General features: G+C 37.1%; 4 protein-coding genes and 3 pseudogenes across 17 annotated transcripts; 6 read left to right on the forward strand and 1 right to left on the reverse strand.

Annotated features, from left to right (window-relative positions):
* The first annotated feature begins 19,765 nt into the window (after positions 1-19,765).
* LOC136152689 (UDP-glucuronosyltransferase 2B4-like) lies at positions 19,766-37,455 on the forward strand. Of its 4 annotated transcripts, XM_065914051.1 has the most exons (7): positions 19,775-20,092; positions 20,444-20,495; positions 21,311-21,459; positions 28,032-28,163; positions 33,138-33,225; positions 34,082-34,301; positions 37,176-37,455. In XM_065914051.1, the coding sequence occupies exons 1-7, from the start codon at positions 19,775-19,777 to the stop codon at positions 37,453-37,455; spliced, it is 1,239 nt and encodes a 412-aa protein (XP_065770123.1). The 4 variants fall into 4 exon arrangements, with proteins under 4 accessions (XP_065770120.1, XP_065770123.1, XP_065770122.1 ...); XM_065914048.1 differs by having other exon boundaries at positions 19,766-20,495; XM_065914050.1 differs by lacking the exon at positions 20,444-20,495 and having other exon boundaries at positions 19,775-20,243.
* A 25,010-nt stretch (positions 37,456-62,465) lies between these two features.
* Positions 62,466-82,186, forward strand: LOC136152784 (UDP-glucuronosyltransferase 2B4-like). 4 transcript variants are annotated; one of them, XM_065914172.1, is made up of 7 exons: positions 62,475-62,785; positions 63,137-63,195; positions 64,057-64,205; positions 76,991-77,122; positions 77,602-77,689; positions 78,727-78,946; positions 81,910-82,186. In XM_065914172.1, the coding sequence occupies exons 1-7, from the start codon at positions 62,475-62,477 to the stop codon at positions 82,184-82,186; spliced, it is 1,236 nt and encodes a 411-aa protein (XP_065770244.1). The 4 variants fall into 4 exon arrangements, with proteins under 4 accessions (XP_065770241.1, XP_065770244.1, XP_065770243.1 ...); XM_065914169.1 differs by having other exon boundaries at positions 62,466-63,195; XM_065914171.1 differs by lacking the exon at positions 63,137-63,195 and having other exon boundaries at positions 62,475-62,943.
* Positions 82,187-96,133: 13,947 nt separating this feature from the next.
* LOC136152775 (UDP-glucuronosyltransferase 2B4-like) lies at positions 96,134-123,404 on the forward strand. Of its 4 annotated transcripts, XM_065914149.1 has the most exons (7): positions 96,143-96,457; positions 96,809-96,860; positions 97,473-97,621; positions 117,100-117,231; positions 119,701-119,788; positions 120,656-120,875; positions 123,125-123,404. In XM_065914149.1, exons 1-7 carry the CDS (start codon positions 96,143-96,145, stop codon positions 123,402-123,404), a joined length of 1,236 nt encoding a protein of 411 aa, XP_065770221.1. The 4 variants fall into 4 exon arrangements, with proteins under 4 accessions (XP_065770218.1, XP_065770221.1, XP_065770220.1 ...); XM_065914146.1 differs by having other exon boundaries at positions 96,134-96,860; XM_065914148.1 differs by lacking the exon at positions 96,809-96,860 and having other exon boundaries at positions 96,143-96,612; positions 97,477-97,621.
* Positions 123,405-133,112: 9,708 nt separating this feature from the next.
* LOC136152748 (UDP-glucuronosyltransferase 2B31-like) lies at positions 133,113-139,280 on the forward strand (annotated as a pseudogene).
* A 2,068-nt stretch (positions 139,281-141,348) lies between these two features.
* On the forward strand, positions 141,349-146,917 carry LOC136152749 (UDP-glucuronosyltransferase 2B18-like; annotated as a pseudogene).
* Positions 146,918-158,094: 11,177 nt separating this feature from the next.
* On the reverse strand, positions 158,095-196,426 carry YTHDC1 (YTH N6-methyladenosine RNA binding protein C1). Of its 5 annotated transcripts, none has more exons than XM_065914739.1 (17): positions 196,113-196,426; positions 185,140-185,241; positions 184,654-184,775; positions 183,904-184,318; positions 180,110-180,199; positions 179,594-179,647; positions 178,903-178,997; positions 176,673-176,781; positions 176,445-176,562; positions 169,322-169,406; positions 167,975-168,141; positions 165,355-165,437; positions 164,161-164,197; positions 164,025-164,088; positions 163,857-163,919; positions 162,223-162,357; positions 158,095-160,398 (listed from the first exon to the last, which is right to left on the reverse strand). In XM_065914739.1, exons 1-17 carry the CDS (start codon positions 196,138-196,140, stop codon positions 160,174-160,176), a joined length of 1,992 nt encoding a protein of 663 aa, XP_065770811.1. In that variant the 5' UTR covers positions 196,141-196,426; the 3' UTR covers positions 158,095-160,173. The 5 variants fall into 5 exon arrangements, with proteins under 5 accessions (XP_065770811.1, XP_065770808.1, XP_065770807.1 ...); XM_065914736.1 differs by having other exon boundaries at positions 164,025-164,064; positions 184,447-184,775; XM_065914735.1 differs by having other exon boundaries at positions 184,447-184,775.
* Positions 158,506-158,819, forward strand: LOC136153082 (large ribosomal subunit protein eL33 pseudogene; annotated as a pseudogene).
* Positions 196,427-209,021: the final 12,595 nt, after the last annotated feature.

Consider the following 209,021-nt stretch of genomic DNA (forward strand, 5'->3'; position numbering starts at 1 on the left):
AAAATTTATGCACACTGTTTTATATTATCTGTCATGAAGAAAGACTTGCACATGTTCACAATTATGTACTGAGTATTCCCACTAGCACTTAAGTGGCTATCAATATGTGAAGACACTTATCTCCAATATAGGTGTGAGTTATACAGCCGTGAAAGAAAACAGGTAATTATGGGCAATATTGTTATTAAAAACACTCCATGTCACATTACTAAACAGATAAAAAGATCCAGAAATTCTAAAAAAAAAAAAAAAAAAGCATTACACTCATCTTTGGAAATAAAATTAAGATATTTTATATAAATATATGTAAATCTGTAGACCACAGAGGAAATGATCTTTAGAATGCATTGAATTTCCAACAACTTCCAGATGTTCAAGGTGGTTTTAGAAAAGGCAAAGGAACCAGAGATCAAATTGCCAACATCCTCTGGATCATTTCTGAACAAGCAGTTCCAGAAAAATATCTATTTCTGCTTTATTGATTATGCCAACACCTTTGACTGTGTGGATCATAATAAACTATGGGAAATTATTCAAGAGATGGGAATACCAGACTACCGACCTGCTGCTTAAGTAACCTGTATGCAGGTCATGAAGCAACAGTTAGAACTGCACATGGAACAACAGTCTGGTTCCAAATAGGAAAAGGAGTATGTCAAGGCTGTATATTGTCACCCTGCTTATATAACTTATATGTGGAGTACATCATGAGAAACGTTGGGCTGGATTAAGGACAAGCTGGAATCAAGATTGCCAGGAGAAATATCAATAATCTCAAATATGCATTCACACCACCCTTATCGCAGAAGTGAAGAGGAACTAAAAAATCTCTTGTTGAAAGTGAAAGAGGAGAGTGAAAAAGTTGATTAAAGCTCAACATCCAGAAACTAAGATCATGGCATCCAGTTCCATCACTTTATGGGAAATAGATGGGGATGGGGAAACAGTGGAAATAATGGCTGACTTTATTTTTTCGAGCTCAAAAATCACTGCAGATGGTGATTGCAGCCATGAAATTAAAAGAAGCTTACTCCTTGAAAGGAAAGTTATGACCAAATTAGATAAGATAATAAAAACCAGAGACACTATTTTGCCAACAAAGGTCCATCTAGTCAAGGCTATGGTTTGTCCAGTGGTCATGTATGGATGTGAGAATTGGAATGTGAAGAAAACTGAGCACTACTGAATTCATGCTTTTGAACTGTGGTGTTGGAGAAGACTCTTGAGAGTCCCTTGGACTGCAAGGAGATACAACCAGTCTATCCTGAAGGAGATCACTATTGGGTGTTCATTGGAAGGACTGATACTGAGGCTGAAACTCCAATACTTTGGCCACCTCATGCGAAGAGTTGACTCATTGGGAAACGACCCTGATGCTGGGTGGCATTGAGTGCAGGAGGACAAGGGGACGACAGAGGATGAGATGGCTGGATGGCATCACTGACTCGATGGACACGAGTTTCTATAAACTCTGGAAGTTGGTGATGGACAGGGAGGCCTGGCTTGCTGCAATTCATGGGGTCACAAAGAGTCAGGCATGACTGAGTGACTGAACTGAACTGAACTGGACTGGACCACAACACTGACTGACTGACAGTAGTTTAGAGTATCTTTTATTAACAAAACTTTGGATTAACATTATCAAAATGGAAAGTATTTAAGAGATCCAGAATAAATTTTCATATTATAATGAGATTGTGGGCAGGAAGATAAACCATCACATTCTGCTTTGTCATTTGTCCTTTTCATTGAAGGACTCTTGAAGACACAGTAAACATACAAATATTCTCAGGAGTTAAATTTTAACAATAAGTGCAGTAGCACAAAGACATTATGCAATACTGACAATAGTCTGGAATGCATCATGCAGGTTTTACCTGCCAGATATTCCTGGCCCCTTTCACTTCTCCTAAATTTTAAAGCACCCTGTCAGTGTGCTTTGCAGGATGCTATTCAGAGAGAGGATGGTCAGGGCTCCCCAAGAGACCTCCAGATCCCATCCAGACACAGTGACTTAGAGAAAGAGAAACATCAGCCTCCCTGGTGACTTGGTCCTCCCAAAGTCTGAATCAGGAAGATCAAAGAGAAGAATGGGTCCTGCCCTTAAGTAAATCCTGTGCATTGTAAGGTCTGGCACTTAATGTACTCTGCTTCTAACCTGTCACATTGCTCCGCCTGATTGAGGAGGGAGAGGGACTGTAAGAAGGAATCTGGCTTATGGAAACTGGCATGGAAAAGATTCAGCAGCCTCCTTCTCTGTCAAATAGAGTGGTACCTTATTTTCTAATACATAAAATTCCCCTGGGGTCTTTGGATATTTTGAACTACTTTTATAATTTGTTATCTGATATGGTAATCTTATCCTAATGGCCTATGATGTTTCTTTGCTGATAGAGTTACTTTACATTCCCAGAGCAAATAGAGGTTAAACACTATAAATTATAGTCCAGTTTATGAGAATTGATTGGAAATTCCAAAATCCATACCTTACTTTGGTATTGGGCATAGGAACTACAAGATTGCCACTTTCACTCCTATGTGATTCAGTGTTAATGTATTCATGGTCAGCTCAATAAATTTTATTATCTCTTAAAGTAATGAAAGAGAATAACCTACAACCCAGATAACTGTACCCAGAAAGGATCTCATTCAGATATGAAGGAGAATTCAAAAGCTTCACAGACAAGCAAAAGTTGAGAGAATTCAACACCACCAAACCAGCTCTTCAACAAATGTTAAAGGATCTTCTCTAGACTGGAAACACAGAAAGGTTGTATGAACGTGAACCCAAAACAACAAACCAAATGGCAACGAAACCATACCTATCAATAATTACCTTAAATGTAAATGGGTTGAATGTGCCAACCAAAAGACAAAGACTGGCTGAATGGATACAAAAGCAAGACCCCTATATATGTTGTCTACAAAAGACCCACCTCAAAGCAAGGGGCACATACAGACTGAAAGTGAAGGGCTGGAAAAAAATATTTCACACAAATAGAGACCAAAGGAAAGCAGGAGTCCCAATACTCATATCATATAAAAGAGACTTCAAAATAAAAGCTGTGAAAAGAGACAAAGAAGGACACTACATAACTATCAAAGTATCAATCCAAGAAAAAGATATAAAAACTATAAATATGTATGCACCTAACATAGGAGCACTGTGATATGTAAGGTAAACGCTAACGACTATGAAAGAGAAAATTAATAGTAACACAATAATAGTGGGAGACATTAATACCCCACTCACACCTATGGATGTATCAACTAAACAGAAAATTAACAAGGGAACCCAAACTTTAAATGACACAATGGACCAGCTAGAAGATCTTAACAGACCCATCACAAGCAATGAAATTGAAACTGCAATGAGAAATCTTACAGGAAACAAAAGCCCAGGACCAGATGGCTTCACAGCTGAATTCTACCAAAAATTTAGAGAAGAGCTAACACCTGTCTTACTCAAACTCTTCCAGAAAATTGCAGAAGAAGGTAAACTTCCAAACTCATTCTATAAGGCCACCATCACCCTAATTCCAAAATCAGAAAAAGATATGACAAAAAAAGAAGAAAACCACAGGCCAAGATCACTGATGAACATAGATGCAAAGATCCTTAACAAAATTCTAGCAAACAGAATCCAACAACATATTAAAAATATCATACATCATGACCAAGTGGGCTTTATCCCAGGAATGCAAGGCTTCTTTAACATCCGCAAATCAATCAATGTAATACACCATATTAACAAATTGAAAGATAAAAACCATATGATTATCTCAATAGATGCAGAAAAAGCCTTTGACAAAATTCAACATCCATTTATGATGAAAACTCTTCAGAAAGCAGGAATGGAAGGAACATACCTCCACATAATAAAAACTGTATATAAAAAACCCACAGCAAACATTATCCTCAATGGTGAAAATCTGAAAGCATTTCCCCTGAAATCAGAACAAGACAAGGGTGTCCACTCTCATCACTACTATTCAACACAGTTTTGGAAGTGTTGGCCACAGCAATCAGAGCAGAAAAAGAAATAAAAGGAATCCAGTTAGGAAAAGAAGAAGTGAAACTCTCACTGTTTGCAGATGACATGATCCTCTACGTAGAAAACCCTAAAGACTCTACCAGAAAATTACTAGAGCTAATCAACAACTATAGTAAAGTTGCAGGATATAAAATTAACACACAGAAATCCCTCACATTCCTATACACTAACAATGAGAAAACAGAAAGAGAAATTAAGGAAACAATACCATTCACCACTGCAACAAAAAGAATAAAATACTTAGGAGTATATCTACCTAAAGAAACAAAAGTCCTATACGTAAAAAACTATAAAGCACTGATGAAAGAAATCAAAGAAGACACAAACAGATGGAGAAATATACCGTGTTCATGGATTGGAAGAATCAATATTTTCAAAATGTCTATACTACCCAAAGCAATCTATAGGTTCAATGCAAACCCTATCAAGCTAACAACAGTATTTTTCACAAAACTAGAACAAATAATTTCACAATTTATATGGAAACACAAAAAAACCTCGAATAGCCAAAGTAATCTTGAGAAAGAAGAATGGAACTGGAGGAATCAACCTGCCTGACTTCAAACTATACTACAAAGCCACAGTCATCAAGACAGTATGGTACTGGCACAAAGACAGAAATATAGATCAATGGAACAGAATAGAAAGCCCAGAGATAAATCCACGTACCTATGGACAACTTATCTTTGACAAAGGAGGCAAGGATATGCAATGGAAAAAAGACAACCTCTTTAACAAGTGGTGCTGGGAAAACTGGTCAACCACTTGTAAAAGAATGAAACTAGAACACTTTCTAACACCACACAAAAAATTAACTCAAAATGGATTAAAGATCTAAATTCAAGACCAGAAACTATAAAATTCTTAGAGGAGAACATAGGCAAAACACTCTCCGACATAAATAACAGCAGGATCCTCTATGACCCACCTCCCAGAATATTGGAAACAAAAGCAAAAATAAACAAATGGGGTTTAATTAAACTTAAAAGATTTTGCACAACAAAGGAAACTATAAGCAAGATGAAAAGACAGCCCTCCGATTGGGAGAAAATAATAACAAACGAAGCAGCAGAAAAAGGATTAATCTCAAAAATAAACAAGCAACTCCTGCAGCTCAGTTCCAGAAAAATAAATGACCCAATCAAAAGATGGGCCAAAGAACTAAACAGACATTTCTCCAAAGAAGACATTCAGATTGCTAACAAACACATGAAAAAATGCTCAACTTAACTCATTATCAGAGAAATGCAAATCAAAACCACAATGAGGTACCATCCCACTCCAGTCAGGATGGCTGCTATCCAAAAGTCTACAAGCAATAAATGCTGGAGAGGGTGTGGAGAAAAGGGAACCCTCTTACACTGTTGGTGGGAATGCAAACTGGTACAGCCACTATGAAGAACAGTGTGGAGATTCCTTAAAAAACTGGAAATAGAACTGCCATATGACTCAGCCATCCCACTCCTGGGCATATACACTGAGGAAACCAGATGTGAATGAGACACGTGCACCCCAATGTTCATTGCAGCACTGTTTATAATAGCCAGGACATGAAAGCAACCTAGATGCCCATCAGCAGACGAATGGATAAGGAAGCTGTGGTACATATACACAATGGAATATTACTCAGCCATTAAAAAGAATTCATTTGAATCAGTTCTAATGAGATGGATGAAACTGGAGCCCATTCATTATACAGAGTGAAGTAAGCCAGAAAGATAAAGACCAATACAGTATACTAATGCACATATATGAAATTTAGAAAGATGGTAACAATAACCCTATACGTAAAACAGAAAAAGAGACACAGATGTACAGAACAGACTTTGCAACTCTTTGGGAGAAGGCAAGGTTGCAATATTTCAAGAGAACAGCATCAAAACAAGTATATTATCTAGGGTGAAACAGATCACCAGCCCAGGTTGGATGCATGAGACAAGTGCTTAGGCCTGGTGCACTGGGAAGACCCAGAGGAATCGGGTGGAGAGGGAGATGGGAGGGGAGATCGGGAATGGAAATACATGTAAACCCATGGCTGATTCATGTCAGTGTGTGGCAAAAACCACTAAAATATTGTAAAGTAATTAGCCTCCAACTAATAAAAATAAATGAAAAGAAAAAAGAAAATTAACAAGGAAACACAAACTTTAAATGACACCATGGTCCAGCTAGATCCAATTGATATCTATAGGATATTTCACCCCAAAACAGTCAATTTCACCTTTTTCTCAAGTGCACACGGAATCTTCTCCAAAATAGATCACATCCTGGGCCATAAATCTAGCTTTGGTAAATTCAAAAATATTGAAATTATTCGTCATCTTTTCTGACCACAATGCAGTAAGATTAGATCTCAATTACAGGGGAAAAAAGTATTAAAAATTCAAACATATGGAGACTAAAATCATGCTTCTGAATAACCAACAAATCACAGAAGAAATCAAAATATGCATAGAAACGAATGAAAATGAAAACACAACAACCCCAAACCTATGGGACACTGTAAAAGCAGTGCTAAGGGGAAGGTTCATAGCAATATAGGCTGACCTCAAGAAACAAGAAAAAAGTCAAATAAATAACCTACCTCTACACCTAAAGCAACTAGAGAAGGAAGAAATGAAGAACCCCAGGGTTAGTAGAAGGAAAGAAATCTTAAAAATTAGGGCAGAAATAAATGCAAAAGAAACTAAAGAGACCATAGCAAAAATCAACAAAGCTAAAAGCTGGTTTTTTGAAAAGGTAAATAAAATTGACAAACCGTTAGCCAGACTCATCAAGAAACAAAGGGAGAAGAACCAAACCAACAAAATTAGAAATGAAAATGGAGAGAACACAATAGACAACACTGAAATACAAAGGATCATAAGAGACTACTACCAGCAGCTCTATGCCAATAAAATGGACAACTTGGTAGAAATGGACAAATTCTTAGAAGAGCATAAATTTCCAAAACTGAACCAGGAAGAAATAGAAGATCTTAACAGACACATCACAAGCAAGGAAATCAAAACTGTAATCAGAAATCTTCCAGCAAACAAAAGCCCAGGACCAGATGGCTTCACAGCTGAATTCTACCAAAAATTTAGAGAAGAGCTAACACCTATCTTACTCAAACTCTTCCAGAAAATTGCAGAAGCAGGTAAACTTCCAAACTCATTCTATGAGGCCAACATCACTCTAATTCCAAAATCAGACAAAGATGTCACAGAAAAAGAAAATTACAGGTCAATATCACTGATGAACATAGATGCAAAGATCCTTAACAAAATTCTAACAGAATCCAACAACATATTAAAAAGATCATACATCATGACCAAGTGGGCTTTATCCCAGGAATGCAAGGATTCTTTAATATCTGCAAATCAATCAATGTAATACACCACATTAACAAATTGAAAGATAAAAACCATATGATTATCTCAGTAGATGCAGAAAAAGCCTTTGACAAAATTCAACATCCATTTATGATAAAAACTCTCCAGAAAGCAGGCATAGAAGGAACATACCTCAATGTAATAAAAGCTATATATGACAAACCCACAGCAACCATTATCCTCTATGGTGAAAATTTGAAAGCACTTCCCTTAAAGTCAGGAACAAGAAACGGGTGCCCACTCTCACCATTACTATTGAACAGAGTTTTGGAAGTGTTGGCCACAGCAATCAGAGCAGAAAATGAAATAAAAGGAATCCAGATAGGAAAAGAAGAAGTGAAACTCACTGTTCACAGATGACATGATCCTCTACATAGAAAAACCCTAAAGACTCTACCAGAAAATTACTAGAGCTAGTCAATGAATACATTAATGTTGCAAGATATAAAATTAACACACAGAAATCCCTCGCATCCCTATATGCTAACAATGAGAAAACAGAAAGAAAAATTAAGGAAACAATATCATTCACCATTGCAACAAAAAGAATAAAATATTTAGGAGTATATCTACCTAAAGGAAAGAAAGGCCTATACATAGAAAACTATAAAACATTGATGAAAGAAATCAAAAAGGACACAAACAGATGGAGAAATATACCATGTTCATGGATTGGAAGAATCAATATTTTCAAAATGTCTATACTACCCAAAGCAATCTATAGGTTCAATGCAATCCCTATCAAGCTACCAACAGTATTTTGCGTAGAACTAGAACAAATAACTGCAATTTGTATGGAAATACAGAATAGCCAAAGCAATCTTAAGAAAGAAGAACTGAACTGGAGTAATCAACTTGCCTGATTTCAGACTATACTACAAAGCCACAGTCATCAAGACAGTATGATACTGGCACAAAGACAGAAATATAGGTCAATGGAACAAAATAGAAAGCCCAGAGATAAATCCACATACATATGGACAACTTATCTTCTACAAAGGAGGCAATAATATACAAAGAAGAAAAAACAAACTTTTTAACAAGTGGTGCTGGGAAAACTGGTCAACCACTTGTAAAAGAATGAAACTAGAACACTTTCTAATGCTATACACAAAAATAAACTCAAAATGGATTAAAGATCTAAATTCAAGACAAGAAACTATAAAACTCCTAGAGGAGAACATAGGCAAAACACTCTCCGACATAAATCACAGCAGGATCCTCTATGACCCACCTCCCAGAATATTGAAAATAAAGCAAAAATAAACAAATGGGGTCTAAGCAAACTTAAAAGTTTTGCACAGCAAAGGAAACTATGAGCAAGGTGAAAAGACAGCCCTCAGATTGGGAGAAAATAATAGCAAACAAAGCAACAGACAAAGGATTAATCTCAAAATTATGCAAGTATCTCTTGCAGCTCAATTCTAGAAAAATAAATGACCCAATCAAAAAATGGGCCAAAGAGCTAAACAAACCTTTCTGCAAAGAAGACATACAGATGGCTCACAAACATGTGAAAAGATGCTCAACATCACTCATTATCAGAGAAATGCAAATCAAAACCACAATGAGGTACCATCCCACTCCAGTCAGGATGGCTGCTATCCAAAAGTCTACAAGCAATAAATGCTGGAGAGGGTGTGGAGAAAAGGAAATCCTCTTACTCTGATGGTGGGAATGCAAACTAGTACAGCCACTATGGAGAACAGTGTGGAGATTCCTTAAAAATCTGGAAATAGAACTACCATATGACCCAGCAATCTCACTCCTGGGCATACACACTGAAAGAAACCCAAACTGAAAGAGACACGTCTACCCCAATGTTCATTGCAGCACTGTTTATAATAGCCAGGACATGGAAGCAACCTAGATGCCCATCAGCAGACGAATGGATAAGGAAGCTGTGGTATATATACACAATGGAATATTACTCAGCCATTAAAAAGAATTCATTTGAATCAGTTCTAATGAGATGGATGAAACTGGAGCCCATTCATTATACAGTGAAGTAAGCCAGAAAGATAAAGACCAATACAGTATACTAATGCATATATATGTAATTTAGAAAGATGGTAACAATAACCCTATATGCAAAACAGAAAAAGAGACACAGATGTATAGAACAGGTTTTGGACTCCGTGGAAGGCGAGGGTGGGATGGTCTGAGAGAATAGCATTGAAACAAGTATACTATCAAGGGTGAAACAGATCACCAGCCCAGGTTGGATGCTTGAGACAAGAGCTCAGGGCTGGTGCACTGGGAAGACCCAGAGGGATGGGATGGGGAGGGAGGCAGGAGGGAGGATTGGAATGGGTAACACATGTAAATCCATGACTGATTCATGTTAATATATGGCAAAAACCACTATAATATTATAAAGTAGTTAGCCCCCAACTAATAAAAATAAATGAAAAAAAAATAAATTTTATTATCACAAAGCTGGAACTTTTTCAACAGGCTTATTGATACTTATAAATTACAAAAAAAAAAAAAAAAAGTCTTCCTTTATAAATGTAAACTATCTCCAAACCAGGAGAGTTGGAAACACTTTTGATTCACGTCAACAATTACTAGTTGTCTTTTTCTTCTAAGTAATGCTTTTACAATTTGTAACCTAAGAAGCTATACTTTTCATGTTGCCTTAATTAATTTATTACTAATAAATTATAAATTAGATTTATTTCTCTTAAGTGGCTGATTCAGTTCAGTTCAGTTCAATCATTCAGTCAAGTCTGACTCTTTGTGGCCCCATGGACTGCAGCATGGCTGGCTTCCATCTCCATCACCAACTCCCGGAGCTTGCTCAAACTCATGTCCATCAAGTTGGTGATGCCATCTAACCATGTCATCCTCAGCTGTCCCCTTCTCCTCCTGCCTTCAATCATTTCTAGCATCAGGGTTTTTCCAATGAATCAGTTCTTCACATCAGGTGGTCAAAGTATTGGAGTTTCAGCTTCAACATCAGTCCTTCCAATGAATATTCAGGACTGATATCCTTTAGGAATGACTGGTTTGATCTCCTTGCAGTCCAAGGGACTCTCAAGAGTCTTCAACACCACAGTTCAAAAGTATCAACTCTTTGGTGTTCAGCTTTCTTATTGTCCAACTCTCACATCCATACATGACTAAAAACAATAGCTTTGACTAAATAGACCTTTGTCTGCAAAGTAATGTCTCTTCTTTTTAATATGCTCTCTGGGTAGGTCATAGCTTTTCTTCTAAGGAGCAAGTGTCTTTTAATTTCATGGCTGCAGTCAACATCTGTAGTGATTTTGGAGACCAAAAAAGTTAAGTTTCTCCCTGTTTCCATTGTTTCCCGATCCTTTTGCCATGAAGTGATGGAACCGGATGACATGATCTTAGTTGTCTGAAAGCTGAGTTTTAAATTTTTACTCACCTCTTTCACTCATCAAGGGGCTCTTTAGTTCTTCTTCACTTTCTGTCATAAGGGAGGTGTCATCTGCATATGTGAGGTTGTTGATATTTCTCCTGGCAATCTTGATTCCAGCTTGTGCTTCATCCAGCCTGGCATTTTGCCCATGATGTACTCTGCATATAAGTTAAATAAGCAGAGTGACAATATACAGCCTTGACGTACTCCTTTCCTGATTTGGAAACAGTGGCTGATTACACATGTAGTTTCCTTGTATATCAAAAGATGTAAAAGATATATATCAATATATATATTAATGAGTGGATATATAGCTCTCTTCTATAACATAAGCCAGTAAATATCAATTTGAAAATGAGGACTGGTATAAAATTGTAAAATATATAATAAACTTATGCTTTGTAAAACTTGTCAATTCTGAATTTTTGTCAATGATGTGTACAAAACTCTGAGGGTTGAAGATTGAAGGGGTATAAAAGTTAAGAAAATTAGAAAAAAAAATAAAGTATGTCAGCTTTAGAAATTTCCCACTGTCTTTTTGCTTTAGAATAAAGACCATCTAGCAACTTATTAAAAATATCTGAATTTGGCAATGAAAACATCATTTGTCTATGCCATTATGTGTGAATGTCCATGTTTATACTCCATAGCTGATTGAATATAGTAATAAGTATGTAAAATGTAGGTATTCCTACTAATGGCAGCGCATTAGTAGTTATATTCCTTAAGATGATTAATCCTTTCTTCCTTACATGCCATATGGAAGACATTTAACTAGTTATTTTTTAATCTCTTTTGAATTCTAATGCTATAACTTTAAACTCATTGAATAAAGTATTTTTGTTACACTATGGATGTGAGAGTTGGACTGTGAAGAAAGTTGAGTGCCAAAAAATTGATTCTTTTGAACTGTGGTGTTGGAGAAAACTCTTGAGAGTCCCTTGGACTGCAAGGAGATACAACCAGTCCATCCTAAAGGAGATCAGTCCTGGGTGTTCATTGGAAGGACAGATGCTGAGGCTGAAACTCCAATATTTGGCCACCTCATGTAAACACTTGACTCATTGGAAAAGACCCTAATGCTGGGAGGGATTGGGGGCAGGAGGAGGAGGGGACGACAGAGGATGAGATGGCTGGATGGCATCACCAACTCGATGGGCATGATTTTGAGTAAACTCTGGGAGTTGGTGATGGACAGGGAGGCCTGGCGTGCTCCAATTCATGGGGTCGCAAGAGTCGGACACGAATGAGCGACTGAACTGAACTGAGCTGAACTGAAAGGTTCTATGGAGATACGATGGCAAAAAACTAGACACCTTAGGACCCAATACTTGTCTGTATAACTGAATCCCCCAGAATGAACTTCTTGGTAAATATTGGCAAAACAAATGCTAGAAACATGATTAACATCTGAGCAGAGTGATAGTACTTCAACAGGAAGCAAACTTGCCCAGATTTCACAAAAGGTAGGTAAAGTAATTTAATAGTGGAAAAATATTTAATGAATCACTTAAATAATATAAAATGTGTGATTATAATTTCTGCAAGAAAGGTAAACTTCCATGGTAGCTTCAACTTAGTTCAGTTCAGTTTAGTTTAGTCGCTCAGTCGTGTCCGACTTTTTGCGACCCCATGAACCACAGCACACCAGGCCTCTCTGTCCATCACCAACTCCCAAAGTTTACTCAAAATCATGCCCATCGAGTCGGTGATGCCATCCAGCCATCTCATCCTCTGTCGTCCCCTTCTCCTCCTGCCCCTAAACCCTCCTATCATCAGGGTGTTTTCCAATGAGTCAACTCTTTGCATGAGGTGGCCAAAGTATTGGAGTTTCAGCCTCAGCATAAGTCCTTCCAATGAACACCCGGGACTGATCTCCTTTAGGATGAACTGGTTGTATCTCCTTGCAGTCCAAGGGAGTTTCAGGAGTCTTCTGCAACACCATAGTTCAAAAGAATCAATTCTTCAGTGCTCAGCTTTCTTCACATTCCAACTCTCACATCCATACATGACCACTGGAAAAACAATAACCTTGACTAGACGAACCTTTGTTGGCAACATAAGGTCTCTGCTTTCTAATATGCTGTCTAGGCTGGTCATAACTTTCCTTGTAAGGAGTAAGCTACTTTTAATTTCATGGCTGCAATCACCATTTGCAGTGATTTTGGAGCACCAGAAAATAAAGTCTGACATTGTTTCCACTGTTTCCCATTTATTTCCCATGAAGTGATGGGACCAGATGCCATGATCTTACTCATCTGAGTGTTGAGCTTTAAGCCAACTTTTTCACTCTCCTCTTTCACTTTGATCAAGAGGTTTTTTAGTTTCTCTTCACTTTCTGCCATAAGGGTGGTGTCATCTGCATATCTAAGGCTACAGATATTTCCCCCAGGAATCTTGATTCCAACTTGTGCTTCTTCCAGTCCAGAGTTTTTCATGAGGTGCTCTGCATATAAGTTAAATAAGCAGGGTGACAATATACAGCTTACATCAGATATTTATAAAAACCAAAATGTATATGGCAAGTGCTACAGTAGTTTAGAGTATCTTTTATTAATAATACTTTGGATTAACATTACCAAAATGGAAAATATTTAAGAGATACAGTATGAATTTTGATACAATAATGGGATTGTGGGCAGGAAGATAAACCAACAAATTCTGCTTTGTCATTTGTCCTTTTCATTGAAGGACTCTTGAGGACACAGTAAACATACAAATATTCTCAAGAGTTAAATTTTAACAGTAAGTGCAGTAGCACAAAGACATTATGCAATACTGACAAAAGTCTGGAATGCATCATGCAGGTTTTACCTGCCAGATATTCCTGGCCCCTTTCACTTCTCCTAAATTTTAAAGTAGCCCTATCAGTGTGCTCTGCAGGGTGCTATTCAGAGAAAGAATGGTCAGGGCTCCCCAAGAGACCTCCAGATCCCATCCAGACACAGTGACTTAGAGAAAGAGAAACAGCCTCCCTGGTGACTTGGTCCTCCCAAAGTCTGAATCAGGAAGATCAAAGAGATTAATGGGTCCTGCCCTTAAGTAAACCCTGTGCATTGTAAGGTCTGGCCCTTAATGTATTCTGCTTCTAACCTGTCACATTGCTCCACCTGATTGAGGAGGGAGAGGGACTGTAAGAAGGAATCAAGCATATGGAAACTGGCATGGAAAAGATTCAGCAGCCTCTTTCTCCATCAGATAGAGTGGTACCTTATTTTCTAATACATAAAATTCCCCTGGGGTCTTTAGATATTTTGAACTACTTTTATAATTTGCTATCTGATATGGTAATCTTCTCCTATTGACCTATGCTCTTTCTTTGCTGATAGAGTTACTTTACATTCCCAGAGCAAATAGAGGTTAAACACTATAAATTATAATCCAGTTTATGAGAATTGATTAGGAATTCCAAAATCAGTACCTTAGTTTTGTACTGGGCATAGGAACTACATGATTGCCACTGTCACTCCTTTGTGGTTCATTGTTAATGTGTTCATGGTCAGCTCAATAAATTTTATTATCACACAGGTGGAACTTTTTCAGCAGCCTTATTGATACTTATAAATTACAAAAAAAAAGAAAAAAGAAAAGAAAAGAAAAGAAAAAAGCCTTCCTTTATAAATGTAAACTATTTCCAAACCAGGAAAGTTGAAACACTCTTGATTCACATCAAAAATTACTAATTGCTTTTTTCTTGTAAGTAATACTTTTACAAATTGTAATCTAAGAAGCTATGCTTTTCAGGTAGCCTTAATTAGTTTATTACTAATAAATTATTAATAAGATTGATTTCTCTTAAGTGGCTGATTGAGTTCAGTCACTCAGTCATGTCCGACTCTTTGTGACCCCATGGACTGCAGCATGCCAGGCTTCCCTCTCCATCACCAGCTCCCGGAGCTTATTCAAACTCATGCCCAAGTCAGTGACGCCATCTAACCATGTCATCCTCAGCTGTCCCCTTCTCCTCCTGCCTTCAATCGTTTCTGACATCAGGTTCTTTTCCAATGAGTCAGTTCTTCACATCAGGTGGCCAAAGTATTGGAGTTTCAGCTTCAACATCAGTCCTTCCAATGAATATTCAGGACTGATTTCCTTTAGGATTGACTGGTTTGATCTCCTTCCAGTCCAAGGGACTCTCAAGAGTCTTCTCCAACACCACAGTTCAGAAGCATCAATTCTTTGGTGTTCAGCTTTTTTTATAGTTCAACTCTCACATCTACACATGACCACTGGAAAAACCATAGCCTTGACTAGATGGACCTTTAACAGCAAAGTAATGTCTATGTTTTTTTTTTTTTTTTTTTTTTAATTTATATTAGTTGGAAGCTAATTACTTTACAATATTCTAGAGGTTTTTGCTATACATTGATATGAATCAGCCATGCGTTTACATGTGTTCCCCATGCTGAGCCCCCCTCCCACCTCCTTCCCCATCCCATCCCTCTGAGTCATCCTAGTGTACCAGACCTGAGCACTTGTCTCATGCATCAAACCTGGGCTGGTGACCTGTTTCACAGTTGCTATTAAAGTGTTTCAATGCTGTTCTCTCAGATCATCCCACCTTTTCCTTCTCCCACATAGTCCAAAAGTTTGTTCTATACATCTGTGTCTCTTTTTCTGTTTTGCATATAGGGTTATTGTTACCATCTTTCTAAATTACATATATAAACGTTAGTATACTGTATTGGTGTTTATCTTTCTGACTTACTTCACTCTGTAGAATGGGCTCCAGTTTCATCCATCTCATTAGAACTGATTCAAATGTATCCTTTTTATTGACTGAATAATATTCCATTGTGTATATGTACTACAGCTTCCTTATCCATTCGTCTGCTGATGGGCATCTAGGTTGCTTCCATGTCCTGGCTATTATAAACAGTGCTGCAATGAACATTGGGGTAGACGTGTCTCTTTCAGTTTGGGTTTCTTCAGTGTGTATGCCCAGGGGTGAGATTGCTGGGTCATATGGTAGTTCTATTTCCAGATTTTTAAGGAATCTCCACACTGTTCTCCATAGTGGCTGTACTAGTTTGCATTCCCACCATCAGAGTAAGAGGATTTCCTTTTCTCCACACCCTCTCCAACATTTATTGCTTGTAGACTTTTGGATAGCAGACATCCTGACTGGAGTGGGATGGTACCTCATTGTGGTTTTGATTTGCATTTCTCTGATAATGAGTGATGTTGAGCATCTTTTCACATGTTTGTGAGCCATCTGTATGTCTTCTTTGCAGAAATGTTTGTTTAGCTCTTTAGCCCATTTTTTGATTGGGTCATTTATTTTCCTAGAATTGAGCTGCAAGAGATACTTGCATAATTTTGAGATTAATCCTTTGTCTGTTGCTTTGTTTGCTATTATTTTCTCCCAATCTGAGGGCTGTCTTTTCACCTTGCTCATAGTTTCCTTTGCTGTGCAAAACTTTTAAGTTTGCTTAGACCCCATTTGTTTATTTTTGCTTTATTTTCAATATTCTGGGAGGTGGGTCATAGAGGATCCTGCTGTGATTTATGTCAGAGAGTGTTTTGCCTATGTTCTCCTCTAAGAATTTTATAGTTTCTTGTCTTGAATTTAGATCTTTAATCCATTTTGAGTTTATTTTTGTGTATAGCATTAGAAAGTGTTCTAGTTTCATTCTTTTACAAGTGGTTGACCAGTTTTCCCAGCACCACTTGTTAAAAAGTTTGTCTTTTCTTCTTTGTATATTATTGCCTCCTTTGTAGAAGATAAGTTGTCCATATGTATGTGGATTTATCTCTGGGCTTTCTATTTTGTTCCATTGACCTATATTTCTGTCTTTGTGCCAGTATCATACTGTCTTGATGACTGTGGCTTTTGGGTAGAGCCTGAAGAAAAGCAGGTTAATTCCTCCAGTTCCATTCTTCTTTCTTAAGATTGCTTTGACTATTTGATGCTTTTTGTATTTCCATACTAATTGTGAAATTATTTGTTCTAGTTCTGTGGAAAATATCATTGGTAGCTTGATAGGGATTGCATTGAACCTATAGATTGCTTTGGGTAGTATACTCATTTTCACAATATTGATTCTCCCAATCCATTAACATGGTATATACGGTGTCTCTGCTTTTTAATGTGCTGTCTAGTTTGGTCATAGTTTTTCTTTCAAGGAGCAAATGTCTTTTAATTTCATGGCTGTAGTCACCATCTGCAGTGATTTCAGAGCCCCCTAACGTAATGTCTCTCCCTGTTTCCACTGTTTCCCCATCTATTTGTCATGACGTGATGGGACCGGATGCCATGATCTTAGTTTTCTGAATGTTGAGTTTTAAGCCAAGTTTTTCACTCGGCTCTTTCACTTTCATCAGGAGGCTCTTTAATTCTTCTTCACTTTCTGTCATAAAGTAAGTGTCATCTGCATATCCGAGGTAATTGATATTTCTCCTGGCAATCACTCTGCATATATATCAAATAAGCAGGGTGACAATACACCGCCTTGATGTAATCCTTTCCCAATTTGGAAACAGTGGCTGATAACACATGTATTTACCTTGTGTATCAAAAGATGTAAAAGATTTATATCAAAATATATATTAATGAGTGGATATATAACTGTCTTCTATAACATAAGCCAGTAAATATCAATTTCGAAAATTAGGACTAGCATAAAAAATGAAATTGTAAAATATATAATAAACTAAAGCTTTGTGAAGCTTGTAAATTATGAATTTTTGTCAATGGTATGTTTAGACCTCTGAGGGATGAGGATTGAAGGGGTATAAAAGTTAAGAAAATTACAAAAAATAAAATAGAGAGATAAAGTATGTCAGTTATTAGAAATTTCCCACTCTCTTTTTTCTTTAGGATAAACACCATCTAGCAACTTTTTAAAATATCTGAATTTGGCAAGTAAAACATCATTTGTCTATGCCATTATGTGTGAATGGTCTTGATTATATTCTATAGCTGATTGAATGCAGTAATAAGTATGTAAAATGTAAGTATTCCTACTGATTTCAGTGTGTTAGTAGTTATCCTTGCTTAAGATCACACATACTTTCTTCCTTACATGCCATACAGAAGATATTTAACTAGTTATCTATTAATCTCTTGAATTCTAATGCTATAACTTTAAACTCAAGAATAAGGTATTTTTCTTACCCTAACAGGTTCTATGGAGATATGATGGCAAAGAACCAGATACCTTAGGAGCCAACACTCGTCTATATAACCCAGAGTAACCTTCTTTGTAAATATTGGCAGAACAAATGCTAAACACATGATTAACAGCTGAGCAGAGTGATAGTACTTCAATAGGAAACAAACTTATCAAGTGCTTATTATTAAAACATTCAGAAAGAAAACTTTACTTCTGTGTTTTTACTCCCAGCACTGGAGGGGAGAAGAACAATGTCATAGTTGGCACTGTATTCTACATGGTCATGTCCTTTATGCTCAGAATTAAAATATCTTCATTTTGCCTGTAATTGCTTCTAACAGTGAATAGCTTAATGGGTTATTGTTCTACCTCTGAATTCTTTCCTTACTCCTATTGCTTCTCCTGTGTAGTAGTATTTTAAATACTACTGATAAATAACAGCTCCTTCTTTATTACCAGTGACTCTCCATTTTCTACAGAAAAAAATCCACAATCATTTTCATGAAGTGGAAGCATATTTCTTAATAAAATGAAGATTCTCCTTTCTTTGGTTCCACTGCCACTACCATTACCCTTTCTGTGACCTTGACTCCATTCTCATAAGATTAAATGATTTCCTTAATCTTTAAGAGAATATATTTCTGAATGCCCCCTTTTTATGCATATGTGGTTTCTTTTACCCAGAGTGTTCTTTAAGTTGTTCATCTGCCAATCTTGATTTCACTTGTGACGTTCAAGTGTGAAAGCACTTCTTTCATGAAGTCTTCACTTATCTCTCCTCAGACAGGAGTTTCTGGCTGTGAGTTCTGAAAGCAATTTAATTGCAGTTTCCTGTGTGTAACCATCTGTTATCTTAAAAGCACACTGCTTTTTACAGTGCCTTATAATGCCATTTCACATTTTATTCTGAATTATAGTTAACAATTTTACTGAGAGTCACTTAATACTAGGTCATCCAAAAACCAAAGGCTTTATAACTCGTGGTGGAATCAATGGCACTTACGAGGCCATCTACCATGAGATCCCTATGGTGGATATCCCTGTGTTTGCTGGTCAACCTGATAACATCGCCTGATAGACCACAGCACACCAGGCTTCCCTGTCCTTCACCATCTCCCAGAGTTTGCTCAAGCTCATGTCCATTGAGTCAGTGATGCTACCCAACCATCTCATCCTCTGTCTTTGCCTTCTGCTTTAACTCCTCACTGTCATCAGTAGGCAGATCATTCACACAAAGAAATCAATATGGCAATAGTGATCATAAATTATACAATTGACCAGTCAAATTTCATTGATATCTTTAGTATTGATGCATTACACTAAAAAATCAGAACACACATCCTCAGTCTTTGCAGACTGCAGGATTTCTGCTGCTTTTTCATTTTAGTTCAGAACTTTCCCAAAATAATTTACATTGGTTTGCAGTTGGTCATTTACTGTTTTTGCTGTTTCTCTGAGGGATACAATTGTTGTGACCTCATAACCCTCCATCTTGTTGATGTCACCTTATCTCTAATTCTGTGTCACAGTGACTGCAGATGCAAGAGGCTCTCACTTGCTATTGTTTTACGCTAGTCTTCTTTCTCACATAATATAATTGATGTGTGTGTACAAAATGGGTGACAGCACTGACAAATCAATACTAAACACACTGTATCATCTCGAAGTGTTCTGCACTTTGTCTTTTCATTGGATTTCCACATCTGCTGACTATTCATGTAGTCTACTTTTTTAAGGAATAGGAGTTATAATTTAACTTCTGGTTGATTTCTTCTGGATATAAGCCTGAGCAATAGCAAAAGTTTACAGTAATTATTTAAAAGCACTACATATGAGCAAGATGTCTATGAAAAGGCTCTCGCTTCTGCTGCTGCTACAGCTGACTTGCTACTTTAGTGCTGCGAGTTGTGGAAAGGTGCTGGTGTGGCCAGTGGAATTTAGTCACTGGCTGAATATAAAGACAATCCTGGATGAACTTGTCACAAGGGGTCATGAAGTGACTGTTCTGATATCTTCAGCTTCCACTATTACTAATTCCAGCAAACCATCGACCATGAAATTTGAGACTTTCCCTGTATCTTTAACAAAAAGTGATTATGAGAATTTTATGGAGTTTCTTCTTGAGAAATTGATGTATGCGGCGAAAGGTTCCTTTTGGACCAATCTTTCAGCGGTGAAAACGTCATTTTCGGAATTTTTTGATACTGCTATAACTATGTGTAAAGACGCTGTTTCCAACAAGAAATTAATGACAAAACTAGAGGAATCAAGGTTTGATATCCTTATTGCGGATGCCGTTGGACCCTGTGGTGAACTGCTGGCTGAATTACTTAAAATACCATTCGTGTACAGTCATTACACCTCACCTGGCCATATAATTGAGAAGAATAGTGGAAGACTTCCATTCCCACCATCTTATGTACCTGTTATGTTTTCAGAATTAAGTGATCACATGACATTCATGGAGAGGATCAAAAATATGTTATATACACTTTATTTTGACTTTTTCTTCCAGACATACAATGAGAAGAAGTGGAATCAGTTTTACAGTGAAGCACTAGGTAAGTTGGACTCCCTGATAGCTCAGTGGTAAAGAATCTACCTGCCAATGCAGGAGACACAAGTTCAATCCTTTGGTCAGGAAGATCCCTTGGAAAAGGAAATGGCATTCCATTCCAGTGTTTTTGCCTGGGAAATCCCACGGACAGAGAAGCCTGTTGGGCTATATCCCATGGTGATGAAAAGAGTCAGTGGTAACTTAGCAACCAAACAACTAGGTAAGTCATGTTTTTAGTTGGTATCACTAAGTCCTATTTTTCCTAGTGCCTTGGAAGTTGAGTTTGTATAAATGTAAATTCACAAAAATTTATCTCAAAGAAGTGAAACAGTGAAATAAAAACATTAAATGACCCTCAATCTAAAAAATATTATGAAAATACTTCAATTATAGGGTAGGGTAAAGCCCATTACTAGTATCAGATACCAGGAAGTCATTTACCACAAATTGAAATACCTAGGATTTCTGCAAGTGACTATCCAACTTACAAAATTCTTCTTTTTTTAACTTAAAATCACTAGGAATCTCATAAACTGTCTTGATAAATGAAGACATGTACATTGAGTGTTATACATGTATTTGTGGTACAAATATCCTGTTAGCTTTTAGAAACTGTGTCTACTTGTGTAGAAGCAGATGTTTTCCAGATATATTTTATTATCCTATACTATGCTATGTTATATATTTATCAAACAACAAGACACATTCAGACACCTTTGGCCACAACATCCCAAGTTGTTTTACAAAAGTAATCTGATATACACACATGACAATAGTCTCATTTGATCAAACATTTGTTGGTTTTCTTTTTACTTTCAGGAAGACCTACTACCTTATCAGAGACAATGGGGAAAGCTGAAATGTGGCTCATTCGAACCTATTGGGACTTTTCATTTCCTCGTCCACAACTCCCAAATGTTGAATTTGTTGGAGGCCTCCACTGCAAGCCTGCCAAGCCCCTGCCTAAGGTCACCTACTCCTCCTTGGTATTCTTTGTGAACGTTGTGTTTTCAGTAGGAATCATTCTGTATTCTTTCTTTGGAATGTTTGATTACAGGTAGTCAGATGTGGGAACCTGGATAATGTGACCTTCCACCTAGAAAGTGATGCATTTCTATATCAACACAGCTATCTGAATTTCATTATCATTACAGAATAAACTCCCTAGGGTACATTGGACACTTTAATAATACATCAATTAATTACAACTTCATTATTCCACACATAGAGAAGCATCATTCATTAAAGAACACATATTATACTTTTACATAAAAATATATATTTTATATAAATAAAATAATAGTTATATTATCATCTGGTGATGCCATCCAACCATCTCATCTCACTATAATATGTTGCATTACTATTGTATTATAATTATTATAGGATAATTTTGTATATAGCATATTCCAGAAGTGAGTATGAACTTAGACAAATGGTGTAAGCACAGTTTCTACCACCTAACAGTCCACCTGTACTGACAGAACACAATCAAATTTTAAAAAATGTTATAATATGGAAAGACCAGAGTGTTAAAGAAATATTCAGCATGAATCATAGAAATTATCTCTGATTCATGGAAAATTATGAGATCTGAAGGATGCTCAGGAATAAACATAAGGAATAGGGCAGGGGTGGAAGAAGATAATGGGCTTCCCTCATAGCTCAGTTGGAAGAAGATATAAAAGAAAGGTAGGTGGAGTAGTTATGACAGTTGCCAAGAAGTCCAAGTTTAGTCTAGATAGGAAAAGGCTGAATAAAGAAGATGATGCTGATGAGGTAAGTTGGAAACAGATAATTATAAAGATTTGAAACATCTAGTAGGGGCATTGGGAAAAAAACTGAAAGGATTAAGAAAGAAGGAGACGGTGGTGGTGGTTTAGTCCCTAAATCGTATGAGACCCTTGCAATCCCATGGACTGTCGACTGCCAGGCTCCTCTCTCCATGGGATTCTCCAAGTGTGAATTCTGGAGCAGGTTGCCATTTCCTTCTCCAGGGGATCTTCCCAACCCAAGAATCGAGCCCGGGTCTCCTGCTTTGCAGGCAGATTCTTTACGGACTGAGCTATGACAAAAGTCCTGAGAAAGAGATAGTCATATATAATGTAAAAATAAAAAGCAAGATGTAGTCACGGGGTTGGATTGTAAATGGTCAACAGTAGGAAGAGACCATTTACAGGTTGTTCCTAGATACATACAATAAGTGAAAACTAGAGTATGGTGTTCACAGAGATATCACTTTAACTCATTTTTTTCTTTATTTTAAATTAATTAATTTATGTTAATTGGAGGATAATTACTTTACATTACTGTGGTGGGTTTTGCCATATATTGACATGAATTAGGATGAATTACTTTAAACAAATTTAAATAAATCTTTGCGTTGGGAATAAAAACATATATTTTTATATATACTCATTTATATTGCTGGAAAAAGGCATTTATTTTAGCTAGTGCACTGGTGAAAAGCCTTAAAACATACAAAAATACTTTAGTATTTCATCTTCTTCATCTGATCACCAAAACCTTAAAACTTCCGAACATTAAAAAGCTTACATTAAATGCTGCTGCTGCTAAGTCACTTCAGTCATGTCTGAATTTTTGTGACACTATAGACTGTAGTCCTCCAGGCTCCTCTGTCCACAGGATTCTCCAGGCAAGAATACTGGAGTGGGTAGCTATTCCCTTTTCCAGGAGATCTTCCTGACCCAGGGATCAAATCCTGGTTTCCTGCATGCCAGGCAGATTCTTTACCATCTGAGCCACTAGGAAAGCCCAAACAATGTTAAATTATACTAAATCAGATATAATAAAGTATTTACTTGGAAAATACCAAACATAATAAGATCACAGTTTTCTTGAAGGTTAAAAAAGCATAAGCTAGAATTACAATTTTCAGGATGTATATTATAGTGTATATTTGATTATAGGAATAGAGTAAAGTTTAAAATGAAAGCACAAATTTTAGCATAATGTCTTCAAGGTCCACCCATGTTGTCAAAAATGGAAGGATTTCCTTCTTTCTCGTGGGTGAATAACATTCCATTCTGAGCATGTGTGTCTGTCTGTGTGTGTGTATGTCTGTGTGTATCTATGAAACATCTTTAAAGAATTCATCCATAGGTGGGCACTTAAGTTTTTTCCCTTAGTAATTGTGAATAATGCTGCAGTCAATATGGGAGCACATATACCTCTTCACTATCCTGTTCTTATTTCCTTTGACTATATACCCGGAAGTACAATTGCCAGATCATACAATAGATGTATCTTTAATTGTTTTAAGATCCTTCAATTTATGTTCCATAAGGGCTAAACCAATTTACATTCCCACTGAGAGTATACAAGCTTTCACTTTTCTCCACATTCTCACAACACTTTTTTCTTCTTAGTTATAGACTTTCTAATAGGGGTGAGGTAATATCTGATAATATCTGATTGTGATTTTGAAATACATTTCCCTGATGATTACTGATGTTGAGTATCTTCTCCTATACCTGGTGATCATTTGGAAATCTTCCTTCTAAAGTGTCTATTTTGTTCATCTGCCAATTCTTTCATTGAATTTTATTGTATGAGTTGCGTGTATATTCAGGATCTTAACCCCTCAATCAATATGTGGTTACAAAACTTTTCTTCCATTCTGTAGATCGCATTTTCATCTTGTAGATTATTTCTTTGGCTGTGCAGAAGCTTTTAAGCTTGATGTAGTCCTACTTGTGATTTTTTGTTGTTGTGGTGGTGGTCTTGATGTCATATAGAAAACATCATTTTCAAGATCAGTGTCATGGAGTTTCATCCTTATATTTTCTTTTAGGGATGTTATGGTATCTGGTCTTATGTTTAAGTCATTGATTCATTTTGCGTTGTTTTGGTGATGGTATAAGATAGAGGTCTCATTTTGGTTTTGTTTTTGTTTTCGTGTTTATCCAGTTTTCTCAGAAAAGAAAGAAGTAACTAATATTTCCACAATAGTTATTCTTGTCTCCCTTGCTCCCTTGTTGAATTTGGTTGAACCCTGTATGCTGTTCCATGGTCTATGTGCCTATTTTGGGGCAAGTACACTGTTATTTGCAAAATGGCAACATTGTGGTAAATATGAAATTTCAAGGTGTGATTCTTTTGACTTTTGGTAATGTCAACATTTTAACAGCATTAGTCTTCTGGTCCATGTCACAAGATGACTTTCCATTTATTTGGGTTTTCTTCTATTTCTTACAATTTCTTATAGTTATCACTCTACTGATCTTTCACTTCACTGATTAAATTTATTTCTAGTTATTTTCTTGCTTTTGATGCTATTGTAAATTGGATAGTATTTTTTTTCAGATGTTTCATTATTAGTACACAATAATGAAGTTGAATTCTATATAGTGATTTTATATCTTGCAACTTTACTGAATTTGTTGATTAGTTCAGGTTTTGCTGATGTTGTTGTTGAATCTGTGAGATTTTCTGTACAAAAAAAAAAAATTCATGTCCTCTGTAAAAATTAAAAATTTTACTTCTTCCTTTCTATTGAGGATGTCTTTTATTTCTTTGTCTCACCTAGTTGTTTTAGCAAGAACTTCTACTACTGTATTGAATCAGTGCGGGAGTAGGCATCCTTATTTTGCTTCGGATTAGAGAAAAAGATTTCAAGGGTTCGCTGTTGAGTATAATGTTACCTTTGGGTTTCTCATATATGTTCTTTATTACACTGAGGTATTTTCCTTCTATACCCTATATGTTGAGGATTTCATCATGAAAGAATGTCATACCCTGTCAAAGGTTTTCTGGACATCTATTGAGATAATCAAGCTATTTTATAGTTCATTCTATTTATCCTTGCAACACAGAGATAAATCTCACTTGGTCTCAGTATATAATTCTTTGAATGTGTTCTTCAATTTGGCTTGTTGATATTTTGTTGAGAATTTGTGCATCAATACTCAATCTGGATATTGATTTTAGTTTTATCTTCTTGTAATGTCCTTATCTATTTGGTATCATGATCATGATGATGACCTTGTAGGATGAGTTTGGAAATGTTCCTACTATCCTCTTTAATTTTTAAAGATTGTTTTTGAAGAACTGGTATTAATTTTTCTATAATATTTCATAGAATATGTCAGTGAAGCCATCAGGCCCTGAGTTTTTGTGTGTTGATAAGTTATTGATTACCAATTCAATTTTTTTACTTATTAGAACTGCTCAGATTTTCTACTTCTTCCTGATTCAGTCTTGGTAGGTTTTGTTTTTAAGAAGTTCTCCAATCTTCTCATGTATGTATTAATAATTTCTTAGCTTATAATTATTCATGGTAGTCTCAGAATCTTATGTAATTTTTCAGTATCAGTTGTAATGTCTCCATTTCATTTCTAATATTATTTATTTGAGTCACTGTTTTTCTTGATTAGTCCAACTAAAGGTTTTCAATTTTGTTTATCTTTTTGACAACACACAGAAGGACAAATACTGTAAGATGTCACTTGTATATGAAATCTAAAAATGCCGAACTTGTAATAACAGAGAGTCATATGGTGTTTGCCAGAACTGAGAGGTGGAAGAACAGGAGAAATGTTGTTTAAGGATACAAATTTGCATTTCTTAGTAAACAAGTACTAGAGATCTAAGGTACAGAGTAGTGAATATGCATACATGCTCAGTCATGTCTGACTCTTTGCGACCCTGTGAACTATAGCCAGCCAGTCTCCTCTGTCGATGGGATTTCCCAGGCAGGAATATTGGGGTGGGTTGCCATTTGAAATTTGGAATTATTCTAGTATAGAAAGTAACTTCTTTTTAATCAGAAAGGATCAAGACCACAAAGCAAAATAATTCAGAAACAATTCCAGGCAAATACGGATACACCAGGAGCTTTATTTAGGTAGAAGTGAATTACTCAAAAGCTGACCAGACCTCTGCTGCAGAAAGCCCTGGACACCTCTTCCTCTGTGGAGCAGGTGCCCCCAGGGGAACTCATTGAAGTCATGCTGAAGGTCCCTCACTGCAGTTAGACATAGCACATCCATCTGTGACATTCATTATACAAGTTCGGGACAAAGGTATCATATGTAAAGAAACACAGCAATATGGTCGCTCAAATAAGTAACTATACAAGAGTAACTTTGGATTATAAACAGAACTTGTAGAACTATTTCATAGAACATCCAAGCTGTAATAACTGACTCCTCAAGTCAGTAGTTAGTAATTTAGACAGAGAGTTTGGAAATCATGACAAAGTTTCAGGTGAAGGATAGGATTACAGAGAAGAATGAATGACATAAAGTGATTAACATCATATTTTTTTCATAGTGCTCATAGTCAGGAAATGAAATATTAATGAATAACCTAAAATAATTCTCAAAAAGTCTGTCTGGAATAAATAAATGATTTAGTAGAATTATAATAACAAAGAACCAAAGGGAGTTGAATCCTGCAAGTAACTTCCTTCCAAGAATCTATGTTAGTAATTAACATCATGATTAATGAAGAGTCTGAGGATAATATAATTTAATAGCATCTCCTTGTCACTACTGAGTACTGGCTCTATCTTATTTCCTGCTTGTACAGAAAAACATTTGCACAAATATATATAATGGAAGAATTTGACCTCATATCACTCGTTCCTTTCCCACGATCTCAAGGGTGAAAAGTGCTTTTTATAAAAAAAAAAAAAAGGAACATTATAAAGAATAATATGAAGTTCATCAAAAAGTTTTAATGATTTCTTAGTGCTGAATATTTATTAGCACAACTGACCAAAGTCCAAGAGGTGAAGTTAACATGTTCAAGAGAATTGGGGGAGTGGGGTGGGTGAGGGAGGGAAATCACTCTATTAGCTAACTGCATAGTATGTCATAAGAATAATGTGCACTTTCTAATATAAAACCTGTCTATACATATAGCTCAGCAATTCCTTTCCTGGGTTTATATCCAAGATAATTGAAATTAGGATCCCAATGAGATATCTATACAACACATGCATAAAACTCTATTCAAAGGAGCCAAGAGGTTGAAGCAACCCAAATGTTCATCAACAGAGGAAGCAATAAACAAAATGTCATATATACAAACAGTAGAATATTACTCACCTTTAAAAGGAAGTTCTGACACATATCACAGCATGAATGAGCCTTACATTAAGGGAAAATAATTAGTCAGAAAAAAGACAAATACTTTACAATTTAACTTATAAGAAGTGTCCAGACTAATCTCACTTGTAGAAGCAGGGTAGAATGAAACTTGCCAAAGGCTGGAGAAAGAGGAAAGTAGAGTTTCTTAATGATCATAGACTGTCAGTTTTGTCTGATGAAAAAGTTCTGGAGATTGGTTGCACAATGTGAGTATACTTAACACTACTCTACTATACACTTAGGAACAATTAAGAAAGCAAATTTTATGCCATGTGTATCTTACCACAATATATTTGCAAGAAATCACTACTCTAATATCTTGAGACAATTTCTGATTTTCTCTCTTTAGTTGCTTGTAGCAATTCCTTCAATAATGTATGCTATGCTGCTGCTCTTTTGTGATGGAGCAAATTCTTTTTTCACAGGAAATGGAAGAGTTTGTGCAGAGCTCTGGAGAAAACGGTATTGTGGTGTTTTCTTTGGGGTCAATGATCAGTAACATGTCAGAAGACAGAGCCAAGGTGGTTGCATCAGCTCTCGCTCAAATTCCACAAAAGGTAGATACAATAATTTAATCATGGACAACTATTTAATGAGTATGTTAAACTCTGTAAAGATCTGATTTTAGACATTTTCTATCAGAAAGGTAAATAATATGATAGCAGCAAGCTATCTCATATCTATACATATATATGTGTGTGTGTGTATAAACCAAAATATACGAGGCAAGGTGCTACTGCAGTAAAGGGAGTGCCTTTGATCCATAATAATTTTAATTATTCAACATAGTAATCAAAAAGAATGATGTTTAAGAGACACAGTGTGAATTTGGGTGCTATTAATACAATGGTAGCATGGCAGGAAGATTAACCAGTAAATTCTGCTTTGTCACTTGTTCCTTTTCCTTGAAAGACTCCTGAGGACACAGTAAACATACAGATGCTCTCGGGGGTTAACTTTTAACAATAAATATAGTCATGTGATATTGATTCAAGTCAAACAATTCCACTGTGCATTGTAATTATTTTTTAAAAATTGTGCTGTTGTTGTTCCATCATTAAGTTATCTGAATCATTGCAATCCCATGGACTACAGCATGCTAGGCTCCCCTCTCCTTCATTATTGCCCAGGGTTTGCTCAGATTCATGTCCACTGATTTATTGATGCTATCTAACCATGTCATCCTCTGCCAGCCCTTCTCCTTTTGCCTTCAACCTTTCCCAGATCAGGGTCTTTTCCAATGAGTTATCAGGTGGCCAAAGTATTGGAGCTTCAGCATCAGTACTTCCAATGAATATTCAAGATTGGTTTCTTAAAGATTGACTGGTTTGATGTCCTTGCAGTCCAAGGGATTCTCAAGAATCTTCTCCAGCACTGTAATTCAAAGGCATCAATTCTTCAGTGCTTACAGCTGTAAAGTGTATGCCTAAAATGTGGGAGACCTGGGTTCTATCCCTGGATCAGCAAGATCCTCTGGAGAAGGAAATGGCAACCCACTCCAGTACTCTTGCCTGGAAAATCCCATGGATACAGGAGCCTAGTGAGCTACAGTCCGTGGAGTCCCAAAGAGTGGGACACGACTGAGTGACTTCACCCTATCTTACCTTACCTACCCTTCTTTACTGTCCAACTCTCATATCCATACATGACTACTGGAAAAAAAAATATAGCTTTGATTATATGGACCTTTTTTGGCAGATTGATGTCTCTGCTTTTGATACTCTGTCGAGATTTGTCTTAGCTTTTCTTCCAAGAAGCAAGTGTCTTTTCATGGCTGCAGTCACTATCCACAATGATTTTGGAGACCAAGAAGATAAAATATGTCACAGCTTCCACATTTTCCTCATATATTTGCCATGAAGTGATGAGACCAGATGCCATGAAATTATTATTTTGAATGTTGAGTTTTAAGACAGCTTTTTCACTCTCCTCTTTCACCCACATCAAAGTCTCTTATTTCCTCTTCACTTTCTGCCATTAGAGTGGTATCATCTGCATATCTGAGGTAGTTAATATTTCTTCCAGCAATCCTGATTCCAGCTTGTGAGTCACCTAGCCCAGTATTTTACATGATGTACTGTGCGTATATAAATTAAATAAAGAGAGTGACAATAAACAGCTTTTTTGTACTTATTTCCCTATTTTGAACCAGTCTGTTTTTTCATGTCTGGTTCTAACTGTTGCTTCTCGACCTGCATACAGGTTTCTCAGGAGGCAGATCAGGTGGTCTGGTATTCCCAACTCTTTAAGAATTTTCCACAGTTTATTGTGATCCACACAGTCAAAGGTTTACCATAGTCAATGAGGCAAAAATAGATGTTTTTCTGGAATTCTTGCTTTTTCTATGATCTAATGAACGATGGCTATTTGATTTCTGGTTCCTCTGCCTTTTCTAAACCCAGATTGCACATCTGGAAGTTCTTGGTTAATGTACTACTCCAGCCTACTTAAATGATTTTTGGGTCTTCCCTTGCTAGCATGTGAAAGGAACATAATTTTACATTAGTCTGAACATTCTTTGGCATTACCCTTCTTTGGGTTTGGAATGAAAACTTGCCTTATCCAGTCCTGTGGCCACTGCTGTGTTTTCCAACTTTGCTGGCATATTGAGTGCAGCACATTCACAGCATCATCTTTTAGGATTTCAAATACCTCATCTGACATTCCACTAACTTTCTTTATAGTAATACTTCCAACGGCCCCATTTTCTTCACACTCCAAGATGTCTGGCTCTAGCTGAGTGACCGCACCATCACAGTTATCCATGTTATTAAGGCCTCTTTTGTATAGTTCTTCTGTGTATTCTTGCCACCTCTTCTTAATATCTTCTGCTTCTGCTAAGTCCATACAATTTCTGTCCTTTATTATGCCCATCTTTGCATGAAATGATCCCTTGGTACCTCTAACTTACTTGAAGATATCTCTAGCTTTCATATCCCATTGATTTCTCTATTTCTTTGCATTGTTCATTTAAGAAGGCCTTCTTTTCTCTCCTATCTATCCTCTGGAATTCTGCATTCAGTTGAGTATATCTTTCTTTCTCTTTCTCCCTTGGCTTTCACTTCCCTTCTTTTCTCAACTATTTATAAAGCCTCCTCAGATAACCACTTTGCCTTCTGGCATTTCCTTTTCTTTGGGATTGTTTGGATCACTGCCTCCTGTACAATGTTACACACCTCTAGCCACAGTTCTTCTGTATATTCCACAGGCACTCTGTATATCAGATATAATCCCTTGAATCTATTCATCCCCTCCACTGTGTAATTATACGGGATTTGATTTATGCCAGACTTGAATGGCCTAGCGGTTTCCCCCACGTTCAATTTAAGTCTTTCTTCAATTCAAATCTGAATTATGCACTGAGGTGCTCATGATCTAAACCACAGTCAACTCCAGGTCTTCTTTTGCTGACTGCATAGAGCATCTCCATTTTCAGCTGTAAAGAAAATAATCAATCTGATTTTGACATTGACCATCTGGTGATGTCCATGTATAGAGTCATCAGTTCCTGGAAAAGGATGTTTACTATGACCAATGAGTTCTCTTGACTAAAATCTGTTAGCCTTTGCCTGCTCCTTTTAGTACTACAAGGCCAAACTTGCCTGTTATCCTAGATATCTCTTGACTTCTAACTTTTACATTCCAATCCCTATGATGAAAAGACTTTTTCTTCTTCTTCTCCTTTTATTTTTTTTTTTTCTTTTTTTTAGTGTTAATTCTAGAAGGTCTTGTAGGTCTTGCTGAATCAATCAACTTCAGCTTCCTCAGCCTTAGTGGCTGTGGCATAGACCTGGATTGTTGTGATGTTGAATGATTTGCCTTGGAAATGAAACAAGATCATTCTGTTGTTTTTGAGATTGCACCCAAGCACTGCATTTGTGATCTTTTTGTTGACTGTGAGGGCTACTCCATTTCTTCTAAGGGATTCTTAACCACAGTAGTAGATATAATTAAATTTAATTCAGATATCCGAATTAAATTCACTGAACTTGCCCATTTTAGTTCATGGATTCCTGAGATATTGATGTTCATTCTTGCCATCTCCTGCTTGACCATGTCCAGTTACCTTGATTTCATTGTACTAACATTCCAGGATCCTATGTTCTTTACAGCATCAGACTTTCACCACCAGTCACATCCACAACTGAGCATCATTTCTTCATTGGCCCAGTCACTTCATTCTTTCTGGAATTCTTAGTAATTGCCCTCCATTCTTCCCAGCAGCATATTGGACACCTTCTGATCTGGAAAACTCATCTTCCAGTGTCATATATTTTTGCCTTTTCATATTATTCATGCAGTTCTCATGGCACAAATACTGGAGTGGTTGGCCATTCTCTCCTCCAGTGGACCACACTTGTCAGCACACTCCACTATGACCCATCTGCCCTTGGGTAGCTCTGCATCGCATAGCTCACAGCTTCATTGAGTTACACAAGCCCCTTTACCATAAAAAGGATGTGATCTATGAAGGGGATTAATAAATTATAAATAAGGCAAAATATTTATCTTAAGAGATTGATCGCATACATTTTCCTCTTTGTAATCAAAACATGTAAAATTCTAATAAAATAACTTTCCACTTCAACAGCTTGATATAATTAAACTCTTTTATAACAGTCAAAAATAAATAAATCACTGACTATTGAATCTGAAAATGAGCGCTCCATATAAAGAAAGCAAATAAATATGTAGGTTATGTGTAATCTGTCACCGACTTATTGTGTTAGAAACAAAACCAGCTATCCATGGAAGAAAAGTTATGACAAAATTAGACAGCATGTTAAAAAGAAAAGACATCACTTTGCCCAGAAAAGTCCATATAGTCAAAGCTATGGTTTTTCAGTAGTCATGTATGGATCTAAGATTTGGACCATAAAGAAAACTGAATGCCAAAGAATTGATGCTTTTGAATTGTGGTGCTGGAGAAGACTCTTAAGAGTCCCATGGACTGTAGGATCAAACCAGTCAAACCAATGGAAATTAACCTCTAATATTCATTGGAAGGACTGATGCTGATGCTGAAGCTCCAATACCTTGTCCAACTGATGCAAAGAGATAACTCATTGAAAAAGATCCTGATGCTGAGAAAGATTAAGGGCAGGAGGAGAAGGGAGTGACAGAGGATGAGTTGGTTAGATAGCAACACCGAACCAATGGATATGAATATTTGAAAATTCTGGGAGATAGTGAAGGACAGGGAAGCTTAGCATGCTGCAGTCCATGTGGTGCAAAGAGTTGGATACAATTTAGTGACTGAAAAGCAACAACAAAACAGTTTTTTAAATATTTGAGTTGTTCACTGAAAATCTCACTTGTCTGTGCCATCATGTGCACATAATTAACTCATCAAACATAGGTATTCCTATTTATGTCTTTGTATTAATAGTTACCATTACTTAATATGTCTTCATATCCTTTCATGTCATGTGGAGGGCATGTAATTCTATGTATTTGAGTCAATTTAGAAATTATTAGTACAACTTTGAAGTTCAACTCATAGAATAAGGTATTTTCTTTACCTTTAACAGGTTCTATGGAGATATGATGGCAAAAAACCAGATACCTTAGGACCCAACACCCGGTTGTATAAATGGCTTCCCCAGAATGACCTTCTTGGTGAGACTTGTCAGAACAAATAATGAAAACATGAGTAACTGCAAGGCAGAGTGAGAATACTTCAACAGGAAATACACTTACAAAGCAATTATTCAAACACTGATAAAGAAAACTTTACTACTTTATTATAATTTTCTTTTATATGGGAATAAAGGAAAATATGTAAAATTGTCATTTTCTTCTACATAGTCACATCCCTTACAGCCAGAATCTTTACTTTAACTGTAATTGCTTCTCACAATGAACTTTTCAGTAACTTCCTGGATTGTTGTTCTCTCTCTGAATTCTTTCCTTATACTTATCTTTTCCATCTGTAGAGGCATGTTAAAAGCTACTAAAAATAAGAACTCTCCTGCCATTACCAGTGACTCTCAATTTTCTGTAAGAAATAATTCACAATCATTTTTGTGAAGCAATAACACTTCATGATAAAATTTAGCTTTTCCTTCCTCTGGTTCCAGCGCCACTAACATTATCCTCCTTTTCCCCTGACACCACTCCTATCAAACTAAATGACTTCACTATATCTTTAGGAGAATAAATTCCGGCATGCCCTCCTCTTTTTTTGCACATGGATTTCTTTTACCCAGAATGCTCTTTCAAGTTGTTCACCTGCCAATCCTGGATTCATTTGTGATGTTCAAGTGACTCAGTGCTTCTTTCACAAAGTCTTCATTTACCCCGTCAGCAGACATAGCCGTTTCTTCTCTGAGTTCTGAAAGCAAGTTATAAGCACTTTCATATGCATAATAATCTGTTATCTAAAAGATATTGCTTCTTCCAGTGCCTTATAATACCCATTTCTCATTTTATTCTGTTATAATTAATATTTTTACTGAAACTCACTCAATCCTAGGCCATCCAAAAACCAAAGCCTTCATAACTCATGGTGGAAGCAATGGCGTTTATGAGGCCATCTATCACGGGATCCCTATGGTGGGCCTTCCTTTGTTTGCTGATCAAGCTGATAACATCGCTCGAATGAAAGCCAAGGGAACCGCTGTCAGGTTGGACTTGGAATCAATGTCATCAAGAGATTTGCTCAACGCATTGAAGGAAGTCATTAATAATCCTTCGTGAGTACATATATGTGTGTGTGTGTGTGTGTGTGTGTGTGTGTGTGTGTGTGTGTGTGTGGTGTGTGTGTGTGTGTGTGTGTGTGTGTGTGTGTGTGTATATATATATATATATTTTTTTTTTTTTTTTTACTAGCTAATCCTAGAGAAGTTCTCATCTGAAGACCAGGGACTCAGCCATGTGTCTTCACATAAACACAATGAGGTGTAAGATTTGCTCAATACTTTTGAAAACAGACAATAATAACGAGTTGTGAGTGTCACATTCAGATTTTTTCATGGTTTTATGGAAAAGGTTTGTCAGTGGTTTAAAGATAGTGGAGAAATTTTGAAAAACATAATCATTAGAATGAGAAGAACCACTGAATCGGTAATAGAAGGATTAAGAAGAACTGAGAACAGTTACTGTAGGGAACCATGAATGCTGTGGATCTTCATCTGCCCACTTTACTATCAGCTTGTGAACTTCTCAAAAGTTTTAAACTCTTAAAAGATGGTTTATTTTCAGTAAACCACCATGACATAATCCATTTCAAATTCCAAATACATTTAATATTTTCCAAGTTTTCTATGCTAATATTTTGACTCCATCTCTGATAAATGATAAACAGCTATAACTTTCTAATTACCCAGTTTCAACTTTGTATATACTATTTATAAAGGTGGGTATATTATTGGGGCTTTTTTTTTTTTACTGTGGTCATTTTGTCTTGTTTGGAAGAATTATAAAATCTAAACATAATTGACTTGGGAGGAGTATGCTGAAGTGAAAAAGTGAAAGTGTTGGTTTCTCAGCTGTGTTGGACTCCTTAGGACCCCATGGACTGTATCCCACTCCTCAGTCCGTGGAATTTTCCAGGCAAGAACATGGGAGTAGGTAGCAATTCCCTTCTCCAGAGGATCTTGCTGACCGGGTATCAAACCAGGTCTCTGCATTGCAGGCAGAATTTTTACATCTGAGCCACCAGGGAAGCCCATATGTTGGGATATTCCTTTTTTAAAAAATGCTACACAATTTTTAAAGGTTATTTTCCATTTAAAGTAATTACCAAATAGCAGTTAAATTTCCAGTGTTTTACAACACCTCCTTGAGTTTATATTATTCCCAATAATTTTGCCTCCTACTCCCCCACCTGTGTGTTTCTACACCACCCCCCCCAAATCTGATAACCAATGGATTGTTCTCTATATCTGCTATCTGTGATAATGTTTTGATCCCATCATTGATAAATGGTAAACAACTAGAATTTTCTAATTCACTCAATTACAACTATGTAGATACAGCTTATAAACGTAAGTATATTCAGAGTTCTTTTACTTGTGCTCATTTTTGTCTTATTTGGAATAGATAGTTATGTTGGGTTATCCCTATTTAAAAACCACATTTTCTGAAAACAGAAATATTTGATTTCCAAATCACCTCAGGATATACATGAATTTCAATGGCACAGTTATATTAATATCACAAATAAGATGTATATATTTCCCCTTTTTTATCATAATGACTTTGTAAATAAAACATTTTGAGAATGTGTCAGTAATGGCAGCAAAATACATTTTGTGTTTTATAAGCACTGTTATTTAAATTTAATTTTAGCACAGCTATTGTCCTAAGTGAGTAGCATAAAAAGCACTTTTTTCTTTTTTTAAAAGAAACAAATCTATCATTTGCTGTTTTTATGTAAATATACACATCTCTAGTATATTTATATGTCTTTTGAATTTTTAATAGTGTAATGTTGGTGTCAAAAATGAATATATTGAATGTTCATGATATGCTGCATGTTGTATTCAGTAAAACAGTGTTACTTTATACATATTAAGTAACTTCCTTATTGTGGTCTATCCCTATTATATTAAAAATATATTTCCAGGATTACTGTAGTCTTCTCAAAAACCCAGTTCTCTTCCTGTGTTTTTGACTGAAAAGGGAGAAAAGGTACTTCCATTGTTATTACTACATTGTCATGTAATAACACTTTGTAATTTAAAGTTCATGAGCTATAGCTCTTTATTCTTCTTACTTGTCTATTAGTCTGCCATCATTTCAACAGTAGAAACAAGTGTGTCTGCAATGCCTGAGAGTGAAATGTTGAGCTTTCTCCAGAATTTCTAGAACAAGAACCAGAACAACAATACTAGTAAACATCTACTGAGTGTCTACTGCATGCTAGGAATGCCTCTAAGAATCAATAAAATATTCTCAAAATACTTAGATAAGGTACTATCCCTAGCCATTTTATATAACAATGAAAAACTGAGAAACAGATTCTATCATGATTGAACCCTCCAAAGTAAAATTAAAGGTATAAAAAATTAAAAAGTTTTAAAATGTTAATAAAATTATTATTATTTTTTTAAATCTGAGGAATAGAAAGAATAAAAAAGCAGCCAACAAAGAGTCAGGAATCAAACTGTCAATCTACTTCCACACTTTCAACCACCACTTCACTAATGTCAGATCAGCCCTGTCTAGACATGTCTCCAGACCTCATCACTGATTTACCTGCTATATCTGGATTATAACATTTTGAAATACATCTACCAGGTCTATTAACAATTCTTTAAGGGATAATTCAAACTTTGGACAAACATACTATGAATTTCTTTTATTTCCCTTTGGGACAGCTCATTCCATTCTTCAGAATGCACAATCTTGTTCTCTCCCATTTTCTTTCTTTTCTTTGTAGCTTGAAATGCTATGCATTTAAGAAATCCTAGTCCTTAAGATAATATCTCAATAATCACCTCGGAAAAAATTATCTATTTTCTTCCATTCTGTGTTGCACTCTTTGTTACCATCTGCAAGAAAATTTCACATATTTATCTATTATAGTTCATTCCATAAATGATCACTGTTTGATTTTCCTTCAGCTACAAAGAGAATGTGATGAGATTATCAACCATTCAACATGATCAGCCTATTAAGCCCTTGGACAGGGCGGTCTTCTGGATTGAGTTTGTCATGCGCCACAAAGGAGCCAAGCACTTGCGGCCAGCTATCCATGACCTCACCTGGTTCCAGTACCACTCTCTGGATGTTGTCGGGTTCCTGCTGGCCTGTGCGGCAACTGCCATGTTTGTCATCACAAAATGTTGTCTGTTTTGTTGCTGGAAATTTGCTAAAACAGGAAAGAAGGGGAAAAGAGACTAACACTATCTGAGACCTCAGCACAGGGGTCCCCAACCTCTGAGATCTAATGCCTAGGGATCTGAAGTCGAGCTGATGCAATAATAGAAATAAAGTGAGCAATAAATGTAATGTGCTTGAATCGTCCCAAAACCATTGCTTCCTACCCCAGTCCATGGAAAAATTGTCTTACACAAAATTGGTTCCTGGGGCCTAAAATGTTGGGTACTGCTGCTCTAGCAGCTCTGCCTCATAAGTAGAATTCCTCCATAAAATTATGTGGGTAGGTATTGAAATTTATTATTTTAATGCAAAAGTTATACTAAGACGATATGATTGAATTTAACTGTTTTTCACATATTGGGTGTAGAAACAAGAATAATAGTCTATTCATAGTATCCATATTACTTTGTAGATATTCAGAATTTTATCTTCATTTTTGTATAGAATTTTATAGCTTTTCCTTGCTATAGATATTGTTCAATAATTGGAGTTCTTTTGAAATATTCACCCTTTAATTTTATTTGTGAGACCACTAATAGTTCTTCATTTTTATTGCACATCCAACCTCAACATCACTTCTTACCTAAAGCCATGGCAAGACACTTGCCCTCATGCAGTTAAACTTATTTGCCTTTGGAGTGTTTGTGGAATTAGAAGTATAGCAACGGCTACATGCTTCCTTTTATAAAATTGAGATATTTGCAAAAATCTTTAATTTCATGACCTAATTCTCTTTTTGTCATCCACCTTTTATTTACCTATTATTTTCACCCCCATAATCAGCCTTTGCTAATGGATATAACTTCTCAACTGTATGTTAAGAAAATTATAGCCTGAACTCTAAAGGGACTTTTGAATTTTCATTCTCTCCAAAGCTACCTGAGTATATCTATGATCTTATCTATATCTATATACATAGCTAAATCTATGTATATTTTTACAATTCAGGACACAGCACCACTTAGCTACTTGCAGATATGATGAAAAATTCAATGGGTTTGTTGAATACAGACTGAATTATTTACTATTATATTATAATACAAGCTTCCCTGATAGCTCAGCTGGTAAAGAAACCGCCTGCAATGCAGGAGATCCCAGTTTGATTCCTGGATTGAGAAGATTCCCCTGGAGAAGGAATAGGTTACCCACTCCAGTATTCTTGGGTTTCCCTGGTGGCTCAGATGGTAAAGAATCTGCCTGCAATGAGGGAGACCTGGGTTCGATACCACATTGGGAAGATCCCCTGAAGAAGGGAACAGCTACCAGCAGGCCATGACTCTGGCCTGGAGAATTCCATGGACAGAGGAGCCTGGTCGGCTACATTCCATGGGGTCCCAAAGAGTTGGACATGACTGAGCAACTTTCACTTTCATATTATGTTATACCATAATCATTCTTTAGATCAGCATTTATCATTCTTTTGTCTCTTTCGTCAGGAAGCTATTGTGTCATCCCTCCCATAACACTTACATGTGAACATTCAATCCTTTATCATGACAAAATATTACAGACATTATTTTCTTTAAACCTAGGTCCACTATGACTGAAATAATCAGAAACAATGAGCACAATACAAAAATCACATAAATTTTGTAAAAAATTGGTGAATCAAATGAAGACAATCTGAAGGTACTGATGAAACCTGTACACCAGAAAATCAGTTTATAATCAAAATATCCAGGTGAAGGAATGAGTTTTTTCTTGTTGGTCAAGGGGACCACCATCCACAACATATAAAAAACATTCTTCATCCCTCGCCATAGTTTATTTTAAAAAGGAAACATTGATGTTCAAGGAATTATAGGAAAATTTACCATAGAATTTTCCATAGAACCCACTTAGGTAATTGAAATATATTTAAAGAAAAGTAGAAATAGTAGAACTAACAGAAAAGTAGGAAGGTTTCCATAGTAGAAAATGTTTTTAAATCGAGCATATAGGCTTACACAATTTTCCTCAAATCTACATGGTGGCACTTTTAATAGACAAAGGGTTGGTAGTCACTGTGCAATAAGAAAGACTACAAATTGCCAATGAAAAATCTAGCAATCCAATATGAAAATAAATGAAAAGTATGAACAGCAAATTCACAGAAGTGAAATGGCCAATGACATATAAAAGGTGACAGGGAAAATCTGGGAAATTGAAATTGTCAACAAGTAATTATTGAATAGAATAACAAATTACTCTACAAATAATTTGTAGAACAAATAATCTGATAGGACTAATTTTGAGGGAGTATAATATGGAAATACCATTTAAATAAAATTTATGCACACTGTTTTATATTGCAACTCATCATCTAGTTATCTGTCATGCAGAAGGATTTGCACATGTTCATAATTACATACTGAATATTCCCACTAGCACTTAAATGGCTATCAATTTGTGAACACACTTATCTACAACATAGGTATCAGTTACATAGCCATGAGAGAAAACAGTTACATTATGGGCAATATTGCTAAATACTCTACATGTCACATTACAAAAAATAAAGTGTTCCAGAAATTCTTTAAAAAATAAACATGACACTCGTCTTTGGAAATAAAATTAAACATATTTTATGCAAACATATGTAAATTTGTAGACCACAGAGGAAACGATCCTTAGAATGCATTGAAGTTCCAATAACTTCCAGATGTTCAAGGTGGTTTTAGAAAAGGCCAAGAAACCAGAAATCAAATTGCTAACATCTGCTGGATCATTGAAAAAAGCAAGAGAGTTCCAGAAATACATCTATTTCTGCTTTATTGACTACGCCAAAGCCTTTTACTGTGTAGATCACAATAAAGTATGGGGAATGCTTCAAGAGATGGGAATACCAGGCCACCTGACCTGCCTCTTAAGAAACCTGTATGCAGGTCATGAAGCAACAGTTAGAACTGGACATGGAGTAACAGACTGGTTCCAAATAGGAAAAGCAGTACTTCAAGGCTGTTTATTGTCACCCTACCTATTTAAATTATATGCAGAGTACATCATGAGGAACGCTGGGCTGGAAAAAGCACAAGCTGGAATCAAGATTACTGGGAGAAATATCAATAAACTCAGATATGCAGAGGACACCATCCTTATGGCAGAAAGTGAAGACTAAAGATTCTCTTGATGAAAGTGAAAGAGGGGAGAGAAAAAGTTGGCTTAAAACTCAACATTCAGAAAACTAAAATCATGGCATCTGGTCCCATCATTTCATGGCAAATAGATAGGGAAACAATGGCAGACTTTACTTTTGGGGGCTCCAAAATCACTGGAGATGGTGACTGCAGCCATGAAATTAAAAGACCCTTACTCCTTGGAAGAAAAGTTATGACCAACCTGGACAGCATATTAAAAAGAAGAGACATTACTTTGCCAACAAAGGTCTGTCTAGTCAAGGCTATGGTTTTTCCAGTGGTCATGTATGGATGTGATGTTTTGACTATAAAGCAAGCTGAGTGCCAAAGAATTAATGCTTTTGAACTGTGGTGTTGGAGAAGACTCTTGAGAGTCCCTTGGACTGCAAGGAGATTCAACCAGTCCATCCTAGAGGAGATCAGTCCTGAGTGTTCATTGGAAGGACCAATGCTGAAGCTGAAAATCCAGTATTTTGGCCACTTGATGTGAAGAGCTGACTCACTGGAAAAGACCCTGATGCTGGGAAAAATTGAGGGCAGGCGGAGAAGTGAATGACAGAGGATGAGCTGGGTGGATGACATCACAGACTCAATGGTCATCCGTTTGGGTAAACTCCAGGAGTTGATGATGGACAGGAAGGCCTGGCATTTTGCAGTCCATGGTCTCCCAAAGAGTCGGACATGACTGAGCGACTGAACTGACTTGAACTGAAGGTTAAGTATAGAGATGAGAAAATGATAGTCATTAAAATTATAATTTTTTCTTAGTGTTAATAGGGAAATGAAATACTAATATCTTATTTTTAAAAAAAACTGTTCAGAACATCCCCCTGGAATAAACAACAAAAAAAAATGATTTAGCAGAACTATAATAATAATCAATTGAATATGAGTTACTATGTTGCTATGTGGTCGTCTTCCAATAATCTGTGTTAGTAACAAATGACATTATTGATGAAGAGTCTAAGTGTAACACTGTTTTATAGTTTCTCCTCTTCTCCACTCTGTGTTGCTTCTTTCCTGACTCACACACACAAGTGCACAAATACACATAACACTAGAAGAAATTTACCTGATACCAAGGACCTCTAGAATCTCAGGGATGAGGTCTGTTAAAAAACAGTCATTATTGAAAACACTATGGAGTTTCCTAAAAAAACTTAAAAATAGAATTGCCATATAGTCCAGCAATTTCCCTTCTGGGAATGTATTCACAAGAATTCAAATTAGGATACCAACAAGATATTTGCACATCATGTTCATGAAAGCACACTTCAGAAGAGCCGAGAGGTTGAAGCAACCCAAATGTGCATCAATCGATAAAGCAATGCACGATTACTCAACCTTTAAAAGGAAACTCTGAAACACCATACAACTTGGATGCACCTTCCTATAAGTGCCATAAGCCAGTTCAGAAAGACAAGTACTATAAAATTCAAAAGGATATAGCTTAGTCAAATTTGTAGAAACACAAAGCAGAGTCATGGTTGCCAGAGGCTGAGGAAAGAGGAAAATGTAGTTCCTGAATGACATAGATTTTCAGTTTTGCCAGATGATAAAGTTCTGGTGATTGGTTGCACAATATGAATACACTTAACATTACTGAACCACACATTTAGGAATGATAAAGATGGTAATATCTTTTAAAAATCTACTACTCTAATAATTCCAGACCATATCTGATTTTTCTCTTTAGTTGTTTGCAGCCAACATTTCAATATTGGTCACTATGCTGTTGTTCCTTTGTGATGAAGCAGATTCTTTTCTCACAGAATATGGAAGCGTTTGCCCAGAGCTCTGGAGAAAAAGATATTATGGTGTTTTCTTTAGGGTCAGTGGTCACTAACATAAAAGAAGAAAGAGCCAATAGGATTACATCAGCTCTTCCCAGATTCCACATAAGGTAGGCAAAGTAGCTTAATAGTGAAAAACTATTTAGTGACTTGCTTAAATAATGTAAAAAGCCAGATTACAGACAATTTCTGCAAGAAAGGTAAACTACTATGATAGCTCCAACTTATCTCAGATATTTATAAAAGCCAAAATATACATGGCAAGTGCTACAGTAGTACAGTGTCTTTTATTAACAATGCTGTGGATTAACATTATTATAAAGAAAAATATTTAAGAGATACAGTGTGAACTTTGGTATTATAATGGGATTGTGGACTGAAAGGTAAATCACCAAATTCTGCTTTGTCATTTGTTCCTCTTGAGTGAAGGACTCCTAACGACAGTACACACACAGATGTTCTCAAGAGTTAACTTTTAACAGTTCATGTAGTAACACAATGATATTATGCAATAGTGATAAAAGTTTGGAATGCATCATGCAGATTGTATTTGCCAGATAATCCTGTCCCCTTTCATTTCCCCTAAATTTTAGAATAGCCCTATCAGTGTGCTTCTCAGGGTGCAGTTCAGAGAAAGGATGGCCAGGGCTCCCCAAGTTGCCTCCAGATACCCAACCAATGGCAAAGACTTAGAAAAAGAGGAATATCGACCTCCCTGGTTGACTGAGCCCTGCCAAAGTCTGAAGCAGGAAGATCAAAGAGAAAGTGGGAAGATGGGGCCTTGCCCTTTATTAAATCCTGTGCATTGTAAAGCCTGGCCCTAAATGAGATTTGTTTCTAACCTGTCACGTTGCCCCTCCTGATTGAGGAGGAAGAAGGGATTAGAAGAAGGAGTGAGGCACAAGGAAGACTGGCATGGAAAAGAGTTAGCAGCCTCTTTCTCCATAAAATAGAGTGTTGCCTTATTTTCCAATATATAAAATACCCCTGGGGTCTTTGGATATTTGTGAACTATTCTTTTCATTTGACATCTGATATTGTAGTCTTCTCCTAATGACCTATGCTATTTTTATTTTGCTAAGAAACTAAACTTACTTTATATTCACATAGCAAATAGAGGTTAAAGGCTATAAATTATAATCCAGTGTATGAGAATTGATTGGGAATTCCAAAATTGGTACCCTATTTTGGTCCTGGGCATAGAAACTACATGATTGTTACTGTCAATGCTTTGTGCCTTGTTGTTGAAGTATTCAAGGTCAGTTGAATAAGTTTTATGATCACAAGGTTGGATATTTTCAATAACCTTATTGATATGTATAAATTACCAACAAGCACTTCTTTTCAAAATTTAAACTATTTCCAAACCTAGTAAGTGTGGAAATACTCTGGGTTCATGACAAAACTTACTAATTTTTATTTTTCTTGGAAGTAATGCTTACAATTTGTAATCTAAGAAGGTTTGCTTTCTAGGTAGCATTAACTTATTATTGATAAATTATAAATGAACAGAAAGATTTATTTCTCTTAAATGGCTATTTATTTCTCTTAAATGGCTAACTACACTTAAATGGCATTTTCCTTGTATATCAAGAGTAAAAGATATCTATCAAAAGATATATTAACAAGTGAATATAAGTTAACTCTTTTCTGTAGCATGTCAGTGAATATCATAATTGAAAATGACAGCTAGTATATGAAAGTGAAGACGCTCAGTCGTGTCCGACTCTTTGAGACTTCATGGACTGTAGCCTATCAGATTCCTCCATCCATGGGATTTTCCAAGCAAGAGTACTGGAGTGGGTTGCAATTTCCTTCTCCAGAGGATCTTCCCAACCCAGAGATGGAACCCAGGTCTCCCGCATTATAAGCAGATGCTTTACTGTCTGAGACACCAGGGAAATCAAAAAAATATATATTTAACGATCTTCCCAACCCAGAGATGGAACCCAGGTCTCCCGCATTATAAGCAGATGCTTTACTGTCTGAGACACCAGGGAAATAAAAATATATATATATTTAACGAACATCTAAGCTTTATAAAACAGATGAATTCTGAAACTTTGTCAATAATGTGTGTAAAAATATGAGGGTTAAGGTAGAAAATATAAAATTTAAGAAATTAAGAAAACTAAGAAAATTAGAAATAAAAATTAAGAAATTTAGAAGAAAATATAATAAAGCAATAAAGCATATAGATTATTAGAAATTTCCCAATCTTTTTACATTAGAATAAAGACCATCTAGCAATTTTTTAAAATATCTAAATTTGGCATTGAAACTTTCATTTGTCTATGCCATCATGTGTAGAAGTTCATGATTATATTCCATACCTGACCGAACATAGTAATAAGTATGTAAAATATGAGTATTCCTACTGTCAGTGCATTAGTAGTTGTCTTGACTTAAGATCTGTTGTCCTTGTTTCCTGACACATCATATGGAAGACAATTTAACTAGTTGTCTTTTAATCTCTTCAGAATTCTAATGCTATAGCTTTAAACTCACTGAACAAGGCATTTCCTTTACCCTAACAGGTTCTATGGAGATACAATGGCAAGAAACCAGACACCTTAGGACCCAATACTTGGCTGTATAGCTGAATTTCCCAGAATGACCATCTCAGTAAAAATTGGCAGAACAAAAGCTAAAAACATGAATAACAGCTGAGCAGAGTGATAGTAATGCAATAGGAAACAAACTTATCAAGTGTTTTTTATTGAAACACTCAAAAAGAAAACTTTAGTTCTGTATTTTTACTCCCAACTCTAGAAGGGGAAAGGAGAAAATGTAATTGTTGGCACTGTATTATACCTGCTCATGTCTCTTATGTTCAAAATAAAAAATATCTTTACTCTGCCTGTAATTACTTCTCACAGTGAAATATTCAGTAGCTTCATGAGCTATTGTTCTATATCTGAATTCTTTCCTTACATCTCTCTTTTCTCCTATGTTCAGTTCTGTCGCTCAGTCATGTCCGACTCTTTGGGAGACCATAGACTGCAGTACACCAGTCCTCCCTGTCCATCACCAACTCTGGGAGTTTACCCAAACAGATGACCATTGAGTCCGTGATGTCATCCACCCAGCTCATCCTCTATCATTCACTTCTCCGCCTGCCCTCAATTTTTCCCAGCATCAGGGTCTTTTCCAGTGAGTCAGCTCTTCACATCAAGTGGCCAAAATACTGGATTTTCAGCTTCAGCATTGGTCCTTCCAATGAACACTCAGGACTGATCTCCTCTAGGATGGACTGGTTGAATCTCCTTGCAGTCCAAGGGACTCTCAAGAGTCTTCTCCAACACCACAGTTCAAAAGCATTAATTCTTTGGCACTCAGCTTGCTTTATAGTCAAAACCTCACATCCATACATGACCACTGGAAAAACCATAGCCTTGACTAGATAGACCTTTGTTGGCAAAGTAATGTCTCTTCTTTTTAATATGCTGTCCAGGTTGGTCATAACTTTTCTTCCAAGGAGTAAGGGTCTTTTAATTTCATGGCTGCAGTCACCATCTCCAGTGATTTTGGAGCCCCCAAAAGTAAAGTCTGCCACTGTTCCCCTATCTATTTGCCATGAAATGATGGGACCAGATGCCATGATCTTAGTTTTCTGAATGTTGAGTTTTAAGCCAACTTTTTCACTCTCCTCTTTGACTTTCATCAAGAGGCTCTTTAGTTCTTCACTTTCTGCCATAAGGATGGTGTCCTCTGCATATCTGAGTTTATTGATATTTCTCCCAGTAATCTTGATTCCAGCTTGTGCTTCTTCCAGCCCAGCATTTCTCATGATGTACTCTGCATATAATTTAAATAGGTAGGGTGACAATAAACAGCCTTGAAGTACTGCTTTTCCTATTTGGAACCAGTCTGTTACTCCATGTCCAGTTCTAACTGTTGCTTCCTTATCTGCATACGGATTTCTCAAGAGGCAGGTCAGGTGGTCTGGTATTCCCATCTCTTTCCGAATTTTCCACAGTTTGTTGTGATCCACACAATCAAAGGATTTGGCATAGTCAATAAAGCAGAAATAGATGTTTTTCTGGAACTCTCTTGTTTTTTTGATGATCCAGCAGATGTTGGCAATTTGATCTCTGGTTCCTCTGTCTTTTCTAAAACCAGCTTGAACATCTGGAAGTTCACGGTTCACGTATTGTTGAAGTCTGGCTTGGAGAATTTTGTGCATTACTGTGTACGGGTATTTTAAAAGCTACTGAAAAATAACAGCTTCTTTTTTATTACTAGTGACTTTCATTTTTTGCAGGAAAAAGAAATCCACAATCATTTTTTCAAGGCAATTACACATTTCATGAGAAAATTCCTTCCTCACGTTCGACTGCCACTACCATTACCTTTCCCGTGGCCTTGACACCATTCCTATCAGACTAAATGATTTCACTATTTCTTTAAGGGAATATATTTCTGAATGTCCTCTTTTTATGTATATGTGGTTTATTTTACCCAGAATTTTACCCAGGTTCTTTCAAGGTGTTCACCTGCCAATCATGAGTTCATCTGTGAAGTTCAAGTGACAAAGCACTTCTTCCATGAAGTCTTCACTTACCTCTTCAGCAGACTTAGGGGTTTCTTGCTTTGTGTTCTGAAGCAATTTAAATGGACTTTCGTATGTCTAATCATCTGTTATCTAAAAGACACTCCTTATTTCAGTTACTTTATAATGCTTTTATCTCATTTTATTTCTCAATATTTTAATTAATAATTTTACTGAAATTCATTCAATCATAGGACATTGAAAAACCAAAGCCTTTATATGGTAGAACAAATGGCAATATTTGCCAATGTACCATGGAATCGCTAAGGTGAGACTGCTTATGTTTGTTGATCAACCTGATAACATCCCTCAAATGAAGGTCAAGGGAGCAGCTGTTAGATTAGACTTGGAAACAAGGTCAAGATCAGATTTTTTTAATGAATTGAAGCAAGCCATTAATAATCATTTATGAGTATAATTTTTTCTTTACTAGATACTATTTCTAGAGAAGTTTTCATAGGAGGACCAGGAAGGCAGCAGTGAGTCTTCACATAAACACAATGAAGAGTAAGATTTGCTCAACACTTTGAAAGCAGTAATCAGTAACTTATTGTTAGGGTCACAAAAGTTTTTCTGGTGCTTTTAGGGGAAAGGTTTGTCAGAGTTTTAAGGATAGTGGAAAAATTTTGAAAGAGCTAATCATTAGAATGAGAAGAATCACTGCAATGGTAACAGGAGGATTAACAAAGGTAACAGTGAATATTGAGAACAAGATTAGAGCAAGAACAATTAATATTAAAAGAGTACTCAGCTGCACAGTCATAGATTTCTTTTAGCAAGTGAGCTCCTCAAATGTTTTTAACTCTTCTAAAATTGTTTATTCTCAGTAAGCCACCATAATTTGGTCAATCTCAAATTTCCTTTACATCTAACACATCCCAAGTATTATGTACTATGGTTTTGACCCCATCACTAATAAGTGGCAAAAGCTAGAACTTTTTGATTTACCTAATTACAACTATATAAATACTACTTATAAATGAAAATACATTCTGATTCTTTTTGTTGTGCTTGTTTTGTCTTATTTGGAAGAATGCAAAATCAAAAAGCAACTGACTTGAAGAGATATATTGGTATATTTCTGTAGAAAAATCAGATTTTTTGAAACAAAGAAATATTGGGTTACCAAATCATTTAAAGATATACATTAATTTCAACAATACTCTTATTATTAATATCATAACTGTGATGTATACATTTTCCTCCATTTGTTTCATAATGACTTTGGGGGAATAAAAAACACTTTGAGAATATATTGGTAATAATAGCACAGTCAACATTTCTCTCTTAAAAGCAGTGCTATTTAATTTTAGTTTCAGCATAAATATTAGACTAAATGAATACCATAAGAAGCACATTTTATTCTTTTTTTTTAAGAGATACAGCTTTCATATGGTGGTTTTTATGTAGAAGTACATCCCTCTAGTATCTTTATACATTTCTTAATCTTTAATACTCTAAAGGTGGTGTGCAAAAATGAAGATAAATTATTACCTGATATATACTGAATGTTTATGACACTTTACACTCTGTACTAAGTCTTTTGCATATACTAAGTAACTTCTCATTATAGTCATCCCCTGCGTGCATGCAACGAGTGTCAACTCTTTGCAACCCCATGAACTGTAACCCACCAGGCTCCTCCATCCATAGGATTCTCCAGGTCAGAATACTGGAGTGAGTTGCATGCCCTCCTCCAGGAGACATTCTCAATCCAGAGAATGAACCAGTGACCCCAGCATCTCCTGCATTGCAGGCAAATTCTTTACCACTGAGCCACCGGGTAGCCCCAAGTCTTTCCCTAGGGCAAAACGAAAATGTTTCTGGTTTACTGCCCTCTTCCCCAAAACCCAGTGCTCTCCCTGTGTTTTCTACAGAATATGGAGAGAAGTGAACTCAATAGTTTTCCCTACAGTGCCATGTGGTAGCATTTTGTGATCCAGAGTTCCTGAGCCATATTTCTTTTTTACCCCTTCTTCCTTGTCTGTTAGTCCATCATCATTTCAACAGTAGAAACAAATGTAACTGCAAAGCCTGAAAGTGAAATGTTGAGCCTTCTCCAGATTCTAAAGTAACTGACACTAAAAACAATAAAACTAACAAACATTTTCTAAAAATCTACTATATGCTAGGAATACCTCTAAGAATCAATTTATTATTCCTCCAAAGACTCAAATAAGAAACTATTCCTATGCACTCCATTTAAAAAGGAAAAAGTAAGGAACAGAAAGAGTTAAAATGTAGGCAACAAGATAAGTATCTTCAAGCCAAGACAATCCACTTCCACACTTTCAACCTCTACTTCACTGAAAGAGGCTAAACCCAAACTTAGCTCAAATGGTAAAGAATCTGCCTACAATGTAGGAGACTGGGGTTCAATACCAGGTCAGGAAATTCCCCTGGAGAAGGGAATGGCAACCCACTCCAGTATTCTTGCCTGGAGAATTCCATGGACAAAGGAGCCTGAGGGCTCTAGTCCATGGGGTCACATTGAGTCAGTCACGACTGAGCGACTAACACTACTACTACTACTAACTAAAATAAGGTCAGTATCAATTCCTGGCCAGTACCAACTCCTGATCAGCTCTGAGTGGATGCATCTCTGAACACCATCAATGGATTTGCCTCCTATTTCTTGATTATGATTGTATTTTAAAACTTGTCTCTTAGGTCTGTTAACAAAACCGTACTGGATAACTCAAGCTTTGAACACTCAGAACATGTATTTATTTTCCTTTCTCATTTCTTTTCTATATTCTTCTTTCCATCTGTGGCCCTTAACTCATCTCATTCTTTGGGTTATAAATACTTCTCCTCTCTCATGTTCTCTCTTTTCTTCATAGCTTGAAATTCTTTTCATTTAACAAACCTCATCCTATAAGATAAAGTGTCTGAAGAAAATAATCTCTATCATTCTTCCTCTCTATGAGGCACATATTTCTTCTATCTGCATGGAAATTTCACATATTTATCTTTTCTAATTCAATCTATAAATTGATAGTGCATTGTTTTTCATTTGGATATAAAGAGAATGCTATATGGTTATTAACCACTCAGCCTATGAAGTCCCTGGATTGAGCAGTCTTCTGGTTCGAGTCTGTCATGCACCACAAAGGAGCTAAGTGCCTGCGGCCAGCCACCCATGACCTTACCTTGTACCAGTAGCATTCTCTGGATGTGATTGGGTTCCAGCTGGCCTGTGTGGCAACTGCTATTTTCTTTGTCAAAAAATGTTGTTTGCTTTGCTATCAAAAGTTTCTTAAGACAGAAAAGAAGAAAAAGAAGAAGTAGATTTTGAGACCTCAGGCTAGTAGACATGATAGGGAAGATTATTCCATTTAATTCAACTACCATGGATCAAGTTGTGCCAAGATTCTTCTCCGCTTTTAACAAGAAGTGTGTTTTTCTGATTTACCCCAAGATTTTATCCTTGCTTAAACATATTGTGTTTGCTAATCCGTTCAACTCCAAAGACGGAAATAATTCTGTGCAATTTTTGATAAATACTTAAATATTACTCTTGAAATGGTCAGTTCTGTTCATGAAAACAAAGAAAAGTGGCAATGGAAAATATGAGTGGATTATATTCCATTTACAATTCTAACTTTATAAACCTTTCAGTGGTCAATTCTGCTTTTCATACTAATTTACATATAATTTCATAGCTATGAAAAAATGAGACTGGCTAGAATCTTAGTCTGTTGACTTAAAAAGATTGAGCCGACTGTTTTCACTATGTATTTTCAGAAACATCTTCTGCATAAAAAATTCAAAAATATAACATAGATGTCATTGTCAAAAAAAACCAGAGTGAGACACATTAAAGAAAAAGACAAATTTTATTCAAACTGCTGAAGTAGGGGAGAGAGAGAGATTCTAGTATAAACTGAGGTTCTGCTTCAAATTAGACACAGGTGACTGGGGTCTTTAAAGGGTGAACAGATACAGAACAAAGAGACTATGGGGAAGTGAAAGAAGGGGAAAAAAAAAAGAATGAGGTGCTATGTAGAAATGGAAAATTACAAAAAGGGCAAATGATGCCTTATATGTTAAATCGCTTCAGTTATTTCCAACTTTTTGCGACCCCATGGGCTATAACCTGCCAGGCCTCTCTGTCTGTGGGATTTTCTAAGCAAGAATGCTGGACGGGTTGCATTTCCTTCTCCAGGGGATCTTCTTGACCCAGAGATGGAACCTGCATCTCTTTATGTCTCCTGAATTGGCAGATGGGTTCTTTACCACTAACACTACAAGGGTAAGTGGAAAAAATACTAAAAATGGTTTGCCAAGGTGCATTAGACAATGTACATTTTGTGGTTCTCAGGATCACATTTTCTTGAACAAAACTCATCATAATGGTTGGGGTTATCTTTACAGACACCAGCTACAATCCAGTACAGGCTGAAGTGAGGCTGAAGTTGGTCAAGTCTCTTAATACAGTGTTTAAGCAGCTTCTTTGTTCTGTATAGGAGTTTAGAGTTCAAAAACCTCAAGAAACACAAAACATTCTTTCATGTAAATTTTGTTTCTTTCAGAAATTCTGAATGGTGTTAACTGGCTTGCTACCTAAAAATAAATAGTAAAATCTTTGGTTAAAAGGAGTAAAGACATTTTCCATACAAAGCCTTGATTATATTGAATTACTGTTTTCCCTTAATAATACCCATGATAATTTGTTGTTATTCAGTCATGAAGTCATGTCTGTCTCTTTACAATCCCATGAGCTGCAGCACGCTAGGATTCCCTGTCCTTCACTGTCTTCCAGGGTTTGCTCAAACTTAAATCCGTTGAGTCAGTGATGCTATCTTGTCCTCTGTTGCCCCCTTCTCTGCCTAGCCTCAATCTTTCCCAACATCAGGGTCTTTTCCAATAAGTTGACTCTTTCAAATCAGATTGCCAAAGTATTAGAGCTTCAGCTTCATTGACAATCCTTCCAATGAATATTCAGGACTGATTTCCTTTAGGATTGACTGGTTTGATGTTCTTGGTCTCCAAGGAACTCTCAAGAGTCTTCTCCAACACCACAGTTTGAAAACATCAATTCTTTGTCCCTCAGCTTCTTTATAGTCCAAATCTTGTATCTGTACAGAACTACTGGGAAAGCAATAGCTTTGACTAGATGGACCTTTATCAGCAAAGTGATGACTCTGCTTTTTAATACTCTGTCTACTTTTGTCACAGCTTTCCTTGCAAAGAGCAAGCATCTTTTAATTTCAAGGCTGTAGTCACCATCTGCAGTGATCTTGGAGTCCAAGAAAATAAAAACTGGAAGCAATCCTAAGATGGCAGAGGAATAGGACAGGGAGACCACTTTCTCCCCCACAAATTCATTGAAAGATCATTTGAATGCTGAGCAAATTCCACAAAACAATGTCTGGAATCTGGCGGAGGACACCAGGCACCCAGACAGGCAGCCCATTCCCTTCAAAAAGAGGGATGGAGAAGTCTTGAGACCACTGTGACAGTAAGACTGAAAACTAGAGGCAGGAGGCTTAAATCTAAAACTTGAGAACTCCAGAAAACTCCTGACTCCAGGGAACATTAATTGACAAGAGCTCATCCAAAATGCCTCTATACCTACACTGAAAACAAGCCCCACCCAAGAGCCAACAAGTTTCAGAGCAAGACATACCAAGATAATTCTCCAACAACGCAGGAACATAACCTGAGCATTAAAATACAGGTGGTCAAAAGTCACACCAAACCCACAGACACCTCAAAACTCACTACTGGACACTTCATTGCACTCCAGAGAGAGGAGATCCAGCTCCACCCACCAGACCATCGATGCAAGCTTCCCTAACCAGGAAACCTTGAGAAGCCACTCGTCCAATCCCACCCACAGAGAGGAACCTTCACAATAAAGAGGAACCACAAACTACCAGAATACAGAAAGGCCACCCAAGACACAACAATCTAAACAAGATGAAAAGGCAGAGAAATATTCAGCAAGTAAAGGAATATGATCAATGGCCGCCAAATCAAACAAAAGAAGAGGAGATAGGGAGTCTACCTGAAAAAAAATTCAGAATAATGAGAGTAAAAATAATCCAAAATCTTGAAAACAAAATGGAGTTACAGATAAACAGTCTAGAGACAAGGATTGAGAAGATACAAGAAATGTTTAACAAAGACCTAGAAGAAATAAAAAAGAGTCAATCAATAATGAATAATGCAATAACTGAGATCAAAACACTCTAGAGGGAAACAACAATAGAATAACTGAGGCAGAAGATAGGGTAAGTGAGGTGGAAGATAGAATGGTGGAAATAAATGAAGTAGAAAGGAAAAAAGAAAAAATAATTAAAAGAAATGAGGACAATCTCAGAGACCTCTGGGACAATGTCAAATGCCCCAACATTCATATCATAGGAGTTCCAGAAGAAGAAGACAAAAAGAAAGGCCATGAGAAAACACTTGAGGAGAAAATAGTTGAAAACATCCCTAAAATGGGGAAGGAAATAGCCACCAAAGTCCAAGAAATCCAGAGAGTCCCAACCAGGATAAACCCAAGGCAAAACATCCCAAGACACATATTAATCAAATTAACAAAGATCAAACACAACAAATATTAAAAGCAGCAAGAGGAAAAACACAAATAAGGGGATTCCCATAAGGATAACAGCTGATCTTTCAATAGAAATTCTTCAGGCCAGAAGGGAATGGCAGGACATATTTAAAGTGATGAAAGAGGAAAACCTACAACCCAGATTACTGTACCCAGCAAGGATCTCATTCAAATATGAAGGAGAAATAAAAAGATTTACAGAAAGAAAAATCTGAGACAATTCAGTACCACGAAACCAGCTCTTCAACAAATGTTAAAGGATCTTCTCTAGACAGGAAACACAGAAAAGGTTTACAAACTCTACAACAAAACAGCAAAGTAAATGGCAACAGGACCATACTTATCAATAATTACCTTAAATGTAAATGGGTTGAATGCCCCAATCAAAAGGCAAAGACTAGCTGAATGGATACAAAAAAAAGTCCCTATAAATGCTGTCTACAAGAGACCCACCTCAAAACAAATTACACATACAAACTGAAAGTGAAGGACTGGAAAAAGATATTTTATGCAAATGGAGACCAAAAGAAAGCAGGAGTAGCAGTGCTCATATCAGATAAAATATAATTTAAAATAAAGGCTGTGAAAAGAGACAAAGAAGGACATTACATAATGATCAAAGGAGCAATCCAAGAAGAAGATATAGCAACTATAAATATATATGCACCCAATGTAGGAGCACCACAATATGTAAGGCAAATGCTAACAAGTATGAAAGGGGGAATTAACAGGAACACAATAATAGTGGGAAACTTTATTACCCCACTAACATCTATGGATAGATCAACTAAACAGAAAATTAACAAGAAAACACAAACTTTAAATGATACAGTGGACCAGTTAGATCTAATTGATATATATAGGACATTTCACCCCCAAACAAAGAAATTTACCTTTTTCTCAAGTGCACACGGAACCTTCTCCAGGATAGATCACATCCTGGGTCATAAATCCAGCCTTGGTAAATTCAAAAAAATTGAAATCATTCAACTGAAACCATTCAAGCATTTTTCTGATCACAACGCAGTAAGATTAGATGTCAACTAAAGGGGAAAAAAACTATTAAAAATAAAAATAAATGGAGGGTAAGCAACACGCTTCTGAATAACCAACAAATTACCAGAAGAAATCAAAATATGCATAGAAACGAATGAAAACACAACAACCCAAAACCTATGGAATTCAGTAAAAGCAGCACTAAGGGGAAGGTTCATAGCAATACAGGCTTACCTCAAGAAACAAGAAAAAAGTCAAATGAATAACCTAACACTACACCTAGAGCAACTTGAAAAGGAAGAAATGAAGAACCCTAGGGTTAGTAGAAGGAAAGAAATCATAAAAACTAGGGCAGAAATAAATGAGAAAGAAACAAAGAGGACCATAACAAAATCAACAAAGCTAAAAACTGGTTCTTTGAGAAGATAAATAAAAGAGAAAAACCATTAGCCAGATTCCTCAAGAAATAAAGGGAGAAGAATCAAATCAACAAAATTAGAAATGAAAATGGAGAAATCACAACAGATAACATAGAAATACAAAAGATCATAACAGTTCAATTCAGTCACTCAGCCGTGTCTGACTCTTTGCGACCCCGTGAATCGCAGCACGTCAGGCTTCCCTGTCCATCACCAAATCCTGGAGTTTACTCAAACTCATGCCCATCGAGTCAGTGATGTCATCCAGCCATCTCATCCTCTGTCGTCCTCCTCCTGCCCCCAATCCCTTCCAGCGTCAGGGTCTTTTCAAATGAGTCAATTCTTCGCATGAGGTGGCCAAAGTATTGGAGTTTCAGCTTCAACATCAGTCCTTCCAATGAATTTTCAGGACTGATTTCCTTTAGGATGGACTGGTTGAATCTCCTTGCAGTCCAAGGGACTCTCAAGAGTCTTCTCCAACACCACAGTTCAAAAGCATCAATTCTTAGGTGCTCGACTTTCTTCACAGTTCAACTCTCACATCCATACATGACCACTGGAAAAACTATAGCCTTGACCAGATGAACTTTTGTTGGCAATGTAATGTCTTTGCTTCTTAATATGTTATCTAGGTTGGTCATAACTTTCCTTCCAAGGAGTAAGCATCTTTTAATTTCATGGCTGCAATCACCATCTGCAGTAATATTGGAGCCCCCAAAAAAGTCAGCCACTGTTTCCACTGTTTCCTCATCTATGTCCCATGAAGCAATGGGACTAGATGCCATAATCTTAGTCTTCTGAATGTTGAGATTTAAGCCAAATTTTCACTCTCCTCTTTCACTTTTATCAAGAGGCTCTTTAGTTCTTCTTCACTTTCTGCCATAAGGGTGGTATCATCTGCATATCTGAGGTTCTTGATATTTCTCCCAGCAATCTTGATTCCAGCTTATTTTTTTTTTCAGCCCAGCATTCCTCATAATGTACTCTGCATCTAAGTTATATAATCAGAGTGACAATATACAGCCTTGATGTACTCCTCTTCCTATTTGGAACCAGTCTGTTGTTCCATGTCCAATTTTAAGTGTTGCTTCCTGACCTGCATACAGGTTTGTCAAGAGGCAGGTCAAGTAGTCTGGTATTCCTATCTCTTTCAGAATTTTCCACAGTTTATCGTGACCCACACAGTCAAAGGCTTTGGTATAGTCAATAAAGCAGAAATAGATATTTTTCTGGAACTCTCTTGCTTTTTTGATGATCCAGCAGATGTTGGCAATTTGATCTCTGGTTCCTCTGCATTTCTAAAACCAGCTTGAACAGCTGGAAGTTCACAGTTCACATATTGCTGAAGCCTGGCTTGGAGAATTTTGAGCATTACTAGCGCATGAGATGAGTGCAATTGTGTGGTAGTTTGAGCATTCTTTGGCATTGCCTTTCTTTTGGATTGGAATGAAAACTGACGTTTTCCAGTCCTGTGGCCACTGTTGAGTTTTCCAAATTTGCTGGCATATTGAGTGCAGCACTTTCACAGCATCATCTTTTAGAATTTGAAATAGCTCAACTGGAATTCCATCACCTCCACTAGCTTTGATCGTAGTGAAGCTTTCTAAGGCCCGCTTGACTTCACATTCCAGGATGTCTGGCTCTCAGTGAGTGATCACACCATCGTGATAATCTGGGTCGTGAAGATCTTTTTTGTACAGTTCTTCTGTGTTCTTGCCACTTCTTCTTAATATCTTATGCTTCTGTTAGGTCCATAACATTTCTGTCCTTTATCAAGCCCATCTTTGCATGAAATGTTCCGTTGGTATCTCTAATTTTCTTGAAGAGATCTCTAGTCTTTCCCATTCTGTTGTTTTCTTCTATTAATCTGCATTGTTCACGTAAGAAGGCTGTCTTATCTCTCATTGCTATTCTTTGGAACTCTTCATTCAGATGGGTACATCCTTTCCTTTCTCCTTTGCCTTTTGCTTTGCTTTTTACTCAGCTATTTTTAAGGCCTACTGAGACAACCATTTTTCCTCCTTACATTCCTTTTTCTTTGGGATGCTTTTGGTCACCACATTCTGTACAATGTATGAAACTCCATCCATAGTTCTTCTGGCACTCTATCAGATGTAGTCCCTTGAGTCTATTTATCACTTCCATTGTATAATCATAAACAATTTGACTTAGGTCATACCCAATGGCCTAGTGGTTTTCCCTGTTTCTTCCATTTAAGTCTGAATTTTGTGATAAGGAGCTCATGATATGAGCCACAGTCAGCTCCCAATCTTGTTTTTGCTGACTGTATACAGCTTCTCCATCACTGACTGCAAAGAATATAATCAATCTGATTTCAGTGTTGACCATCAGGTGATGTCCATGTGTAGAGTCATCTCTTTTGTTGTTGAAAGAGAGTGTTTGCTATACCAGTGCATTCTCTAGACAAAACTCTACTAGCCTTTGCCCCACTCCATATCTGCTTCATGGTAGATACAAGCTAAACCATTGGAAAACAAGTTTATTAGACAAAAACACAGCTAAGCAGAGCACTTCCGAGTTCAGAACATACCTCAGATACTGACTTCCAAAAGTGTCCCTGCCAAACACCCTGAACCCTTGGGGTCAGATGCTATTTATACTACCAAGATACTATTAAAAAAAAAAAAAAAAAAAAAAAAAAAAAAAAAAAAAAAACTATAGCATAATCCCCCAACAAATGAAGGCTCAGTCAGTTCAGTCACTCAAATGTGCCCAACTCTGCAACCCCATGAACCGCAGCATGCCAGGCTTCCCTATCCATCACCAACTCCCAGATCTTGCTCAAACTCATGTCCATCAAGTAAGTGATGCCAACCACCCATCTCATCCTCTGTCATCCCCTTCTCCTCCCACCTTCAAACTTTCTTGGCATCACCATCTTTTCCAGTGAGTCAATTCTTCACGTCAGGTGGTGAAGGCTCACAGTAAGAAAAGAGGCAATCAGAAGGAGTTCTCTAGTAAAACCACTATAACCCCAGGGAATATGATTATGCCAAAGCTGCACCCTCCATGTAGCCATATCAGAGCCTTTACACTGTTGGGGAAACAAACTTCACTAAAATAGTCTATTTAGTCACTAAAAAAAACAAGAGTAGCAGTATCTGGAACTGGAGAGGACTAGTATTCAGAGTTCTCTATTATCAAAAGCTACAGTTTTTAACAAACACTTCACAAGACATGTAAAGAAATAGAAAAATATGACCTTAATATGGAAAAGGACTGGCAACAGTATCCGCCTGTGAGGGAAACTGATAATTGGTTCTAACAGGGAAAATATTCAAAATAACTACTGTCAATGGATTCAGTAACTTAAAGGAAACTACCAAGAAGACAAGACCTTGAACAAATTACATAGAAACTAAAATAAAAATATAAATGACTATAAGAGACTATTGTTATGTCTCAACGAAATGGACAACTTAGAAGAAATGGATTAATTATTGGAAGTACTCATCTACTTTAAGGAAACCATGTTTAAAAAGTAAAAAAGTTATAATAGCCATGTTCCATCTGATAGTCTTTAAGCAAGAGATAGAATTCATATTTTGAAAAAGTAAAAAATGGAAATTTTGAAGTTGAAAATTAAAATATACAAAATAAAAAATTCACTAGAGGATGTCAACAATAGCTTTGAAAAAGTTGATTTTTAAAAAACCTGCAAACTTGAATATCAATCAATAAGATAATAAAATCCAAGGAACAATGGGAAAAATGAATGAAGAACAAGGAGCAGAAGTACTGAAATCTGTGGGACATAATCAACCACAGTAACATACACAAAATAGGAGTGCCATTCAAAATTTCTTCAATACTACTTTGAAGTTTTTCTGTGTTAGAGCCAATCATTAGTTCTTCTCACAGGCAGATCATGTTGCTTGGTTTTTCCCCAATACAGGTCACATTTTCCCATTTTTAAAATATGTCTTATGAAGTATGTGTTAACATACACAAAATGGGAGTGCATAGAACAGTATTTTTAAAAATAATGCCTGAAAATATCCCAAATATGATGAAAAGCATTTATCTGGCATATCCCAATTGTTCAGCCAATTCCAAGTAGGATAAACAGAGGAGAGCCAAACACAGACACCAGTGAAATGTTGAAAACTGAAAACAGAAAATGTTGAAGCACTAAAAGAAATTTACCCATACTTGTGAACACCAAAAAGACACTATTTATATCTCAGCAGAAACAATGATGCTCACGCTGTTTACAATAGCCAAGACATGGAAGCAACCTAAATGTCCATGACAGAGGAAAGTTTAGGAAACTATGGTACATATATATAATGGACTATTACTCAGACATTAAAAACAATGAAGAAATGTCATTTGCAGCTATATGGATGGGTGGAACTAGAGACTGTCATTCTGAGTGAAGTATGACAAAGTGAAATCAGACAAAGAAGGAGAAATATCATATGACATCCCTTATATGTGGAATCTAAAAAGAAATTATACAAATGAACTTATTTAGAAAACAGACTCACAGAACTAGAGAATAAACACATAGTTGCCGGAGGGAAAGAACAGGGGGAAGATATAGGGCATTTGGGATCAACATGTATACACTCCTATACCTAAAATAGATAACCAACAAGGTCCTACTGTATCACACAGGGAACTCTGTTCAATGTTATGTGGCAGCCTGAATGGGAGAGGAGTCTGGGGGAGAATGGATACATGCATATATTTATATAGCTCTGTCCCTTCGCCTTCCACCTGCAATTATCACAACATGGTTAATCAGTCACACTCCAATATAAAATAAAATGTTTTAAAAAAAAATGATGGAGGACTTCCCTGGTGGCACACTAGAGCCCACACGCCACAACTACTAAGCCTAAGTACTGCAACTGCTGAAGCCCATACCCCTAGAGCCTGTGTCTGCAATAAGAGAAGTCGCCACACGATGAGAAGCATACATACTAAAATGAAGAGTAACCTCCACTAGCCTCAACCAGAAAAAGCCTGAAGCAAAAACAAAAACAAAAACAATGAAGACCCAGTGAAGGCAAAACTGAATAAATAAAATTAATTTTTAAAAAATTTTAAAAGGAGAAAATGAAAGTAAAATAGACCACAATGATGTCATTATAAAAAAAAAAAAAAAGAAACATTAGATGTTCTCTGGCGGTGGGATGACACATTCAAAGTGCTGAAAGACAAAACTGTCAACCAAAAGTTCTGTATCAAGCAAACTACCTCTCAAAAAGGAGAGCAAAAGATAGATATACCTCTCCCCCCGCTTGTCCTACCAAAAAAATTAATTGCTGGGAAATCTGCCCTACAGGAAAAACTGAAGGGAATTCTTCAAACTGAAGGAAGTAAACTTAGATCGCAATTCCAATCTCCACATTAAAGCAAATGCGCTGATGAAGATACAAGACCGTGTAAGTGCATATATATCGTCTTCTTCTTTCTCTTAATAAACATAAAAAGCAACCATGTAAAAAAATGTATAGAACTCTAGTCCTAGGCATTTGACATATAGATAATATATTTGCGGGAGTCAGTGGTATTATAGACCTTGAGATGACAGGGTCCAACAATGGCTTAGGTCCTTGGGGTATAGGGTTCTATAGCAGCAAAACCTGGGGATGATGGGCCAAGATTCCAATTCTGGCCCTAGTGAAAGTCTCAGAGCAGCAGCAACGTGTTCCCAGTGATGGCCTGTTAAAGCCACAGGCCAAATCCACGGTGTGGGGTGCAGAGCCCCAGCAGTGTGGCTATAGTAATGGCGGATCAGAACCCTGACTAGGACCCAGGGTGAGGAGCAGAGTAACAGCACTTTGATTTCGCTGTTCACTCACTCAGTCATGTCCAACCAACTATGCAATCCAGTGAATAGCAAGCAACACGCAGGGCTTCTCTATCCTTCACCATTTCCCAGAGTTTGGTCAAACTCTTGTCTATTGAATTGAGGATGACATCCAACCATCTCATCCTCTGTCACCCTCTTCTCATCCTGCCCTCAATCTCTCCCAGCATCAGGATCTTTTCTAGTGAGTCGGCTCCTCATCTCAGGTGGCCAAAATATTGGAGCTTCAATTCAGCATCAGTCCTTCCAATGAATATTCAGGGTCGATTGCCTTTAGGATTGACTGGTTTGATCTCCTTGCTATTCAAGGGATCTCAAGAGTCTTCTCCAGCACCATCATTTGAAAGCACCAGTTTGAAGGCACTCAGCCTTCTTTATGGCCCAATTCTCACATCTGCACATGACGACTGGAAAAACCATAGCTTTGACTATATGGACCTTTGTCAGCAAAGTGATATCTTTGTTTTGGAATATGCTGTCTAGGTCTGTCATAACTTTTCTTCCAAGGAGCAAGTGTCTTTTAATTTCATGGCTGCAGTCACCACCCACAGTGATTTTTGAGCCCAAGAAATTAAATATCTGCCCCTGTTTCTATTTTTCCCCATTTGCCATGAAGTGATGGGACCAGATGTCATGATCTTAGTTTTTTTAATGTTGAGTTTTAAGTGGCATTTTGCCCCAGCAATGATAGGCTAAAACCATTCTGACTTAGAACCCAGAAATGGTGTATAAAATAGCAGCAGCTCAACTTACGTAATAGCCACTCAAAGCCACAACTAGGAATACAGAGTTAGTTCCAAATAAATAGCAGCATTGGCCTAGTTATGGCCAGACAAAGCACTAACTTAGTACCAGGGGCCAAGGGACAGAGCAACAGTTCCAATCTCGTAGAAGTCAAAGCACTGTGACATCTCATCCTTGGCAAGCAGGGTGCAGGAGTGATGGGGCCCCAAGGTCAGGTCTCACCACAGTGACATTTCCAGCCTCAAGAAAGATGCAAAAGCAAGGAGTCTGGGCAGCTCTGTCAAATGGAATCAGTGCTGGTGAAAACTGTAAGTCCTCAGTGTCTAAAATCTGCACACGTCTATGATGGTGAGACTCACTGGAATTCTCTTGCTGTCCTTTTCCCCACAGGGTGAAATCCCTTTGAAGGAATCTCTGCTGGTGCCAAGTTCCTTTGAACTAGAGGATGGGGTAATGTAGGTAAAATCTTTCCAAGCTTTTCTGCACAGTCATCCTCAGGTTTTGCAATCTGCAGAGCTTCTGAAACGTCTTCATTTTAGTCCAGAACTTTCCCAAAGTAATTTATATTAGCTTGTAGTTGCTCATTTATTGCTTTTGTTGTTTTTGTAAGGGACACAAGTGTCAGAAATTCCTAAGTTTCCATCTTGTTGCCGTCTCCTTATCTTTAATTCCATGTCAAGGAGACTGCAGATAGGAGAAACTCTTACTTTCTTTTGTTTTTACACTAGTCTTCTCTCTTACACAATATAATTGATCTGCATGTGCAAGGTCTTTGCTTTTTGGATGGGTGACAGCATTGAGAAAACAAAATTAAACACATTGTATAAACATGAACTATGCTACACTTTACCATTTCACTTGCTTTCCACAACTGTTGATTGCTCATATAAAGTCACTACTAGAGGCGTAGAAGTTATAATTTAACATCATGATCAATTTCTCCTTGGATATAAACATGAATGATGGCAAAAGGATACAGCAATTTTTGAAAAGTTCTGCATATGAATATGATGTCTATGAAATGGCTTTCATTTCTGCTGCTGCTCCAGCTGACTTGCTACTTCAACTCTGGAAATTGTGGAAAGGTGCTTGTGTGGCCTGTGGAATATAGTCATTGGATAAATATAAAGACAATTCTGGAAGAACTGGTCTCAAGGGGTCATGAGGTGACTGTTATGACATCTTCAGCTTCCATTTTCATTAATACCAAAAAAGAATTTGGTATTAAATTTGAGAATTTCCCTGTATCTTTAACTAAAGATGATTTTGAGTCTATTTTCCAGTATTTGCTTGAGAAATGGACATATATGGAAAAAGATTCGTTTTTGTCATATTTTTCAGCAGTGCAAACTTTATTTTTGAATTATTCTGATGTTATCATGAAGATGTGTAAAGAACTTGTTTCAAACAAGAAACTTGTAACAAAACTACAGGAATCAAGTTTTGATGTCATTCTTGCAGATGCCATTGGACCCTGTGGTGAACTGTTAGCTGAGATACTTAAAGTACCTTTAGTGTACAGTCTCCGCTTCTCTCCTGGTTTTTCAATTGAAAAGTACAGTGGGGGCCTTTCATTTCCACCATCCTATGTACCTGTTGTTATGTCAGAATTAAGTGATCAAATGACATTCATGGAGAGGGTAAAAAATATGATATATGTACTTTATTTTGACTTTTGGTTCCAGACATTTAATGAGAAGAAATGGAATCAATTTTACAGTGAAGTACTAGGTAAGTCATGTTTTTAATTGGTAGCGTGAAGTCCTAACTTTCCTAGTGCCTTGGAAAATGAATTTGTATAAAGTCACAAAATTTTGTCTCATAAGTGAAACAAAAAAATGAAAATATAAAATTATCTAATAAATATATAAAAATACTAAATTATAGAATAAGGTATAACCCTGTTGCCCATTACTTTTCCAGACACTTCAGGAAGTCATAAACCACAAATTTGAAGCACTTAGGAATTTTCCGAGCAGTTATATATCCATATGACTGAACTTCCTTTTTTAATGTAAAAAAGGTCACTAAAAACCTCATAAAGTGTCTCAATAAAAGAAGACAGATAGATTGAAATATATAAATATCTGTGGCACAAGTATCTAGGTAGCATTTAGAATTTTTTTTTCTATTTGTGTACCTCGGCTTCTGTATTATGTTATATTCTATTATATAATGTGACAGGATATGATATGATATAATATGATATTATATGCCACTGTTGTTGCTTAGTCATTAAGTTGGGTCCAACTCTTTGCAACCCCATGGACTGCAGCATGCCAGGCTCCTCCATCCATGAGATTCCCCAGGCAAGAATACTTGAGTGGGTTGCCATTTCATTCTCCAGGGGATCTTCCCAACCCAGGGGTTGAACCCATGTCTCCTGCATTGACAGATGGATTCTTTTCCAATGAGCCACCAGGGAAGATATGTACGATACACATACATGTTTGTTTGCTTTACCAGAATACATACACTTTCAAATATCTTTGACTATATCATTCCAAGCTTCTTTCAAAAAATTAGCGAATATACTCACATGACAATTTTATCATTTCATCTAACTCTTGTTGTTTTTGCTTTTCATTGTAGGAAGACAGACTACATTATCAGAGACAATGGGAAAAGCTGAAATATGGCTCATTCGAACCTACTGGGATTTTCAATTTCCTCACCCACTACTACCAAATTTTGAATTTGTTGGAGGCCTTCACTGCAAACCTGCCAAACCCCTACCTAAGGTTACCTATTCCTGTCTATCGTGTTTTGTTTACATTGCATTTTTGATAAGAGTAATCCTACATTCTTTATTTAGAATGCTTAGTTATAAACAGAGAGATGTGGGATGCTAGATAATGGCCTGCCAATTAGAAACTCATATATTTATTTCTATAGCAACAAAAGTATCTAAATTTCAGTATCAATACAGAATAAAGTGGGATCAGTGGGAGAATTTGAGAATATGACAGTAAAAATATGACCTTCATTATTCAGCACATAGTAAAGAATGATATTTAGGAGAATTATAAAATAAAAAGAATATTTTTTTAAATGACTAGCATATTCTAGAAGTAAGTGCTAATATGCAGAGAAATGATGTAGATACAGTTTCTGCCACCAGCCATTCTACTGGAAACATAGAATACCAATGAGTAATAAAAATTGTGTGAAAATTGTTATAATAAGGGAAGACCACAATAATAAGGAAACATCCAACATGAATTACAGAAAGTGTCTCTGAAGCACTGATATTAAGATTGAGATCTGAAGGATGTTCAGGAATAAGTAGAAGGGATAGGGAAGGTGTGGAGGAAGACTCAAAAGGAAAGCTGGTAGTATAGTAATGACAGTACCAAAGAAATCCACGTTTAGTTTAAATGTGAAGAGACTGAGTAAAGAGACAGATGATAATACCAGAGAGGTGAGTTAAAAGACAAGTAATCATGGAACAGATTTGTTCCAAATAGGAAAAGGAGCACGTCAAGGCTGTATATTGTCACCCTGCTTATATAACTTATATGCAGAGTACATAATGTGAAACGCTGGGCTGGATGAAGCACAAACTGGAATCAAGATTGCTGGGAGAAATATCAATAACCTCAGATATGCAGATGACACCACCCTTATGGCAGAAAGTGAAAAAGAACTAAAGAGCCTCTTGGTGAAATTGAAAGAGGAGAGTAAAAATTTGGCTTAAAGCTCAACATTCAGGAAATTAAGATCATCATCTGGTCCCATCACTTCATGGCATATAGATGGGGAAACAGTGGCAGACTTTATTTTTTTTTCCATTTATTTTTATTAGTTGGAGGCTAATTACTTTATAATATTGTAGCTGTTTTTGCCATACATTGACAGACTTTATTTTTGGGAGCTCCAAAATCACTGCAGATGGTGACTGCAGCCATGAAATTAAAAGACCCTTACTCCTTGGCAGGAAAGTTATGACCTGCCTAGACAGCATATTAAAAAGCAGACATTACTTTGCCAACAAAGGTCCGTCTAGTCAAGGCTATGATTTTCCCAGTAGTCATGTATGGATGTGAGAGTTGGACTGTAAAGAAAGCTGAGCGCCAAAGAATTGATGCTTTTGAACTGTGGTGTTGGAGAAAACTCTTGAGAGTCCCTTGGACTGCAAGGAGATCCAACCAGTCCATCCTAAAAGAAATCAGTCCTGAATATTAATTGGAAGGACTGATGTTGAAGCTGAAACTCTAATACTTTGGCCACCTGATGTGAAGAACTCCAATACTTTCCACCTGATGTGGAAAACACTGATGCTGGGAAAGATTGAAGGTGGGAAAAGAAGGGGACGACAGAGGATGAGGTGGTTGGATAGCATCACCAAATCAGTTGATATGAGTTTGAATAAACTCCAGGAGTTGGTGATGGACAGGGAGGCCTGGCATGCTGCAGTCTGTGGGGTTCACAAAGAGTCAGACATGACTGAGGAACTGAACTGAATTGAACTGAAGCATCTAGTAGGAGCATTAGGGAGAAAACTAAAAGGGTAAAGAGAGGAAGAGAGATGATCACCTTACCAAAAAATCACACACAGGATTTAGTCACTGGGTTGCCTTGTAAAGGGGCAAGAGTGGAAAGGGACACCATTGAGCAGTTTGCTGTGAATTACAGGCAACAATGATGCAAAACTTGACTACAATATTCATAGAGATATGACCACAATAACTCTTATAATAATAGAATCAACTTCATATTGTCGTGGGGAAAAATATTTGTTAGTATGAAACAAATGCCTCTGGCACTTATTCAGTGAGTCAAAAGAAATATTAACTATTGTAATCACTTTCATTTTGTTGCTATTCCATATTATCAATAACCCAATGTGTACCAGCCACTTGGATCTAATTTCTAAGCTAGTGGAAACTGGTTTTCCAATACATCAAGATTATATCAATATAATCTAGCAAAGTCCTAGAAAGTATATATCCCAAGGAGTTGTTTAAAAGTAAAGTTTTTTTCATTAAAAACTAGAAGTAATTAAATAATAACACATTTAATAAAATTTAAGTTAAAATATAATTTAAGACATTCAATTTAAAAGTTTTTAATGCTAAGAAATTTTTTTTAAGGTTTGGCTATCAGATAACCAAGATGAAATGCTAAAATTCTTTACAAAGGATTGTAGCTCTTCACCAGTGCTCTAGCTAAAATAGACCATTCTTAAACAATATAAATGTATGACTTAACAGTTTTTACAGTCAAATTCAGCACTTCCTAGCTTTCACATCAACATTTAAACCAGTCTTCATTTGCAGTCCCAGGGTTTTACAATTTACAGATTTAAAAAGATCACTAAGTCTATTAGGACAACTGTTTTGTGTCTACATCTACTTTAAAGAAAAGCTCAGTAAAGCTCCCTTTAGGAATGTGCATTTCAACATCATAGCTGTCTAAGAGAATGCGCACAGGAAAAATATAAACTGCATGTAGAAGAACCATAAATTCTGCACAGACACTAAAGAGCAAATAATTTGCATCTCTTGAATCTGAAAACTTCCCATACTTTAAAATTACGAAGAATTCCTTATGAAGGTAAGCAAGAATCTGGAGAGGAATAAGAAAAAAGAAAAGATGAATAATAAGATAATGGTAACTAGTTAATAGTAGCTGTTGTTATTTAAGTTGAAAACAAGATTTAAATCCAAGTCAATGATTGTGAAGTTTTCATTATATAAAGAAACTATTCCATCAAACTCCTAACTTTTCCATTCATTATTAGATTCTCAGAAAATTTCTGTAATATTTTTTTATAAAGCCCACTTGACCATGATGTATGATCTTTTTTATTTTAAATTTATTTAATTTTTAATTGCAGGATAATTGCTTTACAGAATTGTGTTGGTTTCTGCCAAACATCAATATGAATCAACCGTAGGTTATGCATATGTCCCTTCTCTCTTGTTTAAAGAATTAAGACATTTGGAAAAATGCATCAGGAATCTTAAAAATGCTTACAGCTTTTGATTTCATAGTATATACCCACGAGACCATACAGAGAAAAATAAAGATGTACAGAGCAATATTTGGGGCAGTAATTCATAAAATACAACACTAGAAGTAATTTAAATATCCAAAATTAAGCAATAATTAAATAAATTATAGTAGACATATCATATCATGCCAATCATTTTATCAAACAATACTTAATTACACTCAATTGGCTATAGTATGAAGCTTAGTTGGAAAATATAGATATAATAAGATCACAGTTTTCTTGTAGTATAAAAATATAAGCTAAAATGCAACTTTCAAAATATATGTCACATGTGTATTTCATTATAAGAGTGGAATAAAATTAGAATGAAAACACAAGTTTTAGCATAAAGCCCTCAAAGCCCATCCATATTGTCAAAAATGACAGGATTTCCTTCTTTCTCATGGATGAATAATATCTCAATCTCTGTGTGTATGTGTATTTAGAATACACATCTTTTATGTATTCATTTGCTAATGGCTACTTGATTCTTTCCCTTGGCTCCTGTGAATAATGGTACAATAAACTTGGGCTTCCCTGGTAGCTCATCTGTTAAAGAATCAGCCTACAATACAGGAGACCCCGGTTCAATTCCTAGGTTGGGAAGATCTCCTGGAGAAGGGAACTGCTACCCATTCTAGTATTCTGACCTGGAGAATTCCATGAACTGTATAGTCCAGGGGGTTGCAAAGAATCAGACATGACTGAGTGGACTTTCACAAACATGGGAGCATATATATCTCTTTGCTATCCTGTTTTTATCTCTTCAGAATATGCACCAAAAATTGGAATTACCAGATCATATAGCAGAACTATTTTTAATTTTTTTAAACAAACCTTCGTTTTGTTTTCCATGGTGTCTTAATAAATTTACATTCCCACTGACAATGTACAAACATTCACTTTTCTCCACGTTCTCACCAACAGTTTTCTCCTCCTGGTGGTAAACTTCTAACAGGTGTGAGGTGATAGTTCATTGTGGCTTTGATTTGAATTTCCTTGATAATTAGTGAGGCTGAGCATCTTTTCATATACCTAATGGCCGTTTAGATGTCTTCTTTGGAAAATTGTCTATTTTATTTGTTTCCCATTCTTTAACTAAAATTTTATTGCTGTGTTGTATGAGTTACATATAAATGTAATTCATATGTATATATATATGGTTTTCCTGGTGGCTCAGATTGTAAAGAATTCACCTGCAATGCAGGAGACCCTGGTTCAATCCCTGGGTCAGGAAGCTCTCTCTATATATATCTATATGTATGTGTATATAAGTATGTATATATATGTATATATGTGTGTGTGTGTGTGTGTGTGTGTGTATGCAAATCATACAACACAAAAGAAAAATTTAAAGAATGGAGAAAAAAGAAAATAGGCAGTTTTCCAAAGAAGACATCTAAATGGCCAGTAAGTATGTGAAAAGATGCTCAACATCACTAATTATCAAGGAAATTCAAATCAAAACTACAGTGAGCTATCACCTCACACCTGTTAGAAGTTTATATAATATAGGCTTCCCTGGTGGCTCAGATGGTAAAGAATCCACCTATAATGTGGGAGACCAGGGTTCAATCCCTGGGTGGATAAGATCCCATGGAGAAGGACATGGCAACCCACTCCAGTATTACTGCCTGGAGAATCTCCATGGACAGAGGAGCATGGTCAGTTACAGTCCATGGGGTCACAAAGAATCAAACACAACTAAGCGACTAAGCACAGCACATGTATATAATCTATGTTTATGTATATTATGTATAAATATGTATATATGTATGATATTAGCCCTTCAATATGTGGTTTGCAAAATTTTTCTTCCATTTTTATGCATATTTTTATCTGGTTGATTCTTTTATGGTGGAAAAGCTTATAAGTTTCATGTAGTTCTTCTTATTGATTTTTTCTTTTGTCATGGTTTTGGTGTCATTTCCAAAGAAACTATTTCCAAAACCAATGTCAAGGAGTTTTCTCCCTATGTTTTCTTTTAGGAGTGTTATAGTGTTTGGCCTTATTTTAAGTCTCTGATCCCTTTTGAGTTGATTTTTGTGACAGGTGTAACAAAGGGGTCTCATTTCACTTTTTCACATGTGTTTATCCAGTTTCCTCATTGAATGTTCTTGCCTCCTTTGTTGAATATTAATTGACTATAAATGCAGTGTTTTATTTAATTATTTATTGTAATTGGAGGCTAATTACTTTACAGTATTGTAGTGAGTTTTGCCATACATTGACATGAATCACCCATGGGTGTACATGTGTCCCCCATTCTGAACCCCCTCCAACCTCCCTCCCTATCCCATCCCTCAGAGTTGTCCCAGTGCACGAACTTTGAGTGCTGTTTCATGCATTGAACTTGGACTAGTGATCTATTTCATGTATGGTAATATACGTGTTTTAATGCTATTCTCTCAGAACATCTCACCCTCGCCTTCTCCCACAGGGTCTAAAAATCTGCTCTTTATATCTGTGTCTCTTTTGCTGTCTTGCATATAGTCACCATCTTTCTAAATTCCATGTACATATACTGTTACTGGTGTTTTTCTTTCTGACTTACTTCCCTCTGTATAATAGGCTCCAGTTTCATCCACTTCATTAGAACTGATTCAAATGTGTTCTTTTCAATAGCTGAGTAATGTTACATTGTGTATATGTACCACAGCTTTCTTATCCATTTGTCTGCTGATGGATATATAGGTTGCTTCCATGTCCTGCCTATTGTAAACAGTGCTGCGATGAACACTGAGGTACAGGTGTCTCTTTCAATTCTGGTTTCTTCAGTGTGTATGCCCAGCAGTGGGATTGCTGGGTCATATGGCAGTTCTATTTCCAGTTTTTAAAGAATCTACACACTGTTCTCCATAGTGGCTGTACTAATATGCATTCCCACCAACAGTGTAAGAGGGTTCCTTTTTCTCCACACCCTTTCCAGCATTTAATGTTTGTGGACTTTTGGATAGCAGCCATCCTGACTGGCGTGTAATGGTACCTCACTGTGGTTTTGATTTGCATTTCTCTGATAATGAGTGATGTGGAGCATCTTTTCATGTGTTTGTTAGCCATATTATGTCTTCTTTGGAGAAATGTCTGTTTAGTTCTTTGGCCCATTTCTTGATTGGGTCATTTATTTTTCTGTAATTGAGCTGCAGGAGCTGCTTGTATATTTTTGAGATTAATTCTTTGTCAGTTGCTTCATTTGCTATTATTTTCTCCCATTCTGAAGGCTGTCTTCTCACCTTGCTTATAGTTTCCATCGTCGTTCAAAAGTTTTTGGGCTTAATTCGGTCCCATTTGTTTATTTTTGCTTTTATTTCTATTACTCTGTGAGGTGGATCATAGAGGAGCTTGCTGTGATTTATGTCAGAGAGTGTTTTGCCTATGTTTTCTTCTAGGAGTTTTATAGTTTCTGGCCTTACATTTAGATCTTTAATCCATTTTGAGTTTATTTTTGCATATGGTCTTAGAAAGTGTTCTAGTTTCATTCTTTTACATGTGATTAACCAGTTTTCCCAGCACCACTTGCTGAAGAGATTGTCTTTTCTCCATTGTATATTCTTGCCTCCTTTATCAAAGATAAGGTGTCCATAGGTGTGTGGATTTATCTCTGGGCTTTCTATTTTGTTTCATTGATCTATATTTCTGTCTTTGTTCCAGTATCATACTGTCTTGATGACTGTAACTTTGTAGTATAGTCTGAAATCATGCATCTTGATTCCTCCAGTTCCATTCTTCTTTCTCAAGATTGCTTTTACTATTCGAGGCATACAAATTGTGAAATTATTTGTTCTAGTTCTGTGAAAAATACTGTTGGTAGCTTGAAAGGAACTGCATTAAATCTATAGATTGCTTTGGGAGAGTATACTCATTTTCACTATATTGATTCTTCTGATCCATGAACATAGTATATTTCTCCATCTATTTGTGTCATCTTTGATTTCTTTCATCAGTGTTTTTTAGTCTTCTATATATAGGTCTTTTGTTTCTTTAGATAGATTTATTCCTGAGTATTTTATTCTTTTCATTGTAATGGTGAATGGAATTGTTTCCTTAATTTCTCTTTCTGTTCTCTTATTGTTAGTGTATAGGAATGCAAGGGATTTCTGCATGCTAATTTTATATCCTGCAACTTTACTATATTCATTGATTACCTCTAGTAATTTTCTGGTGGAGTCTTTAGGGTTTTCTATGTAGAGGATCATGATGTCATCTGCAAACAGTGAGAGTTTTACTTCTTTTTCAATCTGGATTCCTTTTATTTCTTTTTCTTCTCTGATTGCTATGGCTAGGACTTCCAAAACTATATTGAATAATAGTGGTAAGAGTGGGCACCCTTGTCTTGTTCCTGACTTTAAGGGAAATGCTTTCAATTTTTCACCATTGAGGATAATGTTTGCTGTGGGTTTATCATATATGGTTTTCATTATGTTGAGGTATGTTCCTTCTATGCCTGCTTTTTGGAGTGTTTTTATCATAAATGGATGTTGAATTTTGTCAAAGGCTTTCTCTGTAAATGCAGGGTTTCAATTCTGGATCCTGTATTCTGTTCCACTGATCTAGTTGTCATTTTTAGGCCTGTGCCATATTGTTTTAAACATCATAGTTTTGTACTATTTGAAATTGTGAGATATGATGCCTTTGGCTTTGGGTAGTGTCAATATTTTTTAAATATTACCTCTTGAGATCATGAACACAAGATGACTTTACATTTATTTGTGCTTTATTCTATTTCTTTCTACAAAGTCTTGTTGTTATCACTATACAGATCTTTCACCTTATTGGTTAAACTTATTTCTAGTTATTTTATAATTTTTGATCCAACTGTGAATGGGATAGGTTTTTTTCCAGATGTTTCATTATTATTATTTAGAAATCCAACTAACATTTTTACAAACTCACTGTTAATCATGGAAATGCAAATTAAAAGATGTTTCAAGCATCAGATTTAACAAATTTGTTAAAAGCATATAATATTCAGTGGGATTTAAGTACATTGTGCTTGAAGGCTCGGTCATTTTCATGCATGGACTTAGATGCCAGTGGCATGTGGGGCCTTAGTTCCCAGATGAAGGATCGAATCCATGTATACTGCAATGGCAGATGGATTCTTAATCACTGGACCACCAGAAAAGTCCTTATAATGTGAATTTTAATACAACTAATTTCCTTATGCTAATTTCCTATCCCACAACTTTACTAAAGTTGCCAATTAGTTCAGGTTTTTGGCTGAGTCTCTGGGATTTTCTGTATTAAAAAATATATATATCACTTGCAAAAGAAATGATTTTACCTCTTCCTTCCTGACTTGGATGTTTTATTTCTTTGTCTTGCCTAGTTACTCTAGCTAGGACTTCTAATACTAAAATATATGTAACGAGTGTGAGAATGGGCATCCTTGTCTTGTTCCTGATATTAGAGAAAAAGCTTTCAAATTTTCACTGTTGAACATGATGCTAACTTTGGGTTTGTTATATATGACTTATGTTGAAATATCTTCCCTCTACAATCACAGCATTGAGGGTTTTTATCAGGAAAGAATGTTGCATCTTGTCAAATGTTATTCCACATCTATCAGCATGAACAAGTGTTTTAAATTCCATTTTATTAATGGAATATATTACATTAATTGATTTAGGTACATTGAGCCATCCTTTACATCCCAGGAATAAATCTCATCTGGTCACAGTATGTAATCCTTTCAATGTGTTCTTGAATTTGACTTGCAGATATTTGGATGAGAATTTTTACATCTATATTCATATCCTTATTGATTTGGTATAAAGATAATACTGGTCTTGTAGAATGAGTTTCAAAAGTGTTCCTTCTTTTTAATTTTTTGGAAGAGTTTTTGAAGAACTATCATTAATTATTTTTTAAATATTTCATCTATTTTGTCAGTGAAGCCATTGAGGTCCTGGGGTTTTCTTCATTGGGAGGTTTTTGAAACTAAGTGAATATCTTTAGCTATTATGACTTGTCAAGATTTTCCAACTCTTCCTGATTCAGTCTTGATAAACTGTGTGTTTCTAGAAATTTATTCATTCTTCTTGGTAATGTAATTTGTTGGTATATAATTCTACACAATAATTTCTTAAGAGCCTATGTAGTCATAGTAACAGCTGTAATGTCTCCACTTTCATTTCTAATTTTACTTATATGAGTCTTTTTCTTTCTTTTGTTAGTCTAACTAAAATTTGGTATTTTTGTTTATTTTTTGAAAGGACAGAGAGAGCCAAATACTATATGATATCCCTTAAATGTAGAATCTTAAAAAGTCAGACTTTTAAAAGCAGACAATAATATTAATACAATGGTTACCAGGATCTGTGGGGTAGGAGAATAGAAGAGATTTCTTTCAAGAGTGCAAACTTGCCTCTCAGAGAAAAATAAATCTTGGAGCTCTAAGATAGAGAACAGTGAATATAGACAACGATATTTATTATAATCATCAAATTTTCTAAGAGACTACATCTTAATTAATTATTCCAACCACAAAAAGAAATAATTATGCAGCATGAAAAAGGCATGAAATATCATGAAAATGACAATTCTATTACAATATATAAATGCATCAAATCAATATATTATACACATTAAATAATATGTTTTATGTAAAATGTAAAAAATCTTTTTCATCTTTAAAATGAGCATATGAATTTTAAACTATTTCTTGACAGTGAAAATGAGTACATTTTACTTTATTTTTATAATTTTTTTGTATTTTGCATTCTTTTTCACCATTGGCTCATATTATTTTCATAAAGATATCTAAAAGTGAGAATAAACAGTCCATATCATTGATTAATTATTAAATAAAGGAACTTCTCCAGTAATATGATAGGGATCCATTTTCCATGGAAAAGACAAGCAGCTTTAGGTAGTAAGAGAATGAGACAAAACAGTGAAGACAGGTAACTTTAAAAGCTCCTACAGGTTCCTGGAAATACAATACCTGGATGGACCATGTTAAATCATAGGAAAGTTCAGTGAATTTAATATTGAAACTGATATCAGGATGACCTTATACTTTCAAACAATGTACTACATTATATAGTCAGCAAGGTTAAAATTTGAAAAGAATCTTATTATTTCTGTAAAATAATTCTTTTTAAAAGAAGTTTAATGACAATGGTTATGATCAGAAAATAAATGCTTTATGGTGAAAAAGTTGGGTCATTGTTTTCCAGAAAGAAAAGAATAATGAGTTTGAAACAGAAAAGAGAAATTTAAAAGATAAATATATGATTTTGACCAAATATCCAGGAAAATTTTTGCCTCTACATTTTTTTTTTTTTTTTTTTTGTAATGAAGTGCACCGAATGATGTGGAATTATTTTAGTGTGGAGAGTAATGATTTTTTACTTGGAAAAGTATGAAGGACAAAGTGACAAAATAATTATGAAACAATGCCAAGTGAATACAGCTTCTCCAGGAGCTGTTTAGTTTGATGTGGACTACTCAGAACATGACCAGATCTCTGCTGCAGGAAGCCCTGAGGCGCTTCTCGCACTGTGGGAAAGGTGCTCCCTGGGAAACTCAGTGAGGTAATGATGATGATGGTCCCTCAAAGCCGTTGCACATAGCACATCCTACTGTAACATCAATTACACAAAATGAGTTCATGGCAAAGGGTGTCGTATGTAAACAAAACCAGTGATAAGATTATTCAAATATGTGAGTACACAAGTACACATCTGGGTTATAAAAGACCTCATAGTATGAGATTGTTGGATTATAAACAGTCCTCATCAGACTGTTTCACAGAAACTTCAAACTACAATACCAGACTTCTCACTGTCACTGATAAGTAATATAGAGAGAGAGTTAGGAAAATTGTGACAAAATTTAAGATAAGGAACAAGGATTATAGAGCTATAGAATGACAGACATAAAGTGATTCTAATCATAATTTTTTTCAGTGCTAATAACCATGAAAATGAAATACAAATGACTATGCTAAAATAATTCTGCATGGAAAAAAAATTTAGTAGAACTATAATAAAAAAAGGGGGGGTGAGATAAATCCTGGAGTGTAGCTTTCTTCCAAGAATCTATGTTAATAATTAATAACATTATAGATTAAGAGCCTGAATCTAACAGCAGTCTTAGTCTAAACAGTAATTGTTTAACAGTATCTCCTCATCACTGGTGGCTAAGATGGTAAAGAATCCACCTGCAATGCTGGAGACCTGGGTTCAATCCCTGGGTTGGGAAGATCCCTTGAAGGAGGACATGGCAAACCATTCCAGTATTCTGGCCTGGAGAATCCCCATGGACAGAGGAGCCTGGTGGGCTGCAGTCCATAGGACTACAAAGTGTTGGACACAACACCTCATCACTACTGTGTACTGGCTCTATTTTATTTCTTACTTGTACATACACACAAGTGCACAAACACACGCAATAGAAAAAATTGACCTCATATGACACATCTTCTTCCAAAGGACCTCAGAAATTAGGTCTGGTGAAAAAAAAAAAAAAAAAAAAAACAGCACCCATTACTTAAAACATTACGGAGTTTCCTCAAAAACTAAATGACCATGTGATCCAGCAATTCCTCTTCTGGATATTCCCAAAAAGAATTGAAATGAGGATCCCAATGAGATATTTGCACACCATACTCATGAAAGCACTATCCACTAAAGCCAAAGGAGTGAAGCAACTGAAGTGTCCATCAATAGATAAATCCATAAACAAAATGTGGTATCTACAAACAATAAAGTATTATTCAGCCATTGAAAGGAAATATGACACATGGAACACCATGGGTGAGCTTTAAGTGAAATAAGACAGTCCAAAAAGTCAAATACTAAATAATTCAACTTATACAAGGTATAGAGACTAATCAAATTTGTAGAAACATGGAGAAGACTGAAGTTTGCCAGAGGCTGGAGAAAGAAGAAAATGGAGTTTCTTAGTGGGATCAGACTTCCAGTCTTTCAAGATGAAGACTTCTGGAGACTGGTTGCACAACATGAATATACTTAACACTACTGAACCATAATGGATTCGCTGGTAGCTCATCTGATAAAGAATCTGCCTGCATTGCAGGAGACCTGGGTTCAATCCCTGGGTCAGGAAGAACCCCCTGGAGAATGGAATGGCAACCCACTTCAGTATTCTTGCCTGGAGAATTCCATGGACAGAGGAACCTGGTAGGATACAGCCCATAGGGTCACAGTCAGACATGACTGAGTGACTAACACTTGACTTGACTAACACTTGACTGAATCATTTAGGAGTGATTAAGATGGCAAATTTATCTTATGTGTATTTTACTATACTATTTTAAAAGCCACTACTCTAATAATTTTGTAAATCCATGGCTGATTCATGTCAATGTATGGCAAAAACCACTACAATATTGTAAAGTAATTAGTCTCCAACTAATAAAAATAAATGGAAAAGAAAAAAAGATTAGATTTTCTCTCCTTAGCTGTTTGAAGGCATCCTTTAAGTAATGTTTGCTATGTTGTTGCTCTTTTGTGATGGAGCAAATTCTTTTTTTTTTTTTTCCCAAACTCTTATTTATAGGAAATTGAAGAGTTTGTCCAGAGCTCTGGAGAAAATGGTATTGTGGTGTTTACTTTGGGGTCAATGATCACTAACATGACAGAAGAAAGAGCTAATACAATTGCATCAGCCCTTGCCCAGATTCCACAAAAGGTACATATAGTAATTTAAAAGTGTCAACTGTTTAATGAGTCTCTTAAATAATGTAAAAGATCTGATTACAAATATATCCTGCAAAAAAAATAAACTATTATGATAGCTCCAACTTATCTCAAAATAAACATGTAGATTATTAGTAATTTGCCACTAATATTTTGGCAATAGAATCAAGACCTAATTTTAACTAATTTAAATAGTTAAATTTGTCAAAGAAATCTCATTTGTCTATGGCATCATGTGTGAAATCTGACTGCATGCCATACCAGATTTAACATGACAATTAAGTATGCAAAATGTTTGTGTTCCTGTTCAGGCCAATGCATTAGTAGTTTTTACTTAAAATATCTGATCCTTATTTCCTTATCTATCATACACAAGACATTTATCTAGATGTCTTTAAACCTGCACAAAATTCTAATGCTAGAACTGTGAAGTTTAACTTATGAAATAAGGTATTTCTTCTACTCTAACAGGTGCTTTGGAGATACAGTGGCAAAAAGCCAGACACCTTAGGACCCAATACTCGGCTGTATGACTGGATCCCTCAGAACGACCTTCTTGGTGAGACTTGGTAGAACAAACATTGAAAACAAGAATAACAGCTGAGCAGATTGATAGTATTTCAACACGAAACAAATTTATTGAGCATTTATTATTGAAAAACTCGAACAGAAAAAGTTACTTCCTCCTTGCTATTTCTAGCCTTAGGCAAAAAAAAAGAAAAAAGAAGCTATAAAAATTCTCATGTCATTATACAGAATACATTTCTTATGGCCCAAATCTAAAATCTTTATTTTAACTGTAATTACTTCTCACAGTGAAATTGTAAATAACTTTGTGGGTTGTTGTTCTGTCTCTGAAATCTCTCTTTACACTTATCCACTCTATAGGGATATTTTAAATGCTAATAAAACATAACAGCTCATCTTTTATTACCAGTAGTTCTCTATTTTACATAATAAAAATATATATATAACCTTATTTTATAGTAAAGTCTTGTTGGTTACCTATTTTAAATATAGCTGTGTGCACCTGTCAATCCAAAGCCCCGTCTGTCCCTCCCCACCCCACACTTCCCGCCTGATAAGAATTAATTCATTCTCTAAATCTGTGAGTCTGTTCCTGTTAAATATACAACTTCATTTGTATCACAATATTTTTCTTGAAAAATTACACATTTTATGATAAAATACAGATTTTCCATCCTTGGGTTCCGTTACCACTAGTATTACCCTTCCTTTGGACTTGAAACCCTTCCTATCAAACTAAATTCTTCAGGATTTCTTTGATAGACTATATTTCTGACATCCCCTCCCTGTTTGTCTGTTTTGATGTGATTGTTGTTCATGTGGTTTCTTTTACCCAGAATGTTCTTTCAATTTGTTTACCTGCCAATCTTGAATTTATGAAGTTCAAGTGACCAAGCTCTTCTTTTAGGAAGCCTTCACTTAACCTCTCCAGCAGAATTAGTGGATTCTTGCTAATCTTGTGAATAGCCATCTGTTATCTAAAATACACTGTTTCTTTCAGTGCCTTCTAGTACTCATTTTATTTCTAAGACTCAATTAATAATTTTACTGAAATTCATTCAATCCTAGGTCATCCAAAAACCAAAGCTTTTATAACTCATGGTGGAACCAATGGCATTTACGAGGCCATCTACCATGGGATCCCTATGGTGGGCATTCCTTTGTTTGCTGATCAACCTGATAACATCGCTCATATGAAGGCCAAAGGAGCAGCTGTCAAATTGGACTTGGAAACAATGTCAACAAGAGATTTGTTTAATGCATTGAACGAAGTCATTAATAATCCCTCGTGAGTATATGTATATATGTTTATGTACACACACACACACACATATATATATGTATATTACTATAAATTATTTCTAGAGACGTTCTCTTGGGAAGACATTGGAGGCAGCAAGGGGTTGTCACATAAAAACAGAGGAGTAAGATTTTGCTCAATGCTTTGAAAACAGTCAACAATAGCCTACTGTGTCACCTTAAGTTTTTTCCATGGTTGTAGGGAAAAGGTTTATCAAAGGCTCAAGGATAGTGGATACACTTTGAAAGAATTTATTAGATTGAGAAGAATTCCTCAAAGGTAGCAAGGATTAAGAGGAAGAACTGAGAACAAAGCTAAAGTAGGGAACCATGAACACTATGAGTACTCATCTGCATACTTTCTTTCGGCATGTAAAATCCACAAATGTTTTAAATTCTTCTAAGATGGTTTAATTTTAGTAAATCACTGTGACATAATTCATCTCAAATTCCCATTACATTAGGACTTTCCAGGTATCTCAGAAAGTAAAGAATCTGCTTGCAATGCAGGAGACCTGGGTTCAATCCCTGGATCAGGAAGACCCCCGGAAGAAGTGAATAGCAACTCACTCCAGTATTCTTGCCTGGAGAATTCCATGGACAGAGGAGCCTGGTGGGCTACAGTTGGTGGGGTCGCAAAGAGTCAGACATGACTGAACAACTAACACTTTCACTTTGTACTTCTTTATAGTCTTTCCCTATTGTATTACAAAAATATTTCTGAATCCCTGCCCTCTTCTCAAAAACGCAGTGCTTCCACTGTGTTTTTTATAAAACAGGTCTTCAATCTTTCCCAGCATCAAGGTCTTTTCTAATGAGTCTGCCCTTCGCATCAGGTGGCAAAAGTATTGAAGCTTCAGTTTCAGCATCAGTCCTTCCAGTGAATATTCAGGGTTGATGTCCTTTAAGATTGGCTGGCTTGATCTCCTTGCAGTCCAAGGGACTCTCAAGAGTCTCCTCCAGCACCGTAATTCAAAAACATGTTTTTTGACCTTTAGTTTTCTTTATGGTCTAATTCTCACATTTGTACATGACTACTTGAAAAACTATAGCTTTGACTATACATACCTTTGCTGGCAAAGTGATGACTCTGCTTTTTAAAATGCTGTCTAGGTTTGTCATAGCTTTTCTTCCAAGGAGTAAACATCTTTTAATTTTGTGGTTGCAGTCACCATTTGCAGTGAATTTGGAGCCCAAGAAAATAAAATCTGCTTTTTTAAAGTCACTACTTTCACTTTCTCCCCTTCTATTTGCCTTGAAGTGATGGGACCTGATGCCATGATCTTAGTTTCTTGAATATTGAGTTTTAAGTCAGCTTTTTCACTCTCCTCTTTTACCCTCTTGAAGAGGCTCTTTAGTTCCTCTTCTCTTTCTGCCCTTAGAGTGGTAACCTCATCTGCATATATGAGATTTTTGATGTTTCTCCTGACAATCATGATTCCAGCTTGTGATTCACCTAGTCTGTCAATTCACATGATGTTCTCTGAATAGGAGTTAAAAAAGCAGGGTGACAATATAGAGCCTTGAGATACTCCTTTCCCAATTTTGAAGTAGTCCGTTTTTCCATGTCTGGTTCTAACTACTGCTTCTTGACCTACATACAGGTTTCTTAGGAGATAGGTAAGGTAATCTGGTATTCCCATCTCTTTAAGAATTTTGCATATTTTGTTGTGATCCACAGTCAAAGCCTTTAGCATAGTCAATTAAGTAGAACTAGATGCTTTTCTGGAATTCACTTGTTTTCTCCATGATCAAGCAAATGTTGGCAATTTGATCTCTGGTTCCTCTGCCTTTCCTAAACCCAGATTGTACATCTGGAAGTTCTTGGCTCACATTGCTGAAGTCCAGCTTGAAGGATTTTGGTTATAACCTTGCTAATATATGAAATAAGCACAGCTGTATGGTAGCTTGAACATTCTTTGGCATTGCCCTTCTTTGGAGTTGGAATGAAAACTGAACTTTTTCTGTTCTGTGGCCACTGCTGAGTTTTCCAAATCTGTTGACATATTGAGTGCAGCACTTTAACAGCATCATCTTTTAGGATTTGAAATAGTTCAGCTGGAATTCTATTACCTCCACTAGTTTTGTTCATGGTAATGCTTCCTAAAGCCCACTTGATTTCACACTCCAGGCTCCCTGTAGTCTTTCCCTTCTCCAGGGGATCTTCCCAACCCAGGGACCGAACCCAGGTCTCCCACTTTGCAGGGAGATTCTTTACCAGCTGAACCACATAGGAAGCCCAAGAATACTGGAGTGGGTAGCCTATCCCTTCTCCAGAGGATCTTACCAACTCAGGAATCAAACCAGGGCCTCCTGCGTTGTAGGCAGACTTTTTACCAACTGAGCTAGGAGGGAAGCCCAAGAATATCCCTAAGAATCAATATATTATTCCTCCAGATAATCAGAAAAGATACTATTCCTAACATTCCGTTTAGCAATGAAAAAAAAGCAAGCAATCAGAGTTAAGATTCAAACCAAGGCACTTCATTCCACACTTCTAAATATTACTTCACTCACTAATATGATGTCAACATCAACTCCTGACCAGCACTTCCTGGACATGCCCCTGAATCTCATCATGGATATGTCTCCTATTTCTGGATTATGATAGTATTTTAAAATCTATTACCAACTCCTTACTGCATAGGTCAAACTTCGAACACTCAAATGTGTATTTCCTTTCTCTTTTCTGGCCTTTGGGACTGCATTCATTCATTCATTCTTTAAATTGCAAATGCTTCTTTTTCTAATTTTCTCTTTTTTCATGGCTTGAAATCCTATTCATTTAATAAATTGTATTGCATAAGCTAAGGTCGCTAATCAACTCTGAGGGAAATAATCTGTATTTCTTCCACTCTATGAAACATTCAATTTTACCATCTGTATGAAATGTTACATACTTATCTTTTCTAGTTCATTGTATAAACTGATGTCTATCTGATTTTTCTTCAGATATAAACAAAATGTGATGTGGTTATCAACCATTCAACGTGATCAGCCTATGAAGCCCCTTGACCGAGCAGTCTTCTGGATCGAGTTTGTCATGCGCCACAGAGGAGCCCAGCACCTGCGGCCCGCCGCCCACGACCTCACCTGGTACCAGTACCACTCTCTGGACGTGATCGGGTTCCTGCTGGCCTGTGTAGCAACTGCTGCATTTGTCATCACAAAATGCTTTCTGTTTTGTTACCGAAAGTTTCTTAAAACAGGAAAGAAGAAGAGAGAGTAGCTGTATGTGAGGCCTGAAGCAGATGTGCCCCATAGATGGAACTCTTCTAGCTAATTCCAACAGGAAGGAGTTAAGGCTCCCATCCTCCTGTGACAAAATGGCTAGTCACGGTTTAGCACCTCACATCAAAAAATTAGTTTTTAAGGGATTTTCTATGCTTAAGAGTAGAAATATGTCATACCAGAGAAAGTTAAATAAAAATAAAACTATATGAGTATATATTGAAATTCATATATTTATTTTATTCATTTTGATTTTAATTCAAAAGTTATACAAAAAAGTATTGAATATAACATTTCATAGATTGTGCACAGAAATAAGTTTATTCATAGTATTCATGTTATTTTGTAGATATTCAGAATATTTTGATTTCATTTTGATGCAGAATTTTATAGTTTTATCTTGCTACAGAAACTGTACAATAATCAGAATTGTGTTGATTCACCTTTTTGTTTCATTTATGAGACCAGTAACACTTGTTGCTTTACACTGTGCATCCAGCCTCACCATTATTTCTTACCTAAAGCCATGACATAACATTTGCCTTCATACAGTTTAACTCATTTCCCAGTGGAATGCTTGTGAAATTAGAAACATAGCCTCTGCTACCTGCTTCCTATTAACAAAATAAAAACTGAGATATTGGGGAAAATCTTTGATATTGTGACCTAATTATTTTTTCCTCATCACTTTTAAAAATAATCAACTTATCTCTTTAGCTTCCATATTCAGCCTTCAATAATGGATGTAGGTCTCAACTGTATATTAAGATAGTATAAATGGTCTTACTGCATTGTCATTTTCTCCAAATGCACATGAATATATATGTATATAAACCTAGGCACATTATGACTGACAATAACAATGAGCAGAATACAAAAATTATGTAAATTTCATGGGAATTGATAAATGAAATGAAAGCAATCTTAAGACACTCCTGAAAATTGAACATCAGGAAAGCAGTGTACAATCAAAGTGGTCCAGCTGAGGAAAGCGTACTTGTCTTATTGGTCAAGAGGATCACCATCCATGTCATATGGCAAACACTTATCAACCTGAGGCATAATTTGCTTTAAAAATAAAATAAAACATTGACACTTGGAGAATTATAGGAAAAATTTACCACTGAATTTTCCATGAGAACTATCTAAATAATTGACACACTTTTAAAGGAAAACAGAACTAATATGGTGCCATAGTAGATAGTATTGTTCAATCACATGTATAAGTTTAAATAATTATTCTCAAATCTATCCTGCAACACAGGTAACAGAAAAAGGGCTGGCAGGTGGGAGGCATGAGTCAAGTGCTCGGGCCTGTTGGGCTGGGAAATCCAGAGGAATCGGGTGGAGAGGGAGGTGGGATGGGAGACTGGGATGGGGAATTAGTGTAACTCTATGGCTGATTCATATCAATGTATGACAAAACCCACTGTAAAATAAAAAAAAAGAAAAAAGAAAAGGGGCTGGTAGTCACTGTATGTTGAGAACTACTACACATCTCCAAAGAAAAGTCAACCAGCCCAATATGAATATGAATATATGAGGAAATGAACAGGAAATTCACAGAAGTTAACTGGCCAGTGACATATAAAAGGTGTCAATGATCACTGATTCTTTATGAAATGAAAATTACATCAATAAACTACTTTCCTATAGATGATTTGTAAACTATATGGGAGGACTATTTTTCCGGAATTATAAAGTGGAAGTAACTTTTTAAAGAAAATTTAAACATAATGCTGATATTGCCACTCTACATCTAGAAATCTGCCATGTAGAAAGACTTGAACATGTTCATAACCAAATTCTGAACATTCCCAGTACCTCTTAAAGGGCTATCAGCTAATGAACACACTCACCTACAACATAAGTATGGGGCATATAGGTAAGAGAGAAAATAGATTATGGGCAATGTCACACTGCTAAATAAAAACCAAGTTCTAGAAATTATTAAAAAATAAGCATGGCTCTCTTCTTTCAAAATAAAATGAAACATATGTAAATTTGTATGCCACAGAAGAAATGATCTTAAAGAATACCCCAAATTTCCAATTATGAGAATTTAAATTTTTATTCTACATATTTCTGTATTAGTTGACCTTTAATAATAATGTTTTCATTTATTAATTTTGTGGTTTAAAAAATAATTAGTGGAAAAAATTAATTGATTCCATATATTAAGTTCTAAGATGTTTATACGATGTAACCAATGTGTTAGTTTCATTCAGAACACTTGACTGAAAAAATCTGGCATATTATCCAATATATCAAATGATAGACTTTTTTAGGATACTTACTTTATGCTTCAAATATTATAAGTAAATATATTAGAACATATATGTACAATTTCAGTAGCTTCAAAAAGTGACTCACAAAATGTTAATGACTTTACTGTGGTTTTAACAACAATATTTAATGAATTTTACAAGAGCTTGGGGACTTCTACTGGCTTATTTCAAATATTTATATTTGTAGACCTTTTGAGACATGACTACAACAAGTATTTTGACAGCTCTCCCACCAAGTCGGAGGAAGCAATGGCAACCCACTCCAGTACTCCTGCCTGGAAAGTCCCATGGACAGAGGAGCCTGGTAGGTTGCAGTCCATGGGGTCGCAAAGAGTCGGGCCCGACTGAGCGACTTCACTTTCACTTTTCACTTTCATGCATTGGAGAAGGAAATGGCAACCCACTCCAGTGTTCTTGCCTGGAGAATCCCAGAGATGGCAGAGACTGGTAGGCTGCCATCCTTGGGGTCGCAGAGCCGGACACGACTGAAGCAACTTAGCAGCAGCAGCAGCCCACAAAGTAATTTTCTCTCTTGAACTTTAGTAAGTCTTGCTGCCATCTCAAGATGTTTCAGCTTCACCTTCAAGGCTCAGTTAGAAAATGCAACACATTATGTATGTGTATTTCTTCTGTGTGTATATCTCTCCATCATCTCTCTGTCTTTCTACTCACTATGGAGCCCTGTAGCGTATGGAAAGTCTCTATGATAAAAGACCATTTGTGGACAGATATTGCTTTCCCAGTGGTCACATACAGTTGTGAGAGCTGGACCATCAAGAAGGCAGTGCGCCAAAGAGTTGATGCCTTTGAACTGTGGTGCTGGAGAAGACTCCTGAGAGCCCCTTGGACTGCAAGGAGATCAAATCAGCCACTCTTAAGGGAAATCAACACTGAATACTCATTTGAAGGACTGATGCTGAAGTTGAAGCTCCAGCATTTTGGTCATCTGATGTGACTCATTGGAAAAGTCCCTGATGCTAGGAAAGATTGAGGGCGGAAAGAGAAGACAGCATCAGAGGATGAGATGGCTGGATGGTATCACCAAAGCAATGGACATGAACTTGGGCAAACTTTGGGAGATGGTGAGGGATAGGGAGGCCTGGCATGCTGAAGTCCATGGAGTCACAAAGAGACAGACACGACTGCGTGACTAAACAACAAAATAGATATGCCTAACAATTCCTCCTAGTTCCAGCCACTCAGCAATTTGAGTCTTCATAAACCAATCACCAGGTAGGTTCAGATGATTACAACCCCAGCCACCACAAGATAGTAACCACATGAGAAACTTTCTATAAGAACCACTTAGCTGATCCCAGCAATGCCCAAGTCCCTTCATTTAAGGGCAGTTTTTGTGCACTAATATATAACTGAACAATAACTATACTTCTGTAATAATATTACAATTATGACATATCTTAATGGGAAACTTAATGTTTCATTTTGAAGGTAACTATAACACAGAAAGGGGAGCCACCTTACCATACTGTTTAAGACGCTGCAGTTTGAACACAGTATATCCATAAGTCACCATGAAACAACCACAGAGTTACATGAGTTTGGACCAGATGCTTAACCTCCTTATGCCTCTGCTGCCTCATCAGTGGAATGCAGATGAAGTAACAGTATCATCTATTTCATAGGTTGTTAAAAGTCTAAATATATTAATATTGTAAAGCACTGCATAGTTGCTGTATATAGCAAAATGTAGTTTGCATTGACTATTCACTGGTGGCTCAGATGGTAAAGAATCCCCCTGCAGTGCAGGAGACCTGGATTCTCTCCCTGGGTTGAGAACATCCCCTGGAGGAGCGCATGGCAAACCACTCCAGTACTCTTGCCTGGAGAATCCGCTATGGACAGAGGAGCCTAGCAGGTTACAGTCCATGAGGTTGCAAAGAGCCAGACATGACTGAACAATTAAGCACATTCTCGTTTAAATACATAGAAAATTTCCACAATGATTTTAGTCTTCACATTGACTTAATATATTTTAATATAACATGCAAATGACAATAAGAAGATCAAATCAGTCAATCCTAAAGGAAATCAACCCTGAATATTCATTGGAATGATTGATGCTGAGCTAAAGCCTCAATACTTTGACCACCTGATGCAAAGAGCTGGCTCATGGAAAAATGCTGGGAAAGATTGAAGGTAAAAGGAAAAGCGAGGGAGGGGCAGAAGATGAGATGGTTGGATAGCATCACCAACTCAGTGGACATGAATCTGAGTAAACTCTGGGAGATAGTAAAGGACAGAGAAGCCTGGCGAGCTGCAGTCCATGAGGTTACAAAGAGTCAGACATAACTTAGTGACTGAACAACAATAACAACAAGATGATAATTTCCTGAGAAATATTTAGAAATTAAATGTGTAGGAATAAAACTTATGGTTTAGAATCTGACAAGATGATGGTGTATGAGGATGTCACACCCCTTCCCCCTGAAAACACATCAAAAATACATCTTCATGTGTAACAATTCACAGGGAAAACTAACTGGAAACTGGCAAAACTCCTGTAAAAATATAGCTGCAGGAAACATTTCCTTGTAATCGAGTGCTTAGTCACTCGGTCGTGTCTGACTCTTTGTGGCCCCATGGACTGTAGGCCCTCCAGGCTCCTCTGTCCATGCAAATTCTCCAAGCAACAATGCTGGAATGGGTTGCCATTCCCTCCTCCAGGGGATGTTCCCAACCCCGGGATCGAATCCAGGTCTCCTGCACTGCAGATGGATTCCTTACCATCTCAGTCACCAGGGAAGTCCCAAAACACTGGAGTGGGTAGCCGACCCCTTCTCCAGGGGAACTTCCTGACCCAGGAATCGAACAGGAGTCTCCTGCATTCCAGGCAGATTCTTTACCAGCTGAGTTACCTGGGAAGCCTTATAATCGTGTAGGACAGAAAAAAAGCCATAGAACTGGAACCTGAGCCCCTGAGAGAGATCTGAAAAAAAGAGAACTCCCTCACAGGTGGACTGTCATCCTAGAGAGCTAGCAAGCAGAACTACTGATCAGACAGCCCATCCTGGAGTCCTATATGGCTGCTGGGAAACTGCTGAGACAAACATCAAGGTTGCAAATGCCTAGGTGCTGCTCTCAAAAACTGCAGAAGTGGCTGGCTTACTAACAAACAGTATGGAGAAGCTCCACACCAGCAGCTGTCACTTCGCCATGCTCCTGAGTCCAAGCAGCACAAACACCCCGGGCCTCTTCATTTCACATATCAGCTGGGAAAAGACTTAGACTGACTATACATATACTGCTATACTATATCTGGGGGTTTGGGGTATGGTCCAGGTGGGAAGTCACGTCAATACTGGCACTTATTAGGCAATATTTCAAGAGTCACCACTACCAGCATACCATGGTCCATCTACCAAAGACTCTGACCTCACCCACTTCATACCATAGCCTTGCATTGCACCTGGGACAACCACAGAAAAGGAAGTGACATGAATTGAACTCAAGTTGCACGTGAGCAGAACCACAGATGCCTACACAGGTTGTATATAGGACATCTTTGAGAACACAGACCTCATTGCTTCAGCACTCCCCACCCTTAAGGCAAGGAACACAATGATAGCTTATGGTGAATGATGTAGGATTCATGATATCCAAAGAAGATTTAGCTTTGGTATCAGGGACCAACCTTGATCACTCAAGAGCTTTTGTGTAGCAGAGTTTTATTAAAGTGAAAAAGGACAGAGAAAGCTTCTGACTTAAACATCAGAAGGGGGACAGAGAATTCCCCCCTGGCTAGTCTGAGCAAGGAAGATATATACTTTTCAGTTGGTTATTACAGTAAATCAAAAGAATGTCTCAGGTTGCAAAGTTCTTACCAGACCCTCTCCCACAATTTATTGATGCTGGGAAAGATTGAAGGCAAGAGGAGAAGGGGATGACAGAGGATGAGATGGTTGAACGGCATTACCCACTTGATGGACATGAGTTTGAACAAGCTCCAGGAGTTGGTAATGGACAGGGAGGCCTGGGGTGCTGCAGTCCATGTGATCGCAAAGAGTTGGACACGACTGAGCGACTGAACTGAACTGAACTGAGTCTGACCCCAAAGCTTCTACTCCAAAAAGCAAAGATTAGATTCTACCTCTGACAGGGCAGTGAAAGCCCTGTTCAGTTCAGTTCAGAAAGCCATGAGAGGAGCCTGCACAGGCTTTAGACATTCTGACCACAACAACATCCCCTATCAAGGCGATAATGCCCAGGGCACTGATAAAAGCTGTGACTGACGTTCATTTTTAAACCACTGCTCACAGCAGAAACACACTGGAAACAGGCAGCCTATGCAGGGACACTCCCACATAAAAATGCCATTTCATGACCATGATAAAGAACTATTTCTCCTAAATTCATGGAGACAAAGAAAGTTAAGTCACATGGAAAGCTAGAGAAAATACTCCCCAATAGAAGAGCAAGAGACATCCCCTGAAAGAATAAAGAATGAAACACAGACACCAGTCTACCAGACACTGAGTTCAAAAAGTAGGTAATAAATATACTAACTGAATTAAGAAAATTATAGACATAAATACAGATCACTGTAACAAGGAATTAGAGATTTTAAAGTTCAATTGATCAAAAAGAAACAATTTCTGAGATAAAGCTCAATCTAGAAGCAATGAATAGTTGACTAAATGACACAGAAAAATGAGTAAGTGATCTGGAAGACAGAATAATGGGAATGACTCAATCAGAACAGCAAACAGAAAAAGAAATTTTAAAAAATGAAGGCAAATAGGAGATCCAGGGGATGATATAAAATGTGCTGATTTATGCATTATAGAGGTTGTAGAAAGAGAAGAGATAGAGAAATGGATCAAAAATGTATTTGAAAAATTATGGATGGAAGTTTCCCAGTCTTAGAAAAGGAAACAGGTTTCCAGGCACAGAAAACACTAAAGGTATAAAACAAAATAAACCCAAAAAGAGACACAACAAAACATACAATTAATATGCAAGACTTAACAATAAAGACAGAATTTAAGGAAGCAAGAAAAAAAATATTTTTAAAAGAACCCTCTTAAGTCTATCAGCTGATTTCTTGAGACAAATTTTGCAAGCCATACAGTGAGTGCTGCCATATACAAAGTCCTGAATGGGAAAACCCTGAAACCTAGGATACTCTGACCAGCAAGATTATCACTCAGAATAGAAGGAAAGAAAAATAATTTCTCAGACATGCAAAAACTAGAAATTATATGAAGCATCATTTAAATCACACTAGAAACCCCCTACAAAAAAGAAAAAGATGGAAAGAATTAACACATTAACACTATTCAGCATGCTTCTAAAAAAAACAATGAATCAACAGTGAAATCAAAGAAGAAATGAGAAAACACCACAAGCAATTGAAAATGAAAACACAGTTATACAAAATCTATGGGATGTAACAAAAACAATTTTAAGAGGAAGGTCATCGTGATGCAAGCCTTCCTCAAGAAACAAGAAAAATTTCAAATGTAACCTACCTTCCAAAACAATTAGAGAAAAAAAAAAAAAGAACAAAGATCAAATTTATCAGAAAAAAAGAAAATGCAAGGGATTAACATCCCAGATATACAAACAGCTCATACAATTCAATATCAAAAAGCAAACAACTTAATCAAAAAATGGGCGAACACCCAAAGAAAAGATCTTTTTATCCAAAGAGGATATACAGACGTCTAACCGACACATGAAAAGATGCTCAACATTGAATTATTAGAGAAATGGAAATCAAAACCACAAAGAGGTATCACTTCACACGGTTTAGAATGATTAACATCAAAAAGTCTATAAATAATAAATGCTGAAGATGTGGAGAAAGGGAACTTTCATATACTATTCCTGGAAATATAAATTGAAGCAACTGTTATGGTAAAGAGTATAGAGGTTCCTTAAAAAGTAATAATAGAACTACCACAATATCTAGAAATTCCATGCCTAAGTATATATCCAAAAAAATAGAAAACTGTAATTCAAAATGATACATCCACCCCGATATTCCTAGCAGTACAATAGCCAAAACGCAGAAGCCACTTAAGCACCCAGCCACAGATGACTGTCTTAGGAAGATGTGGGATATGTGTACAGTGAAATATTAGCCATAAGCAAGAATGAAATGATGTCATTTGTGGCAATGTAGATGGGCCTAGAGAATATTGTGCTAAGTGATATAAATCAGTCAGGGAAAGACACATACTGTAAGATATAAATTATATGCTGAATCTAAAAATTAACACAAATTGAATCTATATACGAAACAGAAACAGACTCACAGACATAGATAATAAATTTACGGTTACCTGGGAAAGGGGGAAGAACAAATTAAGAATACAGTATAACCAATACAAACTACTATACTTAAAAGAAACAAGTATTTACCAAATAGCAAGGGGAATTATGGGCTTCCCTGATAGCTCAGCTGGTAACGAATCCGCCTGCAATGCAGGAGACCCCAGTTTGATCCCTCGGTTGGGAAGATCCCCTGAAGAAGGGAACAGCTCCCCACTCCTGTATTCTAGCCTGAAGAATTCCATGGACTGTGTAGTCCATGGGGTCACAAAGAGTCAGACATGACTGAGCAACTTTCACTCATTCACTCACTCACAAGGGGAATTATACCAAATATCTAATAATAAACTATAATGAAATACAGTCTATAAAAATACTGAATCATTTTGCTGAGCATGTGAAACTAACAAAAAATTATAAATCAACTAACATAAATAAGCAATCAAATATATATATGTACAAATTAAGGGCTGCAAAACCATGGCCTCTGACCTGACTCTTGGTAACCATTTGTGTTTTTCCATTGAGGTAAAATTCATGTTACAGGAAATTCATATCTTTAACTGTAATACATTGCATAATTCTGTGTTAAGTTAATGAAATTACATAGATGTGCAACTGTCACCTGTATCTGGATCCAGAGTATTTAAACTCTATAGGCTTTAGATAGTTATTTCCTGTTCACCCACTCCCAGGCCCTAGCAAGTAAGCCTTGTGTTTTCATCACTGTGCAGCATTTAAGTAATACCAGAGAACAAACAAAAAAAATGGAAGACTAAAACTTTAACCAGGCTTCTTTCTGTACTTTTCATGTATTTTCTTGGTTCTTAAATTAAAATTAGCTGATGAATTGAAATTTACTATTAATTCCTTGGTTGTTCTTTTATTGAATGTATACAAGAACATATCAACGCATCAGAATATAGAGAAACTTTTCAAGAACACTTTGAACCTCCTAATTTCTGAATGGCAGTATGGCATGTTCCACAAACTAGCTCCCACGTGAAACAAGCATCACAAGTGAAAAATATTTTTAAGACAACTATTTAAAGTGTCTTTTAAAGAAATTGTCTTAAAGACATACAGCAAATAAAGATACATTTATTCCTGAAATACACTAATAGTAAAATGAGTGATGCCTGTAGCATTTGAACCTCAACTTGCTCCCTCTCTCACCCTCTACTCAGAGTGAGAAACTCTTTTCCAGGTAGGTTCAGAAAGAGCATGGGGTTCTCAGTCCCCACAGCTCCCTTTTGAATGCTGTGGTATCTTCATGAAAGGGTCAAGCTACTTGACTTTCTATACCTCTCTCACACACACAGTTATGTGCTACAGAGGCAAAGTTCAGACAAGTGTTGCTGAGAGGGATCTCCCTTATTCCCTAGCCCCACTGATAGGAAGATGCTCCATTAATGCACAACATATTGAGAATACTAAATTTCAAATACTCATTGCCCCAGGCCATTCATAGGATGGAGTTTCCATGAGGAAACAGGCAAACTAAAAATAGAGGCCATGGTCTTACTGCTAAAGTGGGGATGTCACTCAGAAAGAAGACTGCCACTGTTATTCCCCAGCTCTGGAAGACAAGGTTAGGAGAATTTGTCCAGAGGGAGACTCAGGACATAAACACAGAGCTCTAAGCTATGTCATAAGAAACTCACTTTATTTGAAAATTCCTGTGGGAAGTTCAAACCTAAGAATGCCCACAAACTATGAAAGATAATTTGGTAAGCAATTAAGAGAAATCTGGTTGCCTCATAACAGATACAGGTCAAACCATTGGCAAGCAAGTTTATCAAGGACACAGCTATGAAGAGCCTTCCTGAGGTAAAAATCCACCTCAGATACTGACTTCAAAGAGTATGCCCGCAAAAGAGCCTAAACTTTCTGGGATCAGATTCTGAGGCAATTTATGCTCCCAAGATATTATCAGAAAATATTACTAATCACCCAACAATCAGCAAAAGCTAAAAGTAAGAAAAGAGGCAGTTAAAAGGAGCACCTTACTAAAATCACTGCTGCCCAGTAATGTGAATATACCCGAGGCTACACCCTCCAAGAAACCATATCAGAGCCTTAACACAGTAGGGAAAAAAGACTTCACTAAAATAGTCCATGTAGTCACTAAATAAATACCAGTAACAATACATGGAGCTGGAGAGGGCCAGTATCCAGAGTCGCTACACTCTATTGTCTAAATGCAAAGTTTAACAATAACTTCACAACATATAAAAAAATATGAATATGTGACCTACATGGAGAAAAAACAGACAAAACAAACTGCCTGTTAGAGGCACTAATGGTTGGCTTTAACAGGAAAAACTTCAAATTAGCTAATGTCAATGGGCTCAATGACCCAAAAGAAACTACCAAAAAAAGACAAAACACTGAAATATGTAAAATGAGAAACTATAATAAAAAATATAAATGATCATAAGAAACTATTGGAAATAGTATTATTCCTACAAATTGGAGGATTTAGAAGAAATGGACAAATTCTTGGACGTATACAACCTACCCTCGAGAAACTATGCTTAAAGAAGAGAGGTATAATAAATATGTCCCACCTAACAGAGTTTATAAGTAATAGATAGAAATCATATTTTATGAAGTAACAAATGAATATTTTGAAGTAGAAAATTAAAATATCTGAAATGAAAATTTCACTAAGGTGGGAGGTATTTAACAGTAGATTTGAAGAACTGATGAAAAAGCCAGATAACTTAAGATAGATCAACAATCTAATCCAAAGAACAGAGAGGAAAAAAGAGTAAAGAAAAATAAACAGAGGGGTAGATAATTGTGGAACATAACTAAGCACATTATATACACGAGGGGCTGAACCTGTGATTCAGTGGGGAAAAAAATCTGCCTATAATGCAGGACATGTGAAAGGAACCATAGCTTCGATCTTTGGGAGGTCCCCTGGAGAAGGAAATGGCAACCAATTCCAATATTCTTGCCTGGAAAATCCCAGGGACAGAGGAGCCTGACACGACTCAGTGACTAAAACAACAACAATAACACACACAAAAGGGGAGTGTCAAAAGAAAAATGTAAAAGCAAAATCTTCAAAAAATAATGCCTGAAAACATCCCAATTGTGATGAAAAATATCAATCTACACACTGCATTTGCTCAACCAATTTCAAGTAGGATAAATACAGGAAAGTCATACAAAGACATTAGCAAAATGTTGAAAGCCAAGGACAGAAAATCTTAACGCATTAAGAGAAAAATTATTCATCCATAAAACCAAACTCCAGTAAGATACTACTTATTTTTCATCAGAAACAATGGACGTTCTATGGCAGTGGAATGTCATGTTCAAAGCGCTCAAAGTCAAAACCGTCAGCCAAAAATTCTGTCAAACAAAGCTATCTTTCAAAACTGACGGCAAAATACATACATTTCTCTATACCCCACCCCCAGAAAGAATTCTTTTCTATGAATTCTGACATACAGGAAAAGTCAAAGAGAGGTTTTCAGGCTAAAGAAAATAAATCCAGACTACAATTCTAATCACCATAATCAACCAAAGAGCACTGGTGAAGATAACTAAGGAATTATACAAGACAGTACAAACACACAGTGGTTCTGGAGAAGACTCTTGAGAGTGCCTTGGACTGCATCAAGATGAAACCAGTCAATCCTAAAGGAAATCAATCCTGAACATTCATTGGAAGGACTGATGCTGAAGCTGATGGTCCAGTACTTTGGCCACCTGATTGAAGAGCTGACTCATTGGGAAAGACCCTGATGCTGGGAAAGATTGAAGGCAGGAGAAGGGGACGACAGAGAAAGAGATGGTTGGATGGCATCACTGGCTCAATGGACATGAATATGAGCAAACTCTCAGATAGTGAAGGACAGGGAAGCCTGGCGTGCCAAAGTCCACCGGGTCACAAAGAGTCGGATATGACTGAATGACTGAACAACAGGAAACACATATTTCTTCTCCTTTCTTCCCTTAACAAATATAAAACGCAAGCATGTAAATCAAGTTTATTGTTAAGCACATGGCAATATAGTTAATATATTAATATTAGATGGGGAGCTGTTGCTGCAGTAGCATGACACATTAAAGCTGTGATTTAGGATGCAGAGAGGCTGTGTGGAACAGCAGCAGCTCAGCCTAGGTATGGCCAAACTCACAGTTAAGAATACAAAGTGCTGTGCTAAGTTGCTCTGTCATGTACAACTATGTGCGACCTCGTGGACTGCAGCCCACCTGGCTCTTCTGTCCATGGGGTTCTCCAGGCAAGAATACTGGAGTGGGTTGCCGTGGACTTCTCCAGGGGATCTTCCAGACTCAGGGATCCAAGCCCATCCAACTCTTATGTCTAATCTGCATGGACAGGTGGGTTCTTTACCAGGAGCATTACCCAGGAACCTCCAGGAATACAGAGTGATGTTCAAGGAAACAGCAGAATGGCCCTAGTTATGGCAAGAAAAGCTCTGACTTAGAACCTGGGGCCAGGACACAGAACAGCAGCTCCAGTCTCATAGATGGCAAGGCCCTGTAACATCTCAACCAAGGAAAGCAAGGTCCAGGAGTGATGAGGCCCCAAGCTCAGGTCCCACCACAGTGACATTTCCAGCCTCAGGAAAGACACAGCAGCAGGGACTCTTGGCAGTTCCATCAAATAGAATCAGTGCTTGTGAAGACTGTGGAAGTCCTCAGTAACAAAGGCTGCAGATGCTTACAGCGGTGATGCTCTTTGGAATTCTCCTGCTCTCTTTCTCTCCATGGGGAAGATCCTGTTGGAGGGATCCTTAATGCTGCCAAGCTGGTCTGAACTGAAGGATATATGTATGTAAAATCTTTCCCATGGTTTCTTACATGGACATTTTCAGTTTTTGCTTTGCCCTCTTCAGGGTTTCTACTCCTCCTTCATTATAATAGAACTTTCCCAAAATAATTTACATTGGCTTGTACTTGTTCATTTATTATTTTTGTTGTTTTTGTAAGGGATACACGTGTTGGGACCTCCTAGTCCTTCATCTTGAAGATGTCACCTTATTTCAAATTCTGTGTCAGGGAGACTGCAGACAAAAGTGCCTCTCATTCCTACTGTTTTTATGCTAGTCTTATCTCTTACATAACGTAGTGAATTTGTTGTACAAGATCCTTGACTTTTAGATGAGTGATAGCACTGACAAAGCAGTGTATGAAACACACTGTGTTATCTGGAAGCGTTCTACACTTTGCCCTTTCACTGCTTTCCACACCTGCTGACTGTTTATATCATGCTATTTACTTGAAATGCAGGGGTTATAATTTAACTTCCAGATTGATTTCTCTTTGGCTATAAGCTTGAGCAATGGCAAAAGGATAGTTACTTTAAAGAAGTGCTGCATATGAACACGATGTCTATGAAATGGCTCTCGCTTCTGCTGCTGCTACAGATGACTTGTTTCTTTAGCTCTGGGAGTTGTGGAAAGGTGCTGGTGTGGCCAGTGGAATATAGTCATTGGATGAATATGAAGATCATTCTGGATGAACTTGTCACGAGGGGTCATGAGGTGACTGTTTTGACATCTTCTGCTTCCATTCTTATTGATCCCAACACACCATCTGCCATCAAATTTGAGAATTTCCCCATATCTTTAACTAAAGATGATCTTGAGAATGCTTTCAAGCATTTTGTCAGGAAATGGACAGACCTGGCAAATTCATTTTGGACATTTCTTTTGTCACTGCAAAGCTTATTTGATCATTATTCTGATCTTACTCTAAAGATCTGTAAAGAAGTTGTTTCAAACAAGAAACTGATGACAAAACTACATGAATCGAGGTTTGATGTTGTCCTTGCAGATACCGTTGGACCCTGTGGGGAGCTGTTGGCTGAGATACTTAAAGTACCTTTAGTGTACAGTCTTCGCTTCACTCCTGGTTATTCAATTGAAAGGAAGAGTGGGAAACTTCCATACTCACCAGCCTACGTACCTGTTATATTGTCTGAATTAAGTGATCACATGACATTCATGGAGAGGGTAAAAAATATGATATATGTACTTTATTTTGACTTTTGCTTCCAGATGTTTAATGAGAAGAAGTGGGACCAGTTTTACAGTGAAGTACTAGGTAAGTCAGGTTTTTAGTTGGTGGCATGAAGTCCTAAATTTCCTTGGAATAAAAGCTCGTATAAAGTCACAGAAATTTGTCTATTATAAGTAAAATGATGAAAAGAAAATATAAAATGCTCCATCAATCTCATAAATAGTGTAGAAACATTAAATGATAGGGTAAGATACAATCCTGTGGTCCATTATTAATACAGGACACTCGGGGAGTCATAAACCATAAATTGAAACACTTAGGACTTCTCTAAGCAATTGTATATCCATCTTACTAAACTTCTTTTTTAACTTGAAAAAAGTCACTAGAAAACTCATAAAATGTCTTAATAAATGAAGACGTGTAGATTGAAGAGTTACATACATATTTGTAACACAAGCTTCTAGGTAGCATTTAATTTTTTTTTTATTTATGTAGTTCAGTTTTCAGATATTTTATGTTTAATATATATTATACACATACATATATATTGGTTTTACCAAAGAACAGAAACATTCAAACATCTTTGGCTATATCATTCCAATCTTTTTTCCAAAACTTACCTAATATATACATATGGCAATATTCTCATTTGATCTGAGTCTTGTTTTTTTTTTTTTTTTTTAATCTTCTTTCCAGGAAGACCAACTACATTATTAGAGACAATGGGGAAAGCTGAATTTTGGCTCTTTCGATCCTACTGGGATTTTGAATATCCTTGCCCACTACTACCAAATGTTGAATTTATTGGAGGCCTCCACTGCAAACCTGCCAAACCTCTGCCAAAGGTCACCTACTCTTCTCTGTTGTTCTTCTTTAACTTTGCATTTTCTGTAGGAATAATTTTACATTCTTTATTTATAATGTTTAATTATAATGAGAGTGATGTAGGAAACTAAAGTGACTTCCAATTAGAAACTCATATTCCACACCAACACAAGTATCTGAATTTCATTAACATTACAGAATAAAAGAGGGATACCTGGGAGATTTTGAGAATATGTCAGTTAAATTATGAATTCATCATTTAATGCATAATAAAGCATAAGACACTTATTAAAAAATAATTATAAAGTGACTAGCATATTCCAGAAGTAAGTGATAATATGCAGACAAATGGTAGAGACCCAGTTTCTGCCACTTGACACTCTACCTGGAAAGACAGAATACAAACAAGTAATAAAACGTGTGTGTTAATTTTTACAATATGGAACGATCACGATGATAAGGAAACATCTAACAGCAATCACAGCAATATCTCTGAGTCATTAATAATTAAGGTGAGATCCAAAGGATATTCAGGAATAATTGAAGGTACAGGACAGAAGTGGATACAAGAGGAAAGCAGGTTGAGTAGTAATAATAGTGGCCAAGAAGTCCAAGTTTAGTCAAAAGAGGAAGAGGCTGAGTGAAGAGGAAGATGAGGCTGAAGAGGTAATTTGGAGACAGATGATTATGAGGGGTTTGAAACATCTAGTAAAGGTGTTTGGTAGAACTTTAAAAGGGTCAAGGGAGAGATTTGATCACATTAAAAAAAAAAAACTTACATAGGATATAGTCACTGGGTTGGATTGTAAAGGGGGAAGAGTAGAAAGGGACACAATTTAGCAAGTTGCTGCGAAATACAGGAAACAAGGGTGGAAAAGATATGGCCACACTAAGTCATGATAATAGTGCCAACCACATATTGTTCTTGTGGGGAAAAAACTGTACATATGAAACATCCAAAACGTCCCTGACATACACTCAGTGGTCTAGGAGAAATATTAACTATTGTTATTTTGCTGCTATTGCTGCTACTGCTAAGTCACTTCAGTCGTGTCTGACTCTGTGTGACCCCATCCCTGGGATTCTCCAGGCAAGAACACTGGAGTGGGTTGCCATTTCCTTCTCCAATGCATAAAAGTGAAAAGTGAAAGTGAAGTCGCTCAGTCATGTCCGACTCTTCATGACCCCATGGACTGCAACCTACCAGGCTCCTCCATCCATGGGATTCTCCAGGCAAGAGTACTGGAGTGGGGTGCCATTGCCTTGCTGCTATTACATACTATCAATAACCCAGTGTGTGCCAGCCACCTGGATTTAATTCCTAATTGAATCAAGATTGGTTTCCCAAAATATCAAGATTATACTCTCCAGCAAAATCCTAGAAAGCAGATATCCCATGAAGTGATTTAAAAGTAAATTTTTAAAGTTTTTTTATTAGAAAAAAGATAAAGTTAATAAAAGTAATTTAATAAAATTTAAATAAAATATAATTTAATAACAATTTAAAATTTCAATGTTAAGAATTTCTTAAGGTTTCAGCAATTAAATGAGCAAGATGAAAAGCTAGAATTATTTTCTGAGGGTTGACTCTGTTCATCTGTGCTCTAGACAAAATGAAAATTATTCTTCGACAACATAAATGTATGGCCTAACAATTTTTGCAGCCAAATACTTTTCCTTGCCTTCACATCAACTTTTAAGCCAGTCCTCATTTGAAATCCCAAGGTTTTATAGCTTACAGCATAAAAGGAATAACTTCATCTATCAGGCCAGATGTTTTCTGCTTACACTAACCCTACACAAAAACCTCAGCAAAACTCTCTTGAGGAGCATAGGTCTCAACATCATAGCTGCCTGACAGAATGAACACAGAGAAAATACACACTGCCTATATAGGAATCATAAATTCTGCAGATTATAATAAAGACCAAATAATTTGTACCACTTGAATCTGAAAACTGCCCAATTATAAAATTTCTTCAGTTCATAGGCCTCTATTTCTAATGAAGGAAAGCAAGATAATAATCTGTTATAAATTAAAATGATTGGTTTTAAATTTAGTTAAAACTTAAATAGGAAGGAAATAATCTTCAGCAAACTATTTTGTGAGCTCTTAAGAGATCCTTTTGTCTACTCATTATTGGTGGAAAAATTAAACTGATATCTTTTTCAAAGGGAAAACTCTCTAGATTGCAAATTGTTTGAGTTACCTATGGTAATTTTCACTACCTATGGTAGTGTCCAAAGGCTGAAATAAGATTAGTGACAGTTCTTCACTACCTAATCATGTATTTTGAAAGATTTCACCATTCTCATTTCAGGAACATGATAGTGTTAGTAGGAAGAGAGGTTAGAAGGAAAGCGAGAATGACAAGGAAAGATGAACAGCAGGATAATGATAATAATCAGTAAATGTAGCTGTTGTTATTAAGTTGTAAAATAAGATTTGAATCCAAGTCAATTATTGTGGAGATTTCATTATACAGAAAAACTATTCCTTCAAACAATAACTTTCCTATTAATTATTAGGTTCTCAGAAATTTTCATTACCTTTTAAAGAATAGACTTTTGGCAAAATGCATCAATAGTTTTTATATCAATTTTTCATTCAGTATGTGATTTGCAAAACTTTTCTCCTATTCTGTAGCTTGTATTTTCATTTTGTTGATTGTCTCTTTTGCTGTGAAGAAGCTTTCAAGTTTGATATAGCACTATCATTGATTATTTCTTCTGTCATGATTTTGGTGTCATATTCAAAAAAATCATTATCAAAACCAATATTAACGAAGCTTCTCTCCACTTTTTTTTTTTTTAAAGACCACTATGCTGTCTAGTCTTATGTTGAGTCTTTGATTCATTTTTGTGACATGTGTACTATAGGGATCTCCTTTCACTTTTTTACATGTGCTTAGTTTTCTCAGAAGACAAAGAATAGAGTAACATTTCCCAATTAGGTGTTCTTGCCTTCCTTGTCAAATATTGACTATAAATACAGTTTTAATTTGGACCCTGCATTCTCTTCCACTGTTCTATTTATCTATCTTTAGGCCAATACCATACTGTCTTAAATATTATAGCTTTATAGTATAATTTGAAATTGGTAGGTGTGATGCCCTAGCTGGCATTGAGTAGTGTGGATATTTCAAAATTATTATCTCTTATGATCCATGAATACATGATGTTTTTCCATTTATTTGTTTTTTCCACTATTTCTTTCAACAAAGTCTTATAACTGTGCAGAGTTTTCACTTCATTGGTTAAGTTTATTTTTAGTTATTTTATTATCTTTGCTCATATAGTAAATAGCATAATTTTTTAGATGTTTCATTATTAGTATTAAAAAATACACCTAATTTCTTTATGTTGATTTTTTATACTATACCTTTACTGAATTTGTTGATTAGTTCAGGTTTTTGGTTGAACCTCTGGGATTATCTGTACAAAAAAATTATGTCATCCACAAAAAAAACAAAAAGGAATGACAATTTTACTTATTCCTTTCTGATTTGATACCTTTTATTTTTTGTCTTGCCTCGTTGCTCTAGCTAGGACTTCTAATACTGTGTTGACATGATGGCTTGTTCCTGATCTTAGAAAAAAGTTTTCATATTTTCATTGTTGATCATGTTAGCTTTGAGTTTACCAAATATGGTCTTTATTATGTTGAGGTATGTTCCTTCTACACCCAATACATAGGAGGTTTTATCAGGTAAGGATGTTATCTTGTCAAATGTTATTCTCCATCTGTTGAAATAATCAAGCTATTTTATCTTTTCTTTTATTAATGCAATGTATTATATCTATTTATTTGGATGTTGAATCATCCTTGCATCCCATGGATAAATTCCACTTGGTCATGGTATATAATTCTTTTAGTGTGTTGTTGAATTTGGTTTCCTGATATTTGGATGAGAATTTTTACATATATATTTACCCTGGATATTGGCATATAGTTTTCTTTACTTATAATGTCCTTGTCTATTTGATAACAAGGTGTAATACTGGCCTTGTAGAATGAGTTTAGAAATGTTCCTTCTCTCCTGTTTAATTTTTTAGGGAAAGTTTATGAAGCGATGATTCTCAGCCCTTGGAGTAAGTGCTGAGCATGAGCTTCATGCTATGTGGTGATGTGTCTAAATGAGGGACTGACAGAGATCCCACTTTAGTCTCTATGGAGCTTCATAGTCTTCAGAATTACTACTTTCCTCTCTTTGGCTTTTTAACTATATTACAAATTTATGCAGACATATTTGGAGGAGAAATTCATATCCTCTTCAGAGAATCATACTATTATTTACAACATGAGGTCCATTCTGTTTAAGCAGTCTCTGAAATGTAACTGTGCAACTCCTAAAAGACTTGACAAGTGAATCAGGTGGGAGAACTAAAGAGATTCAGGTTGAAAAAGCAAAAATGATATTAACTTACTATCTTTTCTAATGAAAGACTTCATGATAAGTTTCATACAATTTTCACCAACCATATTTGAACTAATGATACTTACAGTTCTTTGATATACAAAGATGAAAATCTTCCTTTAATATTATTTTGATTCTGATAATGTTTATACTTCAGTAGAAGAAAAAAGAATCACACGTATGCATGTTAAATGTCCCTACCACAGGGGAGTTTAAGAATCCTTGAGTTCCAACCAGTGGATACCTAGGGTTCCTGGAATGCAAAACAAGAAAGGACCCTGCAATTTAGAAGCCATTTCTAAAGCCTGAGAAAACTATCTTAGGAGAAAACCCTTTGGGTAGGGGGTCTTTTTGGTTATATAGTCTTTCCCCTTGTTGATATAACTTTGCTTGTGGCCTCCAAGGAAGAGCTGAGAATGGGCTCAGAAGTGAGTGTGGGCATGGGGTCTCTGAGTTAAAGAGCTTGGACAACAATGCAGTGATGACCATTTCCATGTGTGTCATGGTGGATGCAGTTCCCTGACCTTGAAGGAATATTTTAGATTTTAATTGTCACCAGCATCAAATTCCTCCAAAATTTTCAGAATTCTTTCCTCCAAATTCTGAAATACACATATTTCTATGGACCAGGACCTATGGCCCAGGAAATAAATTTGATTCTAAGTTAAACTCAGATCACTGAAAATTTATAACACACACACAAATAGGAAGGAAAAAAAGAATGTATAATTTGGTTTTCCTGGTGGCTCAGTGATAAAGAATTTCCCTGCCAATGCAGGGGATAAAGATTCACTCCCTGATCTGGGAAGATCCCCTGGAGAACAAAACGGCAATCCATTTCAGTATTCTTGGCTGGAGAACCCAATGTAGCCTGGCATGCTACTGGCCATGGAGTCACAAAGAATCAGACACAACTTAGTGACTCAACAACAACAGCAGCAAATATTAATATTTTATAGAATTTGTCAGTGAAGACATATAGTCCTGGTGTTTTCTCTGTTGGGAGATTTTTGATTACTGGTTCAATATCTTTACTCATTATAACTATTCAGATTTTCTAATTCTTCCTGATTCTGTCTTGATATATTATATATTTCTAGAACTTTATCTATTCTCTGTGATATGTAATTTGTTGATATATAATTCTACACAACAGTATCTTATGACCTTATGTATTTTTGTGATATCAGCTTAATGTCTTCTCTTTCATTTCTAATATTATTTATGAGTCTTCTTTCCTTTGTGAGTCTAGCTAAAGTTTGTCACTTTTGTTTATCTTTGAAAAGACCAACACTGATGATATGCCTTGTATGTGAGGGCATGGAAACCCACTCCAGTATTCTTGCCTGGAGAATTCCCATGGGCAGAGGAGCCTAGCAGGCTACAGACTGTGGGGTCGCAAAGACTCAGACATGACTGAGGGACTAAGCACGCACACCCATTCCTTGTTTGTGTGCCGGGGTCCAGCCTCAGCCGGATCCAGGGGTACCCTCAGGATGAACGGCATCGGCGAGAGAGAGAAGACACGTGAGACCAGCTTTGATAGGGCCAAGTCTGCGAGGGAGAGAGAGAGAAAGAGAGACAGGGAGACAGTGACCAGACGGGGGGTGCAGAGTCTGGCAGAGTCTGGCAATGCTTTATTTATTGCCATGGCTTTTATACCCTAAATTAGTACATTTCTAAGGGGAAGATAGTTTAACATTACATCAGCTTGTTCTTCAAGAAACCAGGTTGATTTCTGAGTACTTCTTTGTTGATGAGGGTCTTGTACATTATCTTGTGGCCTTGGGGCCTATTGACATTTTATGACCTAGGTGAATGCAAAGCTGTTTTCCATAATCTATTCTTTTTTTTTTTTTCATTTATTTTTATTAGTTGGCGGCTAATTACTTCACAATATTGCAGTGGGTTTTGTCATACATTGACATGAATCAGCCATGGAGTTACATGTATTTCCCATTCCGATTCCCCCTCCCACCTCCCTCTCCACCCAATTCCTCTGGGTCTTCCCAATGCACCAGGCCCGAGCACTTGTCTCATGCATCCCACCTGGGTTGATGATCTGTTTCACTATAGATAATATACATGTTGTTCTTTCGAAACATCCCACCCTCACCTTCTCCCACAGAGTCCAAAAGTCTGTTCTGTACTTCTGTGTCTCTTTTTCTGTTTTGCATATAGGGTTATCATTACCATCTTTCTAAATTCCATATATATGTGTTAGTATGCTGTAATGTTCTTTATCTTTCTGGCTTACTTCACTCTGTATAATGGGCTCCAGTTTCATCCATCTCATTAGAACTGATTCAAATGAATTCTTTTTAATGGCTGAGTAATATTCCATGGTGTATATGTACCACAGCTTCCATATCCATTCTTCTGCTGATGGGCATCTAGGTTGCTTCCATGTCCTGGCTATTATAAACAGTGCTGCGATGAACATTGGGGTGCACGTGTCTCTTTCAGATCTGGTTTCCTCAGTGTGTATGCCCAGAAGTGGGATTGCTGGGTCATATGGCAGTTCTATTTCCAGCATTTTAAGAAATCTCCACAATGTTCTCCATAGTGGCTGTACTAGTTTGCATTCCCACCAACAATGTAAGAGGGTTCCCTTTTCTCCACACCCTCTCCAGCATTTATTGCTTGTAGACTTTCAGATAGCAGCCATCCTGATTGGAGTGTAATGGTACCTCATTGTGGTTTTGATTTGCATTTCTCTGATAATGAGTGATGTTGAGCATCTTTTCATGTGTTTGTTAACCATCTGTATGTCTTCTTTGGAGAAATGTGTGTTTAGTTCTTTGGACCATTTTTTGATTGTGTCATTTATTTTTCTGGAATTGAGCTTCAGGAGTTGCTTGTATATTTTTGAGATTAATCCTTTGTCTGCTGCTTCATTTGCTATTATTTTCTCCCATATGAGGGCTGTCTTTTCACCTCACTTACAGTTTCCTTTGTTGTGCAAAAGCTTTTAAGCTTCATTAGGTCCCATTTGTTTATTTTTGCTTTTATTTCCAATATTCTGGGAGGTGGGTCATAGAGGATCCTGCTGTGGTTCATGTGGGAGAGTGTTTTGCCTATGTTCTCCTCTAGGAGTTTAATAGTTTCTGGTCTTAACATTTAGATCTTTATTCCATTTTGAGTTTATTTTTGTGTATGGTGTTAGCAAGTGTTCTAGTTTCATTCTTTTATAAGTGGTTGACCAGTTTTCCCAGCACCACTTGTTAAAGAGGTTGTCTTTTTTCCATTGTATATTCTTGCCTCCTTTGTCAACGATAAGGTGTCCATAGGTTTGTGGATTTATCTCTGGGCTTTCTATTCTGTTCCATTGATCTATATTTCTCTTTGTGCCAGTACCATACTGTCTTGATGACTGTGGCTTTGTAGTAGAGTCTGAAGTCAGGCAGGTTGATTCCTCCAGTTCCATTCTTCTTTCTCAAGATTACTTTGGCTATTTGAGGTTTTTTGTATTTCCATACAAATTGTGAAACTATTTGTTCTAGTTCTGTGATAAACACCGTTAGTAGCTTAATAGGGGTTGCATTGAATCTATAGATTGCTTTGGGTAGAATAGCCATTTTGACAATATTGATTCTTCCAATCCATGAACACGGTATGTTTCTCCATCTGTTTGTGTCCTCTTTGATTTCTTTCATCAGGGTTTTATAATTTTCTATGTATAGGTCTTTTGTTTCTTTAGGTAGATATACTCCTAAGTATTTTATTCTTTTTGTTGCAATAGTGAATGGTATTGTTTCCTTAATTTCTCTTTATGTTTTCTCATTGTTAGTGTATAGGATGCAAGGGATTTCTGTGTGTTAATTTTATATCCTGCAACTTTACTATATTCGTTGGTTAGCTCTAATAATTTTCTGGAAGAGTCTTTAGGGTTTTCTAGGTAGAGGATCATGTCATCTGTAAACAGCGAGTGTTTCAATTCTTCTTTTCCTATCCGGATTCTTTTACTTCTTTTTCTGCTCTGATTGCTTTGGCCAAAACTTCCAAGACTATGTTGAATAGTAGTGGTGAGAGTGGGCACCCTTGTCTTGTTCCTGATTTCAGGGGAAATGCTTTCAAATTTTCACCATTGAGGGTAATGCTTGCTGTGGGTTTGTCATATATAGCTTTTATTATGTTGAGGTATGTTCCTTCTATTCCTGCTTTCTGGAGAGTTTTAATCATAAATGAGTGTTGAATTTTGTCAAAGGCTTTCTCTGCATCTCTTGAGATAATCATATGGTTTTTATCTTTCAATTTGTTAATGTGGTGTATTACATTGATTGATTTGCAGATATTAAAGAATCCTTGCATTCCTGGGATAAAGCCCACTTGGTCATGATGTATGATTTTTTTAATATGTTGTTGGATTCTGTTTGCTAGAATTTTTTTACGGATTTTTGCATCTATATTCATCAGTGATATTGGCCTGTAGTTTTCTTTTTGTGTGGCATCTTTGTCTGGTTTTGGAATTAGGGTGATGGTGGCCTCATAGAATGACTTTGGAAGTTTACCTGCCTCTGCAATTTTTCTGGAAAGGTTTGAGTAAGACAGGTGTTAGCTCTTCTCTAAATTTTTGGTGGAATTCAGCTGTGAAGCCATCTGGTCCTGGGCTTTTGTTTGCTGGAAGATTTCTGATTACAGTTTTGATTTCCTTGCTTGTGATGTGTCTGTTAAGATCTTCTATTTCTTCCTGGTTCAGTTTTGGAAAGTATACTTTTCTAAGAATTTGTCCATTTCATCCAAGTTGTCCATTTTATTGGCATAGAGCTGCTGGTAGTAGTCTCTTATGATCCTTTGGATTTCAGTGTTGTCTGTTGTGATCTCTCCATTTTCATTTCTAATTTTGTTAATTTAGTTCTTCTCCCTTTGTTTCTTAATGAGTCTTGCTAATGGTTTGTCAATTTTGTTTATTTTTTCAAAAAACCAGCTTTTAGCTTTGTTGATTTTTGCTATGGTCTCTTTAGTTTCTTTTGCATTTTTTTCTGCCCTAATTTTTAAGATTTCTTTCTTTCTACTAAACCTGGGGTTCTTCCTTTCTTCCTTCTCTAGTTGCTTTAGGTGTAAATTAAGCTATTTATTTGACTTTTTTCTTTTTTCAAGAGGTAAGCCTGTAATGCTATGAACCCTCCCCTTAGCACTGCTTTTACCATGTCCCATAGGTTTTGGGTTGTTGCGTTTTCATTTTCATTCATTTCTGTGCATATTTTGATTTCTTTTTTGATTTCTTCTATGATTTGTTGGTTATTCAGAACCGTGTTATTTAACCTCCATATGTTTGAATTTTTCACAATTTTTTTCCTGTAATTGAGATCTAATCTTACTGCATTGTGGTCAGAAAAGATGACTGGAATGATTTCAATTTTTTTGAATTTTCCAAGACTAGATTTATGGCCCAGGATGTGATCTATTCTGGAGAAGGTTTCATGTGCACTTGAGAAAAAGGTGAAGTTGATTGTTTTGGGGTGAAATGTCCTATAGATATCAATTAGGTCTAGCTGATCCATTGTGTCATTTAAGGTTTGTGTTTCCTTGTTAATTTTCTGTTTAGTTGATCTGTCCATAGTTGTGAGTGGGGTATTAAAGTCACCCACTATTTTGTGTTACTATTAATTTCCTCTTTCATTCTCATTAGCGTTTGCCTTACATATTGCGGTGCTCCTATGTTTGGTGTATATATATTTATAATTGTTATATCTTCTTCTTGGATTGATCCTTTGATGATTATGTAGTGTCCTTCTTTGTCTCTTTTCACATCCTTTATTTGAAAGTCTATTTTATCTGATATGAGTATTGTGACTCCTGTTTTCTTTTGTTCTCCGTTTGCGTGAAATATTTTCTTCCAGCCCTTCACTTTTAGCTGTATGTGTCTCTTGTTTTGAGGTGGGTCTCCTGTAGACAGCATATATAGGGATCTTGTTTTTCTATCCATTCAGCCAATCTTTGTCTTTTGGTTGGGGCATTCAACCCATTTACATTTAAGGTAATTATTGATAGGTGTGGTCCCGTTGTCATTTACTTTGTTGTTTTGGGTTCACGTTTATACAACCTTTCTGCATTTCCTGTCTAGAGAAGATCCTTTAGCATTTGTTGAAGAGCTGGTTTGGGGTGCTGAATTCTCTCAACTTTTGCTTGTCTGTAAAGCTTTTGAATTCTCCTTCATATCTGAATGAGATCCTTGCTGGGTACAGTAATCTAGGTTGTAGGTTATTCTCTTTCATTACTTTAAGTATGTCCTGCCATTCCCTTCTGGCCTGGAGAGTTTCTATTGATAGATCAGCTGTTATCCTTATGGGAATCCCTTTGTGTGTTATTTGTTGTTTCTCCCTTGCTGCTTTTAATATTTGTTCTTTGTGTTTGATCTTTGTTAATTTGATTAATATGTGTCTTGGGGTGTTTCGCCTTGAGTTTATCCTGTTTGGGACTCTCTGGGTTTCTTGGACTTGGGTGGCTATTTCCTTCCTCATTTTAGGGAAGTTTTCAGCTATTATCTCCTCGAGTATTTTTTCATGGCCTTTCTTTTTGTCTTCTTCTTCTGGAACTCCTATGATTCAAATGTTGGGGCATTTCACATTGTCCCAGAGGTCCCTGAGGTTGTCCTCATTTCTTTTGATTCTTTTTTCTTTTTTCCTCTCTACTTCATTTATTTCCACCATTTTATCTTCTACCTCACTTATCCTATCTTCTGTCACCGTTATTCTACTCTTGGTCCCCCCAGAGTGTTTTTGATCTCATTTATTGCATTATTCATTTTTAATTAACTCTTTTTTATTTCTTGTAGGTCTTTATTAAACATTTCTTTCATCTTATCAATCTTTGTTTCCAGGCTATTTATCTGTAACTCCATTTTGTTTTCAAGATTTTGGATCATTTTTATTATCATTATTCTAAATTCTTTTTCAGGTAGATTCCCTATCTCCTTTTGTTTTGTTTGACTTGTCTTTTGTTTGACTTGGTGGGCATTTCTCATGTTTCTTTACCTGTTGGGTATTTCTCTACCTTTTCATCTTGTTTAGATTGCTGTGTCTGGAGTGGGCTTTCTGTATTCTGGAGATCTGTGGTTCCTTTTTATTGTGGAGGTTTTACCAATTGGGAGGGGTTGGACGATTGACTTGTCAAGGTTTCCTGGTTAGGGAAGCTTGCGTCAGTGTTCTGGTGCGTGGAACTAGATTTCTTCTCTCTGGAGTGCAATGGAGTGCCCAGTAATGAGTTTTGAGATGGGTCTATGTGTTAGGTGTGACCTTGGGTAGCCTGTATGCTGACGTTCAGAGCTATGTTCCTGCGTTGCTGGAGAATTTGCGTGGTATGTCTTGCTCTGGAACTTATTGACTCTTGGGTGGTGGTTGGTTTCAGTGTAGGTATGGAGGCTTTTGGACAGTCTCTTATTCCTTAATGTTCCATGTAGTCAGGAGCTTTCTGGTGTTCTCGGGTTTTGGGCTTAAGTCTCCTGCCTCTGGATTTCAGTTTTATTCTTCCAGTAGTCTCAAAACTTCCCCAACTACACAGCAATGATAATAAAACTTCTAGGTTAATGGTGAAAAGATTCTCCCCCGTGAGGGACACCCAGAGAGGTTCACCGAGTTACATGAAGAAGAGGAGAGGGAGGAGGGAGATAGAGATGAGCAGGAGGAGAAAAAGGGGGACTCAAGAGGAGAGAGACAGATCTACGAAGTTGTCTGTTCCCAGAGTGTTCTCCGTAGCCCAGACACCCACAGAGATTCACAGAATTGGATTGGGAAGAGAAGGGGAAAGGAGGAAATAGAGGTGTTCTGAGGTAGAAAACGGAGAATCAAGATTGGGAGAGAGTAATCAACACACTCATGAATAAAAATGGGATCTGAATATTGGATTCTTAAATGTCCACAATTTATATCATATACTGAGAAACAAAGATTAAAAATCTAGAGTACAGGTTAGACTCTTGAAAATACAATATTAAAAACAAAAACCAAAACACAAAAAAAATTTTAGAAACATACATGAAGTTCGGTTTAAAAATAGAGCTTCTCTCTCTTTTTTTTTTGCAAGGTATAGTGTAATGAAAATGAAAATTAAGGAGTAGTGTAGGAGTAATAGAGGACTTTAAAAGGAAATAAGAGAAAAAGAAAAATAGAAAAAAGAAGAGAAAAAGGAAAAAACAAAACAAGAAAAAAATTTTTCCTAATTAAAAAAATCATAAAAATCTATGAAGATGAAAGTTAAGGAGTAATGGGGGAGTAATAGGGAATTTTAAAAGAAAATGAAAGAGAAAAAATAAAAAAGAAAAAAATTTTTTTTTTACTTAAAAATAAAAAGTAAAAATATATCTAGGAATTTCTCTGGAGCTGTTGCGGTCAGTGTGGGTTCGGTTCAGTTTCAGATAGCTCCTCGTTCCAGCTTACACTTCTCAATGTCTACAGGCCCCATTCGGTGTAGTCGGTGTTACCTACAGGGATTTTAATCTGTTGCACCGGTCCCTTCTGAAGCTGTTCCCTTTGTTTATTTGGCTTCTGTTTGCCGGTCTCTTCAGTGTCTAATTTCCGCCCTGACAAAGGCGGGTGGGGGTGGTATCTTGTTCAGGTTGCTAGTTCCGTCGCGCTGCGGGGAGGGGCTGGCGCTGCTTTCCCCTTCTAAGCTGCTCAGGCTCCCGGTTGTTCTATATGGAGCATGCCCTGTGCTACGCGCGGTTCCAGCCCTCGGGTGTTCCACAAAAGCGCAAAATAAAAAGCTGCGCCTGCATTTTGTGCCTTCCCCGTCTGAGCGGTTCAGGCAGCCAGGAGCTTGGCGGGCGCACTCTCCCCTGGGGCGGCGCGCCTTCTCCCCTCCGCAATACAGCCTCAGTCCCCACCCGCGCCGGTCGGGTGCCTGCACCCTGTGTCTCGCTGCGACCCTCTCGGCGGATGTCGACCATCCAGAATCTCAGGAAGTCTTTGGTTAGAAACTGGAGGCCTGTTTGCAGTGCGGTAGGGGATGCGGTCCTTGGGGCCGAGCCTGCCCCTTTCCCCTCACCCCTGCCTCCTGCCTCAGGCAGGGCTGGGCCGGTCCGCAGCCTGCGAGCTATTCTCTGGACTTTCTCGGTCCCTTTGTTCTGCAAACGGCCGGCAGTGTGTTCGGGCCGGTTAATTTTCTCTCTCTCTTGCTCTCCCACAGTTTAAGTTGGTAACTCACAAAAGCTCCCTCCGATTGTCCTCAGGGCACTCAGGCCCTGTCCTTACCCTAAGCAATGCCGCCCGCTCCTCTCCGTTCCGCTCCCACTTGCTGGTGGCGGATGCGGGCATCTGGGGTACTTTTCTGCTCGGAGTTGCTTTTAGGCACGTAATCTGTGGGTTTTACTTATTTTTCCCCTCCCAGTCAGGTTGCCCTCCGAGATTCAAAAACTTCCCCCAGACCCGCCAGTGCAAGGGTTTCCTGGTGTTTGGAAACTTCCTCTATTAAGACTCCCTTCCCGGGACGGATCTCTGTCCTTAGCTCTTTTGTCTCTCTTCTTATCTTTTATATTTTGTCCTACCTCCTTTTGAAGACAATGGGCTGCTTTTCTGGGCGCCTGATGACCTCAGCTAGCGACCAGAAGTTGTTTTGTGAAGTTTGCTGTGCGTTCAGTTATTCTTTTGATGATTTTGTAGGAGAGAAAGTGGTCGCCCCGTCCTATTGCTCCGCCATCTTGGCTTCTCCTCTGTCCATAATCTATTCTTTAATGAACACAAAGGTCAGTCCTGTTGCAGAAGTTATCAGTTAAATTTATCTAAATGGTTTACCACACAAAAACTCTGCAGCTCCATTGAGGCAGCCCCTGTTTAGCATTCCTGGTTAAAATTAACAATTTTAAACTCTTATTTTTCTAAATCTTTAACTATAACCACTTTTAGAATAATATTTTTATGTTCTCTAATAGGGCTTCCTCACCCCCCGAAGGGCTCTGTGCCTACTAGGGCCTATATGTGATCAGGTTCTTTATGCTGTTTTATGATTAGGGTATTATAAGCAATCATGCATATTAGTACCAAGGGCATAAACACATTTGTGTTATGGTTAAAATACCAGCAAAGGAGTTTAAATTGGAACATTCCTTTCACCCTGGATAATCTCATAAAATACCACCACCTGGGAAACTTATTGATTAAAGTTCTAAATTGATTCTTATTTGGAAAGAGATTGGGGAAGGCCTTCTGCCTGTGTCACAGAAATTAGGGAGTAGTCTATTGAAGCAAGCATCAGAAAGACAGATATCACCTTTAAGGTGAGCACCGGGGGCAGCTCTTCGAAATTCCTGAAGTCCTGATCTGCCTTGCTTGTCAGGCCTTCTCCTCATGATCTTGTCATGGGTGGGATCTCCTGTGCTGGTTCCTGGCATTTGTGGACACTAAAAAGGTCAGACTTTTAATAAAAGAGAGTAATATGGTAGTGGTTACCAGGGGCTAAGGGCTGGGAGGAATAAAGAGATGTTTTTTAAGGTACAAAACTTGCATCTCAGAGTAAATAAGAGCTAGAGATATGAGGTATAGAACAGTGAATTTAGACAACAATATTATAACCATCAAGCATACTGAGACCAGTTCAGCTCAGTTGCTCAGTCGTGTCCAACTCTCTGCAACCCCATGAACCCCAGCACGCCACGTTTCCCTGTCCATCACCAACTCCCGGAGTCCACCCAAACCCATGTCCATTGAGTCATTGATGCCATCCAACCATCTCATGCTCTGTCGTCCCCTTCTCCTCCCGCCCTCAATCTTTCCCAGCATCAGGGCCTTTTCAAATGAGTCAGCTCTTCGCATCAGGTAGCCAAAGTATTGCAGTTTCAGCTTCAACATCAGTCCGTCCAATGAACACACAGGACTGATCTCTAGGATGGACTGGTTGGATCTCCTTGCAGTCCAAGGGACTCTCAAGAGTCTTCTCCAACACCACAGTTTAAAAGCATTAATTCTTTAGTGCTCAGCTTTCTTTATAGTTCAACTCTCACATCCATACATGACCACTGGAAAAACCATAGCCTTGACTAGACAGACGTTTGTTGACAAGTAAATAATGTCTCTGCTTTTTAATATGCTCTCTAGGTTGGTCATAACTTTCCTTGCAAGGAGTAAGCGTCTTTTAATTTCATGGCTGCAATCACCATCTGTAGTGATTTTGGAGCCCCCAAAAAATAAAATCAGCCACTGTTTCCACTGTTCCCCCATTTATTTGCCATGAAGTGATGGGACCGGATGCCATGATCTTAGTTTTCTGAATGTTAAGCTTTAAGCCAACTTTTTCACTCTCCTCTTTCACTTTCATAAAGAGGCCCTTTAGTTCTTCTTGACTTTCTGCCATAAGGGTGGTGTCATCTGCATATCTGAGGTTACTGATATTTTTCCCGGCAATCTTGATTCCAGCTTGTGCTGCCTCCAGTCCAGCGTTTCTCGTGATGTACTCTGCATATAAGTTGAATAAGCAGGGTGACAATATACAGACTTGACATACTCCTTTTCCTATTTGGAACCAGTTTGTTCCATGTCCAGTTCTAAGTGTTGCTTCCTGACCTACATATAGGTTTCTCAAGAGGTAGGTCAGGTGGTCTGGTATTCCTATCTCTTTCACAATTTTCCACAGTTTATTGTGATCCACACAGTCAAAGGCTTTGGCATAGTCAATAAAGCAGAGATAGATTTTTTCTGGAACTCTCTTGCTTTTTTGATGATCCAGCAGATGTTGGCAATTTGATCTTTGGTTCCTCTGCCTTTTCTAAAGCCAACTTGAACTTCTGGAAGTTCACGGTTCATGTATTGCTGAAGTCTGTCTTGGAGAATTTTAAGCAGCACTTTACTAGCGTGTGAGATGAGTGCAATTGTGCAGTAATTTGAGCATTCTTTGGCATTGCCATCCTTAGGGATTGGAATGAAAACTGACCTTTTCCAGTCCTATGGCCACTGCTGAGTTTTCCAAACTTGTCTTAGTTACTACAACCACAAAAAGAGAAAGTATAATTATGTGACATTATGGAGATGCAAACTATCATTAAAATGCCAAACTTATTACAATATATAAATGTATCAAATCAATACATTATATGCCTTAAATTACTAATGCTTTATGTCAAATATATTTTATTCTTTAAAAAAAGTGTATAAATTTTAAACTAAGAATATTCCTACTCAGTAGTATATCTTATTTCATTTTTAGAGCTTTTTGTGTTTTGCAAGCTTTTGCCATAAGCTTATGTTATTTTCATAAAGATGTCAGAGAAGAAGAATAATCAGTCCACATCAGTGATTAATTTTTAAAGAAAGGATGTATTACAAAATGATAGAGATGCATCTTCCATAGCAGAGAATAATCAGCTTTGAGTAGTAAGACAATGAGACAAAATACTAATGACAGGTAACTTTAAATACTGCTTAAGGTCACTGGAAATATACCTATGACCTGGATGGACCGTGTGAGTCAGTCATTCCTGATGGCTCAGTGGTAAAGAATCTGCCTGCAATGCAGGAGCCAAAGGAGATGTGGGTTCAATCCCTGGGTCAGGAAGATTCCTTGGAGGAAGGCATGGCAACCCACTCTGGTATTCTTGCCTGGAGAATCCCATGGACAGAAGAGACTAGTAGGCTACAATCCATAGGGTTGTGAACAGTAGGACATGACTGAGGTGACTGAGCATGTACACACCATATGAGTCATAGGAAAGTTTAGTGACCTTCATGTTAAGACTGATATCATCAGGGTCAAATTACATTTTTAACAAATTCTCTACACAGTGTAATTTGCAAGGTTAAAGTTTGAAAAAAGATTCCATTTTCTTTTTTTCTGTTAAAAATAGTTTTAAAAATTTTTTTGATCATAAGTAGGGTCAAAAAAATATACATTTTATGATGGAAGGGTTGAGTCATTATTCTCCAGAAGAAAAAAATAATGAAATTAAAACAGAAAAAAAGGAAAGAAGTTTAAAAAATAAGTATATCATTTTCACTAGCTATTCAGGAAACTTTCCTCTCTGCATTTTTTTTTTTTTTTTTTTTTTTTTTTTTTTGGTAGTAGAGTATGATTAGCAACGTGGAATTATTCTAATATAGAAGATAAAAATTTTATATTGGAAAGTATGAAGGACTACAAGACAAAATAATTCTGATAAAATTCCAAGCATACAATTTATTTAGGAGAGTGCATTGAGCAATGTGGATTTATTCTAGTATATTAGTGACAAAATTATTTTTAATTGATGAGGATCTGGGGTTATTCAACAGAATAACTCTAAAAGAATTCCAGGCAAACACAGCTCAAACAGGAGCTTTATTTAGTTTGATGTCAACTACACGTTCAAAGCAGTTACACATAGTACATCCTACTGTGACATTAAAAAAGTGTAAACAAACTCAGTAAAGGACAGAAATCGTATGGACCTAACAGAAGCAGAAGATACTAAGAAGAGGTGGCAAGAATACACAGAAGAACTGTACAAAAAAGATCTTTATGACCTAAATAATCACAATGGTGTGATCACTCACCTAGAGCCAGACATCCTGGAATGTGAAGTCAAATGGGCCTTAGGAAGTATCACTTTGAACAAAACTAGTGGAGGTGATGGAATTCCAGTTGAGCTATTTCAAATTCTGAAAGATGATGCTGTGAAAGTGCTGCACTCAACATGTCAGTAAATGTGAAAAACACACAGTAGTGGCCACAGGACTGGAAAAGGTCAGTTTTCATTCCAATCCCAAAGAAAGGCAATGCCAAAGAATGGACAAACTACCACACAATTGCATTCATTCACATGCTAGTAAAGTAATGCTCAAAATTCTCCAAGACAGGCTTCAGCAATATGTGAACAGTGAACTTCCAGATGTTCAAGTTGGTTTTAGAAAAGGCAGAGGAACCAAAGATCAAATTGCCAACACCTGCTGGATCATCAGAAAAGCAAGAGAGTTCCAGAAAAAGATCTATCTCTGCTTTATTGACTATGCCAAAGCCTTTGACTATATGGATCACAATAAACTGTGGAAAATTGTGAAAGAGATAGGAATACCAGAACACCTGACCTGCTTCTGAGAACCCTATATGCAGGTCAGGAAGCAACACTTAGAACTGGACATGGAACAACAGACTGGTTCCAAATAGGAAAAGGAGTATGTCAAGTCTGTATATTGTCACCCTGCTTATTCAACTTATATGCAGAGTACATCACGAGAAACGCTGGACTGGAGGCAGCACAAGCTGGAATCAAGATTGCCGGGAAAAATATCAGTAACCTCAGATATGCAGATGACACCACCCTTATGGCAGAAAGTCAAGAAGAACTAAAGGGCCTCTTTATGAAAATGAAAGAGGAGAGTGAAAAAGTTGGCTTAAAGCTCAACATTCAGAAAACTAAGATCATGGCTTCCGGTCCCATCACTTCATGGCAAATAAATGGGGGAACAGTGGAAACAGTGGCTGACTTTATTTTTTGGGGGCTCCAAAATCACTGCAGATGGTGATTGCAGCCATGAAATTAAAAGACGCTTACTCCTTGCAAGGAAAGTTATGACCAACCTAGAGAGCATATTAAAAAGCAGAGACATTATTTACTTGTCAACAAATGTCCATCTAGTCAAGCCTATGGTTTTTCCAGTGGCCATGTATGGATGTGAGAGTTGGGACTATACAGAAAGCTGAGCGCCGAAGAATTAATGCTTTTGAACTGTGGTGTTGGAGAAGACGTTTGAGAGTCTCCTGGACTGCAAGGAGATCCAACCAGTCCATCCTAAAGGATATCGGTCCTGTGTGTTCATTGGAAGGACTGATGTTGAAGCTGAAACTGCAATACTTTGGCTACCTGATGCGAAGAGCTGACTCATTTGAAAAGGCCCTGATGCTGGGAAAGATTGAGGGCGGGAGGAGAAGGGGAGGACAGAGGATGAGATGGTTGGATGGCATCACCAACTCAATGAACATGGGTTTGGGTGGTCTCCAGGATTTGATGATGGACAGGTAGTCCTGGCGTGCTGCAGTTCATAGGGTTGCAAAGAGTCAGACACGACTGAGCGACTCTACTGAACCGAATAATTTCTAACTAGTGTTTGTAGCCACCCTTAAGTTAATGCTTGCTATGCTGTTGCTCTTTTGTGATGGAGAAAATGCTTTTTTCACAGGAAATGGAAGAGTTTGTGCAGAGCTCTGGAGAAAATGGTATTGTGGTGTTTACTTTGGGGTCAATGGTCACTAACATGACAGAAGAAAGAGCCAATATGATTGCATCAGCTCTTGCCCAGATTCCACAAAAGGTACGCACAGTAACTTAATAGTGGATAACTATTTAATAAGTTGGGCTTCCCTGGTGGCTCAGTATAAGTGTATGCCTATTCATTCAGGAGACTCAGGCTTGATCCTTGGGTTGGGAAAATCACTTGGAGAAGGAAATGGCAAGCCACTCCAGTATTCTTGCCTGGAAAACCCCATGGACAGAGGAGCCTGGTGGGCTACAGTACATAGGGTGGCAAAGCATCAGACATAGCTTAGCAACTGAATGGCAACAGCAATTAATGAGTTTGTTAAACTCTATAAAATTTCTAATTATGGACAATTTCTGCAAGAAAGGTAAACTACTATGATAGCTCCCACTTACTGGAGATATTTATAAAAAACAAAATATACATGGCAGGTGTTAAAGTGGTATGCAGTGTGTTTTTGATTGACAATAACTTTGGATTAACATTGTAATCAAGATGAGATATGTTTAAGAGGTATAGTATGAATTTTGGCATTATAATAGTATTGTAGGCAGGAAAAAAATTATCAGATTTTGTTGTGTAGTTTACTCCTTTACCTTGATGGGCTCCTGAGGAATATATATACACACACAAGTATTCTCAGAGGTTAAATTTTAATGTAGGCATAATACCGACTCTTTACAAACCCATGGACTGTAGCCAGACTCCTCTGTCCATGAGATTTTCCAGGCAAGAATAATGGAATGGGTTGCCATTTACTTCTTGAGGGGATCTTCCCAACCCAGAGATCAAACCCAGTTCTCCCTCACTGCAGGCAGACTCTTTACCATCTGAGCCACCAGGGAAGCCCAATAATACAATAATGTTAAGCAATATTGACAAAAATCTGAAATGCGCCTTGAAATTTCTACCTGCCAAGAAATCCCAACCCCTTTCCTTTTCCTAAGTGCTGAAACAGCCCTCTTCAGTGTCCTTTTCTGGTTGCTACACAGAGAAAGTATGGTTAGGGCACCTCAAGCTGCTGCCAGGTATCCATATAGCCACAGTGATTCAGAGAAAGAGAAACATTAGCCTTCTTGGTTGACAATCCTGCCAAAGTCTGAGGCAGAAAGAGCAAAGAGAAAGGGTGAAAGTGGGGTCCTGCCCTTTGGGTGAACCCTGTTTATTGTAAAGTCTGGTCCTTAATGGACTCTGCTTCTATTACTATTCTGAACTGAGGAAAGAAAAGAGGCTGTAAGAAGGAACCAAGCATGAGAAAGACTGGCATGGAAAAGGATTGGCTGCCTCCTTCTCCATAAAATATGGTAGTAACTTATTTTCTAATGTATAAAATACACCAAGGGTCTTTGGATGTTTGTGAATTACTTTTTTAGTTTACTATCTGATATTGTAGTATTCTCCTAACCACACATGCTAATTTTTTGCTGGAAAACTACTTCATATTCACATAGCAAATAGAAGTTAAACAACTAAAAATTATAATCCAGTTTATGAAGATTGCTTAGTACTAATTTAGCACCACAGTTTTTGAACTTTACCAACAGCTGTTTTGTTATTAATAGTTACAAATTACTGACAGGCTCTTCTTTTCTAAATTTAAAGAATTTCCTAACCTAGAAAAGTGGTAATATACTGGATTCATGCCAAAATTGCTAATAAACACTTTCTTGGAAGTAGTGTTTAATAATTTGTAATCTAAAAGAAGCTATCTTCCTAAATAGCATTAATTAACTTGTTATTAATTAACTTATTAAATAAGCAGAAATATTAATTGTCATAATTGACTGATTGAATATATTCCTTTTTGTAAATCAAAAGATGTAAAACTTTCATAAAAATAACTTAAGCTATATGAGTAAGTGTATATAAGTCAAGTCCTTACTATGAATCCAAAAGGAAATAGTAAGAGACAATTAATTTTAAAATGAGAGCTAGTGTATGAAATAAAGCAAATAAATGTATGTTATTAATAATTTGCCACTTTTTTGGAATAGAATGGAGACCACATAACAATTTCTTAAATATTTAAATTTGCCGTTCAAGATCTCATTTCTCTATAGCATCACGTGTGAGATGTCGTTAGTGTATACCACACCTGGCTGAATAAGTTCATAAAATGTAGTTCTTCCTATTGATGGCAGTGTATTAGTAGATATCATAACTTAAGATTTCATGCCCTTGTTTCCTTAACTGTCATCAGTTCAGTTCAGCTCAGTCACTCAGTTGTGTCTGATGCTTTGTGACCCCATGGACTGCAGCACACCAGGCTTCCCTGTCCATCACCAACTCCCAGAGGCTACTCAAACTCAAGTCCATTGAGTCAGTGATGCCATCCAACCATCTTATCCTCTGTTGTCCCCTTCTCCTCCTGCCTTCAATCTTTCCCAGCATCATCCATATTTCATATAGAATGTGACAAAGTGTCATATGGAAGACATTTAACTAGATGTCTTCAATCTCTTTAGAATTCTATTCCTATAAATTTGAAATTCAACTTACGGAATATTTTCTTTACTTTAACAGGTTCTATGGAGACATGATGGCAAGAAACCAGACACCTTAGGACCCAATACTCGGCTGTATAAGTGGATCCCCCAGAATGACCTTCTTGGTGAGACTTGGTAGAACAATTGAAAGCATGGGTAACAGCTGAGCAGAGTGATCATACTTCAACAGGAAACAGACTTACCGAGCATTTATTATTGAAACATTCAAAAAGAAAACTTTACTCTTTTATTTTTATTTCCAGCTCTAGGTGAAAATAGGAGAAAATATAGCAACTGTCACTTTATTAAACATAGTGATGTCTCTTATACTCAGAATCAAAATGTATTATTTTAGCCGTAATCATTTCTAGCCATGAACTTTTAAAGAACTTCACAGATTGTTGTTCTGTCTCTGAATTCTCTATCTTTTCCCCCTGTATGGATATTTTAAGTTCCACTGAAAAATACCAGCTCCTCTTTTATTACCAATGACCCTTCATTTTCTGTAGGAAAAATTCCGCAATCATTTCCTGGAGGCAATTACACATTTTATGGTAATGTAGCTTTTCCATCCTCTGGTTCCAGTACCACTACCATTACCCTTCCTGTGGCCTTGTCACCCGTTCTATCGGACTGAATGACTTTACTGTTTCTTTAAGAGAATATATTTCTGACATGCCCTCCTCTAGTATTTTTTTCATTCACTTTATTTTATGTAGAGTATTCTTTCAAGCTATAACCTGCTGATCTTGAATTCATTTATGACATGCAAAAGGTAAAGTACTTCTTTCATGAAGTCTTCACTTACCTCTTCAGCAGACTTAGTGGATTCTTGCACTGAGTTCCGAAAGCAATTTAAATGCAGTTTCCTATGTGTAATTAATAGTTATATATATTTTTTAAAAATTGCTTGCTTTCAGTGTCTTCTAATGCCCTTTTCTCATTTTTAAGACTTTTAATTAATAATTTTACTGAAATTCACACAATCCTAGGTCATCCAAAAACCAAGGCCTTTATAACTCATGGTGGAACCAACGGCATTTATGAGGCCATCTACCACGGGGTCCCTATGGTGGGCCTTCCTTTGTTTGCTGAGCAACCTGATAACATCAACCGAGTGAAGGCCAAGGGAGCAGCTGTCAGATTGGACTTGGAAACAATGTCAAAAACAGATTTTCTTAAAGCACTGAAGCAAGTCATTAACAATCCTTCGTGAGTATATATATATATATGTATATATATACACATACACATATATGTTTTACTACATACTATTTCTAGAGGCATTCTCACAGGAAGACACAAGAGGCAGCAAGGAGTCTTCAGTAAAAACAATGAGGAGTAAGATTTCCTCAATGCTCTGAAAATAGTCCTTAGTAAGCTTTTGGGTCACATTATGTGTTTTCGGTGGCTGTAGGTTAAAGATTTGTCAGAGGCTTAAGGATGGTGGAGAAATTTTGAAAGAGCTCCTCAGCAGAATGAGGAGAATCCCTTGATGGTAGCAAGGATTAAGACGAAGCACTGAGAACAAAGTTAAAGTAGGAAACCATGAACTCTTCAAGCACTCATCTGCATACTTACAAGTTTCCTTCAGCATATGAATTCCTAAAATGTTTTAGACTCTTCTAAAATGATCTAATTTTAGTAAATCACCATGACATGATCCATCTCAAATTCTCATTACATTGAGCACTTTTCAAATTTTCTGTGCTAATATTTTTTTCCATCAAAGATGAAAGATATAAACATCTAGAACTATCTAATTACAACTATTTTGAGACTATTCTTTACCACTAATGCCACCTGGGAAGTCCAAATGTAGGTACATTCTTAGTTCTTCTTTAGGTTGTTTTTGTCTTGTTTTGAAAAACTGTAAAATCAAAAAGTAATTGACTTTGAAAAGACATGTTGGGACATTCCTATGTAAAAAACAAATTTTCTGAAACCAGAAACATTTTGTTTTCAAATTGTTTCATGGTTTAACTTGAGTAATATTATTATCATTAATATCACAAATATGATGTATGTATTTTCCCCCTTTTGTTTTATGATGACTTTGGAAAAAAACATTTTGAGACTATATTCGTAATAATAGCACAATGGACATTTGTGCTTTAAAAACAGTGCTATTTTATTTTAATTTTAACACAAATATTACACTAAAGACTGCATTAGAAGAATATTTTCTTTCTTTTTAAAAGAAATATATGTTTCAGTAGGCAGTTTTATGTAAAAGTAACTCTCTCTAGTATCTTTGTGTATTTTTTAATTTTTAATAATGTAAAGCTAGCATCAACAAACAAAGATAATGTACTGCTTTATATATATTGACTATTTATGATATGGTACACATTGTTCTAAGTCCATTGTACATATTAAGTAACTTCTTCATTATAAACTTTCCCTAGTCTATTAAAAGTATTTCTGAACTAATACCCTCTTCTCAAACACCCAATACTCCCCCTGAGTTTTTTACAGAAAGGGAGAGAATTTACCGCCGTTGTTACCACAATGTTATTTAAAGTTCATGCATCATATCGCTTTATTCCTCCTTCCTTGTCTGTTAGTCCATCATCATTTCAACAGTAAAAACAAATAAAACTGCAAAGCCTGAAGGTGAAATGTTTGGCACACCCTGTATTCTAAAATAACTAGTGAGGAAAACAACAATAGTATTAGGAAACATTTACTGAGTCTACTATACACTAAATACATCTAAGGATCAATATATTATTCCTCCAAATAGTCAGATAGGGTACTATTGCTATGCATTCCATTTAACAGTGAAAAACTGAGAAAGGGAGTTTAAAAAGCAGGCAGCAAGGTAAGTGTCAGAGTCAGGATTTAAACGAAGGCAATTCACTTCCACACTTTAACCCCTGCTTCACTAATGTAAGGTCGACACCAACTCCTGGCCAGTGCAGTCTGGCCATGTCTCTGTAGCTCATGATGTATTTACCTCCTATCTCTGGATTATGATAGTGTTTCAAAGCTTCTCCACCAGATCTCTTAACAGTTCCTTACTGGATAGCTCAAGTCATGTATTTCTTTTCTTTTCACCTTCACAATTTGACTTATTCCATTCTCAGGCTACAAATGCTTCTCCTCTCTTGTCTTCTCTTTTCTTCACAGCTTGAAATCCTATGCATTCAACAAATTCTAGCCCATAAGCTCCTGTACGTGTGCTCAGTTGCTTAGTCATATCCAGGTCTTTGCGACCCCATGGATTGTAGCCTGCCAGGATCCTCTGTCCATGAAATTCTCCAGCAAGAATACTGGAGTGGGTTGCCATTTCCTTCTCCAGGTCGATGAGCTTAGATCTCTATAATTATCTCTTAGAAAAACAATCAGTTGTTCTTCCACTCTATGTGGCACTCATTTCCTCTCTCTGCATGGAAATTTCACATATTTAACTTTTCTAGTTCATTCTATAAATTGAAGTCTCTTTGATTTTCCTTCAGGTATAAACAGAATGCTATGTGGTTATCAACCATTCAACGTGATCAGCCTATAAAGCCCCTTGACCGAGCGATCTTCTGGATTGAGTTCGTCATGCGCCACAAAGGAGCCAAGGACCTGCGGCCAGCCGCCCACGACCTCACCTGGTTCCAGTACCACTCTCTGGATGTGATCGGGTTCCTGCTGGCCTGTGTGGCAACTGCTGTATTTGTCGTCACAAAATGTTTTCTGTTTTGTTGCCGCAAGTTTGCTGAAACAGGAAAGAAGAGGAAAAGGGAATAGCTGCATTTGGGTCCCAAAGCAGGAATGCCCCATAGGTGGAATTCTTCCGGCTTATTTCAACAGGAAGGAGTTATGAAAAGGCTCCTGTCTTCCCGTGACAAAATGGCTTTTCACAGTTCAGCACCTCCTTTCAAAATCCGTTTTCAAGGAATTTTTTAACTGTTTAAGATTTAGAAAAATGTCATGCCAAGATGAAAGCTGATGAAAATTATATAAAAGTAAATGGGTAAATATTGAAATGTGTTATTTTAAGTCAGAAGTTTTACTAAAAAATTATTGAATATATTATAACAGTGTTTCACATGATGTGCATAGACACTAGAATGATAAACCTAGACCTCCTCTGACTGACGTAATCAGATAATAATGGGCAGAATACAAAAATTACATAAAGTTTATGGAAAATTGGTAAATCAAATGAAAGCAATCTGAAGTCACTTTTGAAAACTGCACATCAGAAAAGCAGTTTATAATCAAGGTGGTCCAGGTGAGGAAATGGGTCTTACTGACCAATAGGACCACCGTCTAAGTCATATAACAAACATTCATCAGTCTAAGGGATAATTTATTCAAATTATTTAAAAATAAATTGATGCTTGGGGAATGATAGGAAAAACATACCATTGAATTTTCCATACTGCCTCTCAACATAATTGCTATGTTTAAAAAAGATAGAATTAATATGGTACAGTGGTAGATAATTTTATTAAATTATACATATAGTTCTAAATAATTTCCCACAAATCTATCCTGCAACACTTATAACAAAAAAAAAGGGGGGTTGTCATTATTGTATAGAGAGAATTACTCCAAATCTCCAACAAAAATTCAAACAGTCCAATATGAAAATAGATGGAAGATGAATAAGAAAGTCACAGAAGTGAAATGGCCAATGACATATAAAAAGGGACAAAGGTCACTGGTGCTTTGGGAAATGCAAATTAAGTCGCTTATGTCTCTGGATATGTTCCAATGTCTCCTAGTTTATAGTCTATGGGAACTTGTTGTATCCTAATGTTGTGTAAAAATTGCATAAATCAAAATATGTTGAATTGATTCATGATGCTTTTTAGGTCTACTATATTCTTCTACTTCTCTATAGATGCATTCTATTAATTTCTGAGAGTTTGATATTGAAATTCTAACTAAAAATCTTATCTACCTAAAAAATTGTAATATACAGGGAACTATATGTAACTGCATTTTCCAAGTCTTCTGTGAATGTGTTATCATGTTTTCATAATTTAAAATTTTTTTAAGCAAATTATTTTCCAAAAATAATTTTCAGAACAAATAATATGGGAGAACTATTTTTCTGCATGTATAACATGGAAGTACCCTGGAAAATAAAATTTAAAATGTACTGTTTAACACTGCAATTCTACATCTTGGTTATCTGTCATACAGAAAGACTTGCATGTGTCATGCATGCTAAGTCACTTCAGTAGTGTCTGACTCCTTGCCATCCCATGGACTGTAGCCTGCCAGGCTCTTCTGTCCATGGGATTCTCCAGACAAGAATACTGCAGTGGGTTGCCATGCCCTCCTCCAGGGGATCTTCCCAACCCAGGGATCAAACCTGCATCTCTTATGTTTCCTGTATTGGTAGGTGGGTTCATAATTATATACTGAATTCCCACTAGCACTTAAGTTGCTATCAGTTTATGAACACACTAACCTACAACATAGGTATGTATTATACAGCCATGAGAGAAAACAGATGGATTATGGATAATATTGTTTAATATTCTCCATGTCACATTACCAAGTAAAGAATAAGTTGCAAAAATTACAAAAAATAAGCATGACACTCTTCTTTGGACATAACATTAAGCATATGTAAATATATGCAAATTTGTATACCACAGAGAAAATGATCCTACAGAATTCACTGAATTTCCAATGAGGGAATTTAAATTTTAGTTCTATATATTTTTCAATGGTTTTTATTTGCGCATTTATTGTTTTCGTAGATTTCATGGGAGATACGTGTTGGGACCCTCCTAACCCTCCAACTTGCTGATGTCATTTTATTTCTAATTCTGTGTCAAAGGGACCACAGTCACAAGAACCTCTCACTTGCTATTGTTTTTACAATAGTTTTATCCCTTACAAGGTATAGTTGATGTTCTGTGCAAGGATATCAATATTTAAATGGGTATGACTGACTAAACAATATTAACCACACTGTATAATCTGGAAGTGTTCTACACTATGTCCTTTCAGTTGCTTTCCACATCTGCCTTTACACAATATATTTACTTGAAGTGGAGCTGTTATATTTCAATTTCCTGGCTGATTTCTCTTTGGATATAAGCATCAGTTGGGTTCAGTCGCTCAGGCATGTCCAACACTTTGCGACCCCATGAAATGCAGCACACCACACCTCCGTGTCCATCACAAACTCCTGAAGTTTCCTGAAACTTATGTCCATTGACTGGGTGGTGACATCGAACCCTCTCATCCTCTGTCGTCCCCTTCTCCTCCCGCCTTCAATCTTTCACAGCATCAGCGTCTTTTCAAATGAGTCAGTACTTCATATCAGGTGGTCAAAGAACTGCAGTTTCAGCTTCAACATCAGTCCTTTCAATGAATATTCAGGACTGATTTCCTTTAGGATGGACTGGTTGGATCTCCTTGCAGTCGAAGGGACTCTCAAAAGTCTTCTCCAACACCACAGTTCAAAAGCATCAATTCTTCAGCGCTCAGCTTTCTTCATAATCCAACTCTCACATCCATACATGACTAGTGGAAAAATCAACCTTGACTAGACGGGCCTTTGTTGGCAAAATAACGTCTCTGCTCTTTAATATGCTGTCTAGGTTGGTCATAAATTATCATCCAAGGAGTAAGCATCTTTTAATTTCATGGCTGCAGTCACCATCTGCAGTGATTTTGGACCCCAAAAAAATAAAGTCTGTCACTGTTTCCACTATTTCTCCATCTATGTTCCATGAAATGATGGGACTAGATTGGACAGAGATTTGTGACACTGTACAGGAAATAGGAATCAAGAACTTCCCCAAGAAAAAGAAATGCAAAAAAAATGGCTGTCTGAGGAGGCCTTACAAATAGCTGTGAAAAGAAGGGAAGCAAAAAGCAAAGGAGAAAAGGAAAGATATACCCATTTGAATGCAGAGTTCCAAAGAATAGCAATGAGAGATAAGAAAGCCTTCCTCAGCGGTTAATGCAAAGAAATAGAGGAAAACAATAGAATGGGAAAGACTAGATAGCTCTTCAAGAAAATTAAGATAGCAAGGGAACATTTCATGCAAAGATGGGCTCAAAAAAGAACAGAAATGGTAGGGACCTAACAGAAGCAGAAGATATTAAGAAGAGGTGTTAAGAATACACAGAAGAACTGCACAAAAAAGATCTTCACCACCCAGATAATGATGGTGTGATCACTAACCTACAGTCAGACATCCTAGAATGTGAAGGGAAGTGGGCCTTAGGAAGCATCACTACGAACAAAGTTAATGGAGGTGATGGAATTCCATTTGAGCTATTTCAAATTCTGAAAGATGATGCTGTGAAAGTGCTGTATTCAATACGCCAGCATATTTGGAAAACTCAGCAGTGGCCACAGGACTGGAAAAGGTCAGTTTTCATTACAATCCCTAAGGAAGGCGATGCCAAAGAATGCACAAACTACAAAAAAATTGCACTCATCTCATATGCTAGTAAAGTGATGCTTAAAGTTCTCCAAGCCAGGCTTCAGCAATATGTGAACCGTGAACTTCCAGATGTTCAACCTGGTTTTGGAAAAGGCAGAGGAACCACAGATCAAATTGCCAACATCCACTGGATCATTGAAAAAACAAGAGAGTTCCAGAAAAACAGCTGCTTCTGCTTTATTGACTATGCCAAATCCTTTGACTATGTGGATCACAATAAACTGTGGAAAATTCTGAAGGAGATGGTATTACCAGAACACCTGACCTGCCTCTTGAGAAACCTGTATGCAGGTCAGGAAACAACACTTAGAACTGAACATGGAACAGCAGACTGGTTCCAAATAGAAAAAGGTGTACGTCAAGGCTGTATATTGTCACCTGCTTATTTAACTCATAAGCAGAGTACATCATGAGAAACGCTGGGCTGGAGGCAGCACAAGCTGGAATCAAGATTGCCAGGAGAAATATCAGTAACCTCAGATATGCAGATGACACCACCCTTGTGGCAGAAACTGAAGATGAGCTAAAGAGCCTCTTGATGAAAGTGAAAGAGAGTTAAAAAGTTGGCTTAAAGTTCAACATTCAAAAAACAAAGGTCATGGCATCCGGTCCCATCACTTCATGGCAAATGGATGGGGAAATAGTGGAAACAGTGACTGCCTTTGTTTTTCTGGGCTCCAAAACCACTGCAGATGGTGATTGCAGCCATGAAATTTAAAGATGCTTACTCCTTGGAAGGAAAGTTATGACCAATATAGCTGCTGCTGCTAAGCCGCTTCAGTCTGGTCCGACTCTGTGTGACCCCATAAAGAGCAGCCCACCCGGCTCCGCCATTCCTGGGATTCTCCAGGCAAGAACACTGGAGTGGGCTGCCATTTCTTTCTCCAATGCAAGAAACTGAAAAGTGAAATTGAAGTCGCTCAGTCGTGTCCGACTCTTCGCGACCCCATAGACTGCAGCCTACCAGGCTCCTCCGTCCATGGGATTTTCCAGGCAAGAGTAATGGAGTGGGTTGCCATTGCCTTCTCCATGACCAACCTAGTTCAGTTCAGACGCTCAGTCGTGTCCGACTCTTTGTGACCCCATGAATCGCAGCACGCCAGGCCTCCCTGTCCATCATCAACTCCCTGAGTCCACCCAAACTCATGCCCATTGAGTCGGTGATGCCATCTAGCCATCTCATCCTCTGTCGTCCCCTTCTCCTCCTGCCCCCAATCCCTCCCAGCATCCGGGTCTTTTCCAATGAGTCAACTCTTCACATCAAGTGACCAAAGTATTAGAGTTTCAGCTTCAGCATCAGTCCTTCCAATGAACACCCAGGACTGATCTCCTTTAGGATGGACTGGTTGGATCGCCTTGCAGTCCAAGACTCTCAAGCGTCTTCTTCAACACCACAGTTCAAAAGAATCAATTCTTTGGCACTCAGCTTTCTTCAAAGTCCAACTCTCACATCCATACATGACCACTGGGAAAGCCATAGCCTTGACCAGACAGACCTTTGTTGGCAAAGTAATGTCTCTGCTTTCTAATATGCTATCTAGGTTGGTCATAACTTTCCTTCCAAGGAGTAAGCGTCTTGTAATTTCATGGCTGCAGTCACCATCTGCAGTGATTTTGGAGCCCAGAAAAATAAAATCTGACACTGTCTCCACTGTCTCCCCATCTATTTCCGATGAAGTGATGGGACCAGATGCCATGATCTTTGTTTTTTGAATGTTAAGCTTTAAGCCAACTTTTTCACTCTCCTCTTTCACTTTCATCAAGAGGCTTTTTAGTTCCTCTTCACTTTCTGCCATAAGGGTGATGTCATCTGCCTATCTGTGGTTATTGATGTTTCTTCCAGAAATCTTGATTCCACCTTGTGCTTCCTCCAGCTCAGCGTTTCTCATCATGTACTCTGCATATAAGTTAAATAAACATGGTGACAATATATAGCCTTGACCAGCCTAGACAGCATATTAAAAAGCAGAGACATTACTTTGTCAACAAATGTCCATCTAATCAAGGCTATGGTTTTTCCAGTAGTCATGTATGGAAGTGAGAGTTGGACTATAAAGAAAGCTGAACACTGAAGAATTGATGCTTTTGAACTGTGGTGTTGGAGAAGACTCTTGAGAGTCCCTTGGACTGCAAGGAGATCCAGCCAGTCCATCCTAAAGGAAATCAGTCCTGGGTGTTCATTGGAAGGACTGATGCTGAAGCTGAAACTCCAATACTTTGGCCACCTGATGCGAAGAGCTGACTCATTTGAAAAGACCCTGAGGCTGGGAAAGGTTGAGGGCAGGAGGAGAAGGGGATGACAGAGGATGAGATGGTTGGATGGCATCACCGACTCAATGGACATGGGTTTGGGTGGACTCAGGGAGTTGGTGATGGACAGGGAGGCCTGGCGTGCTGCAGTTCATGGGGTCACAAAGAGTTGGACACAACTGAGCAACTGAACTGAACTGAACTGAACTGATGGGGCCAGATGCCATGATCTTAGTTTTCTGAATTTTGAGTGTTAAGCCAACTTTTTCACTCTCCTCTTTCACTTTCATCAAGAGGCTCTTTAGTTCTTCTTTGCTTTCTGCCCCAAGGGTGGTGTCATCTGATATCTGAGGTTACTGATGTTTCTCCCTGCAATCTTGATTCCAGCTTGTGCTTCATCCAGCCTGGCATTTCTTATGATGTACTCTGCATACAAGTTAAATAAGCAGGGTGAAAATACACAACCTTGACGTACTCTTTTCCCTATTTGGAACCAGTCTGTTGTTCCATGTCCAGTTCTAACTGTTGCTTCCTGATCTGCATATAGGTTTCTCAAGAGGCAGGTCAGGTGGTCTGATATTCCCATCTCCTTCAGTATTTTCCACAGTTTATTGTAATCCACACAGTCAAAACTTTGGTATAGTCCATAAAGCAGAAATAGATGTTTTTTCTGGAACTCTCTTGCTTTTTCGATGATCCAGCGGATGTTGGCGATTTGATCTCTGGTTCTTCTGCCTTTTCTGAAACCAGCTTGAATATCTGGAAGTTCAAGGTTCACATACTGCTGAAGCCTGACTTGGAAAATTTTGAGCATTATTTTACTAGCGTGTTAGTTGAGTGCAAATGTGTGGTAGTTTGAGCATTATTTGGCATTGCCTTTCTTGAGGATTGGAATGAAAACTGACCTTATCCAGTCCTGTGGCCACTGCTGAGTTTTCCAAATTTGCTGGCATGTTGAATGCAGCACTTTCAGAGCATCATCTTTTAGGATTTGAAATAGTTCAACTGGAATTCCATCACCTCCACTAGCTTTGTTCGTAGTGATGCTTTCTAAGACCCACTTGATTTCATATTTCAGGACGTCTGGCTCTAGGTAGTGATCATACCTTTGTGATTGTCTGGATAGTGAAGACTTTTTCTGTATAGATCTTCTGTGTATTTTGCCACCTCTTCATAATATCTTCTGCTTCTGTTAGGCCCCTACCATTTCTGTCCTTTATTGAGCCCGTCTTTCCAGGAAATATTCCCTTGATATCTCTAATTTTCTTGAAGAGATCTCTAGTCTTCCTCATTCTATTGTTTTCTTCTATTTCTTTGCACTGATCACTAAGGAAGGCTTTCTTATCGCTCCTTGCTATTCTTTGGAACTCTGCATTCAAATGGGTAAACCTTCCCTTTTCTCCATTGCTTTTTTACATCTCTTCGTCTCACAGCTATTTGTAAGTCCTCCTCAGACAACCATTTTGCCTTTTGCATTTTTTTTTCCTTAGGGATGTTCTTGATCCCTGTCTCCTGTACAATGTCATGAACCTCCATCCATAGTATATCAGGCACTCTGTCTATTAGATTTAGTCCCTTAAATCTATTTCTCACTTCCACTGTATAGTCATAAGAGATTTGATTTAGGTCATACCTGAATGGTCTAGTGGTTTTCCCTACTTTCTTCTATTTAAGTTTGAATTTGGCAATAAAGTGTTCCTGATCTGAGCCACAGTCAGCTCCCACTCTTGTTTTTGCTGACTGTATAGAGCTTCTCCATCTTTGGCTACAAAGAAAATAATCAATCTGATTTCAGTGTTGACCATCTGTTGATGTCCATGTGTAGAGTTTTCTCTTGTGTTGTTGGGAGAGGGTGTTTGCTATGACCAGTTCATTTTATTGGCAAAACTCTATTAGCTTTTGCCCTGCTTCATTCTGCATCCAAGGCCAAGTTATCTGTTACTCCAGATGTTTCTTGACCTCCTCCTTTTGCATTCCAGTCCCCTATAATGAAAAGGACATCTTTTTTGGGTGTTAGTTCTAAAAGGTCTTATAGGTCTTCATAGAACTGTTCAACTTCAGCTTCTTCAGCAGTACTGGTCAGGGCATAGACTTGGATTACTGTGGTATTGAATGATTTGCCTTGGAAACAAGCAGAGGTCATTTTGTCGTTTTTGAGATTGCATCCAAGTACTGCATTCCGGACTCTTTGGTTGACTATGATGGCCACTCCATTTCTTCTAAGGGATTCTTGCCCACAGTAGTAGATATAATGGTCATCTCAGTTAAATTCACCCATTCCAGTCCACTTTAGTTTGTTGATTCCTAAAATGTCGACATTCACTCTTTCCATCTCCTGACTGACCACTCCCAATTTGCCTTGATTCATGGACCGAACATTCCAGTTTCTTATGCAATGTTGCTCTTTACAGCATCGGACTTTGCTTCTATCACCAGTCACATCCACAGCTGGGTGTTGTTTTTGCTTTGGCTCTGTCTCTTCATTCTTTCTGGAGTTATTTCTCCACTGATTTCCAATAGTATATTGGGCACCTACTGATCTGGGGAGTTCATCGTTCAGTGTCATATCTTTTTGCCTTTTCATGCTGTTCATGGGGTTCTCAAGGCAAGAATACTGAAGTGGTTTGCTCATTCCCTTCTCCAATGGGCCACGTTTTGTCAGAACTCTCCACCATGACCCATCCGTCTTGGGTGGCCCTACATGGCATGGCTCATAGTTTCATTGATTTAGACAAGGCTATGGTCCATGTGTGAAGAAGACAATGGCACCCCACTCCAGTACTCCTGCCTTGAAAATCCCATGGATGGGGGAACCTGGTAGGCTGCAGTCCATGGGGTCGCACAGAGTCAGACACGACTGAAGCGATTTAGCAGCAGCAGCCACAGTGATCCATATGATCAGGTTGGTTAGTATTCTGTGGTTGTGGTTTTCATTCTGTCTGCCCTCTGATAGAGGACAAGAGGCTTACGGAAGCTTCCTGATGAGAGAGACTGAATGAGTCTTGTTCTGATGGGCAGGTCCATGTTCAGTAAATCTATAATCCAATTTTCTGTTGATGGGTGGAGCTGTGTTCCCTCCCTGCTCTTTACCTGGGGTCAAACTATGGTGGAGGTAATGAAGATAATGGGACCTCCTTCAAAAGATCCCATGCATGCACTGCTACACCCACTGCCCCAACCCTGCAGCAGGCCACCACCAATTCATACCTCCACTGGAGACTCCTGGACACTCCCAGGCAAGTCTGGGTCAATCTCTTGTGGGGGTCACTGTTCCTTTCTCCTGGGTCCTGGTGCACACCAAGTTTTGTTTGTGCCCTCCAAGATTCTATTTCCCAGTCCTGTGTCAGTTCTGGCAGCTCTGTGGTGGGGTTAATGGTGACCTCCTCCAAAAGGGCTTATGCCATACCCAGGTCTTCTGCACCCAGAGCCCCCATCTCTGTGGCAGTCCACTGCTGACCTGTCCCTCCACAGGAGACGCTCAACATAGCTGTGTCTCTAGGGTCCCTGGGTCCTGGTGCACACAAGGTTTGTTTGAGCCCTCTGAGCATCTCTGGAGGTAATGGTAATTTACTGCTCCTACCATCTTGCTGGGGCTTCTTGTTTGCGCTTGGGCATGGGCTACCTCCTCACAGCCGCTCCAACGCTGTGCAACTGCCGCTCTAGCTCCTATCCTCTTGCTGGGGTATCTCTGACCTTGGACATGGGGTACGTCCTCATAAGCATGAGGAGATATAAGCATGAGCAATGGCAAAGGATTCAGCAATTTTTGCATATGAATAAGATGTCCATGAAATGTCTGTCATTTCTGTTGCTGCTAAGGCTGACTTGATACTTTAGCTCTGGAAGTTGTGGGAATATGCTGGTATGACCAGTTGAATATAGTCAATGGATTAACATGAAGATGATTCTGGATCAACTTGTCACAAGGGGTCATGATGTGACTGTTTTGACATCTTCAGTTTCCATTCTTATTGATCCCAACAAACCATCTGCTATGAAGTTTGAGACTTTCCATGCATTTTAGCTAATGATGATTACAAAAAATTTATCAACTGTATTCTCAAGATGTGTGGATGGATGTGTCAAAAAACTCATTTTGGACACATTTCTCAACACTGAAAAGTGCAATTTTGAAATATTCTGATACTATTATGAAGCGTTGAGAAGATGTTGTTTCAAACAAGAAACTTATGACAAAGTTACAGGAAGCAAGGTTTAAGGTCTTTTTTGCAGATTCCATTGGACTTGTGGTGAGTTGCTGGCTGAGATGTTTAAAATACCTTTAAAGTACAGTTTTCATTTCAACCCCGGTTATTCAATTGAAAAGTATACTGGAAAAATTGCATTCCCACCATCATAGGTACCTGTTATTATGTCAGAAAAAAATGACTATATGACATTCATGGAAAGACTAAAAAGTATGATATATGGACTTTATTTTGACCTCTGTTTCCAGACATTTAATGTAAACAAGTGGAATCTGTTTTACAGCGAAGTACTAGGTAAGTTATCTTTTAGTTTTTAGGATAAGCCCTAACTTTTCTAGTGCCTCAGAAAGTGTGTTTGTATAAAGTTCCAAGAATTTTTCTCCTGTGAGTGTAAAGATGAACTGAAAATATAAAATGATCCACTGTTCTCATAAATAATACAGAAACACTTAAGTTAGATGGTAAAGTAGAACCAGAAATCAAATTGCCAACATCTGTTGGATCATCGAAAAAGCAAGAGAGGTCCAGAAAAATATCTACTTCTGCTTTATTCACTATACCAAAGCCTTTGACTGTGTGGATGACCACAAACTGTGGGAAATTCTTAAAGAGATGGGGACACCAGACCACCTTACCTGCCTCCTGAGAAATTTGTATGCAGGTCAAGAAGCAACACTTAGAACTGGATTGAAACAACAGACTGGATCCAAATAGGGAAAGGAGTACGTCAAGGTTGTATATTTTCACTCTGTTTATTTGGAAGGACTGATATTGAAGCTGAAACTCCAATATTTTGGTCACCTGATGAGAACAGCTGACTTATTTGAAAAGATCCTGATGTTGGGAAAGATTGAAGGCAGGAGGAGAAGGTGACGACAGAGGATGAGATGGATAGATGGCATCACCAACTCAGTGGACATGAGTTTGGGTAAACTCCAGGAGTTGCTGATGGACAGGAAGGCCTGGTGTGCTGCAGTTCGTGGGGTCGCAAAGAGTCGGACACAACTGAGAGACTGAACTGAACTGAACTGAACTCTTTAACATATGCAGAGTACATCATGAGACATGCCAAGCTGGATGAAGCACAAGCTGGAATCAAGATTGCCAGGAGAAATATCAATAACCTCAGATATGCAGACGACACCACCCTTATGACAGAAAGTGAAAAAAACTAAAGAGCTTCTTGATGAAAGTGAAAGAGGTGAGTTAAAAAGTTGGCTTAACACTCAACATCCAGAAAACTAAGATCATGGCATCCAGTCTCATTACTTCATGGCAAATAAATGGGGAAACACTGGAAACAATGACAGACTTTATTTTCTTGGGCTCCAAAGTCACTGTACATGGTGACTGCAGTCATAAAATTAAAAGACGCTTGCTCCTTAAAAGAAAAGCTATGACCAACCTAGACAGCATATTGGAAAGCAGAGACTTAATTTTGCCAACAAATGTTCATCTAGTCAAAGCTATGGTTTTTCTAGTAGTCATGTATGGATGTGAGAGTTGGACTATAAAGAAAGCTGAGCACTAAAGAATTGATGATTTGAATTGTGGTGTTGGAGAAGACTCTTGAGAATCCCTTGGATAGCAAAGAAATCAAACCAGTCAGTTCTAAAGGAAATCAGTCCTGAATATTCATTGGAAAGACTGATGTTGAAGCTGAAACTCCAATACTTTGGCCACCTGATGCGAACAGCTGACTCATTTGAAAAGACCCTGATACTGAGAAAGATTGAAGGTGGGAAGAGAAGGGGATGACAGAGGATGAGATGGTTGGATGGCATCACTGACTCGATGGACATGAATTTGAGTATGCTCCGGGAGTTGGTGACGGACAGGGAGGCCTGGCATTTTGCAGTCCATGGGGTTGCAAAGAGTTGGACACAACTGAGTAACTGAACTGAACTGAACTGAAAGTAGAACCCTGTGGACTATCAGTAACACAGATCATTTCAGGAGGTAACAAGCCACAAACTGAAGAACTTGGAAATTCTCCAAGCAATTATATTTCCAACTTACCAAATTTTTTTAACTTAAAAAAAAATCACTGGAAACCCCATAAAATTTATTGAAAGCTGAAGTCATTTAAATTGAGAAATGACACACATATTTGGAGCAGAAGTATCTCGGTAGGATTCAGAAATTCTTTCTATCTGGTTAGCTCAGTTTCTTTACTGTATTATTTGAGTCCGACTCTTTGTGACTCCATGGACTATACAGTCCAGGGAATTCTCCAGGCCAGAATACTGGAGTGGGTAGCCTTTCCCTTCTCCAGGAGATCTTCCCAACCCAGGGATCAAACCTAGGTCTCCCACATTGCAGGCAAATTCTTTACTACCTGAGCAAAAAGGGAACCCCATATTATATTATAATATAATATTATTCTATTGTTATATTATTATATTATAGGGCTTCCCAAGTGGCTTAGTGGTAGAGAATCTGCCTGCCAATGCAGGAGATGCAAGAGACCCAGGTTTGATCCCTGGGTTGGGAAGATTCCCTGGAGGAGGACACAGCAACCCACTCCATTATTCTTGCCTGCAGAATCCCATGGATAGAGGAGCCTGGCAGGCTACAGTCAGTGGGGTCTCAAAGAGCTGGACATGACTGACAGACTGAACACTCTCATATTACATTATACACACATCTAATTGCTTTATCAAAGAACAGAGACTTTCAAACATCTTTGGCTGTATCATTCCAAGCTCCTTTCTAAAAATTACCTAAAATACTCACATGGTAGCATTCTTGTTTTGTCTAATATTCCTTCTTGCTTTTGTTCTTGTTTTGCCTTTCAAGAAGACACACTACGTTATCAGAGACAATGGGGAAAGCTGAGATGTGGCTCATTTGAACCTTCTGTGATTTTGAATTTCCTTGCCTTCTGCTACCAAATTTTGAATTTGTTGGAGGCCTCCACTGCAAACCTGTCAAACCCCTGCCTAAGGTGGCATATTCCTATTTGCTTTGTTTTGTTTATTTTGCATTTTCAATAACAATGTCTTCTTGTTTTATTTAGAATATTTTATTTCAATGAGTCAAATGTAGAGCTTACCAAAGTGATCTGCCAACTAAAAACATTTATTTCTATACCAACACAGTATCTGAATTTTATTATCATTACAGAATAAACTGGGAAGGAGAGTGTCCTGAAGAAACGAGAAACCCAGGAGACTTTGAGAATATGTTGATCAAATTATGAATTCATTGTTGAACACATAATAAAGCATCAGACATTCATTCAAAAATAATTATAATGGTGACTAGCATACTCCAGAAGTAAGTGCTAATATGCAGAGAGGGTTGCCATTTCCTTCTCCAGGGGATCTTCTCAACCCAGGGATCGAACCCAGGTCTCCCGCATTGCAGGCAGACGCTTTACCCTCTGAGCCACGAGGGAAGTAAAAGATAGAATAGCAATATACAAATATTGTGTGAAAATTATAATACAAAAAGACCACAATAACTAAGGAAATATCCAGAGTGAATCATAGACATTATCTCTGAGGCATTGATATTAAGGTGAGATCTGAAGGATATTTAGAAATAAACAGAAGGGATAGGGCATGTGTGGAGGAAGACAGGAAAGAAAAACAGGCAGAGTGGTAATGACAGTTCCCAATAAGTCTGCTGCTGCAGCTGCTAAGTCACTTCAGTCGTGTCTGACTCTGTGCAACCCCATAGACGGCAGCCCACCAGGCTCCTCCGTCCCTGGGATTCTCCAGGCAAGAACATTGGAGTGGGTTGCCATTTCCTTCTCCAATGAAGGAAAGTGAAAAGTGAAAGTGAAGTCGCTCAGTCGTGTCCGACTCTTGGCGACCTCATGGACTGCAGCCCACCAAGCTCGTCTGTCCATGGGATTTCCCAGGCAAGTGTCCTGGAGTGGGGTGCCAGTACCTTCACCATCCCAAGAAGTCTAAGTTTGGTCTAAACAGGAAGAGGCTGATTAAAGAAGCAGATAATTACAAGGAGCTGGAAATATCTAGTAGGAGCACTACAGAGAAAATTAAAACGGTTAAGAAAGGGAGAGAGATGATCACATTTAAAAAGAAACACAAGATTTAGTCACTGTGTTGGATTGTAAAGGGGCTAGAGTGGAAACGGCCATCGTTTAGCAGGCAAGATACAGACAATAATGATGGAAAACTAGACTACAATGTTCATAGAGATATAAGCACACTAACATAATAACAGTACCAACCTCATATTGTCAATTTAGGGGAAAAAAAATTAGTAGGTATGCAGCACTTAAAATGTCTCTGACACTCAGTGATCCAGAAGAAATATTAACTATTGTCATTATTGTAATTTTGTTACTCTAACATACTATCAATAACCCAAAGTGCACCAGCCACTTGGATTTTGTGAATTAATACTTAGAAATCAGTTTTCCAATACATCAAGATTATATAATCCAGTAAAGTCCTAGAGGGTAGATATCCTAGGGAGTTGTTTAAAAGTAAATTTTTTTTAATGTTTTATGTTAAAAATAAAAGTAATCAAAACTTTTAATACATTAAATAAAGTTTAAGTTAAATGAAATATAATCAGTTCAGTCACTCAGTTGCGTCTGACTCTTTGCGACTCCATGGACCACAGCACATCAGGCCTTCCTGTCTACCACCAACTCCCAGAGTTTACTTAAACTCATGTCCATTGAGTTGGTGATGCCATGCAACCATCTCATCCTCTGTCATCCCCTTCTCCTCCTGCCCTCAAGCTTTCCCAGCATCAGGGTCTTTTCAAATGAGTCAACTCTTCGCATCAAGTGGCCAAAGTATTGGAGTTTCAGTTTCAACATCAGTCCTTCCAATGGACACTCAGGATTGATCTCCTTTAAGATGGACTGGTTGGATCTCCTTGCAGTCCAAGGGACTCTCAAAATTCTGATGAGTATATTCAATTTAAAATTATAATGTTAAGAATTTTTTTAAGGTTTTGGCAAAGAGATGAGCAAGATAAAGTGCTATAGTTTTTTTTTTTTTTGTAAGGATTGAGGTTTTTCACCAGTGCTTTAACTTAAAAAAAAAGAAAATTCTTCAATAATATGAAAGTATGAAATGTATGACCTAACAACTTTTTGCAACAAAATCCAACATTTCCTCACCTTCACACCAGCATTTAAACCATTCCTCATTAAAACTCCAGGGTTTTACATCTAACAGCAGAAAAGGGAGGATTTATTCTCATTTATTCTAATGACCAGGTGTTTTCTGCCTATACTAAGCCTAAAGAAAACATCAGAAAAGCTCCCTTAAAAGAATGTAGGTCTCAACATCATAGCTGCCTGATAGAATTTACACTGCATACATAAGAACCATAAATTCTGCACATGTAATAAAGACCAAATAATTATTCATACATGAATCTGAATATTGCCCATATTTTCAAATTATGAAAAAGTCTCTTCAGTTTAGGATAACAGTCCATATGAAGGAAAGCAAGAATCTAATCTGTGAACTATTTTGTGATCCTTAAGAAATCCTTCTTGTCTCTTACTGGTGGAAAAATGAAACATCTTTTTCAAAGGTAAAACACAGTATCACTTTTGATTAAAAAAGCTTGGGTTATCTCTGGTAACTTTCAGAGTGTCCAAAGGCTGAGATAAAATTAGTGAAAGTTCTGTGCTATCTAACTCCCTTTTTTGAAAAATTTCCCCATTCTCATTTCAGGAAAGTGACAATGTTAATAGGAGAAGAAATGAGCAGGAGAGGAAGAAGGTAAGAGAGAAAGATGAATAGCAGTAAATCACAATGATTAGTAATAATATGTGTTGTTATTAAGTTGGAGAAACAAGATTTGAATCCAAGCCAATGACTGTGAAGACTTTATTATACAGAGAAACTGTTCTTTCAAACTACCACTTTTTCCATTAATTATTAGGTTCTCAGAAAATTTCTGTACTTTTTAAGAAATAAGATGTTTGTCAAAATGTGTCCAGAATCTTAAAAATGCTTATAGCTTTTGACTTCACAATATACTCCTATGAAATGATACAGAAAAAAATAATCAAGATGTGCAAAAACAATATTTTGGGCAGTAATTCACAAGAGTCAACACAGGAAGCAATCTAAATATCTAATATTAAGCCATGATTAAACAGTGTATCAATCACTGTTTAATTAATCACTGATGTGATCAATGAACATCACACCATTATAATTGAATACTTAATTACCCTAAATCATCTACATATGAGACTTATTTGGAAACAAGTGGAAAATAACAAACAAAATAATTTTCTTGTAGGATAAAAAAGAATGTTAGATTACAATTTTCAAAATATATGTCATAAATATATTTAATTATAGAAGTAGATAAAAGATTAGAATGAATGAAGAAATTCTAGCATAATATTGTCAAAGTCCATCAATGTTATCAAATATGACAGAATTTCTTTCCCATGGATGAATATTATTCTATGTCTGTGCCTCTGTGTGTGTGTGTGGGGGGGGGGTGTGTATATTTCATCTTCTATATGCATTCAAGATTGGCGCTTGGGCTTTTTCCCTTCAGTTCAGTACAGTTCAATCACTCAGTTGTATCCGACTCTTTGTGACCCCATGGACTGCAGCACGCCAGGCCTCCCTGTCTACCACCAACTCCCAGAGTTTACTTAAACTCATGTCCATTGAGTTGGTGATGCCATGCAACCATCTCATCCTCTGTCATCCCCTTCTCCTCCTGCCCTCAAGCTTTCCCAGCATCAGGGTCTTTTCAAATGAATCAGCTCTTTGCATCAGGTGGTCCAAGTATTGGAGTTTCAGCTTCAACACCAGTCCTTCCAGTGAACACCCAGGACTGATTTCCTTTAGGATGGACTGGTTGGATCTCCTTGCAGTCCAAGAGACTCTCAAGCATCTTCTCCAACACCACAGTTCAAAAACATCAATCCTTTGGCACTCAGTTTTCTTTACAGTCCAACTCTCACATTCATACATGACTAATGGAAAAATCATAGCCTTAACTAGATGGACCTTTGTTGGCAAAGTAACATCTCTGCCCTTTATTTAATATGCTGTCTAGTTGGTCATAACTTTCCTTCCAAGGAGTAAGCATCTTTTTAATTTCATGGCTTCAATGACCATCTGCAGTGATTTTATAGAGACCAAAAGAATGAAGTCTGCCACTGTTTCCACTGTTTCTCCATCTTTTTGCCATGAAGTGATGGGACTGGGTGCCATAATCTTGGTTTTCTGAATGTTGAGCGTTAAGCCAACTTTTTCACTCTCCTCTTTCACTTCCATCAAGAGGCTCTTGAGTTCTTCTTGACTTTCTGCCATAAGGGTGGTGTCATCTGCATATCTGAGGTTACTGATAATTCTCCCTGCAATCTTGATTCCAGCTTGTGCTTCCTCCAGCCCAGCGTTTCTCATGATGTACTCTGCATGTAAGTTAAATAAGCAGAGTGACAATATACAGCCTTGACATACTCCTTTTCCTATTTGGAACCAGTCTGTTGTTCCATGTCCAGTTCTAACTGTTGCTTCCTGACCTGCATACAGGTTTCTCAAGAGGCAGGTCAGGTGGTTTGGTATTTCTATCTCTTTCAGAATTTTCCACAGTTTATTGTGATCCACACAGTCAAAGGCTTTGGTGTAGTCAATAAAGCAGAAATAGATGCTTTCCTGGAACTCTCTTGCTTTTTTGATGATCCAGTAAGCATAGGAGCACAATAATGTTAATTGTGATAAAAGCCTGAAACGTGCCATGCAATTTGTACTTGCCAGGCAATCCTGGCTCCTTTTATTTCCTCTAAATTTTGATGTGCCATTCAGTGTGCTTTTCAGCAAGCTACCTAGAGAAAGGATGATCAGGGCTCCCCAAATTGCCTCCAGACATCCGACCAGCCCCAGTGACTTAGAGAAAGAGAAACATTGGCATCCCTGGTTGACCAGGCCCTGCCAGATCAGAGATCAAAGGTCAAGTGTGAAGGTGGGTCCTGCCCTTAGAATGGACGCTGTCCATTGTAGAGTCTGACCCTTAAGTAGATTCTGTTTCTCCTCCAAGCTGAGGAAGGAAAAGAGACTATTAGAAGGTGTCAAGTATGAAGAAGACTGGCATGGAAAAGATTCAGTTGCCTCTTCCTCCATAAAATATAGTAGTAACTTATTTTCTACTATGTAAAATACCCTTGGGTGTTATTTTCTATGTAAAATATTGTTTTGGAAATTTGTGAACTACTTTTTAGTTTGCTATCTGATATTATAGTCTTCTTCTAAGCACCTACACTAATTTTTTGCTGAGAACTTAAAGTTATTTTACATTCACATGATGAGCAGAAGTTAAACGCTAGTAAATTAAAATACAGTTAGAGGAGTTGATTGGGAATCAAAGTTGGTTATCTTATTTTGGTACTGGGCAAACAAACCACATTAATCAATGCTGTCAATGCTTTGTGCTTCATTGTTAAAATGTTCAGGGTTGGTTCAGTAAACTTTAGCAACATAATTTTGGAACTTTTTCAACAGCCTTATTGATATTTGTAACACGGTTTTCTTTTCTAAATTCAAACAATTTTGAAATTTGTAATAGTGCTAATACTCTGGATTCATCTAAGATACTACCAGTTGCCATTTTTGTTGGAAGCTGGGCTTAACAATTTGTAATCTAAAAGAACTTATACTTCCTAGGCAGCATAAATTGTTTATTGATAAATTAAAGACTTCCCTATAGCTCAGATGGTAAAGAATCTGCCTGCAATGCAGAAGACCTGGATTTGATCCCTGGGTCAGGAAGATCCCCTTGGAGAAGGAAATGGCAACCCACTCCAGTATTCTTGCTGGGAGAATCCCATGGACAGAGGAGCCTGGCGGGCTACAGTCCATGGAGTCACAAAGAATTGGACACAATTACATCAATTTGTAATTGATAAATTACAAATAAGAAAAAATATTTCTCATTGCATGCATGATTGCATGCACTTTCCTTTCTGTAAATAAAAAGATAAAAACTCTAATGAAATAACAAGCTATATTAAGTGGATGTAAGTTAGCTCCCTTCCATAACAGTCAAAAAGAAATAAACCAGTAACTATTAAATTTGAGAGTTAGTATACGAAATAAATTGCAAGCTATTAGTAATCTGTGACTGTTTTTGCACTAGAATGAAGACCACCTAATGACTTCTCAAATATTTATACTTGTCATTGAAAATCTCATTTGTCTATGCCATTATGTGTGAAAGGTCATGGCTGCATACAAACAGTGATAAGTACATAAAATATGGGCATTCCATGTCACATTTCATGATAAAATTTGGTTTTTCCTCCCTCTGCTTGCAGTTCCATTACAATTATGCTTCCTGTTGCCTTGACTCCCTTCTTATCTGAATAAATGGCTTCACTATTTCTTTAAGAGAGTATATTTCTGACAAGCCCTTCCCTGGTTTTTTTGTTCATGTGCTTCCTTTTATCCAAACTTTCTTTCAATTTGTTCACCTGCCAATCTTGGGTTCACTTGTGGAATTAAAGTGACAAAGCACTTTTTTCAGGAAGTCTCCACTTACCTCTTCAGCAGACTTAATGGATTCTTGCTCCAACTTCTGTTATCTAAAAGACACTGCTTCTTTCAGTGCCTTATAATACCCATTTTTCATTTTATTTCTAAGACTTAAAGTTAATAATTCTACTGAAATTCACCCAATCCTAGGCCAGCCAAAAACCAAAGCTTTCATAACTCGTGGTGGAACCAACAGCATTTACAAGACGATCTACCATGGGATCCCTATGATGGGCCTTCCTTTGTTTGCTGATCAACATGATAACATCACTCATATGAAGGCCAAGGGAGCAGCCACCAGATTGGACTTGGAAACAATATTAAGAACAGATTTTGTCAATGCTTTGAAGCAAGTCATTAATAATCCTTTGTAAGTATAGTTTTTTCTAGATACCCTTCCTAGAGAAGTTCTCATATGAAGACCAATGAGTCTTCATATAAACACAATGAGGAGTAAGATTGCTCAACACTTTGAAAAGTCATCAGTAACGATTTTGAGTGTCACATTGAGTTATTTCTCTGTGGTTTTTAGGGAAAATGTTTGTCTCAGGTTTAGGGATAGTGGAGCAATTTTGGAAGAGCTACTCACTAGAATGAGAAGAATCACTGAAATGGTAACAGAAGGATTAAGAAGAAGCATCCAGAACAGAGTAAGAGTAGGTACTGTGAGTGTTACAGGATTATTCATCTGACAGTTAACACTGTCTTTCAGTGGGTAAACTCCACAAATGTTCTGGAACTCCTCCAAGATGGTTTATTTTCAGGAAACCAGTGTGACATAATCCAGCTCAAATTCCAATTACACTGCATACTTTCCAAATTTTCTACGCTATATTTTGACCCCATCACTGATAAACAGTAAACAACCAGAACCTTCTAATTTACCCAATTTCAACTATGTAGATACCACTTACAAATATAGATGTATTCTTAGTTCTTTTGGTTGTTATCTTATTTAGAAGAATGTAAAATCATAACATAATTAATTTAGAAGATATCTGTTGGGACATTCCTGTAGAAAAGCCAAATTTTCTAAAACCAGGAATATTTGATTTCCAAATTATTTCAGGATATGCATTAATTTGAATGATATTATTATTATTAATATCATAACTATGATGTATATATTTCCCCCCATGTGCTTCATGATAACTTTGGAAAGAAAATATTTTGAGATTATATTGGTAATAATAGCACAGTGACAGTGGACAACTTTGTTTTAAAAGTAGTATTATTTTTATTTTAGCACAAATACAGTAAATGAGTACCATATGAATCACATTTTTTTCTTTTTTAAGAGCTATAGGTTTCATTTGGTGGTTTTTATGTAAAAGTTCATTTCTCTAGTATCTTTATACATTTCTTATTTAGTACTGTAAAGCTGTTGTCCAAAAATGAAAATAATTTATTACCTGATATATACTGAATGTTTATGAAACTCTACAAGGTGTATTAAATTTTTTGCACATACCAAGTAACTTTTTCATCCATAGTCTTTCCCTAGAGTATAACAAAAATGTTTCTGGATTACCAACCTTTTCTCAAAAACCCAGGGCTCCCTGTGTGTGTTTGTACAGAACAGGGAGATAAGTTACCTCAATAATTATTGCTACAGTGCCATGCTGTAGCACTTTGTGATCCAGAGCTCCTGAGCCATATTTCTTTATTCCTCCTTCTTTCTTGACTGTTAGTTCATCATCATTTCAACTGTAGAAACACATGTAACTAACTGTAAAGCCTGAAAGTGAAATGTTGAGCCTTCTCCAGATTCTAAAATAACTAACAAGGACAACAACAATACTAGCAAACATTTACAGAGAGTCTACTTTATGCTAGGACTGCCTCTAAGAATCAGTACATTATTCCTCAAAATAATCAGATAAGGTACTATTTCCATTCATTCCATTTAACAATAAAAAACTGTGAACTAGGAAGAATGAAAAACAGGCAGTAAATAAGTGTCAGAGTCAGGATTCAAACCAAGGCAATTCACTTCCACACTTTTAACTGCAACTTCACTAATAAAAGGTCAACATTTATGGGCTACTCCTGCTCATCCCTGCCTGGATGTGTCTCTGAACCTCATCATAGATATACCAGCTATCTCTCGGTTGTGACAGCATTTTAAAAACTTATCTATTAAAAATTTTTTACTGGATGATTCAAGCTTTGAACACTCAAATCATGTATCTCTTCTCTTCTTTCTCTTTCTTTGCCTTAGGGACTTAACTCATTCAACTCTTTAGGCTTTGATGTTTCTCATCTTTTCTCTTTTTCATAGCTTGAAATTCTATTATTCATTTAACAAATTCTAGTCCATAAGCTAATTGTCCCTAAGGAAAATAATATATTTTCCTTCCTCTATGTGGCATTAATTTATACCATCTACATGAAAATTTCACACATGTATCTTTTCTGGCTCATTGTATAAATTAATGTCTCTTTGGTTTTCCTTTAGGTATACAGGGAATGTGATGAGGTTATCAACCATCCTACGTGATCAGCCTATGAAGCCCCTGGACCAAGGAGTCTTCTGGATTGAGTTTGTCATGTGCCACAAAGGAGTCAAGCACCTCTGGCCAGCTGCCTACCTCACCTGCTTCTAGTACCACTCTCTGGACGTGACTGAGTTCTTGCTGGCCTGTGTGACAACTGTTATTTTCCTTATCATAAAAGATTGATTGTTTTGCTATCAAAAGTTTGTTAAGACAGGAAAGAAGAAAAAGAGGAAGTAGACTTTGAGACCTCAGGCTAGCAGACATGATAGATAGTATTATTCCATTAAATTCAACCACTATGGATCAAGTTGTGACAAGATTTTCCTCCATATTTGACAAGAACTGTGCCTTCCTGTTTTACCCAAAATTTTAATCTTGATTGAACATATTGTTAGTTAATCCACTCAATTCTAAGAATGAAAATAATCATGTGTATTTCTTGATAAACACTTAAATATTCCTCTTGAAATGATCAGTTCTGTTCATCAAACCAAAGAAAAATGGTACCTAAAAATATAAGGTGGATTATAGTCAAGTTAAAACTCTAATTTCATAAATCTTTCAGTAATTAATTCTACTTTTTAAAATGCTGATTTATGTATAATTTTACAACAAAAAAAAGAAAATTGCAGGTGAATATCTTTGATGAGTATTGATGCAAAAATCCTTTTAAAATACTAGCTAACAAAAAAATTAGTAAACTGAACTCAATTATACATAAAAAGAATCACATAACAAGATCAATTTGGATTTATTCTACGATTACAAAGATGGTTCAACATAGGCAAGTCAATCAATGTGATACACTACAGTAACAAAAGATAAAAATCACACGAAAATCACCAATTTGATAAAAATTCAGTTCTATTTCTATAATTCTATTCTATCTATTCATGACAAAAACTCTCATCAGTGGGTACAGAGGAAACATATTTCAACATAGGGGCTTCCCCAGTGGCTCAGGGATAAAGAATCAGCCTGCAATTCAGGAGACACAGGACATGCGGGTTGGAACCCTGGGTCGGGAAGATCCACTAGAAGAAGGAATGGCAACCTACTTCAGTACGCATGCCAAGAAAATCCCATGGGCAGAGGAGCCTGTAAGGCTACAGTCCGTGGGTTAGCAAAATGAGTCAGACACAACTGAGCATATTTCAACATAATTAAGGCCATTTATGACAAACCCACAGCAAACATCTTAATAAATAAATAATAAATCAAAACACAATAAGATAACCCTCTTACACTGTTGGTGGGAATGCAAACTAGTACAGCCACTATGGAAAACAGTGTGGAGATTTCTTAAAAAACTGGAAATAGAACTGCCATATGACCCAGCAATCCCACTTCTGGGCATACACACCAAGGAAACCAGATCTGAAAGAGACACGTGCACCCCAATGTTCATCGCAGCACTAAAAACCAGGACATGGAAGCAACCTAGATGTCCATCAGCAGATGAATGGATAAGGAAGCTGTGGTACATATACACCATGGAATATTACTCAGCCGTTAAAAAGAATTCATTTGAATCAGTTCTAATGAGATGGATGAAACTGGAGCCCATTATACAGAGTGAAGTAAGCCAGAAAGATAAAGAACATTACAGCATACTAACACATATATATGGAATTTAGAAAGATGGTAACGATAACCCTATATGCAAAACAGAAAAAGAGACAGAAGTACAGAACAGACTTTTGAACTCTGTGGGAGAAGGTGAGGTTGGGATGTTTCGAAAGAACAGCATGTATATTATCTATGGTGAAACAGATCACCAGCCCAGGTGGGATGCATGAGACAAGTGCTCGGGCCTGGTGCACTAGGAAGACCCAGAGGAGTCGGGTGGAGAGGGAGGTGGGAGGGGGGATCGGGATGGGGAATACGTGTGACTCTATGGTTGATTCATGTCAATGTATGACAAAACCCACTGCAATGTTGTGAAGTAATTAGCCTCCAACTAAAAAAAAAAAAAAAAGTAATAGAAATCCAATATTGCTATTAATATTTCTGCTCTATATGTTAGGAAATACGCTCTTACTTGGGAATACTAAAACTTTCTGTGAAAAAAAATCATAATAAATTTTCAGTATACAGCAAAAAAAAAAAAATAAGATATGTCTGTATCACAAAGCTGAATTTGGAGTTGAAACAATAAATTAAAAACTGGTATAACAGACAGCAATAGAACTTCAAATTTTTCATCCATTAACATCCCAAAGGTTTTTGCATCCTTGGGCACAGCATTGTAATAAAATTCAGGTGAATAGAGTGTATGTGTGAGTGCTCAGTCATGTATGACTCTGTGATCCAATGGACTACAGTCCACCAGGCTCCTCTGACCACAGGATTTCCTAAGCAAGAATACTGGAGTGGGTTGCCATTTCCCTCTCCAGGGGATCTTCCTGATCCAGGGAATGAACGTGTACCTTCTGCACTGGCAGGCAGATTCTTTACCATTGTGCCACCTGGGAAGCCAAAGAAAAGGCACAGCTTGAGTTTAAAATGAAGTTCATAGAAGTGGTAGTAGATAGAGCTCCTGACATCGGTGAGTAAGAGTAGACCCCCTTGGGTCTGCAGCACCCCTGGTGGTCACTTTAATGTCCAAATGTATGGTAGAATAGATTAGATTTTCTACTTCAGTAATAGCTAGCTCAGTCTAGCTACAGGAAATCCATTATGTTGGACCTGGAGGTGAGCCGAAAATGCCATCCCAAACTATGCCACTTTAGCATGCTACTTTGAATTAAATACTTAGGAAAGTGAATTTACTTAGGAGAAAGTTGGTGTAAGGATACTCTGACATTCTTCTATCCCCACTGAGAGCAGGGAATAAATTGCCCTGTGAGGCTACCCTCTATTCCAGAATAGAAGGCATCCTTATCAACAGAGATAAGGAATCTAGGGCTGAGAAGACTATTTAAAGAAAACTTGTTACTTTTTCATGAATTTGCTATGCCAAGGGCAAACCCTTTTATCTTGCCAATTCTTCATCAAGGTATTATTTCTTTGTCTAAAAGGTATAAAATCTGCCTGTTTGGTCATTTCTTAGAGTCTCATATTTTTACGGGCTCTCGTATATACAAAATTAAATTTGTTTTTCCCGTTTATTTGTCTTATGTAAATTTAATTATTAGATCAGGCAATGAACCAGAAAGAGAAGGAAAGTCTTCCTCCCCTAAAAGCCCACATAAACTTTCATCTCTGAACCCATCAGCAATCTGTTCACACATCCATCAAACCAGCACTAGAGTGGCCAGGTAATTGGTGTCTCCTCTATGATGGATATTAAATCAAACAATCCAAAATATATGGAAATACAGTATTTTATTAACTGGCAAATCTCTATTAATATGATTGCCCATTCTTTGGTCTGGTGGTTTTGGTTTGTTGTTGGTTTTTATCCATTCAAGACTCTTTTTTGTATGTACTGAACTCCTTTTCTATTATGGTGCTTTTCTACTGATTCTTCCTTGGCTTAGAGAAGGTATGAAAGGTCAATTTGTCATTTGTAAAATCAAAAAATCTACAATCCCAGAGTCATGGATGACCATGACTGAAAGTGACTGGCAAAGAAACAAGATTCACAAAAGACAGATTAACTAGTGAAAATTAACCAGAAATTCAAGGTCAGAGAAGTTGAGCTTTGGAGCTGGGTTGATCAGGCATAATGAGGACATTCAGGTTACATGACCCAGGAAAGAATGAAATAAAAAGGGAGGCAAACACACCGAATCAGATCACAAATAATGCAATGTAGCACAGGATGGGTAAATATGGCCAGGAAAACAATTAGAAACATGAGAACTTTAAAAGCACCACAGATAATCAGGAGAGCTCTGATGTAATGTATTAGCAAATAAACACACATCCTAATCAGTTCACTGAAAACTCCTAGAGCCTTCAGGTCTAGAGGCTCTATTTCTTAAGGTTCAGTCAGAAAAACAGAAAATCCACTAATTCTATCTACAACTTCTCATATCCATTCTTCTGTTCATCCACTAAATTCCATTTTAGTTCATATAATCAATGAATATACTTCTGATTTCTAGAATTTCTAAATGGTTCTTTTTATAGTCAACTTCCCACCCCAACTCATTCTTAACTACACTTTCATCTCTGAACAGTCTAAACATGCTTTCCTAAAAAAAAATTTGACAGTTGATTTACAACATTATGTTAATTTCTGGTGTACAGCAAAGTGAGATATATATATATATATTCTTTTCCATTATAATTTATTACAAAATACTGAATACAGCTCCCTGTGCTATATACAGTGGGACCTTGTTGTTATCTATTCTATATATAGCAGTTTGCAGTTTGTATCTGCTAATCCCCAAATCCTAATTTATCCTTTCCCTCACTTCTACTTTGGTAATCATAGATTTGTTTTCTATGTGAGTATGTTTTTGTAAATAAACTTGTATTATTTTTTAGATTCCACATACAAACAATAACACATGATATTTATCAGACTTACTTCACCTAGTACAATAATCTCTAGGTCCATCCATACTGTTGCAAATGGCATTATTTCATTCTTTTTATGGTTGAGTGGGGCTTTCCAGGTGGCTCAGTGGTACAAGGATCTGGCTGCCAATTAAGAAGACTTGGATTCAACCCCTGGGTTGGGAAGATCCCTTGGAGTAGGAAATGGCAACCCACTCCAATATTCTTGCCTGGAAATTTCCATAGACTAAGGAACTTGGCAGGCTACAGTCGATGGGGTCACAAAGAGTAGGATATGACTGAGCATGCATACACTTATGGTTGAGTAATATTCCACTATGTTTATGTGTGTTTGTGTGCGCACACCACATCTTCTTGATCCATTCATCCGCCAGTGGACATTTAGGTTGCTTCCTTGTCTTTGCTAAACAGTGCTGCTATGAACATTAGAGTGATTGTATCTTTTCAAATTAAAGCATTTTCAGGTAAGACATTTCCTTTTAATTATTTTTATTTTATTGAAGTCAACAGATGTTTCATATAAATACTTTAGAATTCATTGAGATTTCATTTGTGACCCTGCCCAAGGTCAATCTTATAAAATGTTCCGTGTGTGTATGCTCCTGAAAAGAATGTATATATGGAGCTACAGAATTCAAAAGATGAAACTTGCTTTTGTTCCCAATACAATCAATTTCATACTAATTTTTGTTTCCTCAGTTTCAAAGAGTACATTAAAATCTCACAATTTTTATGTGTTATTTCTTAGTTACTTCTATCCATACAAATGCTGGTCTTTATCACATTTCATACTTTTCATTTTTCATTCTACTTGTTTGATATGCATAGTATTACATCAATTTTTATTTAGTATTAGAATGGATCCACTGAATAATATATACATAGAATTCTAAGTAATTGAAAAAGCAAAAGAGTTCCAGAAAAACATCTATCTCTGCTTTATAGATTATGCCAAAGCCTTTGACTGTGTGGATCACAATAAACTGTGGAAAATTCTGAAAGAGATGGGAATACCAGACCACCTGACCTGCCTCTTGAGAAATCTGCATTCACATCAAAAAGCAAGTTAGAACTGGACATGGAACAACAGACTGGTTCCAAATAGGAAAAGGGAGTACGAAAGAATGTATATTGTCACCCTTCTTATTTCGCTTGTATGCAGAGTACATCATGAGAAATGCTAGGCTGAAGGAAGCACAAGCTAGAATCAAGACTGCCGGGAGAAATAACAATAACCTCAGATATGCAGATGACACCACTCTTATGGCAGAAAGTGAAGAAGAACCAAAGAGCCTCTTGATGAAACAGGAGAGGAGTGAAAAAGTGAAGAGGAAAAAGGAAAAAGTGAAAGTGAAAGAGGAGAGCGAAAAAGCTGGCTTAAAGCTCAACATTCAGAAAACAGATCATGGCATCTGTTTCTATCACTTCATGGGAAATAGATGGGGAAACAGTGGAAATAGAAGCTGACTTTATTTTTCTGGGCTCCAAAATCACTGCAGATAGTGATTGCAGCCATGAAATGAAAAGACGCTTACTCCTTGCAAGGAAACTTATGATCAACCTAGACGGCATATTGAAAAGCAGACACATTGTCAACAAAGGTCCATTTCTCAAGGCTATGGTTTTTCCAGTGGTCATGTATGGATGGGAGAGTCAGACTATAAAGAAGGCCGAGTGCTGAAGAATTGATGCTTTTGAACTGTGGTGTTGGAGAAGACGTTTGAGAGTCCCCTGGACTGCAAGGAGATCCAACCAGTCCATCCTAAAGGAGATCAGTCCTGGGTGTTCATTGGAAGGAATGATGTTGAACTGAAACTCCAATATCTTGGCCACCTGATACAAAGAGCTGACTCAATTGAAAAGACCCTGATGTTGGGAAAGATTGAAGGCAGGAAGAGAAGGGGACGACAGAAGATGAGATGGTTGGATGGCATTACCGACTCAATGGGCATGAGTTTGGGTGGACTCAGGGAGTTGGTGATGGACAGGGAGGCCGGGTATGCTGCAGTTCATGAGGTTGCAAAGAGTCGGACACAACTAAGCAACTGAACTGACTGAATTCATTTTAAATTTTAAAAATTATAATTGTACAGTACAGAAACCTGCAAGCATCATCTTAACCAAGTGATCAAAGATAGTATCACCATTAATGAGACATAGAAATATCCTGTGTCTCCTGAAAATGATATCCTGAGAAGAGCACATCACTGCAGTACTATTGCCAAAAACACATAATTTGAATTGAATCATAAGTAAACATCAAGTGAGGGTCATCCTATAAAATAACTAGCCAATAATTTATCAAAACTGTCAAAATTAAGAAAAACTGAAAGAAAAAAAAAAGAGACCAACCAAGGATTATCTAAGATTAAAAGATTAATTATCTAAGATTTAAAAAAAAATTAATTATCTAAGATTAAAAGAGACTAAAAAAATCACGATGGTCTGATCACTCAACTAGAGCCAGACATCCTGGAATGTGAAGTCAAGTGGGTCTTAGGGAGCATCACTACAAACAAAGCTAGTGGATGTGATGGAATTCCAGTTGAACTATTTCAAATCCTGAAAGATGATGCTATAAAAGTGCTGCACTCAATATGCCAGCAAATTTGGAAAACTCAGCAGGGGACACAGGACTGGAAAAGGTGTTTTCATTCCAATCCCAAGGAAAGGCAATGCCAGAGCATGCTCAAACTATCCAATTGCACTCACCTCACACCCTAGTAAAGGAGCGCTCAAAATTCTCCAAGCCAGGCTTCAGCAATACGGGAACCGTGAACTAGATGTTCAAGCTGGTTTTCGAAAAGGCAGAGGAACCAGAGATCAAATTGCCAGCATCTGCTGGATCACTGAAAAAGCCAGAGAGTTCTAGAAAAACATCTATTTCTCCTTTTTGACTGTGCCAAAGCCTTTGACTGTGTGAATCACAATAAATTATGGAAAATTCTGAAAGAGATGGGAATACCAGACCACCTGACCTGCCTCTTGAGAAACCTATATGCAGGTTAGGAAGCAAGTTAGAACTGGACATGGAACAGACTGGTTCCAAATAGGAAAAGGAAGACGTAAGGCTGTATATTGTCATCCTGCTTATTTAACGTGTATGCAGAGTACATCATGAGAAACGCTAGGCTGGAGGAAGCACAAGATGGAATCAAGATTGCTGGGAGAAATATCAATAACCTCAGATATGCAGATGACACCACCCTTATGGCAGAAAGTGAAGAAGAACCAAAGAGCCTCTTGATGAAAGAGGAGAGTTAAAAAGTTGGCTTAAAGCTTAACACTCAGAAAACTGAGATCATGGCATCCGATCCCACCACGTCATGGCAAATAGATGAGGAAACAGTGGAAACAGTGGCTGACTTTATTTTCTGGGCTCCAAAATCACTGCAGATGGTGATTGCAGCCATGAAATTAAAAGACGCTTACTCCTTGGAAGGAAAGTTATGACCAACCTAGCTGCTACTGCTGCAGCTGTCGCTTCAGTCTGGTCCGACTCTGTGCGACACCGTAGACGGCAGCCCACCAGGCTCCGCCATCCCTGGGATTCTCCAGACAAGAACAGTGGAGTGGGTTGCCATTTCCTACTCCAATGCATGACAGTGAAAAGTGAAAGTGAAGTCGCTCAGTCGTGTCTGACTCTTCGTGACCCCATGGACTGCAGCCTACCAGGCTCCCCTGTTCATGGTATTTTCCAGGCAAGAGTACTGGAGTGGGTTGCCATGCCTTCCCCATGACCAACCTAGACAGCATATTGAAAAGCAGACATATTACTTTGTCACGTCTGTCTAATCAAGGCTATTGCTTTTCCAGTAGTCATGTATGGATGTGAGAGTTGGACTATAAAGAAAGCTGAGCGCTGAAGAATTGATGCTTATGAACTGTGGTGTTGGAGAAGACTCTTGAGAGTCCCTTGGACTGCAAGGACATCCAATCAGTCCATCCTAAAGGAGATCAGTGCTGGGTGTTCATTGGAAGGACTGATATTGAAGCTGAAACTCTAATACTTTGGACACCTGATGCAAAGAGCGGATTCATTTGAAAAGAACCTGATGCTGGGAAAGATTGAGGGCAGCAGATGGGGAAGACAAAGGAGATGGTTGGATGGCATCATCGACTCAATGGACATTGGTTTGGGTGGACTCAGAGTTGGTGATGGACACGGAGGCCTGGCGTGCTGTGGTTCATGGGGTCGCAGAGAGTCAGACAGGACTGAGGGACTGATCTGATGAAGATATGACAACTAAATGCTAAGATTAAAAGACTTATTATCTAAGATTAAAAGAGACTTAAGATATTACAACTAAATGCAATCTATGAATCTGGATTGGATCCTGGTGCAGAAAAAGTTAGTGAGAGAATAGAAAAATATGAAGCTAGACTGTTATACTGTGGTTTCTACATTCTATCTACCCTCATTTTTCAACCCCCCAACTCCCAGAATTAGAGTTTTTTTGTAAAGAAATTGAAAAATTATCCAGGGAGAAATAAAGTACCTAAAATCACTGTAACACATCAAAGTAAATCCTTTCTCATTCTGACATGTATGGGTCCCTTGAGTAATGTCTAGTAATACACACTTAGCATGAAAATCAAAACCAGATAGTTAAGAAATCCTTTACAGGTACAAAGAAATCCCAGTGATGTGTTTGATCTATTGTTCATGCTTAAATACAGAAAGACAAGCAAAGATCAGAAAACACTTATGGATAGCTTATAAATGGCAGATTAAGGCCAGCACATACAATACACACACACACACATACAGAATAAACATAATGAACAAATTAGAAATAAAAAGTTTAACCTTATTTAGTAACCTCAGAAGTAGTCAAAAATATTTCATTCATAATTACTACAAAATGAAATGAGGAAAAAGGGAGGGCGCTTGTATATTTCACACCTCTTATGTCCTATCTCCTACCTTTTTAACCCATTTTGCTCACTAGCTTTTGCTGTGCCAAGGAGCTTCTGCAGTTGTAATTTGATAGCAGATCTCTCTTTCTACACAAGAGCTTCTTTAACACCACTGCATGAAACTGCTGAAGGAACTCATCTCACACATGCATAATCTAGCAGAATGTTGAATAGGAGCCCTCTCCCATCATTCAGGTGGTCATTTGTGAGTATATTCTACATGGCTTCTTACTGGGTCCCAGTGGACTTAGGTTCCACTTGCTCATTAGCTTCGTAATACATGTACTAACTTTTCTCGCTTTCTGTTTCATCCTTTCCAGTTCCCTACTCCTGTACCCTAGGATTTCTCGAAATAAACTACTGCTTTCTGACCCTTATCTCTGCCTCTGTTTTCTGAGATAGGCTGTACCAGAACTGGTTCTAAAAAGCAGACCTGCACGATAAGATGTGGGAACTGTCTAACTCATTGATAACTAGCAATAACAATCTCACTCCTGATGATATGTGCAACACTGAGAGCTCCTAGCATTTGGTAACATTACAATTTATAAGAATCATACAATCAGTGAGGGGTGTGGAGAAGATAAAGTATTGATTTATGGACGGTATGCTGTGAAAGTGTTAGTCACTCAGTCATGTCCAACTCTTTGCAACCCATGGACTATAGCCTGCCAGGCTTGCTTGTCCACGGAATTCTTCAGGCAAGAATACTGGAGTGGGTAGACATTCCCTTTTCCAGGGGATCTTCCCAACCCAGGAATGGAACCCGGGTCTCCTGCGCTGCAGGCAGATTCTTTACCATCTGAGCCACCAGATAATGCCTATGTGGAAATTACTATTGGTAATAATACAATTTACAGAATGACATTGGTTTTTTCCTTAAACAAAGTTTTGGAAGTCTTGTAAATGACAAACTCAATTTAAGTAGACATCAAATCAAAATACACTGTGCAAGTCAGAAGTTCTCCTTGGCAGTGTTTAGGCTCTTTCTTCTGCAGCAGCAGCAAACAAGGCTTAGAATATAATTGCAAAGAAAGCAGTCTACAGAGAAGACTCAACTGACAACCTCAACAGTTTTCCTACCAAAGTCAGGGTCTAGATAGAAAAATGAGGAACTCCTGAGACCTGGGTTGGGGGAGTGAGCCTGAAAATGCTCAATACCCAGGTTCTAGGTTCTGCTTCTGGGGGTACGATAGTGAAGACAGTTCCATCAGGGGTCACAGTAAAGTTAGCACTGAACATGAAGCTATGAATGTCACATTTTGGACTCCTCATAACCACTGATACGCTGTGCAAAGAAAACAGTAACTGTTAATGGGGACAACGGAGCCGGCTATCAGTCAGGAGACAGGATCTTAGTTACATGACAGGGAAAGAAGGGATTAATCCGAGACTCAGGATGCAGTGCGCTATGCTGTGTGCTCAAGTCTATAAGTCATGTCCAACTCCAACCTCATGGACTGTAGCCCGCCCAGGTCCTCTGTCCAAGGGATTCTCCAGACAATACTGGAACAGGCTGCCGTACCTTTCTCCAGGGTATCTTCCCGACTCAGGGATCGAACCTAAGTCTCTTCTCCTGCATTGCCAGGTGAGTTCTTAACCATTAGCACCACCTGGGAAGCCCCAGGATGCAGAGGGGTGCCTAAAATTTAGGGGGGTGGAACTCAGTGCTAGTGATAACCACGAACTGACAAGGGTAAGGTAGTTTGAGGGTCAAGGTTCATGTCATCCCATCAGACTAGCAATTTAGAACAGCCAAAGTGCTGGCAAAGGGAGAGAAATAAAAGAATCTGTAGTAAAGGAAGATGATGAAGAGACAAGCAAAGCTTTTTCTAAAGCAAAAGATAGTGGTCACAGTTCCTCAGTGGAGGGATTGAGATAAAAAACACGGCTAATATGAAAAGAAGCAAAAATTTTTATGATGGTTGGGTAACTAAATTAAATATATGTACACACTTCCTGATGCTTGGAAAAACTGAAGGCGGGAGAAGGGGACAACAGAGGAAGAGATGGTTGGATGGCATAACCGACTCAATGGACATGAGTTTGAGTAAACTGCGAGAGTTGGGATGATGGACAGGGAGGCCTGACGTGCTGCACACCATGGGGTCGCAAAGAGTCAGACACAACTGAACAACTGAACTGGTATTAACTTGTAAAATGTACTGATGAATATAAACAAAATGTTAGTTAAATGCATTACCAGTTGGTTTACTCAAAGGCAATGCTGATTCAGAACTAGGTTTCTTAATACATAAGTGTTCTTTCTTCTCAACCCCACTGCAGACATTTAAAATAAATCTTTTTTGAAAGACTTTGAAAGGCAGAAAGAAGGGGATGACAGAGGACGAGATGAATTGATTGCATCGCTGACTCAATGGACATGAATTTTTAAGCAAGCTCCAGGAGATGGTGAAAGACAGGGAGGCCTGGTGTGCTACAGCCCATGGGGTCACAAAAACCAGACACAACTAAGCGACTGAACAATATATATCTATTAGGCTGGTACAAATTTTAACTGTGGTTTTGGACTGTGAATTTTAAATCATTATAACTAGACTCAAACGCATCTTTATTAACCAAAGTAGGAACCACTGCAATCAACACATTTTTGCCAACGAGAAACAAGTTTGCTTACTCCTGTAGCACAAAAATCCATGCTTCAGGATTCAATGAACTCTTGAAAAGCATTTTCTACCTCCTGCTGGTTGTAGAAGCATTTACCCTGCAAACAGTTGTCAAAATGCTTTAAGAAGTGGTAGTTGGCAAGAGGTCAGGCAAATACAGTGATGTTCTTTCAACTTCTGAAGCATTGGTTGAGCAGTCAGGCATTGTGGTGGAGAAGAACTGGGCCTTTTTGGTGCACCTCATCAATCTGCTGAGCATACTTCTTGGATGTAACGTTTTGCTGGGATCCAGAAAGCTGTAGTGGATCAGACTGACAACAGACCACCAGTAACCATGACCTTTTGGGGGTGCAAGTTGGCTTTGGGAAGTGTTTTGGAGCTTCTTGGTCCAACCAAAGCTGATTGTCACATAAAAGCCATGTTGAACTCAAATTAGAAAATTGCTTGAATTTGCTTTTTGTCTAACATCATTTCTCTAGTCTAAATTAAACAGCAGTAAGTCTTTAGCAAAAACATAAAGCGAGAAATGTGCTAAAATGATGTATAACATGACCACATTTATTTAAGAATATATTTCAGTATCAAACGACAAAGTTCAACAATGCAAAACCACAATTACTTTTGCACCAACCTAAATACTAATTGGGAGCGCATGGAAAAACATTATAAATGTCAGTGAGAATATGAAAGCAGTAAACTGACAGTTTTAAAAATTGTTCAACAGCAAAGTTCTTGAGTTCTTTTGACACTAATAAAATTATAAACATGATCTAGCACAGAATTATGACAGTGTATGAAAATGAAAAAATGTGATCAAACATGCAAATATGCCAAATATTTAAATATTCAACATAACAAAGGCCAAAATGGTAACTTAAAATACAGCTCTTTCAGCTATCTTGGGTTCTGTGGAGGGCTGCTGGGAACAAGATGTCTAAAACGACAGATATGTCTGGAAGGCTGTGGTACAAGGTCATTTTGCTGGCTAAAGGCGGGGTCTATGGAACCAGAGGGAGCACACAGCTCTGCTGAAAATTGTATATGCTTTGGATGAATTCTATCCAGACAAGAGATGTGCTTATGTGTACAAAGCAGAGAACACCACAATAACTCCTGGCAGATAACCTAACAAAACCAGAGTAATCTGGAGAAAGATAACTCACGCTCATAGAAACAGTGGCATGGTTCATGCCAAATTCCAAAGCAACCTTCCTGCTACTGGACACAGAATCTGTGTGATGTTTCACCCTTCAAGTATTTAAACTTACTGAAAAGTAAATAAATAAAACGTGTGGATTTATGAAAAAAATTTTAAAATCTCTTACGAACTAGATTTTATACAGCTTGTTACTACTGAGAGGGATTAACGATCAACTTAAGTAACTATATGAGGATTTATTTTAAAGGTGTATTTTAAAAGTAAAATAGGAAATAACTAACTTCTCAAAGATGAACACAAATGAAAAAAACAAAATAATCCTGTAACCAAAGTAGATCCAAAAATGCTACCAAATGAATAAATATCTTAACCAAAATATCAATGAAATTCCACTGTGTACCATTAGTTCTTACATTAGAAACAAAAGTAAGCATTCATATATAATTGACTTAGGTTAATCACTTTTGATAAAATATGCAAAAAAGACAAATGGGGTTCCCACAATTTTAAGCACAAAGCATTCTTTTATGTCCACTAATAGGTTGGTCAAAAAGTTCATTTGGGTCTTTCCATAACATCATATGGGAACACCCAAATGAACTTTTTGGCCAACCCATACATCATACACAAGAAAACAAACTTGCGTTCAGACAAGAATGAAACACAGGAGATAAGTGTCAATCTTTTACCAATTTATTTTATACAAAACAGTAGCAATGTAGAATATGGGAATTATCTTCCGCTGCCACACACGCAAGTTGTGAACATTCCAAGCCAATGTATACAGTTTGGAGGAGAAGGCTAAACCAATAGCATCAACCATGCTACTGAACATAGGAATTTTTCCTATCTAAAAAGATTAAAAATTAGATAGCAATGTCTTCTTAATATTGCTCTCATCATTGAAGACGAAGAAAAATAAAAAGTGACTTTTTTAAGATTAAAAAAAAGAGGGAAAGGAAAAAACCAAGAGGCTGCTACAACACTGCCATAGAGTCAAACCATCATACTTCAATATTTGCATACTTGATAGCAGCATTATTTTTACTGAACCGTGTGCAACTACATTTAGAAATACATCAAAGCAAAATATCATGGCAGTCATCAATCAAGATCCGAAAGAAAGAAAATGAACAAAAAATAACTCTAGGATGAACACCCTATAAGCAGATGAAGATTTACAGAGACTGAATCAGTATCTACATTCTTGGACTGTTCCATTCTGTCCCAATAAAAGTGTCAACTCAAATTGTCAACTGTGCATTTTTGGAGGATTTGAGTTTTTCCAGTTCTTATTATACTGCATGCTTGGAACAAAGAGGGTCATAATAAATCCTTCTACACAATGAACTTTAAGTAGACAGTTGAAAATAAATTTACTACTTGTAAACACACACAAAAAGAAAAATACAAGATTATGTATCTTTAAACAATCAGTGCTTCCTTCCAAAAGCGCATTATCTCCTATATCTACCTCTCTCCCCTCGGTCTCTGTCCCGATCACATAATCGCTCTCTTTCTCTTTCTCTATCACGTCCTCTATCTCTCTCTCTGTCTCTTCTGTTATCTCTAGGGCGGTCTCGTTCTCGCTCCCGATCTCTTTCACGGGGTCTACTTCTCCGGCCACTGACAACAGCCTGTGTTCGACGAAGGAAATCATCCACCCTCATATCATAATCATGCTAGAAAAGGTAAGAAATGGATAAGGTATGTCAAAAATCAAACGGAATTTATAAGTCCATTTACGGTAATTACTGTCTGGTAGAGAGAAGAATCTAAAGAAATACCTTAATGCATTAATTCACAGAAAGCAATTTTGACACTGTTTAGAAAAAGGATTCTGATGTCATTAATTAGACACAACAGATGATTTACTCAGATCTCATTTAAAAAATGATTTCTTGCCGTCAGTTTTCTATTTAATTTCTCTACCCAATCTCTTTGATAAGACTTATGCCAAAATAAACACCTAATGATGACCTTCAACCACATGATCAATAACATCAATACATGCTGCCACCTATGCTAATGTGTTTCTGCAACAGGTGGATTCTACTTAATTTTTCCTCCTTTGAGTCTACAAACTAAAGCAAACCAACTCCGCCCTCTAAAGGTGAAATTAGGAATCCTTCCATTCCTGATTTTCTTTCAAACTAAATCACTGTTAACAATTTACAGAACTTGACAGAATTTTTTTAAAATATGTACTGCAGTTAAGACTGTGAAGTCTACTTCACACAGAGCTAATAATACACATAAGGCTGAGGAGGACAGTGAAGGGTAAGATAAGCAACTAAGAGAGGTGCAAGGCTGTCACTGTGGCTACTACTAAACTTGACCCCTGCTCTGGAGTTCCTCTTTCAGTTCTCAACTCATCTTTACTTACTGAACTTTGTTTCTTCAAAAGTCAGCTTATAAGGTTCAAATTTTCACACTACCTTTCATGTATATTCAAAAAAAGCGATTAAATACAAAATATATTATACATATATATTAACCAGAAAGCTACTAGATGATGGTGCATGAAGCACAACCTGTTAAACAGGACAAAAATATTTTGGTAAAAGAGTCTCAGAAAAACTTCCTTTTTTGAAAATAATGTGATCATTTAAAAAAGGCATTTTTAAAAACACCACAACCTAGCTATTCAACTAAGATTTCATCATATATTGGCGGTGTACTTCTCTGAGTGGTGGGAAAAAAAAACAAACACTGCTAAAAGTCTACCGCTGTTCAGTTGTGAAGTCATGTCCAACTCCTTTTGTGACTCCATGAACTGCATGCAGCCTGCCAGGCTCCTCTGTCTACAGGTTTTTCCAGGCTAGAATACTGCAGTGGGCTGCCATTTCCTTCTCCAGAAGTCTGTTAGAATTCTCAGATTGTTTTACTAAATATTAATGGTCCTAGTGTGACTTTATTTTGAAGGATTAATAACTTAATGAGATAAGGAAATAAATGACAGTGAAAGTATCTCAAAGATAGGAAACTACTGCTCTGATTGGTTCTCAGACATGCATGTTCTTCATCATGTGGGAAGATAAAAAGAAGTTTATGTGGCCCAGCAGAGTCATCATGTGTATAGCATTTAATAAACAAACTCAGCCCAACTATCTGAAGACACAGAAATATTAACTCAAAAATAATCCACTTAAATAATCAAAGGGATTAGCCTAAACAATCTGCAGTAGGAATATGAAACCATTATCTGTTAATCAACATAATCTGGTTGTTGTTCAGTCAGTAAGTCATGTCAGACTCTTTTTGACCCCATAGACTGCAGCACGCCAGGCTTCCCTGTCCTTCACCATCTCCAGGAGCTTGCTCAAACTCATGTCCATTGAGTTGGGATGCCTTCCAACTATCTCATGCTCTGTTGCCCTTTTCCTCTTGCTCTCCAATTCTTCCCAATATCAGGGTCTTTTCCAATAAGTCGGTGTCCCCCACATTTAAATTATCTACAGAATTCTAAGTAGTTCCCTCACGCTTTTGCCTTCTTGTGCACTTACTACTCGTTTATCTCTGTATCTTGCTTCATGTGGCACTGGGTGATGTCCTGAATAAGGGGGATGAGCTTGAGGAGGTGGAGCATGGTGCTGATAGTAAGGATGGTGTGGAGGTTGTTCCATTCCAGGATAAGGAGTCTAAAAAAAGAAAACCATTTCCATAAGCATATAAAAAACATCCTTGTAACAAATCATTCTTAGAATTCCCCTATACAAACCACCCATCCCAAAGAAAGAATTTACTCTGTTGAAGCTATTTACTTTGATGACATTAACATTCTTTAAGACACCCTCTTTATTTGCTTGTTGAAAGAAAATGTGTGTAATAAACTCCTGAATATTTAAACTCCGTCATCTAACATTTAACATTTATACTTACATACCATATAAATACCACTAGAAATCAAAAGCCTATCCTATACAGTGATTACTATTATCCAGGCACCGTCCTAAGCACAAGTCTCATTTAATCCCCACAGCAACCCTACAGATAGGTACTAACAGAATTACAGGTAATAGTATTATTATGTAATCCTAGTTTATAAAAAGGGAGATTGAAGCACCAAATGGTTAGGTCACTTGCTCAAATTCACATTGCTACTAAAGGGGATAGAAGTTAGACACAACATCAGACATTCTGACTCTAGAATCAGTCATCTTAATACTATGCACAAATGTATTTAAAGAGCTAATGACTTTAAATGCAATTATAAAATGAATTATGGAAAATCAAGGTAGTTCTCCCTCTAGTTAGGGCCAAGATATTACTATTAAATATTTTTTAAATTTCATACTCTAAAGGAAAGAAATAATTCATCTGTCTGTATACAGTACCTTAAGTGAAACAAAAGTCAGATGAAAAGGCCACATTACAGGCAGCATTTTAAGATAAAAAGGTAAGAAACAATCAGAACAAATTAAACTTCCAAGTTGTTTTATTTTATTAGGAATTAATGCTTCAGCTATCTTTAATACCTTAAAATACACTCTAAGAAGAACATCCAGTTTTCTTAGAGAAAGAAAAAAATTAAAGTTTAGGAACAAGTTTCAGTTAACCTTATTTAATATAGAGAATTTACTGAATATCAGGGTCAGGCACTATGCTAAATTTAACATGTATTTTGCAAACTTAGCTTCTTGACAGTCCTACAAGGCTGACACTATTCCATTGCATTTTAAACTATACAAGCACAGGCATACGGTCCGATTTATTCACTGATGTGCACCCAGAGCAAACAGTGCCGTGCAAAGAACAGGTGCTAAATAGTCTGATGAGTCAAAGAATGAATGGATGCCCCAATTTCATAGATAAGGAAAACTAAGACAAAAATGTATTATGAAACTTATCTAAAGTCAGAGTTGAGAAGTTTGAACCCTGAAGTTTGAACCCTGAAGTTTACACTACTAGTCACCACAATAATAAATCATAACATTTATCAACTAAGCCTCCACTATACAAATCCAACCATTCATAAGCCTTTACTTTAAAAACAGCATGCAATTTTACTTATCACTAAAGACATGTATTTTAAGTCTCTTAATGGGTAACTATAACAATCATACTCCAAGTAAGCATTCAAAACGTATGGAACTGCCAATGAAGTTATATAACTTGCAAAAACAGAATTAATACAAACCATTCCTTGCCAAGGTGGAGGTGGTCCCATGTTATGAAATTCCCTCACATAATCATTGTAGGACTAAAATGAAAGATGATAATGTCAATAAATAAAAAACCCAGAACTTACAAAATAAATCAGATACTGACTTTATGTGCATTAAATTAAAAAAAATGAAATGCTTACCCCATTTAAAAATACATCTCGGCGAACTCCTGAAAACCGTCTGTTGGGAATAAGATTTGTGAAACTAAATTCAGGTGGTTCATAAACTAGTTCCAAGAATGTAATTCAAAACTGAACAAAAATGAACCCAACTTACCTATCTACTTCCTGGTATCGTGGATCCTTTAAATACCCTGTTCAAACATCAAGCATTTTAGTATATCAAACTTATATTTTTTATTATGGCATCATAATTAAACCTTCCTTACCACTCATTTCAATTCTTCCCATGATATAATAGTGACGCTATTAAATGATGCTATTATCATACTGTTCCATTTTCAGATTTTCTTCTCAGATTACATGATAATTAGAAAGTAACTAAATAACTTACTGATATCACAGAATTATAAACTGTTAGAGGTTTGCATATGGATCTTCTAAATCCACACCCCAATTCTTGCTAGACAGAAATATCTTCATGCTGCACCATAGGAAGGTAAGGACAGAGGAATTATCTTGAGGACACTGTAATAGGTCTTCCTTAAAACAAATGTTTACCTTCCACCTTGAGTATACATAAGCCTTGCTAAGTCAACCAAAGCTTTAAAAAATGCAAATTTAAGGGGAGAAAAACAAAATTAACAAAAGTTGCAAAAAGTAAAATATATACATTTTAAATGAAAGAACCATGGTAATCAGAGAAATAGTCTCCCCTCCTCTTCTCATAAGGACTTAGTAAATTAAAATGTGAAAAAGTCTAAGTGGCCAAGTTACTAGGGAAAAATTTTACTTCTTCAGAATATCTCAATTTGGAGAAGAATGAGGCTTATCAAGCCATCTGTCATGTAACAATGTTGTAATGCTCACTAACACCAACTCCCAAATGGTCTGATTTTTATAAGTGTTATCACTGACTTTTAAATAAATACCTTCTCTTGACTACAGTGTGCCTTTTTCAACTCCAGTAAGGGAAAGGTTAACTGAAAAGCTGTTTTTAGATTACAAACCAAGCATTTCCCATTCCTCTCTAAAAATATGAAAGTCAAAGATGTTTTTATTTAGAAAAATATAGGATAATTTCAGTTTCCAATTAAAGCTTTCTACCACAGGAAATACTAAGTATCAAAGAGAATAAAAATCCTAGTAATCGCGTAAGATCATTGCTTTCCCTGACTACATTTAATCTTAAAACACAAGTGCAGTTTTCCATTTCTTGCAATTTCAGGTAATTAATAGCTCCATCCTTAAGTTTTCTCACTTTTAAAACTATAGGGTCATGATAGAAGATTCTGTGCTGTTGTTTTTAATAACTTCAAGTCAAATATCTGCAGGATTATAAAATATTAACCTGGTCTCTGATGAAACTCAGGGGCATAGTCAATCCTTGGTTTCTTTCTGCTGTTATGAATATCATAATCTTCTGGTCGACGCCTACATAAATTAGACACATTAGAAATTAAACCAAAAACTGCTAGGAGAACAAACAGCAAAGCAAGAGTTTCTGACAGAAATACGTACAAAGAAAAGCTCATTATTTCCTTTAAAATAACAGCCTCATCTTTGGTGGACAAACCTCTTAAAATCTCTAAATTTTAATTCCTCAAAGTATCATACACCAATCGTTAGATGTATTGCTAGAAACATATTCTCTAATCCTTGTGTTATGATCAGACACTTTAAAAGTAATCTGCTCAAAATATGTAAATCACATTTTAGTAATCTAAACAAAAGTAAATGAGCTACCCTTTTAAAGCTAATATAAATATCCAGTTTAACAATTAAAGCACTTTTCTGAATAAAGTCTTCATTCAGGTAAAAAAGGGGAAAAAAAACCTCTCATCATTACACAACAGGTAACCCTAAAATCTATATATTTAAACTCATTAATGTCATTTTAGGTTAAATCTAAAGAAAATTATGTATTTCTTAAATATTTTTCTTCTGCTTTGTACAAAATTATACTTTTCACATGATCATACAGAAAATTTTATACTTATTAAAAGTTATTTTACAGGAAAGTTTTTAAAATGTTTAAATACTTTGAAAAACTAATTTCGAAAATTAATAACATTTACAAATTGTGGGAATTTTTTCCCAGAAACAATGCCTTAAAATAAACTGGCAAATAATGGGGCAGAGTTTTAACAGAGTTTCATAATACAAATTCAAAATGTATTCTTTAGAAGGTGAAATTTTACTATCTGCAGCAGGCTGCTCTTCACTATCTTTCATAAATCTCAATGGTTAATGTAACCATTAAGGTTAACGTATATACATCATAAAATACACTTCATTTTACTTAGCATTTAATAAAGAGCTACACAAAATAAAAAACAAAATTTCAAGTTTTTTAAGGTAATAATAAATATATCTCTTTACCCTTACTGTCAAAATCTCTGTAATAACCTGGGCGTCACTAGCTTTCCAGTTATTTCTGAATGTTTACTGCTTTCATAAACTTCTGCAACACAAGTTCACTCAAACTACAAAGCTGCAATAAACCCAAGCCCCCCCAACATAATAAAAACAGTTGCATCTACAATAAATAAGACTAAGAAAATTAAAAACTGGTTTAAAAAATAAACATACCGCTTTCCTGTAGTTTGGGGAGTGCATTTACGACCGGTATAAAACATGATAGTAACAGTTCATAAAGTAGTCCAACTACTGACTGTAAGCTGTAAGCCACATACAAATATGGAGGCCCTGGCAGGCTTGAGAGGAGGAGTGGTGTAATAAGTATAGTTTACAGTCCATTGAAAATCTGAGGTAAAACTTCACTTGTATGTACTGCATTGCACTGGAAATCTCTTAGCTTAAAACTTCAAAAGACATCTTGGTGATCAGTCCTTTTAGGCCAAAAGTAAGGGGGCTCTGCCAGGTTTCCTCCTACCTACTTGACAGTGTCCTTCTTAAGCTCAAAGAAATGGGGACTCTTGTTGGATTATCTGTACCTACCACAGGATGTTTCCACCAAAAGGAAACTTAACCAAAGGTTTCATCCCATCAACCACACATCCAACAGTCTTTAGCAGAATATTTTAGATTTAGCTGTATGCAAATCTACTCAGGGAAAGGTGTTGGGTGAAGGGCTTAAATCAGTCCTTTGCAAAGACTTCTCCAATTCTGTAACAAGTTAAAACCCCTTTTCCTGGAAAATGCTGTTTAGTTCATAAAGCAGTAATCAACAACCATGGCGATCCTCTAAAAAACACTTTAAGTCCACAGGTACTGCCAGCATCTGGAAAAGCTGTAAACAGACACAGCAACAGCCCTTCTTTTTGGTTTGTTGCCGGGTCTCCCAGGGCCACTTGATCACCTTTGGAAAGAACCTACTGTTTTCAGAAGCTCAGCAAGATGTGTGAATTCACGGGGTACATGTTAGACAATATTGAGAATGGGGTTAACACATCACGATGATAAAATCTGAGATAGTCCCAACAATGCTCCTCTTGAATATCAAAATAACTTAAAATATTTTATCCTCTAATAAATGAGGCGTCATCTTCTGAAAAAATAATAGTGATCCTTTATAAAAGTCCCATATCTGATAAGGCTTATCCAGAGACACACCTGAAAGAAAAGGCTTTTTACAAAATATTAACAATTTTTGCAAATAAAGACTTCCTCCTCTTCCTCCTTTCTAGCCTGTTCTTAGCAACAAAGGCCTACCTTATTTCATTGGTATACATTGTATTATCAGATTACTATCTAATCTAAACTGGTTATCGCTCTTTAGGAGATAATTTTTTCTGCATAAGGAAAGATCCCCATTTTCCTCTTGAAAAATGACTGAGACCAAGATGACCATCTGAAATCCTCAATGAAGCCACAAACTAGTCCATGCAGCTTGATTTGAGGATTTTCTCTTTCTTCTTTACCGCAGGACAAACTTTTGACGAATCACATTCCTCCATCATGTTATTCTGATATATGTGCCTATTATCAGTCCAAAGAACGTTTCTAACCTTCCCACATCCCGGACTGGTTCTCGACGGGATGGTCGTCCTCTTGATCGGGGCTGAGAATGCATTCTTCTCTTGTGACGCATTTTATGAATGACCTGATACAAGTCAATACTTTCATCAGGGGGAAATAGAAGACAAAGCTGGGTTCCACATTCAAGTTCAATTTCCTAGAATAAGAAAGCAGTAATTTAAAAAATGAAAAAAAGGAGAAACTTTTGATAGACTTTGTATTTTCCTGATGTACAGAACAAAAACAGGCTGACTTGGAGGTTTCCTTCTCAAGGCTGATGATCCCATGAGATTCCAATCAACTTCCTTGAAAGACTTGAAAAAACTTTTTTCAAAAGTGTTGCATGTATTTATGTAAGGGGGAAAATGGTTTCCCTGGTGGCTCAGGTGGTAAAGAATCCGTCTGCAATGCAGGAGATCCGGGTTTGATCCCTGGGTTTGGAAAATACCCTGAAGGAGGGCATGGCAACCAATTCCAGTATTCTTGCCTGGAGAATTCCCATGGACAAAGGAGCTTGGTGGGCTACAGTCCACAGGGTTGCAATCAGTGGGACACAACTGAGCGACTAAGCATAGCACAGAATCTCCAAGATTCTGTCACGGAATCTGTGACAGTCACCCTCTGTAACAAAGGAATATTTCTTTGTGCAAAATACATTAAGTACCAGGACGAAGTGATCCATCTTAATACAATGGAGAAAAAATGTTTAGTGTGTGTCAACAATTTTCATGGTTATGAATTGCTAAATGCACTGAAATATATAAACAAGGGCAAACTAATCTATGGGCTTGGTATAATTTTTCTTTTAAATTACCAATATTTTCACTTATGAGCAATAAAAACTGGGTTCAAAATTACATTTAGAAAATTAAGGGTCACAGGCCTAGGTTTATTTTAAATCACTGCACATTTTCAATTTCATCTGCAGACTCGACAACCTGTGTATACACATACTCATCTCCTTTTAATAAAGTTTTCTTCTATTCAGAAAACTTCAGTAAAGATATTAAGTGGTATTTCTAAAATGTATCAGAATCTGTTAAACAGTAATAATACAATGAAAAACCTAAACCTGAAAGATTTTTTAAAATCATGCCAGTTCTCTTCAAAAGCTTTTGCTTCAATTGTATAAATCAAGTACCATATAAATCTACCTTTCTACATTAATGGAGGTCATATCAGTCAGTCATAGGTACAGTAATCACAAACTCCAAATAAGAATATTTTCCCCAATCATTCCCACAAATTCATTCAAAATGGTTTTAAAATATCTTTTAATAAAGATTTCTAGAAGAGTGATTAAATATATGTTTTTAGAATCAATTAAAACAACAAACCTGTCCATCACGTCCAATCTTTACTGGCTTATGTTCATTCCAAGGATTGGTGAGATGAGCTGACTTAGTAAAGGGCAATTCACGCCTAAACACAAAGGGATATCAATTATATTCTTTTGCAGAATCCTTTAAAGACCTTATACTATACTTTAGTAGTGAATTCCTATTAATCATGACTTAAATGCGACTAAATAAGATTGACAGAGATTATTTCCCAAAAACAAAGCCACATTCAGAGACACACTTTGCACATTCTCCTGTATTCTCAAAAAGGAAAAAAAAAAAAAAAAGCTAGATATGCTTAAAAAAATGAGCTAGGACACCAAGACAGTTTGGTCTCCCTCAACTTTTCTGAGCCTGAGTTTCTTCATCTTATAAATGTAAGGATAGCACCACTCTCTTCAAACTTGTTTTAGGTAGCTTGCAAATGAAATAACACATCAAATGTTTACATCTTACATCTATGTACTAAAAATCTTATATTTTTTAATAACTGATCAATAAAGAGATGAACTTTAACCAGGCAGTTAATACCACATGAATACATGTCCCCTATCCTTGGTTCAAGACTGATTTCCCAGATTCAAGTATCTTCCCCTTTTGCTAAAGCAGTATTCTCTACCACACATAGAACAGCTCTTGATAATACAAAACTTTATACTTATAAATTTACATATTTGCATATATTAATTATGCACTACCCCTCCTTTTACACTACAATGCTATACTTAATTTATTTTTAATTATTAATCAGAGACTAATTACTTCACAATATTGTGGATTTTGCCATACATCAACATGAATCAGCCACAGATGTACATGTCCTCCCAGCCTGAACCCCCCTGCCACCTCCCTCCCCACCCCACCCCACCCCCTTTGGGTGGTCCGAGAGCACTTGCTTTGAGTACCCTCTTCATGTCTTCTATTGTACATATGGTAATATACATGTTTCAATACTATTCTCTCAAATCATCCTGCCCTCGCCTTCTCCAACACAGACCAAAAAGTCTGTTCTTTACACTGCTGCATCTTTTGCTGTCTTGCATAATAGAGTCGTCATTACCATCTTTCGAAATTACATATATACGCATTAATATACTGTATCGGTGTTTCTCTTTCTGACTTACTTCAGTCTATATTATAGGCTCCAGTTTCTGAGCCACAGGACAAAATAGTCTCGCCAAGTTAAAAAAAAAATACCCTTCATTTTTATATACCCTCCATTTTTATAGGACAACAATGAACATAAACATGACATGTAATAAATACCTGTTGCCAAAAAAATCAGAAATTAACATCATTCAATAATGTTTCATCTATTTGTGCATAAAGTAATGCCAAATTAAATAAATGCTTTAATTAAAGAACTATATCTACAATACAAATGAAACTGCTCAAAAGACATAAAGATGAGTGAGATAAAAAACTTTCATTCCTAACCTTTTTTAAACAGCTTTCACCAAACAATAAATAAGCACATACAAGTATTTTGTAAAAAGAATGAGTACCATAAACAGAGTATAGAAATTTTGCTTTTAATGTGAATGGCATATTTACCTTGGTAAGCAAGAAAGAAACAGATAAAAAATGTTTCCTGGAAAAGGTGGCATAAAGGATAAGCCTGAAAGAAAAGTGACTCGGGAAAAGTCATAGGTGGAAAGGTAAAGCAGAGACACTTCTGAAGCAATGAAAAGGACCTAAGCGAAGACATAATGGAGAAGAAAAATTACAAGCAAATGACCTAGTCCAGTGGACAAGCTATACAACCATTTACTTCTAGCCTTATGTGAATTTTCTTAAAGATGAATATTAAATGCTCAAATCTTGGACTTTTTTAAACCTCAGAAAATATTTTTAACATCTACTGGAAAAGATTAAAGTTACAAACATGACATGTTGTGGTGGTGATGTGAATGTATGGGAGAAATGAGCAATGAGTGGTGGAAATAAATAAATGCCCACTAGGTACTACTAAAAGGCCTGAATCTTCATCTAAAAGACATCTTACCTCACACATCAAGAGTGGTTCAAGAGCGTATACAAACAAAAATATGTGTGTACATATATACATCTATACACACATTCCCACCCCGCCACTTCAGGGAGGGTTGGGAGGAAACATCATCATTAAGCTAGACTAAATCCATACCAAAGCCTAGAATATCCAGACACATATCTATAGTTAAAAACTGTATTTTAATAGTTTCTTATATTTTTCTTCTAAATTGCCAGTTAAAAAGTTACAGAAAGGAATAACCTACAACCTTCCCCGGTGGCTCAGATGGTTGAGTTCACCTGCAATGAAGGAGACCCAGCTGGATTCTATCCCTGGGTCAGGAAGATCCCCTGCAGAAGGGAATGGCAACCTACTCCAATATTCTTGCCTGGAGTTCCATGGACAGAGGAGCCTGGAGGGCTACAGTACATGGGGTTACAAAGAGTTGGACACAACAGAGCAACTACCACTTTCACTTTCAACTACCCAAAGCACAGGAAGGTTTTAAGTTATTACTGCACAGAATTATCACTGTTATTTAAACATTAGCCATGGATTACCCTTGGTCCCAAAAAAAGGCATTATGTTGAGCTGGTTGAGTCACTTGGGGTTAAAATTCTTTGGTGGCTCTTTGATGGCACTGGTACTAACTAGATTCCAGAGACATGTGCCCACTGTTTTGACAGATTAGTTAATCTCAGCCTGAATATCACAGGGAACTATGAGGCCTTAGGTAAAACAGGGCCCAGGTTAAAACTAAGAGAAATTGTACATCTGTGGTTATCACGATTATAGAGCAGGCATCCTAAAAGCTAGCTTTTGAGCAGACATGTAATGAAGAGGCCTACAGATGATTATCTCTACTGTGAGTATTCTAGGTAACATGGCAGTGATTCTCTACTTTAAGGAACTTAGTAAATGGGGCATATTTAACAAAAGAACATGAACTGTACAAAGACTGTATGTACTAAATAGTTGGTCATTAAAACTAACAGGAATAGCAGAGAAACCATGAAAGCAAAGAGAAATGGGTTATTTGAAATGGATGTGACAGGGGTGAGATTAAAATATAGATTTAATTCTGATCAAATGATATTTTATAAATTTAGTCTTATTTTGATCTAACTCAGAGTGGTAACTTAAATGAGTGACTTTTTATGCATGACTCCTTCCTTATTTGCTACCACGCACCATCTAGTCTTAAAAACTCAAATGTGCCTACAGGGCTTCTGTGATGGCTCAGTGGTAGAGAATCGACCTGCAAATCAGAAGATACAGTAGATACAGGAGACTCAGGTTTGATCCCTGAGTTGGGAAGATCCCCTGGAGGAAATGGTTAACCCACTCCAATATTCTTTTTGAAAAAAATCGTGTGGACAGAGGAGTCTGGCGGATTACAGTCCAAAAGGTTACGAAGAGTTGGACACAACTGAGTGAGCATGAGTGTGTGCATACAGGTTTGAGGCGCATGTCAGGATCCTACATTCTAATAATCAGATACTACTAATGCAAGTGATCCAAGAACCACACCTAAAAAAAACTCAGAGCCAGTTAAATCCAAAAGGCATTTAAATAAAACTCTGGTAACTATCATATCTGATTTATATTTATTAAAGTTTAATCCTTTTAAACTGAATCATCGAAAAAGCAAGACAGTTCCAGAAAAACATCTATTTCTGCTTTATTGACTATGCCAAAGCCTTTGACTGTGTGGATCACAATAAACTGTGGAAAATTCTGAAAGAGATGGGAATACCAGACCACCTGACCTGCCTCTTGAGAAACCTGTATGCAGGTCAGGAGGCAACAGTTAGAACTGGACATGGAACAGACTGGTTGTTGTTGGAAAAGGAGTATGTCATGGCTGTACATTGTCACCCTGCTTATTTAACTTATAAGCAGACTACATCATGAGAAACGCTGGGCTGGAAGAAGCACAAGCTGGAATCAAGATTGCCAGGAGAAATATCAATAACCTCAGATATGCAGATGACACCACCCTTATGGCAGAAAGCGAAGAATTAAAGAGCCTCTTGATGAAAGTGAAAGAGGAGAGTGAAAAAGTTGGCTTAAAGCTCAACATTCAGAAAACTAAGATCATGGCATCTGGTCCCATCACTTCATGGCAAATAGATGGGGAAACAGTGGAAACAGTGGCTGATTATTTTTTGAGGGCTCCAAAATCACTGCAGATGGTGATTGCAGCCATGAAATTAAAAGATGCTTACTCCTTGGAAGGAAAGTTATGACCAACCTAGACAGCACATTAAAAAGCAGAGACATTACTTTGTCAGCAAAGGTCCATCTAGTCAAGGCTATGGTTTTTCCAGTAGTCATGTATGGATGTGAGAGTTGGACTATAAAGAAAGCTGAGTGTCAAAGAATTGATGCTTTTGAACTGTGGTGTTGGAGAAGACTCTTGAGAGTCCCCTGGACTGCAAGGAGATCCAACCAGTCCATCCTGAAGGAGATCAGTCCTGGGTGTTCATTGGAAGGACTGATGTTGAAGCTCAAACTCCAATACTTTGGCCATCTGATGCCAAGAGCTGACTCAATGGAAAAGATCCTGATGCTGGGGAAGACTGAGGGTGGGAGGAGAAGGGGTCGACACAGGATGAGATGGTTGGATGGCATCACCGACTCAATGGACATGAGTTTGGGTAGGCTCCGGGAGTTGGTGATGGAACAGGGAGGCCTGGCGTGCTGCGGTTCATGGAGTCGCAAAGAGTTGCACACGGCTGACTGACTGAACTGGACTGAATCCTTTTAATACTAACTTAAGTAATTCTCATTTTATGTGGAAAACAGTTCAAATGACTTACCCAAGGAAATATCAATGTAACAATGTCATGTGCCTCCTCAGAACTTTTAAGTACTATAAAATTACTCTTGAACATACTTGTGACTTTTTCTTTTTAAAGTTGTAATATTTTTAATTTAAAAATATTCTTTTCAGGTAATCCTTAAAACTTACTTAAAAATAAGAATTACTACCCAAAATTTTGCACAAACTGCTAGAAGGATGGATTACTTGAATTTGTACCTCTTCTGTTGCTAATATAAATAAGATAGTAAAACTGCCAGTAAGTCAATGAAGAAGAAAATGAGACAATAATCTGTGAATAAATTAATCTTCTAAAAGAGAAATTTCTTAATCAATTTGAAAATAAAAGTTAAGTAAGTAATATCCAAAATAAAATTTGCTACCACCAATCTAAAACTGGGTAATTACTTTTCTTCTATTCCTAAGAAAGCATCATCTCCAAATATCTTTCAGTCACACCAATAATGTCTCTAGTCAAAAAACCACAGACTTAGCAAACCTTTCCTCTGGCCTTTATCTATCAAAAAAATTATAAGTAAAAATGTTTTATCTCTAAGACTTGTCTTCCCTATGAACTACCACCAGATTTCTAAACTTTGCAATTTTGATTATGATTAACTTTAGAAATAAATTACTACACTTTAAAACCCTGGGTACAATGGAGTATAGGAATATTATCTATAGTCTCACCATGCTAACAATGCATTTCAATGTAATCATGTATCCTTTCATCTGTTACATCTTTCCTTGTTGCACGTATTACATTACAAACCATAATTTACTTAACCAATTTCCTATACAGGAGAATTTAGATTGTTTCTCATTTTTCCCTATAGAAAGAAATGATGGGATGAGTAATGGTGATATATTTATATGTATCTAACATTTTGCTATTCTATTAAATATCAACATAGTCTGCTGTATCACTGACCATGCATTTTCATAGTTCTTCACTGTACCAAAGTAAATAACTCCTTAGGCTGACCCACATTAATAATAATCTTTGCGTTTTGTTGTTCTCTTTACTGACTCTGCTTCATTAAAAAGGTGGTTCCCTGTATCACCCAACATACCCCACCCTCCCACCCCCAAGGTTTCTGATTTCATGGTTCTTCTCTGTGTTAGCTCTTCTGTGTGTTAGTTTGCCTTCCTGAAAACAAATAGCATTTTTCCTTCTTATCCAATTCCTCTATCTCCCTCAAAATCCACCTAAGTCAACTTATAAAACCAAAAAACCCATATGGTCCCTTTCAGGTAATTCTTATTTATCCAAAATTAACTTTACAAGCAGAAGATCTGTGCATGCCAAGTTCACTTAAACAACTTGCTTTTCAGACTGCTGAAATACCTTTTTAGGCCCCAGATGGAGTTACTCCTGCCCAAGGTGCCAACCAGCAAACTGAAAGTTAGGTGACTTTCATGTTCCTGTAAGTGCTCCACTTGACCAGAAATGCAGTATGTCCTGTCAGCCAATCCCCAAACACCCACTAAGCTCTGGGCTTCCTCATCCCAAGCAAGGTTGACAATGTTACCCCACGCAAGCAAATAATTTCTTATTAGTATCTTTCTTGTTCATTATTATTTATCCTATAAAACCTTCCTGCCTTCACCCCAGCTGGCAGTTCCAGACAACAAACTGTCCATTTCCTGAAGTGTTAAGGTTTTTTGCATTATCTAAACTGACTGCTTTAATCATTTTTTAAAAAACAATGTACAATCATTCAGTAAAGTGAAAAAAAGTAGTAAATAACTGAGTTCAAAATAAGTCTATTTTTATAACAAACATTTAAATCTTAATTACTTCAGTTTCAAGGATCACAATGCTGACTAACATGACTTTGCTAACTTCCTTAAAAAACACTACTTGTTCACAACTAGTCACCCCAAAATGTTATTTAGCCAAGCCAGAGTGACTATTTTCCCACTTTACAGTAATAAAATGCCAAGTTAAACCACTAAATATAAATGTTAAATAACATTCCAAGCAACTGTCTGATTCATAAATTTCTGCTATGTTACTAACACAGAGAACCAATGAAATACATAAAACTCTTGACCAAATCTTTGTCCTATGCACCTTAGATTATAAAGGTAGGGAACAAAGTATATAATGTTATTTTTACTTTCAACATTGTTGAATAAACCCCACAGATCCTAATCAGATTAGGAGTAAGATCAAAAAAGGGAGAATAATTAGGATAATAAATTACAACTACATAACTGTGGAATGCTAATATTATCAACTGGCAGCCCATTCAAAACAAGGGCAATTTTAATTATCTACAGTGAAGTGTGCAATTTACCTGCAAATCCAATCAATTTTAAAGACACCTCCCAGCATTTTAGCACTCATTCCTGCTGGAAGTACCCAATGTATAGGAGATCCTCCATGATGTGATTCTGAAGAAAGTCTTGCAAATCCTAAGGGAATAAATTATAATATATTCATGCAAATATAATTAAATGTTTTTACATATCCAAAGTATTTTTACCTTGAAATTTCCCTTGAAAACTTAACATTGAAATTTTACCTTGAAATTTTCCACTCTCTCTCACAGAAAATATTAAGATAACACTCCTTGCAGATCTGAATGCAACATTCAATTTCTTCTCATTTACAGGCAGTGTAGACCATACACCCTATATAAATAACGTGAAGATCACAGATTGTAATTAATGTAAATCTTTTATGTTTCCAATTATAAAAAGACCAAGGCTACCAATAAGCTATTATGAATAAAGGTGCTATTTATCAGCAGTCAAAATAATATAATACTCGGGAAAAATATGGAGAAAATTAACCAAACTTAACAAAAACATTAAAACTACGAGTAAAACACATGAGGGCGAGAGGTGACCAAAACATATGAGCTAAACTTTTATACAATAAAAACAATCACCAACAGTTACTCTAAATTAGAACCATTTACTATCGGAAAAACATTTTGTTTCAAAGTGATTCACAATGTGTACATTTCTTCTTTAAAAACTGTGTCTAGACTTTCAGTGGCTAAGTCAGAGATCTCTTCTGGTAAATGTCACAGTACACTCAAACGTGTGTGTGTTATTTTCAAATATCTCTTGACACTGATTTATAACGTAATTCCACAGTGATAAGAGAACAGACAGTATGATTTCAATACCTTTAGACCATGAAATTTTTCACTTTGTTTTACATCCCTGGATATGATCCAGTTGTCTCCTGGATTATAGTCTATGGGAACATGAATAGAATTTGTACCCTGCTGTTGTATGAAAATTGTATAAATCTTAATTGAATATGAATTGGTTCACAGTGCTTTTCAGGTCTACTACACCGGTCTACTTTTGTATATTCACTCTATTAATTTGAGAGTTTGATACTGAAACTCCAACAAAAAAAATCTTAATTCATCTACTTAAAAAGTTATCTGTAGTGGAATTATATGTAACTTTGTTCTGTATTTTCCAATAAATGTGCTATCCTAGTTCCATAATTTGAAAAAAAACAAAAACAAAACTTGCTCAGGGATTTTCCTAGTGGTCCAGTGGTTAAGACTCTGTGCTTCCACTGCAGGGCACACAGGTTCAATCCCTGGTCAGAGAACTAAGATCCCACCTGTAGTGCATCAGGGCCAAAAAATTTTTAATTTAAAAAATAAAAGTAAGTAAAATAAAAACTGCCTAATCATGAAAAAATATGTGAGTAAAACCCAGGGAAGAATTTCTATTAAATTTGAATCATTTCTCTTTTCAATTTAAGTTCAAAGTTTCGAATACCAATAGTTTGAAGAGACTTGTGTTTTATGTAGAGCTGGAACACAGCTACCATTTCCAAACCATTTTAACCAATTCTTTCTTCATGAAAGATTAAGAGGCAGAATGGTAAAGTAAAGCAGAAGCTCCAATTCAGTTTGATCTGCTGATACATTCTAGATCTCATTCACAATAGATACTTAAATACTTTTGCCTAAATCCACTCCAGCTGATGAACAGAATAAATTTCCATTAGATAGTTATTTGGCATATTATTCCTTCCATCTGTAAAATTTAATGGGTTAACCTCAAATCAGGAATAGAGGATCATTAATACTGACAGAAATATCTTTAAAAAATGTTTAGTTTTACCTTTCTTGAAGTCAGTAGAAACTGTCTTAAACCAAAAATATGAAAATATTGTAATAGTTTGTATAAAAAGTAGATGTATTTTACAGCAGAAACATTAGAAAACAATTAACCTTACAACATCTGACAGCAACCAGGTATACCCCTTTTGTCAAGGCTAGGTGGGCCTGTAAATTGAGTCTTCTCTTTTCTTCAAAATCCAAGTGATCTTACTTTTAAAAACTCAGAGCTTCTCCATAGAGGAACACCTTCTTTTCAAGAAAACCTCAAGGTGGAAAACAAGCAGTAATATAAAACAAAAACTGGCTGACTAAAGAACCTTTTTAAAAAGTGTTGGTATAATAAACTAGCAACTTGAATAAAGAAACACAAAACTTGAACCACTTTTGCAGTACAATGTATAATGAAATATAGTCTTCAAATATTGAGTAATTTTACTTCTAAACTCATCTTCAGAAGATTTAAAAGAAAACTTAAAAGTTACTACTTGGTTGCTTAACCAGTCAAAAAAACAGACCCTGCAGGGCAACTGGGGGAAAGAGTTTTAAAGCTTTAATGAAAATTACAGTATCTCATGTACTCAAATGATACTTAAGTCCACCTTCACAATTAAAATTTTCAAGGTTAGGATAGTTTCAACAGAACTGATGCTAATACCTTAGCTTTGGCAAGGGACACATTCTCATGGTTGTTACTCTTTATGAGAAAAAATCTTGCATCCTGTAGAACATATTTGAGTTTACTGGTTTGATCTGAAAAAAAGAAATCCAAACTGATTAACCAGAGGCCATTGTCACACGGAGGAATTTAAGTTGTACTAACTGAAATTAGCCCTCCGCAACCCAACTAAACTTTTAAAATTCATAATCACCCATTCAACCTGAAAAGCTAAGCCACAACACGTAGTAAAGCAAAGCTAAGAAAAGACACCAGCATTTTGCAAGAAGGCAAACCTAATATAGTAATGTTCTGATATATCAGATTCATATTTTGTGTGAAAATAGCTATAAATTTTATGGATTTTATCACATTAATCATTTAAAATTGTTAATAACTTCTTATGCTATTAATATATATATATTTTAAAAAATATATATATATACACACACACATACACCATCCACTCTGTCCAGAAACTAAGATTGCTTAAGATGTTTGCTATTTTTCTAAAAGATATGGCAGTAAAAAGTGAATATGGAGCTCTGTGTAAGACATTATTTTTCCCCCTTTTAATGCAACATATCAGAACATTACTACATTAAAACCAACTATTAATGGAGAACCAATAAGGAAAAATAATGACTTTAAGGCAGCATGCAATGAAAACAATTTCAAATTTAAATGATACCTTTTCGGACAGCACGAACGGAAGATGATAATTTCTCATGCTTCTTTTCTGAACCTGTATTTAGCCAAAGTACATTTGTTCAGATTGGGCTTTAATAGAGATAAGACAAAATTTCTACAGTCTTGTCACATAAAGTTCTCATTCAAGACAAATTATTCTTCCTGGCGCACCCACACACACAAAAAAATACTTCTCAATGTGTACGAGTGTTTTGCTTTTTGGGTTGTTTGGATGTTTTTAAAAATATTTGAACAGTTTCTCACTCAGAAAACTAGTCACTGAATCATCATCTTCCAAGAAAAAAAAAAAGTGAAATTCCACTTAAGCAGTAACAGAACAGGATTAAAATAATAAGAAAAAGCTTAGTTTCTTCTAGAATTATTACACTGAACATGCCAGAAATCAATACTAATGAACATCAACAAGTTCACGCTAAACTACAGCCTTCACACTTTTTACAGCAGATTACATTAGAATCAGTCATATATGATCACAAATAAAAGTAAATGAGAATACCTGCATATGACTCTGATGCAGAGCTTCCACTTCTATCAAAAATAATAGGAGATATGCCTCTAGCTCTCTTTCTTTCCTTCTTTTTCTCATCTAAGAAAGAATTAAGACAAGATTTTTAAAAACATTACAATGTAAGTTAATCAAATAAGAATGCATCATCATGTCTGGATTTTCCCTAAGTATTATTCACTACTAACCTCTCCTGACCCACTTAACTTCCTCAGAAGAAAGTGTGCCAATTCAGACACTGTTCAAAAGCTAAGCACATTTTTTATTTCTCCCACCAATTTTAATCAAATACACAGCCGTTAATTAAAAACTACTTACCCTATATATAAAAGTCTTAAAAGTTTTAAAAGGGGGGAAAAAATTATGCAAAGCAAACACTATTTTTCTTTCAATTAAATCTATGGTATTCCTTCACACCAGCCAGAATGGCTGTCATCAAAAAAATCCACAAATAATAAATGCTGGAGAGGGTGTGGGGAGAAGAGAAACCTCCTACACTTTTGTTTGAAATGCAAATTGGCACAGCCACTATGGAGAACAGTATGGAGGTTCCTTAAAAAACATCCAACTAGTATGACCCTGAATCCCACTCCTGGGCATATATCCGGAGAAAAATATGATCCAAAAAGATACATACATCCCAATGTTCATCGTAGCACTGTTTACAATAGCCAAGACATGGAAGCAACATACAGTCCACCAACAGAAGAATGAATTAAGAATATGTGATACATATATACAACGGAATATTACTCAGCCATTAGAAAAACTGAGATAACGCCATTTCCAGCAACAGGGATGGACCGAAGAGAGTGTCATACTGAATGAAATCAGACCCAGAAAAACATCTTACTACGTCCCTTATATGTGGGATTGAAAAAGAAATGATACAAAGAAACTTACAAAACAGAAACAGACTCACAGACTTCAAGAATCAACTTATGGTTGTGGGGGGGGCAGGTGGGGATGAGGGGAAGGGATAGTTAGGGAACTTGGGATTGATATGTACATCCTGCTGTATTTAAAATGGGTAACCAAAAAATAAAATAAAATGGGTAACCAACAAGGACCAACTGTATAGCAGAGTAGGTACTCTGATCAATGTTATGTGGCAGCCTGGATGGGAGGGGAATCTGGGGGAGAATGGATACATGTGTATTTATGGCTGAGTCCCTTCCTTGTCCTGAAACTATCATAACACTGTTAATTAGCTATACCCCAATAAAAAATACAGTTAACGAAAATTACAATGTCCCCTTCTATGCACCAAGTAACACTGTTTTAAGTCCTCTTTTTAAAAAGTTTACTATCATTCTTCGGCAAATTCCAAGTCTGATTTTGAGATGTCCAATGAACCCCAGAACTCAAAAGGTTTTCAACTGTTAAAAAAAAAAAAAAATTACACTGAACTCCCTTCTGGTTGTCACTGTTTGCTTCTGTGTCTTCAAATACATTCTTTTTGACCATTTCCTTCCTGAATTACTGCTTATTTTCAAATTCAATTCAAAATTTATCTCTAAAATCTCAGTGATAGTCTGTATAGTGCTATTAAAAAGCTGGGAATCTTCAATAGACAGAAAAGGCTTGCATTACTTGTAAGAACAACTTCAGGCTTAATTTGAAACTTTATAAGCATATAAATGAAGACCTAAAATGGAATTAGGCTCTCCTGTCACTGTTTATCAGTATTTTAATTACACCATGGTAAGCACCTTTAACTTTTCAGCTATGAAAAGGAATATAATGGGAGAAAATACACACTTATTTTTATAAAAATAAGAGAATGTTGAAATGATAATCAATAATCTTTCATATAAACTTCTATTTTAAAAGCTTTAAATAGATTACCTCCCTTAATCCTCATAACAAACGCGTGAGATACACAGTGCCATTATTCTCACTGACAGAAGGGAAACCTCACCTCAGTGGTGCAGTCAGGGAACCTGGCCAGGGGCCCAAGGTTCCTGAGGTGCAGATCCCAGTTTCTAACTTGCAAGTACAAGCCAAGAGCTCTATTCTTAATAACAGAATAGAAAAGATATTCTACTACTGTTCCTGAAAGGGGATTCTAACTTTAAGCTAGTTTAAAGAGGGAAAACTACAAGGTAATAAGTTCCTTTTAAGTAAGCATTTCTCCCCCTTGTAATTCACTACTAATACCTTCTCCAAATCAGATTGTTAACAAGTTTATCAATGATGCTGACATTTCTAACTCTGGGCAAACAGGAAAGGCAAGGCAGTACATACTGACACAATTACAAAACCGTTTAAAGCTAGCAACTGGGGAACATACTGATATTCATATAATTAGCTATAGAAAAAAGGATTCCTAGGCTTGCCAGCTTTGAATGAGACCTAACTTTCAAGTTTTAAAATCCTCTCCTTCATGGTAAACTGTAATACTTCAAAAGAAATTAAACTGAAGTTTTAGTACAAAATAACTGAAAACCTCAACCAAACAGACAAGAAACAGGAGTTTTTGTCATATCCCAAATCTCTTTGTCATCATGTCTGTTTTGTTCACTGACTACACATTCTTATATAGCGTCTAGCATACAGAAGGAACCGAATTCACTGAATCAATTGACATGCACATAAAGGAGACTAGAAACTTTGTTTTAAAAAAATCATTCTAAATTATTTCTTTCAAAACGTCTAACATGTTTCTTTTACTTTTTCCCATGTGAATAGTTAGGGAATCTAAGTAATAGATTCCACAAATTTTTTTTTGTATTAAACCCAACTACCCATCTGTTCAGTTTAACTCTTTAACCACCTCCAAAAACCTGTCTAACTCCCAAACCTAGAACTCTGATGAGTAAAAGGCTAGAAGCACTTCAGCTGCCAACTGGAGAATACCTGGCCATCTGCTCTAACATTTACACTATCAAGAATATGATTTGCCAACAATGTACTACTAAAATGATAAAATTCTACGATGACATTGTAACTATCACATATATCAAAAGAACAGGACTTTTCTTGTATCCCAGTGTTTGTTACATTTGGCCTATGTAGCGGATCTGGTGGCACTTTTACATTAAGACTGCCATGGGACTACAACCATCATAGAGCAGCCAATGATCTTTAAGGACCCTGACCGCTCCTTGCTCTACCTTCTGAATTTCTCCCCAAAAGAGGGTTCCTTCAGCCTAGTGACTGCAACTCTCTACCATTCCTATTTAAGTCTCCTGGGTCAGAGAAAGTGGCAAAGCATCTTTCTTTCCCAGTCTCTCCACAAGAATTTTAAACTCTTTTACACCCTGCCCTCTGGAGGCACTGCCCCAGTCAACCCACAGGTATAAAAATAAAAGTTCATGCTCCCAAGAGAGAAACAAAATTATTCTGATTTCTGTTGCCACATGATGGAAACCCAGAGGCATTTAATATGAAAATACTGTAATACCTAGCAAATAGATTCCATATGAATATACTTCAAGTACAGCAGTGTTTAAATAAGCTAGTGTTGACTTGTATGTAAATCTAAGAATTTAAACATTAAAACCTGATATATTTCCTTATTAGAGAAACAAATGAAGTAATGTGCATTTGCAATACAATCAATTTGGAGCTAAGAAACACCTTGACTAAGATATGTAAATCTTATTCAAGTGCATAATATATCCCAAAACACACTGTATTTAAAAAAAAAAAAAAACACAGGACAGTCTTACAAACATTCCACATTGCCTCAAATTTCATAATTCAATTTTAAAATATTCCAGAAAAACACCAATCAGGTCAACTAAAAAATAAAGACAAACTTTTACATTAAAAGTTAGTACCTGATCCATCTGTTCCTGAACCAGATCTGACGGACCCATCTGTGAAGGTAACAGATTCAGAATCAGAGTCGCTAGCCTCACTTCTAGTGTCATAGTCATTTCCCTCTTCCTTCTGGTCTCTCTCATCCTGTTCATATTCTTCTTCCTCCTCTTCCTCTTCCTCCTCTTCTTCCTCCTCCTCCTCCTCCTCGCCATCTTCATCCACCTCTTCATCTTCCTCTGCATCTTCTTCTACCTCTTCGTCTTCCTCCACATCTTCCACCCCCTCCTCCTCATTCTCAGTGTTGTTGCCTTGCTCATCAGAAGAACCACTGCTGCCAGTCTCGTGGTCAGAGCCATATTCTTCAGAGTTCACCTCCTCCTTAGAAGACTGGCTGGATCTGCTTGCACGTCTATCCACTTCAAGCCCAATTCTCTGATGTTTAAAGAAAAAGGGAATCAGCAGTCATACAACAGACAAGGTCAGAGTGAATAAACAGTTCTAGCCTCAAACAGAAATGAAAGAATGCTTTCTGTTATTGTATCTGCAATAATATTTACTACCTCAGAATCATCTGGTGTAGGGGATTTGACCCTCCTTTCAGGATCCCTTTTCCGCAGACAAGTTTTGTCAGGCTGACTCTTATAAGGTTCTCTAGAGGCACTGCTTGACAAACGAATCTTCCGATCAGCTTCTAACCGCTTGTTTCTTTCAGATCTTTGATACTCCTCATTTTTATACTCTGTGACTGATTTTCCTTTTGTACTAACCATTCTTTTGTTATTGTTAACTGATGAGCTCAGTGGCTTAGAAATCAATTGTCTTGAATGAACAGAAGGCTTTTGTCGCTTTGTGTCAGTTGATTCCATTCGGTCACTTTTTCTTTTTGAACCTTAAAAATAACCAAAAAAAAAGTTTGGGTGTTAAGACTTATTTCACCAAAGTTCAACAAGTAAACATATCAGAGAGGGAAAAAAAGCCTCATTTCTTTAAAATGTCTTCTGAAATATCTGTGCTCCAAAGTTAATCATAGAGAAAACACAGCTTTCAAAAATACTGGAATAAATTCACTTATCTGAGACATTTCACATGTTTGAAAAAATATGTACTACTCTCTTTCATGTGGAACTGGGTACCAATTGTCATGATTGTGCTTTTTGGTATTAGGTGCCTCAAGGAACAAGTACAAAAGAAATGACTTAAGAAGTTTTTCTCTATGTACACTGTTATTTTAACAAAATAAACAGAAGTCTTACCCTTTTTCTCATTTTTATCTTGTTCACTCTCTGGATTATAGAGTTCATCATCCTGTTCTGGTACTTCAGTCAAAATATCATCTAGAACATTAAGCTCTCCATCTGAAATCAAGGAAATTAAAAAGTAATAAGGAAAAATCATTACCATTAAGCATTTATTTTTGAGTACTTACTGTGAAGCCCTTTAAGTATGAGAACTTAACCTTTAAGGAGCTTTTATTTCAGGATCGAGACACAATAATAATTCCTATAAAACCATACAAAGTAGAGGATATGATACAGAGCCCTGGTTTACAAAGTCCGGAGTATATATCCTATAGGGTATGAAAAGATACGCTGCTGCTGCTGCTAAGTCACTTCAGTCGTGTCCGACTCTGTGTGACCCCATAGACGGTAGCCCACCAGGCTCCGTATCCCCGGGATTCTCCAGGCAAGAACACTGGAGTGGGTTGCCATTTCCTTCCGGGGTACAAAAAGAAAAAGTGAGAACTTGTTTATTTGTGGGTCATCCTTTCATCTCTAGTTTTTGTCAACTGCTTTAAAATGTGCACAATAAAAAAATAATACAGGTGCATAACTTTTAAACATAAACATGTTTATCAAAGGGATTCCCAGGTGGTGCTAGTGGTAAAGAACCCGCCTGCCAATGCAGGAGATGTGAAGAGATTTGTGTTTGATCCCTGGGTCTGGAAGATCCCTGGGGGAAGGGCACAGCAACCCACTCAAGCATTCTTGCCTGCAGAATCCCATGGAGAAGAGGAGACTGGCAGGCTACAGTCCATGGGGTCACAAAGCATCAGACACGACTGAAGCGACAGCATGCATATTTATGGAAGATTGTGTACTTCAGGAAAAATACTTACTGATTACCATTTTACAATTCACAAACTCTGGCAGACTCCAGCTTAAACAAGTAATCAAAGTTAACACCATCCACAGGGTCAAATCAGTATCATGGACCCTGGTACGGCGCACTACTCATGGACAATTCTGCAATATTCCTATGCAAAATGCAAAACCTAAACCTATACATAAGGAAACAAATACAAAACCAACCCAAATTTAGAGGCATCCCAAAGCATCAATATCATGAAATACACACACTAAGAAAACACTTCAGATTAAAGGAGACTAAAAGATATGTGATACAGCACATGACCTGAGACTTAACTCGAAGAACTAGTGAAATCTAAATAAGGCCTGCAGACTACAAGTATCAATGTTAATTTCCTGATTTTGATAGTACTACTGTTAAGTAAAAGAGAATTATACTTTTTAGAAAACACATACGTTTACGTATTTAGGGGCAAAGAAGCATCATGTCTGCAACAGACAAAAGACGGAGTGTGAATGAATTAGAAAGACATATGGTAAAAATGTTAACGTGTGAGATGTGGTTGAAAAGCAAAACAATCTTTGTACTATCCCTACAGCTATCCTGTTGTCTGAAATAACATTGAAGCAGGTTAAAAGAAGAAAATTGGTGATTGGGTACATAACCAGAAACATTTGAGGCTGCTGGTTTGAACTATAAAAAGTGTAACTTGTCCAGACAAAGGAACCATTGACTGTAACTGATACTTTCAATGATCACAAAAACTTACAACTCAGTTTCATCATCCGATTCCCCCTTCATACGCACCCCCATCCTGTCTAATGGGACAAAAAAATTCTCAGAAATACATGCAATTATGTTATTTACTACTTTAAACTGATCCCCCACCCCCCACCAAATAAGGCACTAAAGTTAATGGTTAACATTTTAAACACTAAGCATACAAACATCAAAAATATCTTTACAAATTTAAGGTGCCATAACAAGAGGTATAAAATCATAAAAACTGATGAGACAGGACAACTGGATCCATGGCTCCAGCCAAAAAGCAAAGCCCACTGAAAGTATAACAAAGTTTATTAACCTGAGGTCTTTGAACAGGTTAGATATAACTCAAATTTCCCCAAAGAGGGAGAGAAATCAGGGAATGAAGAGAACTAAAACAGATAACGTAGGTAAAATAAGAGGAAAAGCAAGGTGACACAGGATACAGAAAAGGAAACACATCTTCTGTATTTGGAGCCACAGTTGCTACTTAGAACACTGAAAATTATACATGCCTGAAACAGCATAGTAACTGATTTCTTTGAGCCATAAAAATGCTTCTCTGTACTTTACTATTTTTCTAAAATGAATATATACTATATGGACTACTTCCCTTTTTTTTGTTATTGAAAACCAAGATATGTAAACCAAAAAGATTTCTCTCATCCTCTGAGTTCATGTTTTCACTGAAGAAAATCCCCTCGAAACCTGAATAGTGCAAACAATTTTTGGATACTATATTATAAATAAAGAATAAAAACATATAGTTTGATTTTTAGAAATCCATGTTTTTCAGATATTAAGCAATCTTTGGGTCAAAGTCCTCTAGTCAGTAAAAAAGTGAGTCCAACAAATTTTGAAAGATAAAGACATCTGTAGAACCAAAAGAAAAAAAAAAAAAAAAAAGAGCTATGACATGAGAGCAAATAAGACAATTAATACAGTGCTATCTAAATCTTTGCAAGAAATTGCTAGTTCTTGATTAGAAATATCCACCCAAAAGCTTGACCAGTTACATGAAATTATATACTTTTATACATGCTAAATCTAACACAGAAAGAAATAGTGTGAGGCTGATTGTATCAATTTAAATTTCAGACAGGCCCAAATCATGGTTTCCCTACAAAAAGGGTACTACTCTCTTTAAAAACTTTAATAATTTTATTAGACAAATCCAAAGATTAGTTGCAGTTTTAGAAAGTATCTACAAATTTTTAAAATACTAACCAATACTTGCTTTTCTAACATTTTATCACTTTCATACATGACACATGTAAGGTATATTTTAGACAGACTACTTTGCAGATAAAGAAATAGAAGCTCAGAAGTTCAAGTTAATGCAAATTTACTTGTCCAGAGTTCAGGCTTTCTAAAATATGGGGTTAAAAAAATAAATAAATAAAATATAGGGTTAAATTACATGTAAACAATATAAGTACCTTTAAACAAAGTGTTAAGAAAACAAAACTACAAAGCACCACTGAAAGGTTGGGTGCACTAGTAATTAATTTCAAATTAGTGCATCAGAAAGCTCTGTATCCCAAACATTGCAGCATCTTAAATTTACTGTAAGTTCAACCATAATATCCTCATTTGATGTCTACCAATTTTTACCCATTTTATACTCTATGACAACAAAAATGTAACTGGTTTTATGACAAAATTGGCAAACTAAGACCTGCAGGACAAAATTCAGCCCACAGCCTATTTTTGACTGGCAAGACAAGAATGGTTTTGACATTTTTAAGGTTGTGTTTTTAAAAAAGAAAAGAATATATGACAAAGACCTTATGAAGCCTACAGAGCCTAAAATATTATTTTCTGACTTCCTGATATAAAAGATGGTATTTAAGTTACTTTTCTCCACCACTGAAACCAGTTTATTTGTTGAAATATGATACAGACAAGATTTGTGTTTGGAAGCAAGAAAATCCAGGTCATCATTTAAGAGCTAGGTATCTTTGGGAAAGTCCCAATCTGAGCTCCAATTTCTTCACCTCTGATAAGAGGAATTTAGAATAAAAAGATCACTGTTTGGGGTGGGGTGGGGGGCAGGTATTTGTTCAGGAGGATTAAATAAAACGACTAGGGTACATAATACACAAAATATGGTCCTGAAGACAAAACAAAATTCTCTTTTCTCAATAACACAAGTATATAAATATTCTGACTACTGCAGTAAATTTAACATGCTATCCCAAAACTTGGTGACTTAAAACAATACAGTCATTCATTATTATTGCTTATGGTTCTGAGGCGCAACTAAAGTCTCGCATGTGGCTGCAGTTAAAGGCTGGCTAAAACCATCTGAAGGCTTACTTATTCACACTTGCTGGGTAGATTCAAAACAACTGGGGCTCCTAGGGCATGCATTTCAATGGCACTCTCTATCATGACAGCTTCAGCATAAGTCAACCTTTTTCATGGTGGTTTAGAGCTCTAAAGATATATTAATACAGCCCAAAAGAAAAAGGGCCATAGTATTTTACTCAAAGACAATCATAAAAGTCTACTCAGGTTCAAAGAGAGGATCCAGGGACTCCAACTATTGCTGGAAGCAATGTTCCAAATACTTGGAAGGTATTATCCAAACTATCACCACTTGCTTAGTTTTGCTTATTTAATTATAAATGTAAGGTGTACTCTTAAAATAATGAGAGAGTATTGGGTTATAAAGTCAATAGACTGCTTCCTATGACCATTCATTGGCTAGAAAATGTACACTTTGTATGTATTTTAATTCATGTTTTTAATTTAAAGTGAATTAGCTATAAAGGATTATTTTAGTAATCTCAGAAGTTACTACTATGAAAGATTAACCTACCCCTGGTACATCCTTTTGGGGAAGAAGAGAGAAAGTAACATTCACTGGTTCTCCAGTATGGCTTCTTTTATGCTTTAAATCACTCGTCTATCCTGAAATTTAACATTATTCTGCACAGTGATATGCACATGTTCAATTTCTTCATAGTTTGACAGCAGCACCATAAGAATATTAGCAATAAAATGAACAAAGGTTAGCAGATGCCTGGTTAAGAATTCTATATAAAATATAACTCAAATGCAGCATTTCCTAATAAGATTTTTAGATGAATTTATTTAAAGATCTATTTATTTTTATTTTTTGGCTGTGGTGAGTCTTTACTGCACAAGGGCTACTCTTTTGCGGTGCTTGAGTTTCTCATTGTGGTGGCTTCTCATTGCACAGGCCCTAGAGTTTGGGCTCAGGAGTGGTGGCGCATGGGTTTCTCATTGAGGTAGTGTCTCTTGTTGCGGAGCAGAAGCCCTAGGGCGCGAGGGCTTCAGCAGCTGCAGCACATGGGCTCAACAGTTGAGACTCCTGGGCTCTAGAGCACAGGCTCAACACTTACGGTACAGGGGCTTAGCTGCTCTGTGGCATGTAGGATCTTTCCCAACCAAGGATAGAATCCGAGTCCCTTGCATTGCAAGGTGGATTCTTAACCACTGGACCACCAAGGAAGCCCCTCAAATGCAGTATTTAAAGTGCTTTATTTATTTTTTGAGAAATCTATATAGTCTTTAAAAAACTAAACAACACCCTTTTAAAGCCACAACAAAAAATGAATTTTTCACAATATGTCGATGCAACAAAGTAACTCAAATGAAACACAAACAGTATTCCTATTTACAGTTAAAGTTCAAATCCATTCAAAGTTATACACTAAGAGCCTGTAGAATGAATTTAGCTCTTGGATGCTTTGTTTTTGAAAGCACCAAGGGTTTAAGTTCAGTTCAGTCGCTCAGTCGTGTTCGACTCTCTACGACCCCATGAACCGCAGCACGCCAGGCCTCCCTGTCCATCACCAACTCCTGGAGTAAGAATATATATTCTACATTTTAAAAAAAGACTATTTAATCACTAGGGGCCCAAATTCTTACCTGAAAACTACCAGCTGGAGCAGTCCTGACAGTTTTTGGTAAAAACACAGACAAGATAATTTATGTCAAACTTTTCCATGAGACAATCTAGCTTTATGTTCTTTACATCAGGGCATTTACCAATATTTCCTGAACACAGACCATACTTACCCCTTTATTCTCTATTAACTCAATACCTGCCATTACCTATTGTATTAATTAAATAGGGCTTCCCTGGTGGTTCAGATGGTAAAGAATCTGCCAGCAATATGGAAGACCTGGGTTCCATCCCTGAGTTGGGAAGATCCCCTGGAGGAAGGCATGGCAATCCACTCCAGTATTCTTGCCTGGAGAATCCCCAAGGACAGAGGAGCCTGGTGGGCTACAGTCCATGGGGTCACAAAGAGTCAGACACAACTGAGCGACTAAGACACACACAGCTCAGTTCAGTCGCTCAGTCCGACTCTCTGTGCCACCATGGACTGCAGCACACCAGGCTCCCCTGTCCATCACCAACTCCTGGAGTTCACTCAAACTCATGTCCATTGAGTCAGTGATGCCATCCAACCATCTCATCCTCTGTCGTCCCCTTCTCCTCCTGCCTTCAATCTTTCCTAGCATCAAGGTCTTTTTCAGTGAGTCAGTTCTTTGCATCAGGTGCCAAAGTATTGGAGATTCAGCTTCAAAATCAGTCCTTCCAATGAATATTTAGGACTGATTTCCTTTAGGATGGACTGGTTGGATCTCCTTGCAGTCCAAGGGACTCAAGAGTCTTCTCCAACACCACTGTTCAAAAGCATCAATTTGTCACCGCTCAGCTTTCTTTATAGTCCAACTCTCACATCCATACATGACTACTGCAAAAGTCATAGCTTTGCCTGTACTGACCTTTGTCAGTAATGTGTCTGCTTTTTAATATGCTGTGTAGGCTGGTCATAGCTTTTCTTCCAAAGAGCAAGCGTTTTTTAATTTCATGGCTGCAATAGCCATCTGCAGTGAGTTTGGAGCCCAAGAAAATAAAGTCTGCCACTGTTTCCACTGTTTCTCCATCTACTTGCCACACACACATCTATTTGCCAAGACACACACACAATCTATTAAAAAAGCATTTTATCTGCCTGACCCTAGGATGCATATACGCATAACTCTTACACAACACTGATATTAACTAAAAAAAATTTAAGGTTCAATTCAAGACACTGAAGTAACAGGAACACCAAACATATATTTTTAGTACACAGGATACCTTGTGAAAGAGTAGGAATGCTAAAGGGGACAAGCCTACTCAACTCCAGTGGATTCACTGTCTTAAGAGACATGCAAGTACCCTGTCAAATCTTATAAATTTTCAAGAGGATTTCCAAATTCAGATTTTTATTTGAATTGTCCGACTTTCACATACTCCTTGACTGAAAACAAAACAAAGCAGGCTGCTGCTAGCTTGATTCCTTTATGGAAATACAATCATCTGTGAACGTTTTGCATTTGCAATATATGATGTTCATATATGGACTTCATTATCATCACTGGTTAAGCAAGCATAATCTTATATTACCATCAAAAACTATTAACAAACTTGAGTTTTGGGATAAATATACAGATCCACAATTCAGGAAACAAAACAAAGAAAGAAAAAAAATCACTGTTTTTAGAGAACCTGTTCAAAACTGTGTCAGTCAACAAAGCTTGTTTTCTGTAGATGGGGGTATTTGTTTGGATAAGATAAAGACAGAACTTTAAAATCTAACTGGCTTTCAAAGTAGTTTAACCTTTAGAAGGTTATGTATGGAACAAGTATTCCAAAAAGAAGCCCAATGAATTCAAGTACTGTGATTAAAATCTCACAGTTCTGAATCCAAATTTAGTACTGTTTCCACTCTACCAGAATTACACCTCAACCTTGAAATTCCTGGCCTGAAAGGCCACAATCCTTAACTCCAGGGATAGCTGTGTTGAAAATAATCTTTATCTGAGAAATGGTTTGTTTTTTGTTTGTTTTTTGGACCTTGGAAGCTTCTGGGTCAGGAGATACAGAGTACTACTTATTTCAGGATCCAGGTTCAGATTAAGACCTTAAATATTTAAAGGGAGGAAAAACTAAAAAAACCTGAGTGGTTAAATATATCGTGCATTTTGTGTCTAACACAGGGCACCAATACGTTACAGCTGCTATTTTAATTCAGCTAATACAGTTACAGTGGGGTTTGGCAATGGAGCAGCATTCCCTGCGCCTCCCATTCCATTTTGTTTTAGAGAGGACCAGTCTCTCAGTTATTTTTTTGTCATTCAAAATTGAGCAGCATTCCCTGCGCCTCCCATTCCATTTTGTTTTAGAGAGGACCAGTCTCTCAGTTATTTTTTTGTCATTCAAAATTGTCATTCTTCTAAAAGAAGAGACTTGGATTTCCCATCCCGTCCAAACTTCCTGTCTTTCAAAAAACAAACAACTGAAGTCTATGGAGAGCATTTGTAGTTTTCTGTCCTACTTCTATTATGGATAAAACAAATATACTGGAATATCAAACATACTCTATGCTTTACAAAGCCCTAACTAAAATGAACGAAGACTATCTAGCCCTAAGGACTTACTAGAGTGAGGACTAGTGTGTGTGTTACCAAATGCATGTATTTGTATGTATTTGCATGACTGTATGTTATGTATAAACTGAGAAACTCTTAACTTTGGACAGCAACAGCAAATATCATATAACTAGTTTTTAATGAAGTCTAACCTTGAACTAATGATTTACAATTTTCTAAATCATTTATTCAAGGTCCTGAGACAATTACTGTACACCAGGAATCAGGTAAGCAAGACAGACATATTCCTGGCCCTCATGGAGCTTCCAGTTGGGTAACACGCAAAAAACATGCTACTTTTTAAAGTGGTACCTCATAATCCACATTTTAGATATATTAAACTTGTGTAACTGTTCTTCAGAAAGAACTTTTTAGGAACTTAAGAAACAAACTGCAAAAATGTTTATACAAAAAAACGGCAAATAACATTCAATAATACTACCAACATTTCAACATCTTCCAAATCTCCGTTTTGGATAATCACCACACGAATTAAGCAAGCAACTTCTCCAATTACAGACTTGAGCTTTCAGGTACAGGTATTACAGAAGCATTTATAGAAGATAATGTCTGCTTATTATATAGCTAATGTGCAAAGCCCAATAATACAAGGGGTTTATGACCAAAAGTTTAACTGTTCTTTTATTTACAGCAAATATTTGCAACTTAATTTCTTATCAAGATCCTACACGACTTATAGATCTTTAAAGAAAGGTCTGAGGTTTGTGACATGTCTAAGATTCTTACAGGGCTTATCTTTATAGTTTCTTAAGGTTTCATACAAGACAACTGATGACAATAAGTACTGAGCTGCTCATTTTTCCTTGTTCAATGTGAAAACAAAGTATTAATTCTAATTCTAGCTCTTTTCCAGCTGCTTGGCAAATATCAAGAAAGTAAGACACCCTAGGCCTCAGTTTCCTTATTTGCAAAGTAGGCTATTCTAGAAATCTTCCCATTTCAAAATTAAATAAGCAACTCCAGTAGGTATGTATCTGCTAGTTTTCCCAGTAAACTACAGACAATCTTAAACTGTAAGATAAGCACTTTTAGCATAAATTTTGAAGCTGAATTACAGAAATTAAGTTTTTAAAAACTACACAAATGTTAGGCCTTTCAAAAGCTGGACAATTTATCCTAAGTATTGCTCATAGGTGGCATTACTACTTCCCAGTAAGTGACAAAATTCCTGTAGTTAGACATTTTCACCTCTAAATCCATTTCTAAAGCAAAAAATTCAATACAGCAGCTACTCTTTTTCCTCCTGTACAGCTGTGTCTACTCCATAACTGACTTACAACTGTTTTCATCTTGAGACAAGGAACTCTTGAGGAGTAGAGTTTTACTCATTTTTTTATCTAGCTCATCTCACATACCACAACCACCACCACCCCCGCCCCGCCCCCACACAGCTCATAGATTACACTCTTGAAACAATCGTTGACTGAGTTAATTCTTACTGATTAAAATCATCTATTTACTACTACTATACTTCTAATTAAAAGCAGTTTGTTTTATTCACTAACATCATGCAATCTTATGATCACATTCCTTCTGGATTTCTCAAGAGGAGGAGAGAGGATTTTCAGGGCTCAATTAAGGAAGGAAAATTAAACAACTAAAACCTAATCAATCCCATGATTGAATTCCTTCTGGATTTCTCAAAAGGAGGGGAGAGGATTTTAAGGACTCATTTAAGGAAGGAAAATTCAACTACTAAACCCAGTCACCATCTCCCGCTTTAAGCAGGAGCAGTTAGTTATCTTAAACATATTCCCACCCAGTCCAATTCCCAAGGTCGCCCCTATTCTTAGAACAGTTCACTGATTTTTCCAGTTCACTAACTCTTCCTTCTTCTAAGGAGCAAAATTAGAGATCACAAATCTAATGGAACTTGACTCTACAGTCCATTTAACAAAATGCTCCCCTCGCCAAGTTAATTAGCCACACAAAAGGGTAGATCCGAGAAATACAGGGCAGCAGCTGGCTATATATGTGTGTGTATATATATATATTTTAATAATCAGCTATATCCTTCCCAAAACTATTATAGTAATCTTAGGGTTGTAAAAAACCTTAACGCACCACCCAATCTAGACCACTCTTCAGACTTGTATTGATTCTGGATCTACATTAACATTTCTAGGCCCCGGAAGGCCAGTATTTCAAAAGACCTGACATTTCATTCTGGCAACATCAGTTCCTCCCAAATTTCAAAGCAACTGTATCCCTCCGACTCTCTACAAATTAATTTATTTGTTCCTAGTTACCCTCCAGGAACTACGCAAAACGTGTTTCTTTCAGAATAGCGGCCAAGAATTTTTCTGCCTGGCCTGAACCACATAATCATCTTTTCAAACATTACCTTTCCCAAAGTAAGTAAATATGTAACCAAACAGGCCATTCCTGCCACTGCCTATTTAACAGGAACAGCCAGAAATTACTTGTCGACATTTCCCCGGACTAATCATCTATCTATACCACGTCTTAAACAGCCTTACTTACTAAACTACCAGCTTTAATCGTGGCATTAAGGGTTTTCGAAAATCTAACAGAAAAGACTGTTCTCAAAATACGCACTACCTCCGCATAATACTACCAGGAAATAAAACCAAGGGCCTGCAACTCAGAAGAGGCCTTTTCTCAGCCGCGCCCAGGACGGATAAACGTTACGTGAAGAAGGAAATTAGGATCAAAGAAAAAATCCAAGACTAGATGAAGTGTTAGGTCATGTGGAGACCGAGGACGAAAGGGCAGGCCTGGTCTTTGCCAGTGAGTCCCGAGTATCTCCATGGGGAGACCAGCTCCGCGCGGAACAAGCTAACCTCCTCAACCCCCAACTCACAACGACGACCACGGTTCGGGCGACCACTCCAGAGCCCAGACTCCGCCCGTCACCTTTCTCCGCACTAACCTTTCTCCTCTCGGCTGTCGGCCGCCATTGCTCCCCTCTTGTTTCCGCTGCTGCTGCTGCTACCGCCGCCGCCGCTTCGAGGCGACTCGCGCGGGCGCCGCAGCCGCGGCAGCAAAACAGGCGCGTCCGTCAGTCCGTCCGCTGGGCTGCGCGCTCCGCACCGTGGCCTCTACACTTACCCTTCCCGATTCACCCTTTCTCCCCGCTTCTTCCCTTTCTCTCTTTTCCCCTTCCCTCCTTTCACTCTAGCCACCCACAGCTTAGGCCCAGCCTTCCCGTTGGGGCTTAGAGACGGGAGGGGGGGAAAGGCGGGGGGCTGGGGGGAGGGAAACAGATGGCGACGGCGGGCGGCGCTAAAATGGAGCCTGCTTCCTGCGTGAAACAATCCAGCTCCCGAAGTGCTCTGCGCTGTTTACGCTACGTTCCTCCCTGGGAACGTCACAGTGCGGAGAGGGGCGAGGAGGCGGGACGGGCGAGGGAACGTGACGTAACGTCCGCACGTCGTGCCGCCTCCCGCAACCCGGAAGTCTCTGGAATGAGTTTCATTTCTAGTGATGAAGTGTTCCAAGTTACCGCTACCCTGCGTACTCCCTGGTCTGTCAATTTTGTCACCTGAAGCGCCTATTAAAGTACCTTCCAGCTTCAAGACAAAGATGCTTCCTGTCTCTCCACGGGACTCCGGATTCAGTTCTGAAAATTGAAGGCTTATTTAGGAAAAATCGGGGCCAGTCCCCTTGCGGCCATCACTTTCTACACTCAGTGCAGGATGTACTTTCTAATTTGGTGCTGGAGGCTTACCGAAAGGCAGCGCAGGATGCGATCAGCTCACTTGTAACAAAAGCCTACTAGTTTTGTTTTTTACGAGGGAAAGGAATTACATTGTATTTTAAAATAGCTTTGTAAGTCACATAAATTTGTAAACATGTATCGAGATCCTAGGGTACACAGTTGAGTTAAACAGACTTGAGAAATTAAAACTACGAGAGTGACCAAAAGTCATTTTACATGATAGAGTAAGATCTTCGAGGACACTTGCTTAAAGTTCATTGTCAGAGGGATGAAAATGTAATTTTGCTCCACTGTTCCATAACTGAGTTTACAAGGGAAAGACATTTGAACGCAAAAAAAAGTAACATTGTTAAGATATAAAATCAAACTAATGACAAATTTAAAGAAAGATCTATGCTGCCTTGTTCTTTGATTGACCTTGATTGGTTTCTCTCTTCAAGGAGTTAGTTTATGTTCTACTGAGGAAGACAAAACATAAGTAAAAAAATTAAAAATCATGATGAAGTCTATGAAAGAAACAAAAAGCTAATATGGCAAGGCAGAGGGGATAGGTGAAGGCTTTCTATATAAAGTCCTGAGGAGATGAAGTTGAGACTGATACGCAGCAAAAGGTGGAGATAAGGGTCATCCAGGCAGAGACCAGCACAATGAAAGGCTCTGATCAGGAAAGAGGCCTTGGTGTGGTCAAGGATCTGCAGAGAACATCACTGAGCTACCACCCAGATAATGAGTGAGAGAACAAGTGGCTGAGATAATGCTTGAGAAACAGGCCACATCTTTAGGAGTAAGGGCCTAATCAGGACCCAACCAAAAACAAAAGCAGCTCAGTATCTACAGAGAGACGTAATTTCAGGGGTGAACCCACTGGAGGGAGAAGATGGAAAACACCTTTGGCTTTCCACAGATCCACACCTATAAAACGTGAAAATAAGCCAACACAAGTTCAAGATGAGCAGCACACCTAAGAGGAAGACAGCAAAATCTTAAACATCTCTGAAACATTTTCCACAATGTTTACTATTAAATCAGACCAGGGCCAGGTCCTATAGAACAGGTTGCAGACTGGTGCCTGCTAACCTAAGACATCTTGCACCATCAGTGTTTGTGTGCTTTTATTAAAGCTTAATTCCTTTAATTGGGGCATACACTTTCCAGTAAGACTCTTCCTCCACCATCCCTCTCAACTGCCTTACCTTTGACTAGTGTTACTGACTGAAGTATATATCTATGAAGTGTGTGGATTTAGGGGAAAAAAATGGTAGTTGGATTCTGTTGCCCTGGGAAGGTCATGTAGAGTGAAGAGTAAAGGAAACTCAGTACAAAGTCTTAGAGAATATCAATAAAGGGAATATGCAATATGAACCTAGAACATCTTGTCATATTAGAAAGTAGTAATCAGAGAATGCTAGAGCCCTATCAAACTATGAGGCATTTTGAGCAGCTATAAAGACAAAATTGCAGTGGACTGAAATATATCAAATATGTTTAAATCCTTGAATTCGTCATAGTTCAAAAAAATCTATCAGTCCCCTTTGGGTGATGCTAGGGAACCAGTTCATTATTTTGAAAATTAGTAAACAAGAGAAGTTATCATTTAACCTGTCTTTCTAATTAGAACTGTATCTCATGGTTATCAGGCAAGTAGTTGATGAAAGAAAGTTTCTCTTTAGGGAGGTCGTCAAGCTAATATGTGTCCAGGGAGAAGCAATGTTAGAAGTTAGGACATCACCATTTTATAACCATGAATGAGATAAACAGATCAAGACAGTAGTTATTAATGGTTGCTAATTTGTATAACAGAAAGACTAAAGCCAAGGTCCAGAATGAGCCACAAGAGGAAACAAAATGTGGAAGTTGAGTCTTGCATATTAGAAAAGGTTAAAAAACATAAATATGCAACCTACAGAAGTTCAAATGATTAGCCTTCATATGACTGCAGCCCTAATCTGACCTCAATTTCTTGAGCCAGAACTACCCAACTAAGACGTTCTGAAATTCCTGACCCACAGAAATGACAAAAGATAATAAAGGTTGTTTTTTAATTCACTAAACTTGGGGGTATGTTGTTACATGGCACTTAGAGAAGTAATATAAAATGCCATATGTTCAACTGTATTTCTAAATATAGCAACACACAATTGGAAAATAAAATTTAAAAACATTTACAATAGCATTAAAAATATACTTAGGAATACTGAAAACTATAAAACAGTATAGACAGAAAATTAAAGACGTAAATAAATGAAAAGATACTCATCATGCATTGAAGGACTCACTATTGATGTCAACCCTCCCTGAGTTGATCTATAGATTCAAAGCAATCTCATTCAAAATCCCAGTAGAGGTTCTTAAAAGAAATTGACAAGGTGAAATTAAATTCGTAGGGAAGTGAAAAGGACCTAGAAGAGTCAAAATAATTTTGGAAAACAAGAACAATTTGGAGGATTAGCACTACCTGACTTCAACACTTATCATAAAACACATAGTAACATAGTGTGGTAAAGTAAGACAGATGGATTAATAGATCAGTAAAGTATGATATAATCATACCTAAGCATGGAATACAGAATTACATGTATAGATAATTTGTGTTATATTCATATACAGTTATATAATACAGCATTAAAAATGAACAAGAGCCATATCTAAAACATGGTTATATTTCAAAAACATAATATTAAGTGAAATGGGAGCTTTCAAATTGCTATGGTAATATTGCTTAATTGTTAAAAACACATAAGAAGTAATGTATTATTTTATACAAAAATAATGTATGAAAAATACAAAATTATAGACCAGAAGTAATCTTCAAAAGAGTGTTAACTTCTGGGATGTGAGGAAGGAATAGAACTGAGAAGGGGTACAAGGAGGATTTAATGCTCATCAGATATGCTTTATTTAAAGACAAGAAACACCTGAAATACGTGTCAAAGCAATGACATTAATACGTTACATTAATTATCAATAATTATTAATACATTAATAGCATGTCATACATGAGGGTTACGCTACTGTCTTCAGTGTCTTTGAAATATTTCATTTTTAAAAATTACATATGAGAATTTTAGGCAACTTTCTAAATTGAGTTTATCATTGAATAGATCATGCAATTGTGTTTAAAACAGTTGCTCAATGCAGTAAAGAAGCCGAGCCTCCCGCTGCCATTGTCTCTTGGCCTTTTCCACTAGAGGCCTTGTGTCTGCTCATTCTGAAGAGTTTGATGCAGATGAGAACATTTCCTATTTCTAAGCAAGTGCATGTAGATGAGAGGAGAGAAGGAGATAGGAGTCTGTATCCTTTACTGAAATGCTTATCTGGACTTCCAGATGCGTAAAGCCTAGCGTGCCTTCACCTTCCACCCTCTTTTCTATTTACTGCCTGCCTGAATGCCTCTGTAAACTACTATGTGAGCTAATTTAATAGGACCTGATTTGATGCTCCTGCCTCTGTATTTTCCCATCTTCACCTATGCCTGGTAAGGATGAGGTATCTTTATAAAATAATACATCAAAAAGTTAAGTATAACTGAGACTTCCCTGGTGGTCCACTAGTTAAGAATCCTTCTTGCAGTGCAGGGGACCTGGGTTCGATCCCTGGTTGGGGAACTAAGATCTCACATGATGACGAGCAACTAAACCCGGTGAGCCTCAACTACTGAACCGGTATGCCTCATCGAAAGATCTCTAGTGATGTAATAAAAACCTGACACTGCTACTGCTGCTGCTAAGTCGCTTCAGTCGTGTTCGACTCTGTGCAACCCCATAGACGGCAGCCCACCAGGTTCCCCCATCCCTGGGATTCTCCAGGCAAGAACACTGGAGTGCGTTGCCATTTCCTTCTCCAATGCATGAAAGTGAAAAATGAAAGTGAAGTCGTTCAGTCATGTCGGACTTTTAGCGACCCCCATGGACTGCAGCTTACCAGGTTCCTCCATCCATGGGATTTTCCAGGCAAGAGTACTGGTGTGGGGTGCCATTGCCTTCTCTGAAAAACCTGATGCAGTTAAATACAAATATATACATCTATTTAAAAAGGAACTTCCTTGGTGGCTGAGATGGTTAAGAATCTGCCTGCAATGCAGGAGACCTGAATTCGATCCCTGGGTTGGGAAGATCCCCTGGAGAAGGAAATGAATACCCACTCCAGTATTCTAGCCTAGGGAATTCCATGGGCAGAGGAGCCTGGTGGGCTAAATAGTCCATGAGGCAGCAAAAAGTCAGACACAAATGAGTTACTAATGCACATACATACACACATATTTAAAAAAAGAAGTTTAATAAAATAAGAGAATACAATATTAGAGCTACAACAGCTTTAAGATGACTAAGTTCTAGGATCTAGTGTACAGCATGGTGACTATAGTTAATAGTACTGTATTTTACACATGCTTGTAATTTTCTTAAAGGTTAGATTTTAAGTATTCTCACTACACCAAAGGGAAAAAAAGTTACTATAACTATGTGAACGGATAGAGATGTATATTAACTTGATTGTGGGAATCATTTCATAGTATACATGTATGTGTGTGTGCTAAGTTGCTTTAGTCATGTCCGACTCTTTGCTACCCTATGGACTGTAGCCCACCAGACTCCTCTGTCCATGGGATTCTCCAAGCAAGAATATTGGAGAGGGTTGCCATGCCCTCCTCCAGGGAATCTTCCTGACCCAGAACTAAACTTGGGTCTCCTGCATTGCAGGCAGATTCTTTACCATCTCAGACACCAGGGAATGTAACCCTATAAAGGAAAACTATGTATTTATTTGTATATTGGGCTTTCCCTGTGGTGCTAGTGGTAAAGAATCCACCTGCTAATGCAGGAAACATAAGAGATGCTGGTTCAATTCCTGGGTAGGGAAGATTCCCTGGGGAAGGACATGGCACCCCACTCCAGTATTCCTGCCTGGAGAATCCCATGAAAAGATGAGTCTGGCAGGCTATGACTCACAGGGTCCCAAAGAGTTGAACATGACTGAGTATCTGAGCACAGACATTTATATATTCCTTTTTTTTTTCTTTTTTAATGTATCATCCAGCCTGTCTCAGGTAATCACTGTCTGCCCTGTAGTCCCACGACACTTGCTGTCCTCATTGTGGTTACTTGTTAACATGGCTATGCAAACTGCTATCTAGCTATCCAAACTCACAGTCATCTCTTAGCAGTAACAACCTTAAAACTGCCATCCTATTTTTTGAACCAACTATACCTCAATTTATTTTCAATTTTGGGGCTTCCTTGCTGGCTCAGAAGGTAAAGAGTCTGCTTGTAGTGCAGGAGACCCAGGTTTGATTCCTGGGTCGGGAAGATCCCGTGGAGAAGGAAATGGCAACCCACTCCAATATTCTTGCCTAGAAAATCTCATGGACAGAGGAGTCTGGCAGGCTACAGTCCATGAGTTTGCAAAGAGTCGGACATGACTGAGCAACTTCACGTTATACTTCAATTAAAATTTTTTTTTTAACTGTAGAAGCATCAATTGTATTATCAATTGTATTACAGTTAGTTTGAAGGAATTTGTCTTCTAGTACAATAGAAGGAGATAATAAAGGGTTTTGATTCCTTTAATTGGTGGTGAGCTGGTAGATATTTAGCAACCAGCTCTCCAGAAGGAAAAACTATCTTTGTAGTGTGTGCCCATTTCTATAGTATAGATAATTCCATCATGACCTATTTCAAACTACCAAAGTAACGCCATATCATGAACAAAGTGATATGTTCAGTTGAAAATCATGCAGTAACACAATTGTGTAGTATTTTCACCACACAGATGCAATAGATGAAACTATAAATAAGCTCAAGAACAGAGACAGTATTAACTTTTAGTTGAAAAAATTAAAGTGGTGAGTTTTGAAATTTATTACTTTTGTTTTTAAAATCATCTATTTACAACTTTTTGTTCAGTAGTGATAAATTGTGTCCAACTCTTTGTGACCCCATGGACTGCAGCATGCCAGGAGGCTTCCCTGTCTTTCACCATCTCCCGAAGTTTGCTCAAACTCAAGTCCATTGAGTCGGTGATGCCATCCAACCATCTCATCGTCTACCACCCCCTTGTCCTACTGCCCTCAAATCTTTCCCAGCATTAGGGTCTTTGCCAATGAGTCAGTTTGTCACATCAGGTAGCCAAAGTACTGGAGCTTCAGCATCAGTCCTTTGAATGAATATTTAGGGTTGATTTCCTTTAGAATTGATTCATTTGATCTCCTTGTTGTCCAAGGGACTCTCAAGAGTCTTCTCCAGCAATACAACTCGAAAGCATCAATTCTTTGGCGCTCAGCTTCTTTATGGTTCAGCTCCCACACCTATACGTGACTACTGGAAAAACATAGCTCTGACTAGACAGACCTTTGGCCGCCAAGTGATGTCTCCACTTGTTAATATGTTGTCTAGGTTTGTCACAGCTCTTCTTCCAAGGAGTAACTATTTTTAATTTCATGGCAGGAGGCACTTTCCACAGTGATTTTGGAGCCCAAGAAAATAAAATCTGTCATTGCTTCTACTTTTTCCCCTTCTATTTGCCATGAAGAGATGGGACCTGATGCCCTGATCTCAGTTTTTTGAATGTTGAGTTTTAAGCCAGCTTTCTCACTCTCCTCTCTGACCCTCAACAAGAGGCTCTTTAGTTCCTTTTGCTTTCTGCCATGAGAGTGCTAGTGTCTACTTATCTGAGGTTGTTATATTTCTCCCATCAATCTTGATTCCAGGTTGTGATTCATCCAGCCTGGCATTTCGCATGATGTTCTCTGCATAAAGTTAAATAAACATGGTGGTAATATACAGCCTTGACAGACTCCATATATAATCTAATTTTAAATAATCCCTTTGTTAACAACCAGTTTGCAAAATTTCTGAAAAATCTCACAGTTGGCTCTTGTATAGTGCTTCCCAGGTGGCTCAGTGGTAAAGAATCTGCCTGCCAATGCAGGGGATGCAGGTTCAATCCCTGGGTCAGGAAGATTCCCTAGAATGGGAAACGGCAACCCATTCTAGTTTTCTTGCCTGCAAAACCCCACGGATAGTGGAATCTGGCAGGCTACAGTCCATAGGGTTGCAACGAATTGGCCATGAGTGAGCGACTGAGCACATGCACATGTCATTATAAGCCAGTTCCAGCAAACCACTGCCATCACGTATACAGCTCCCAGTGGCCATATCTGTATAATGTCATGGTCGCTCCTGGCCACAGGTGGTGCGAGTAATGTAGGATTTAGGAGTGAATTCAGACCAAGGATCATTTTCTGTGTGTGACTGAAACTATAATTAACACTTGAATATTTGAATTAATCACCATAATGTGGACTGAGTAGAAGGTAAGACTGATCTTCTAATAAGGAAGAAATGCAAAGGGGAAGCAGAAAAGGAAAATACCCATCGTGGTTGTCTTACAGCATTCTAGTTTTCAGCTGCAATTCTTTCTGAGACTTGGCTGCATTTTATCCTGGCATTTGGACAGATAATCTTACCTTTGTGAAATTAATTAAACGAGGAAGCCATTATACTGAGATGGCTCTAACACCATAGGGGCTGATGTAAGCAAACCAAATCCTAAGCCTGTAAATGTCTCAAGGTTACGAAATCAAATCACTAAGTGCAACCCAACACAAATAACCAACTAGGCCTTAAGCTATAGCCAGTTAAATATTTTCCTTTCTTTGCTTCTACATTTTCTTATATAAAGTCTTTCCCTGACTCTTTTCAGCCAAGTGCTCCTAACTACTTGCAGTTTGAATCTATTTTTTCCTCAAATAAACAAAGGATTTTTAATTTGCCTCAGTTTATCTTTTTACACTGGTGACAATGCCATTGGAAGGCAGTTTGGCTATTTCCTGCAAAATTAAACATACTCTTACCATAGGGTCCAGCAATTATCCTTCTTGGTTTTTACTCAAAGGAGCTGACAATTAATGCCCAAAGAAAAACCTGCACATGGATGTTTATAATAACTTTATTCATAATTGCCAAAATGTGAAAGCAAACAAGATATTCCTCATAAGTAAATGGATGAACAAACTATGGTACATCTAGACAATGGACATTATTGATCAGCACTGTAAAAGATGAGCCATTAAGCATGAAAAGATACAGAGGAATCTTAAATGCGTGCTAGTAAGTGAAAATAGCTAATCTGAAAAGACTACCTACTGTATGACCCCATATACATTCTGGAAAAGAAAACTATGGAGACAGTAAAAAGATCATAAAAAGATCAGTGGCTGTCAGGGGTTGAAGGTAGGGAAAGGATGAATATGTGGATCAGAGAGGATTTTTAGGGCAGTGAAATTACTCTGTCTGAAACTGTAATGATGGATACATGTCATTATACTAATATATTTGTCCAAACCCAAAGAATGTACAACATTGAAGATTTGCTTAAGATAAACTACGGACTTTGAGTGATTATGATGCTTCAGGATAGATTCATCAATTATAACAATTACCACTCTGGTGGGGAATATTAATAATGGGAAACACTAAGCATGTGTGTGGGTTAAACAGAAACCTCTATACCTCCCTCTCAATGCTACTATGCACCTAAAACTACTCTAAAAATAATAATGCCATCTTAGGGACTTCCCTGTGGCCCAGCAGCTAAGACTTCATGCTGCCAAAGCAGGGGGCCCGGGTTTGATCCCTGGTTGGGGAAATTGATCCCACATGCTACAGCTAAGGCCCAGTGCAGTCAAATAAATGTTTTTTTCACTTATTTTTATTAGCTGGAGAAAATAAATATTTTTTAAAAAATAATAATAAAGTCTTAAGATAACTGGGACAGTTTTAGTTGGGTAAGTTTGGACTTAAATTGTGCCAGACTTTTTGAAATACCTTTCAGGTCAAATTTCCAGGAGCATTTTAGAAATTCTGTGGACTAACTAGAACAATCCTACTGTTCTAGTTGTAGTGACTGCACCACAGTCTAGTAGTGACTGCAGTCACTACTTTCGTAAATGTGTGACTAGGATGTCAACACAAACGGTGCTCCTGTACATCATTGCTTCCATCCAAACTGACTCATTTGACCGGAACAACCAGTTTGCATGCCAGTGCAAGCAGAGAAAGGAGAAATGAAAAGGAATAGAATGAAAGGCATTTAAAAGGTAAGTAGTTACATTTATGCTTAAGTTAATGCATTTGTTTTTCAAGGGCTACCATCTTTTGGAGAAAGAAAAACAAGACAGAAAACAAATCCTGGAATATGTACAGGATTTCTGCAAGAAATCTACTCTGTCTTCCTATCTCCATTTTAAGCCTTAGTTTTATCCAAAACTTAAGTAGCTGAACCTACTTCCTCCCCTTCTTGCCTCTTTGGATTTCTCCCACAAGTATTTATTGTACATCTGTTACACAGCAAGTACCGCCCAAGACATTGGTTTTTGTCCTAAAATACAGAGTCTGAACTTGACCCTCTTGATCTAGAGTTCTCAAAGTATACTGTGCATATGATTCATAAGGAAAATTTATTGAAAATATAGATTCCTGGCCTTGAACCCAGAAATCAGATTCAGGGGATTGCTATAAACCTGGGAACTTGACATTTTAACAGGCATCTTGAGTGACTAATGGGAATAACATGATTGGATCATTTTAAATATGATAACTCTATCAACTTCTCTATGCATCTAGTAATTTGGTTTTTGATGGGCCTGAGTCTACAAATTTTTCTCTCTTTAAGAACTCTGGAATCAGGCTCTCTGTTATAATCCAGACTCTGCCACTTAGCTATTGATTAAATTAACCCCTTTCTGTTCTGTGTCCTAATGTGAGGGTATGTGGGAATCAGAATACAGTATCTGCCTCAAAGAGTTACCTTTCAGATTTAGCAAGTAAAGCATGTGTGGCCTTACAGCAGTAAGCACTTAAAAAAATGGAAGCCCTTATTGTTGTTGTTCTTGTCGCTACTGATAGTAGTTTTACCATAGTTTTATTTTTTAGAGGGAAGAAGAGTAGGACATACTTCCCTGCTGGCTCAGATGGTAGAGAATCTGCCTGAAATGTGCGAGAATCAGGTTTGATTCCTGGGTTGGGAATATCCCCTGGAGAAGGGAATAGTAACCCACTCCAGTATTCTTGCCTGGAGAATCCCATGGACAGAGGAACCTGGTGGGTTATACTCCATGGGGTCGCAATGAGTCAGACATGACTGAGTGACTCACACACTAACACATCTAACGGTCACCTTGTTTAATTATTTAACAAGAGAACAAGCAGAAAAACCACCGATAAATTGCTCAGAAAAAAATTAAACCTACCCTCCACATTCCTTCCCTCTCCCAAGAATTAGATGAGCAAAAACAACAGGGAGGAGAGCAGAATTTCTACCATTTATGTGGATTTTAGCCAAATTTGTTTGAATGATACAGGACAGACCGATACCTAAAAACAAATGCTTTTTATTGGAAAGAGTGATACAGCAACAGAATTGTGGCTTAGCTGAAAAGCAGAAGGGAACTCTTTTAAAGGACTGTGTTTAAAAAAATCATTTTTAATTTTCCTACAACCATGTTCAATTGTTAGCTCTTAAAGCTATAGAGGGACTCTAAGTGAACAGTTTTTGAGGCAAATGATTAAGCTATAAAAAAAAAATGAACGATTGAGCTGTAAAAATAAAATTACAGAATTTACTCCTATGTGATCAAATTTTGACCATGTAATTTTTAAATTGATGTGTGTCGTATTCCATCGTATGAATGAGCTATTGGCTATGGTTGCATACCATTCTATCTGGTCCAAGTAGGAGAAATTTATTACCCGATATTAGATGGCTTAAACTCTGGCATCCAGGAGCTTCCGAGAAGGACTTCCACTCACCAGAACCACACCGCCAACCCTTACTCCCAAGTAGCACTGCCATTAGGAAGTCATCAAAGCGAGAGGTTGTGGGCTACAGAACAATACAGGCTTCGCCAGGGTTCGCAGCATTAAAATCAGGCTTTGCTGCGCTCAGGCGTTCACTGATCCTTGGTCTCTGACTGGCAGATCCTAAACCCATCCCAACCCCAACAGCTAGGGTATCTGGGAAATGTAGTTTTTACTTTCCAACTTCGAAGGCACAGAAAGAATACTAGAAGCAGACAGGAATGCAAGTAGAACATTGCTATAATTTACTTAAATTCCTTAAATTTTAGATTTTTAGGTTGTTACATATTTTTCTCTTTGATAAATAAATAAATTCCTCTAGGTGGAATCTCAGTCAAATGGTATAAATACTTTTCAAGGTTTTATAATTATTGTAAAATTCCCCTCTTGAAAACTTACACCAGTTTATTTTCTTTCCAACCGTCTTATTCCATATTGTCAATTGCAATTAATGTAATTTAATTTCCTTTAAAAAGGAAAATGACACATCATTTTAAAATTTCTAATTTTTTTGCTAGTAAGTTTGAACATCTCAGTTCTCACTGTAGGTGAAGTACAATGAAGTCCTTAGACTACCCATTACCCGAGTATTTCTCAGTGGGATAGGCTACCCACTCCAGTATTCTTGGGCTTCCCTTGTGGTTCATCTGGTAAAGAATCCGCTTGCAATGCAGGAGACCTGGGTTCTATCCCTGGGTTTGGAAGATCCCCTGGAGAAGGGACAGGCTACTCACTGCAGTATTCTGGCCTGAAGACTTCCATGGACTGTATTAGTCCATGGGGTCGCAAAGAGTCGGACATGACTGAGTGACTTTCACACAAAGCCTGTAGATCATAACTTGATTATGATACAACCACTTTAGGTACAAACACTAGACTTGAATTGTAAGCATCTGAGTATCTATCAATATGATTTTTTTTGCTTTAATATTTTTTTATTTGGCTGTGTGGGGTGCCAGGAGCTGGCACATGAGATCCCACCCATGACAAGGTCATGAGGGAGAAAACCTAACAGGCAAGGCGGATCAGGTTTTCAGGGATTTTGAAAAGCTTCCCCTGGCACTCACCTTAAAGATGATATCTGTCTTTCTGATGCCTGCCTCAATAGACTACTCCCTAATTTCTGTGACACAGGCAGAAGGCCTTCCCCGATCTCTTCCCAAATAAGAATCAATTTAGAACTTTAATCAATAAGTTTCCCAGGTGGTGGTATTTTATGAGATTATCCAGGGTGAAAGGAGTGTTTTAATTTAAACTCTTTTGCTGG

The sequence above is a fragment of the Muntiacus reevesi genome, chromosome 22 (genome assembly GCF_963930625.1).
Source record: "Muntiacus reevesi chromosome 22, mMunRee1.1, whole genome shotgun sequence".
NCBI classification, from domain to species: domain Eukaryota; kingdom Metazoa; phylum Chordata; class Mammalia; order Artiodactyla; family Cervidae; genus Muntiacus; species Muntiacus reevesi.

What these genes read in the sequence shown, in the direction of transcription:
- LOC136152689 (XM_065914048.1), top strand. Translation starts at nt 19,766, where the DNA reads ATGAGCAAGATGTCTATGAAAAGGCTCTCGCTTCTGCTGCTGCTACAG. An exon ending in GTTTTACAGTGAAGCACTAG is followed by an intron (nt 20,496 to 21,310) that starts GTAAGTTGGACT and finishes TTTTACTTTCAG; the next exon opens with GAAGACCTACTACCTTATCA. An exon ending in TCCCCAGAATGACCTTCTTG is followed by an intron (nt 33,226 to 34,081) that starts GTGAGACTTGTC and finishes ACTCAATCCTAG; the next exon opens with GCCATCCAAAAACCAAAGCC.
- LOC136152784 (XM_065914169.1), top strand. Translation starts at nt 62,466, where the DNA reads ATGAATATGATGTCTATGAAATGGCTTTCATTTCTGCTGCTGCTCCAG. An exon ending in CTGCCAAACCCCTACCTAAG is followed by an intron (nt 64,206 to 76,990) that starts GTTACCTATTCC and finishes TCTTATTTATAG; the next exon opens with GAAATTGAAGAGTTTGTCCA. An exon ending in TTGCCCAGATTCCACAAAAG is followed by an intron (nt 77,123 to 77,601) that starts GTACATATAGTA and finishes CTACTCTAACAG; the next exon opens with GTGCTTTGGAGATACAGTGG.
- LOC136152775 (XM_065914146.1), top strand. Translation starts at nt 96,134, where the DNA reads ATGAACACGATGTCTATGAAATGGCTCTCGCTTCTGCTGCTGCTACAG. An exon ending in GTTTTACAGTGAAGTACTAG is followed by an intron (nt 96,861 to 97,472) that starts GTAAGTCAGGTT and finishes TCTTCTTTCCAG; the next exon opens with GAAGACCAACTACATTATTA. An exon ending in CTGCCAAACCTCTGCCAAAG is followed by an intron (nt 97,622 to 117,099) that starts GTCACCTACTCT and finishes CTTTTTTCACAG; the next exon opens with GAAATGGAAGAGTTTGTGCA.
- YTHDC1 (XM_065914735.1), bottom strand. Translation starts at nt 196,140, where the DNA reads ATGGCGGCCGACAGCCGAGAGGAGAAAG. An exon ending in CTACACCAGATGATTCTGAG is followed by an intron (nt 184,319 to 184,446) that starts GTAGTAAATATT and finishes TTTAAACATCAG; the next exon opens with AGAATTGGGCTTGAAGTGGA. An exon ending in TGAGTTTCATCAGAGACCAG is followed by an intron (nt 164,198 to 165,354) that starts GTTAATATTTTA and finishes ATGTTTGAACAG; the next exon opens with GGTATTTAAAGGATCCACGA.